The 243,793-nt window shown below is 36.2% G+C and overlaps 3 protein-coding genes and 1 long non-coding RNA gene across 9 annotated transcripts; 1 reads left to right on the top strand and 3 right to left on the bottom strand.

The window, feature by feature from the left end:
- Positions 1–15,517: 15,517 nt before the first annotated feature.
- On the bottom strand, positions 15,518–123,399 carry LOC126372726 (collagen alpha-1(XVIII) chain-like). 5 transcript variants are annotated; one of them, XM_050018585.1, is made up of 27 exons: positions 123,197–123,399; positions 78,206–78,255; positions 72,257–72,774; positions 32,996–33,070; positions 29,901–29,924; positions 29,502–29,528; positions 28,558–28,585; positions 28,259–28,296; positions 28,050–28,139; positions 27,794–27,916; positions 27,263–27,457; positions 26,521–26,670; positions 26,161–26,278; positions 25,794–25,883; positions 24,026–24,087; positions 23,588–23,788; positions 23,294–23,428; positions 22,925–23,002; positions 22,345–22,558; positions 21,371–21,444; positions 20,891–20,983; positions 20,207–20,335; positions 19,262–19,410; positions 18,304–18,486; positions 16,886–17,029; positions 16,268–16,342; positions 15,518–15,735 (listed from the first exon to the last, which is right to left on the bottom strand). In XM_050018585.1, the coding sequence occupies exons 1-27, from the start codon at positions 123,208–123,210 to the stop codon at positions 15,675–15,677; spliced, it is 3,138 nt and encodes a 1,045-aa protein (XP_049874542.1). In that variant the 5' UTR covers positions 123,211–123,399; the 3' UTR covers positions 15,518–15,674. The 5 variants fall into 5 exon arrangements, with proteins under 5 accessions (XP_049874542.1, XP_049874543.1, XP_049874545.1 ...); XM_050018586.1 differs by lacking the exons at positions 29,502–29,528; positions 29,901–29,924 and adding an exon at positions 31,232–31,264; XM_050018588.1 differs by lacking the exons at positions 29,502–29,528; positions 29,901–29,924 and adding an exon at positions 31,241–31,264.
- LOC126372792 (uncharacterized) lies at positions 36,057–41,858 on the top strand. 2 transcript variants are annotated; one of them, XM_050018690.1, is made up of 5 exons: positions 36,057–36,279; positions 36,371–36,623; positions 37,227–37,355; positions 38,048–38,186; positions 40,696–41,858. In XM_050018690.1, exon 5 carries the CDS (start codon positions 40,724–40,726, stop codon positions 41,687–41,689), a length of 966 nt encoding a protein of 321 aa, XP_049874647.1. In that variant the 5' UTR covers positions 36,057–36,279; positions 36,371–36,623; positions 37,227–37,355; positions 38,048–38,186; positions 40,696–40,723; the 3' UTR covers positions 41,690–41,858. The 2 variants fall into 2 exon arrangements, with proteins under 2 accessions (XP_049874647.1, XP_049874648.1); XM_050018691.1 differs by lacking the exons at positions 36,057–36,279; positions 36,371–36,623; positions 37,227–37,355 and having other exon boundaries at positions 37,368–38,186; positions 40,696–41,816.
- Positions 69,773–71,828, bottom strand: LOC126372791 (uncharacterized). Its single transcript, XM_050018689.1, has 4 exons — positions 71,133–71,828; positions 70,850–71,051; positions 69,999–70,577; positions 69,773–69,898 (listed from the first exon to the last, which is right to left on the bottom strand). Exons 1-4 carry the CDS (start codon positions 71,313–71,315, stop codon positions 69,879–69,881), a joined length of 984 nt encoding a protein of 327 aa, XP_049874646.1. The 5' UTR covers positions 71,316–71,828; the 3' UTR covers positions 69,773–69,878.
- Positions 123,400–136,579: 13,180 nt separating the features above from the next.
- Positions 136,580–144,917, bottom strand: LOC126372840 (uncharacterized). The gene is made up of 2 exons (XR_007567229.1): positions 144,478–144,917; positions 136,580–136,741 (listed from the first exon to the last, which is right to left on the bottom strand). It is a non-coding gene; the product is annotated as an uncharacterized LOC126372840 (long non-coding RNA).
- Between the last annotated feature and the right edge of the window lie 98,876 nt (positions 144,918–243,793).

Genomic DNA, 243,793 nt, shown 5'->3' with positions numbered 1-243,793 from the left:
GTGCAGGTGGAACCGGTGCAGGTGAAACCGGTGCAGGTGAAACCGGTGCAGGTGAAACCGGTACTGATGAAACTAGTGCAAGTGAAACCCGTGCAGGTGAAACTAGTGCAAGTAGAATCAGCAAAAATGGATCCGATGACGACGGTACCAGTAAAGATGGAACCGGTGCAGATGGAACCGGCACAGGTGGAACTAATGAAGATGGATCAGATAACGATGAAACTGGTGAAAATGTAACCGATGCAGATGGAACCGATGATGATGGAACCGGTGAAGATAGAACAAATAAAGATGGAACCAGTGACGATAAACCTGATGAAGATAAAACTGATGCAGTTGAGACCAGTGCAAAAGGTGAAGACGGAGGAGATAAAGGTGAAAATAGTGGACAAAAAACAGCTAATTGTTATACTTGTGGACTTGAAGATGAAAGACTTCCCCTAAGGTCTAAATGTCAAGATGCATTTGATACTTTAGATCATAGGGTAATTTATACGCAGAAGAGATTTAAAGAATCTTGTAGCGATGGTGCTACTGGTTGTTTCAAGAGATTCCTTGACATAGGTGCTGTATATTATGAAAAAGGTTGTAGAGTGTCGCCGCCGGCTGAAGGAAAAAGCTTTGCGTCTAAAAGATTTGCAAATCTGGAACTGTTATTAAAAAATGTCACTAATGGTTGCGTGTTTTCTCCTAATGCCATATTGACTCCGTTTGGTCGCGGAATTTCTTTGTGGGTGCGCTACCACGTATGCGTGTGCACAGGGGATTATTGCAATGCTCAGTTTAAAGTAGAACCGACATTATGGATTATTTTACATACTGCAGTTTTTTATATTCTAAATTTACTTACATTTATGTAAGTAGTCGTTGGAAGATTATTAAAAGTAGTACTTACACATCTTTATTTAGGTGTCCTGATAAACATACCCCGTGTTTGTTTATGCAGTTAGGTACACGTAATTAGTTATTTTTTGTAAAAGATGGACAAAAACTTGCCTTTAAAGACCTTTTGTCGTTCCCTACGGTGGCGTCACACTCCACCTTTATCAAATTTTAGGAACTTATTAGGTAGCAAACAAAATTACACGAATCGTTTGGTCTGATTTACTATATTTTTCTAAACTATTACTTGATATTATTTTCCACATCGCGCTAATCCCATTATTTTAAGGTGCTGTTCAGTTGTTGTCCAAGTTCATTCACTACCAAGTTTTACCAGTCTCTCATGTATGTAGATATAATCACAGGCACAGGTCTATCTAAATATCTTGCCTTCTCCCTTATAAGTGTAGTTGTCCATTTCATAGTTAAGTGTATAATATATTTTTAATTATTTTAATGTTTTATATAGCCATATTTATTCGTACCTACTTTGTAATTTTATACATTTAATTTATTCATACATAAAGTTTACTCTTAAGCTTAATCCTTAATTTTGAAGTACTGCACTTCAACGTGGGAAAAAGTATTGCATTGTGAACAGCCATCCTCACATCTTGCGTGATACATTGGCTACTTACAACTGCCCCATTCACTGAATTACTCAATTTTATTCTCCTTGCAATAATATCATCTTTATCACATTTTATCATCTCTTGTAAACATTACTCGAGATGACTTATATGTATTTAGGTACTTAAATGTTATACATAAGTATTCCCAAGATGACTTATGTCATAAGTCATCTTGGGAATAATTAAGGTAACAAAAATGATTTCGAAATATGCTAGGTGAAGGAATTGCATAATTATTATACATCAATGGGGAAAGTATCATCAATCAGGAAAACAAAATCTATGAAAAGCAATAATTTGTGTAGACGTGAGTTATTTTTCTGAATACTCTGCTACTAAACTTGAGTCGATTTATTTGTCCACCTGCGTATAATTATTATAAATGACCTTTAATCACAATATAGCAGTTCGTGAGAGATGCACAATTAAAATACCTAAGCAATTTACGTAATAGTAAGTAGTTTTATTTTATAATTTGATGATCACTATGAATACAAAATGTTGTAGAAAATTGTCTATAACTTTTTCTCTATACTAATTACTTACTTCTGTTTAGGTTGTCCTTATAATTGTAACGTTGTTATTGTGCATCCCAATGTTCAATCGTATTGTTTATTTATGTTGATATTTTTATTCTTTGTTTATAATTTGTTTTATTTTAAAGTAGGAACCTAGTTTTTGGTATTTTAGATTACATTAGTAGCCTTTTAAATTTTTTTTTTTACTGTGAATATTCTTACTGATGATTGGAAATTAAAGTATTGTGTATTGAGATCGTTTTCATTTCTTCTTAAATAAGTAAGTTAACGTAAGTCAAAAACTAAATAAAAACTAAAAATTTGGACTATGCAACCCTACAAAAAGGGTACATTTTTACAGGATGCTTTGCGCTATGTTTGTAACGCGTAATTCGACGTTGCAAGCGCAAAAAAATACAAGACTACGGGTATACATGCTCATTACCAGCATGCTTATTTATTAAACGCTCTTTTGACTGTACTTTATATTTTAATAAGGTATAGTAAGGTATCAATTAAATGCATGACTGTCGAAGTATTACATCATCATAACAATTTACACGTGAGTATTTAAATTAACGTATTTTCCCATTATGCATATACATCAATCAATAATATTATACTCCATCAAGACAAAACATATTATACATCAATGTACTCCATAGCAACATACTCGTATTGTATATCAATGACACAAAACCGGAAATTATCATAGTTTTTCACTGAAAGTACTATATAATTATAATCTTTGGTTTTTGACAATGACAGACATCCCATAAAACTGTCATTAACAACAACAAAATTCACAACAAATTGGAAATGAATCTAACTATTGTTTTTAGCATGTATTTTTTGATTCTCATAAAATGCTACTCATCTAGGCATTATCGTGCCGGCAAACCAAAATTAATCAACCAAATAGCACGCAAACAAAAGCATAATCTGCAGAACTCTACAATAACAAGTGTTCCAAACCAACTTTTAATGCCAAATAGAATGAACAAGTATAATAATATGTTTCCGGAGGATATTGGTTTATCTAAATTTACTGACTCGTCTAGTCGTTCATCTGATCAACTTTTATCGCCAGATAAAATATATATATCGGAGACAAATACGATACCATTTGAAGCAAATAATATATATGCAATTATTAACAACTTTTTGCCAAACTTTCAAGGAAAACAAACACATAATAAGCGTTACATTTCAAGTTATACATATTCTGCAAACCGCATTCCATTCGCAAGACCATCTAGAACACCAGAACTAGCGATCAGAAATATGTCTCCAGGTGAAGGTAAAAAAGATGTGGAATATATCTGGGAGGAATGGCCAAGTTTTCCTACATGGTCAATGTGGCCTATGACAATATCACCTTCGCTTAAAACTGTTAATTGGGAAATTTTTAGGTCCCTTTTCCCACCAATAAGTTCCACAAATAATTATAAAACTACAGAAGTTGTAACAAATGTATCAACGAAATTTTGGCCTACAAGATCCTGGAAATACAAGAGACCAAGGTGGCCCACAAGATCAAAGAAAACAAAAAGTAATCCCACTCGACGACATAAAAATAATGATCCTCAATATTACGCGACGGTACTTGGTGGATTAGACAAAAAACGTTGGTCAGCCCTTACACCGTTCAATATTTATCAACGAAATTGGCCACTCGATGATCTTAAAAGTAGAACAAAATGGCCAGTTAATATTCATAAAGTCTGGTCTGACGCTACAAAAACACAACGACCTTTGTCCTATGGTTTTGGTGGTTGGCCTGAAAATGTTTTATATCAGTTCAGTGATTATAATGATAATAGTCAAGGACCCCGTGTTACTGCATTTAGTGAAGAAGGATCGGAGGAACCTGAGTTAACGCACACAGTTAACAGTTATAAGTTTCAAGAATACAGTGACTCAACAAATAATATTGAAAACAGTTTGATATATGAATATGGACCGGAGGGAAATGAGCTTGATTCGGAAAAAGAATCCGAATCAGGATTACAAAAGGAAGGAAATTCCACTGAAGTTGTAAGAGAGATTGTAAATGAGTTTAGTGAGACTGATGAAGAAGCAAGTCAGACTGATGAAACTGAAGAAAGTGACACTGAGACCATTGCATTCGAGGAAGATAATATTGAATCTAATGGGGTTAAAGAGTCCAGTAGCGATAGAGAAGGCAAAAGTTCCTCTGATAGTGTTGATAAGGACAAAGATGAAGTTGTTGAGGCTAGAAAAGAAGATGAGTCCAGTGGCCAAGATGATAGCGAATATACGTATAATGAAACTGACCAGAATAATGTTGAGTTTTGTGAGGTTGGGGAGAAAGATACATCTAATGTAGCTGGTGTAAGGCAAGGAGATCCAAATACAACTGGTGGGGGAGGTGATCCTGGGGGAGGTGGAAGTAACACTGGCGGAGGAGGAGGACTTGGTGGGAGTGGAGGAGGCACTAGCGGGGGTGGAGCTGATCCAACTGGCGGAGGAGGTAATCCAGCGGAGGGCGGTGGCACTAGCGGCGGCGGGATCGGAGGTGGAGCCAGTGGAGGTGGAACTGATGCAGGTGGAATCGGTGGAGGAGGAACTGGTGGTGGAGGAGCTGGTGCAGGTGTAACCGGTGGAGGAGGGACTGGTGGCGGTGGAACCGGAGGAGCTGGAGGTGGTGCTGGTGGAGGAGGTGGAGGTGGTGCTGGTGGAGGAGGTGGAGGTGGTGCTGGTGGAGGAGGTGGAGCCAGTGGAGTAGGCGGAGGTGGAGCCGGTGGAGGAAGTGGAGGTGCGGCTGGTGGAGCTGCAGCTGGTGGTGGTAAAACTGCTAATTGTTATACTTGTGGTCTTGAAGATGCCAAAGTTCCCCGAAGGTCTAAATGTCACGATGCGTTTGAAAATTTAGACCAAAGGTTAGTTTTTATGCAAAAGAAATTCAAAAAATCCTGTGGCGGCAGTACTACTGGTTGCTTTAAAAGATTCCTTGACTTAGGAGCTGTGTATTACGAAAAAGGTTGCCGAGCGTCGCCACCAGCTAAAGGAAAAAGCTTTGCGTCGAAAAGATTTGCAAATCTGGAACTATTATTGAAAAATGTAACTAATGGTTGTGTTTTTTCTCCTAATGCGATATTGACACCCTTTAGTCGAGGAATATCTTTGTGGGTGCGCTACCACGTATGCGTGTGCACAGGGGATTATTGCAATGCTCAGTTTAAAGTAGAACCGACATTATGGATTATTTTACATACTGCAGTTTTTTATATTCTAAATTGATTAGTTTGTAGTCTTATATAAGTCACATTTTATAAGTAATATTAGTTTTTTTTGGTATAGTCTATTTTTCTCTGTTAAGTATATAGTTTTAGATAATGTTATTGTTTTAATAGCAACAGCAGACTTTTTTATTTGTAAGGGTATTATATTTTACTTGCGAAATGTCATTTTTTATTTCTAATTTTGAATAAAAAAATAATCGTTTTTAAAGATTAACACAACTTACAAAAGCATGAAGTCTTGATTTGCCAGCCTTCCATCTCTTTCGTTATATTTAAATATTATTTAATCTTATCTCCACCCTGCAGTGGAGCAGCGTGGTGGAGTATGCTCCATATCCCCTCCGGTTGATTGAGGAGAGACCTGTGCCCAGCAGTGGGACGTATATAGTCTGTTTGTGTGTGTGTGTGTAATCTTATCTCACTTCAGCACTTTCACGTATTTTAAATCAAATTCAAATCAAAAGCAATTAATGATTTATTTTGTTTTTATTTTTAGTCCTTTTTGTAAGTTTTTTGAAGGTACTTGTAAAAAAATTTTTTCGTACACTTGAATATTTCTACTTGTTCGATATAAGGGTCTGTGGGCCGCCGGGAGATAAAGTAAAGAGAAATACAGAGTAATTATACAGAGTTTATTTAAAATCACAACACTCCGGTTAATTTCACTTGTCAACACACACTCAACACAATTTAAATACACTAGTCGTAGCGTGGGCAGTTCCTGGATACGTCCAGTCACATGCGCCGTCGGGGATTGACTGACTGGTCGATTAACCAGACTCTGTCATAGCGCACAGAGTGAAGTCGGCTACATAGTGATGTTAGTCACAGACAACAGCCAATCAGATACTTGTAGACTGAGCTACAGCAGAGCTTAGCGCAAAGGCTTAGCGTCTATATTCAAAACAACTCAAAATCATGCCTTTATTAAAATTTTATATTAGTTATATATGTCACCGTAAAATTGTAAATAACATTAGATTATAATCTATCGATTTGAATCTCGCGAGATTGTGAACTGTCGAATAATTATGAATCGTATCATATTGCTTACAATTTAACGTATTATTTTTCGGTAGATTATAATTTATCGAAGTGAAACCGTCAAATTGTGATACGAAACGCACCTCGCGTGCTATACCATAGAGTTACAAAACTATTAGAGTGAGCATAATGTTAATTTGGGATTCTCTTAAAATGCATAAATATTTTTGTCATAATTTTAATTATCATAATCCTTTTTGCATAACGTTTTTTAGCATAATAGTTTTACTTTCCCATAATAACATCTAGGAATACTGGTTTGTTAGGTATATCTTATTTTTGGGATTAATAAATAGATATCCATAATTCGTTTTTAGAATAATAGTGTTTTGTCATAATTTTTACAAGGCATAACAGTAGGTTAGGGTGCGGCGGGGGTGGCCCTTGGGCCACCCCTATGCCGCCAGCATGTTTATCTTACACACGAAAAGTATACTGAATGATACGTTTCAGATTTTTTTAATTTTGATACATTTTTCTTACCATGTGATGTCAGAATTATTGATTACTTACTAAATAATTAATAAATACGTACTTGATTTCACAATCTTGAAGAGCATTTATTTTATTTGATTGACACCTGTGTTTTATTCCTAACTCTATGGACACAGAACGGTCTACTGTAAGGCCGACCAATCAGGGACAGCCGTCGGACAGTTGACAATTTGACAATTGTAAGATTGTGATTTAACAGTTTTACTTCGATAGATTATAATCTGACGAATAATAATACGTTAAATTGTAAGCAGTATATTACGTTTCACAATTTTTCGACAGTTCACAATCTCGCGAGATAGATTATAATCTAACGTTATTTACAATTTTACGGTGACATATACAACCCTGTACAACTCTTAACCTTTCGAATGTCGGAACGCAGGATGTCGACCAGACACAATGTAAAATTTATCGTGTAAAAACGTCAATTAATATAAAATACTTTATTTATTCAATTTTATATTTTTTTAAGAGTAAAAATAAAATGAGTTTGTGACAATGTTTTATTGTACTGTACTGTACCTACTGCGTGAGATAAATAACCTATATAAGTCCCACCCACCCGATGGACACAGTCCTGTCCTCAATCAACCGAATGATATTATGGAGCATATTCCACCAAACTGATCCACTGCCGCCATTCAATAGATGATAACAATAATATTTTTTTTTAAAACCAAAAATACAGATTATGTTGCCACTGTTATACTGACAAGAATAAAAACAAAACCACAGTTCATATTTTTTAATTTTCTAAATACTTATTCTTAAATTAAGAATTTAACAATACTTATACAAAATATAATAAAGCGTTATGGCACCAGCATTAGGTATTTAAGAATACAAACTAACTACTCTTAACTCTTAAAACTATCTAAGACTTGAAAACTGAATAGATTCACGACAATAAATAAATAACATGATAATGTTAACAATTAAACGGTTTACACTATTATAAAATACTTTTATACTAGCTTTCTTGTACGAATACATTTTTTCAGTTTGGAACATAAGGAAGGTGGGTACAGACCACGGAATAGTTGAAAGAGGTTGGAAAGTCCCTAACGCGCATGAGTATGAGTATGACAACCAACGTCGCCGGTTCAACCCCACTTTCTTTTTCTCATTACTCCTGGACACAGATAACCACGATGGCTCTACTGTTTTTCAAATTCCACAGCCGCTTTTATATACATTTTATGTAATAGGCTGTAATTTATCCTGACTTTTCGTAAGATACTGCATACAAAATTACTTTTTTGATAAATAGCCGATCATACTAAGCTTTTTAGCTTTCCTGTGATAAGGCGGGATCTCGTCATCGATATTTCATTCTTTGCTTTGCAGTTTATAATGCACAAGGCCTTTTCATATTATTATACTACTGTAATAAGACCACGGTAACATGATCATTAACTAACATACGCATACCTGGATATACATAAAGCTGCCTCAGGTACATGCTCTATAAATAAAACAACCATTGAAATAATAAATAATAAGTATATTGGTTACTTACTCTAAATTTCCAAAACGCACGCGTGCTCAAACACAAGTGTACACGTGTTCAAAATGGTACGTCTGCCTTCGATGCGTGCTCGAATCAAAAGAACCCCAATGAAAGACAAACACGCCTTTTTATACCCTTTCTCCTAGTGTTGCCATATGAAGGCAACACAAATTCGCACAAAATTACAGAAAACCTAACATTCGACCATCCTGACGTCGTGCATGTCCTCATGCACGTAGACAAAACGTCCAATGTTCAAACCTAACATTCGGCGGGCCAAGTGATTCCACACTCATCGAGAACAGTTACAAAGCTTCACTTAAAATCTAAAAGTACAACGACATATAATCACATTTACGGGGTGAAACATCAGCTCTTCTTTCTAATCATAATATAAAGCTATTCAAGTTGTCAATAGTTCGCAAACCCTTCCTTCTCACGAACCATTGCAAAGCAATTGAGTGTGAACCTTCTTTCTCACACTTGTAATTATCGTATACAAACCTTCCTTCTTATATACGATAATTAAAATAATCATAATATAAAGCTACTCAAGTTGTCAATAGTTCGCAAACCCTTCCTTCTCACGAACCATTGCAAAGCAATTGAGTGTGAACCTTCTTTCTCACACTTGTAACTATCGTATACAAACCTTTCCTTCTTATATACGACAATTAAAATAATCATAATATTACAAAGCTATTCAAGTTGGCAATAGTTCGCAAACCTTTCTTTCTCACGAACTATTGCAAAGCAATTGAGTGTGAACCTTCTTTCTCACACTTGTAACTATCGTATACAAACCCTTCCTTCTTATATACGATAATTAAAATAATCATAATATTATGAAGCTATTCAAGTTGGCAATAGTTCGCAAACCCTTCTTTCTCACGAACTATTGCAAAGCAATTGAGTGTGAACCTTCTTTCTCACACTTGTAACTATCGTATACAAACCCTTCCTTCTTATATACGATAATTAAAATAATCATAATATTATGAAGCTATTCAAGTTGGCAATAGTTCGCAAACCCTTCTTTCTCACGAACTATTGCAAAGCAATTGAGTGTGAACCTTCTTTCTCACACTTGTAACTATCGTATACAAACCCTTCCTTCTTATATACGATAATTAAAATAATCATAATATTATAAAGCTATTCAAGTTGGCAATAGTTCGCAAACCCTTCTTTCTCACGAACTATTGCAAAGCAATTGAGTGTGAACCTTCTTTCTCACACTTGTAACTATCGTATACAAACCCTTCCTTCTTATATACGATAATTAAAATAATTGTGAACCCTCCTCACAAAATTGAAAGTCACCTTAACTAAATAGCTATGAGCCCTCCTTCTCAAGCTATTACTAAATACACATCTTACAGTTTCATCCAACAAACAGTACCTCTACTTACTTTCTTTTGATTATATATAATAATGACACAATCAGTCATCTTCATCACTACTTTCTTTATCATCATTAACGTGAATCCAGGGTGACATTCGATTTGTTAAATGAAGTAGTCATCAATCCCAACAAATTCAATCTCAAAAATATGTTTATTCAGTAGGTAACATTGTTACACTTTGAATCGTCAATTTTTACATCTTTAAGGGATTCCCGAACTGACAATAAAGTATAATTTTGCGTTTCGCATACTATTTCGTTCAACATAGGATTAATTTCCGCATCCATCTGAAGTCCAAACATTACCTTACCTCAGTCCGTCCCGTTGTCTTCCGACGGGTGTTGTTCATGCCCCATTGGACTCTACCTATCTTGTCATCCCAGACGTTCTTGTCAAAATTAAGATTTTGCGCAGTTAACGACCCTAACATCGTGCGATTACACTGCTCTACTTGTCCATTGGACCTAGGACTTGCAACTGCGTTCAACACGTGTCTAATACCTTTATCCGAGCAAAACGTTTGAACACGTACGATGTGAAGAAAGTACCGCGGTCGCTAATAATTCGATCTGGGTTTCTGAACGTATAGAAAATATCTTCTAATTCTCGCGTTGTTGTAACTGTTTTTGGTATTTCTGACTGGCCTGATAAATTTAAATTTCGTAAAGGCATCTACGACTACCAATAGGTAAGAGTTTTCCTCTCTTTGATCGCACAAAAAGGTCCAAGGTGATTGATGTACAGGGTGTGAAAAGGCACCTCGACTTTTCGTTTACGTGGAATAGGCCCTCATTTGAATTCGTTTTCTGTTATGTACTTTAACCCATCTGCATCAATATCAGTGGTAAGAAATTCCCGAATGCGACCCAGTTCACTATCACCTAATTGAAGAGTCTACAACCTGTCCCCCTCATTGATTGACATAACCGTCGGGTAAAGACCAGCGTCAATTTCCATTGAACTAAGATCCTCAATTGGGTTCCGAAATAGAAGGTCCACGTGCGACATTTTCGTGCCAGCACGATATTCAAAAAGCAAAAAACAGCCACCAGCGGGCAATACGTCTAACCAAATCGCGTTTGGAAAGCATGGAGCGCAACGCACTACAATCGGTCATGATTTTGAAATTCTGACCCAGAAGATAAACCCGAAACTTTTGAGCGAACTTACTATAGCAAGAGTCTCAAGTTTATAAACCTTTTCTCTTCTGGAGATGTCTGGCGACTATAGTACGCTACGGGATGGTAGGTGTCGTTTCCATTACGTCGCTGCATCAATATTCCACTGACGCCCACTTCACTGGCGTCAGTGTGCAACTGTGTTTCGGCGGTCGGGTCGTAAATGGCTAAGATTGGCCTATCTATCAGACTACTTTTGAGATCAACAAATGCGGCTTCTTGTTCCTCAGTCCAACACCATTCCACATCCTTCTTGAGCAAATTATTCAACGGATGTGATAAAGACGCGTAATTCCTTATAAATTTTCCGAAAATATCCTACTAGTCCCAGAAATTGGCGGACGGAATGTGGACTGGTGGGACGAGGAACATCAAACACTGACTGTGTCTTTTTATCAGCCGGCCGCACCCCAGCAGCGCTAATATCATAACCCAAATAGTTAATAATTCTGCTGTAAGAAATTACATTTTGCCAAATTCAGAGTTAGGCTTGCCTTTTCTATCAACTGTAAAGCCCTTTCTTACCTATCCAAACACTCTTCTACATCCTTTTCGTAAGTTAATACGTCATCGATGTAAGCAGTAGCTTCTGAGAACCTAGCGGAAACCAATACCTTATTCATCAGCCTTTGAAATACAGCTGGTTCGTTAGCCAACCCAAACGGCATACGATTAAATTCATATTGGTCGTCTGGGGTGATAAAGGAAGTTAAGGGTTTCGATTCTTCTGCAATAGGCACCTGGTAGTATCCAGATGCCAGATCCAAGGTTATAAAGTAGGCCTGCCCCACTAATCGAGCAATCTCGTCTTCAATCACTGCCATCAGGTACCTTATCTTAACTGTCATTGAATTCAGAAACCTATAATCAACACAGAGCCTTTGTTTACCGTCCTTCTTACGAACCAACATAATTGGACTCGCATATTCCGATACAATTTCTCGTACAATCCCCGCATTCATCATCTCACCAACCATTTCTCTTACTTGTTGTCGTTCCTTGTGCGACAATATGTAAGGCCGGTAAACCACAGGACGCTCAATATTCAATTCAATTTTCATTTCAGTCATATTTGTACATCCCAACTCCTCTAATGATTGCGCGAAGCAATGCTTGTATTCGTTCAAAATGTTAAAATAGACGTCGTTTATGTGGCTCTTCAAGCGTTTTTGCTAAAGTTAACATCTTTATGCTCTATACCTAAATGCTCGCCAACGAGGTCTGTGGGTGATGTACAAATATGATTGACAATCTGAACTCTATTTCATCTACCTATAATATCACCTTCATCAATATAACAAAAGCTGACAATGGGGTAATATGAACAAAGAGCTGACCTTCCTCTACTTTGTATAACCCGCCGGCTATCGTGAATTCTCGTTTTGGCTTCCCCACGACTCTTCCGCCAAGCCTAACATATCAATTAATCACAACATCAGTACGAGCTCTGATAATCGCCTCTCCACTCAATCTTGCGCATGAAGCGGAGACGACCTTTACATTCGCAGTATCACCACTACCACCGTTAGCAAAAGGGAATTCATCATCATAATAAAACCTCAATTCGTTGGCATTCTTGAATACCAGCACCTGCTTCTGTTCGGTGAAGGACTGTCCTACTAATATCGGACAATTGAGCAGATTACTGTCAACCACGTGACACAAAACATCCGCACTAACACCGTCGATGCATAAATTAACCTGTGTCCTGCCCATGGACAAAATAAAATCACTACCAAAACTTTTAGTGGAGTCGGGGGTTGATCACAAGTCTACCCCAAAATCAGTGTCGTTGTTTGTTTTATGAGCGAAACTTCGCTACCGAAATCTATAAACGATATCATAGAGGTGTCATTTACCCTAACTGTATTGAAATATTTTGAGCCCGACTTAGAGGTAAGTATGCGCATGATTTTAGGAATGTTACCTAGATTATCACGGTTTTCAAAAAAAAAGGGACTCTGCAAGTTTCCATTTTATGACCGAACCTACGACATCCTGTACATTGGACCAGAGGTTTGGGGCATTTAAGATACGGGTAACCTTTTTCCCTACAGTTAAAACAAAATAATTTGTAACTTGAATTTTTTTTTGAAGTCTTAACTGATTTATCCCTATTGTCATTATTACTTCCCGCTGTGGATTCAGTCGACTACTTTGTTTTATTAAAATGAAAGCGATCGGGCGGCGGTTGGTTCTCCTTATTACTCATCAGAAAATGGAGTTGATCAGGCTGCGTACATCGTAACGCTTATCGCTGGATCTAATTGTCTTGTCACTTAATCCGTGGATAATGCAGTCCACGGCTCGTTTCCCTTCGATGTCACACCGGTTCACGATGGCTAATTCTTCATAATAATAAACCTCTAGCGGTTCACCAAACCTACTCTTTCGCCTAAGCGTATCCTCCAGGGATTGGCCATAATCATGTTCAAAAGGAAATGCGTCTAACCACTTTTGCTGCCATTCTGCCCAGCTGTACAAAATAGAATTGAAGCTTTCATACCAAACTTTGGCCAACTCCTGCAGTTTCTGCATTGCGAAGTGGATAACGGTTGTTCTCATCCCATCCGTAAACAGTGGCACACTCATTAACTTTCTTTAACCAAGTATCAATCTTTTGACTTTTCGATGAGGGTCCAAATTCGGGTAACATGGTTCATAATACTACTGGAAGGATGTGATGTGGCGACTGCTGTCGGATTTGGTTAAGATCTTAAGTTAACTAATGATTCAACAATATTAAGAACATCTTTAGATGAAAATGTAGGGCTATCTGACCTTTCTATTCCCTTAGCTGCCGACGAACGTCGCACCTCCTGCCCTTCGCCGCGACGTCGTTGGCTGTGTCGCTCGTTGTGCCGATGCGTGAAGCGACGTCTCTCTCCGGCTGCACTCCCGGCTCTCTCTCCGGCTGTGCTCCCGGCTTGTATCGGCTCGGCTCGGCTGCGCTCCCGGCTTGTATCGGCTCAGCTCGGCTCGGCTCGGCTCGGCTCGTCTCGGCTCGTCAGTCGTCTTCGTGGAACGATCTCGTCTTCAAGAGGCATAATCTGGAACTCGAAAACATTGGAACATGTAAATATTCTTCAGATAACCCTATAATATTTTGGATATATTTCCAAAGTAAAATATCTCAAAAACGGTGTATCCTAATTAACACATATGGATACGATCCCACTTCTGAAATGTAGTAATACCACGGTAACATGATCATTAACTAACATACGGATACCTGGATATACAGAAAGCTGCCTCAGGTACATGCTCTATAAATAAAACAACCATTGAAATAATAAATAATAAGTATATTGGTTACTTACTCTAAATTTCCAAAACGCACGCGTGCTCAAACACAAGTGTACACGTGTTCAAAATGGTACGTCTGCCTTCGATGCGTGCTCGAATCAAAAGAACCCCAATGAAAGACAAACACGCCTTTTTATACCCTTTCTCCTAGTGTTGCCATATGAAGGCAACACAAATTCGCACAAAATTACAGAAAACCTAACACTACCGTGAAGCTTCGTGCGTCTTAAAGTTAGCGAATGATTGGAGGGCAAAGTTGAAGTATAGATTAGTTGCTTATACTTGTACGGCGCGCGTTTAGCGCTCAATAGCTTGACCCTTCCAACCTCTTTTCTAAATTTCGTGGTACACACAGAAATGAAAAATGTGCTACTATGACGTCAGAATGGCGACTGAATGTTTTTTTTTTCGTATTTCAGCCACCTGATAAAATACTGGCTGGAACAAAAAAACGACACCGAAAGATCCCGCACTGAAAAAGAAGCGCTGGTAAGAAAAATATGGCATATTCGTAAAGTATATATTCTTATGTAGTTTAATAATTAAATAATAGATTAATTTATGACTATTAATACAAAAAAATAGGTGTCTAAAAATGAAACGAAAGCTAATAAGCTGGAAAATAGGTTTCCAGTTGTAATTTGTGTCACAAAATGTGTGTCCATCCACTGCAGGGTGAATTAGATTAAAGAAAATGAGAAATTATTAAAAAAAAACCTAATTCCGAGTCCTGTTACTGAATGGTGGCTAAGGGATAATATGCGATATCGAGGCAGACCACCAGCCCTATGGTTGGATGACATTGAGAGGTACGCCGGAAAGCAATGGATGAGACTTGCACAGGACCGGAAAGGATCGCGTGAAAGAGAGGAGGACCATACCCAGCAGTGTCCAACGACACAGACTGAGTAGATAGATAGAATGACCTCGAATTTCTGGAGTTGCTAACACGTGGTTTTGTGAGACTTTTCAGTAGGTAACGTAGAAAATGATAATATCGAAGCTATATAAAATTATGCTTTTATTTCTCCAATGTGTGGGTAGCCTTTTTATCTGAATAAAGAAATCATTATTATTATTATTATTTGTATGTCGTTTCCATATCTCGAGCCTACGTAGTCCTGGACTTTTAGGCGTACGTGTTTATTATTATTATTATTATAATAGAGCTTCTTAGTTCCCATTCCGAAGTTTTAAATCTTTATTACACATTATAAGAACAAAGACTTCAACGTAACAAAGCAATACAAGAAGTTGCTTTAAAAAAACAATTAAAAAAAGCTTTAAAAGGTTTATTGTAATTAAGTCATGATGTTTACTTTATTCACTCAAACTTTCAATTAAAAAAATTATTTTTTTTTCAACATCTATACAATCTTTCATATTCTCCAAATAAACTATTTATCTAATACAATATTAACGCAGTTAGTTTTGCTATAAACTAGGTATACCGTTTTCACGTAGGATAGGATTATAATGTTCACGTGATCTGGATCTGAAATAAAATAAATATGTATTGGCCCCGATTCCTGCAAACTCCTCCTAAGTTTATTTTAAGTTATGCCTGCCATTATCTTATCCGCCGAAAAGGAAAGGAATGGATGATTGACAATCTGTTTTAATTTTTTAATTATAAAAAATATATTTTTTTCTATTATATAAAGCTTTTTCGAGAAAATAAAAACTTTAAGGGGTATAAAATAACCGTTTGTATTTTTTTAAATACTTAACCGAAAACTGTCAAGTAGGCAATTATGATGGTCCTTTATTTTTATTTTATTTTGATGTGACGTAGATTTGCCGCAGATGGCATTAACTACTTGCCCGGACGAATGGGGAGCGCTGAAGGCTCTCACCCGGTTATGATGGTCCATCATGTTAGAAACAATCTAAATATACAACCTCGCTGCGTTTCTGTCCGCTCCAACACGGAGTACGGGCGCAGGTTCGAGCTGTTTTTTTTTTATTAATAACTTGGTCGGACAAATGGAGCGTTAGATAATTATAATTTGTATGAAAAAACTTACGATACGTGCTTTGGGCGTTTTCTTGTCGCCGTGGCTTCTACACATAAAACTATTAGCTTACTATCACAGGGATACCTGAAACACAAAAAAATGATTACATAAACAGCCTATATAAGTCCCACTGCTGGGCACAGGCCTCCCCTCAATCAACCGGAGGGGGTATGGAGCATACTCCACCACGCTGCTCCACTGCGGGTTGGTGGAGGTGTTTTTACGGCTAATAGCCGGGACCAACGGCTTAACGTGCCCTCCGAACCACGGAATCATCTTACTTTTTCGGTCAATCAGGTGATTCAAGCCTGAAAAGTCCTTACCAAACAAAGGACAGTCTCACAAAGTGATTTCGACAATGTCCCCGTCGGGAATCGAACCCGGACCTCCAGATCTTAGGTTTTATTATTATTAATTAGGGGGTTAAAATGGCCACATCGAAGCAATTCATCTAAGATAGCAATATTGCTATTTGACAGTTTGCATTGCGCACGTATGTATAGTGAGTCGGTGGAGTAATCGCCTTCATTACTCCACAGATAGGGCGTGTAGAACGGCGACGATCACTCCACCAACAAGAGCGTAGCTCTTAAAGAGAGAGAGTATAGTGAGAGACTGTTTACTTACAATTCTTGCCCCAGAAGTCTACTGTCCCTCAGTGGGGACGCCACTCCGTAATACTCAGGATTATCGGACTCCCACTCCTCACAGAAAGCTTTTGGCGTACGTACTCCAAAAGCATTACCTCCATGCCAAACAGCCTTCTGATGCCTGAAAGTTAAACACATGACATACTAACACGTTGAACGCTGGACTAAAAATCATGGTTTAGCTGAGTGAGTCGCGACGGATACCGTCTCTTCTAACATAGGCCATGTCAGGGGAATTTGGCGACTCAATAATAACCCTGATTCACCTCACAACCCACACGAAAGGAGGTTTTTTAGTTATTTTCAGACAGTATTCACAAAAATAGTCTACGACTTTTTGACAATTCTCACATTTTTGGTGTGGCCCCAGGGGAAAGTAAATCGTCGCAAACATTGTGTCTGTCATGGCGGTCAACGTGTTAAGGATATTTATTTAATTGGATACGGGAGTCTAATTTTCTAACCAACTAATGTCACCTCTATGTAAAAATTACATAAGAGTTAGCGTTTAACACTATCAAGGATAGTCTTCTTCTATCGTGTAGGTTGTGGGGTGGAGTACCAACCTCATCAACCCTGGTGTCAGGGTTACTATTAAGCCCCTAAAGGCCCCTAACATAAGTAGTAACCGGGACCAACGGCTAAACGTGCCTTCCGAAGCACGGATCATCTTATTTTCGGATAATCACCTGATCAGCCAATAAGGCTGATCACCTGATCAGCCTGTAATGTCCTAACCAAACTAGGGACCACAAAGTAATTTTTGTGATATGTCCCCACCGGGATTCGAACCTAGGACTTCCGGCTCGTTATCCCAACGCTCAACCACTGGACCACGGAGGTCATTAAGTATCAAGGATAGTACGCCTATAAACTATTCTGAGACTAAGTAGTTTGTCGTAATTAACTTTTTATTTATTATACCCCTGATTGAACTAATTATTATTCTACGCTTCGGAAGGCACACCAAGCCGTTGGTCCCGGATTTAGGGGAAATCTGTGCCCATTAGTGGGATAATGCACTTTTATATTATGTTCTTTTCATCAATCGTGTCATATACGCACGCCGGTTTAGAATATATCGCACTGATCGTCAGATGTGGAGGACGCAAGGGAAGTATGTCAGGATCGAAGCAAATACAATTCCATATCAGAAATCAGAATCATTTATTCAACGTAATTATCATGGATAAACTTGTTGAAGGTCAATGTAACATTTTTGAATTTACGTCATTTCGCAAGGTGTTATGTCTGAGGAGAAGAAATGAAAAACCAATGAGGGTTTTTAAACGTGTGCAAAGATTGTTCGCATCTTCATTAGAGTATAATAAATTCTTAAGTCTATTTGCCCTACTAACCTTTTTAAAAAGAAAAAAAAAATAAGAAAAAACTCACCATGTAGGATCAATGAAAACGTTTTTCCTGCTAAAGCTGTAAATGTTCGCTGACGTCGGGAACAAGGCTCCGGTTCCATTGAACATTTCTGTCCATGTCTTGAACAACATTTCTCCGTGGAGGTTCACCACTGGTAGTTCCCTGTCGCGTTTCACCTTTACTAAATACCTCAGGTCTTCTACCCTAAAATGGGAAAAACGAACAACTGCGAATTAGTCGCGAAGACACAAGTGACAAATAAAGAAAGAAATAAATTATTTAATTATTATTATACAAGAATACCATACACAGTCTTCATCGTCATCATTAGACGGAAATCGTCTACTGCTGGACATAGCCCTCCTCTTAGACTCGCCAGAATGACCGATCCTCTGCTGTCCGCATCCAGCGTTTATCCGCATACACACAGTAGTATAGGCAATGTACAGTTACGTAATGTTTCATTGTAACTAAATTATCTACGTATACTTGAATCATTTACTTGAATAGACTTAAACTTACACAAAATAACAATTAACAAAAAAAAGTTATGATGCTGGTCGGAATTACTGTATTTTCCATAGGCAATATACAGTTACGTAATGTTTCATGGTAGCTTAATTATCTACGTATACTTGAATCATTTACTTGAATATACTAGAGTTGTAGATGGCCTTTTTTTTTAAAAAAAAATGTGGTAAATATGTAGATAAGGCTTTAGGCGGTACACGGTTACTTATTAAATACCTGTTCATTCGAGGAAAAGTGAAATTATAATGAAAAAAGAAGTGAAGCAAAAGCAAAAAAGTCACGTTCATAACCCCTAGCTTTCAAACACCAAAACAAAATACCTACCTCTGTATAATAAATAATTATTATCTGTTATTTTCACAGCGAGACACAACCTACAAATTGATTGCTCGAAAACTGATCACTTAATCAAAATATAAGAGTACCATTGAAAACACAGACCACTTACTTATTAGCCAAGAAGGCTACAAAGTTGCCATCAAAGCCATAGTTCCACGATTCTCGATGGCATGCGTAGTTTGCAGCGTTTCTTCCCGTGCGATTGTTGAAAGAGTACATTTTACCTGAATAAGGCTCATTTAGAGCAGCCAATCGAATCTGAAAAATGAGTTTAAAATTATCCACCGTAGCAGTAGTAGTATAATAGGTAAAATGTTTATTCAATTGTTTTTATCAATGAAATGGTACGGTACGACGCAACTTCATGTGAAAACTAACTTGTCGCGCCAAAAATTCTAAGTATGACACGAGCAAAACGTCTTGAACCTAAATAAAGCTTTTATCTACTTATCTACCAACTATTGAGCAAACATTCGGAAATGACACGTGTAAAAAGTATTGGAAGATCTTGGTACATTTCCAAAGGTAGATATATCCATAGAAAATCTGTTGGTAACAGATGAACGGATTCATATTTATTAGAATAGTAGTTCGATCAAGTTCTTATAAATATACCTAGTGTATAATAGAAACCAATTTCAACAAAAACTGAGGTATTGCTCAACCAGAGCTTTTGTGACAGTGGGCTGAAACTTATGAATAAATAATTTATACTTGGTTAAATATATAGTAGCCACTCCTTAACACGTTGATGACCAGAAAGGTCATAACCGCCGTAATTAACGTACTAAATCTAACAGAACTGCCATGCACGATGTTTTAAATTTTGCAGTAACAACAGAACGGTTAACACTGTCTAATAACACAGGCATATTACTGTGAAAAATGTCACCGATGCTATAGCTGTCAACAGCTATTATATATAGCCTTTCGTGTCATCCGCTTATACACAAAACACTTCTTGTGTCAAAACATGGTATATAACTGTCCATTAACATGTTAACGACCCCCCGCAACAGGGGATCACATTTTTTTTTGACAATCATATACTTACGTGCGACCTTTCTGACGGAAGTTTAGGATGAGCAGGCCTGGGACGCTCTGTAGATGTTACTAAGCGACTTGGTACTGGGTGCAGAGTTGTAGTGGTGTAAGGCTCTCTAGTTTCTACTAAAGAACCCATCTGCAAATATTGAAATTAAAGGTTAGTTCGACCACGAAGGGATGAAAGGTTCGAAAAGCCCTAACGCGCATTTTGTATGAGTGTCGCTGTCGCCGGAACAACTCCAATCTCTTTTATTATTACTCCTGCAAACAGATGTCTACGATAGCTCTACTGCTTCTCAAATTCCACAGCCACTTTGCCGGCAATGTATGTTTTATATGATGATGCTACAATTGAAAGACTTCATTTTTCCACGAGGAGAAGAGATCGACGTAGGAACAAGCTTACCCAGAAAATGCCTATTCACCCGTGATTTAAAGGACCCCAGGTTATAAGATACAGGAAACACCGACGGCGGCAGCCCATTCCATTCCTTGGTTGTGCGCATTATGAAAGATGAAGCGAAGCGCTTGGCGCGGATTAGTGGTATGTCAACCAAGTAAGGATGGTAACCCGCCGTACGTCTGGATGACCTCAGATGGAATGGACTTGGTGGAATGAGCTGATGAAGCTCATGCCGTAGGTTCGACCGACCTTAAAGTAAATACAACGTTACGATAGCAAACAACTCACCACAACATATTGCCATCCATGTTCGACTCTTAACAGCAACATTTTTTCATGCAATACGTAAGCTAGCGTTCCCAGAGGTGTGCTCGATGTTCGCTGCAAAAAGGAAAAACTCGGCTTTATTGTTATCGATTCCATTATGAATATTATTCATAGCCGAATTATCTCGTTTATTTGCATCTGCGTTTTATTTGGGTACCTGCGTACATAAATTGAGCAAAATTACATAAAATCAATTTATGTTAAGTATGTTATAAAGTGAATGTTTGTCTTAGGGTAATCTCTGTAATATTATGTGTCGTATTACCTACCTTAATAGTCGATTGTTATTTACAAACACAATGCTTTTTAAGAAAAATAAATCCAGCTCACGCCCGTAATCCTTTATGGAGTAAACAGAGCCACAAGTCATCATAGATAACTTGCAGCTACTGTTGTTGGCGAAATCCTAAGATAGATATTTTGATAATGTATAAGTGGTACCTTTATAAGAGCCCTTTTTGTTCGTGCAATAAGAGTCATTGCCGTGTGAACGTCGTCTTCGTCATTTGGGTTACCTGCAAAAAAAAAAAGCTTTTGAGACAACTCTTGGCAATTGTTGGCAGCCTAACACTATCACATCTCATCATATCCAGCCACCCAAGTAACCCAATGATTGTCGAATTTGTTTCCGAATTCATGTTTGGACCATAAATGATTATCACGTGCTCAGCGGTGAAGGAAAACATCGTGAGGGAACCCACATTCCCGAGAAATGCTTTTTCGGAGATATGTTTCCTAACCTGTATGAGGCATGTTTTCCCTTCGCGAGTTAGAAGGTCAGACAAGCAGTCGCTTCTGTAAAAAACAGGACCTGTCAAATTTTCAGGTTGGGTAAGCGAACCCCGTGAAAAACAGGATAATGCTAGGAAGATGATGATGATCTCCAGCAACCATAGCATTGCCGCAAGTATGCTATCAAAAATGTAGAGATATTAATTGGGCTATTAGTTAAATCTACAAGATCTAATTTTTATTCCATTTTTCACAGTCTTGTGCCATAGAATAAGGAATAATACTTCATATAGAACGGCAACTCTCCGCTCTTCACCAGCGGCTGAGCTAGTTCACCTCACCACCCCTCGAACATAGTTTAATAATAATAATAATAATCATTTATTTTCAGATTTACAATCCATAGTTGTTAGTAAAAAATGCAGTCTTAACCTATTGTTAGTAGAAGACACAAAATAAATTAACGATATTGATACATTCTTTTAACGATTGCTAGTTTAGACTTGAATCGTATGGAGTCAGACGTCACACACACTGATGCGCGAGTATGATAACGTCAATGTGTGGTGTCTGTGAGAAAAGAGGTTGTTTACATGAAGTGTCCGAGGTGTGCTTGTGCGTACTTCAGCCGGCCTTCCTATTACATATTACGCCATATTTGTAATATAAAGGCTTATACTAACCATCCGTAAAAGCGTAATAAGTTTTCTCTGAAATGATTCCACCGGGCTCTCCTTTGGGCCCAGTTACAGTGAGGCCTGGGGGCCCTGGTGGACCTGGGGGTCCAGGTGCACCACCGTGGGTCTCACAAGTTGCTGGGCATTGCCCAGGTGGACCCTGTACACCCGCCACGCCGGGTTTCCCGTCTTGGCCTCTGTCACCTTTTTCTCCTTTTACCTGGAGGAATGTCATAATGTGTTAATAAGAAAACATTTCAAGTTTCAAGCGCTGAGGATGTTTCGGGGGATTTTCGTTGCATTCGAGTTTGTGTGCACGCGTTCATACAGAAATTCGTGGCGCGGCGCCTTTTCGTAAAAACTCTTATTGTAGGACAGGACAAATGGGGAGCGCTAAAGGCTCACATGGTGCAAAAAATTAAAACACCAGGCCTGAGGGTTTCCAGTTTGGTGGGAACCTCTTCTCAGAAGGTCGGTCGCCTGGGAGTACTAATATGAAATAATAAATCGACACAAATCATAATTTAGCAAAGAAATACAGATACGTCAGTTAGCAAAGTCAGCGACGCGTTTTAATCAAAATTACCTTTTGCAAATCAAGTAAACTAAGGCCGTCTCCCTTTTCACCTTTCGGTCCCTTTTCACCATTTTTGCCCACTGGCCCCTATAAAGTGAATAAAAAAAATTGGTAAAAAAGGGAATGCAAAGTTGACAAGGGCTTTGAAATAAAATAAATAATTGTTTAAAAAGCTTTAAAAATATTTCATATTATATTTTTTATAGGAAGCAAGAGAAGTGTGTCAGGATCGAAGTAAATGGAATTTTATAATCTCTGCTTTCTCCGGTGGGAAATAGGCGTGAGTTTATGTATGTATGTATGTATATTTTTCTAAATTTTTTTATTTGATCTTGTCAATATAATATTTATTTTATTTGTGTTATTGATTCATATTACCGCAGGTCCTCGTGGACCTATCGTTCCTTTATTTCCTTTTGGTCCACTAGGTCCTCTTTTCCCTGGAGGACCCAGTTTTCCAATTTGTCCAATTTTTCCTGGTGCGCCATGATCTCCCTTTTCGCCTTTAGGTCCCTGAAAATTGATAATTTTTAAAGTACTTAAAATTATTATGATAATATCTAAACTCTAAAAATAAACATTGTTTTATTGATATAAATATATTTAGCTTTCATTTTCATTGTTGGCTACTTTTATGTCATAGGGGGATTGAATAGATGATCCTGAACTAACCTGTACCACCGTAACATTAGCCAGTGGAGTGCCAATCCCAGGAGGGCCCGGTTCACCACGTTCTCCTTTATGGCCCCTGTGGCCCATAGGGCCCGGGTCTCCTTGCACTCCTTGAGGCCCTCTTTCTCCTTGGAGCCCGTGTCGGCCGTCTCTACCGGGTGACCCTGGGGGCCCAATAGGGCCTACGTCACCCTTATCACCCTGAAAGCAGAATGAAAAAATGACTAAGTGAAGAGGACAAATTGCACTCGTGTTCAGTTTAGAATACTTACTAACTTATGCATTATTTTGTTACTTAATTTACAATTCTATGAAGCTTAGGAAAACTTCCAAAACTCGCATAGCAACTGTTACATGATCTTCATATCATCTTCTTCAGTAGATATCTTTGTCTATAATGCATAAACTGTATTCTACGATAACAAACGTAGTAACTACCTTTTCACCTGGGACGCCTTGATCTCCTTTATGCCCCCTTATTTTTTCAATAATTGCTGCATCTATAGGTAGAAAATAAAAGAAATAGTAATTTTACAAAGATGTAACATTATAACAATAAATAACGCTTTATTACTACACCCTATCTCTATCCCAGACAGTTTTATTTTACTTTGTAATGTAAGAATATAATAACGCCCTATTAGAGAAAATAAACTCAGAGTATGCTGCTTATCATCTAAAAGTTCACTAAAGAGATCACGTTACTATACCAAAAATTGCTCCAAGTTTGTATTCTGGAATTACTCACGTTATTCCCATTAATTCAAAACATTTGGCATCCCACTAGTAATAAAGAACAAAGGCATTTAAACAGTATTCATTTTACATAAAAGCGAATATTCCTGCAAAAAACCTCGGCAAAAGTCAGTGTTCCACACGCAATAAAGACGCAATAAAAATAAATACACCATGCGACATTTGTGAACCAACATAAGGCAAACGTGCGTATGTATACCCTTTCACACGAATGAACGTAATCGCCGTTGTATTCCTTATAATATATAGTGTTTTATGAAAGAGCTTTTGAAAACATTTTCATCCCATCTTTGAGAGAACATTACCATTCTTAAGAATTATTAATTTAAAGAGCAGAGGGTTTGAAATAGCCACATCGAAGCAATTCATCTAAAAAAGCAATATTGCAATTTGACATTTACGCCTATAAAAGATGCGCAATGCAAACAAATGTGAAATAGCAATATTGCTTTTTTTAGATGTATCGCTTCGATGTAGACTTTTTCCCCAAGACAATGTAATTTTAATTTTGTGTACAAGTTAATATGTCGTAAATTATTATATTATTTACTATGAGCTGGAATATTAAAAGTTTTATGCTCCAAATCTAGGACAGGAGGAAAGATATAAATTTCATCATTATCTTCGCATACCTAACCTGAAGATTTGACAGGTCCAGTTTTTCTTCAGAAGCGACTGCCTGTCTGATCTTCAAACCCGCGGAGGGAAAACCAGCCCAAAACAAGATAGGTTACATACTTCCGTAACGCATTACTTGGGAATGTGGGTTTCCTCACGATGTTTTCCTTTACCGCTGACAAAAACATAAGGTAAGACGTAGGGTAAGACATAAAGTTTAGAACATAATTTATATGGCTTCCTTAATCACGGTCCTATTAAATTGTGTTTACCAAAAACTTGTTTAAGCAGGAAATAATAAAATTGCAATTTCTACCATAAACCACGACAATCCATAGGAAAACATTCCTGTCCCTTACACTGTAATGCTTCCGCTCGACGATGAAACATGTAAAGAAAAATAAAGGATAAAAGGAAACAGAAAGTGATTTAGATAAAAAGAATCTCCAACGCGTTTCGTTCGACCGAAAAATGACACAACCAGCCCTCTGTACAGATATTTGGAGGAAATAAATTTATGTGAGCCATTTAGTCTCTCTCTTTTCTACACAGTGAACTAGAAGAGTATAACAATATACCCTTTCGATGTTCATCTGACAATAGCACGCGGGGTTCAAGGATAAGGATCAAAGCCAATACAACCAATAGTAGCAAAAAATGTTTGGGGATTCAATCTACTTACGTTATTACATGATCGTGACCAGAATGCCTTGTTTCATATTGAAATTTATTCAGGTTATCTGTCTGAAGCTAGAATGATCTGAATAAACAGTGGATTGTTTGGATGGATGATGAATTTTAGATCTATTGAAATGAAGTTCGGATGTCTTACTTTCGTCTGGATCCATTGAAGTATCTAGTAACGAGGATAATGTTGCGGGTAAACCTGGCAAGCCGGGTGTTCCTTTATCTCCCCTGTCACCTTAAATGAAAAACAAGTAATGTTCAAGAAACATAATAATACGCGTCATATAATTTAGTTGCTAGTAGTTTTGTAGGTAGTTGACTTGTATTATTTAAAACAAGAAACGATACAAGGTGCTTTAGTTTATTACCAAAACACGAATACCCATTAATACCCAAAAATCTTTTTAATTTTATAACTCGCATCTATCATCATAATATTTTTTTATGAATTTTCCTGATTCATCTTTAGTCATTTTTGACTCGTATTATTTTAAGCTGAAAGTTCATGTTACCCTTTTCTCCTTTCTCTGCATTTCTACCATGGGCACCGGGCTCCCCAGGAAGACCATCACGACCCGATTCACCTCGTTCACCTTTTTCACCTCGCGGCCCTTCGGGTCCGTGGTGACCCTTAAAAATAAACACGGAATTATTATAGTGGAGTTTTTTCTTGTTAAAGAAACTCAACAATTAAACGCTTGAAAAGTACACGGCCCAAGTACAAGCCGCCGCCGTGCAAGTACAGCGGACACTTTTGAATGGAGTACTGCTAGTTATGCTGAAATTTTATATTATTTGGGTATTAAGTATTAAAATTAAGAAAATATACCGTATCAACACCTGAAACAGTAAGATCAACATGATGAGCTTACCGTGTCACCTTTATCCCCTTTGACTCCCTGATCCCCCTTTGTACCCTTTTCTCCTTGAGGTCCTCTGGGTCCAGAGTCACCTTGCGGCCCAGTAGGCCCCATATCACCTTTTTCTCCAGGTACAGCTATTCCTTTTGCCTCTTCTGTTTCCTGTCAATACAAGTTCTGACACTAATTGTTTTCAATAATGTTAAACGGGGAATAAAATGCTCATCTATGTTAGTAATGCATTTGGATGCAACAACATAGAATAAGAATAAGATGTATTTAGAGCAATGTTTCGGTTGCCTAGATATTGTAGTGCCTCTGGGATGTTCTGTTTCTGGCGCACAGATGGTTTTGCAGCTGTGTTAAGGAAACGTGTTGCTTCTCTCATGCAGAGAGTAATGTCCAGTTCTAACACCATCATTAGAAGTATTGCGACAAGTTTCGACTCTCACATCATGCGATTCTGGACATTGCTCTCTGTGGGGAAAAAGTAGTGGTATACTATGATAGTTATTTAAGTAAGTATTGTTATTATTGTCAGGTGTTGTTATTTTTGTAAATTTTATTATTATATTTTAATTGTGTTGTATTTTGTATGTATGGAATGTTTTCTGAAATAAAGCTTTATTATTATTGTTATTATTAATAAGTCTTCTTTAGTTAGTTTGTTCGTTACGATTCAAACTACGTATAAGTAAATTGTACAATTTCTACTAATAATTAGATTATATTTGCGAAAATATAATTTAATCACCTTACACTTGGGACCAGGAGGCCCAGGTGGGCCTATTAGCCCTGGAGGTCCTCGAGGTCCTAGCATACCATCTATTCCGGGCTCTCCTTTAGGCCCAGGATCTCCATCTTTTCCCGGAGGGCCTACATCACCTCTTTCACCCATTTCTCCTTTGAGGCCAACTGGGCCTCTCTCACCCTGCTCTCCTTGTTTACCCTGAAATTTAGTCGTTTTATTAGTTATTTTCATATTTTAATTACCTTAACTAGTAATTAAAAAGCTGTAGATCAGGGGGGTTAAAATTGCCACATAGAAGCAATTCATCTAAAAAAGCAATATTGCTATTGCAATATTGCGCACCTAATTTTATATGCGCAAATGTCAAATGCCATATTGCTTTTTTTGATGAATTGCTTCGATGTGGCCATTTTAACTTAAAAATTATTTATAGGTATTAAAAAATGTATGTTTCAATGTTGAGAACATGGCTCTGTTGAATTAATAGTAGAAATAACATTACAGAGTAACAGAAAATTTGAAGAGGGAACTAACCGTTAACCCAGGAGAACCTGTGTCCCCCGGTTCCCCTCGAAGGCCCATTTCTCCGCGAGGCCCTTTCATTTCTGGCATCGTCCGTAGCAGATTTGAAACTATCTTCTCTGAACAGGAACAAGTCTGAAATGTTTTACTTATGATTCTCTATTTTAGAATATTGTTCTTCTATGTATTGATGGTCATATCACAATTAGATTTTGACTTGCCATCATGGTTAAGTAGGGTAAAATGACTTTAAATCGGTAGTACTTACACCAGGCTCTGCGTTTTTTCCAGGATTCCCAGGTGGACCTTGAGGCCCGGGAGGCCCTTGCGGTCCAATACGTGAGTCTCCTGGAGCACCCTGCAAAAATGAAGATGTCTTACACATGTTTAAATTTAAACCGTTGCAGTATATTTATAGATAACTTTGTAAGTGGTTTTTAATTACAGGTGTCGTGGTATAAGTTTACTTCTTCTTACCTTATCACCTTTTTCTCCTTTTATGAATGACGGAACATCTGGAAAATACAACATTTATGAGTAAGTATAATTATTGTCGATTTTATTTAATAATAATTCTATCGATAAACTTTTAAAATTCGAATTTTCAAATATTTTACAAAGACTGCTGCTAGGAAATAGAAACCATCTAGATAAAGAAAGGTCTTTAGCTCATATTGTTAGTGTTATATTTATCTATTTTCCATATTCCCTTAGCTCACAACATCATAATTATTGAGGCTTTTTTTAAACAACTTATAAAATTGGATATCACTTACCTATAGTTGTGTCCATGTCGCCAGTAAACTGAAATATTTAAGTCTTCTTTTAAAAACTTGTTTGAAATGTGCGACGTTTAGCTTGAAAGGTACAACTTCATTGTTCGCATTTGTTTATTTTTTTAATTTCACTTTGTTATCACTACATTACAATAGGCTACTTACTTTGTACAGTAACTTTTTACTAAATATAAGAGAAAATACTATGGAAATTGTATAAAAAAGCACACAGTGATGTTATAGAATAACGTGATATTATAAAAAAACCAAATAGAAAAAAGAAAATGTTCTTCGTCAGTTTTAGATTTGTCTTTATTTAGTAATCAGAATATCATAATTTATCTTTTACCTAGGATACTATCCAATTGTAGGGTAACCCATCAGTTTGAATAATGTTTGGTCCGATAACACCAAAAAAAAACGAATCCAATCGACACTTAGCACAATCTGATTCGCAACTGTTTTTTTTTTTTGACTTGACTTATCGAACCTTTGCTGCATATGGCATTCACTACTTGCCCAGACAAATGGTGAGCGCTGATGGCACTCACCCGGTGGCGATCGCAACACAAGTGAGCGTTTTGAATTAGGACTTTCAAATCACGGCATGAAATGCCTCTGTGCTTGCTTTTTTAGACGGAGTCATTCGAAAGACTATCTTTAAAACTCTAATGTGTTAAATTTGATTAATTTCGGTCAGAGATAAGCCAACAATGAAGTACCTTTAACTGCAAAAACGTCTGATTGTAGTTTAAAATATTAGTAGGTTAAACTTTTATTCATTATTCAGTTTTGCCAATTGAGTTATAAATTGAACAGTATGACAGAAGCATATAAAGCTCTTTTATTTTCGAGTATTTTATAAATTTAAGCAGTGGAAGGTTGTCAATGAAGCCAATTAGAAGATAAAAATAAAGAAAAAGTAAAATTTAGTCTCCACTTACTATCTCAAGATTCTCAGGTGAGGTATCCTAAAAGTCACGTAAATTATTAGTTGTTTAATTTTTGTTAATTAAAATTTAAATTGTTTTGATAATTTTTGTCTATGTCATCATGTTTTTTATTTACAAAGTATCCTACTAATGAACAAAAAGAAAAATTTCAAAAGTGTTTGTATGCTAGAATAATCTTTTAATTAAAAGAAGACACAAATTAATATTTTGTTTTGAGAACTTTTTTTAACAATTCTATTTTATGATAACAATTATAAAAAGTTTTTAAAATCTCAGACGTAGGGTTGGATGGACCCTTATTTTTAATAATCACAGTCGCTTACTCAACAACTTATTTGAAATTTTTCGTTTTATCACTACAACTATTTACATGGAATATTGCTTACTTACTCCATCATCGTCCTCTGAGTCAGTCTACGGAAGAAATGAAATAGAGTTAGTTACAAAGTGTGCCCAATTACATTGCAATACTTAGTATTTAAGTTTAAGACAAATGTGGCTCGCTGCCATAACAATAAATAGTTGAAGTATCTTTTCTTCTTAAATTCTCAATAATATCTTCATGTAACTAAGGGTAAGAGAGAGATTTTACAGTATGTTGGTGATAGTGTAATTGATGTTTGGTAAAGGCATATAATAAGGAATAATATTACGTATAGAATGACAACTCTCTGCCCCCCACCAGCGTCTGAGCTAGGTTTACCCTAACCCCTCTCGGATATAGTTTACTATACCCTTTACTTTACCCTTTGGGGTAAAGGGGTTGGGGAAGACTAAAGTCTTCAATCGTATGGCAACAGACGTCACACTATGCGCGTGTTCGGTAACGTCAGTGTGTGGTGTTTGTGTAAACGATGTGTTGTGTATGAAGTATCTTGGGTGTGGTAAAGGTTAAAACTCTGTCGAAACAGATGTACCTACGTTCATGCAAGAATTTACGAGAGGAAAAAAAAAAAATTGTTTTACTCATGCCTTGAAATGAGCGTCAATTATAATTATCCAAACAAAAATAATCACGCTAGGACAAGTGATGTAATGTCACTTAGCAGCTCCAATAGAGCGCTGAAATTATCGCTAATTCCCTATCTGTACTCTATTCTTATTCAATTAAAAGAGTGTTGTCATTTTAACTGTAAACGGTGGTCAATGCGTCTCCATGTCCTATTTACAGATCAAAATGTCTACAAAATAGATCTTAGTTTTATACATTCATTCAAACATATAAACTGAAGCCTATTTCGGGGTAAGCAGAGACTATGGAATTCCATTTCTGTCCTGTTTCCTGCTACAGTTTTCTCGTTTCTACCACATTCATCAATTGTTTCATACACATGGATATTCCCAGTTAGTCAATGTATGTCCTTCTAGGCCTCATCTCTCTCTTTTTATTTCTTAGTTTCATGAAAGTTTTTTTTTTGAAATACTTACAGTGCTAGGCAAATCAATAGTTGAAAGATGAGGACGAAATGTTGTCGAGCCATATTTGTTTAAACATAAACGCTTAAAAATAAATAAATAGAAATATAAAATAATTATAAATAACAAGGCGGTGCGATATATTTAGCCTAGGTGCAATTTTTGAGTCCGAACCAGAAATTTTGAAGATTCCCATTTTATTAATTTTAGCCAAACATGAATTTCGCCCCAATTTTGCTGTGAAAGTTAACGAGTATACAATTATAGCCACAAAAAGCGGAGTAATAAAATTCAAAATTCTTCACCATACTAACACTACTATCGGGTAAAATTGGCATCTGAAACACATAATTTAGAATAATAAACAAATAATAATTTCAGTGTAATAACTACACTGATATCTATAAACATATTGGTGAAAATATAGAGTGCAATAAATACTCAGAATACACTACATTAAATATTATTATTTTAAAACAATACTAGAAATACTAAAACAATACACAATATTCCTAAATTGTTATCATAAATTTTGTAAAATTACACTGCCGTACCTACATAGGTTTTTGCGAATATACACTAATTTGAATAATTTTCAGATGTTCAAATCCCCATGCTATATCGACATTCTTATACTCGTATATTATATTCCAAGGATTAGATTGGTTCTTCTTCTTCTTCTATCGTGTGGGTTATGAGGTGGAGTACCAACCTCATCAACCCTGGTGTCAGGGTTATTATTGAGCCGCCAAAAGGCCCCTGACATGGCTCATGTAACGACGACTTACTTACATCAGTAAGTAGTAACGGCTTAACGTGCCTTCCGAAGTACGGATCATCTTACTGTCGGACAATCAGGTGATCAGCCTGTAATGTCCTAACCAAACTAGGGATCACAAAGTTCTTTTTGTAATATCTCCCCACCGGGATTCGAACCTGGGACCTCCGGATCGTGAGCCCTACGCTCAACCACTGGACGACTATTACGACAACTTTTGTTCATTTATTGAAATTTTAGCCAATCACAGTGTAGAACTTCCATCTGCCACGATACGATCACGACCCAGATCAGTTCGACTTCCCAACCCTCTATATAAGAAGACAAGCGGAAACAAGCGCGGAAAATTCAAACTGTTTCAGTTAGTATAGAAACGCGCGAATATATTCACGACGAATCGCTGCCTCATTCTGTCGACTACATCAGCTAACTATTGGTCCACCAAAACACGCACTCACTCAAATTACGAACAGTTTTGTCAGTATGTTGACCATGTGGCTACGCTTCGCTTTGTAACGATACTCGAAGTCGAGTAATATACGAACAAAGTAAGACCAGCTCTGTAATGTGAAGCTCGGTTGTAGCTCATAGCTTGGTCATCAATCAACAAAGTATGCTTATGTGGTAAGGCAGTGAGTGAATATGTTTGACTGTGTATGAGCAGACATTTACAGGCTTACTATCTTCTGCTCTTGTGTGGGTTCTGATTGTGGGACCAATGATTGAAACCAACTTTGGTGTCAGGGTTATTATTGAGCCGCCAAAAGCCCCGGACATCATGCATCAGTAAGTAGTAACCGGGACCAACGGCTTGACGTGCCTTCTGAAGCACGGGTCATCTTACTTCTGGACAATCGGATGATCGGCCTGCAATGTCCTAACCTAACTAGGGATCACAAAGTGATTTGTCCCCACCGCGATTCGAACCCGGGACCTCCGGATCGTGAGCAGAACTGTCAACCACTGAACCACGGAGGCCGTTAATACTAGCCGGAATCGACTGACCAACCTGTTAGAACATTGCATCTCGTGACCAAACTAGGAATCATAAAAATATTTTTGTGATATGTCCCCATCGGGATTGGAACCTGAGATCTTCTGATCGTGAGCCCGACGCTCGGATCAGATCCCGTTTCTGATAATGTAAACTTTGTTAGTCTGATTGAAAGTTCTGATCACTAGATTTACTACCAAGTCAGTTGATTACTTCAACCTTAGCGGGACTGTGTTGTTCTTTGTGCAATTCAAGGACGAAAGAATATTATCTTGTATTTGTGTCTAAATTACTTACGTCAGAACAATTTTTGACAGTTTTCAATCGTTCTTCGTCTGCGAACTCGTATATTGTTAGTTCCCTTATCAGACCCTGGAACAAAAGAAATATTATTTTCTTTAACACTCAGAAACAAAAAAGAACTTTCAGACTATTTTAACACGTAGATCTTCTTTTAATGAATAACAGGAGAAGCTAGAGAAATAATTTTTCGCAATAAATTATGTACTACATTTAAATAGTCAAAATAAGTATAAGTAGATGGCGATGTACAGATTTTCCTTCGTTTAACCATCTATTTTCATGGATAACAGACATAATATGCATCTTTTATCATTGTTTTTGGGTATGAAAGATGACCCTTTTTATAACACCCAAGCAAAATTACCTCTTCCACCCATTATGTAATCGGCGGCAAATCCTTATTATGTTTCCTATCCACTGGTTGCGTGGAAGAAATTGCTGCTTAGCAATAAGGCCGCCAGATTGTACTGTATCTATCATCATCTGTGTTAATTTGTTTTGTATATTGTGCGCAATAAAGTATATTTGATTTGATTTTATTTTGATTTGATTATTGTGATTAAAATAAAGAGAAGCAATATAAGGAGGCAGAAACATAATGTGATCCAAATATCAAGTAACAATTATTTTTATGTATGCTTCTGCCTTTAAATTGTATTTTGATTTAAATTATGTACTCGAGTAACGAAAAAAAAAGGTAATTATCACATTAAAGCTGTACAACACCATCTATATTGTTTTAGGTGAATGTAACCTGGAAAGTTCTTCTTTATAGAACTATTTATGTAATAACTAGATGTTCACAACTTATTTTTATTAATTGCTTCTATGCTGTTCTGGGAGCAAATAAAAAACATAGAAAACGTTCAGCTGCTTATCTTCCCGGGCATGTCGTAAAAACCGACAGAGGGATTGTGTCCTCTAACATGATGGACTAATGTTATGGGCGATAGGCTGATCCCTTATCACCATAAAGTTCATCATATCCAGCTTAAGACATCGTATCAACAGTGGCTGCAAATTGTCTTTGATTACTTGTGGCTCTGCCCACCCCATTAGGGATAACGGGCGTGAGTTTATGTATGTATGTATGTATGTTTTATTAATGGCATATTTGAATATTCCTTATTATACTGTACATATAAAGTATTTAACTGTATATAAATAGAAGTAATGAAACTATAGTTATAAAGCCGTTCTCATAGACATTAGCTTAATACTAATTCGTCATTTTAATACATAGCTAATATTGCTAACAGAACTGGTCTTTCATAAAAATTATGAATCAGGAAGTTAATAAAACTTTCATGCACGACGAGTTACGACTTTTTTATACCTCACTCTAAATAGAAGGATATTGCCGACATTTTAAACAGCGAAATAAGTCGTCCGCCGTAAACTTGAAATGACAAATAAAACCACATCGTACTAATATATTTTCTCTAAGCAATATACGGCAAATCCTTTGCGAGTGGCTAAAGTTAATGTTCGTACATTTTTCACTATCCTTAATGAATAGAAGGCGAAAATTCTTTGAAAATGTTCCTTAAAAGGTGCGGTGTTTTGTCGCAAAATACGTACAAGCGTTACTCTGTGGCTCAGTGACGTAAAGAAATCTACACGGGCACTTTTTTGTACACTGAAGTACTTCCATTGTTCCGCTAGAAGATTAAAAATATGACAAGAGTCAGTATTCTTTTTGTGAGATGGAGCACTGCTTTAATAAAACCGAGTTTGAAAAAGATTCGCTTGCCATCGACACGGCTGGTTTTATGAGATTGGATTTTTTTCTAAAACAATGCTCGATGGAATCTCTTCTGCGATGGGCAAGGTAATAATTTAAAAAGATGTACCTACTTTTTTACTCGTTTCAAAGGAGAAAGATCCTTTGGAATCAGCATGATGAAATATTATTCGAAATGTCGTTGTTACGCTTTCGTTTTTACACAGTTTAACATAATATGTATATTTGACTCAACCAATATAGACCGAGGGTGGTATTAATAAACTAATCTCAGCTTCGAGACTGCCCTCAAGATCATGTCAATGTGACAGTTCTCACATAAAAACAGAGACTTAAGCGTGATGCCAGTCTCAGCTGAGATTCATTTATTAATACCACCCCGAGAAACGCAATTCGGAGATATGTGACCTATCCTGTATTGGGTTGATTTTGGCCCTTTGTGAGTTGAAAGATCATCCAGTTCAGTCGCCCTCTGGAAAAAACCGGACCTGTCAATCTCCAGGTTAGATAAGCGGACCCCGGGAAAATGGAAAACGCTAGGGAATTGATGAACTAAAAATATGTGCAGGATTCTTTGTTTTCTAACGATTTGTGGTTCCTTCTAATGTCCGTAATGTTAATGTTTATGACCAAGTCAACCATAAATATTTTTTATACTATAATAGTTTTTTGGATTGTCTATGGTTAGTTAAGAAAACTCAATGTTAGAAAAATGGTGTAAGTTTTTTCGTGCCATAAAATAAATATATCGTGATTCTATAAATCGCCTGTTTTTTATGTTGCCCTCATCAAGCTACCGGAAGGACTTTAAAATATATATGTAGGGCACATAAAAATGGTCCTTCGATCCGTAAAATTGTAAAAGTGAAAAGTGCGCCGGTGGATAAATAACTTCGCTGTGACTGTTCGTGTGTATCTATAATACACCTTTAAATACGACGTCGCGGCCAGATTACACCGTGCGTGAAGGCTTTGAGAAGCCATTTGTAGAAGAAAGCCACGACGAGGATTCGAGCGTGAAAGAAATTGCTGTCAAGTGTTCGCGTAATATTCGACCGCGGCATTTCATATCATACTCTTCATACAGCGTCCGCCATTTTGCGACGCATCGAGTGCATTTCTTCGTAAGAAAAGGAAAAAAGAAGACAGAAAACGTCGTGACGTACTTCCTGTCATTTTTTTAATTTCTATTTTTTTTCCTGACGGAGTTAGCAGAATTTACTACAGTTGCAGTCATTACCGGTTTTTGTTACGTGTATCGGAACGTTTTCAAGGTGGGTCACAGACAACGGACAAGTGTTCGACCAATCCCGTTGCTTCCGAAGATTCCCGACGATTGCCGACGAGACACGAAGCGCCTACGCCGCGGCCATATTGTCGCGCTGTTTCATTTTCCACTATTTCTACTTGTGAAGGACGCGTGCGCCGCCATTATCATTTTCGTGTAATTATAATTTTTATGGTAAAAGTTAAAGTATTAGTAATAAAAATAACTGCAAATTGTTGTAAAAAGATTCCTGCATACGACGACACTGTACGTAAGACTTGTTGCATTAAGTATTTACCTGCAATTCATAACGTGGAAATTATTTTTTTTACTTACTTGCATTTGTCCTTTTGTATAGGTTTTTACATACAAGATGACGCTGCCGGACGATTCCGACAAGCTTAAAAGGCTTATAAGTGAGCGCGGGTACGTGAAGTCATGTCTTACACGTATAGAACGTTTCTGTGCGTCGGGTTTAGAAACCGCATCACTAGAATTGCTCCAGGAAAAACGTACACGACTCGTCGAGATACTCAAGGAGTACGAGAAATACAACAAGGAAATTCTATTCCTTAATCCAGATGACAAGGAAAACCCGGAAGAGTATGAAAGTAAGTACTATAATTCTATTGCTTCGATCGATCTTGCAATAAAATCGCGTAAACATTGCGCTACAGATCCGCCCAAACCGAATAATTTCGATTTTAAAAAATTACCGCAAATAAATATTAAAACATTTGATGGAAAAAATGTAGTGGACTATACCCCTTTCATCAACATGTTTAAGGCGGTTATACATGCGGATTCCAATTTAAGTTTATGTCAAAAGTTATATTATTTGACCACATTTTTAGCAGGGGAAGCACTTGATTTAATTAAAAACCTGCCACTGACTGACCAAAACTATTTGTCAGCATTAGATCTTCTAGATAAAAGATATAATAACGTGCCAATGATAGTGAACCATCACATTAATACCTTGCTCGACTTACCTGCCTTTAATAAATGCACAGCACAGAATATAAGGTCTCTTATATCCAATGTTAACCTTCATATTGCAGCATTAAAGAACTTAAACTTGCCTGTTGACCAGTGGGACGCTCTGCTTGTTAATATCTTGTCCAGAAAAATTGATGCCTATTCTAACAGGGGTTTTCATTTGGAAAGGGATGAAAAGGAAGTGCCTTCTCTAAAGGAGTTTCTTGAATTTCTAGAAAAGCGAGCGCTTGCCATGGAGAATACCAGCGGTGAGAAAATGTACTCAGCCGCAGCTGACTCAGCAGGCACTTCTAAAGGTGGTAAGCCTGGCAAGTCTGCCAGCTTTGTAGCAGCCTCGACTTCATGTAAGTACTGTCAGAAATCACATAAGTTATATGAGTGTGCCTTATTTAAACTCTCTTCTGACAAAGACAAGAGTGAATTGATAAAGAAGAACAACCTGTGTGTGCTTTGCCTTAATTCACATCGTGGGAAATGTACACTGCGCATAAAATGCTCTGCATGCCAGGGCAGGCATAACACGCTTCTGCACATGGTGCAAACTAAACTGACCGGGGCCAGCAATACTGCTGCTACAATGCCTACTAACACCGATAATAGTGCTGTGGTGATGTCGAGCACCTCCCAAGCGAGAGGCGTGGTGCTGCCTACTGCAGTGGTACGTCTAATCGACAAAAATGGGAAATTTATTCATGCACGAGCTTTATTAGATACAGGCAGTCAAGTGTCTTTTGTCTCTGAAAGGTTAGCCAGTAAAATTGACTGTAATATATCCCCAACTAACCAGATTATTACTGGGGTCATTCAAGGCACTAACATCATGCATAAAAAAGCAGATATTTCTGTTTATTCGTCTATAAACGATTTTAAATTAAATGTGTCATGCCTTGTAACAAAAAACATTACTTGTGAATTGCCACAACAGAGTTTTGACATAAAGGGATTCAATATACCATCTCATGCCCGCCTTGCCGACAAAAGCTTCAATAAAACTGGGGAGATATTGTTGCTTCTAGGAGCCGACGTATTTTTCCAGGTTCTCCAACGCGAGTCGCTGCCGCTAACACCAACGGGGCCCTTCCTGGTTAACACGAGATTCGGTTATGTTGTCGCAGGCAGCCTGCCTGTGTCTGCAGGCCAGGTATCCTCGTCAAACTTTTGTGTAACAGTTCAAGGTAAAATTTATGATAACCTTAAATTACAAAATGATCTGCTAGATGATCATAACATTTGTGATAAGTTTAATAACTGCAAATTGCAAAATGATCAGTCAGATGATCTTAATATTTGTATTAATAATAATTGTAATTTACAAAATGATCATTTAGATGATCTTAATAACACCATCCCAAAATTCTGGGAATGTGAACAAGTGCCTAATAATTTTAAAGAAGGTACAACTGAACAGCAATTAGCTGAGGAATGTTTTCAGCACTCTGTACAACTTATTGATAAAAAGTTTTATGTGGCACTTCCATTAAAACTTGAATTAGAATATATTGAATTAGGTGACTCATTTTCGCGTGCACTGCAGAGATTTTACAATCTGGAAAAACGGTTTTCTAGGGATGAGAACTTGCATCAGCAGTACAATAAATTCATGAATGAATATATTCAACAGGGACATGCAAAACTTTATGATATTTCAAACTACGATTCTAAAGCTGGAAATGTGTATTATTTACCCCACCATCCTGTTATAAACCCTAATAGTAAAACTACACCTGTTCGAGCTGTCTTTGACGCAAGCATGCTTACTAACAAAAATATTTGCTTAAATGATATCATGTTGAACGGGCCCGTAGTACAAAATGATCTTTTTGACATTTTAACACTGTTTAGGACTTTCAAATTCGTTTTACTTTGTGACATTAAAGCTATGTACCGTGGAATAATGTTGGATAATAAGTATTGCTGCTTGCAAAATATTCTCTGGCGCGAATCACCTCATGATCCCTTGCAGTGTTTGCAACTGCAAACTGTAACTTACGGGTTAAAAAGCTCTGCCTTTCTGGCTACTCGTTGTCTAATCGAGTTAGCTGATAGATATAAGGATCAATATCCTTTAGCTTCATTTGTTCTCAAATATTTAAGCTACGTTGATGACATTCAGTGTGGATCTAATGATCTCTCTGAGCTTCTTGAGATGAAAAGGCAACTTGTAGAGCTTTTAGGATTAGCTAGCTTTTCTTTGCACAAGTGGTGCTCTAATAATAGTAATCTTATTGATGATATACCTGTTGAACTTCACCAGTTAAATAATAAAAATTTTGATAAAACAAACTCTTATGTAAAAACTTTAGGTTTGACTTATAATGTTGACTCTGATACTCTCAATATGCAATGCCCTGTAGTTCAGAGCCAAAAAACCTACACAAAACGGCAAATGTTAAGTTTTGTCAGTAAATTTTTCGACCCATTGGGTCTAGTAGGGCCTATCTTAGTGCAGGCTAAATATTTGATGCAACAAGTCTGGTCGGAAAACTTAAAATGGGATGATGTATTACCTGATAATTTAAATAAAAAGTTTATTGACTTTACAAAAGGTTTAATGCGCATGTCTTGTATTTCTGTGCCTAGGAATATTAACTTACAATCTTGTGTAAAAATGGAACTTGTCGGTTATGCAGATGCCTCGAATATTGCTCATGGATGCTGTCTATATTTAAGAGTAATTGGCTTTGATGGTAATGTGATTGTTAATCTTTTATGTTCAAAGTCTCGTATTAACCCTAAAGACAAGAATTTAACCGTTCCTAGACTTGAGCTCAACAGTGCTTTGCTATTAGCCATGTTGACAAGAAAAGTATATGATACTTTATCATTAAAATATAATAATATTAATACACATTTGTATTTAGATTCCAAAATAGTTTTGTCTTGGATTGAAATTGAACCTGTGAAACTCACTGTTTATGTTGCTAACAGGGTAGATAAGATTAAACAATTATCAAGTAATTTTCAGTGGCACTATGTAAGCACAACTGAAAACCCAGCTGATTGTCTATCACGTGGTGTTGAGCCAGACCAGCTGAAGGAACATCCATTGTGGTTTCATGGTCCACAGTACTTGCATAATGCTGACTATGTGCATTGCATATCACAAGTAAATACTTCAGAAAGCGAATTACCTGAAATAAAAAAGCCTTCAGCTTCTTGTAATGTTTGTCATAGAGATAATTATTTTCATGATTTTCTCCATAAATATTCTAATTTGAATAAAATGACCCGTATTATGGCTTATACTAAGCGGTTTATATTTAATTGTAAAAAGACTAATGTCAATAAGAAACAAGGTCATTTATGCCCTGATGAGATGACTTTTGCTCTGCATGATTTAATAAAAATTGATCAAAGTAAACATTTTGAAAAAGAATTGAAGGATATTGAGTCTAAAGTTCATTTAAAATCTTCCTTAGGCAGTTTAAGTCCATTTATTGATGGCTATGGACTTCTAAGAGTGGGTGGTCGTTTACAAAACACAAATCTGTCATTTGAACAGAAACACCCCATTATTCTGGCTAAATCTTCAACTTTGACTAAATTAATAATTTACAATGAGCATATAAGGCTTAAGCATGCAGGTCAAAGGTTAACTCTCAGTAGTTTGTACGAGCGATATTGGCTGATCAATGCTAACAGAGAAATAAAGGCTGTGCTACACAAATGTGTAATATGTTTCAGACTTAAGGCCGAATCTTCCAGTCAACTCATGGGATCTCTACCGCTTGATCGTGTTAACGTTACTCGTCCATTCCAAATTGTAGGCACCGATTATGCCGGGCCTTTCAATGTAAAGCAAACTAGAATAAGAAATCCTGTCATAACAAAAGCCTATGTAGTGATTTTTATATGCTTTATTACAAAAGCTATTCACATTGAATTAGCGTCGGATATGACAACTAATACACTTTTGTCATGTTTTAAAAGATTTATAAGTCGTAGAAATAAGCCTACGAAAGTATATTGTGACAATGGAAGTTACTACAAAGGTGCAGATAATGTACTAAGGGAATTGTATAATCAACTGAATTCCACAGGACACCAAAACAAGGTATTAGAATATGGTACCTCTGAAAGGATTACATTCAATTTTATTCCTTCTTATAGCCCAGTATTTGGTGGTCTGTGGGAGGCAGGAGTTAAAAGCGTTAAATACCACATGAAACGTGTAATTGGAAATGCGGTACTCACTTTTGAGGAATTGTACACGGTGCTTGTACAAATCGAAAGTATCTTAAATTCTCGCCCATTGACGCCCTTGTCAAGGGACTGTAATGACATGACTTACCTTACACCTGCACACTTCCTCACTGGTGCTCCGTTCACCTCATATCCAGAATTAAATTTAATGGATGTAAATGTAGGAAAGCTTAGCTTTTGGCGTCAGTGTACGCAAATGCAACAGACGTTTTGGCGTCAGTGGCATAAACAATATTTAGTTATGTTACAGAGCCGTCCTAAATGGCAAAATCAACAGCCAAACTTGCAGAAAGGTACTATGGTACTACTGAGGTCTGATTCTATATCACCGTTAAGTTGGCCTGTTGGACGAATTGTAAATGTCATACCGGGGAGGGATAACTTAGTTAGAGCTTTAGATGTAAAAACAGCTAAGGGTTTCATTGTTAGAACTAGTGTAATGAAAGTTTCGCCATTACCTATAGATTATAATTAAATTTATTGTTTAAGCATTGTATTTAAAAAATGTTTCTGGTACTATACCTATCTTGTGGCTGTGCCCAATATGTTTATGACCAAGTCAACCATAAATATTTTTTATACTATAATAGTTTTTTGGATTGTCTATGGTTAGTTAAGAAAACTCAATGTTAGAAAAATGGTGTAAGTTTTTTCGTGCCATAAAATAAATATATCGTGATTCTATAAATCGCCTGTTTTTTATGTTGCCCTCATCAAGCTACCGGAAGGACTTTAAAATATATATGTAGGGCACAGTTAATAAGATAGATCTTGTAAGATAATGATTACAATTATCATCGACTTACAGCTATTTCGCGCTTACGCGGATAATTTTGATGATTACATTATTTCAGTTAACAACCCTTTCTCACGTTTCATTTCAGTACTAGCTTTTACTAGCAACTATAAACTAAACGCTGAATATATTTTGACGAAAGACGTCATAAGTTTTTATGAGCTCTCGAAGATATAACACAATGGTACCGTATGCTGTAATATCCGCTTAGTTTCGCGGAGATGAACGACAAAAATACTTAACGTTATATCTTCCCAAGAAATAAGGAAGATAATTATTATAAGTCCTTCCTGTGGCCCCAGTAGAGGACGAGACTTAGCGCTTTAGGAACAAAAGAAGTTCGAAATACTTACAAAGTACTGGTACTGTTTTTTAAACCAGTTTAATTCATCTGCAGCTGAACGAATGTTTTCTTTTAACACTGGCCTGTTTTCACCCGAATGCGGTGAAGCAAAAATGAGGGTTATGTGTTTAACCGCCACATAATAAATGCCCATTGGGACACCACACAGCTAAAGATAGCAGGTAATAATAATAAGTAAAATGTTTATTTTTCAAAAAAAAATACAGAAAATATTGGTACAATAAAAACCCCACAAAACCAATTCCTCGGTTTGTCTGTGGGAGTGGAGATCGCTTAATGTTATTATGTTTAAAATACTTACAGTTAACTTACAGCTAAGAGATCTTTTGCATAAGATGTATAAATAAAGGTTTACTAAATTTATGTATATTGCTCTCCTGACGTATGTCGACCGGCAGCATGTTGTACAGTCATGAGCAATATAATGTACTCACTTTAGGACTCTGTCGCACTAACATATTTGACATTTAGTGAGACTTACAGTTCAATTTGTCAACAAAGTTAATGTGACATGGTACCAAAGTGTATACATATTAATGCTCGTGACCGTACAGATACGGTATTCGTTTACGGAGTGTTCTGTCACCGAAGTAGTTGTTGACTCGTGGTACAACATACCTGCCCGTCGACATTGTCCGCATACACTGGCCATACTCAACAAGTTCTCACACTAGTAGACACGGCCATAGTTAAAGCAATATAAATGTTACTCTTATCAAGGTCACAGATGCAATACGACACTGCAGAATAGAAGGAATTGTGAAATGGAAGAGAATTTCGTAATTTAAAATGATTGGCGGTAAAAAGGAGAGGTCAGTGTGTGCAGAGTTCTGCTACATAGTCTTGGGCATCTACAATAATCTAAATGCAATTCAAGAATAATTAATTAATAATAACTACTAAGTACAGAACAGACACCGCCCTGCACTAGTTCATATAAATACGGAGCTATATTTACCCCAACCTCCCTCTTCGTCTCACTTTAACCTAGATGGCCGTAAGCAGTTATAGAATAAGAGAGCGTGCGCGTGTACCTACTGTCTGTCTCGCTTCCGTTTACGTAGTAAAGCATTACACGATTTTTGTTGAGCATTCGAGCTAATAATGCTGTAAATCGTAACCCATTACTTCGCTATTTGGTCACCAAATTCAATTTCCTCCATCCCAGACTTCACAGTCAAGACATAATTCCTGTACAGTTCAACAATTAACTATGTACGAAATACTTGATATTTTTTCTAGTTCTTTTTATATATTTTTACTAAGTAACTAATTTGGTCAGCGGTGAAGGAAAACATCGTGAGAAACCCACATTCCCGAGAAATGCATTTTCGGAGGTATGTGACCTAACCTGTATTGGGCTGATTTTCCCTTCGCAGGTTGGAATGTCAGACAGAGAGACAGATATAGAGGTAAAAATTAACCAAAATTACAAATTTTGAAAAAAACCCACGACGGTAAAAATCTCATCGAAAAAAGAATAAAATAACTCAAAACCCCTGACTTAACCCAATTATTATGTAACGAAATATTATATTAGACATAAAAATACTTTCTATAAAAGAGTTGATATCTCGAGACATCGGTAATAGATATACTTAAGTACCTAAACAATGAATATGGATTTTTACAGTTTTTTCCTAACGTGTCTGTTTCTCGAAGATATACTTAAAAACGCCTGTCAAAAACAATTAACTAATAAAAACTATTACAAATAAATTGCTATTATAAATTGAAGAGGCGTTTCGAATAATATTGATTCTAAACACTAATATTGTGGCGCCCCCTAGTGAGTTACAGACATGACACCTGTCTAATAACATGAACTAATCAAACACAAACGCGTTATTGAAAACCGCATCAAAATCGGATCATTAGTTTAGAAGATAAGTGATAACATTACTTTGCACAAACGCACACACAAACATCTCTCACCCTAAACGCATATACCTGCTCCGTTGCGTCGTGGGTAAAAAAACCGGTCCTGTGAAATCTTCAGGTTAGGTAAGCGGACCCTGTGAGAGAACGGGATAATGCTAGGGAGATGATGATGAGTAAGTAACTAATTTAGTTTCTTTCACAGTATAATTTTTCATCATCGATTCCTATTGTACAGGTTTGGAATTGACTGATGGTCTAACTGCTAGGATTAAGTACAACCAGTAATAAAATGCACTGTAAAAAAGTTTTAACATATGAATAAATTATTAATATACTTACATGAATAAATTATTATTATTATTAACTTATATCTAAGGGAATTTCAAAATGTAACAATTTAAATATGGAACTTGGCATTGTACAAACTATGCACCTAGTTTATTTTGGGTTACTTGAATTATAATGAATTACGACTCCGCGGACGTGTTTACTTAATACTATGTAAAATCCGGTTATTTAAATTAGGTTGGTTCTAAAATGTTGCAAACAATGTACTTACAGTACGAAAATATCTGCGAACTTTAAACTATATTTTCAGGTTTTCTTATAATCTGACGTATCTAAAGTTTTTAACGAATCTGATTTGCCCCTTTCGTCATTGTCAATAAGATACAACTTATTTTAGCAAGAAAATGCAGATTCGTCAGTTTATACACATGATAACACGGTATTATAACAGAGTGAGTAGCCTACGTTATAAATCTTACGGTCGCTATCACTCAGCTAGTTTTTTTGAACGTCTATTCTAAATATTGGTGATATTTTTTTGAATTGAAACACTAATCATTTTCAAAGACTTACATTTTCGACATAAATACATAACTTTAATACTTATTATTGAAAAGTACTTAGAATGAACAAATGGAAAGCCATTTGTTCGGTCAAGTAGTTAACGCCTTATGGGACTACAACAAAACTGAATAAATGTATGTAAGAACTAAAAAGTGTGCTGAGCTAGTAGTTTATTCAAGTATGTGTCTTCCGTAAACACTGCATGCCGAGAACTATGAACCTATTAATAGTACATGAAAGTTATAACTACAACACATAGCTGTAGCGCACGTTATGCAATTTCCCTCGAACTAATTAATTTCTCTACGTCGTAATGAGGTCGCTTTGGGAATGACTTGACAAATAAGTGTGTGAAATCAATCAGAAACCCTGTCTTTGCGGCATGGGTACCGCTATCGCGCGTGTACGGTTTTTATATTCCATCAGATTCTGCGCGACAACAGCGTCGACCAATAACCGTTCGAAGTGCATCTACGCAGATATCATTGGCTGCGTTTATTGGCTGAACTCCTCGATATAACTCCTGCCACCGTACTCTACAGGATTCGATTAAATATATGTACGACATTATTATACTCTTATTTGTCGAAGCGTGAGACACGTGCTTGCGTCGGATAGCAACCGCTACATAACAAATTACGACAAACGGAGGAGCATAAGGCGTGAAGCTCGACTCAGGGCATATCCTGAGGGAGTAGAATCCAAATGCATATAACCCGGGTACTTTCAAGGTCAGAGTGCACAGGTACCTTCTGGGCGAACTCGCTCTATCTTAGACCTCGTCAATACCTTTGGGCAAGTCTGGTTATGGTGATAATCGTTTGCAACTTAATCAAGGCCCCTGATGCATCGGTATCTTGATGAGTGCGATATCGTGGTTCACGCAGCAGTGCAGGTGGGGTAATATGGCAGTTGGTACTTGGGAGCAGTGAATTAAAGTGAACGTAATTTTCACTGGAACTACCTTGTGCTTGAGGGCGAACCTGTGTAAGGTTTCATCCATATGTGCGGAGAAATATATACCTTTTTTATTTTTAACTGGCCATCTATAGAAATAAAATATTAGAAGAGAAGATGGATGTGATGAACTGTATGGTGAGAAGTGACATACCGCCTATCAGGCGAGAATAGACACAATTTCTTGTAATAATATCCATAATTATTAAGCTACTAGCTCAGCACAGAGAAGTATTGACATATCAATATATTATGGTTGGTGGGCTTATTCTTGGCCATAGACTAGCCTGAAGGCAAAAAGAGGCCTACCATAGAGTTTGTTCAACAAATTCCGATCGTTTAATGTACTACGTGTATAAAATTTTAGCTTCATAACTTTCTGTCAGCATCTACGCGTCATTCCAGACGACGTTTCCTGTCTAAATACATTAGCAGAACTCCTGAGTCTGAACAGTTTCACCGCAGTTGATTCCAAACGGATTTCGGAGCCGCACCTCACTTTAGCAAAAGCTGGAGCTAGGAAGAAAAGACACTTTTACAAGCAAAAATTTATTGTTCAGGAAATTTATATTTAAGTATAAAATTCATTTAATTTTTTTGCTACTGTGCAGAGGTTGCAAATGTGTTTGTCTATTTTGTAAAAGGGTGACCTTACTAGTATGTCAGTTGTATAATACGAAAGCAAAGAATAATAAAAATAAGAATACCATGAGTGGTGTGAAATTGAAGTATAGAATGGGGAATATTGTAAGAATCGAACGTTGTGGTGAGAAAGAAGATGTGAAGGCGAAAGTGTATAGTAGATATAGGTAATAAGATAGTTCGGACATATTGAGAGAATGTATGAAAGAAGATTGACGGAACAGATTTATGAGTGGATGTATGTAGTAAAGTCAGAATAGCAGGACTTTGCGAACATACAAAGACAAAAAAAATGATTGTGGACGAAGCAAAAGAAGTGTGTCAGGGTCAAAGCAAATGGAAATTTATAGTCTCTGCTTACCCTGGTGGGAGATAGTCGTGACTTTATGTATGTATGTACAAAAACAACAATGAATCCTCAAGATACATTTGAATTTGATGTTTTTAAAATTTAAATTTAAATAAAGCCCGACTATTAATACTTCAAAAAAGCTACAAGTGCACGAGAAAGACATAAACACTAAAACCACTTCAGTACCGAATGAAGGAGTTCCACAATTTCCTGGCTCCATGTTCTGAGGAAGCAGATCCGAGGCAGCTGCGAAGTTATGACGCGGCCGGATATTACCTAACCGAACGCCGCTCCGAACTGACGCCTCGACTCCAATACTATCCTTGCTTCCTTCAGTAGTATCTCTCACTGATGACAGTTTTATAATACCTATATCACTCACAACTATTTCTTTTTTTTACTATTTGAATAACTAATGCAACAGCGTGGTGGAATTTTCTATATACTCCTTCCGGTTGATTGTGTATTTATCAAGGGCGAAAAAGTTATGAACCTACATAATTTTCGAAAGTGTTAAGGATGAGTATAAGAAATGAAAAGAAACACAAAAGTATAACATAATAAAGTTAACATAGTATACAACTTTACGGTATACATAAACGTATGCCTGCTATTTCTAATGCAAGAAATGCCAAAAGTGCTTAGACGAACTTGTACCTAATTTTAAATGTACATGTTAAAAATTACATAAAGGATATTCCTAATTGGGCTAGTTAGAGTTAGATCCATCGCAAGTTTAACTAAGTTTTTTTTTTGACGTGACTTATTGTAGAAATGCCGCAGATGGCATTAACTACTTGGCCGGACAAATGGGGAGCGCTGAAGGCTCTCACCCGGTACAACGTTTAAGACAACAGGCCTGAGGGTGCCCAGTTGGGCGCGAACCTCGGCTCAGGGCGTCGTCTGAGAGGAAAAATATTTGAAAGAATTAATCGACCCTAGTCGATTATAGGTCGATAGCGATAAGCGCTGAATGAGGGAAATCGTCGACCACGCCGGCGGGGTCGGTATCGGGGACCTGAAATTTAACTAAGTACTCACCCAATCACTAACCAATCAAACAACATGGTAGTTGGCGAGCCGTATCGCCGTCTATAGTGGTCGAACCAACTGTGTTAGTGAAAAATGCACAATGATAAATTAACAACTCATTAGTCTAAGTTCGGTACTGGACATTGAATTGACGCGGCGCTCCCCTATGAGAAGCAATCCGCTGACACACAGGAATACAGTAATTTCGTAAGAATAGTAAGTACTAGAAGTGGCAGTGAAGTGAAAAATATTTTGTAGTCTCTGTTTGGCCTAGTAGAGATTACGGGAGTAGGTTATAGGGTTTACGTGATATTCTGAAGAACAAAGTATGAAAGAATCTTCTCAAGACAAACTGAAAGACAAAGTTAGTATTCCAAAAGCGCAGTGTACAATTTGTTAATATGTCAAATATGTTTTGAGCAATCGTTGTTCGTATATTCTTGGAGAAGTAATTGATGGCAACACGCTAGCTTTTTGACAGTTGAATATTAATCTTCGCATTCAAGGCTACATACTTGCCAACCCAATTTGTAGTTCGTATTATGGGATAACAGGTTAGACTGACTAACATACATACATTAATTTACAAATAATCAGAAGAAAACTTGTGGGAACTTTCATAAAATACTAAGATAGATAATGATGATCATAATCACCACATGTTTGCTCTGTGACGTACTTTCACTTTCAACTTGAATGGAGGACAATATAATAAAATAATTATTTTCCAAAGCAGGAGTAAATAGGAGCACTTGGAGTAAAAATAAATACTATTTTAACTAATGCTGCAGCTAAATATTAAGTCATTTATTCGTTTCTTTATCTATGACTTATAATTTCTTGTTCAAAATATAGAATATAAGAAAATTTGTCTAAATGCACCAAATAAGTAGATACTTTTTGTCGTCATTCGAAAACGTTTGATCTTGTTAAATGTTTTGATGCTCTTCAAATTAGAAGAGGCATTTGGTAAACTGTTTAATGGGACCGTCAAAGTCACATCTATAAACATGATATGTTTAATTAGCCTAAGAGCTTTCCAAATGTATTCACTGACTGGCATTGATTACATACATACATGAACAAAGCAAATTATGTATTTACAACGATATAAATAGCGTAATTCCAAATAATATAATATTGTAATACCTACCAAAAGGTGCTACCGAAAGGATCATGAAACCGTATTTGAATTTCATATTTCATCCGTAATTCATAACACGAGACGTGTGAAATAAAGTAAATTGAGTTTTATTACAAATGCTTTCATGTTTAGCCGAGTACGAAATTTGCTCAAAGAAAAAAATGGAGAATGCACGAGAGGAAGTATACACTTGAATACAGTGCCGGCAAATGAGTACAAAGAGCGCGTACGAACGAAAATCTCATTCAAATTTTGCATTTTTATTGTGGAAAAAGATGAGGGTCGGAAAAATTATATACGCAGCCAGTTTCCAACTCGGATATATATCTCGAAAGCGGGCTAATTTGTAAGTGAGCCTTCTCAACCGTAAATTTCACGCGTGAAGTTGTAAACTTTTACAAAAAGTACAGCCATATATTCTGAAGATACATCACTGGGCTGACGTTTGAATACTTCGCGTCTCAAGTGCTGCCGTTTTCATTTCGCGTTGTAGCGTTTGCGGGGATTTTAAGGGTCCGTTTCAGTTAGCTGGAAACTTGTTTTTGTCGACCCAAACTTTTTGTGACGCAGGTACTGGTTACCTCTTTTTTGTGCAAGAATGTTGTACGTCAAACTGAAAGTTCTTGCTGCAAAGCGTAAATTTCACCAGTAAATTAAGTTGTTTGCGAAAAAGTTTTAGGTCATTTACTATTAAACTGTTCATCATTGTTAATGTTCATTTGAATGTTGATTAAAAATAGATCATTCATTGTAGGTTGGATACTAATTACATGAGTATTAATTTGATAGGTAATTGGATAACATTATAAGTGTTTAGAATATCTTGTTGTATTTAATTTGGTATTTTTGTAGTCTCATGTTTATGACTTAAATAATTGAACTCTTTATCTACAGAAATTACAATTTCATTTCACTTAATTATAGGAAGATAGCTTTTATCCACAGTTTCTCAGATTACACCCTGCGGCTACTCAAGAGATCGTGCAAATATTAAACCGAGATTCTAAGAGTTGTTATTGTAATACTTTGCAAATAATTCCTTTGATTCTGAGCAAAGAAATTAATTCAAACGCTTTCTCAAGCTGTATTGAAATTCTTTAATGAAACAGTCGGTTACAATAATAACCTTGTACAAAGGTAGTTGAGACTTCAGATTGTTTTCTCTTGGTAGGTACTTACGTAAAATTTTCTAATAATTGGTAGATGGTTAAAAATAAATTACTTTCGACTTTTGCTTTTGTTTCATTGAAAAGGCAGTCGTAATGGCCTTTTTGGTCTGTGTTTTCGGCGCTAAAGGTCTCTTTATTGAACTGTAGTCGATAATGATTGTACTCATTTGAACTTAAAAGATTGATGACAAATTGCAAATTAATATATTATATTTATTCATTTCCTTATAATGTTTTCTTTTTTTTATATATGAATAAAAATACTAGGTTCTCGCTAAAATAATGTAAAGCTTCAGAATCGTTTTTATACGACATAATCTTTTTTTTTTTAAACATTAAGTGGTTGAGGATTAATACTGTCTATTATGCCCATCGACTGTCGCTACTATTGAGTGTTCTTAAATTTTGACAGTACCCCATACTATTTGAATAAAAAAACGTAATTGTTTTGGTTATATTTTTACACTTTAACCCTTTGCGCAGCGTTTAACTCCGAAATCATAGTGTTATATTTATTCCCTAAAGATCGGAAAGAAGAAAACTTAGAATAACTTATTTTCAATCAAAACTACCTTTATCCAGGTGATGGGTTTTCTTTTTCGTAACTCATCCTTCAGACGGGGTGCACTCTAAGTTATTCCACATTTTAATGCAATTTATCACGATTTTTAGCTGAATAGTATAAAGAAATGTCAAAATTTAGGAATATTAAGTATCACCTGTACTGAAGGTTCCTGGAAGAGATTGCTACTTAGCAATACGGTCGCCTATTGTAGTCATTCTATTTCTCTTTTGTTTTGTATTTTCCTGTTTGTGCAGTAAAGTATTTCTTATGTTATGTTATTCAACAGTGCTGCCGCCTACATTTCAGCTTCTAGTTTTTATCTTCATTTGCTCCTATCGTCGTTTGCAGTAAATATTTCGAAGCCGAACCGTCTTCTTCGTGATGGTGAACTCCAAGATTTTACGTGCAGTCTCACTCCTTTACTCCTCTGAATATCCGTTTTAATTTCTATTATCCCGGACGAGCCCCCAAAATTGTGGGATAATTAAATAACTCGGATATTTTTTAAATGTCTTTACTCCTTATTATACAACACACCTTATATTAAAACCAAAATCATCCCTCCCGTCCGACAACGCACCAAAAACTCTCCTTTCTTACTTTTTAAAAACTCACTACGTCCCATTCATTAACCATCACCCTTTCATACCATAAACAATCAAATTCCCATTCATTATCCGTACGGTCACGAGCATTAATATGTATACACTTTGGTACCATGTCACATTAACTTTTTTGACAAATTGAACTGTAACTCTCACTAAATGTCAAATATGTTAGTGCGACAGAGTCCTAAAGTGGGTATATTATATTGCTCATGACTGTACATAGCATTCTTACTTTCCTACATATATAAATTATTCCGAAAGCTACATCAATATTAATTTGAATAGTGAAAATAGTAAATTGGTGCTGGGCGAGGTTGTAACTCTGGATGAAATACGAGAGACGTGCAAGATTATGATAAGGCTTCAGCTCTGTAAATCATTGGATTTCACGCTTGAGAACTGAGGCAAATTTAAGGAAGAACCTTCCCGTATGTGGAGATGCGGTTTTCATGCCATGTTAAGACTTGAATGGGAGTTTCGGACGTTGAAATTTGAACAATAGACTAGTTAAAATTTCCTGTTGGAAGCTCTGAACGGTCGGCTTTAGGCGTTCTTTTTCGTAGAAATTAATTGTTCGAAAATTTGTGTAAGATCCATTTTACGTAATTTTGTGTACCTATAGATTTTATACGTAAAAAAAAACACAATTACTTTACGCTATAAACTAAGTTTTTTTTGTTATGCTAAGCTGTCATCAACTCTTAACCAAAAAAATGCTTGTTAAATAAAACTTTTTTGAAGTGGATTATTATCGCTGATTATTAGATAAGTAGATTATTGTGGCTTGTTATCTACTTGGCCGGACAAATGAAGAGCGCTGAAGGCTCTCACTCGCTATATAATTGAAGACAACAGACCTAACAGTGTCCAATGATACCTTACGAAAACTGTAGGTTCGTTATGTTTTTGCAGAGTCTTGTCTCCTTCCAAAGATCGCAAAGGAACAATATCGCGAAAAATTTCCAGACATCAAAGACTAGAATTTTAATTTTTTTCCTCTCATAAATCTTGCGAGTGTTATTGAGGATGTTACACAAAATGAGATCACGTTTATAACGGTCGTCTCCCGAATGAAAATGTCTTTCAGCACACCCTTTATAGCCTAACGGTGTTTAGGCATAATTTGTCTGTTTTCTGAAGTGATTTGTGTACGTTTTCGGCGTGAAGCATAAATTTGTCTGTTTCACAAAGGCTGACACGTATAAGGAGAATGGAAGAAGATTTATTACAAATGTTTCTTTAAATTGGTCTCTGGTTACATACGCGTAAAATACGCTTTGGCTGTTGTTTGCCCTAATTAGGTCTATGGATCAGCAATATATGAGCTAATTAGTTTCATTATTATGTAACTACATTGCATTTTAAAGCCTTCGCGGACACTAACCATCGGTCATTGACCTGTCATTCATAAAAATATGACAGTCTACTGTAGACGTTCTGTCCTTGAAGGTTTTAAGAAACTATACTCTGGAATCTCGAAGGTCAGGGGTTGCTAACTAGGTATTCTGCATTCAGAAGGCTTTTTAACAGCGTGGTCTGCAAACAGTTGGTTTAAGTTCAAGCACTACTATTGGTATGTAAGGAAGGAAAGGAATGAAGGAGTATTGATTAAATGTTTGCTTTTAAACGTTCTTTCCCGAGGAAAAGTTTTGAGAAAAAACGTACAAGTGGGAAACCTCACTCAAGTCCTGGCAAAGAGTCCCAAACCGCCGCTTGGTCCACAGCATTTGTGGTATGGTGCAAAATGAAGGAGATTTCCACCTTTTTCTTTTTGTTGTCATCACTGCGTATAATGAAGCCGTGCTTAAATGTCAATACAAATGTGATAAGTGCTTGTTTTATATCTGAACTGCGATACTTAAGTATTGTAACAAAATTAAGGTTTTCTTCTTTAGTATCATTAATTAATTTTTTTATTTATTTTTTTTGACGTGAGTTATTGTAGATTTGCTTTACTTGGTTGGACAAATGGGGAGCGCTGAAGGCTCTCACCCGGTACAACGTTTAAGACAACAGGCCAGAGGGTGCCCAGTTGGGCGCGACTCTCGGCTCAGGGCGTCGTCTGAGAGGAAAAATATTTGAAAAAATTAATCGACCCTAGTGGGTCGATAGCGATAAGTGCTGAATGAGGGAAATCGTCGACCACGCCGGCGGGGTCAGTATCGGGGTCCTGAAGTGTTTGGTGTCGCGAGCTGATTAGCTGCCTGAAACCGATACAATATACCCAATATTTAAAGATAATTGTTAAAAGATGTGTGTCTCTGTCTGCAACGTACACGATGTGGAGAACTTAGACCGTCAGTTTTTGTTTTGTTATTTAAAAAAAACAGATGTCATTAATGTTGGTGTATAGCACACTTCAGGATCGAAGCCAATGGTAGCCTCTTGCTTTCTCCACATTCACCAATCAATAATAAGTAAGTGTCCTTTTTTATGTCATCCTCGTTGAACCCTAGAATTTTTGCTGAAAGCAATAACAAAGTATACCATTCATCAATTATTGTTTGACTACGTTAGTTCTGACTTTCTTGACTTGGACCACGCAATAGTTTCGAACAGAGCAGCTTGCACATTGTTCAGACAGGTACTAAGTTTTTCTGTCCCCACTCTTGGCATGCGAGTGTTGCCCACTACAATTTGTTGCGAAAGTTTACACTTAGAGCACTCCTGTTAAGTATGCAACATAACCTAAAGGAGTTAGACTGTTTCGAACTCTAAGTTGGAGCAAAGTTTTTTATTAAAAGTGAACATTCGCTTTGGAAAGTGAGGTTTTGTGGTTGTGTGACTTTGGTTTTGTTTCGATTCAGCGGTCTGTGCACTTGTTACATGTTATACCTACTAAAGTAGTCTTATAAGAAAAAATAAGGACCCAAACAGAAGGAGATATGATTGTATGTATGTGACCTAACCTGTATTGAGCTGATTTTCCCTTCGCGGGTTGGAAAATCTTAAAGTAAAAAAACCTTTGAAATCTTCAGGTTAGGTAAGCGAACCCTATGAAAATGAGATAGAGATAGGGACATTATGAAGGAGTCTTATAAACATAACATATATACATAAATGATTTTCCTCCGGGGTAAGCAAAGATTGTGGAATTCTATTTGCTTCGATCCTAATATACTTCTCATTATTTTTCTTCTTCTTTAACCTTATAAAAGTCCGTTTTTAGAATGTTTACTATGTCCTGAGAAAGTGTATTGAATATTTCAGTTCAGATGATGAAATGAGTAATCAAGGAGAAAATAGTAACTGATAAATTCAATATTAATCAGAGTATCAGCCGACCGGAGTTGTAAACAGTGATTACCTTTATTTAAGAACAACGAGTTTAAGTACTTTCTTCCATAGCAACGTCCGAAATTTTCGGATATTCGGTACTATTTTCGGATTAATTAATCGTACAAATCCAACATATTACCAAGAGGAACTTTAGTGTTATTGACCTTGGTTTCGGCAAGCAATCTTCTAATTTGATCCGCAAAGGTTAAAGCCCTATGGCCGCAAAGAATATCGACGTCCATTGTTAATTTTATTATTAAATTAGGATCATTATCCCACTAATAGAATTTACGTGCTAACATGTTCGTAATTTAATTATTCTTTGATAATACTTAATACATACATAATAATAAACATCCTATATACTTCTCACTGCTGGGCACAGGCCTCCCCTCAATCAACCGGATAGGGTATGGAGCTTACTCCACCACGCTGCTCCACTGCAGGTTGGTGGAGGTATTTGGGCTAGTAGCCCGGGACCAGCGACTTAGCGAGCCTTTCGAAGCACGGAATCATCTTACTTTTTCGGGCATTCAGGTGATTCAAACCTGCAGTGTGGTGGTTCATTCCCCTTCTGGTTAAAAGTGAGGAAAATATAGGTCATTTATATTACGTGATTACATTATTACACATTATTAAAACACAGGACCGATCGTCGTGGAGATCCTTGGGGGAGGCCTATGCCCAGCAGTGGGCGTCGTACGGCTGTTGATGATGATTAAAACACATAATAACGGGTTCTTACTGCGTTTAAAGCAGGGATATGAGAACCCGGTATTATGTGTTTTAATTATGATAATAACCGCGTAAACTTAAAACAATGTATTATTACAGATTGTTTACAAAAGTAACATCCCTATCAAATGAGAACAACATTTGTAGAATCAATAATCTAGTCTAGAATCTTTAAAACAAATACCTAGCCTAAATAACTTTGTCATTCCTTTGTCTATAGATAATAGCCTCTAAGTCCGTTTGCCTTTGATTTTTAGAAGAAAATAACGATGCTATCTCCAAGAATATTCTCTTGTTTATTCGATTATGCCCGTAATTGAAAGAGATAGTAAGTATGTATCTAATCCCTTTGAAATATCTGTTTCTGTGGGCACAAACGCTGGGCCGGTAAGTGCGCTAACAGGCCGACGACTTTGTTGGTGTGTGCCCTAACCAGAGTCAATCGAGTTCATTATATTATCAATTTTGGAACTTCAGCATCAAGTTTTTTTTTGACGTGACTTATTGTAGATTTGCCGCAGATGGCATTAACTACTTGACCGGAGCAGCATCAAGTGTAGTTATAAATTGTGTTCTTGTGAGTCATGGCCCTACCATAATGTACCTACGTGAGTTGTGCCTTTGAACTTTTTCTACCTGATCACCGTTACTACTCGTAACGTAGTGTATCGGATGAGAATCATCAGTGTTCCCCATTTGTCCGGACAAGTGCTTACTTAGTAAATTTCGTGGAAAATCTACAATTATACATTCTTTTAAGTTTACGCGGTTATTATCATCATCAGACAGTCATCCCGTGATCATGGCACTTGCAACTGTGTCGAAATATCGGGAGTCTCATATTCCCATTTAAACGCGGTAAGAACCCGTTATTATGTGATTTAATTTTAATCTACAATTAGTTAAGTACGTCAAAAAAAATATGAACTTCTTGATAGTATACTGAGGTAAAGTTTAGATACCGAGCAAAGCGCCAATCGACATTTAAGTCCAAGTCATGTCCCAGTTTTATCTAGTTTTCTAACTTCTGCGATAATTTACTCGGTGAAAAGGCTCCTTTTTAAAAGAAACCGTAATCCACTAGACACGATAAAAGAGTAAAGCAATTGTCGCGTTACAGCAAAAAGTAACTAGTGTCATAGTGTCGAAGCAATTGAAGATCCTGCTATTGATAGAGATGTTCATAATTGTTTAGTCCTGTCAGAAAGCTTAAGGGAGAATGAAAAATATGTTAATAATTTAACATGATGACGATATTCCTAATTAGGGTAGTCAGATGTGTGATTCATCAAGCAAATATTAATATAAAAAGTGAACTTATCGTTTAAAATGAGCGCTAAGTCCAAACCGCTGCAACAAAGAATTTGAAAGTTTGCGCATATTATCTTCTTTTTATAGTACCTAAGTAAAGGTAACGACTAAGGGCTTTTGGAAATTCAACCTCTAAAGGGACGGTAACATAATGGACAAAGTAGCGTGAATTATTTTCCAGATCTCGTCCAGTTGGTGACAGAATATCTATGGCAAAAAATATATATTGCTGAGTTTACCTCAGATGAGAGGATGATGAGAGGGTTTAGAGTCTTTTTGTAATTATTTCTTTTTATTTTGGTGCAATAAAGTGTATTTGTATTTGTGCCTCTTTTACTAAAGAAACTTGCAAATCTAACAGCTACTGTAAATGTATAAGCGTTTTGCTTATTTGTGGAACAATTATTTTTATTTCCCATCTGGCTCCTGTTAGCACAGTTAGCTTTAACATTTATTCAGCGAAGTAAGCAAATTAGTGGCTGCAAATTTTTAAACTAATTAAATTACCTAAGGAATTTGGAACCATACCACGTTCAGTGCAGGTCAATAAAGAAGTCTGGTAATAACCTCATCACCATTATTACAGAACGTAATCCCATAACATACTGGATGACAAGTAATATCACGGAATTTGGACAAAAACGAAAATAAATACTTAGGGCGGTATTAATAAACTAATCAGTTTGCCCTCAAGATCATGTCGTTGTGACAGTTCTTATATAAAAACAGAGACTTGAGCATGGTCTTGAGGGCAGTCTCAGCTGAGATTAGTTTAATACCACCCTAAGTATTTCTTTTCGTTTTTATCCATATTTTAAATTTTCGCAAAATCATTTTATCTGAACCACTAATATTTCAGGTGAATGATACCTTACCTAGACTTATCATAGACTACATACTCCAAGCAGGGTATCATAAACGACCAGGGCTCAAAAAGAGGACCTAAAAGTGGATTGGGTCGTGCTTGGAAATGAATTTTTTAAAGTGCCTGGCACGAGCTATCCTAAATGACGTATTTATCGCGAACCGTCAGACACACACTAAACCACTTGGGCCGAGGCAATTTACTCTCCGAAATAGCATCATGCGCGTACCACAGCAGGAATAGAACTAATTTAGTTTTTGTCATTTGCAGCTTGCCTTTAATAAATGAAGCCCCAACGTAAGCTGTTTAGATGGCGAAGGCTTGGAGCCGGCGACTTATTAAGGTGGAAGTAAAGTAGGTATTAAGAGTTGAGATTTATTTTCTGCTACTACCTTCAGCTGGTGCCTTGAGAGATAAAATAGTCAGTGATAATTCAAGACGCAGAACAATATTGCACTGAAGCTTTCACAGGTCTGTATCTTGCTATTTGTACCGTCTCTATATTCAATGGAAATATTGCTGATGTAGTTTTGAAGGACACTGTTTTTAGGATATTTATAAATTGAACAATAAAATTTGTGCTACGTTTTAAGGGCTAGCATATTTTTTTTTGTTTTCGGTCATCTTATTCTCATCGGTAGGTTACCTGTACAAACACTATGGTTTTTCTTACTAGTGTTGCTAAAAATAGAACAGAATCGATCGGCCTAATCACTATGTTAATGAACGTCACAACACTGACTTTAACATTGGATTTAACGTTATAATTAAGTACCTACCTTATTTTTCATTGCTCGAGTATATTACAATAGTATATTACATTAGTTATTATATTAGTATATTACAGTAAAAATATAATATAAAGGCAGATATATATTATATATATATATAAATTTGACGTGACTTATTGTATATTTGCCGCAGATGGCATTAACTACTTGGCCGGAAAAAAGAAATTCAACTGCACACTTAAAAGTGGAAAACAAACCTATTCAATCACAAGAATATTGTTTAAAAAATGTAAAATGAATGTTGATAGAAAGTAACGCAGGGGACCAACTTGACCGCCATGAACGAATTTAACTTAACATTCTGCTAAATAGTAAAAACCTGACAACTAATAACAATACAAAAACAAAGATAAAAGATGCGTAATTATGTCTGTTGGAAGGCAATTTTGTACAGCGCGATCTATTTTATTTGGGGCACGTAAACATAGAAAGTCCCTCATTATAACTGAGAAAGTAAGAAAGCAATTATTTAACATTTGTTCGCATTGCGCACTTACTTTTATATGCGCAAATGTCAAAATGCACCATTGCTTTCTTAGATAAATTGCGTCGATGTGGCATTTTAACCCCCCTGTATTTTAATTAGACGTTTTGTTTAATACTAGCTACTGTGATATCTAAGTAAAGTTATTACTACGGCATGCAATAATTATACAATAAGACCCATTGTTCCTTACTAATAAGCACTAAGCATTCAATCCCAATAAACTGTTCATGTTAACAAACCATAATCGACTTAGCGGAGCTAAGTATATCACGACGCTTTACGAGTAATTAATTAAACTTAGATTGTTAGAATGTACGACATAATATAAACATGAGATGAATAGTATGTATATTGAAGGTTTCCCGTCCTATAAGACTATATAATATATCTTCTTCTATCATGTGGGTTGTGAGGTGGATTACCAACCCCATCAACCCTGGTGTCAGGGTTATTATTGAGCCGTCAAAGGCCCCTGACATGACCCGTAACGACTACGTACTTCAGTAAGTAGTAACCGGGACCAATGGACCAATTAACGTGCCGAAACACGGATCATCTTTCTTTTGGACAATTAGGTGATCTGTAATGTCCTAACTAAACTAGGGAAAACAAAGTGATTTTTGCGATTAGTCCCCATGGGGATTCGAACCCGGGACCTCCGGATCGTGATCACAACTCTGGACCTGGACCATGGAGACCGTTACCGTTACTTACCTACTTACCTTATAGGGTACATAGGTAAGTAAGTATACAAATGCAAAATATCACGCCTATCTCTCGTCAGGGTAGGCACGACCACGGAAAGCCACTTACTCGATACGACGCCACCTTCGCTGCTTCCACTGTCATCAAAGTCTTCATCCATGCTCACCTTATAAACCACACGATAGAAGAAGAAATAGGTAAGTATACTCGTACATACATAAAGTACTAGGTAGTAGGAACTACTGCTATTTATGTACTAGTAGTATATATCTGCTACCGTTCTCCATAAATCCATAACGCGAAAACGGAAACTAAGTTCAGTTTCATAGTTAACTTTACGCTAATGTAGCCAAAATCCGATATTAAATCAGACTTTATGAGTTCATTAAGGACACTCGTACGAACAACATATGTTGTTGAAATATTGTTTATACAAATTCAGTTGCGCTTAGTTCAATTTACAGTTGCCGCTTGCTAACTCCGCGGTCCCCTAATTGGCTTTTGGTTTATTATGTATGTGTTCGCCAAAATTGTTTATTAATTTGTAATAGTGGAAAAGGGAGAGCTGACTCAGTGGTGAAAGGCGTGGTAGCAGTTATGGGCTGAAAGTAAAATGATCCGTACTTCGGAAGGCACGTTAAGCCGTTGGTCCCGGTTACTACTTACTGATATAAGTAAGTACTTAGTCGTTACATGAGCCATGTCAGGGGCCTTTGGCGGCTCAATAGTAACCCTGATACCAGGGTTGATGAGGTTGGTACTCCACCTCACGACCCACACGATAGAAGAAGATATACCTTTCCTCAATACCTACTTACTTTTAGAACTAACATAATATATTGATTGGGAAATTATAATTGCAATCTATAGTGATAACTTTCAAGTTTGATAGCGTAGAGGTTATAGGTTGCTACTACTATCAAGGTATTAAGTACCTACCTAAATAACATAATATAATTCGTATCATATACAAGAACTTTCTGGGAATCCCTCTTGCGTCATATTGATAAGCTATCACTGGCAGATGTAACGATGACATAATGATTTATTAACCCTGCTTTGTTTGTATTGGAAGAGAGTCTTGTAGAAGATGACAATGTATTGATGAGAAACGAGTTGCTTTGGTATGATTATGGGCTCTGTTTTCCGCATATAGAATAATAATTATTGGCTATACTAGCCAACCAAGCTCCAAAAGCTCAGAAGCCTTATTGGCGACTTACCAATAATAAACCGGTTCTAGTGTAAAAAAAAATTTTTTTTTTCAATAAAAAACTATATCAAAAGGTAAATTTCTATAAAAACTTGTGCTATCTTGCACAAGGCTCATGAGGCGTTCGCAGGCGGGCCACTTGCTTGAGGATTTGTGACCGTTGTGTTGCAACTTTTACGCAATCCAGGATGACGTGAGAGATCGGGTTAGCTGGCTTACTTCGGTAAACCTAAATCCTCCTTCAACGTAATATACGACCTTGTTGACCCGATTACTCTGGCCGTAGACGCGGCCAATCAGCTCGCAACAACAAACACTACAGGACGCCGATACAGACACCGCCAGTGTGGTCGATCACATCGCTCATCCAGCGTTTATTGCAAGCGTCGATAATTAATCGAAAAGCAAGAAAAATAAGAAAGAAAAAAAATTTGGAAAGAATTACTTTCAAAAATAATTCTTTCAAATGCAATCCAGGTTCGCGCTCTACTGGCCTGTTGTCTTAAATTTGTGTAACGAATGAGATCCCTCAGCGCTCCCGATTTAAATGTCATCAGAGGAAATCTACAACAATAAGTCACCTCAAAAATAGAAACAAAGTGGATGTAATGAAATACATTCCCATTTCACCGTAGAATTTGTTATATAATAAGCCACTAGCAATCATGCACAAACTATTTAAACACTACAATAGAAAGGAATAAGAGAAAAAGTAGTTAGGTACAAAATACCCCTTTGCATTTCATTTTCATACTATTCACCAAAATTATGTCAGAAGACTGACCACTGAACGCCCTGAATTTCACATTGACAATGCTTGAAAATTTCGAATTTTCACGTGCAAATTACTTCCTTCCTTTGTTGGTAAGTCGACATTAAAAACCAATGCACACTAGAGTGGTACCGCAAGCGTTGCGAGGCGGGAAGCGGGAATTCGTATGAAACCGCACGCTGTAATTTTGTGTGTGAGGTGCTAAACATCTCGAACATTAATGCTGGCTGGTTTACCTCCCCCACTCGGTCTTACTTTAGTCTTCTATCGTATGGCGTCAGACGTCACACACACAGATGCGCGTGTACGATAACGTCAATGTGTCTGTGTAAAACGACGTGTTTTGTATGAAGTAGCTGGGTTGTACCGGAACTCTCTCGATGCCGCGTCTGTGTACCTTAATATAAGCTAACAGTAAAACCACACGTTTCGTACTATATTTTTGCAACATGGTCCAGTGAGTAAATAGCGCTAAAACTTTGAAGTGTAAATTTTAATATAAATACAAACTTTAAGAGCGTAAAGGAATGAACTGTTTCATGAAAATTTGCTTCTGTATGTCTTTTTACATACAGGAATAAACTCAGTAATTATAATAAATTATGCAGCCACATTTGGTACAAAGTTCTAATAATGGTTGTGACGAACAGTAATGGTGCAAGGTGATCGCCCATGTAATAAACCAACATGTTTTAAAGGACACAATTTCTCTGTTGGAGTTTACGACAGTGGAGTTTGTTCGCTTTAAAGATTTTTTTTACGTCATACCATCCCGGATACTTCACAAAAAAAATCTTGTTTTACACAGACACTACACGTTGACGTTATCGTACACGCGCATCTGTGTGTGTGACGTTTGACGCCATACGATTGAAAGCTGAAGTAAGGCCGAGGGGGGTGAGGTAAAGCCAGCTCAGCCGCTGGTGGGAAGTAGATAATAGCCGTTATATACGTAGTATTATTACTTATTCTATGGTTATACTTAATGGAATATAAAATGTAGCACCACACTGTTTTTAATACTTTATTATCGTTTTAAAGATTTTCATAGCTAATTTAAGAGCCACGTTTTTATCCGTAAAACAATCTCCACGGTACTTTTTTTAAGGAAAAATAGAGCAGTGTAGCTCTTCCCCTTCTGCCCCGCAGTACTCTGTTTGGTGCGTCTCTGTCTGTCTGCGAGTGTCTTCTTGCTTATAATTTAAGCATCTATGTCCGTTTTTACAGTTCGGTGCCAACTTACTCTTCGAAACCAATTTATAGACAAGGTGAGATTGTGGTCAAACGCGAAATGAGTTTCAACGCTTCCTAGTAGAAGCCGGGAAATAAAGCTGATATCATCATCATCAGCCCATAACGTCCCCACTGCTGGGGCACGGGCCTTCCCTATGGATGGATATCCCTATCGGGCCTTAAAACCATCACGCGGGCCCAGTGCGTAATGTAGTAATGCAGCCGGGACCAATGGCTTAACGTGCCTTCCGAAGCACGGAGGAGTTCGAGATGAAAACTTTTTTTTTGTGGTCACCCATCCTATGACCGGCCTTTGCGAAAGTTGCTTAACTTCAACAATCGCAGACCGAGCGCGTTTAGCGCTGCGCCACCGAGCTCCTCAAGCTGATATAGTTTTATCATATTTACAAAACACACGGAAATATGCTAAGCTATGCAACACAATTCTCTAAGAAACTGTATAAGTAAAGAATATGCTAATTTCATGTTATAAAATCAAAACTAAGACAGCTACGTACAAGACCCAAACAAAAGTAGGATACGACGCGACTGCGTGAAAATACTCAAAAACATGTACTAAATAAAAGAATGTGCGAAACGTTGTAACTTAATGAAGTTGGTATTTTGTAATAGCTAAGAAAATTTACATTTACAACATGACATTATGCTTGTTATCCTGAGAAGGTTGAAAAGTTTATTGCATGATGGTTAAGGTCTTCTTTTATCGTGTGTACCAACCTCATCAACACTGGAGTCAGGGTTATTATTGAGCGGCCAAAGGCCCCTGACATGGCTCATGTAACGACTACTTACTTTCATCAGTAAGTAGTAACCGAGACCAGCGGCTTAACGTGCCTTCCGAAGCACGGATCATCTTACTTTTTGGACAATCAGGTGATCAGCCTGTAATGTCCTAACCAAACCTCATCAAAGTGATTTATGTGATATGTCCCCACCGGGATTCGAATCTGGGACCTCCGGATCGTGAGCCCAACGCTCAACCACTGGACCACGGAGGCCGTATGGTTAAGGTAATCCTTATTGAACTATCATTAGGCTGTCATCAGGTACGTTTATATATTGTAACCCTCGGAAGCAGCGTGGTCACTCCCGACATGAGCATATTAAATTGCTTACTGGGAGGTCCACAATTCCGATATTGTAAAATTCCGGCGAAAAAAAATTTTTTTTTTTATTATTACTTATAGGTACTATTGCTAAGTTAAGCGGTACTCCGATTCAAAGATTGCGTCAAAAGAGCCATTCGGAATTTACTACGAGGCATGGGAGGAGCTCGCTGATGATCGAGACGTGTGGAAGAAGCATGTGTTCGGTGGACGCGACACTCACAACCACACCTGGTTTGACACACTGGCGAGCAGGAGAATGAAACGCCATCAAACCGACAACAATTCACCAGTTGGATATTTCTCCTGCAGAGTGTATGGTAGAGTTTGCCGCTCTAGGATTGGCTTGCACAGCCATGAAAGAAAGTGCATTTCTTCGAGGCAATGGCGTCATAAATCGTCTGAAACAGACGTATAAGGCCAATGATTATTTATTAGGTACAGCCATCCAACTAAGTACCTACCCGCAATTCACTCAGCTTTAATTCTGATGTCAAATTTGAAGCTATTTGCAGGAAATTTAATTATCCGACATACTACGTTCCGTTTCAGCCTTATCAGTACAAAATTTTAGCGTCTGAGTTAACAAAGTTGCTTTAGAAAATTAATACAAGCTCGCTCGTGTCGTAAAATTTAATCTACTCGTGTTTAGCGGAATCCTCCAACGCATGAGCCTCGACTACTAATTTAGCTCTGACAGCTAATTTCACTGAATATACATACAAACATAAAACATTCATAAAAGCTATTGGCACAGGTTTATTAGGTTTGGTTTCCGTACTTCAGAAATTGGTGCTCACTATTATTTACTGAAGTTGTTACAAGGGCCAAGAGCTCTTGGCGACTCAATAATAACCCTGATAATAAAATAAAAAATAGAAAAGAAACCTGGTGAAATAGCCGTGGTAGTAGTGTGTAGCTGTGGTAGCTCAGTAGACAGAACGCTTGTGTCCCACAGTGAGGTCGCAGGTTCGAATTCCGGCACGGGCCTAAATTAATGACTTTTGAATTCACGTTTGGATCATAAATGATTGTCACGTATTAAGCGGTAAAAGAAAATACCCACATTCCCGAGATAATGCATTTTGGAGGTATGTGACTTTTCTTTTGCGGGTTGGAAGGTTAGACAGGCAGTCGCTTTTATAAAAAACTAGACCTGTCAAATCTTCAGATTAGGTAAGCGAACCCTGTACGGAACGGGATAACGCTAGGGAGATAATGAACAAGTTTGGTGTAGTCGGCTTACCAACGTATTGTTTTTGTAGCGTCTCCAAACAATCCACAGCATATTGTAATCGATTCGTACTTAGCAGAATGCTCACAGCACATGGGTTTTGAATACTAATACAGCTGTGCTGAGAGAGTTACTTCCACTGCAGTGTTTATGTATGAGAAGATAGCGAGAATATTGCTTCAAGTGCAATAGAATGTTGTCACTGTAACATAAATGTTATTGCAGCTGCTGGAGTAGCTAAACAGATCCACATTACGACGCCTTATAGCAAAAACCACGTAAGAACATTTTTGAAAAATAATATATTTTTTGGCTTTTTCTTCAAAAAAACTCGATTTCTTTTCTGCGACTACAAATTTTTACCTGGTCTCAAACGCTTTTTTTTATATGACTTATTATAGATTTGCCGCAGATGGCAGTAACTACTTGGCCGGACAAATGGGGAGCTGAGGGTGCCCAGTTCGCCCTAGTGGATCGATAGCGATAAGCGCTGAATAGGGCAAATCGTCGACCACGCCGCCGGCGGGGTCAGTATCGGAGTTCTGAAGTGTTTGGTGTCGCGAATTGATTGGCCGTCTCTATGTCTCTAGGTCTAAAACGCGTGTGAAACAAAATCAGCAGTCTTTAATGAAATACTAACTCTCTTTTGATGTGATTTTGTTTTATATGTAGAAGCTTGTAATTGGCCTCAATCTAGCTTTCGTTTGTAGTTAAAAAATTTTGAAGGTTCCGTGCTGTCAGTTTTTCTCAATAAATAAAAAAAAAATCAGCTCTGAAAGTGATTTTTCAAAAAGGCGTTTATTTCGTGGTTGTTGCGATGATATAATATAAAGAATGTCATTATTATTTTTTTATTTAAGCTAAAAAGATTCTATCTTGTCATTCTCTATTAAATTCTCTTGAACACAAAAACATCTGAATAGGGATTCAAATGCAGAAATGATAGTACATCTTCGATATTTCCGACATGAAAAGCAGTTCATTCTAAGATACTTCTTGAAAATTTAAACTAGTATACATACAGTGTGTTAGTAACATCATAACGAATACTGAGGGGAATTAGTGAGACCATGATTCTGAGTTAATATCAAGTGGAATTTTGTTTCGGAAAATTCATACACATTTTTACGGTTTCATTTTAATTATTTCCAGTTCCATATTTTTGCGACGGAAAATTCCACTTGATATCGACTCAGAATCATGGACTGAATCATCCCTCAAAATTTTCGTTACTATGTCACTAACACCCTGTATATTTTATTACAAACGTAGGTAAATGAAGACACTATAATCACTGTTGTAACAACATTTTGCTTTCAAACCGATATGTTCTGATTGAACTGATACTTTCATGATTTTATTTTCAGCTGACGACCTACATATTAAATTACAGTTTATTATGATTTCTTCGAATCCAATTTTCGTGCGAACGGCTTCCCGTCTGCCACACTTCCTTCCAAAGACTATTTTCTTTGTTGGCTAGACTAAGAGTAAACACCTAAAGAAAAAAAATAGTTTTGCTGTTACTATCCCGGGCATGTCGTTAAAGCCGATATAGGGGTCTCACTCTGTCTAGTATCATCATCAGCCCATTATCGTCCCCACTGCTGGGGCACGGGACTTCCCTATGGATGGATAGGGAGATCGGGCCTTAGACCATCACGCAGGCCCAGTGCGGATTGGTGGTTATTAACGACTGCTAATGCAGCCGGGACCAACGGCTTAACTTGCCTTCCGAAACACGGAGGAGCTCGAGATGAAAACTTTGTTTTTGTGGTCACCCATCTTATGACCAGCCTTTGCGAAACTTGCTTAACTTCAACAATCGCAGACCGAGCGCGTTTACCGTTGCGCCACCGAGCTTCTCTAGTATCTCTCTTGTATGATGGAAGTCGAGACATCTTGGTGATGGCTTGGTAAGCTGTCCTGTACCGGGGCTTTAGCCAAGTTGCAAACGATTACCTTCGAAAAAGACAGTGACAGTGGTAAAAATATATGGGACATGGGATTGTCGATCCCATACATTTTCATCACTGTTCCTGTCGCTTTTCGCAATCGGTTCCAACCTGGCTAACCCCTTGTTCAGCATACTTATCTTCTCTCTCTCTCTCTTTATTTAAGAGCTGCGCTCTTGTCGGTGGAGTAATCGCCTTCATTACTCTATAGATAGGGTCTTCTCCACTGGTTCTGATATCGGATTTGATGGCTTCATTACTTATCTTAGGAATCTAAAATCCCTTCCCTTCCATTAATTATTACTAATTATCAGAGTATTTTTATTTATATGAATGTGGAACTTGGCGAATTAATATTTTTTAAATCATATAAATGACAAATACCAAACTTTAATTATATTACATTAAAATTATTTATTACAATTCAAATTTAATAAAAAAAATATAATATGTAAAGTTAGCTATTCAAAACGTTTATGCGTCCGTCCATTTGTTTATTTAGTATATATAATATATATTTTTCTTTTCTATATTTCTATGTACCTTTTCAAACAAAGAAAAGGTACTGAGAAATATAGACTTACAATGTCTTGAACACTGCCAATTCCAATTATTTAGTTTATATGGATAATTATAATATCAAAATCAATTACTTATATTACTGAAACAATAAACAATCTATAAATTGTATGATTCCGTGCTTCGGAGGGCAAGTTAAGCCGCTGGTCTCGGCTATTAGCTGTAAAAACATCTCCACCAACCCGCAGTGGAGCAGCGTGGTGGAGTATGCTTCATAACCCTCCGGTTGATTGGCGGGAGGCTTGTGCTTAGCAGTGGGACGTATATAGGCTGTTTAATTAAGAGTTTATGTATGTGTACTACTTAGGCCCGTATTTATAAACCGCTCTTATCTCTGAGATCTATCTTGAGTGAGCTCTTAAGATGACGTCCTTATTAATAAACGGAACTTAAGTGCGCGTTTAGGGTTACGATATCAACTGAGTGACGCCGTATTAATAAACGAAACTCGGCTCTCAAGAGTGCTCTCAAGATGTTACTTAAGATCGTGTTTGCTGAGTGCCGTCAAACCGTGACTTGAGTGCGGGTTTTGTGATCTCGCGATAATGGAATTAGAAAATATTTTACAAGAAATCAATTATTACGACGATTTAGATCATTACGACGATTTGTTATGGCAAGATGCGTATCGTTTGCCAAAAGTTTATATCAGGGACGCCGAAAATCCCTTTGAAATGCGAGCGGATCGGTTCCAGAAAAGATACAGATTCTGCCAAGAATCTGTATTGTTTATAACATCGTTACTGAGAAGTGACTTAGAAAAACAGGACAACAGAGGTCTACCGATTGCTCCGGAAATAGCAGTTTTATTAACTCTGAGATTTTATGCTACAGCGTCATTTCAGGTAAGCTAGAATTTATTCAATACTAATTATTCTACTTTTGTCTTTAAAAAATGTAAGTGACAGCACAATGAACACCGAAATTACTATGTATCTGAACATCTTGAGGTCTGAATACAGTAGAGCAATGCACCATATCCTTCTGAACGAGTAAATGAAAGAAAGCCTGTGTCCAGGACAGGAATAAGTTAGTAATAGGTAGTAATTTAATTTTACATAAATGACTTACACAAACCTTGCCTTTTCAGATAGTCTGTGGAGACTTACTGCACATATCACAGCCTACCGCCTCAAATATTATTACGAAGGTTTCAAAGTTGCTAGCTCAATTGCATACACACTACATAAAGTTTCCCCGAGGAGCAGAGGCTAACAGAAACAGAGAATTGTTTAAAGAGATGGGTAGACATGGACAGTGGCCTGGACTTCCCGGGATCGATGGAGCTATTGACTGTACCCATGTTAAAATTGTATCAACACCAGGGTGCCAGCACCATGAAGTCTTTAGAAATAGGAAATCAGATTTTTCTATTAATGTCCAGGTTGTTGCAGGGCCCCGCAGGGAAATATTAGACATAGTAGCCAGATGGGCAGGCAGCATGCACGATTCTAGGATATTTCAAATGTCATCAGTTTACATAAAATACACGCAGGGTATTTTAAATGGAAGACTTGTCGGAGACAATGGGTATCCTACACTACCTTTTGTTCTCACACCTATAAGACCTGCCCCCGAAGATGCTCCCTCAGTACGGTACAATAGAGCTCAAATAAAAACCAGAAATGTTGTGGAAAGAACATTCGGCATTTGGAAGCGGAGGTTTCCCTGTTTATCTAGAGGCCTAGGTAACAAACTGTCAACTGTTTCTCATATAATTGTATCATGTGCGGTATTACACAACTTGTCATTAATTTTAAATGATGTCATGGTTTTTGATGAGAATCAGAATGATGAACAAGAAGAAACAGATAGTTTAATACCAAGCACTAGCATTGGATTTTTAATTAGAAATTCAATTGTTGAAAATTATTACCAATAATCTTTATGAGCAGTGCTTTGTGATTGAATAGTATTTGAAATTATTTAATAAAACATATTTTATATATTGACTTATATGCTTTTATTTAATAAATTAACAATATTCCATTTATTATATTATGCCACATCCCCTCTTCAGGCATCAGTTGCAGTATCTGAAACAAATTAGATGAAAAGTGTTATTATCCCAGGACTTAACAAAGCTATACTAGTTTTTAAAATAGTATGATGAGCAAGTAGATAATACTGATGTACCTGACGAACACTGCTGCTGCAGTTGAAGTTCTGCGAGGTCTGCTCTCGCCTTTGCTTCTCTTATTCTTTCTCTTAACAATAAAACCTCCAACTCATGAATCTCATTAGCCCGTCTCTGTCTGTCTTTATATTCCTTATCCAGAATAGAACTTTTATGCCTTTGAAAAGTTTGGGTAGCTGTATTTGATGGGTTAATAAGAGGTGGAGTAGGAAAACGTGGAGGTGGGGTAGGAAGACGTGGTGGTGGAGTGGATGTAGGAAGAGGTGGTGGTGGAGTGGAAGCAGTAAGAGGTGGTGGTGGTGGAGTGGATGTAGGGAGAGGTGGTGGTGGAGTGGTTGTAGGGAGAGCTGGTGGTGGAGTGGTTGTAGTGAGAGACAGTAGTGGACCTACTCCAGGTGGAGGTGGTGTCAATGTTGTCCGGGTTGGGGCAAGGGCAAGTGGTGCTTGTGTAACAACAGCGCATGGGAATGGTGATGAAGAAAATGCACTGGTGGATGGTATTTGGGAAGAAGTTGAGGGAAGACAAGAGACGGGCTGCAAGTCCATATTTACTTCTTGGACGGCAAGGTCAGCGGTTACTGGAACAAAGTAATTTAAACAGAGAAATATAAAAAAGATCTAATTTACATATTTAAAAATGATAGAATTGATGATAGCTGTTTTTGGAGAATGTGTGGCTTACAACATACTGCCAGGTTTGAATCCCAGCTCTGGCTCTAGACCATTGGCCATAGGCTCACCCCTCAGACTTAAACATAGCTGGCAAGTAGTGATTTTGTATTTACTATATACTTCTGCCTACCCCTTCGGCGATATAGGCGTGATGCTATATTAGAAGAAAATTACTTACCTGGAATTGTATCAGAGTCAACAGCATCATCGATACCAACTATTAGAGCAGGGGCCACCTCAGACACATCTGGGTCTACAACTGCATCACTGGTTGCAGGCCCTCCTCCAGTAGCTAGCCGATGTTGACGTTCTTTTGTCAGTGCTTCCCTTTGCCGCTGCTTGAGGTTCATCCACAATCTCCTAAGTTGTTTATTTGTAACCTAAAATCAAGGATGCAATTATAAAAAACTAGCAAAAAGCGAGAGGAAATCGCGCACCAAAGGTTAAATAACTTTGTTTACCTGATTGGTAGCATGAGGGCTTGCGTTGTATTCTCTGGTTACAATATCCCAAGCTTCATTTTTTGCGCGTAATGAAGCGCCATCGGTATCCTTATTCTCTATCACCGAGGAGTATCTTTTCAATATATCCAAAAAAGTTTTTTTCTCGAGGGGAGTAAAAATATGCTTCTTAATTGTTGACATCGTTATGGACAGTAATTACTTTACGTTTATTATTGATAACTAAAGTCTAAACTATACAAAAACAAAACAAGTGGTTGCGAAGGACGCGTCTTTTTTTTTGAGAATGATGTTTGTTGCGTTTTGTTTTCACTACACATTGCGTTTTGAAATCATAACAAATTATTTTTAAAACGTTAAATGACCGTTTTTATAATAAATTTAAATAACCTACGTTTGAATTATAATAATTTTAACATTTTAGTAAAGAATTGAACAATTTTTAATATGTTTGAAGCCCTAAACCGAAATATTTTTTTAAAGCAGGAACGAAACGTTGATTCGTTCGGTCTATAGTTCACTCAATTAGGACGTTTACTTGAGATCCTGAACTTGAGATCGATATCATGTGATACGCGCTCAATATTCGTCTATTAATTAACGTCGCACTTAAGACGCTGTTTACATCTTGAGAGTGACTCAGTTGATATCGCTCTTGAGAGCGGTATTGAGATCGGTTTATAAATACGGGCCTTAGTATAAGTAGAAAAGAATAAGTAATATTATGTGTTTTTTTTATCTTAGCCGTGGTTGTTTTAAGTTGAAAGCGTATGGCAACATTATGTCATGCTTTGACCAGCTGAAGTTAAAAACTTGCAACTTAAATAAATAGCATCTTCTTCGATGTAGTATTGTTGTCTCCAACACTACACGATGACGTTGAAGAAGACATAATTCGTCAGTTGACGTTTACAACAATCCGGGTTGACGAAAAAAATATATATAATTATATACTTTTTTCCTTCTCTTTTGCAGTTTTGGTATGTCTGTTTTCCAAAATTAGGTAAAATTAGGTATACCACGAGCATACTTGAAATAGTGTGATTAAACTACATAAGTATCTATCCTTTCCTTAAAAAGTTAAAAATATTTCAGGAAAAAGCAAAGTGAGAAACTGGACTTACCTCAAAAAATTGGCTTCCTTTCCCATAGTGTCCTAAGTTCAGCACGGCATCGTTTGACAGAACAACATCCTCGACGACCTCGTCAAACTCACTAGTATCTATCTTCATACAATTCACATACAAAGTTACTCTGGTATCTTCAACATGCAACAGCATTTTCGTCCACGTCGTCAAATTTCCATATGAAGTGAACGAAACACCTCCAGTCGGTATACCTTTCCCGTCTAAGGTTATTCTAGTTATGTCTTCTCCTGCTAGAGTGAGACACAGAGACAGTTTCAACCCATCTTTGTCAGTTATAGAAAATAAACACGGTGACGTATGCTTGTCTAATACAAAAATAGTATTCAGTATAAAAGGACTAGATATTGTTGCTTCTTGGAAAGAACTCTTCTCCACTGGTTCTGATATCGGATTTGATGGCTTAAATCTGAAAGCTGAATAGCTATCGTCGATTTCATATTGGTCACTTGAGAACAGATCCGTGTTGTATAGGTCAAGTAGTAAGTCGTAGCGATCTGAAACAAATGAAGACATAGTTATTATTTTCTCTTCTGGAATAAAGAAAAAGTATAGATTCTTTCAGTTTAGCTTTATCGTTTATTCGGGCTTAGCCGAAATCTCTTTCTGAAGAGGGTGATAGAGGGTGCCGAGAGGCCGGGTCGCTGACTCGCGTTTATGCAAATTAACTGCATATTAAATTAGCCAAATTGAAAATTAGGTCTCTCACACTACACAGGAGTAAGCAGCGACTATAGACTTCCATTTGCTTCGATCCTGACACACTTGCTTCCTCCACATTCATCAATCGCTTCATACACGCACGCCGGTTCAGAGTTGATCGTACTAAGCCTTTTCTAAGGACATCTCCAATTTGGTTAATTGGATGAATAACAATTAAATGAATTGAATAATTATATGAATTGATTGTTAGTTACAATGAAATCATATGAACAAACATTATAACTAAAATAGGATAACCGTTGGTAATATATCGCTTTGTTTATTTAAAAAAATCAAACCAATTAGTGACCTAATCTATTCTGCAATAGCTACTATAACTAAGTCGCATACGATTCTGAAGAATCCGGGCCTTACTGAAGTTGAAAACGATTATGAAAATCAATTGAGACAGTGATAAAAATGTATGGGATTAACTTAACGTAAGATTAAAACACATAATGACGGGTTCTTACCGCGTTTAAAGTAGGGATATGAGACTCCCGATAGTTTTGACACTGTTGCAAGTGCCATGATCACGGGATGACTGATAAACAAGCGGCAAAGGAAGAGGGTAGACAGATATGTCTGCCCGTAGAAAATTATGGGTCTAACTACTTCACTCCAATCTCACCAGTCATCCCGTGATCATGGCACTTGTAACAGTGTCGAAATATCGGGAGTGTCATATCCCTACTTTAAACGCGGTAAGAACCCGTTATTATGTGTTTTAATTATGATAATAACCGCGTTAACGTAAGATTTTCCCAACTGATGTGCTTTCAGCTTTAGGAATACCGAGAATTATTAAAATTTCATGTCATTCTGCTCGCCTTCTCTTTATTGTCATATAACGTCCCACTATGCTCCCTTAAATTAATCAACTGACAAGAGTTAAACAGTATAAATATATTAAACCGACCACATTAATTTAAATAAATGTTACTACACAAATAGCCCAAAGTGATTTGGAACGAAGTTGCCCTTCAGTATTATTTAATAAAAGTGACATTAATTTGAATGAATGTGGGCAGTTTATACCGTTTATCTTTTGTGAAATATAAAATTCAGCCCTATATTTAACTAAAAATAAACATGCAGCAATTTTTGGTATTTCAATTATGATAACTTAAAAGAACCTCATAAAAGTCATCAATACATTAAACATTAAATATTTTTAACGCTAGTTTTGAAAAAAAGAAAACAAGAACCCTACTTTACAAGGACACCAGCGGGTAACTCAAGGATATGTGAAACAAAATTTCGTTGCGTAACCAAGCTAATACCAGCAGGGCTACATGATAAAATTATCAATCGATCCAATATTTTTTTTCGAAATGGATGAGTTTGTTTTTTTCCCTAACATGCGTGTTTTATTTTCGTATTTTGACAGTACGACACGACTTATTTGGGTTCACATAATAATATTAGCACCAATCGACAAAACGATATAATTGTGACCGTGACATGACAAAACTTCATCGCGTTGCGCATATTAACCCTACAGGTGAGATATTTTAATGCAACTGTATACATTTTGTTGGTAGCGCCACTATGGTGTCTTAGTGAAATAGGATCCTTATACTTTACAAGTAGATACCTACTTGGGTATCTAAACTTTATCTATATAGAGTAGTAAAAATAAAGGTAAATATTTATATATATATATATATATATATATATATATATATATATATATATATATTTTTAATTCATAATTTATATCAACCACAACCACACACCACACACACACATATTTACCACATCTTTATTGTATTTGTTATATTATACAATTGTACTTTGGTATATTTATATAACAAATACAATAAAAATGTCTATAACAATACATTGTGGACTTAATTATTTTCCTTATTGCTAGCAATATCTTTCAGACGCCACTAAGAATCGGTTACGAGTTATTAAGATTACATTGTATCGAGTGTAAATATTAATGGTTTAATATTTTGTTACTACTGTGATGCGATGACCTTTTTAATCAGGTTACCGAGTCTGGTTGCTCCAAGGTGACCATTCACTAATGTTACTATACTATTTGTTTTCAAGTCACGAGCGGGTAATTCGCAAAGTTTTTTGATTATAGTATTCTATGGTGGATTGAACAACATAACACAAGCTTACAACTATATCCCAATTGGGGTGGTCAGATTTTTTTTGTTCACGTGACTTATTGTTTTGCCGCAAATGGCATTAACTAATGGGGACCGCTGAGGGCTCTCACCCGGTACAAAATTTAAGACAACAGGCCTGCGGGTGCCCAGTTGGCCGCGAACTTCGCCTCACCGCGTCGTCTTAGAGAATAATATTTGAAAGAATTAAGTGGAGCGATAGCGACAAGCGCCGAATGAGGGAAATCGTCGACTACGGGGGTCGATATAAAGGGATAGTCAGAAGTACATCCATTGGAAGACGCAAGATGAATTAAATACCAACACATCATCGAGCTTTCTGTTAGATCAACGTGATAGGTGGAACTGAAGCAAGAACAAAATTATATATAGAATACGTTCAACTGTTTATCTTCGCAAAAACCTGCAGAAAGATTTGTGTCCTTCTAACACCTTGGAAGATAATAAGCTGGATTGCCGACTTATCGACCAACATAACATAACGATCAAAAGTGTTTGATCTGCAAGTTGTAGGTATACTGATTATAAATGTATGTAAAATTTCTATGGTAAACTTAATGACAACTTGTACGTTCGTCTCCTGTACGTAATATAAAGTCCATAATTTTGTACAAAACATGGTCAACTTTTATAACGTATACTTATTTGTAGATTTTCTCAATTCTAGGCCACAGCCACTAACGTGTAAGTAATGAAAAAATGTGAACATAAACTCCACAAAACCGCGGTTCTCTTTACGGTTACATTGTAAGTACCGCAAACAAGGATTTAAATAACAGGCATGAAAAAAGCATTGTCTATTTTTAAAACATAAACAACTCCATTAACACGAATTTCTTATCTATCGCTATTTGTCAAAGTGGAAGCAAACAAATCGCTGAATTAGCAATGCCGCAACCACCCCGCTATGCTTCGTTTGAAACGATTTAGTTCGCAGTAACTTTTTGCTTTCCATGGTACAGAGTTACCAATGTAAATAACATTGGTAACTCGGTGTGCGCAGTGTAAGCTCATGTAATTCAGTCACACTTTCAACAATCCTGTAATAGACCTTTATGGTCTTCTTCTATCGTGTGGGTTGTGAGGTGGAGTACCAACTTCATCAACCCTGGTGTCAGGGTTACTATTGAGCCGCCAAAGGCCTCTGACATGGCACATGTAACGACTACTTACTTACATCAGTAAGTAGTAACCGGGACCAACGGCTTAACGTGCCTTCCGAAGCACGGATCATCTTACTTTTTGGACAATCAGGTGATCAGCCTGTAATGTCCTAACCAAACTAGGGATCACAAAGTGAGTTTTGTGATATGTCCCCACCGGGATTCGAACCCGGGGCCTCCGGATCGTAAACCTAACGCTCAACCACTGGACCACGGAGGCCGTTATGGTGGAAACCTTTATGGTGGTAACAATGAATATCTATTAAAAACAAACGTGGTAAGTTATGTCCTAAATTAATCAGCCTTATTGCTGATTAACATTGAAATATGGGTTAATACAGGTATCTAAAAGAAAATATCTTGTTTGTTATTGTATTAATACGAATATGTTGTATGGTAATTACATGAATATGCAAAATTTTATAGCTGTAAAAATTACTATTTTAATATCAAGGACTTACAGTTTTGCTTGTGTTGACACTGTTTTGTTGCGTCTTCAATAATTCACAATGAAACATAGGAATTTACATCACAAGTGAATTCTTTAGTAACGGACTTTAGATTTAGTGATCTCCCAGTATCAAAAGCTCGTTAACTTACTCCATTTGCAAGTGTTAAGAGCTCGTTTAGTGCATTTTGATAGTGCGTTTCAAATGTGTGGTATTATTTTAAGAGCCTCGTTTAGTATTTTGTTGTTGGGACAATCATGAATAAAAGTAAAAGCAGCGTTTGATAATAAAATATAAGTATAGAGAAAAAAAAATGTTGAGTCCCATAGCCAAATGACGCGATGTACCGATTGTTGAGTATTTTATTGGGCTTTATTATCAAATATTAAGATCTTAGTATGATTTGAGATAAATGTTGTATACGATTAAGTAGTTTGTCATTATATTTCATTATATCAAATGTTATCTCGCCATACAAACAACCAAAGTGCCTTTTTCCTTTATTGGCATAGGTTTTTGTACATAATATGTTTATTTTTATTATTAAGTAAGGCGTTTCGCACGCAACTGTTGCGCCATAAAACTTTACTCAGTAAAATAAGTATTATTCGTTCTATTTGACCTACTGATACTTCACAACTTACTATTTCTAACAACACTAAAACATCACAGCGTATGCATTTCACTTGCCTATCTATATCTATCTATAACAGTCTATATACGTCCCACTGCTGGGCACAGGCGTCCCCTCTATCAACCGGAGGGGGCATGGAGCATACTCCACCACGCTGCTCCAATGCGGGTTGGTGGAGGTGTTTTTACGGCTAATACCCGGGACTAACGGCTTAACGTGCCCTCCGAAGCACGGTACTTGTTGGTAAAAAAAAACAAAAGTTTTAATATTAATCTAAATATTCATTAGTAAATTTATGTAGGTAATAAATTCGAAATTTCGATACGTAATGAGTTGTTGCTTTTGTCTCTGTTCTTGTTATAAAAATGTATAAATAAGCAACTTAATTTGCAAGTAGGGTAACTTGTCCAATCTAAACGGAGCTCCAAGACGCGCCCTTATATTAGTAGCAGAGGTTTTAACTAATCTTGATCGCGTCGTAATGGTGGCCGTCACGGTAGCCTTTTTTATTGCAAATTAAGAACAAAATATAGTTTTTGGTGTTCGCAAACAGACCGGCAGAGCACTCAATTTGGGTAATTTTGTGGTGAGACTCCTGCTAATTTGAATAAGTAGGCCTTTCATTACTTTCGACATTCATAATTTAGTGAGAAACAACTTGCGTGTGTTTTTTGTTTATTTATTATTAAAGGCTTTTTTTCTTCTAAAGTTTTCATACAAATAAGTGATTGAAAAAGCTACTTACAACTTCTTATAGAGTAAATAAGAGGAAAATATGAGAAGATAGGATAATAGAAGAGTAATTTAAAAAAATAAAGTAGAAAAATAAATCTCACCTTCAATTTCCCCCGATATCGTATTTAGCAAAGAAAATAAAGTAATGTACCTGAAACAAAACCAAAATCATACGTTACTAAAAACAAAATTTTTAGATCTCGAAATAAAAAGCGTCTAATTATATCGATTTAAAAGTTTTGATAAAAGCTCCTCCGTACTGACTGTCCATAAAAAAAATCTAAGTGCCTTCTTCACTACTCACTGGCTGACAGACTATACAGAACTTCAACAGCACATAGATAATAAATACTACAGATCTCAAGCAAACTGAAAAATATTATAAAGTCGATTAATTATCTATTGTTTTGTTCATTTTAAAAAAATCGACGCGTGATATCCAGTGACATCGAAATCCACCGACATTTTCATAATAAACAAAAAAAAAATCGACTTCATGTATTCTGGGATAGTGTTAAAATTCTGACAGCGCGTACTATTCGGAAGAATGCTGATGTGCTCAACATTTCAGGAGATAGACTAAGTAGAAACACAGGCACTTAGTCGACTATAATCTCGCAAATATCATATGAATATTCTACTTCCTAGTGTCTCGTTTTTATAATATGGTTCGATTACCTAACCTGAAGATTTGACATGTCTGTTTTTTGCAGCGACTGCCCTTCTGACCTTCCAACCCGAAGGGAAAACCAGGCCCATTGCAGGTTAGGTCACATACGTCCAAAAACACATAAGTGAGTAGCTAACTTTTTATAAACGAAATAACTGTCTAATCAAATGGTTTACCAACAAAGAATTTCATCGAGGCGGTTTCATATCAGAGCCATAATCTATGAACATACAATATCATCATCATATCCCTAGTATTATCCCGGTTTTCACAGGATCTTCTTACCTAATCTGAAGATTTGACAGGTCTGATTTTATACAGAAGCGACTGTCTGTCTGAGCTTCTAACCCGCAAAGGGAAAACCAGCCCAATACAGGTTAGATCACATACCTCCGAAAATACGTTTTTCGAGAATGTGGGTTTCCTCACGATGTATTCATTCCCGCTGAGCACGTCATAATCATTGATCCAAGCATTCTAGCAACTGGGCTAAAGGCTACAACATACATCGCTCTTATTATAATAAATAAACAATTTGAATTTAAAATCACGAATAGGTATTCAAGATATGATCAGCAATTTTGTGACAATACAGCCTCTCACGTTTTGACAAACTAGTACAATGAGCACGTAAGCCATTGCGACTAATCCTGTATACAGAACTGTACTAAAGTATTATCTATTAAGGCTTGGTAAGCTCGGTTTATCAGAATAAGGCTTATTAGCATAATATCTGATTCAATCGGGCTTTGCGTAGTTCTAAAGGAACCCTTTTGGGTTGGGTTCATCACTAGAGTTTTTTTTTTTAACTACCATTAACTTTTTATTATACAAAAACACAAGGAATATAACAATCACAAAGAAGATAAAAGAAGTACAATAGCAACGCAATGTAGCAACAATGCAAAGCAATGCAACTATATTTTTTATTTAAAAAAAGGTCGTGACAAATATCTGTGGTGGTAACATAGTTGTTTGAAATAAAAATATCACTTTGTCTACTTTCAAACAAAATATTGTGACTGATTGATAGACTGACTGATTAATCAAAACCTCTCAAAACCAAACCGTAACCATTGAAAATATTTTTTATAAAAAGTTTTTTTAACGTCAGTGCATCAAGTGCAACACTGACAGTTACTACAAAATGGCCGCCGTTGGCACGCGTTTTAGCGGAAACTTTTCTAGTATGACGAAACCTCTGTTTTACGCAGTATGTATGTAAGTTACTGTTTATTTATTTAATTAGTACTGCCACATGGTTTACATTTATACATTAATACTAATTAACTCTTATTATATATATAAATCATTCCATGTTAGAAGTAAGACCCGCTGTAACTCAACCCACACTCACTTTATTACCATCGACACTACGGACAGACGAAAATGTTTGTACAAACAACACGCAAACCCTTGCCACTGTATCTGGAGGAGATTCCATGTAGAAATCCTTCATTAGGGTTCATAATATTCTCATACTAATACTTACACGATTCTACTAACTCTAAATATTATTATACATTTCCGAGAAAATTAGTTTGTTCCCACCATTTCACAAGAAATCTGAGTACTTATAATAAATCTTTTTTTCTGAACTGCCTATTTCTTTCAAAACTACAGGCATCTCTTTTGTGTATCTAACGATATATTTGACGTTATCGAGTAACTCATGAAAACTGGATGTATAAAGCGAAACGAAACGTAATACTGGCAAAGTGCCGTAATCAACTGAGCACGCAACAAAATGAACCAAGTGTGATGTCGCTTTATCATCACGGATATAAATTCGTAAATATAAAAGTAAAGTAAAGTAAAGTTTATTATTAGAATCCACAAAAAGACAAATACAGTAACAATTGACTTATAGTTAAGAGTACAGCATCTCTTTGTGGAGGTAAATATGGTTTATTTTAAAATCAATGAAGATGAGCAGTGAATTCAAACATGACGAGGCGCTCCGCTCACAACAGCCTTCGTGGTCTAGTGGTTAGAGCATTAGGTTCTCGATCTAGATCTGGATTTCGATTCCCGATGGGGATATTTTTAGAATCACTTTGTGAGACTGTGCTTTGTTTGGTAAGGACATTGCAGGCTTGAATCACCTGATTGTCCGAAAAAGTAAGATGATTCCGTTCGGAGGGCACGTTAAGCAGTTGGCCGCGGCTATTAGCGGTAAAAACACCTCCACCAATCCGCAGTGGATTAGCGAGTGGAGTATGCTCTATACCCCCTCCAGTTGATTGAGGGGAGGCTTGTGACCAGCTGAAGGACGTGTATAGGCAGTTTATGCTCCTCTCGCAGCGCCGCCCGAATCGCGCTATTCTGCACCAAAGCGGTTACGATTATTCAGCCATTTAAAACCCCTGACATGGTTAACGACTATAAAGTAGCTAGTAATTAGTTACGTCAATTTATAAAATCAGACATTTCTGAAATCCATTTAATTTCATTTTTGTACTTGAATCGTTGCCCAGTTTGGCACTGAAACTTGGACGCCTCACAGAAGAATATCAGACGGGCTCAAAGATTCTAATATTACGAGTATTATAGTAATGACTGTAACATTCGCGTGTCAGTCAGTCATTAGCATAATCACTATACTTTGGTGCATTGCCCAATGATCATTACTATCCAGTTGCAAATGGCTGAGCTTATTCGATGACAGAAAATTATACAAAAATTTTGACTAGTGTGGTCGACTAATCGATTATGGGTGATTCGATTATGTACCCCTAAATTGAAAAAAAATTGCAATACTATGGATCAAATCTATTTTATTGCAATATTCATTAAAATCTTATAGATGGCTGATATATATACTTAATGTGAACTGTATTACTATATGAATGAAAAACAAATACTTGGCTTTAGAGATAGTTCTTTATTGTTTTTTCACTTGTTCTTGAACAAGACATAAGACAAAAACAAAACCAAGATACTAAACGTTGTCAAAAAAGAAGAAATATAAAAAAAGACATGTAAAAAATAGACTACAAAATCTGCGATGAGTTCGCAACAAACGGTACAGGATAGGTGACAACGAAAATGTCTTAGACACTCTCAACAGTCAACTTTTTGAGAATGACTGCTGATGAAGATGAAAAATAAAGAAAAAAATGCTCTTAGCGTCTAAGCAAATACAGTAAAAGATGTTAAAAAGTCGTTTGATAATGTACTATACGGATTAAGTATTCGTATTATTTGGTCTTATAGCTGAATTGAATATAATATCGTCACTGAAAAGACAAAATTACGTAAGCGCCAAAATGCCATTTCAAGAAAATAGCCGTTTAAAGTATTTTAATCGTTTTTTATCATTACTTTTTACCCAATTATCCAATTTAGATGACGTCAACGTAAGTTTACATTGTTTTTTCAATTTCTATGTTCTATTTTAGGATATTTTGGCGCTTATGTAATTTTGCCTTTCTAGTGACGATATATAATAATATAGAAAATATTTAAAATAAAATTAGAATATTATTATTTTCGTATATAACGATAATGACGATAAAAATATTATTTTTCTCGTTGTTGGTTAGCAGTTCTTTTATATTTACATCTTTAACCTATATTCACTTCCACGTAGGTTAATTAATACCTGCCATAGCAGCCTTCGTCAAGCCACATTGCCACATACGAATAATCTAATTTAATTTGACATGAAAGCAATTTCATGTACGAGTAAAATATGAACACAGCTAGTATCTAATTTACATTCATCTTGCGATAGGCCGTGTTTAGGTTATCTCGAATATTAGGGACACTTTTAAAGTGTCAACGCATATAGATCACAGGTACCCACTAATTAGTATACTAAGTCTCGGAATGTTATTTAAGTACCTACCTACCTTAGTCCAATTCCAATGTTGTTTAAACTACTATAAGAAATTGATTGTTTCTTAGTAAGCGAATCAAATGTATTCTTTTGAGAAATAAAGTATCTTAAAAATTATTCGTAATATTCGTATGAGAGTAAATAAAAGTTTATTTATAAATATAAATATATAAATATTTATTTACTAATGACCCCGATTCGCGCAAGTACCACATAATTTTATAGTAAGTTACGACTGTCATTTTCTTATCCGCTATAAAGGAAAGGGATAACTGACAGTTAATTTTATAAAAAAAATAATACACATGCGCTGTTAACTAAATTCTGTCGAGTATTGGCCAATATAAAATTTCGGGAGGGCTTTTTTTAATTTCTGCCTAAAATTGACGTCTGTTCCATTAATTTTATGTCTGTCGATTACCCGTTCCTTTGCACCGACAAGAGCATAGCTCTTAAATTGATGATGATGATGAATATGTACATAGGCTGTGTTAAAAAGTTAATATCACTTCTCCTTTGGAGTAGCAAGTAAAGAAAAATAAAAACAAAAATATTTCTTATTAAAACCAGAATAACAATGCGTTCGTGCGTTGAATTCTGTTTATGGACATTCAGTATGTAAGGTTAACAAAGAGTTTGTGAGTATGAACGTGTGTGTATGTATGTATGTATGTGTAGATGTATGTGTAGATATATATGTAGGTATATATTTGCGTATATATTTATTTATTGACGGTATTTTTTAGTTATGTTGGTGTCATTATAATTATGTTTATTGCACCATCCCGTGCTCCAATGCATAAACTTCTTTCAGCCTAAGGTTGCCTGGCAGAAATTGCTGTTTAGCAATAAGGCCGCCTATTGTGCTTATTTTTGTTCGTATGTTTATGTCCTATGTATATGTCGTTGTGCAATAAAGTATTATTGATTGATTGATTGATAAAGAACAGGTGCATAATAGTTGATGTATTAATTATCATGAGCTAGATACATACAGAAAATGATCATAAAATTTGTATTGATTTTATCTATTCTATATCGTATTTAATTTTACTACTAATGTAGGGTACCATAAAAGTTTCTGACGCATCTCAAGGTGTAATGATGATCGAAACTTAGCCGAAACCAAGGGCGTCTTGTATTGCTCAACTTTAACGGTCTTTCCTAACGTATTTAAGAAAAAAAATCAAGAATTTTCTCACGATTACGATATCTACATACTTTAAGTGCCTCTTCTTTATTATTAATAATAATTTCTTAACGTCCCCTACCCCCTCTTTGTTAGATACCTACCTATACATTTCTCTACACCGAGCTTCAGGTTTGAAAGCCGCAGATTAGAGAATTTACCTATTTAATTTAATTTAGAATACCAAGTTTGGATCCTTCAACAAAATCTAGTCTGTGTAGTTAAATGGAGTTAAGACCGCGAACCAAATTATTCGTACGAATTTGTAAGACTTCATTCACACAGCCGCAGTTACCGGCGCGGTTGCTTGTTTGTGTAATAGGTTTTGTCTCTAGTAAATAACGATGATGTATTGACATTTGGGCATTACTTTTATCATTAATTTTACCCAGCGTTATTGCGTTTTCACGAAGACCGCTAGCCAAAATTGAAAATTTGAAGCGTTCGTTTTTTAAAGAAGTTTGTTGAAGAAATCTGGCGTTCTAAAGCAAAGGAAAAACCATCTCAATTAGGGGTTACATACTTATCTGTTTTCGACTATTCCGTTCTTACTTTTCTGTTTTCGACCATATATTTGTAATTAATAATTGCTTATCAAGTTACAATTCCCTTATCATCACCATAGAATATCCAGCCTAGTCCAGTCCTTCAGTTACTGAAGACGATTTTAGCAGTGAACCGACAAGCTTTTAAGTTTGTTACTGTGTAGACTTTATGAATATTCTTGTGAATTTACACGCCTCGTGCGAACGAAGCCTTAAAGATAAGACGCTATGAACCCGATTGACATTGTAATAGGTTAAATTGGAGATCATAATTCGAACTCGTCGGTGATTTTGCTATTCATACGAAGTGAGTGAAGTATAAAGAACATTAATGTCTGAGGGCGCTGAAGCGATGAGCGACGAATTACGTTCTGCTCAATAAATTACATAATATAGTAAAATTACATATACGATGAAATTAACTTTAGTAAAGTATACAGAGATAATTTTGATGTTACATGAGATGTACCTAATACGAGCGCGCTGCGAGTCTTCGCACGAATTAAGTTAAACACATTAAAATAGCAACATCGCCAGTAAGTAAAAATAAATACATTTCCGCATATAAAAGTCATCATCACCAGCCCATTAACGTCCCCACTGCTGGGGCACGGGCCTTCCCTATGGATGGATAGGGAGATCGGGCCTTAAACCATCACGCGGGCCCAGTGCGGATTGATGGTTATTAACGACTGCTAATGCAGCCGGGACCAACGGCTTAACGTGCCATCCGAAGCACGGAGGAGCTCGAGATGAAAACTTTTTTTTTTGTGGTCACCCATCCTATGACCGGCCTTTGCGAAAGTTGCTTAACTTCAACAATCGCAGACCGAGCGCGTTTACCGCTGCGCCACCGAGCTCCTCAAGAAAAAAAATAAAAGTAAAAAAAAAATAAAAAAGTAATAAAAGTAAACAAATGTCAAATAGCAATATTGCCCTCCCCCCCCCCCCCCCCGAGCGAGCCAAGAAAAAAATAGTAAAGTTCAGCTGCTTTTTATTCTTCCCGTTAACATTCATCCCGGGCATGTCATTAAGGTCGAGTAAGGTAATAGGGTCCACTTGAACATGATGGATCATTCTGCCCCTTTGGTAATCTGAATGGATTGATGTAATTAAATACATATAAAAATGTAGTATAGACGGCGATACGGTTCGTCATCTATCACGTTGGTATAAAGAAAGCTCGGGGAGGTGTTGGTAGTTCATCTTCCGATGGATGTACATCTGACTACCCCAATTAGGATACAGTCGTGAGCTTATGTTATGTGAGTAAATCGCAGTAGTGTTGTCACCTTAACTAATGCCAAATGAAAAGCTTTACCGACAAATTAACCAGTGTATATTTTGAAGTTGTCCAAGTCTCTTCTATCGTATGGGTTGTGAGGTGAATTACCAACCTCATCAACTGGAGTCGGGGTAATTTTTGAGCCGCCAAAGGCCCCTGTCATGGCTCATCTAACGATCACACACTTACATCAGTAAGTAGTAACCGGGACCATCGGCTTAACGTGCCTTCCGAAGCACGGATCATCTTACTTTCCGACAATCAGGTGATCAGCCTGTAATGTCCAAACCAAACTAGGGGCAAGTTCAAGTTTGACCAAGTTGTATCTTAAGTACTTATCTTAATTTATTTAACAAATAAATGAATCGCATTTCATACCTTTCATAGCATAATGAACTGTTGTCTTAATTTGGATTGAACGCAGTTTGGACATTTTGTATTAGACCCTAATGATGTTATAAATAAGCGGTCTTACAGTATTAAATACATCAGCCATAATTACTCATTCGTCTAGACTCTAGACGTTTTAGACAAGACAAGGTTATGTGAAACAAAATCTTATTTTGAAGTCACGGTTATACCAATGAAGGATAAATCTCACAATGAGGTAACTAATTAATGTAGTAAAGAACAAAAAAGGATGAAGGAGATTATTTTGACGAGATACAATTCTTACGCGACTGCGCGTCAAAAGGGTAATATATTTACCAGCCTACTTTACTTACCTACATAATTGTAATAATTATGCGAGTGCGTTTCCTTCGCGGTTTTCGAAGGTTAGGCAGTCGATGTGATGGTGTTTCAATGTAGCGCTTGATAGACAGAACGCGTGGTACGATTTTTATAACTCTTAGGTACATCCATCTGTTTGTCTTAATCTTAACGAGCATTAAAACATGACAGGAAACAAAATCCAGACGCCATCTTGCAAAAAAATAATAGTCGACTATTTATACCGAGTGGTGTGTCATTGGATACGTCTTTCAATACATTATGTGTCTTCAATGTATTAATTCAATTTACGCAAAAAGTGTGAAAAACACACTTCGATGTCCTAACTTGATTATAGTATAAATCCTAATAACGACCCATTCGTCTAGATTCTAGACACAAACGTTTCGTACAAGGCAAAGCCTCGTCAGGTAACTAATCAGGCTAAACGGAATCTAACCCTGGAATCATGACAGGTGATTGTCCTTTAGGGTTTTGTAAATGGATCCAAACCCTTACTGTCTTGAGGATGGAGTAAAATTTGTCCGTAAAAAAGGTAATTTCTCAATTTAAAGATTCACGAACTTTTCTAATGTTCGGATCGATATGTGATTACATCAAACACCTGTAACACAACGTACATACTACATGATCACGCCCGTAATCCGTTATGCGGTGGGCAGACCCACAATTAATCAAAGACAACTTGCAGCCATTGTCGATGCGACGACCAAAGCTGGATATGATGAACGTTATTTTTAATTTATTTTCCTGACGCTTATCGCTATTCCTTAGGGTCAACTACTTTTTTCAATATAATCCTCTGAGACGACGCCCTGAGCCCGGTTCGCGCCCAACTAGTCAACGCCTGTTGTCTTAAATTTTGTATCAGGTGAGAGGCCTCAGCGCTCCCTATTTGTCCGGCCAAAACAAATGACGGGTGAGCCCGACTTGCGACCACTTTTAATTATACGTTCCAAGTCAAATTCACAGTACCATAGTGCTGTAACATAATATGAGCTGTGAGTCAATTATAAGTTCGTTTGCTGACTTTCGCTATTGCTGCAAACCGGTCACCAACGATATGTTTGTTTAAAGCTATTGCTTGTTTATTCAAATTTTCGAATGCTAATGTGAGGTAGGTAAATATTAGCATAAGCAAACTGACTCCGTGGTGTTTGTAACCATTGACTGTTCATTATGGGATTTCTATGAAGTCACTTTACTTCCTAGTTCGATTTCATGACAAAATATAGTTTATTAAGTACACCAAAACAAAAATAAATAACTACAAAAGACTCTAACTACATGACATTATTTTAAAAGGAAGAAATCAACAAGTAGTAGTAGTTTTGAGAAATAGTACATATATAGTATATATATAGTATTATATGTATAAAAATATAAAAATAAATATATATTAAATAAACAGCTTATATGCCTTCCCACTGCTGGGTACAGGCCTCTCTTCAATCAACCGGAGGGGGGTATAGAGCATACTCCACCATGCTGCTATACTGCGAGTTTTTTTTAAAGCAGCTGGGTTATGTGGGACTCTCACCCACTAAAACCCCCTCTGAGAGTGTAGTAGTGAAATGTTCACTGAGTAGAACTAGCTAATGGGATACTCCATCCTACTCATGAGTGGTGTGAATTCAATCGCTCTACTGCGGGTTGGTGAAGATGTTTTTACGGCTAATAGGAACCAACTCACGCTCAGGCTTGCACCGAATCATCTTACTTTTTCGGTCAATCAGGTGATTCAAAACTGCAATGTCCTTACTTACAAAGGACGACCTCATAAAGTGATTTCAACAATGTCAGTTTAAGGCACGTTAAGCCGTTGGTGCCGGTTACTACTACTACTTACTGATGTAAGTAGTACGGTTACTACTTACGACTACTAAGTCGTTATCAGAGTTGATGGAGTTGGTAATCCACCTCACAACCCACACGGTAGAAGAAGATTCAAATATTTAGTATAGTGTGCATCGTTCGTTGCTAAGCACTTATTCCGAGACAATGATGTAATTAGTCAAATTGGTATTATTTCTATTTGTTTGAAAACATGTTTGGAAAACTATGATTTTATCATGAATTACTGTATGAAAAGTAGGGGTTAACCAGGATTTGGAGCGCCGAAGTTTTCTTTTTTTTTTAACTGGGGGTAAGCGTGCAGCGTTCCTCGTAATATAATAATATCCGGCCAAGTTATAAATGCCATCCCATGCAAAATATAAAATAAATCACATGAAAGGTCCTCATCAACTCATGTTATCTTTCCAACCAACTTCATTTAAAATCCGTGTATACAAACTCATACAACGCCACAGAAAAGCCGGTGAAATTAAATACCGAACTTTGCCACATGAAATTAAACTAAAACAATGGTGCTAATTCCTGTAAATACCATCTAATTTCATTTCAAGTTATATCTGTCATTTTCTTATCCGTCGAATAGGAAAGGAACGGGTAATCGACAAGCATAAAATTTATGGAAAACACGTCTATTTTAAGCACAAATATAAAACAACCGTCTAAAAATTTTACATTGGCCAATAACCCGACAGAATTAAGTTGACTGCACACGTCAAACGGTTTGCATACCACCGAGATACCTTTTTGATTCGCCCGGGTTACTCATTCTTCCTAAAATTAAGAGCTGTCAATCATCCGTCCCTTTCCTTTTCGGTGGATAAGAAAAGTACAGATATAACTTAAAGTAAAATTAGGAGGTGTCTGCAGGAATCGGGGCCATTACCTACATAAGCCAACGTACCCATACACATCGTTTCACGCCATAACTCTCTGATAGACTCAGAAATCAGAAGGCAAGTTGCAACCACTTTTGGATACGATCTCCTAACTCCTATGTAAATACCTACATACTGTTAGACAGAAAATTATCGATCGATCTAGTCTCAACTGATACATCACTATGCTAATGAACGCCGATCGTCGAAACAATGGCTGTCGTATTTTGACAGATCTAATTCATACCGCGCGTTGAAGCTATTGTAAAATGTTGTCTATAACAAAATATAATCAGTAATTGTACTAAACTAGTCGTTCTGTCTAATAATACGTAGACGTTACTAAACTAAGTAACCTAACCTGTAAGTAATAGTTTGTCTTTCTGGTTGAAAAGTCCGATTGAAACTCACTTTAGTACCAGACCTGTCAATACCTACAGTTTAGTTAAAAGGACGCCGGAATAAACAGAAAAATAGGAAGATACAAATGTCACCATTCGGCACTTCGAACTTTTACCCAACATAAACTTGAATAAATTCCACTTCAGCACCATAATAGTTTAATGATTCATTACATCACATCACATAGTATTTAAGCTTATTGCGCCGGCAGAGGTGCCAGATCATTTGTAACTGGGTCGCTTTTATTCGCGACCTAGAATAGTTTTCCACTGTCAGCGTTTGTCGAGTACTAGCCCTTAGGGACGTGAAATTGGTCGGCTGATCGACTCATTTTAAGTTACGACTTTGATTGCCGAGAGTTTCTTTGAGTTGGATGGTTTGAATTGGATCATTTCGAGTGTGTAGTAGAATTAGGGAGGGTAGAGTTGGATAAGTGTTTAGGTAAGTGGACGCCGGAATAAAAAGAAAGTAATTAGGTTTGACAATAAAAATACTCAAATGCCATTTAGTGGCACTTCAAACTTTTAGCTACCATAAACTTGAATAGTTTCCATCTTAGCACTATAATATTATCAGTCAGATAGAGTTTGACCATCTTTTAGTGACAACCAATATCAATATAAATAGATATCAGAAATCAAATCAGAAATCTATAAACTTATACGATAAACTTACTTACGATAAACTTATTGAAGGTCAATGTAACATTTTTGAATTTACGTCATTTCGCGATACTTAACGTACAACACTTTTTAGTTTTTTTCTCTGCGTACTAAGAAAGTTTTTCATAGTTTCTACAGACAGACAGCTGGGATGATTGACATGTGCATTGAAACTTTTTACAGTCGAAACAAAAATATTGGATATTAACATTTATTGCTACTTTGATCTAAACTCCAATAAAAGATTTATTCTTCATAAAACTAATTTAAACTAACTTCATATAACATGATCTTATTTTTATAGACCAGACTTTTAAAACAGAGATCATATTATGTTTTTGACAATAAAAAATAAAATTGTCTTTATATAAAATAAAATATCATCACTTTTAGTACTATAGATGGTAAGTTGTAACAATTTAAGTGAGTCAACTCATTGCGTCAATCACTAAAGGTGCATGTCTAAATTTTTAACGACTCTGTACGACGCGAATGAATGAATTCTATTTTTGGAGGGCGGAAATTTTGTTATCTCGTTCTATCTCTTTGCTGACCAAAGGGAACAGTAACATTTTGGTCTAGCTTCCACTGCTATTACTACAAAGTGGAAATACATATTTCAGTTTAAAATAACACTCAAAGAATATGCAACGTTTTAATTAAAATGTTATCTGTTACAAGTGGGGTAGGTACACTTTACTATTTGTTTGTATTCTCTGACAGAAAATAAAAGGTGATTTTGTTGTCTAACGGAAAGCTTAAGAGAAGAACGGGTACTCTTTTTATTAAGTATCTCTGAATAGTCCAATTGGAAAAATGGGGACGTGAGTTAAAGTTGTGTTACTCTCTGATGGACTGGGAGTGTATGAGATAAGGACACGTTTCAGTGTTTATCTTCTCGTCCTTAAAACCGACAGAGGGTTTGTAGCCTTTCAAATTCAAATTCAAAAATATATATTCAGTAGGTAACATTAACAGTAGGTAACGCTTTTGAAGTTAAAGTTTGATTCAGCCAACAAACTATTTTATAGTTTGGCGGAGTGTTTTTGTAAAATCACTGTTTACAAGAAAATATTTTTTTTTTGTTCGCACTTTCTAACACGACGATCACACGGTGATCGATAAATCTAGATTGTTTGCAAATATTTATTTATAATAAAATTGGTTTCTGATTACTAGACCACCACTTACTGCGCAGTTGATAAAATTTACTATATCCAAATATACTTCTATAAAGGTATATTTCATATTGTAAAGGCAAGTATTGGCAAATATCTTGTTGCCTCAAATGGTGCTCTATTTGCCTGTTAATTGTGCCTCTATGCTTTAGTCAAATGTTGTCTATTTTAATAGGTAACAAAGCCGCAATGACTAAGCGAACGCGTAAGGCTGAGAATGTAGTGTATGATTTAGCTGCCATTTTATTAGAAAAGTCTTTTAAGAGCTTGTGATTGCTGAAATACGCAAAAATCTGCTCTATTCAGGGTGTTAGTGACATCGTAACGAGAACTTTGAGGGATGGTTCAGATCATGATTCTGAGTTCATATCAAGTAGGAAAATTCATGATAATTTCAGTGTCTATTTAAAAAAAGAATCAGTTTCATACTTTTTTGACGGAAAATTTTATGGATATCAACTGAAAATCTTAGTCTGAAACATCCACCAAACTTTTCGATACGTTGTCACTACCATCCTGTATAAGTACCTACTTAACTAGAGTATTCACAAAATATTGGTATTCTTGATATTCTGCGAATCTTATAGGATAAATGACGTTATGTGAATGAATGCCTATCTCACCAGGAAAACATGGTTGCGCCATCAGCGGGAAAATATTTGGGATTTGGTTGCAGGTAACAAATTGGTTGCGTATCCAGGTGAGGTAATCCTTTATACGAATCGACCATGATGACCACACCACCATGGTGTCCTAGTGCGATATGACAGGGCACCTTAGGACACCTATTTATCAAAATATCCAATAGAGCTATTTCTATTATGATCATATGTTATTTTACGGTTATATCCTTATAATTAATGAGGAGCTCGGTGGCGCAGCGGTAAACGCGCTCGGTCTGCGATTGTTAAAGTAAAGCAACTTTCGCAGAGGCCGGTCATAGGATGGGTGACCACAAAAAAAAAGTTTTCATCTCGAGCTCCTCCGTGCTTCGAAAGGCACGTTAAGCCGTTGGTACCGGCTGCATTAGCAGTCGTTAATAACCATCAATCCGCACTGGGCCCGCGTGGTGGTTTAAGGCCCGATCTCCCTATCCATCCATAGGGAAGGCCCGTGCCCCAGCAGTGGGGACGTTAATGGCCTGATGATGATGATGGTCCTTATAATATTAGTCAATTCACGTTCAGTTAATGTCGCAGCAGACGCATTTAAGTCTACTAATAATCATTAAGCTCTCATTTCAAAACGGCACAGTTCATAATCACCTGAGCCATTTATTACTAACAAGCTTTTCAAGTTGGATTTCAGTCTATTAGCAAAGATAAAATTATGTGTTTGTAACTCTCTATCCAATTAAATTGTTCATAGACTTGAATGCTTTCTAGTCGACTGTCAGCGGTAAGCGAATGCAAACAATGTTATTTTTGTTTTTTAGCTCTCAAAAATGTAACAAAGAGAAAATATAAGTCCAAAAAAATCTGACTCGGGCGGGACATAAACTCGCTGCTCTTGTCAAGCCGGGAGGAGCGTGTTAACCATTACACCACCGGGTCCTCCTCCTGTCCATGCGAAATTCATTTATGTATAGTCATTAAGCCGATGCCTTTTTTCTCTTTGTGAGTTTCCCTAAGCACGGGTAAGTGTTACAAAACAAGTATCTTTCATTAAACTTATCTTTAATTTACCTTTTTTATTTATCTTTCTTTTATAATGATTGCGAAGATAGTTTGTTTTAGACGCTTACTTTTGTACCAATTTTTATAACATAAACTGCCTATATACGTCCCACTGCTGGGCACAGGCCTCCCCTCAATCAACCGGAGGGGGTATGGAGCATACTCCACCACGCTGCTCCACTGCGGGTTGGTGAAGGTGTTTTACGGCTAATAGCCGGGACCAACGGCTTAACGTGCCTTCCGAAGCACGGAATCATCTTACTTTTTCGGACAATCAGGTGATTCAAGCCTGAAAAGTCCTTACCAAACAAAGGACAGTCTCACAAAGTGATTTCGACAATGTCCTCATCGGGAATCGAACCCGGACCTCCAGATCTTGAGCCTAACGCTCTAACCACTAGACCACGGAGGCTGTTATAATTATAATTAATAATTAATTAAAATATCCAATAATTCCCTAAAATATAGACATACAGTTACGCGTTATTTTACGTATTTTCGGATAGATAATCCATAATAATAGCAAGAACATATTTAAATTCAAAACATAGCATCACGCCTTTATCTCCGAAGGGGTAGACCAGAGATGTCAAAAAACTAAAAACATGAATTAAAACTCATAAAATCGAATTCAGAGTTTCCCGAGCCGTGATTCGCACCCATGACTTACATTGTGTAAGTCACGTTTTTCAGAAGATAATTAGTGGCATAAATATTTCACCAGAGCCGTCAATGCGTCTTATTAACCAGCCGCGTAGTGAATGCTTTTTTTTACGTGACTTATTGAAGATTTGGCACAGATGGCATTAACTACTTGGCCAGAAAAAAGGGAAGTGCTTAGGGCTCTCACCCGGTATAAAATTTAAGACAACGGGCCTGAGGGTGCCCAGTTGGATGCAAACTTCAGCTCAGGGCGTCGTGTAAGGGGGATCATATTTGAAAGAATTAATCGACCCTATGGCGGGCTGGGGTATGGTATGGGCGGGTCGATAGGGATAAGCGCTGAATGAGGGCTAGCGTGGACCACGTCGGCGTGGTTGGTATCGGGGTCCCGTAGTGAATGGCGATTGAGCAATTGAGGAAAGTTAATAAAGTAGATACAATAAGTCACAGAAAAATATCCAGAGAAAGAAAAATCCCTGAGAGAGGTAAGTATAAAAAAAAATCTGAAGAAAATATTTCACCGCTTTCCGCTGTATCGTTACCACAGCAACACACACTTAAGTGCCTTCAAATTATACAACCTTATGCCTTTAATTATCTCATTCATCTGGCGTTAAACGTTGTCGTAAAAACACCTTGTACGAATCAGGTTTCTTAATGATAGACTTGTTACTACGTACTATGTTTAATGGAAAACTCGAGTTTTCTAAACGTTCGTTTGTAGGCGCCGTTATTAATTAAAACTAGTTGTCTTCCTTGTAAACATAACATTAAAGTTATTGGAAGCATGTGAATGAGTGGGAATACGTAATACAGTCATACCGGTTCTATGTTACATAGGAAAATTCGCACCCCCCGTGGAAAAACGCAGTAAGTGGACTAGCGACATTTTTTTTTTATTGCACCATTCAATTCAGCGTACACGAATACACCTTCTCACAAATTTTCATTAAGATATCAGTAAAAATGAAGAAATTATTACAAAAACAATGAAATTGTGCAACATTGATAAAAATATTTTTCCCCCATAATAAGAAAGTAAGTATAAATACGTGATTTTTTTTTGGTATTTTCCCATATAGTAAAGTCATAATAACACTTACTTCGATTTTACACGAAAGTTTTTTAGGATGGTCGAGTCGTAAGTAAACGTACTGACATGTTTCACGACATTATACGACACGACAGTGGTTGTACGTCTAGTTACTTCGTTATTCCACGAATGTTTTAGCGTTACTATTTGTTGTAACTCCAGCTACTTGCCTATTCTGCGAATCTTTTAGTGTAACGGTTTGGTGTAAATATAATCACGTAGTTTTTTCCAAGCAAGGTTTGATATTACTATTACGTTATTTCATTTATCTTCATTTTTCGATGATATATTTTACACTATACTCTTCGTAAATATGAATACAACTCTTTTAAAGACAATAATTTGAATGATTTGTCGTGTTATTCTAATTACCTGCAAATATAGACTACTTATTAATGTCCTAAGTAAATATACTTACTTATCACTAGCGTAAATCCCTATGTTTTATTTGGTTACTGTACTTACGCCGTGCCAGCGGCGGCGGGCTGCACACTCAAAGAGAGGTATTAGAAAGATATTAGAGAGGTATTACATCTATCCACCAATTTTTCGTCAATCTCGACTTTTTATTCAACCAAAAATCGACCCTATTATTACTGTACTGTGATCGTTATTTGTAGGGTCGTATGCTGATTGTGGTTTTACCACGGTAAAACCAAGATCACCTATAGACAAAATTATTGCCGACGAAGTTTATAAAAAACTACCTTATTATTATTGCACTGTGATCGTTATTTGTAGAGTGAAAGCTGATTGTCTATTTGTGATCGTAGTTTTACCACGGTATTCCGTCAGTCAGCATACGGCCCTACAAATAACGATCGCATTGTAGTAATAATAAGGTCGATTTTTGTTAGAATAAAAAGTCATTATTGACGAATGTTGGATAGATGTAATAATTATCTCTCTATTTAATTTGTTCATGGTGGCTACTCGAAGCGTGCATATCTTTGTGTGGAAGTAAAAAACCCAAGGATTATACGTATGCTCAACTTGGACAAAATCGAAGATGGTGAGTTATTTACTTATAGACTAGCTAGATTTTAGGTACCTATTACCTTACCTACTTAGTATATTACTATTTATTAGACTATTAATATTATAAATATTTTGTTTTGTAAGGTTTACACAGAAGCAGATCCTACATACCTACCTACCCTACCTACCTACCTACCTGACGACCTACTTGACGTAAGTTGGTTTGGTTAATGCGTGATGATGATTGCACTGCTCTGTACTAATTATTAAAGTAAACTAAGCATGCCTATGTGCCTATTCGGTGCTTTTAATCTATAAACTAACTACCTATTTAAATTGGGGTGTGCCGTTTTTGTACATTCGCTATCACCTGGCATAGCACCTGGTATATGAATAAAATAAAGATATTTGAACAAAAAACTGTTACGTGATCAACTGTAGTATTTCGGCTTGGTTGTGAATTATCTACCTAGGTATATAAGTTAACTTTTGCAAAAACACCCTTGATTTTGTTGTTATTTGTGCGCTTGAGTTTGATATACATTTTATTATTAACGCATTGGTACTTACCTTCTATTTAATACCTAAATAACGATAAAATATCTAGGTTTGTCTAATTATTAGGGTGATTTGGTAATGGGTCCTTTTTATTGCTTAACGTCTATTATGTACCTACCTACAAACAATGTATTTAAACCATTACGTTACAATTAACAGATTCCACTAATACTGCAACCCAATCCAGTACAACCCAGTGGAAGAATGACCAGAAATGCAAAAATATTTCAAGAAACTATGGGATATCTTCTCGTCGTAGTCAACATGAGACACATTCTCTTGAAGGTTCGTATGTACCTATCCGTATCCTACTAAAGTGCTTCTCTCGTGTGGGTTACTACTGAGCCGCTATAGGTCCATGACATGCCTCATGTAACGACGACATACCTGCATACTTAATTAAGCCGCAACCGACTGCCTAACGTGCCCTCCGACGCACAGATCATCTTACTTTTGGGCAAAAAGAATAATATTAGTACCATTTCTGATTTACGACTTGGCCGGGAAGCTAAGCAGCTGAAAACGTTCCATGTTTTGTATGCCGAAATATCCTTTCAGTATTTGTATTCTAGATTGATATAGGTATTTACCTACTAACCTGGAAGCGGCGCGTGGTAAAGTTTCTCTGAAATAGTCAGTGCCTGACTGCCTGTGTATTTATGGTACAATTATTCTGTCATTTTCCTCTTATCGTAACAACCACAGATATATTTTTGATTTGCTTAATGTAGTTTTTTCTAGAGTTATCTCCTATGCAAACCAACTGGCTTTTATGGGGTTTTAGCCAAGTTGCAAACGATTAAGTACGTAAAACGACAGTGACAGACCTTATGTCAATCACATACATTTTTATCACTGACACTGTCGCTTTTCGGATACGTTGGAAAATTGGCTCATCTCTAAGCTTACTATAATAGGTATTAATTGTTGTTTTTCTTTTTAGTAATTTATTATCATACTAAATAGTTTTTTATATTTTGTCATTTGCAGGTTCTACCGAAAAGCAAAGAGGGGGTGATCGGAAAGGAGCAAAATGTTCAAGAAAACACTTAATGACTAACTGTAATAACTGAAAATGAAGGTTTTTCTAATAAAGGCAAGTGCCATACCGTATTAATATATTTTGTGATTATGCATGTATTAATTAATAAACGTTTTAAAATTAAAAGTTGGATTTTAATTACAAATAGAAATAACTCCCTGAAAACTAAAAACCCATGCGGGTCAAACGGCTTTCGGCACAGCTAGTAAATAAATATTTTTTTTTAATACAAATTAGAATAAACACTTAATTTAACACTGATTTTATTTGTTTCAATATACAGGGTGGCCCAAAAGTTCACGTTCAAAATGAAAAAATTGATGGAGGGGCTCATTAGCTACCAGAAACACCCCCGTGTATGTTCAGCGATTATTTACGGTTTAGGAGATATGACCCATTTTACACCTTTTTCTTGATTTTCTATCTTACTTCAGAAATCATCATTTTGTCGCTATCCCTTTCTTAATAATTCTATTTTTTTCTTTCTAATTTCTAATTATTTTGCTTCATAACTATGCCTAAGTATGTGTATCGCTAGGTGAAAAAATAAAAACAATCGAATGAAAGATAAAAAAGTCATTGGAAGTTGGAAGTCAAAGTGAGAATTCGTCTAAAATTGTTACAGTTGTAAGTCTTCGCCGAAGAATAATAAACACATGAGATTTTCATGAACCCTGAAAGTGTTTTTAAAAACTACTCCATTTAATAGGCTTTTAGACACATCCAAAAAAGTACCCTTAATAGGGGCATAAAACTAAGTAATTAGCCCTCAAAGATTGCAAGACAGACAGATTTTATTTTAGCATCTTATAGTATGAATCACCAACAGTGTTTGGGGATAACTTTTTCCTTCATTACAATATGAATACCAAAAGTGACTGCAAGTTTTGTCTTCAGACTGTTGCTATGTCTACCCTGTTAGCGATTATGAGCGTGATTTTTTTATTGAAAATGTGTCTTTGACCACAAAGGTAGTTAAAGGTTAAAGGTTGTTAAAGAACAACGTTAGAAAGAAGCAGCTACCTACAGTGTATGAGAATGTAAATTTTTCCTTCAAATCTGTCTATCTTGCAATCTTTGAGGTCTAATTATTTAGTTTATTGCTTCTATTAAAGGTACTTTTTTTGATGTGTCTAAAAGGCTATTAAATGGAGCAGTTTTTTAGAGATACCTACTTTCAGCGTCCATGCCAATCTCATGTGTTAATTATTCTTCGGCGAAGTTTTAACAACTGTGACAATTTTGGTCCAATTCTCACTTTGACTTCCAATAACTTTTTTTTGTCTTTGATTTGACTTTTATTTTTTTACCTAGCGGTATATATCTTTAGACATAGTTGTGAAGTAAAATAAAATAATTATTAAGAACGGGATAGCGACAAAATGATTATTTCTGAAGTAAGGTATAAAATCTAGAAAAAGGTACAAAATAGGTCATATCTCCTAAACTATAAATAATGGCTGAACATACATGGGGGTGTTTCTAGTAGATAATGAGCCACTCTATCTAATTTTTCATTTTGAACTTGAAGTTCTGGGCTACCCTGTATAATGTATGAGCATACATACTTCTACATTCTAGACTAACCCCTGCAACAAACAAGTATTTAAAGATACATACAAATATTTTGAGATATTTCCTTATTAAAAAAGCAATTTCTATAGTTACACTATCAAAGATCATTTACTTTCACGTGGAACAAATAGGTTTCTCAACTTACGCAAAACATGTTGTTAAAATTTTTCGTGTAAAAACGAAGTAACTAATACTTACAACATCCGAGTAAGATGAAATCGGAAGGTGAACAACGTTGTAGGTAAAGTTACAACTGTCAATGTTGTTTGCACTACGTAATAATAAAGCAGTATCTGTACTTACAACGGAACGTTTGATTATAGTTTCGTGGAATATCTACGCAACCGTGTTTTTTTAATTTTTTTTCAAATATACACAATTAATTAAAAATTAATAAATGTGGGTCAATCCGGGCTACTTTTTGCTATTATTTTCTCTTTGAAGGTTATTTCCAGGACTTATAACTAATTAGTAGGACAGTTTTTTTTAGCTCCTGAAAAGTTGATAAAATCAACTTACTGCGTTTTTCCACGAAGGGTGCGAATTGTCGCTATAATGGTATATCCATACTCTAACAACTTTAAGTCTATTTAATAAAATTCCCTTATGCTATACAAGTGTATAATCATTTATAAATACTTCTTGTAGACAATAAATTATTTTATTATAATAAACAGTAATGTAATGACTAATTAAAACACATAATAACGGGTTGTTACCGCGTTTAAAGCAGGGATATGAGACTCCCGATATTTCGACACTGTTGCAAGTGCCATGATCACGGGATGATTTTAATGATGGTGTTTTAATTATGATAATAACCGCGTAAACTTAAAACAATGTAATGAGTCTCGTACCTACATCTTCAATAGTTTTAACATATTTATATTAGGTGCTAGGGTGTAACTGTCTAAGATCACGCCATAGAATAATATTAAGCACAGAAAGAACGGTAATTCTTCGCCCCGCACCAGTTCGTACCAGACGCTGACTTCACCCCCTCATGGCTTAGATTACTTAATAGTGTCAGAGTGAGAGCACTCGCGGACTGAATTTCGCTCGCACTGACGCGTTAGGCGACACGACCTTCTCTGTTATGTGATAGTCATTATAATTCCATATACTTAGAACTCCTTCACAAACCCGCATTGGAGCAGCGTGGTGGAGTATGCTCCATACCCCCTCCGGTTGATTGAAGGAAGGCCTGTGCCCAGCAGTGGGACGTATACATATAGGCTGTTTATGTTATGTATACTTAGAACTGATAATCTCACATTATATTAAAGCGCTTCTAAAGACTTCTCAAAAATAAAATGAACCAAAGTAATAGCCGCTTTACAACATACGCCATATTACCTTGTGCAATGAAAATGCAATAAAACTCTTTCTTATATAGCAGTTGGAATGCACTTTAAAATATACCGGGTATCGGAAAAACATTAGTCCTGGATGGAAGGAGAGATATGACAATGGCCGGGAACTTTTCACTGCTATATTGATTCTAGAAGCAGTTGTAATAGTACTGAGATTTACGAGCAGTGCTTATCTGAAATGTGATTATTATTGGATATAGGGAGCTTGGAAGCACATGGGAAGAATCAGTTTATTTACGGTAGTTAAGTTTGGCTAACTATAAAGTACGTAGTGAAGTTTTGTCAAATAATCGACTGCATATCCACTAATACTCGATTATTTTCTAAGCCCGTTATCTTAGCCATGTCAGAAGGCTCTGCCAGCTCAGTAATAATTGTGACAACCAACATGACAACAGACACAGTAAAATGTATAAGTAAAGATGTGTATGTGTGATCCACAGAATACCAGCGTTGGTTTTTTTACAGAAGCGACTGCCTGTCTGACCCGCGAAGGGAAATCGGCCAAATACAAGTTAGTCACATACCTCTGAAAATGCATTTCTCGGGAATGTCGGCTCACGATATTTTCCTTCACTGCTGCAGCAGTGCGACGTGTATAGACTGTTTATATTACGTAAATTAGTAGGTAATAAAGTGATTAAATTGTATTCTTATACGAGTGATGATTGTTTTTTCAAATTCAAATTCAAGAATATCTTTATTCAGCAGGTAATATAGTTAAACTTTTAATCGTCATTTTTTACATAACGAACGTCTCATCCGCCTAAAACTAATACAGATTCTCACAACCTGCATAGCCGAGGAAAACCAAGAAAAACCTCGGCACAGGGCCATTTTGAATAAATAGTTCGAACTAAACGAAACATGATGGGCTTATAACAACTTAATTATAAGCTCAGGGAAACCCTAGTAACGAAAATATAATGACAGATTTTTTTAAAGAACGTGTAGGGCCCTGTGCCGAGGCTTTTCTTGCAGCTTCTTTTCCGCGGCTATACAGGTTGTGAGAAGCTGCAGTAGTTTTAGGCGGATGAGACGTTCGTTATGTAAAAATTGACGATTCAAAGTGTAACTATGTTACCTACTGAATAAAGATATTTTTCAATTTGAATTTGAATTTGAGATATAAATTACAAGATTTTTAGTCTTAATACAAAGAGAAATAAAACAAAAAATCCTTAGAAGGTAAAGGCAAAGCCACTTGGAGGGTAAAATAGTTACGTCAAACGAAGAAAACTTTCTGTGATGGAATTCGAGTGCTTAAAGGAAAACATAGAATGCGTTGAGCTGCTTGTCATTCTGGGCACGTCCTAAAAGTCGACTAAGGAATTATGTTCTCTACAACAGCGATTCTCAAAGTGAGTTCCACGAAAAGACACTAGCGTTTTTCGAAATTATTGCCTGTTGGACACAATACCTTACTATTGATAAAATATTGAAACAATTTCGTGATGAATGTTAAAGAAAAACCAACATTAGTTAAAGAAAATAATTTCAAAATGCCCTTGTGGCGGCTGGAAAACTGCCGCCAACCGTCGGCCAATCAGCGGTCGTTCCCCGCCCGCGCTCCCGCACACACACGGGAGTCGGAGAGAGACAAGAGTTAGACAGTACGATATAAGAAGTGGAAAAAGGAACTGGCTAAATATGTGCGCCATTATTGGTGGATGAATGAGGTTAGTTAAGTAGTTAAAATTAATGGTGAACTGTGGGAGATACAATTAAACGTTTTGGACGTAAAATTTGTGTTGTGTATTGGAACGTACCCTACTGAACGTGACAAGATATCTGCAAAGTAAAGAGGGATTCAGCGGGCACGCACCGCTGCCCATCCCCAAACCCTTATTAAAATTAGCGGCTTTTGATTTGTAACTATTCGATATTCGGGGTTTTATATAGTAAAATTAATTTGCTGGGTGTTCCGTTCTCTTAAAAAATTGGGAACCCCTGCTCCAAAACATAATCGATGTAGGCGATAGGTTGATAATCTTCCAATGTAAAGCGCCCGACACCATCATTTGTCAACATCATTCAACTGTTTTGTTTCATGTTTACTTTCTGTACGATTTTTATTTTAAATCCGTGGTGTCACTCACAGACAAACACATAAACATGCACTTTTATGGACGTCACAAAAGAAAAAAATAAGTCGGAAAGGTCTGACTCCGAATAGGACTTGAACCTGCAGCTTTTGTCAATTTGGGGCGAGCGTGTTAACCATTAAGCGATTATCACACGATGCGGTCACGATTAGCGGTGAAGCGGTCGGCAAGGTAGTATTGACTTGTATGTAAACCATCGATTCTTAACACACGAGTCAACCGAGCGAACGCGCGGTCACTCTGCCTCGCCGCGCGGTGAATCGCTACAAAACCATAGAATAAGGAATAATACTACGTATAGAACGGCAAATCTCCACCCCCACCAGCGTTTGTGCTAGGTTTACCTCGACACCCCTCGAACATAGTTTGGATTTGAATCGTGAAGGCTGTCCGCCCGTTGTTTTTTTTATCAGTTTAGTTCGTAAGTGGTACTACCTACCTAAATAATAACGGTTAAATTACGTATTGTAATTGACAGCCCTCAGACGTCACACACACAGTTGCACGTGTTGATAATGTCAATGTGTAGTGTCTGTGTAAAACGAGGATATTTGTATGAAGTGTGCCGGATGTGACAAAAGTCATATTCCTGCGACCGCGTCGTGTGACAACCGCCTTACACCACCGGGTCCTCATCCTATCCATGCGAAATGTTCGATCTATTTTCGCCATTATGCCGACGCCCTTACATAACGTGTGTATGCTAAACATAAACGGAGATAATCGTTGCCGTTATCGTTAAACTAAACTTATTAAACCTACGAACACAACTCTCGTTAAGTAATTTCAACTAAAACAGTGCTTATAACTCGACTTGCAATCAGCTGGGTGCAATTCGCCAACCATATATTAACTTCATGTATTACAAGTAGGTACCTCGAGCAAGCTGTTATAGCCATAATCAAAATCGACAACTATAAAATTACTGCTGATTACTTCGTTGACGGCGAAACGCGAAATTATTGCACGTGCTATGAAAAAGTATGAAATGCTTTCCCTTCAAAAGTAGGTAAGTCATGATTATGTAATTCGCGAACTCACGGTAGGAAATAGCAGTCTGAAATAATAATAGGTTTAACTACTTCAAGCTTAAGCTAAGGAGTGGATATTTGTAGCTTCATTGATTGATTGGTAATATTAGAAATTTACACTACTAAGTTACTCTACACACACACACACACACACACACACACACACACACACACACACACACACACACACACACACACACACACACACACACACACACACACACACACACACACACACACACACACACGCCCACACACACACACACACACACACACACACACACACACACACACACACACACACACACACACACACACACACACACACACACACACACTCATGCACACACATACTACTAATTAAATTTCAACATTACCATAGTAAGTATTCACAGAGACAACGATCAATACGGTACCAAAGTAAACCCGGCTGTAATGAAAGCACAATGCAAGGCTTGCTTCTTGGTGACAGAATTGTATAAGCGGGTAATGCCTGAGACGGTTTTAGCACAAAGCCGAGCCATCAGTGTCACATAACATAAGCATACGCGCGTCTATTCAGAATAGAATATTCAATACATCGCCTTATAGTTAAGACATAAATTCTACGCTGAATGAATTTGCTATTTGCAGATTGCATTTGCATTATTATTAGTTTGATTAGAAGAGTACTTACAAGGACTATTATGGCTTGTATGATCCTTTATAGTGTTTAGTACACCTGAAATTTACGGGTAGACGAAAATAAGAAACAGATTTGATATATAATGTTGCGTTGTCTCAAATAAACTTAAAAACAGTCCAGCTTAAATGGAAACACATAACAGATCAGCTAATGGTAATGTTTCTTGTGTATGTTCTTACATGTTTCGTGTATGTGGGTGCAATAAAAATATTTTATTTTTTTGATTTGATCAACTCAGCAGGACTCCCATCAGGGGGATTAAAATGGACACATCAAAGCAATTCAACTAAGAACGCAATGTTGCAATTTGACATATGCGCATATAAAAGTAAGTGCGCAATGCAAACAAATGTCAAATAGCAATATAACTTTCTTAGATAGACTGCTTCGATGTGGTCATTTTAACCTCACATTTCGTCTTAGTAACATTCGAGATCAGAAATATAACCAATACAAGAGATGTGTTCATTACGAGTCTTACTTTTAGCATGCTTGGCTCCCGTTATATTAATTGTTTTGCCTGTGCTAGGTCCTTGTAACGTAACGTATATTGTTGTACAATTATTAATAATTCACAGGAAAAAACACCATGTAGGTCAATTTTGGTTGAAGTATTTGTGAACATCATCTGCTTGAATGAGATCATTAGCGCGGTGTCCATGTGTTTATTTAACGTGGAATATTCTTATGCAAGTAAGTAATTATGTTTTGAAAGAACTTTTCAATGTTGAAGATTGGTGAGTAAGTTTTTCTTTTCATTTCATTGAAAGTTTTCAACGGTGGAAAATAGAAAACAAGCACCAGCGACAACAATGCATATTGAAATGAAATGAACAATGATGTAAATGTATTGTTCGATAAGAAGTTAGCAAATGCCTTACCGATAAAAGAGTAGGAAGACTACTTACATTGTTTACAAGTAGATAAATATTTAGTCTTAATTTTTTTATTCACTTAATAATTTATACAATTTGTCGCTTAAAATTAGTAGATAAATAGACATGAGCTAATAGAGCAAACACGTCATTAATTAACGAAAATAATAAAATAAAGCAATTTGTTTTCGTCAGATATGATAAAATGGGTAAGTTATGATGATAACTCAATATATTAATTTTATAACGTAAAATGACACAGAACATAAGTTCACGAATATATCCCAATTGACGTAGTCAGAGGTAGATCCATCACAAGATGAACTAAGTACCCGTACCTCACCGAGCTATTTATTTTATATATTTTTATGTTTAGTTTCAATAGACGATTATCACGATAGAGGAGATAAGTAACTGTAACATAAGAAACCAAATACATTGATTGGAAACGATTCAACAGGTTCAGTTTCCTGAGCCCATTGTGCCCAAACCCCAAATCATTTCTATGATTTATGTACGTATATTCATTATTATAAATATTTTACACAAATACTACTCCACAAAACTCTTCACAATGTATATTCCTTATAATACTGCGATATTTATTGCGTTACTTCTGTATCGTGGGGATCGACACACTAAAAAACGAATACCATCACGTTCAGATTTAGAACACATTTAATTGCTTATACGCAAATGACTAAGCACTCGTCCTCAGTTTCGTATTACAGAAAGACGAGATCGAAAGTGGACTGTAGTTTCGCATTCGTCCGAATGATACCTTTATCATCACGACGACACGACCTCCGTGGTCCAGTGGTTGAGCGTTGGGCTCACAAAAATCACTCTATGATCCCTAGGATATTACAGGCTGATCTCCTGATTTTTCAACAAGTAAGATTAAGCCGTTGGTCCCGGTTACTACTTACTGATGTAAGTAAGTAGTCGTTACAAGAGCCTTTGGCGGCTGAATAATAACCGTGACACCAGTGTTGATGAGGTTGGTAATTCACCTTACAACCCATACGATAGAAGAGTCCTTGAACAGGCTTAAATTACAGTTATTTATGAAAAGAAGTAGGTGCTATGACTCATCCCCGAAACTGAAAGAATATAGTATAGAACTGAGTGTTCAAGTCAAAATTCATTTCAGATTTTGAACAAATAAATCCAAAAAATCATATAAGTAGATTCAATAAAAAAAAATCTCTGTGGTTCATCGTTCGGTTTGTGTGTCGCGACGGACAAAGTAACAGGCAATAAAGGCTTAAATGTTTTTGTACAAAAAGAAAAACATAAAATATAAAATCCTATAAGTACATACGTCTTACAATTTCTTCTCCTTCTTCTAATCAGTTTATCCTCAATTTATGCTCGAATAACAGATTTTTTCTCCTCACAATCTATTGCAGCATTTGTAACTTTCTCCCAAGACATGTCGATGATTTAACAGTATTTTCTGTTGAAAAGCAATTTCACGCAAATATATACAAAAATAAATGCCAATGAAATAAGTTTCAATGTAAAATTAAGTGGCGTGTGCACATTTGAGTAAATAAAGTAGTATGGAAATCGAACCACCTTAATACCCGGTCAACCGAGCGTCGCCTCCTACTATTTACTCAACATTTATTTATTTATTTATGTCAACATAAATTACCGTCGAGAGTTTACATAGGTAAGTAAGTAAATTTACACAGTGCAAGTGGCAGACCCCAAAATGATCCACAATTTACCAGACCCATGGTCCCCCATGCTCGCATTAGCACACCGACAATCCTATCGCGTGTAATTATCGTATTCGACTCACTTCGCTTCACTCCGATAATGTCCTAAGCTTTGAAATACACATGCCAAGATATCAATTTCATATAGCTTTGACGTCGCTGTTTGTTTACGAGCAGTAATATTAATGATAATGGATGATTTTGAGGAAATTTTGGCTTTAACACGGATTATGGGGATGATAAATGAGAATGGGGGAAAATTAGGATGAGCAAGACTTGTGGTTATGGGAATCAGTTGAAAACGAAATTTACACATTAAGTACAGTTTTTAACAGTGTTAAGAAAATTCATGGTTTAATTACTACAGGTAAATTAATTGGTTTGAGTCTTAGATTATAGTTAGTATGATACTTAATTGATTTTAGACAAGATCAAAATGAGGTTTTAATTGCACACCAACTAACTACTCTAATCAATCAGTAATTTCTATAGTAAGTTGGTACTCTAGTCTATTTTCAACGTTAAGATTAGAATAACTTCCAAGTACTTGTTTGTCATTCGCATCGATCGATAAAATTTCAAATTAGTGTACTTTTTTCAGAAAAAACATCGTTCCACGCAATTAAGTATTTTTAGGCCTCACAGCAAAAACCGTTTATGCTAAATCCGACAGTTGCGCTTATCCAAATAACACAGGTTGACAGCAAGTCCCGTTCAGGGAAATCACGCCAGCCGCCATTAAACCTCACGCTGCATTAAACTCGCGATTAAGATTAAAATCTATTTCTGCTACCCCTGACCCTTGTCAAGCCAGATTTTGTTTAGAAATTTTATCCCCAAGACTTCCAAGCAAAATCTAACCTTGTCTTTCTGTTATTAAGGTTTATCGGAAACATATACGATACAAACATGAAAGACGCTTGGGTTTAGACTTTTAAATGAGTATAAAAGAGAGATCCGTCTTTTCGACCTTCATCCAAAGTAAATCCTAAAAGTGTCTAAGTAAAAATTTCGTTTAATTCTTAATGGGACCACACAGGTTTTGTAAATAGGAGAACATAAAGTTCCAACCCATTTTCGAAGTTAATTAGGTTGAGGTGAATTTTTGTGCTCTTTGTTGTCTGCTTGGTTTTGTGGCTTTTAATTCGCATTAAAGTTTTGGGAACACGTCGCTTTTTAAATTCGAGTTCAGAAACTTTTTTATAGAATTATGGTTTGTAATTTTGTACGTAGTTACATTGAACATTGTTAAATGCACATTTGGAAAAATGCTTTGTCTAACTAATTATCTAGGTGACATAATTCAACCCACAGGATCATATTATCTTTGTTAAATATTGTATTCGTTTTCTTAATTTCGAAGAAAATATTTTCAAAAAGATTGCCTAAAAAGGTTTACTTGTCACAAAAATAAAGTTAAAATACCTATTTACACGTGCGGCAGTTATAAACAAAGCAGTTGCAAGTCGACACTAAATTCCGGTAACAACTGCTAACTAACCTGATTCTAAAGCAGGTTTTGTTATATAGCACGAACAAGGTAGAGAGCCAAATTATTTCGGCTGCATCCATTTGTCTCCTGTCATAAAACACAGGAATTTGCAACGCTTGGCGCAAGTTATTTGAAGTTCAAATTAGTTGTGTTTATACCTTTCACATTATGAAGCGAGGACTGGAAAAAGCAACTGATTGGTGCCCATACATCGATTCGTTGCGGCGGCGCAACGCAGGGCTACACAACAGTGTTAGTGAAGTGACAACTCTCGCCAATAATAAAAATATTTTATTAAATAATATCAACTACCTACTATTTACATTATTCTAAAACTACCTACCTACTTATTTACTTTTTTTAATGCTTACGGCAAATATTAAAGATCTTCTGGCCTAAAACTATTCATCATCATCAGCCCATTAACGTCCGCACTGCTGGGGCACGGGCCTTCCCTTTGGATGGATAGGGAGATCGGGCCTTAAACCATCACGCGGGCCCAGTGCGGATTGATGGTTATTAACGACTGCTGATGCAGCCGGGACCAACGGCTTAACGTGCCTTCCGAAGCACGGAGGAGCTCGAGATGAAAACTTTTTTTTTATGGCCACCCATCCTATGACCGGCCTTTGCGAAAGTTGCATAACTTCAACAATCGCAGACCGAGCGCGTTTACCGCTGCGCCACCGAGCTCTTTCTAAAACTATTGACTGGGCAAAATTCTGTGGAGGCTAATATCCGCACACGAAAATGGCGGTGGATAGGTCATGTCCTTAGATGACCTGTAGAACACCCGTCCCGACGAGCTCTGTCTGACCTGGTGTGCGCGTGGAAAATGCAAAAGAGGCGCCTCAAAGAGACCTGGCGACGCTCGGTAGACCGGCATATCATGGGAACAAGCTACAGAGGCTGCAAAAGATCGCGAGGAGCGAAAATCTGATATTCGAGCCCTACATTCCAACAGGGGATAAAAGAATTAGAAGAAAAGGGAAGAAGATACTTTATTTTACTATAAATAAGACAAAATTCCCAGGTAAAATTAGTACTTATACCTGGCTTATCTAGTCTAGACATCAGAAAACTCAAAACAAAAATTGTAACCTAACGCTGCAGGGACTTCAAGATAAAGTCCTCGGAAAACTAACCAGATTGGATCGGGAATAACTTATTAAGTATCTAATTTAAAATAACACTAGACAGTGTTTTAATGAGCTTATAACTATTTTAAAGCCTGATATATTGGTGGTGGTGCAGCATGAAATATTCTGTGTTTTTTGTCTTTGACCATTATGGGACATACCACGAAAGAGGATGAAAAACCTGGGTCTGTGTATCTTTACAAAGATGTTTTTGTTTACTTTTTGCTCTGTCTAATCATATACGTCTACATATTCTCACTAACAAAGTGTTTTGTGTACAAGTGTATTATTTATATTATTCAAACAAAGACCAGGATGAGTCATAGTTTAAATGCATCAGACTAGACCTCTTCATATACATTTATGATGAACGCATTGTTTTGAATAGTCGTCACGTTTCTAGCCAAATTATTAGTCATTCGGGATGCATTTCGGTATTCCAATGTCACAGGAACACTTTTATTAGAATGTAATTTTGGATCAAATTTAAATAAACTGAATCGAATCAAATGGAATTAAATAGTCTCTGCTTACCCCGGTGGGAAATAGGCGTGAGTTAATTTATCGAAACAACGACTATTATAATAATATATCCGCACATGAAAAAGACGTGATATTATTCTGAATTAATATCAAGTGGAATATTCTATCGCAAAAGTATCGATTTAAAAATAATTAAAATAAAATGAATGAATGAATTTTGCGTCGGACTATTCTATTTGATATTAACTGAGATTCATGGTCTGAATCACCCCCTCGGTATTGGTTATGAAGTCACTAACACCCTGTATATTACAGCTTTATACAAGGGACGTGGATAGTAGTTAGCCATGAACGTGGTAATAAGAGAGAGCTTATAACTCTTGTGTCCAACTACAACATAATTCAGAATGTATCAAGTAAAAAAGATTCACTGAACGAAGAATACGATTCACTTAACAAAGGAGTCTGTCCAGTTAATCCAATAAGACAGTATCAAATGAAGAATACTTGACCCAAATCTATTGAAACTGTCTGTGGAGCAGCATCTGCGTTGAAATAGATATTTAGCATCATTATAGGTCAAGGATTTGTTGGCAAAATTTGATATTCTAAGGCCAACGGAAATAGTTTCACAGAAATAACGAGGAACTGGCGACAAAAAGTATGATCGGGAAAAATATCGAACCCATGTCAAAAGTTTGGAGTTTATCCAAAGCTCATTTCTCACTCTCTTAATACAATTTTTCACTTAAGATTTTTTTATTTTGTTAACAAACCACCCGCGTTTTGGCCCTTCGAATGAATTAGGTAATTTATGATATTTTTATTGTCATTCTGGTATTTAAAAATGTACTAATATTTTACGGTTTTTATGAAGTTTAAATTACTAAATCTGAGCCGGAAAACCATACCTATCACAACAGGTACATATATTTCAGTTTAACGTCTTTGTTTTTTTTTTGTTTAATTAGCGAGAAATTTGAGATACTAACAAAATATTTTTTATTCTTTTCAACTAATACTAAGATGTAATATATAAAGTTGCCAATTTGGTGGCATATTTACCTAAACTTAACAGTGGGTAGTCTATCATTCGTTTCGTTTCACTAGAGATCCACCACCACCATCTTCCTTTCAAAATATTTTTTACCTGACTTTTTAGATACCTATTGCTATATACAATGTGCGATTGCATGGTGGCATAGTCACAAAATAAATTGAACTAACCTAGATTTTATATGAATTGTATAAAATTTACATAATTAAGTAGATTCTGTACAAACCCCTGACTAACATACAGTAGCAGGCGACGAGTCGTATGCTCTGAATTGAATCCTATTCAAGTCAAAGCACTCACTCTGCGGTTTCCCCTTTCTGAAAAGTTTCGACGCCGTCGAACTAGTTCCCATTGTCTCTGTTCCATTCCATTAGAGCACGAGATTTAATACTAGAAACTAGATTATCCCACATTAAAATAAGTTCATATTATATTTGCAATTGGCAAGTGTAAAGCTTAAAGCTGTATGAAATAAGAATAAATTTTTAATAAAGAGAGATTTTAGTACACTGCAACTAGATTTAAAAAGTTACAAACAATACACTTACAGTTATTCACAACGAATGTTAGGATGACAAATATTCGAGTATCAATAAAAATAATAATAAAATGAATATATGAATGAACTTTAGAAATAAGTTATGAAAATAATGAATGATAAAATACATAAAACAGGATCTAAGTCTATCATTATAACAGGATTCATATAAAAAACTATTATGGCGTATAGAACACAAGGTTCGTTAAATAGACAGGTTTAATAAATAAAGTAGCATATTAAGTTTCTTTAAAGCAAACTGCGATACTTATTAACTCATACAGGACAATGCGATAAAATATAAAGTAGTTTTAAAGATTTCCACACACAGAGGCGGTATTGCGACCGATGTGGGTGGGTGATGCAGCAGCTTTATTAAAACAGAGTTTTTCTGCACGAACGTATATATTACAGTACGTATATACAGAGTGTTAGTGACACCGTAACAAAATCTCTGAGGGATTCAGACCATGATTCTGAATTGATATCATGTGGAATTTCGTAAAATTCAAGTTTTTTTCTTAATACAGAATCATGAGATGAACCATCAACCTCTGTATTCGGTACGGTGTCACTAGCATCCTGTGTTACCAGCTCGAAATACCTAAGACGCCGCCTTTGTGTGTATCAAGCTTTATGTTGGATGAATCATATGCTAATGCTTGGCGATGTATCAAGTATAGAAGTGTCAGGAACATGAATTGTATAGTAATACACATTTTATGCAATTTTGCAATGATTATAACACATAAAACTTAACTTGTATGGCAATGATACTTTGTTAGGGAATTCTGTTGAATTTTTAAGCACTTGGGTCACATATTGATAGGTTGTTAGGTTTTAACATTTTGTAGCATTCCAAGAAAATTTAAGAGAATATTTTCGATCTTATTTTTATCCACGTTAATGCGATTGATTAAAAGTTTCAATCGAATCTTACATATAACACAAAATAGGAATATTAGTATTTTAGATTTAAGATTTATGATACTTTCAGCATTGTTGTTTATTACCCTTGACAAATTTTACACTAAATACATAAGAAAAAAATAAAAACACAGCAACGTATTCGCCTAGGTTACAATTACACAAAATATAATCGAAGATCATAAATATTCATTCTTCTACATTATAGACGTGATTTATGTTTATAATAATGAGTACTATAAAATTTAAATCACAGGTCAAACGGATGACCGTTTCTGTTTTATTTATTGATCTATTTTATTATAAACCTGCGACACGGGGATTTTCCTTCGACTATAAAATAATCAAAGTATACCACAGAAATTAATAGTCAAAGACATGTTTGTTGACTATAATATCTGATAATGTTTTTTATAGTCTAATTCTTTGAGTTTGAAGTTGTGAACGATTGCCGATTTCCGAATAATGATGGGGAATACATACACAATAAAATAGTTTTTGACATTTTTATTTTATGTGAATGCTTACGTCTAATCATTACTATGTTAGAATTTAAAATCACTAAACTCAAGGCACTGACAAGGGATTTTTACTGCTACTAAGCTGTAAAAATAATTTTTTAATACGTTAATTTTCTTAATACTTACATACATACATAAACTCACGCCGGGTTCCCACCTATTTCTAGATCAGAGTAGGTCAGAGTACATTGTACTGAACCTTTTCTATAATAAACATTTTTTAATTTGGTCGATGTACGTCCTTTTAAGTATTAGGTAGCTTTCTTAATACAATAATTGTATTACTTTGGTAAACAATTTTATTGTTATACTATAAATTACATACAAATAACTCTAATTAGTATTTCATGTATTATGTTTATTATAATTAATTATAATTGCGCTATTATTTCATCATTATTCTTGTTATTTTATCAATATCTTTGGTATTCATAGTATCATAGTCTCGTGTTTGTATAAGTATTAAACAACTTATATGCCTACTAGTTATCTCTGACTCATTGGTCGTCTCTATGTTATTTAGCATCAACAATACTACCAATATTACAAAAGAAGTTATCAATACTCGTATTAAAGTGATCTGATTCACATCAATTATATTACTTCGTGGTACATGAAAAATGTAATTTAGTCCGGCCAAGTAGTTAATGCCATCTGCGGCAAATCTACAATTAGACACGTCAAAAAAAATAATGTAATAGTAAATTAAAAGGTCTAGATTATCACACACTTTGTGTAGCGCATTCCTAACGAAGATAGGCTACTGAATAAATCAGATATTGATTTATAATGATGTAACTCTACAAATCAGCTGTAGGTACGGTTGCGAATTCCTCGCAGAACATTTTATAGCCTTTTTAATTTATTTTTATATTTCCTTTTTTTGTACGCTTTGAATTTATGGTTTATGTTGTATATAGGTGAAAGTAAAATAAAACCCTCTCTCGGAAGCTAACTATTTATTTATCATTTATTGTAATACAGTTCATATATCACCGTAGCTCACAGGTAATATAAATATCTAAAGTGAATACCAAAGTTCCTATTACCTTAACTTTTACAAACAATATCAACAAATATAACATACCTTATATTGTAAAACCCAACAGACGTTTTCAAACGTTCGTCCACGTTGATGTATTTTGTCATTGGTATTCAATTATCGCTTCTACAGATTCTGGGTCATCCTGCTATTGGGAGGAATACACTGAACACAACACAATACGCTGGATAGCATGATGGATACAATTTTTTTGCCTATTTGATCTTCTCCATCATCATCAGCATTGTTGGCGCTGTCCGTCAATAGTAAACCGTAGCGAAAGTTCTTGGAATTATAGAGTAGATATAAGTATAAAATATTTATGTCTTTAGTAAGTAGTAGATATTTTTAACTTGACTGGCCTTATTTATAGATTTGCCGCTAATAACATTAACTACTTGGCCAGACAAATTCCCTTGGCGCGAGTTATCTCGTAATTTGTAAGGGTTAATGTATAGTTTCAAAGTACTTCTGCTAGTGACGCTGGCGCTTAAAATTGGTACCGGTATCAGTTTGTGAGTTTGAGTACCAATTTTTAGCTGTGAGATCGTATCGGCCCGTCCAGAGTATTGTATAGAAGTCAGTGTGAGAAAATCTTCAAACTGACAGAGTAAACATTTGCGACGGGTTTTGCAAACTCTCACATACGAGCCAGTTCTTATTCTAAAGTGATAAAGTTGTGTTTAGCTAGTGTCTGTCTGCTTTCAGGATAGGTAAGATTGATAGAAGAGCCAGTGAATGATCTAGGCAAATAAACTGAGCGGATTTTTGGTGCAACATAAATCTTCCTGATGGGTTCAGAGTATATTCTGTTTTTAACGGTTTTGAGCTTAGCCTTTGTACGAGTTTGTGGATTGTTTTGTTTTTTTATCACATATTATTATTGAAGATGTTGTCATAAATCATTCGCATTTTTTGTGGGAAAGAGAAATATATCATTATCTACAAAACAGGTACAGATAACACATGTATTATCCATATGTTTATTATATATAATTTTGTAGTGGGTGTGAAATGATAGGTTTGTCTTTATAATTGGCAACTATTCTCAATATAAATTATGTTATTATTAAGCCCCAAGATATCAGAATATGAATTTAAGTAAGTATCAAATTACCAATAGAAGATGATAACTACTTTAAATTATCGTAAATTATAAGTTTAGAGAAACAAAAAAAAAAACATTAGTATTTAAGTAAAATCAAATAAAATAATAAATTTAATTCTATATGTCTACTCTGTATCATTTCAATACTCTACTTTTTATAGCAATATTTATCTGGTAAATAATTTTAGAAGTATACCTATGCCATGTGCAGATATTTTTGCTTTTAGAGTTCTATTATATCGTATTGAAAGCAATAACGCCGTTGAAGATAAAACGCCAATAATATATACCACAAGTGCTCCTTGAGCACTCAGGACTTTGAACTTCAGCAGGTATTTTAATATTAAAAGAACGACGTCTAAAAATAAAAAGCAAAACAAAGCGGTCTACTTTAAAAATTATAAAACGAACAAGGAACGTGTCAATAAAAAGACTCACGTCATTATATCATAAGGAAATAAACTTGATAGGAATATTACAGATTGTTTGGGAGTGCTCAACGAGCGAATTTATTTTTTAATAATGTATTTATAAAATAAAACCAGAAAATGTATATCTGTCACGTCAAAAAACAGATTTTTGTATAATCGAAATCAATCTAAAAGAAGCTAACTTAAGTTCACCTAGTAATGTTCTATCTAGGGTATCCGGAATTACTTCAACTTTAATTAAGTACGTAGAGACTTGCTAATTTATCTGGGCTTTATTGATAGATTTTTGGAATTATTGAAGAGTTTTTTGCTACCAAAATAAAATAAATATTTTGGGTCATTATTAGAAAATGGAAGTAATTAAAACCATATGTGGTATGGTACTGTGCCGACTTTACCAACTGAGTTTTTGAATTTCAGCGGGTTCGAATGTTTCCTTACGATGTATTCTTTCACCGCTAAGTATTACTTGATTTTCCTTTTGATTAAGAATCCAAAGAAAAAATCACAGCTTTTATAACAAACCGCGGGAAAAACTATGTGTATAAATATTATATACAACATACATAACATAAACAGCCTATATACGTCCCACTACTGGGCACAGGCCTCCCCTCAATCAACCGGAGGGGGTAAATATATTATATATTTCAAAAATATTATCGTTGATGGCAAATTAAGGGAATTGGCATGCTTGTAACTACAAAACGAACAGGTTCATAATGTTTACAATATTCATAGCCGCATTATTATCGGTCACGGAATATGCCAATGGCCGTGTCATATCTATTTTAAAAAGTTGTTGTCATCCGACAACAAAAATATTCAAGGGCGTTGTCGTTGCAACTGTAAATTTGGAATGTAAATAAGGGGAAATTACGAATTCTGTACAGATAAAAAATTAAATGGAAAAATTCTCACTCGGACGAACGGGACATTCCCTATGAAATATAAGTACTTACTCAATAAACTCGATAGATGACACTGGCGTGGTCTTAATGACGAAACATAGATCGAAGAATTTCGCATGGATAGGAGGACTCGGTCGTGTAATGGTTAACACTCGTTTCGGCTTGACAAGAGCTGCGCGATCAAGTTCAATCCTGTCAGAGTCAGAATTTTTTGATTTAATTTTCTCTTTGTGAGTTTCCCTAAGCACGGATGAGTCTTATAAAACAAAAAATGCTTCTGTACAGATATTTAGAAGTTCGCTGAAAAATAAAATGTTAAATGTTAAATAATCTCTCATCGGTTGAAATAATATTTATGATTATGTCTGAACCCAATGGATTTTGGGTACATTGTGTCTAGGCGATAGGTTATGGACCCTGATACAAATTTAAACTTCAATGTAGGTTTAAAAAGTATATATAAAACATTATTATTTTAATTTTAAAAGATAAAAGGCAATAATCAGTCATTAAGAAAAACGAATATTGTTGAAGTTAAACGATCTTTAAATCTCTGATATTATTATTAGGCACCTCGTGTCTCTTCTTTTATATTGTCGTGCCCTTGCGGGGCGTCACATGTACCTTCTTTCTATGTTCCACATAATGTGGAATATAGTTAGAATATGATTCTTGAGAGACGACAAGAAGAAGTGGTGCAAGAATCATATTCAAGAATAGCCTTGGAAATGGCTTCGCTTGCCTTGGAACTTTTAACCGTCCACTTGATGAAAATGATGATTGAGTCACTATTACTTTAATCGGTCATGAACCTAACATTGTAATACCTAGTACTAAAAATCTATATACCTCTGTTATCGGTCACGATTTCACATTTTGGCGAAAGGTACGTAATTGGGTTATAAAATTAGCACGCTTACTTGATAATTTTAGCACAGATAATAGATGTTAAGTGATTGATGACGTGGTAAATTCAATGTATGAAGAGCAATTTTTTTACACGTGCTCTTTGTAGCTATGGGAGATGAAAGGGTATAGAAGAATGACTCAGTTACAATTGATTTTATGATTATAAGGGAATGTCTAATATCTAAGATGACGAGAGAGGGCAATGACCGACGAAGAAGTAAAATATTTTAGAAATACTGATGTTAATATTTGTTGTTTTGTTGGTTGGTTTGACCACGTAGAGTGGATGAAGGAGAATAGAACTGCGAAAGCGGTATATAAAGCGAAAGTTGATGGTAGGGCTGGCAGAGGAAGACCTAGAAGGAAGTACATTGACCAAATTGGAGATATCCTTAGGAAAGGTTTAGTACGATCTACTCTGAACGATCTATGCGTGTATGAAGCGATTGTTGAATGTGGAGGAAGCAAAAGAAGTGTGTCAGGATAGAAGCAAATGGAATTCTATAGACTCTGCTTACCCCGGTGGGAAATAGGCGTGAGTTTATGTATGTTAATAATTTTGTTTCAAATAAGTTGATTACACCGATGGTTTGACCGCAATGTTACGCAATGTTAATGGACGATGTGGCCAAAGATGGGAAATGTGTACCTAGTAAATGTTTGAAAAGTCACTAAGTAATCTGTAATGAGTAATTACGTAGTAATTAAAAATATGGACACTTCTTCTCTAAGCTTATACGCCGGAACGGAAATATTATGCCTATGCCTAATAAATGAAATATCCGCTACGCGACTGCAACTAAGTCGCAATCAGAATAATTATAAACATTTATTTAATCTAAGTCGGCTGCATCTACACGACCTTTAGTAACTAAGTGTAATCTTTGAAACGTAATCAATCTGTGAATGAAATTATTATCTCCACTGATACTTGAATGTAGAAGTATATGAATGACTATGGTGGAGTGAGAATGAATTATTACATAGAAGACATCCAGATGCTTGTCTTCTCGGGACTTGTGTCGTAAAAAAACCACCAACCGTGTCTACTCTACCAAGATAATCGTTGGCCACCCATTTGTTCTGTTGCTAAATCCATACTAATATTATGTATGGGATAGTGTGTGTTCGTATCTGTCTGGTTGTCTGTCTTTCAAGGCAAAACGGAGCAACGAATTGACGTGATTTTTTTTAAGTGGAGATAGTTGAAGGGATGGAGAGTAGCATAAGAATTATTTTCCCTCTTTCTAACCTCCCCACTTCCCCAAAATGGAGGGTGAAAGTTTGTGTGGCACATTCCGCAATTTTCAAGGTAGAAAGCTAAAAATTGGTATGCGGACTATTTGTGACTAACAAACAAATCATGCATAATTTTTTTGTGGATATCTGCCTCCAACCACTTCAAAGAGGGGGTGAAATTGTGTGACTTTTTGCAGTTTTCAAGGTAGGAAGCTAATTTTTGGTACATTAGGAAAGGGAAACCGCGGGCAAAAGCTAGTGTTTTATAAATGTTTGTGTGCAAAAAAGTATATTGGATTCGATTTCAAATTCAAATTATTATTTTTTATTTCAGTTTAATATCCATAATTATCCATATATTACATTAGATTAGATAAATTAAAATTAAGTTATATATAATATATTATTATTATTTATTTTATTATTTATTTATGTATTTACAGTGTTGATAACTTGTCACAACACAGTTAAACTCATCTTGGGACAACGTGTTAAACGTGGCTGCAAACTATCTTATCTTAATTCATAAAAATCTGCTCACTCCATAAGGAATTATGATCGTGAATGTACCTATATATGCACTTGTATGAATGGAAGATTTAAATATGTTTTATAAAGAAGATACATGGAACGCTATCATATTTTACATACTTGAACATAGCTGGCGAGGAGTAGGTGTATCTGCCTACCTCTTCAGGGATGTAGGCGTGATACTAAGCTATGTTGTAATGTTATAAAGGAGATAGAAGACTCCGGTCGAGGTTGTATCTAGTAGGTATTCATCACAAATTGATAACGGATGATGTCACACTTCTACTTTAGATAACGTATAACATAACAACCGACTAGATATTATACTAGTAGCACGAGTATGGGAACAAAATTATGATAATGTAGTTTATCTTTTTTTATAATGCAATAATCAAAAGCACTTATTATACAGGCTGTTAAATATCGTATCGAATACTGAGGAGGATGATTAAGGTCTCTGAGTTAATATTAGGTGGATCAACATATTATTGATAAGTATTGAAGACCCTTGAGGAAAGGCATGAACGTGGTAGGGGACGACACAAGTGCGAATGAATTGTATGTAGAAGGATATGTGCGTGAAAGGTGTGAGTACTGAGAATACGACTGACAGAGAGGAATAGAAGAAGAATATATGTTGTGCCGATCCCACATAGAGGCGAGAAGAGGAGAAGACCCTTGAAGACATTGATGTATAATAATATGTCTGTGAAGTGGCAGTGGGCAGGACACATAGCGAGGAGAACCGACGGCCGCTAGGGCGGAAAGGTTTTCGGATGGCGACCACGTGTCGGACGACGCTCAGTGGGTAGGCCCGCTACAAGGTGGACCGACGATCTAGTGAAGGTCGCGGGAAGCCGCTGGATGCCGGCAGCGCAGGACCGATCGTCGTGGAGATCCTTGGGGGAGGCCCTTGCCTAGCAATGGGCGTCTTACGGCTATGATGATGATATTACTGTTGAAGAGATCTCTGTGACTTTTTAACGCAAATCGTCAACCTTTACACAGTCGCGCTGCTAAAAGCAGCGATGCTATCGCGATGCAGTCGTGTCACAGCATGGCGACTGTATCGGTGCTTTTAGTAACGCATGCATATTCCTTTACCTTGTACCCCCATGTCTAATGATTTATAATATTCTCATAATAACACCGTACCGGGGATGTCACATAAACGCGTCTGCATAGCATCGATGCATAATCACTATTGCATTGATACAAATGTTATCAGTTGGTGTAGCGATGCCGTTGCGCTGCTGTTAAACGCGCGTTTGCACCACTGCAAATAGTAGCACTGTACAAAGGCTCTAAGGTCGATACGCTGTACCTTAAGGTGATAGTTTACTAGACAAAAATGCCTATGTACCTATATAGAAAAAGTTTAGTACGAATTACGCTGAACGGCGTGCGTGTATGAAACGAATGATAAATGTGGAAGAAGAGAATGGAATTATAATAGTATCTGCTTACTCCGGTGGGAAATAGGCGTGAGTTTATATATGTATGTACCTACATAGACAGTTTATCGTGAAATGACACGCCTTAATTCTAACAACCCAGGAGGTATTTTGCCACCCGCACAGTTTTACAACATTAAAATGTTGATACGGTTATCTCAAATAATACAGTATTAATTACAATAGTATAGCAATTCAAAGCCAGCCGACAATCGCATCATATCCGCTAAAGTTATCGATTTGTATTCTATATGCAAAGTTGATGGTAATACACAAAATATATCTACTAGGTATTCGAAGTGGCGTAGTAATTTATTCTCAATAGATGTTTAGGTAAATGAAATCGAGAAAGTGAATATTTAAAGCTTAAATAATTTATTTAATTTTTTATTTGTACACAATAGAACACAGAAAGAAACACACAAAGAAAACAGACAGTACAGGTAAGCTTATCTCTAAGAAAGAGATTTTTTCCAGCTGACCTACCTAATGTTATTTTGAACAAACTACGTATATTCATAATATATTTTCAGATATCGATCAAACATTAAATACGAACCTTTTTCAACCATTTTTCCGTATTCTACGGGTAAGAATCTGAAAAAAGGTGTTTTCTGAAGAAATAATGATTAGACATACAAATGTAAAGTCTAACTTTGCGACAAGAAAGAAAATAATACCTATTGGATGATAGTAGTTATAGACAGTATAAAATGATCTTACTCATCAATCCCTTCATTCAAACACGCGTTTGGTTCGAAGAATTCATGAAAGCAGTTTCTATGAAATTTAATACAAGTCCTTATTCTCACGTTATGTTTAGTACAAGCATAGGAAGTGGTTGGATTTTGTTACACTTCTAAAATTGAACTTATGTAAATACATTTGTGATGTGTTATATTCTGATTATGGTACAAATGATAAACTACCTCACCTACTAAATCTACTATCTACCTAAAACCTACTACTATCTACTTAATCTTCTTCTTTTAAATTTTTGCTGACCAATAATTGGCCACGCTTACGGCATCTACTTAATAGAGATTATTGTATCATCTTAGATTGGTTATAGTTATATAGGGCTATCACAGACTGCAAAATTACAGCTTGTATACAGTTTTTTTGAAACAGTTCCATTGAATTTATATAATTATGCAGAATGTATTTTTTTGTAGTTGGCTTGCAATACAAATGCATTTCGTCTGTAGGTAGTATACAGTGTTTTACAATTCAAGAGTGATAACATCACAAGAAGACTTCTCTTGAATTTATGTCTCATTTTGACTTGTTAAGCAAGACCGAACTAAGAGATATAATTCTGAGAATTTTACATAGGTATTTTTATTAAAACCTGATTTTTCGATTCCTGTCATGTGAAAGCCGTATCTTGTATCCTCACTCAGGTAAAGTCACGTAGTTTGATAGTATTCATCGACAAAACCCGTGCCAATACATGGGCGATATTGAAAAATTTTAATAATATTCCTAGGGTTTCTTTAACGTTGCCTAGAGACATACAGATTTGAAGAAAAGCCAGCTTTTAGTTAGATGTATGTATTTTGTACTGTTTCCTTTACATGTGCGAGGTATATTGGATAGAGTAGGTACCTACGTTTTTCAATTTGACTACAGAATCTTTTTTAAATGTTTTTAGTAGTGTCGTCATTTTTAACATTATTTTTTATTTCCCTATAACTTACCTAGTCCTAAACCACTGAGACTCAAACTAACGAATAAAGCTCTTTATCGGAGAGGTCCTAAACATTTAAGTACAGATAACAGGTAAAAGAAAATAAACAGGTTGTCTTAAATTTCCAGTAGAATCTTTATCGTTAGAATGCCGTTAGAATATGCCAAAGTTGTTGCAGATTTGAATGACGAATATCCCCTAGGCGTTTTGGGCATGCATTTTGTTTTTTTGTTATTCTTGGAGTATGCGCAGTTGTCGAAGGACATTGAACTCGGTGAAAATTAGGTTTGGTTTTTTCTTGTTGAAAACGAGTTTTGAGTTAACTGCGTTACTGAATCGTTTATCGCATGTTTTTATAGTCAATTTGAATCGGCGAATATTTTTTTTTTATAATTGGGATTTCGAACCAAAGTGAAATAGTTTTATTGTACTTATTTAGGTGAATCGCGTTTGCATTCGTTACTCTTTGCAACTGTGTGTTCCGTAAAACCTTATTATGCCTATTATTGCCTGTTGTCACGTGACTTCATAAATTTTTAGTTTAATACAACGTGGTTTGGCATAGCCCAGTATTGCCTGTATGGCCACTTATTGGATACAATTTTTGGTTATTTCGTTCTACCCTCGTTCGGATTATGCTGGGATTTAAAATTCGAAAGCAAATATGCAAATGTTCGGGATGAGTTTTCTGATTGCGATCTCTCTCTTCACACTTTTTCGCTTTTTCTTTTCACCCCTTTGGGTGTTGGTGTTAGCTAGTGCATTAATGAGGGCTCACTTTATATTTTGCTTTAAAAGACACTTTATTTATAATGCCTATATTGTTCCAATTTATTTAAGCAACTTTTTTACTTTTGTTATTTAAATACCAGCTTTGCAACTTAGCTAAGGTTCAGCACTAGAGAAACGCTTTTATACTATTATCTTCCGCAAAAAATATACTTAATATTATTTAAGTATGTAAATTCATTAAACTAATTAGATATTAAAAGATAATACTCACAAAATGTATTTCATCTTGAAAAATCCTATTCAAAATCACAACACAGCACAAACATAACAATTTACCACTAAAGGAACACCCACAATATTTCCGAATGTCCGACTTTACATTTTCGCCGGTCGCTCACTGATCACACTTCGCTTTGCGAATCTTGCTCACGCGCAGTCGTCGACGCGACTAATCAATGACTGGCGCGCCGGCGCTTGGCTTGGCAGAGCTTTGACAGAAGCTGTGATAAAGCAGACGCCAGCTTTGTCACCACAATTAGTGGTTTGATCAACGTCTGTAAGGCGCTATGTATGTTGATCGCTTTTGGCGTCGTATTTTGTTGGCAGAAATTTTGATATTTTTGTATTTAGGTAGTAAGTAGTCAGTCTCTTTAAGAAACTGTTCCTATGCTCTGCTGATGTAAAATTCTAGACGGATTTTGCATAGTGACAACCAAAAGGAGGTTACTTTAGGATACAGGGTTCCCGTCATAATTTAAGTTATTATTTAGTTACACGATGAAATGTCTGGAACAAAAAATAAAGATTTTCGTACGTAAGTATTTAAAATAAAGGGGAAGACCCGATCAATTTGAAAAAATATAGGCCCAAAAATTGGCTCAACATTGGCTCAAAACTCGGTTGATGCCACCCCATTAAGAATCACGGGCTTGCTTTTATATATTTTGAAAGTTATAATTTTAGACGATTGATGTATGAGGATAAAACAAGCGACAAAAATAATGACGAATAAATACAATAACAGGATGTGGGCACAAACTTTGCCATTATGTGTCTTTGAGCGATTCATCATCATCATCTCCCTAGCATTACCCCTTTTTTTTCACAGGGTCCGCTTACCTAACCTGAAGATTTGATAGGTCCGGTTTTTTACAGAAGCGACTGCATGTCTGATCTTTCCACCCGCGAAGGGAAAACCACAGGTTAGGTCACATACCTCCGAAAATACATTTCTTGGGAATGTAGGTTTCTTCACGATGTTTTCCTTCACCATGATTCAAACATGAATTTGATAACAAATTCGTCAACCATTGGTTTAGGCATGTGCTGGATTCGACCCTGCGACCTCAAAGTGAGAGGCAAGCGTTCTACCAAATGGGCTACCACAGCTCTTTGACCGATTAATTATGAAAATAATCTACCATAGAACATACAAAACTTTTCGACGAGTTCCTATTCCTATAAACTCACGCCCGTCATTCCTAACAGGCAGAGCCACAAGAAATCGGAAGACTGCTAGCAGATACTTTTGATATAAACGAAGTCTTTCGAAGGTTAATAATTACGAACCGTATAAAACTGTACAAAATATTCGAGGTTAATTAATATTTTAGAAGCTATTTATTAGGGAACAACTAGCCTAAAAGCTAAAAAAAAATATATGATAATAACTTAACATTTCGCCACAAAGAAATGGAATATTTTTAGAATATTGTAGGTATAATAATAACCATAGCTACTTCATGAAAATGACAAGGATCGTTTTAGTAATTACACTTATTTTCAAAATTATAAATATATTTCGTAATATTCTGATATCCGTTACAATGTATTTTATTTACGGGCGTCGCTATCTTTATTAATTTTAATAAGTACTTACTTGAAATAAATAAATTGTTATATGTTTGTGATAAATCACTGAATTGATTGCTTTATTATTAAATAGTATAAATCAACCATGGAGGACATTATTAATCATCTCCTTGCTTTCTTTATAAATAATATATTATTTTGTTTTCACTTAAGTATTCTGTTTTCATTTGCCTCAGATAGTTCACTTCAGTAATTGACAGACAAAATAATATACATATTATATTCTTCACCTAATCTAAGTATGTCCATAGGAAAGATGTGTTTTACCATTTCTTTGAATTACCGTTAAACTTATTTCAGACCTTACTAAAATTTTCGCATTATAATAATCATCGAATATAAAATATTCATATACCTACATTCGTGACCTTCATCGAGGTACTCAAAAAGTATCACGAACAAATGAAATGAGCGAAGTAAAATAAATGACTGAAGGCAGCAATTTGCAAAAATATGTAAATACCTACTTACTTCCTTGACTTTCATAAAGATCCTTTTGCTTTGGGGCCTTAGGCGGCTCAATAGTAATCCTGACATCAGGGTTGATGATGTTGGTACTCCACCTCACAACCCACATGATAGTATATGTATGCCTAGACCGGTTGATGTCGTAAAGACGAGAGTTATTTAGAGCGTACTTCAATAACTTTTTAACGAGACACACGATTCGTTCTGCAATAAACTTCTAATGCGAATGCAATTTACAAAGTGTTGGCAAAAGTGTAAAGGATTCGGATTGCGAGGTGCAAATTTAGAAAATTTTAAAGGGAAATTCCGGAACGTGTATCTTTGGATGCAGTTTTTTGAGAAATAATTGGGTTCAGTCCAATACTAGATGAAACTGTGACTGAGAGTTAATATTCGATATTTATGGGTAGGTACCTCATTAACATCACCATTACTTATACTAGTTTTTACCTCTGTTAATATTTATGCTTCATAATATTCAAGCTCTTTATTATTACGAATAACACGATCATATTACGACATAGATTGTCGTATAATCCATTTACTTCCCTTTTTAGTCTTCCTTTCCCCTTGTCTATTTACATTAATAATAAACACGATTTTTCTATTACATACTACTATTGTCCATAATATCCTTTAAGCGATCGTTTCTCAACTTTACCATCCACAGTGCTACTTTAAAACTTTCTTTTTTATACTGTGTAAGTCCATTTTGTCCAAGTTTATGACTCAACACATTTTAAGTCATTAACCAAGTTACTTTACTGTCACTACCGCTATTTTCAAACTTCCTGTAGGTAATGTAAACACACCATCATATTATAGATCAACACTGGCCTCACCTGACCTCATTCGTTTTGTTATCAGTTTTCATACATCCCCTTTCGATTTTGATTATTATTATAATTCCTGTCAAAATCAATATAGCTAGGAAATAAACATTGCAAAAAATCCTGGGATTTAGATATATCTCCAATCATGAGCGTACACCTTTACTCCATAAGTACCAATTGAATTATTGCAAATGTATTCAGTGCTTTGCGGTTTGTGTAAATGGTTGCTGGCTTTTACTCGGCCTGTGTGCACGGCTTTACGCATGTTGGAGATAATTTGACGTAATCACTGAAGCATTAACACGGCCTATGTAACACTACACTGGACAAACCTTTACTCTTTAAAATCCGACAATAAATATGAGTGCAATTTCTGCCTTTTCTTCTTCTTCTATCGTGTGGCTTGTGTCAGGTGTCAGGGTTATTATTGAGCCGCCCATGTGATGACTATGGACTTATATCTGTATAGTAACCGGGACCAACAGCTAATAATTGCCTTAAGACAATGATGAATTAATAATTTAATTTTATAGGCTGTCTGCAACTATACGAATAGTAAGATATCCATAATGTAATAATCACACAACATTTGCGGAATCTGTATGATGTCATATGATTGTTTTTAAAGTAATATGTTTGCGAAATGAAAGTTTGTCAAATGATTAGTTTTCCAAACGTTGTTTGTAAAATGATTATTTGTTATAAGTACGTTTTTTGTAAAACATTAGTGAACCAATATAAATATATGTAAGTAGGTATATACGTTTAATTCTCCCCGTGAGATGATTTTCGAAGTTATTTACGATTTATGTTTCTACCATAAACGATTATTGCGTGTTCAGCAGTGAAGGAAAACATCGTAAGAAAATCCACATCCCCAAGATAGACAATTCGTTTCGGAGGCTACCTGGGGTTCACTAATGTTTTACAAAAAACGTATAACAAATAATCATTTTACAAACAACGTTTGGAAAACTAATCATTTGACAAACTTTCATTTCGCAAACATATTACTTTAAAAACAATCATATGACATAATACATTTTTTTTTTTTTTTGACGTGACTTATTGTAGATTTGCCGCAGATGGCATTAACTACTTGGCCGGAACATAATACAGATTCCGCAAATGTTTTACTTAGAAAATAATTCAACTGTTAAAATATTATATTTAAAATAATCACATGACAATAATCGTTTGCCAAACTGGTGATTATACAAAAAGTTACAAGATAAATTATTATTTTTTAAAATAACTATTTTTATGTGAAGCCGTACAAAAGGCGGTATTTTAGAATAATTTTATTGTAGTACCCACTTATTGCCGCACTATTTCGTTTATTGCACTGTCTTTTAAAATAAGTGTGACTGACGCGTATTGTATTTTTTTAACTATAGTAAACAGAGAAAGATTTTTGTTGATTAACATAGATTTTGGTTATTACAAAAAGTTAGAAAATAAATGATTACTTAGTTTTTAAAAATAACTATTTAAACTCTTGAACAGATTGTTTATAGGCCAGAAATAATTTTGTATTAATACTAATACCATAGAAACTTAAATCTTAAAAAAAATACATACTACGTGAATTAAGTGAAATAAGTAGAATTCGGTTCTGGCACTCGCCGGCCGCTGCCGCGGCACGCTCGCTTCGCTCGCTCGGCTCGTGCGTTGTGGTCGCAGTTCTAACCTAACATAACCAAACATTGGAAAATAAATGATTATTATAATTATTTAACTTCTTTATTATTATTGGACTTTCATGCATGAACCCAAAGTAATGATATACAAGTATTTAATAGCTTACTACTTTCTTCTAAAATGATCTTTTTCCATACGTTTTTTGTTAAACTATAGTAAACTAAGAAAGATTTTTGTTGATTAACATAGATTTTGGTTAATAAAATATTTACCAAGCAATGCATTTTGTCAAATGTTATTTTTGCTTTACGTTGTTTTGCCATCTAACATGTTTAAAAAATAATCAATTTGTAAATAAATGTTTTAGCGTAATAATTATTTTTTTTGTAAATAAATTGTCTAATGAGTAGTTTATTAAACAATAGTTTGTAAAATGATACATTTATCAAATATAGTTTTGACAAATGTTGTTTTTCAAATGAAAATTTATTATTTGTTTTTTGTCAAATAATCGGACACCATTTATATTGCTGCCATGATAATCCAGTTGGAAGAACGTTTAACTCTCACCGTGAGTCACGGATTTTGATTAAAAAAATAACATCAAAGGCACATTTTAAAGATCAGAGTCTTATCAGTGAACTTCTATTCGTGAAAATCCGTGACTTATGAAACTGGACGCCGACGAAGAAAAACTAACCAAGCGATTGTTGTCCTTTCTATCATATTGGTATGGGGTCTTTGGTGGCTCAATAATAATCCAGACACCACGGTTGCTGAGGTTGGTCCACCTCACAACCCACATATAGAAGATTACAATTATTAGGGGCGATTGATTGGTCACTGTCATTAATTCATCAAAAGCGGATGCAAGTTGTATTCTAATTGTGTGTAGGATGATCATTTCAAAGTAACAGACATCTGAAGACTCCTCTTGGCATCGCAAATTGTGGATTTTGTTGTTAAACATAAATATCATCGGCTAAAGCAATTTTGAAGCCAATTAACTTGTAAAACGGAATTCGTGCTTCCCTGATAAGTCTTATTTTACTTTGTATGTAGGCGCTAACGATCAATTATGTGAAATTGGAGAGCTTAATACAATGACTCTTAGAAGCAATTGTGACATCATCAGCCTACGTATGAGTTAGTTGAAAGGGAAATTATTTCCCTTTATGTATATTATTACATTCTTAGTAAGAATTTTCTTTGTTTTGGAGAAAATTGTGTTTCCATTCAGACAGTCTAGTGTAGAGGGCTTTTTTCGATATAGCAACTTAAATATGTTTATTTATTTTATTTATTTAAGGAAAACATACAGCTTTTATAACACATTATAAATATAACACATATAATGTACCTAGTACAACAGCCAAACAAGTTTTCACCAAAGAATAATACCTGCTATTGGGTATTCAAAGAAAAGCAACTCATAAAATTAGAGGAAAAAAAAAACCGAAAATTAATGACAAGCGTATAGTGCTCTAACGTAAAGATTTTATAATATCTTCTTAAATTTATGTGATGATTTGAAACATCACTAATTTAAGAGCCACGCTCTTGTTGGTGTAGTATTTTCCATTCATGTCCATCGAAGACCAATTCCTTCACCTTCTTATAAGAAACGACGTTCGCCTTCTCTTTAATCTGCTCCATGTAAGCTCTTCTTCTGTAAACTCTCAATATTTGCCTCCTTTCCCTATTTTTTTGATGATTTGAATAATTCACAATAAACTTGAAAGCTGTGGTTCGATTCGCTTGATGAATTGATTGGTCGTGATATATTGACAGGTAATTGTCATACAAATATGCAAGCTTTGTCACGATTTGTTGCTCAGACACAAGGCGAGGTTTGTTTCATCAGTTAAAATAAAAACAAATGAAACAGACAGTTTGATATTTTGACCCAGGCATTTTACAGAAATCTAGTTTGTGAATTTTTTGATAATAAAATTATGAGCCCTCTCGATAAATTTACGAGAGCCGCCGAAATTTGTCGAACAATAGGATGACGTCACACGGGGCTATATTTCATGCGTTCCCCGACTAATGATCCTTACATCCGCGGCTGTCATTAACCCGTGTCCAGGGCCCTTTTTAGGAGTGGGGGTCTTTTCTGAAACTGTATTTTTAATATATTAAAAGACATATAGGTACAATTCACACCCGTAATACCGACCGAGGTGAGCAGAATCACCATGTCATCACCGACAGATATTCAGAGTTATTGAGGACAAAAGAGGCAAGATGATTGGGCAGTTAATAAGATACGACGAATTTATTAAAATCATCATAGAAGGGAAGCTACAAAGTAATAGATGAACGGAAAAACAAAAAAGAGCTTACATGGAACAAATTAAAGATAAGGCGAACGTCAAGTCTTACCTATAAGAAAGTGAAAGAATTGACGTTTTATAGAAAAGAATGGATAATGCTATACCGACAAGAGCGTGGCTCTTAAATTAGTGATGACGATGTTTATGATGCGACGAACTGAGTTGATAACTAAGTCACCATAATTATGATACACCGTACTAATATTAATATTTATGTTAGATCTTCAATATCGTGCTTCATTCCTAACACGTCCCTCTTACCACAGATTAGGTAATAGTTACTACCGAAAAATATCGGTACCCGAAGGGCGTAATCCTGGTTGCCAAGAATGGTCGGGTCTGATAACTCTAGCCATAGAGGCGGATGTTTTCTCACACGTAATGATTTGAGAAAATTGCAGCACTTGGAGCCAATTCTCTCAAACATAATTCCACAAGACGACGAATTTCGCGCCCAAACGGTTGGTCACGTGATATTTTGCCCAGTGACGTCACATTTCAGTAAGCAAAGAAACTGTCAAACAGTATAACTTGAAACCTGACAGATAGTTTTTGTTTATTTTGTAAAATGTGACGTCATACGAATCTTACTCATGGCCGCTCGTGTTTCGGGTCTTGTAATACATAGATAAAAAATCGCATTCCTATTTTGTAAAAATAAAATATTTAATGTTCTTAACAAAAAAAAAACATTGGATAATTTATCGTTAAATGATAAACCGATAAATTTCATATTTTTTTGTTCCAACTGTTAAGAAGTCAATTAATTGTCTGTTTATCTATTAAATACTAAAGTGACATTGCGTCACCACGTTGAATCGCTTCGTATCCCCTTCACGTGTTTCAGTCCTAACTGCCTCTGTGGTCCAGTGGTTGAGCGCTGGGTTCACGATCCGGAGGCCCCGAGTACGAATCACAGTGGGGACATATCACAAAAATCACTCTGTGTTCCCTAGTTTGTTTAAATTTGTAGTTGTTACATGAGCCACGTCAGGGGCCTTTACAGCTAAACAACTAAATGACACCAGGTTTCATGAGGCTAAGAACACGATAAGAAAAAGACAGTCATAACTTCATTATTAGTAGGTTGTACGGAATAAATATCTTATCTGTTCCGTGTCGTGGGTCACATGGACCCCCGCGAGTAACGCGCAACTCACATTCATCATTATTGAGTTTAACGCGTCATCAGTGAATTACAGCCGATTCAAATTCAGTAGCGCATCGGCGGTTTGAATTCGATCGGATTACCAAAGCTCGATTTATGTTGATTGTTACGGAAATGTTATTAGTACATTACGCGATACGGAACTTAGTTGTAGCTAATTAATATTGTAATTGATTGGTGTTTGGGAAGAATCGGTGCGTGTTGTTTGGTGGAGGGGGGTTCTGTTTGTTGTGTTGGTATTAGTATGTTTCTATAGGGTGGTTATGGATACTTCTTTTACCTACTCTATATTTGCTTCCCAAGATAGAAGAAGATTTATCTTCAGGTTTAACTAATACAGTTGGCTCGACCTTTATAGACAGCGATACAGCTTACCACCTATCATGTTAGTCTAACTGAAAGGTCGGTAAGGTGTAGTGGGGGTACTTAATTCATGTTGCGATGGACTCTCTGACTACCCTAATAGGGATATATTCGTGAGCTCACGTTATGTTTTTTTCTAGAAAGTATCCTATCTGTCTCTGGGTTTCGAAACAATTAAGTCGCAATTTTTCATGAAAATGAGTGCTTGAAAGATAAGAGACAGGTAAACTGAGATACTTTTGATTTATGATTTTATTAGTATTTATTCCGATACAATTTCTAGCTTATTTATATGACGACCTTCTTCTCCTTTTTGGGTCGCTATATTAAGGTGCCTATCCTCAAAAGAGTTAAGCATAAATACTATGGAAGCAGTCAACCGGACCTGTCAAATCTTCAGGTTAGGTAAGCGGACCCTGTGAATAACGGGATAAGGCTATGGAGATGATGTTTATGCAAGCAGTGTTTTAAACACAAGCTGCCGACTATAATCCTTTGGGTAGTTTCCTAGGTCAAAGAGCTATTATGTAATTCTGATTACTAAAAAAACACAGATCTAAAGGTGACAAGAAACGTTTTATTTTTTATTCTATTTAACGTATTTATGGAATTTAGTAAAGAAAAATGTAATAATAAGTGCGTCATTTTGTTACGTTTTTCTATAACGTCATAGGTTGCCTTTCCACACCAATTCCATAGAAATTTCGTGTTTTGACGTTTAATAAAAAGTAACTGATTTCACCAGTCGGAAACTAACATAATTGTACAAATTCGCAAAACATTATAGGCTGATCACCTGATTGTCCGAAAGTAAGATGATCCGTGCTTCGGAAGGCATGTGAAGCCGTTGGTCCCGGTTACTATTTACTGATGTAGTACTAGTTACTAAGTATATAGTCGTTACATAAGCCACGTCACAGGCCTTTGGCGGTTCAATAAAAACCCTGATGATGGGTTGATGAGGCTGGTATTCCACCTCACAACCCACAGGATAAGAAGAAGAAGTTCGCAAAATTCTTATTAGGTATAGAGAAATGCCTTGTGAACATAAAAGGCGGGACCGAAATATGCATAAAACGGACATATTATCATAATGAGGCATCGATCGTATTATAAAAGTTTCCACATCATTCATTGCTTTTTTGGTATCGCGCAACTATAACTAGCGCTTGTGTTACTACGCAATGAACGGCCGGTAACAAGATTTAGCGGACCAGCCAGAAATGTCTTGGTGCGGCCGCTTCACACGCAGCTACATGCGAAATCGTGTAATTTAGTGCTGAGGGTATATCTTCCTCGTATTTACTCGTATGATCTGTGGGTATATTCATCCCAAGATTGACTTAACGCTTCACCGAATGTCTTGTGATCACACAAAAGCCATTCATCAATAATTGAATTGAATTCACTTTCTGTTAAATCAACGTGATAGGTGATGATCCGTTTCGCCCCCAGAAACAAGTGGTTTGACCGTTATAATCCTTTTGAATAAGTCTGAATTCATGACGTCATAAAAAGCAGTAGTAAACACATCAATTAATCAATGACAAGGAGCAATAAATTACTAAACAAAACTAATTTAAAAATTGGACTAATAGACCGCTGCTAAAGCCAAAAAGTAACAGGGCAAATTACTTAATTTCAGCCGGATATTGATATGGCCTTGCCCTAATTTTTTGGCTAAAAGTAATTAACTTGCAAAGAAAAAGAACAATCAACGTCAGACGAAATGGGTCACGTGTCCGAACTGTCTGGGGTGTCATGTCTTCATTATTTCTTTGCAGACGACTAATTTCAGGTCTATTCAGGCTCACAGTAAATAAATAATTCGTTTCTTTATTTACCCGACTATTGAGGTTGAGGTTTCCTTTCGCAAGTTGGAAAGTCAGACAGGCAATCGCTTCTGTTACGAACCGGACCTGTCCAATCTTTTGCTTAGGTAAGTGGACCCCATGCAAGCGGAATAACGCTAGGTGATGAATACAACATAAGAAAAGCTCACGACTATTCTCCCAATTAGGGTAGTCAGAGGTACATCCATCGTAAGATGTAGATAAGTAATTTGTGATTTAATATCAACGACCGATTTAGAGTTTGACCGATAAGCATTGAATTTGACTGATAAAGTTTGTTTGAGAAATGTATACGAAACTTTGCTAACAGTTTTGGTTTACTTTTTTTTTTCTCCACGAGATAAATATATTTAATAAAAAATGTGGTGGTAATAAAAAGTATCACATGCATTTTGAAATCATAAATCATTTATATTAACAAAATTTATGGAAAATCGAAGTGCATTTTAGCGTACTTTGCTAATAAAACCCATTAAAAAAGTTTTATGTCCTTTTTATGGATATTTCAACGAATAATTTATTGGCAAAATGAAATAACTTGTCATAAATTTTATTACTGTTCAAGTCGCCTAATAAGGTACTTACTTACTTATTAATAGTTTTTTTTTTGCAGTACACATAATATTAAAACTCACGCTCGTAAACCCTAATGACAGATAAAACAAAATACAGTAAAATACAAAACGTTCCATTCCACATAAACACAATATAAAATAAATAAATAAAAAGACAGCTAAATATGTATATACAAACATACATAATCTCACGCCTGTTTTAATTAATGGTGTGGCTACACTTACACCATCTATTGTCGCCGAAACGTATGTAGCGAGTTTTATTTTACCTCTTGTGGAACAAATAAAATGAAAACTCTACGTTTAAATTATTTACGTTTCACAATGCGCTATACGTACGCCATCTAGGTCTTCTTCTTCTATCGTGTGGGTTTTGAGGCGAATTACTAACCTTATCAACCCTGGTGTCAGGGTTACTATTGAGCCGCCAAAGGCCCCTGACATGACTCATTTATAACGACTACGTACTTACACAGTAAGTAGTAACCGGGACCAACGGCTCAACGGGCCTTCCGAAGCACGGATCGTCTTACTTTCGGACAATCAGGTGATCAGCCTGTAATGTCCTAACCAAACTAGGGACCACAAAGTAATTTTTGTGATATGTCCCCACTGGGAATCGAACCCAGGACCTCCGGATCGTGAGTCCAACGCTCAACCACTGGACCACGGAGGCCATCTAGGTGACGGATAGACACTAGACTAGAGTCCCTACACACTTAAATATATAATCTGAAGCTTCAGACCGCGTTGTACCGCCGATATACATAATTCCGTAACCTAATTTCATTGTAATTTTATTTTCCAATCTAACGATACTGTTTCGTACTAGAAAAGTGATTTCCTTCGGTTAACTACTGGTGTGTACAATTTGCGTCTATCCACCAGCGATCTGGAACGCTGACATACTTGCGTGACCTAAGGAACGCAAGCTTAAAACATAATAGAAAATACCCAGAATACCTCCAATAGACACTAGACTGAACAGTGCAATAATTTAGTACCGTTCTGATTCACTAATATTATAAATACGAACATACGGTCTATTGCGCTCAATTGTTTATTTGTTCAACGGATAAAATGTCTGTAAGGATTTACTTAATTTCCAAGCTTGCAAATACAATTGCAGGCTCCGGTCAAATAGATAATGCCATCTGTGGAAAACTTACAATAAATCAACAATTAAAAATAACGAATGCTGTAAGCACGCGTCAGTAGGAAAAAAATTATTCTGATTGGATAAATGAAAGAAGTAATAAATATACATTAGTGTATAAATAACAGATAAACGTAGACACGATCAGAATTGTAAGTGGTGTCTATCAAGGGTAATCTGTGATTAAACGTAATAGAAAACCACATGTGAACGCTAACAGACTTTTTGCGAGCGCTAATGAAGAGAATAACCCTCTGGATGCTTCTGGTCACAGCAAAAACTGGGGCTAATCGCGAGTGAACTGTTTTTTTTTTGGAAAACAATTACATTTCTTATCTACGTATATATGGAGTTAGAGATATACCAATGCCCAATGCGGATAGGCAGGTTCTAGATTGGAGACCGTGTTATGGGAAACCTAGTGTAGGACGCCCTTGGGCTAGATGGAGTGACGACAACGGCAAGATGGCTGGAAGCGGTTGGAGAAGAAAAGCCGAGCATCGAGTTCAGTGGCGTGACAAAGGATAGGCCTATGTCCAGCAATGGATAAGCATACAAAAATAAAAAGATTAAACAAACTTACCTGTAAGTGAAGTTCTATCTCAATTATACGAAGTTCCTTGTTCGAGACGGGATTCCCTCCCTTCAATTTTAACATCCCGTACTAAAGTCTCTACAGGTGATGAAGTTGTCCATGAAACATGCTTTAAACATAATTACGTTAGTTGACATGTACATCCAGGAAGCGGGAATCGAATATTTTTTTTAGCTTTGGATAAGAACTTTGAAAATTTTGACGATGTTGAAGCATAAGACGTAGACTTAGTGCTGCAAAGGACTTTAGGCTTTTAGCCCTTATTTTAAGACTAGACTGTTAAATAAAAAGCTTAGTAGGCTAAAAACCTATAAAGCCATTTAGTACTTGCGGCTAGGCTAGGGTTAAGCCTATTCAAGCCTATTGGTTATAAGCCTAAAGGCCTTAAAAAGGCCTAACCTTGTTTAAGACTAATTTAATAAAATAAGACGCTCAAAAAGCCTATGAAGCTCTTAGACCTTAAGGTTATTTAGGCTATACATACAGTCCCTTTCTCAAGTAAAAAAAAGTAAAAGTGTGGGTGGGTACAACAAACTTTAAAAACATATATACCTACACAAACACTGTGAAAAATTGATTTATTGTTAGATGCACAACTAGCTAACTAACTATGAATATTGAAAATAACTTCTTACTATCAATTAGTATGGAAATAGTCTAATAATTATAGTAATACGTAACAGCACGTCCCGTCAGCCCCATACAAATTACTTACGCCAGTATTATATAGTACTCTGTGGTAACAGTATAGTAATAGACTATTAGGTATATTAGGTACTTAAATGAAAATATACTTGATCATAACAATTAGTTTTTATTTTACATTGATAATGATAGATTAAAATCAACTAAGTTCTAAACTTACTAAGGTACTTAATTGTATTCTTTTAGTTAGGATTAATTCGGGTATTATAAATCACAATAATCATAAATTCTCGTTAGATTAATGATAATTTCTTCCATTTACCGCCGTTTAATGTAGGTACTATCGACAGGTTAGATTTTCTCGGTTTCTGACACTTCTATTTCTTCAGTATGGCAAGTTTTTAAGGTGTTCAAAAAATTCAAAATTTTGACGAAAGACCGAGTACGCATACATGGAGTGACATACTTATACTCTTCAACAAGAAGTTGTGCGAAACATTCGATTCTTTTGTCTTCTCCCAGCTTTGCACAGGCCAGACATTTTGGTTTGACATTTGTGGTGCTTGCTCTGTTACTACAAGTACTACTACCCATGGCTGTTTTTTTCATGACTCTTTGCATTGATTCTTTAGCAGTGTGCTTTTCAAAACAATATTGGGTGTCTTCTTCATCCATTATTTGCTCTCTTGGACGTTTGATATCTGTGGGTGGATAGCATACAATTATTTACTTAGATGTTATTACTACAATTTATTTTAATATACCTGTATATGAATTATTTTATATAATATTATATTATTTATTTTTCCTACTCAACTGCAAAGTAGGTATATTTTGTCTTTCTTATGGAACCTCATATGGATTATATTAATAAAAAACAAAAGTAACTAGCAGACATTAACTAACTTACCTCTTTCCATTTTCGCTACAACTGATAAAAGTCTATGAATAATTTAGCAGCTAAGTTTAATTTTTTTTTTTTTTGTTTTTGTTTTCCCCGAAGGGTAAGGCAAAGGGAACTATGCCCATACAGCCATGTCTGACGTATTTTTTTTCTTGATGATTAATGAAATGATGAAAGGTGATGATGATGAAACCTAAGCCCCCACCCTCGGAGTAGACTCCTACTCCGAACCCCAAACGAATTAACTCAAAAGTCCGCATAAACTTTTGAGTTATGAAGCGGCTTCCCGGCACGAAGCGAAAATAGGCAGATACACTTTGTTCATTGAATACTCCAATATAATAACACTCGCGAATGTCTTCCGACTAACTTAATGCGATCATTAACCACAAAACACCACTTCGTATTAATTATTTAGATTACCCAACGAAGAAAGCAACTGTCCCGTTCCCGTTTCCCGCCGAAAAAGCCCAGCTAAGTTTAATAATTTAACTCACGAAGTAATAGATTAAACGAACTTTAAAAAAAAAACTATGGATTGGCAAAAGGAACATGCCTATACAGCCATTATCAACGTTTTTCATATTTGTCAATAATGTTCTTTTTTTTTTAAATTGTGTAACTATAAATATTGTAAATATTTTCACCATTTACTTTTATTTTTTTATAACGAAAAACAAAACAAAATAAAAAAAAAATACAAAAATATGTTCACAGTTATTTTTATTTTTCAATGTGAGGGTAGGTGTGTTTTAATTTCGCTTCTTGTTGTGTCGTGTGGTTTATAATAACAACGTTCACTCATTTTAACAATTGAAATAGTTACAAGGAAATAGATATCGTCACTGGAAAGGCAAAATTACGTAAGCGCCAAAATAGGTATTTTGGGTTTTTTATATATTCGGAATCAGCGTTTCATTCTGCGTCGATCTGTCTGGGTAGCATTGCGATACGAGCACTTTTTTGGCGCTTACGTAAATTTGAAAATAGTTGACTTTTTTCAATTCCAGTTTCTTAAACGACAAGATTTTGGTGTTTTTTTCGTGACTGGTGTATAAGTAATATTGTGTTCCTATATAATAACTACATATTAACTTGAAGTAAATTTGGCATTCTATAGTTTGAAAAGTATAATTTTATTAGTAATTTTGGACTACTGAAAATAAAAAATAGACTATGTATAAGTCATTTTTATTTACAGCTTTTAAAATAAGTAAGGCGTATAAGAAAAAAATGTCTTAGCATGTTTATGCAGTGAATGGCGTATAAGTAATTTTGACTTACAGTATTTAGAATAAGTAAGGCGTGTACGTAAATTTGCCTTCGCATTTTTATGCTGTTATTAAGCAAGTTAGTGGGCTAGCAGTAAGTTTCCCAGGAAGTTATTTTTTAACAATAGATCTAAAAGTAAAACTATTTTAGAATTGATTTTATAATTTATTAGCGACCCGGCTTCGCTCGGATGCAATGCTGAGGAAAAATGAAATTATTTACGACATCACATTAAAATCCTCAAAAATAACAGTATTTCTACACTATTTATTGGATGTTATTATACATACCTATAAACTTTCCTCTTGAATCACTCTATCTACTAAAGAAAATTGCATCAAAATCCGTTGCGCAATTTTAAAGATTTAAGCGTACATAGGGATATAGGGACAGAAAAAGCGACTTTGTTATACTTTTTAAGTTCTGTCGTTTGCATATTTAGCGCCAATTTTGTTGGAATTTCGAATATCAAAACAATTGAAAGCATTAGGATTAATGCAATTGTTTAGTCACAGCGTTGGTTTGAATCTGTCAGGTCACGTCCGAAAATGAATCTTACAAAGAAAAATTTTCTATAACTTTCGAAGAGGCCTACTGCGACTTCAGTGTGTCAAACAGTTAAAATCTCTATTCCACGATGAAGTGCCATGTCTGCGAGCCATCGAACGCTGGTATTTAGAATTCGAGCGTGGACATCCGCCTTCACTGAAGATAATATCGTTGCTGTGAGACAACTAATCCTCAAAAATCGTCATGTGACATACCGAGAATAGAGGCGTTATTAGGCATTTCAGGGACAACCATTTAAACGATATTGAATGAGGCACTTGGTGTGAGAAAACTAGTTTGCCGTTGCATCCCGCATTTTCTGACGATCATAAGGTAGCCCGCGTCAGATGGTGTAAGAAAACTCTTCAGAGGTTCAACCGAGGAGAGTCAAATCACGTGTACGACATCATCAGTGGTGATGAATCTTGGATTTATGCTATTATCCTGATTCCAAACAACAATCCACAGTTTGGGTCTTCCAAAACGAGTCAAAAGTTGTTCGCTCTCGAAGCACTTCAAAGAAGATGGTGGCTACCTTCGTGGAGAAAATCGGTCATGTTGCGACAATTGCACTTGAAGATCGTAGGACGGTTAATGCAGATTGGTATACCACAAGTCATCGCCGAACTTCGAAAATCTAACCCAAAGCGACGCATGATGATGCGCAGGAGTGCAGGATGCTGCACCATGACAACGCAAGCTCACACACCGCTCGTCAAACGATTATTTGAAGCAGGAAAACGTAGAAATTCTTGACCATCCTCCATACAGTCCTGACCTAAGCTCCAATGATTTCTTTACATTTCCTAAAATTAAAAAAGAAACTCTTCGCGGTCAAAGGTTCCAGTGCGGTGAAGGAGCGGCCAACGCTTTCAAGTCAGCCATTTTGAACACTTCTACTTTGGAGTGGAATAAATGTTAAATAACACCTGGTTCGAGCGAATGGAAAAGTGTATTAAACTTCGTGGTAAATACTCTTAAAAACAATAAGGGGAATTATTGAGGAATTAAAAAGACTTGACCCTTCCAGAGACTTGACTCGACTTAGAGCCACGTATGCTTGTCCTAATTCAAACAATTTTGAGCCCAAATATACTACTGAATGGTCGACTGTGCTGCCCTGCATATGTTATGTTATGTTAGTGGGCTCTGTTTTCCGCATTTAGACTCTAAGGTGGCCCATTATGCGTGTAATTGTTGACTACGTAAGCCAACCTATCTCCTTCCAGAAGCTCAGAAGCCTCCTGGGGATTTCACAGGCTTCGCGGAGCGACCCCACCCAGCGATCCACTGTGCTGCCCTGCATATTATGGACGGTGGATGACAATGACAAAATTAAGGGCAACATCCTTCTTTCAGTCATTTTGTAATATCGTCCATCTTGGATTTGAAATTTTGACATAATGACAGTATTCTACTAGTGTAGTCCTATCTTTGATACCCATATTGAGGGGGTTGTGGAAAAATATGTACCTAGTCCGCTATTTTGGAACGGCGGCCATCTTGGATTTTAAATTTTGACATAATCACAGTATTCTACTTGTGTAGCTATTTCATTTGATACCCATATTGAGGGGGTTTGGAAAAATATGTAATCCCCCATTATGTACCGGCTGCCATCTTAGATTTATAATGTTATTGATTTTATTATATTGTATTGACATCGGAATTAAAGGTGCGTACCAAATTTCAGATCAATCTGACAACAGGAAGGTACTTAAATTGCAATATCTAATTTTGATACAAATATACCGTACGGGTTTAGCTAAATAAAACCGTTTAACCCTTTCACGGACAGAGACCATGGGTCATTGGTGGTTCATAATAGGTAGTATGGCACCTTGGAATCGGAACGTCCGTATACGTTCTGTCTTTGAAAGTGTTAAAAAGAAACTTTTACAAACAGATAACGGGTTGTACGCTATTATTTATATTTTATGAAACTTTATTTCTGGCACTTCAGTATTTTAATAGCCATTTTTATAAATCAATTGAAGTAATAAGTAGTTTAAGGAGGTATTAAGAATAATTATTTGTCTCTTACGTCTTTTTACCCATGTAAGATATTACAAAAACTTACTTTAAAGAATTTTTGGTGAACTGACATAATCAATCGATCACTTTTTAGGCAATTTTTACATAATGAGAGCAGATGTGTAAAAGTCGTTACAGTAACTTTTACTCCGCTAACATTACAGTATTATTATATTTAAAGAAATATTGTCGTTCTCGTATGCATTGTCTTAAGAGCTGTAAGTAATTTTGCTTCCAAATAATATTTTAACCAGATGGCGGTTAAGTAAATTTGCTTTACTGTAAACTGAAGTCATTTTTACGTAAGCGCCACTATATCCTAAAATAGCAATCCAACAGTTATAATATGTATTGCTGGACATAGAAAATTAAAAAACAATGTAACCTTACTTTGACATCATCTAAATTGGATAATTGGGTAAAAAGTTATGATAAAAAAACGAAAAAATGAAACTTTAAACGGCTTTTTCTCGAAATGGCCTTTTGGCGCTTACGTAATTTTGCCTTTCCAGTGACGATATGTTACGTGCAGAGATCGCTGATGGCTGTATAGCTGTGGTGTGCTGTGCCGATGATAAAAGCTGAGCTGTGCTGTGCTGATAGAATTTAAGCTGAGCTGAGCTGTTATTTATTATTACGCAATTATTTTATTTAACAATCAAAATAATACTCCTTGGTGGAATATAGTTGGTATAATCTAGCAAGGAGGCTCAATATTAAATTGATACAGGCATAATTGAAACTTGTTACGTTCGGTACATTTTTAGTCTGTGGTTTTAAAAAGAAAAGGGTGGATTCTCTGTTGTTAGTTTTTGATGGCGGCAATTGTAAAACTTGTTAAATAAATAATGGCGCAATTATACACATAAAAACTATTTCGTATTTAATTCAGCATCTCCTCTTACAATAAAAAGTTTATTTGTAGTATAATTTAATTTAGTTATTATTCCATATAAATACGTTGTCATCGAATAAATACTACACAAAGAAGACTGATTAATTTTGTTGAAAAGATGGATGAGACTTTGGAATTGTTAGAAAGTGAGAAGGAATGTGACTTGTCTGTACAGAAAACGGAAAAAGATGATTCGCTGGATGTGAGTACCGCTTCTACTTCTGAAATTCCTAAGAAGTACAAAAAGCTTAGATCTACACATTATAGCAAAACTCAAAGTGGGTTTCAATGTAAATTATGCAAAAAAGTACTCTCTATTAAAAGTTCACATTCTACACTAAAGAGCCATTTCAAAACCCATGAAAGCAGCCCAAAAAGGACTACGACATCAAGTAAACAATCACGTTACAATCGGGCGATACTTAATTTTGTAATTCATGGGAACCATCCCTTTAGTACTGTAGACGAAGAACATTTTAAAAAAATGTTAATTGAACTCAATTCAAATTATTCGCCGTTAAGTCGTACAACCCTTAATTCAAATATTCAGAAATTATTCAAAGAAAAACAAAAAGAAGTGATAGATATACTGAAAACCGTTAAAAATAAAATTTCCGTGACATTTGATTTTTGGACTTCAGTCACAAATAAACCCTATGTGGTTGTAACAGCACACTTTATAAGTAATTCTACCCTGCAATCAATTATCCTGGACTTTGATCTAATACCATACCCACACAAAAGTGAAAATGTTCTAGATATAATTCAAGACATTTTTGATTTATATTCTTTAAAGAAAAAAATAATTTCGATTACTACCGATAACGAGAAAGCAAACGTAAAGTGTTTACAATTACTTTTACTATTTAATGAGAATTATGAAGATTTAGTCCACACAAGATGTTTTGCACATGTTTTAAACTTAGCTGTCAAAAAGGGATTACAAGAAATCAATGATCCCGTATCATCGGTGTCCAAATTAGTGAACCAGATAAATTTTTCGGGAAAAAAAAAGCAGACATATTTTGAAGCTTGTACTACATTGAACATGCCACAGTTAGCTTTGCTAAAAGAAATTGATATTAGATGGAATTCAACCTACCTAATGCTGAAACGTGCATTCGAAATGAAAGACGTTCTGAATTATCTTTGTCAGAATAATACTGATTTTCAAAGATATTTGATTGAAGATTCAAAATGGAACCAAGTTAAATTATTAATAGATTTTTTATTGCCATTTTACGATGCCACATTATTATTGTCAAAGTCAAGATATCCAAGCATATATTATGTGATACCAATACTTGATATTTTAATAAATGAAACTTCTAATGTGGAAACCAATGATGATCTTGTAAGAAAAGCTGCTGAAGCTATGTCTACTAAGTTGCAAGAATATTCACCATTATTGCGTACCGATTACGCCAAGTATTCTGTTATATTGGATCCCAGACTAAAGAATGATTATTTCTCTGAAAATAATGATCATGAAGAACCTCTAACATCTTTGACTTTCCTTTTTAATAACAAGTACAATATTCAAAGTCAAGCTTCTGAGCCACACCAACATTCTACAGATTTGTCAGATGCGCCCATGCCTAAAAAGAGCTTTTTTTCATCAATTTATAAACGGAGAAGAGATGACGAAACTGAGTTGCACAGATATTTATCATTACCGACGGAACCAGAAGATACAGATGTTATAGCGTGGTGGAAAAACCAAAAATTAAATTTTCCACATTTACAAGATATGGCATATGATATTTTATGCATACCAGCAACAAGTGTGCCCAGTGAACAATCTTTCTCTAAGGCAGGAAATCTGATAAATAAAAAAAGGAATTGTTTAAGTAGTGAAAGCATTAAATCCTCAATGTGTCTTTCATCTTGGCTTAAATGTTTTGGGGATGCATAATTAAAATATACGTATTATTTTAGACCATTTCAGTTGTTTTTTTTTACTCAACCTATTAAAATAAATACTAGTAATTTTAACAAGTTTGTTGTTTCATTAAAAAAAAACTGTATTAGTTTTTTCTATTTTTCTTTATTTTCTTTAATAAATACAAACATATCATATTTCCTAAATGACAGTGAAAACCGCATTAAAATTCGTTCAGTGGTTCAGAAGAAATAAGCGCACGAAAAATCGCGCACACAGACAGACATAAGTGACTGCATTAAAAAAATAAATGACTGAGTAGGAGGCTTAAATAAAAAGTAATTATAGATAATTTAATCATAGGTAATGCTTTTTGCTGGCTCCGACCTCAAAAAAAATTCTAGGCCCCTAACCAATTTTGATTTCTTTTTATGAGTACATAAGTATTAATATTGAAGTAAAATATTATTTCATAATTTTAAGTGGTTTTTAGAAGTTTATATTTAATTACTTTTTATTTAATATTTTTTACTAAGGGACTACTACCAGTGATACACAATTTCAGACAGTCCCTCAATATTTGTAAAACGTGGCGAAAACAACCGATTTTTAAGGCCAATATCATGTGTGAATTTTATGTAGCTCCAATAATATTATATACATACGTATCGAATTGATAACTCCCTTTTTTGAAATCGGTAAAAAGGCTTTTACTAAAAAATGATAATAAAGACTCCAGTCCCAAAAAGCCTACTACTTTAAAAAAAGCTATAGGCTTTTTAAAAGCCTACTACATTAAAAAGGCTATAGGCTTTTTTAAAGCCTACTACTTTAAAAATGGCTAAAAGTTATTTAAAATGACGAAGCTTTTAAAGCCCTATTTTACTGGTCTAGTCCCAAAAAGGACTCGGTAGGCTGAAATTTAGGGCTAAAAGCCTAAAGTCCTTTGCAGCACTACTAGACTACACTGTTAACCGTCTCGAACAAGGAGCGAGTATAATAGATAGCAATCCGTCAAAAAAATTTATAAAGAGTGATTATGTACAAATCTGAGGGGTAATATTCACTCTAGTAATATACACTTTCGGTCTGAATTTGTTCAATAAATATACAATTTACCTACCTAAAATTATTATCTAGATCTTTGGTTATTATAAACTGAATCGGACTTCAATAAATAAACACTTTTTCCGCTGACGTCCGTCAGACGTCTTGCAAAAACAAATGCACCGATATTCTGAGAACAAGTTTGTATATTTAAATAAACAGTTCCATGTTTGTTTGTCTATTATAAAGCCGCTCACACAATATTGTCCACGTTATACACGTGAGCGTGACCGTTAACCTCCGCAATCTTTTATGTCCCGTGTGTTACAGTGAGTGTTGCCCTTATATTTTCACAAATTAAGTATAACTAGTTATATCCTTTCCGAGACAACTTGATACATCAATGACGGAATAAGCAGATACCACCGGAAAAAAAAATAACAATGCGGGGCATCGGGCTTAGTAACGACAAAGCGGTTGCATTCTAGCAAACTGTTGTGATTGTCAAGTTGACAATCATATTTGTGATTTCCCTTGATGGACTAAAAGTCTATAGGGTGTGTAGCATTCCTGTAGTAGCTACAACGGATTCTGTGGTCTAGTGGACCCGGATTCAATTCCCACACAGGTAGGGGCATATCACAAAAACCACTGTGAGATCCCAAGTTTGGTTAGGACATTAATGGTTGATCTCCCAATCGTCCGAAAGTAATGATCCGTGCTTTGCAAGGGCAGTCGGTCCCGGAAGCTATTTATTTAAGTGAGACCTTTGGTGACCAAATAGTTACCCTGACACCAAGGTTGATGAGGTGGGTCACTGACCTCACAACCTACACGAGAAAAGAAGCTGTAGATATTGTTAGCTAAAATAATTTAATCTTGTTTTAAATGCACAATTTTAAAAACTATGTATTGCTCCTTATTGGCGAGGTGAAAAATCTTTCTTGGAGCTGCCTTATAGTTACAACAGTGTAAACTAGAGAAATGAGATCACTGGGCTTAAATAAAATGATTTACTAACGAGACCACATTAAATTTCTAAGAAGTATAAGCTATACTTGTGAATGAGTTAACAGCCCATGATTTCACATGTGAATCATGTCTAGTTTCCTGTAGGTTAAAATAGTAAATAACTTGATATTAAATAGTTTTATATGGGATTTATTTAATCAGCTTTGTTAGTATGACTCAATTTTATTGATAGCTGTTTTAATAGTAATTGAGTAGTTTCTTAGGTCAAAGATAAATTATGAAATTCTGATTACTAAATAAAGACAGATCAGCAACAGACATCTAAAAAAGTTTTCTTTTTTTCTATTTCGCTTATTTTTTAATTTTTTTAAAGGGAAATTGTAATGATAAATGCGACATTTTGTCACGTTTTTCTATGACGTCACGTGGTGCTTTTTCATATAAATTCCATAGTTATTTCGTGTTTCGAAATTTAGTAATAAGTAACTAATTTGATTAGTTGGAAATACTCTATAGTCATTAAAATATTTTAATAATTTAGAAGATACAAAAGGCACAACTTATTTTTAACAGACTTAAGGTTAATGCCTGATTGTATGATTTATAACATAACGAAATCACCGTCAGAAGATTGGAGTTTGTATTACTATTATTATAATTAAACAATCGAAACTCTATAATTGATTCTATGGTGTTGGGTCAATTATACCGGAATATGTAAAAATTCCATCAAAATTATTCAATCAATCAATCACATTTCATTCGATAGTGATTGGAGTGGACAATAATGATTTAAACATTCATAACTTTGGTTGATTGAACTCGAATATCAATACACTTCAATAGATCGGTATTTAATAGCAATTCAAGTTAATTTACGTAATACTTTTGTCGATATGGATATTGTAACGAGTCCAGTGACTGTGTAAAAGTATTACCAATGAATTATTAAAGTAAATAGCTTTGTTTTAGGTACCAATTCCGTGATATTACCTAATATAATATATATTTCATGAAATGGTCATATTTCATGAAGTAGCCAACTTAAGTTGACCATATCGTTGAAACGTCAACGTTTAATGATATATCAATCAACGTTTGGCCATATCGTTAATGTAGGCGGTGTCCATGCTATGTGGTGTAATAAAAATGCGAATAGTCGATTAATTTCTTAGGTTCAAAATTATGTACCTAATTGATATGTTTACCTAAATGATGTACCCAATTTTGAACAATAACATTGATTCATCGATTATAATATCAATCAAGTTTTAAATATACTTACATACACAAGCTCATGCCTTTTTCCCACCGGGGCAAGCTGATAATATGGAATGTCATTTCTTTTGATACTGATTTTACTTACTTATTTCTCTTGCTCATCCATCTTTCGTTTCATACATTCAAAGTAAATCGTACTAAACCTTTTCTTAGTACATCTTCATTTTGGTCAATGTCCGTCCTTCTGGGTCTTTATTTTCTAACCCTACGAACAATCTTCAAAAAGACTTCAGAAATACTTAACCTAAATACTAGTTACAATGGAAATACCATCAAAGGCGAATCTTCACTAAGTAAAAATAAAAAAATACCTAGTTCCATAGTACATTTAGGTACATTATAACATTATAACATCAGTTGACATTGTGGTTAACCGCGAAACATCATCTCCCTAGCATTATCCCGTTTTTCTCAAGGTCTGCTTACCCAACCTGAAGACTTGACAGGTCCGGTTTTTTACAGAATTGACTGCCTGTCTCACCTTCTAATCCGCGAAGGAAAAAAAAACAAATTTGACAATCATTGGTTAAGGCCTGTGCTGGACTCGAACATGCGACCTCAAAGTCAGAGTTAAGCTTTCTACCAACTGGGCTACCACGGCTCATTAACCACGAAACAATCTAGAAATTATTTACTAGGAACAAAACTTCTCTCGTGTGAGTTGTGAAGGCAGTGAGCTACCTCACCAACACAACGAACAAATAAATATGATTAAATAAGTAAGTACCTACTTACATTTTGTATTCTACAAATTATGGTACTACAATAAATCACTCGCGTGAAAACCACGATTTAATTTTGCATCGGTCCCATTTCAAATCGATAATTATAGTGGTGAATTATAGTCTTGTTATAAGCGACAGGAAACTTGCAGATCTGCCCACGCCATTTGTATAAGGGGCTTAGAAATGTAAATATCTCATAGTAAAGCCAAGTATTATAAGTATTTGGCGGCGTGGGTGTGCTGCCGCCAAAGAATGTTTTCGGGGTACCGAACTGAGCATAGTACCCCGCTAGCCACAAGTTGGTAATGTGACTAGGGATTGACGATCGAAACAGTCTTGTGTTGGAAGTTGTATATATGCGTCTTGCTGTGTAAACTTCGATATCGCGTTTCACGACTGCTTGAAGACTGCATTATTGAATGTGGCGCCATCTGTTGCATGTGAGCGGAACTAGTTGGGTCCGCCATAAGTACTTATTTCAAAATGAGGCAAAGTAAATGAAGGTACTTACATTAAAAAAGCTGCCATTAGGCTAGAAGCACGAGTCGAGGAGGTTCACAAATCCGATCTCAGGATTTCGTATAGAAAGTGGATGTGAGTTGTCTTCTACGTACCCTTCTGAACACCTGTGTGAACACCTGTTCTACCTTCCCCATTAGGGATTATATTTGTGTGTTGTCTTTGTGAAACATAACTGGAAATATACATCGTCCAATATAGGCTAATCTTCGACAAAACGAGAAAAATCAGGGAGTATAATGTTTAAGCACATCCCGGACACATCATACAAAAATGTTTCTAAAAGGCACGCCTTACTGCGTAAGTGCGAGCGAGATACAAAGTCCGCGCGCGCTCTCTTTTACTTCTTAGTGGCTTCCGGGCATTTAGACTAAAGTAAGGACTCAGAGGGGGTGAGGTAAATCTAGCTCGGCGCGCCATATTGTTTGGTGCGGGACGAAGAGTTATATGCAGTATAATTCTTTATTCTATGCTACTCGTATTAGTGCAAAAACAACATCCATTTCCAACAAACACAAAACAACTACTAAGTCCCTATCTTCCATCTCATAACACTTAATTCTCAAACGTGTTCCAAGTTAAATAACCAGGTCCCTTCACTTCACTAGATCAGGATGCTTCCCATCAACTTTCCACATATTATTACCTTTCAATAAAATGGCGGATTGAAAGGCATATTCAAAAGCACTAAAGTTAAAACGACTTCACACGATCGCATTGCAAAATGACGTGCGCGCTTTGAAATATGAACCTCAAACACCTGTTTGCATTGCTATTGAAAGTGAATATCGTATTTAAAACAGGTTTTAGTAGTCCTTTTAGTATCCACTGAACATGAGTGTACAGTCATGAGCAATATAATGTACCCAATTTAGAACTCTGTCGCACTAATATATTTGACATTTAGTGAGACTTACAGTTCAATTTGTCAAAAAACTTAATGTGACATGGTACCAAAGTGTATACATATTAATGCTCGTGACCGTACAACTATGTATGTTGCAGTCTGGTGTCAATGGAATTTGCTGAAGGTTGACATTGTTTGCGAGATTTCATGCCAGGTGTAATAGGCTAGTTTCGAACTAGTCAAATGAGTTACTCTTTACTAAACTAAACGTCAAAACACAAAATTACTATGGAATTTATGTGAAAAAGCACACTGTCACGTCATAGGAAAACGTGACGAAATGTCGCACATACTAATACTTTTTTTTTGTAAAAGTTCATAAGTAAAGAAGTTAAATATGAAAAAAGAAAACTTTTTGTCCTCTTTAGATCTGTCTTTATTTAGTGATCAGAATTCCACAATGTATCTTTGACTTAGGAATGTACCTAATCACGGATGACTGCGACAGTAACTCTGTCTGTTACACCCACTGAACCATTACACCAGAGGCTATTACTCAATTTTATTGTCATCAAAATAGTTAAAATTATTAATTGGAAAAATTAGAATATATAATATATTTTTTGTAATCTAAATAAAACAATTTTGAATTTACCAAACAGTCAAGTAGAAAATGCCATAGTATAATGAGATACCAAGTAAAAGCAAAATCAAATTAATATGTGACTGCAACTTTGTTCTCTGTGGGAATTAGAGAGAGCTGTAATTTCCATAAGGAACAAAGTTAGATAAGTTTATGTATTTTTGTAGTAGGTAGCTAATATTTACTAGAAATCGAAAAATACTCATTATTTAATGGTCCCGCAACCTATTAACAGTATATTCTAAGTAAATCCATTGCATTAAAAGGGGATTCACTTTAAACTTTACATTACTTACCTACTACCTTTTCCATCCTACGTGCCACTTTTCTACAACATCTTGCCAAACTCTTTTGGCACGTACGCAAGTAATAACGTTTATCGGATACACTGTTCTGTATTCCCGGAACAGGATTTTGCAAATTTCCGAAATAGACTCCCTATTCACGGATGGTCCGGAACGTTCCAACGCTTTGGAATTGTGATGTCTTTTCAAATTATGTTTCCTTTGTAATACTGAAGGTTTTATACTGTGCTAATTAATAAACAGTATATAGAGTTAATCAAACTTGAAGTTGGGGTAATTTGTACGTATTGGGAGTTAGAGAATAGAAAATCTCTCTTGTGAGTTTTATTATCTCAAAAATGATTCGTCCTTTGTCAAAGAAATTAATTATAGCCATGCATAGCCAAGTGCGTAAATCTTTTCGACCAAATATTCATACAAAATACCGTCTATTTAGGTTCCTCATGTCGAATATTTTGGTTTGTTAAAAATGATACAAACATAAGATTACGCTTATTTTCTGTTGAGGTAGAAGGAAACCACACAATTCCACTTAAGTACTACGACATACGCACTTCGAAGACGGAAAAAGTAGAAATCAAAAAAGAAGAAGCTAAAGTGTTGTGTAAGTTAAAATATTGTTATTAGATATTATATATATGGCAAGAAGTTGTTTCATCGTCGTGTGGATCGTTGAATGTGCTATTAATAATAAGTTATTTAATAAAATGTATTTGGATATTTCAATTCAACTGACATCTAGGTATTTATATCTTATTTATATATACTTCCCGGGCAGAATTAAATGTCATAACTAACTCAAATGATATTTACAATAGTGGCTGGCTCATCTGCGACCTTGTCTGGGTCACCTTTTGCTTGTACTTCTTTATTCATAAAAACATTGTTACATTTTTTACAGGTTCTATTATTTGTACCAAACTTCAAACGCGTCTCAGTGGCGCCTGGTTATTAATATGTCATCTGTCTGGTTTCCTGCCTAAACGTCTGTTATTGCTTTTGACATGTTTCTGTTTACAGCAGTTGAAATATGAAACACATGTTTATTTTTATATGCCGACTCAATTCCACGGTACTTTTCGATTGGACTCTTAAATGGTTGGATTTTTAGGAGTTTCACATGAATTTAATAAATTCAATAATTCTTAGTTCTTATTATGTTTCATTTTATTATTGTTGTATCTATCAGTTTCGTTGAATCTAAAGGTGTTCACAGAGTTTCAAAATTAACAGAACGCAACTTGTCCCTACATGGGATATCGTTGTACATCGTCTATTGTTATGAGTATTAGAAGCCTCTACATAGATATTTGATTAATCCTGTGCTTTCTGGTTACGAGCCTATCATCATTATTGGCCTTATGCGTCTGTTTCGGACGATTTATGACGTCATTGGACGACCCTATATACTTACATAATAATAAATAGTCATTCATGTTAGGAAGGATATAATTCGAGTTCACTTTTTTCTGTTTTTTTTTTTCACACCCGGACACTCCATACAATACCTAATCTCATTCTTTTCATATGCCACGTTACCACATAAGTGCGAGTGAATAAAATAGTGTACGCGCGCGTTCCTGTTACTTCTCAGCGGCTTCTCGCCATATAGACTAAAGTAAGTCCCAGAGGGGGTGAAGTATTGTGAAGTGCGAATTTATGCGCGGCGATGAGTTACCTCTGCAGTGTTGTATTCGTAGTACTATTCTAATAGGGTAGTTGACTGGGTCAAAGATAAATTATAAAAGGAAGAATATAGAAGCTAGTCTAGGATGATCAAAAATCAATTTCATTTTACTTTTGACTTTTTTCGAATTTTATTTATGTATTAAGTAACAATGAGTAAGAAGTGTAATCGCTTTTATTGATGATGTCACAGGGCAGTATTTCCGTACGAACTCCAAAGAAAACTTTCGTTTTGACCTTTTGACGATTCGGAAAAAAGTATCTTATTTGACTAATTTGTCAAGTGGCCTATTACTATGCTCTTAGTCCAGCAGAGAAGTACCTATCCGATGATGCTACGGTTACATTATCGTACGAAGCCTTCCAGAATAACGCCCAGGTCCATTCTAAAGTCACAGGCTACAGTCCCGAGCTTGTCACGTGCCCTCATAAACTTCTATACAATGTTCGCTACAGCTCCACCGTAACAGAATTTTACTTGCATTTTGTTTCGTCCAATATCAGAGTGCTTTTTAGCAGAACTTCCTTTTAGGTAAGTAATCAGGTTTATCAAGAGAAAAACTTTGTTGGAATTCATTGAGAAGTGTAATTGTGGTTTGATTTAAAATTCAAAGAACAGTCAATGTAAATCCAGAAAAGTGTCGTTAGTAATATATATTGAATAAAACCTTTCCTTAGGTACATATTCCCTTAAAATTTTAATGTGAGTGCCTATTTTCCTTGATCTTAAAAACTAATACAACGCTATATATTATGTAAGTATTGCATCCTTAAACTAATATAAATAATTCAAGTCTATAACAAATGGGTGGGTCTCTTCTTCTTCAACCTGAATCTATGAACCACATGTAGGTATCCAAAAGACTTGCAGCTACTTCTGTTAAAAGATATAAAATATGATGAGCCATACGGTAGCCATATACGGTGACTGTCAGTTCGTTGCGTTGTTGTTGTTCGTTGGTGCGTTGTTGTTGAGTTGGTGTTGATAGAATAAGAGTTCGTTGCCCATAATATAATGGGCCCATTTTGAATGAGTGCAACCCTTTAAACGATTAATGCATTTACTTTAATAATATTCAATATAATTTAACAAGTAACTTCCAGCCGTGCTTAATAAACATAATGGAACTGACATTATCGATTTATCTTCAGCGCACGGCACTCGATTATAACCACTCTTGCGCATCGAGGTTTGCTCAACGATATCCATTTAATGAACTCATGATAAGATTTATCGCATCACATTGCAAGGCAAACCCCTTTAATTAAAATATATCGAGAAATAACCAATTACTTTACCGATTTCTATGGTATTTAGATAATTGACTTTATAATAATCGAATGTACTAACTTACCTATAGTTTATTAGTAAGGTAGGTAAGTATTTAATAGTGAGGTTGATTTGTTTGAGCTTAAAGTGTTAACCACGAGAAGGATAGGTAAATTGGAGGATAAGTAGGTAATATAATACGATTTTCAATACTATGTGTACAAAATAAATTATCATCTAATATCTAAGTACTGGAAATCAAATGAAAAATCTGTGCTGGATTCAAACCAGCGACCTCAAAGTGAGACGCAAGCATTCTACCAACTGGGCTACTACGGCTAAAAGCTCTCACCGCAAAGAAAAAAAAAATAAGACACTATGATTGAGGGTGAACTACATAAAATTTAGTCTTTATGTTAAAAAAACAATTCCATTCAGAACCAAACAGATGTACCAACTGAGTACCTTAACAAACGATTTGGACTGAGACGGAATAAATTTGTGAACAAACAAAATTAGCATCAGCTTCAGTCTGAGACAAGTTTACTGCGAAACAATCAAGGTGGACTCGACAAATTGAAATGCATTAACACCTGGTGCACAAGAGCAATAATATAATATTAAAAAATACATACACACATACATAAACTAAAGTTCGTAATCCGTAACGGAGAGGCATAGACACAAGTAATCAAGGTAAATCCAGCCATTCTTGATACGAATTCCTATGATAGATATGATGAACCTTATGGTGACAAGGGATCACGGCTACAGAATGTTTGAAGATTGATAAAGTGATGGGATTAAATCATTGAATCAGATTAATGCTCTTAATTGGCTCTAATTGTATGGAAATGAAGCATAATTCGACAACACAATGGTATAATAATATAATTATACTTACTGTACAATCAAGGACCCCGCCTGATAGCATATTTGAACTTGATGTGGAAAAGGTGTGGGTAGAAGAAAGGAAACATAAATACCTGGACTTCCTTATACGCAGCATAAAACAATTGTACTTAATCTTACTATTCGTGTTTGTCATAAGACCAGGACATACAAGACTAACAAAGCCATACAAATTACCTACTAGGCATTTAGAAATTTTGCGTAGACCCAGTTTCAAAGCATAGTTTGCCAATGGAGATGAATGAGTCATTTGAAAAATAATTTCTTTTTCTTTAAAGGAGGACTTTTTATGGAACCTAGGTACGATTCAGTTTAGGATGGGAAAGTAGCTAATAATGTAGAAAATCTGATCTCCCGTCAGTTAGAAATGAATCTACGGTACATAATTACTATAAGTCGGTAGCAAGATGATGACAACGTACAGACACTTATTATAAGTAACGTGGAAAATATGGCCCCCGAGGTGATCTCACGCGGAGACCGACATAATCTGTCCGTCAATGTCATCGGAAGATATATTTAAAGCTTGTAAAATGCAGAGTAGGGTTTCACACCACTTGATTATTTTAATAATATAATAAATAAACTGGTACTTGCTACTCTTTACACATATCCTTTTATGGTAATAAGTATAATCGTCAAAGCTCAGCTTCTATAAATGGTCAAGGAAAGGAGGACACGCTTGTTAAACTGTATCTGCAATGAGAATCTTTAAGATAAGTACCTGGTTACTATGTTATAAAATAAACGTGTTCATATTTTGTCGCTTAATACTACTGATATTGTATCTATTACTAAAATTATAACAGGTAAGAATTAGACGCCCAATATAGAATCACAAAATTGAGATTCTTATATATGTATAATCATTTTACTATAAACATTAAAACACACAACTAATGTACACACATCAAGACTATAAAGTTATAAATTTACTTATTGTATTTAATTAATTAAGAGGAGCTCGGTGGCGCAGCGGTTAACGCGCTCGGTCTGCGATTGTTGAAGTAAAGCAACTTTCGCAAAGGCCGGTCATAGGATGGGTGACCACAAAAAAAAAGTTTTCAACTCGAGCTCCTTCGTGCTTCGGAAGGCACGTTAAGCCGTTGGTCCCGGCAGCATTAGCAGTCGTTAATAACCATCAATCCGCACTGGGCCCGCGTGATGGTTTAAGGCCCGATCTCCCTATCCATCCATAGGGAAGGCCCGTGCCCCAGCAGTGGGGACGTTAATGGGCTGATGATGATTTAATTAAGTAATACAAAAATACTTGAAGATGTTACAGTGGCCGTTAACTACTGAAAGTCTGAATTTTCGAAAGACGTTTTAAATTATATCAATTGCAAATAAATTTTACTGAAAAGGATGCTAAAATAAAAGCCAATAAAACCGAGAAGAAAGCTCATAGTACAATAATGAGCGTCAGAATGACAAAATTGCCCGAGTAATAAATACCCTATCGAAACAATTAGATAATTGAAAATAAAATGACCAAATTCACAGACGATTCAATAGGTTTAATGCAAAATCCCTGTATCGTTGTGCACTACGCCGACACCGACTCGAAAACTCATTTCGTGCCCATTTGCAAAGTAGTTGCCTAAACTAGATTTATTTTGTTTGAAGCCAGGTTTAAAATTAGACATTCATTGAAGTTTATTGTAGTACTGGCAATCTAAATTCGTGCCATTACAAGAAACAACATTATGCTATTTTGTTTCGAATTTCTTCGTTTGAATAGTAATAGTTTTATACTTGTTTTAATTTCGTAATAATGTTTAGAGTAGGAGTAGCATATATATTATTATGATTATAATATTCAAAGGTCAGCATGAACTATGTTTATCAAACTTTCTAACTGGTTTCCATATCAAATTTTCACACCAACGTAACAATTCACAACTGTGAAAACTCACACAGTGTGTCAAAGAGGTTGACAAACATGACCCAGAGACCTTGTTAGAAAGAGACATAACTATGAATGTACACAAACACGTAAGTGCTAAAAAGTGCAGTTCACTGCCCAAGACAAAGATAGAAAAGGAAGCCGTATTCGCTATCACTAATTTAACTCCTGATCAAGAACTGACGGCAATAGATAATGTACTAAAATATATTACACTTCGTGTAGATAACATAACAATGTGCGGTACATCAAATAAGTCTGAAAACTCTAAATAAAAATAAGTAATAAATTATTTCATGTTAATAAAACTTTAATTAGTGTTTACTAAAGCCATGAAAGCAAATCTTCAATCCTATTCTTCTTTCTTTTTTTATTCTTCGTCTATTGTACTCTTTCTTTTTCTCATTTGTTTTGTATTTTGTATTTCCTGTGTGTTCAATAAAGTATTTTTATGTTATGTTATTTTAAAGTGGTTTGTGTTTGTAGATACATACATACATAAACTCACACCCGTAATCCCAAATGGGGTGGGCAGAGCCACAAGTAATCAAAGACAACTTGCAGCCACTGTTGATACGAAGTCCTAAGATGGATATGATGAACCTTATGGTGATAAGGGATCAGCCTATCGCCCATAACATTAGTCCATCATGTTAGAGGACGCAATCCCTCTCTCTCTCTCTCTTGTGTTTGTGTTCCAATTAAATTCACCTTTTAACTTTCAATTTTAGAAGTACAAAGTCATTTGCACAGAGATTTGTCTCAATCGTTTGTATTGTCGCGGACAAATGGTCACATTGACCTTACATCAAGAGTAATGTTGTAATCGTTATAGCAAATGACATCACGACGAAAATAGGTTTGATACGTTTATAGCGTACGTAGGAGGTGATCTAGAAAAGCGGTGCACACGCGCTAAGATTTAGTTTTAGGTGTACGAAGACAGTTTGGTGTTTGAAAGCTCACTTTTGTATAAATTATTTCTTATCTTATCTTATTTAGCCTATACGATCCCACTGCTGGACAAAGGCCTCCCCTTGATTTTTCCACTCCTCTCGACTTTGTGCGATCTCCGGCCAATCCTTGCGATAAGCATTGAGGTCGTCACACCATCTTTTACGCGGTCTGCCTCGACTTCTAAGCCCGCCCTGAGGTATCCAGTGAGTAACGACTCGTGCCCACCGCTCCGGATGCATCCGACAAACGTGTCCGGCCCAGTCCCACTTCAGTTTGGCGGACTTTTTCCCTACATCAGTGATACCCGTTTTGGATCGCAGTGTAGTGTTTCGCACACGGTCGATTCGTTTAACGCCTAGGATACTGCGTTCCATTGCTCTTTGGCAGGATAAATTATTTATTTATTTATAATTCCATTTGCTTCGATCCTGACATACTTCTCTTGCTTCATCCACATTCATCGATCGTTTCAAACACGCACGCCGGTTCAGAGTAGATATTATTGAACCTTTTCTACGGACATCTCCAATTTGGTCATTGTACGTCGTTCTAGGTCTTTTTCTGCCTGTGATAAAAATGTGACATGTCAATCACATACATTTTTAACACTGTCACTGTCGATTGTCATAATCGTTTGAAAATTGGCTAAGGTGCTAGAATATAAAGATATTAGACCAGTTTCCAACTAGTCAAAGCAGTTACATTTAACTAAACGTCAAAACACAAAATGACTGGAACTTATATGAAAAAGTACACTGTGCATACATAAACCCACGCCTATTTCCCACCGGGGTAAGCAGAGACTATAGAATTCCATTTGCTTCGGTCCTGACACACTTCTCTTGCTTACTCCACATTCATCAATCGCTTCATACACGCACGCCGGTTCAGAGTAGATCGTATTAAACCTTTTCTAAGGACATCTCCAATTTACACACACACACACACACACACACACACACACACACACACACACGCACACACACACACACACGTCACAGTACACTGTGACTTCATAGAAAAACGTGTTAGAATTACGGACTTATTATTACGTTTTTCTTGATTAAAATTAATACGGCTCTTCACCTAGATATTTACATAACATACTAAAAAAATAACTAAACATAACACTTTAAAAACATAGTACATTAGCATTATGCATATCTCCCCAAAGGATAGTATATACACCCACTTGTCGGCAGTTATGGCTAAGTCCTATTTAATAATGCCCCTACACCATGTAATATGTGTAGTGTAGGAAGCGAACCTATTATATTGCTATTGACCGGTCGCAAATATTGGAAAACACGTGGCGTCAATTGTCCATTAAAAAAAAACAAACATGAACTCAAACTCTTAAATTCGAATTTAGTGGTTTAGAGCTCGAACCCTATGACACTTTAATGTACTCTGAACAGGACTATAATGGATTATAAAGATGAGGAATTTTCCATGGTGCGTTCCCTAAACAATACATAGATTGCGCTGTAATAAGTTGCCTTCGTTTAACCTCCTAATTTAATGGAAAACGCAAATGTTATGCATGTTTTTGGGTACTCGTATAATGACGTTGTTATTACACCCAGGCACAACACATCTTCCATCCATTATCATAAAGAGAAGCAACATAATTCTATACCATATCTGATCCATATATCAAGCAACAATTATTTTTATATACAGGGTGTTAGTGACATCGTAACGAATACTCAGGGGGATGTTTCACGCCATGATTCTGAGTTAATATCAAGTAAAATTTTTCGTCGCAAAATTCATGATTTTTTTTAGTTTTTTTTTTACTTATTTTCAATTCTATACTTTTGCGATGAAAAATTCCACTTGATATTAACTCAGAATAATGAGCTGAATCATCCCCCTCAGTATTCGTTACGATGTCACTTACACCCCACACAAGTACATACGGTAGCCATACAAGTAGGTATGGGTGTTAGTGACACCGTAACGAATACTGAGGGGGATGGTTCAGACCATGATTCTGAGTTGATATCAAGTGGAATTTTCAGTCTGAATATTCCTGAAAATTTTTGTGTTTTTTTTTTTTTAAATTAATACGGCTCTTCACCTAGATATTTACATAACATACTAAAAAAATAACTAAACATAACACTTTAAAAACATAGTACATTAGCATTATGCATATCTCCCCAAAGGATAGTATATACACCCACTTGTCGGCAGTTATGGCTAAGTCCTATTTAATAATGCCCCTACACCATGTAATATGTGTAGTGTAGGAAGCGAACCTATTATATTGCTATTGACCGGTCGCAAATATTGGAAAACACGTGGCGTCAATTGTCCATTAAAAAAAAACAAACATGAACTCAAACTCTTAAATTCGAATTTAGTGGTTTAGAGCTCGAACCCTATGACACTTTAATGTACTCTGAACAGGACTATAATGGATTATAAAGATGAGGAATTTTCCATGGTGCGTTCCCTAAACAATACATAGATTGCGCTGTAATAAGTTGCCTTCGTTTAACCTCCTAATTTAATGGAAAACGCAAATGTTATGCATGTTTTTGGGTACTCGTATAATGACGTTGTTATTACACCCAGGCACAACACATCTTCCATCCATTATCATAAAGAGAAGCAACATAATTCTATACCATATCTGATCCATATATCAAGCAACAATTATTTTTATATACAGGGTGTTAGTGACATCGTAACGAATACTCAGGGGGATGTTTCACGCCATGATTCTGAGTTAATATCAAGTAAAATTTTTCGTCGCAAAATTTATGATTTTTTTTAGTTTTTTTTTTACTTATTTTCAATTCTATACTTTTGCGATGAAAAATTCCACTTGATATTAACTCAGAATAATGAGCTGAATCATCCCCCTCAGTATTCGTTACGATGTCACTTACACCCCACACAAGTACATACGGTAGCCATACAAGTAGGTATGGGTGTTAGTGACACCGTAACGAATACTGAGGGGGATGGTTCAGACCATGATTCTGAGTTGATATCAAGTGGAATTTTCAGTCTGAATATTCCTGAAAATTTTTGTGTTTTTTTTTTTAATTATTTTCAATTCTATACTTTTGCGACGGAAAATTCAACTTGATATCATCTCAGAATTATGGCCTCAATCACCCCTCAAAGTTTTCGTTACGATGTCACTAACACCCTGTATACCACTGTCACTATTTATTATATTTTTGAATAATTATATACCCGAGTAATGAAACAATGCCATGTGTATTGTTTTTGATGAACATAACCTGGAAAGTCCCTCATCGAAATAAAGCAACACTTCCCGTAATAAATATCATCCATCATTATTAAACATTATATTATTTTTTTGAGGGACTAATCCGCTGTAACCTGGAACCTGACAGAGGGCAGCAGTAACTGTCGGTACTATTCAGAGGTGGAGGACAGGAGTCCTAGTATGGCTTTATAATAGACTACTCTGGGCGCCATCCCACTTGCGTCAGACAGAGTACTGCGGGGCGGGAGGCAAGAGGGAAACCACTGCCCTATTTTTCCCTAAAAAAGTAGCATGGAAAACGCTGCACCGACAAGAGCGTGGCTCTTAAATTGAAGATGATAATAATTATTATTTAAGTATACAAAAAAGTAGCTTACATTAACAAGTCTACGTATAAACATAGACCAGTGTAAATTACTTCCTTAATGTGTGTAACTTCAGCCAAGTAGTTAGGAAAGCTTCGGAAACAAACGCACTAGAAAAACGAATCACCCCACGGACTTTCCGAATGACATTTCCAAGAACATCAAAGAACACGGAACAAACTCGACGAAAATCAAAGCGTTGGTATACAAACAGTTGTGTAGGTAATACTAACTATCACAAACAACGTATATAGGTACATAATTTAAAGTCATGATGCGACTGTATATCTTACTGTCTTAACTCTCGAATGCGTTGGGCGAAGAGTTACAAGTAATCAGAAGACAATTATGAAATTATATGGCGTTCTAAGGTGAAAATGAGGGACCATTGTGGTGACAGGTGAACAGCTGAGGGAGAAACCAATAATCGTAATCGTTATGCATTACATATTTTTTTAACATTGGAGTGTTCAGTTTAGAAATACATCTTGCTGATGTAGATAATAGACTGCGGTTGTCTGGTGTCTAAAGAGTGAAATTCCAAGTAAATCTGTTGTCAACAAATATCAGACATAGATAGCGTTTAGTTCACTATTATAAAATTGGAGAAGTTTCAATTGTTTTCTCATGTTAGCAAAATATCTATGTGTCTGAAAATGCATTAGTGGCATGGTATCGTAGAGGATTACATTATATCTCAGAGAAGAAGCGAAGTGAGCCGACAGCGATTTAACCCCAAAGGACGGAAACTACTTAACCTACTACACTGTATGTGGGTCGTTCTTCTTTTTTATCGACAATAAAAAGACATTTTCTCAATTTATCGGATTTAACATCTTTAAAATTATAACGGCATTAAATATTTTAAAACATCATATAAAGATGTGTCTGTAGAGGACCATTTAGAGGTTCTCTTTATCTTGGTAACATACTTTTCTTTGTAGACACATTCCAAAAAATATTGTGACAGAGTGGTCCTTTTCATCGGAGACAGCATTTTAATTTACCACTCTGTCACAGAATTTTGTGAAAAACAATCAAGCTTCTTTAAGGACTAATTGAGGAACCGATTAGTATTTTGCTTGTATTTTGAGTATAATAAGATAACTATATTTTTGGACAGTGGAAACATGAAACAAAATTCTAAAACATAACTTATCAGAAGCAGAACGAAGGACAGATCATTGTCGATAAAAAAGAAGAACGACCCATGTATAGAATATTCTCCGTATCAAAGTTGAGTGTGTAACATCAAGTGTATCGTACGAAACTTGGAAAAATGTACGTGTACAAGTAAATAATTCTGTAATTCTGGTTTACGCGTCGACAATCTGACAAGAATGGTGACTTAGAAGGGATTTTGTTCGGCAAACGGATTTTGTTATTATTGTATACGTAAACTGAATATTTTTTGGTTTATTCGCAGTTTATTTAGTTTATTGTTATGAAACATCATTGTTTTTTGAATTGGCTTTGTTTTGGAACAGCGTGAAGGAAAAAGCTCTAGCATCTTGGGTTGATTGAGGAGTCTGGGACATATACAGGCTTGTTACATTTTATGTTAAGGCATCTACTTACATGGTTTTGTGTGTTGATAATTTTTAACAAGAAAGTTATTAATAACTGGCTCTACCTTTCTGTCTCTCTCTCTCTCTTTCCCCGTTGCATTATTCCCACACGAATAATTCATTATTTTGAATGACTCAGTGATTAAACTCCCTAAAAGTATCCCTAAGACTAAAAACCAAAAATCATGTTCAAAGGAGATTTTTCTTTTTCCGTACCTACATAACCAATTTTCATACTATTTATAATAGAATGATCTTTGTCAACCACACAGTAACATAATGTAGGTGATTATCAAAATTTAACGCCGGCAATTGGCACAGAGTCAAGTGCAAAGCGACATACGTTTACCAAGATCAAGGTTGGGGGAAAATGTGTCGCACGTGCTTAAATATAATAAAGACTATCTTTCCGCCCGCGACTGCTGTTACAGTCGCTGGTACTTATATTACTTTTTTGCTTTCTGTAAAGTATTGTGAAGTGTTACTGGCTCTTGTTTTGGATCATTTGAAACACCTACATTTGACTACCGCATTAATATATAGTCGTGAGCTTCTTCTTCTATGCGAGTCGATGGCGATCGATATTAAATTTTTGCTGACCAATAATTGGCCACGCTTACGGCATTGTCAGTGGCTTCGTGAAGGTCTTTAATAGTGCAGGCGTTAGGGCATTTTGGACAGCATAAAAGGTGAGCCATAGTTTGTGGCGATACTCCACACTCGCACTCATCACAACCATCAACCAGGTATCCCCACCTGCAGAGATTATCCTTGCAGCGGCCAACTTGTGTCCGGAGCCTATTTAAGGACTCTGAGCTTATGTTATTTTTCTACTTGATCAGTATCTATCATTTTATCGTGATGGATCACTCAGAGATAACTAAAAGTCAGTCATCAGTGTGTTAATATATCTCACTATAAAAAGTAACTACGATGTATCGTAATTCATTTATTAATGTACGAAGGCCCCTTTTTGGCGTGACTTTTTCACGCGACAGAGCTGTATTCAATTAAAAATAAATGACAATATAACCAATGATAATTGATTCACAGAATTAAGCTCCTCAAATTGACATTAAACACGGTCACGTTGTGATTCTGCGCACGAATTTTAAATTAAAATGACAATGGCAAAGGTTTTTATTGCATAATGAGACAAATAAATCAAAAACAATAGTAGAAAAAAAGTGAAAAAATAAAACACAACAAAAATGTTGTTAGCATGATATTTCTTGAAATTCTTTACTAATTTTCACGCATTTAACACGCCCAATTTGAATGCGATAGCTATGACGTTACATTAATAAATCTAATGTTCCCACGTTTTTATAAATAATAGTGAGGATGAGTATAGTCTATTTAAATAACTTTGACACTTGATAACGCTTTTTATGCCTCGATCTTTTGATTTTTTAATTCAAAGAAATAAAATAGTGGGCAAAAATTCGACTCAATATTTTACCGGGTATTTGGGAATAATTCAGTCTAGGTACCTAAAAAAACGAGTGGGTTTATGCTGTAATGTTTAGGTAATTATTAATTTAAGGGGAGAGATATACAGAATCACAATAATAAATAAACTATTACAAAAAACAATAGCTGTAGACGTGCGTTATTTTCCCGATTAAGTTTTTAGACTTTAGGGCTCTATCTTAAGAGTGTTCTTGCGAGATGAGGCGGCATCACAACGGTTGCGTTACCAACAAAATGTTGTTTTTTTTTTTGTAAGGGTAACTTACTTTACATTATAGAAGGAAAAATTGAAGGGAAGAGAGGAAGGGGTAGACCTAGGATAACATTTATGAAACAAATAAAAGAGAAGGTGCAGGTCGTGTCGTATCGGGAGGTGAAGGTTTTGGCGGGAAGAAGAGAGGACTGGCGGTTACTCCACCGACAAGAGCGCAGCTGTTAAATAGAGAGAGAGAACTTACTTGGTTGCCGGCAACCGAATCCGGAATAATTTCCACTGGTGGCGCAACCATAAGGTTGATCAACCTGCAATGGCCTAGTCACTAGAAAACCCAAAAAATATAAGGATTATACAATACTGGCTACGTATTTGTCGAACCATGATGTGATACGGTTACCTCTTTTTTTATTCTGCGGAAGACTGGCAATTTGTACCTTAGTACTTTGCAGTAAATTGACGAACTTGGTCATCTTAAAGAAAATAAGTTTACTTAAAAAAAATATTAATATATTCTATGGTTTTTGAGCCTGTGCCCAGCAGTGGGTCGGATGTAATGTAACAATATCTTTATTATTATTTATAGTATCTTACTTATTATTAAGTAGTTTAAATGCATCGTGTAGGACGATTACTACGCAAATGGCAAAAAGTACTATAAATAAATTTAATCATTTTAAATAACTGTAAAGCTGTCCCAGACCATACAAGACTATTATTATAATTATTATTTTTATATATATAAAATGCATACATTTGAGCTTCATTTAATTAGGCAATTCAACACAAATGTATGCATTTTATTGCAATAATTATTTATTTCGTCAACCAATTTATAATTTTATTTACATTAAATTTAAATCCCTTTTTATTATTATTGATATAATTTGCATAATTCCCAGCATATTGCGTTGCATAAATGAATAAATTTATATTTGAGTTGTAGTTAATTTGTAAATAGTTGTCATTCATATTTATAATTTTGTTAAATTATTGGGCGATGCGTCTCTATTTGGTGTGAGGAAAGTGTTTTTTTTTACCTTTGATGAGTTTACTCTTTGGCCCCAAACTTGCCCGAAGGCGTCGACGAGGTCTAAGATGGAGCGAGTTCGTCTAGAAGGTGCCTATTCACTCTGAACATAATATTATCTGTGTGAATAGAATTTAATGATTACTTAATCGATAGCAACTAAATCAGAAATTTTAAGGTAGTCACGCATAATTACATTTGAGTTAATGGTATAAGTAAATTCGACTGAAACATTTCAATTTAGTATCGGATGGAAAAAAAATGGGTCAGTTGGTAATGGCCATAAAAAATAGACTAGAAGAAATAGAGCATGTTGTCATTTGAAACGTTTTTTGACGTGACTTATTGTAGATTTGCCGCAGATGGCATTAACTACTTGGCCGGACAAATGGGGAGCGCTGAAGGCTCTCCCGGTAAATACTTAAGCAACAGCAGGACAACCATACGACATTACCTAATTTTGTAATTAAGTACCTAAAGTATTAGTGCATGTTGTGTCCACCTGTAAGTGGCGAGGCGCTTAGTTTTTTATATGTATTAACTGCAAACTGTAACCATGTATCAGTGTACTTGCCGTTGGTTGACCAAATAAATAAATAAAATAAATGACATAAACGTTCCATTACTCTTCCATTCTGATTTTTTAACTCTTGTCTCATAATATTGAATTTATTATCGTCAAAATATCTTATTTTTTCCTTAAACTTACTTAAACGGAATATTTATAAGTAATATTTTTTTTCATCTATAATTTAAGGTGTAGAGCTCATTTAGCTTAGTTTATCTATGACAATAAAAATATTTCGATCACCGAATGGTGTGGCTACGCTTACGCCATCTATTGTCACCGAAAATTATATAGCGAAGGTCCCAACACCCTTAAATACCCTAAGTAAGCCTTCTAAGCCAGTAATCCATTTTGTTCTAAGTAAGTAACATTTCCTTACCACGTTTTCCTTTACATTTACCTATTTACCGTCTACATTCAGGAATAGATTGCATATTTTTTCGATCCACACGTGGAAACAGGATTATCCCGTAACGCCGTGTCTATCTCACGTCAGCCTCACTCGTGCCGTCAAATGTCAATCTTGTGACAATTACAGAACCAAGCCTCGGTTGCTGGATGAAATATACCGACAGACATACTCGATTTAGTTTGTGGCGCACGGATTTTGAAGGAAAAACTTATGCTTGATAATTATCATGTCTAGGGTTCTATTCAAAATGTTCTTGCTTTCAGTAATGTATGAAAACTGACAGGATTGACATAAACAAATCACGTGACGACTCCTTAGTCACTAAGGCTTAGTGTATGTCAATAAAAACATTTTGGCTAGGCGCACTGTTATCGCTTACTTTACTTGAATATGCGAAAGATGTACGCTCCTGCCGACTCGATTTTTTTAACTGAGAATTTGCGAAAGCAGAAGTTATTAAATAAACGATCCTGTCGACTCAATGTTTCTAGCCACAGAGAATCAAATCAACTTGTAGCAGCAAACATTTCTTCACAGAATAGATAAGACAAATAATTTTAAGAACGAGGGTTTTAACGCATAATTGTGTGTATCAGAATATCTTAGTGGCCATTCGTAAAACAACTTTATGATATTATGTAATTGATCCAATTTTAGAGCGCGTCATGACAGTTTGTGACTCAAATACCTAGTAACAATCACAACAATACCTAACAATACAATGTTGTGGAATGTGACATCATAAATATTTTAATAAAATGCTAGTAGGTACTAAAATAGTCGTAAAATTTAATTGAGCAGTATTTATTCATAAATACGATGAATCATTCTGTCATAACATTTTAATTCTATCGAATGTCATGCGTATAAATGTGATCACGAAACGAATAAATAAATCATTGTATTAGTAAGAACAAGAATGAAATATATTATTCATACCCTTGAATTTTTTAAGTCAGTTCGCCAATGACTGTGAAATTTATTTCGTAAGAAATCATAATAATTAGGAACGTTATAGATTATTTTGCCGTAATGACATTTTTTCTGAATTATTTATTTTTATGAAAGTCGCAAAATACAACTCGAATACAATATCTATTATTAGGGTTTCTTGGGAAATCTTATTCAAAAACATTAGCACATTGATTCTTAGAAACCTCCAAATTGTGAAAACTTCACAATGACTGAAATGTAACAGAATAATTCCATTAGTTACAGTTAACGGTCCAATGTTGAAGTTTTATATCTCATATTAAGTGCTTAACCAAGTTGCAAAACGTTATAATAATTAGAAACCAGAATCATTTATTCAACGTAATTATCATGGATAAACTTGTTGAAGGTAATTTTAACATTTTTGAAGAAATGACAAAACACATCTTTAAAATTAATGTAGATACACATTACAAGTTATTTAATAACAAAAGGAACACATTTAATACCAGACATCTTTAACAATCAACAGTGACAGTGATAAAAACAATGGTATTGATATAAGGTGGCCTGTCAATCTCATAGTGTATTTTTATGACTCCCACTGTCAACTGTCATAATCGTTTGCGACTTGGCTAAGGCCTCTGTAACAGTATTATTTTCTTTTGTCTTACCGTGGAACGAAATCGGCCTTTAAAAATGCCTTTACTTGCCATTCCTAGATACAATTGCAATCACATTTGGATTTTATTCCTTCTGTGAAGTGGATATTCTTGTTCTTTTGATAACATTTGCCGAATGCTATTCGACGTTTCAAGTAAACTTTTATTGCATATGCAAATTCTGTTAGGCGGCACACTATTGCTATCTGGAAACTATCAAACTATGGTAAATATTGTTTGTTTCAACTTGGAGTGGGAAAATGAAATTGTGTTGGGCTGTGTCTTGTTTCTATTCGTATTTGCTTTGACATAACATATTGCAAAGATGTTAAATTTTTTTGCTAATAACTAATTATATACCAAAAGTAAGACAGACAGTACTGTGATCAAATTGGAGATTTCCTTAGAAAAGGTTTATTATGAACTGGCGTGCATGTGTGAAGCATTGATGAATGTGGAAAAAACAAGAGACGTGTGTCAAAATCTAAGCTAATTGAATTCCATGGACTCAGCTTACCCCATTTATATAAAAAAAAGAATCTTAATCTTGCGCTACCTAATGAATTTTTTTTAACGATTTAAAAATATCAATTCATGAGCGACCGATCAATTTTTCACTAGGTACTTACTTTTATTTTTTAGGACTCTTCAAATGAAGAGGGGCAACAGGCCTGAGGATGCCCAGTTGAGTGCGAATCATGTCCCAGGATGTCGTCTGAGAGAATTGCATTTAAAAGAATTAATGGACTCTAATGCAGAGGTCGATAGCGATAAGCCTTGAATGAGGGGAATCGTCAGCTACGCTAGCGGACTCGGTATCGAAGTCCTAAAGTGTTAATAGTCGCGAGCTGATTAACTTCTGTAGCTGCTCTACAGTAATCGGGCCGTCGGGATTGTATAGTGCGTCTTTCGGGCTGATAATTGCCTCTAATATAGGTAGCACTTTCATTTTCTCAAGGAAGTGAAATAAACCAAACGACACAGAAAGGCATTGCCCCGTTACTAATTCCATTATTTGATATCATCCAGGATAACTACATGGCAGGCATTACGAATGATTTATAGATTGTCATGATTCACCAACAATTTACGATCTAGAGCAAGCCGATAATTGTACCTACAGTTGGGTGTATTATTAAAACAATGTAACGAGGACAGATATTAAATATTGAAAGAGAAATATTTCAACCCGCCACCATTACCCGTTGATTACCAGTCAGTATAATTATATTCGATGTTTTTTTTTTACCTTTGATGCTTTTGTTTGCTCTTGGCCCTAGACTTGTCCGAAGGCCTCAGAGGCCTAAGATGGAGCAAGCTCGCCCAGAAGGTGCCTGTTCACTCTGACCTTGAAAGCACCCGGGTTATATGCATTCGGAAATACAGAAGACGTCAAAGAATTCCACTTCCTAGCAGTGCGCATAATGAAGGACGATGCGAAGCGCTTTGTGCGAATAGTTGGGATATCCACCAAATAGGGACGGAACCTGGTCGTCCGTCTGGAAGTACGAAGATAAAAAGGGGATGGTGTAATGAGCTCGTGTAAATCGCGGATGTTGTTGTTCATGCGCAGAGCCTGAAAGAAATCCTTCGGAGCAATAAGGCTGCCCATTTCTACTGTAGTTACTTAAATATATTTTGTATACATTTCAGCATGTTCTGATTATGTGCAATAAGATATATTTGATTTGATTTGACCTGGCCATTTGGGAATTTACTTAGTCGTGTTATTAAACATCATACATTATACATGTACATTTACATACTTACTATAATGTATATTTTAGTAACACTTTTTTAATATTTTATAATTAGACATACCAAGTATGTTGAGTGATTATTTATGAAACTTATCACGCTGAAAATCCGACACGAAATCACTTTACATAAATATTACGACAGAAATAAAATAAGTACGATAGATATTTTCGCGCCGGTACGTCTGAGTGGTCTATTCATTTTGTTAATTTGTTTTGACAGAAGGACTAAAAATATCCATTTTATGTGACGTGTGGCGGTATATTAGTATTCCAATACGCCTTTTTTCACCGGGGTAAGCTAACATTTTAAAATTTCATTTGCTTCAATCCTGCCCAAACGTCTCTTGCCTCCTTCACATTTATCAATAGTTTAACATAACATAACATAACAAATACTTTATTGCACAAACAGGAAAAAACAAAAAACAAAACAAAAGAGAAATAGAATAGATAGTTTCATACTTAGCTAAACTTTTTTTAAATACTGTGGGATTTTGGGTTTGCTCAATTAAATAGTCAAATACGGTTGAAACGCTTCTTTTTATTTTATTTTCTCTGTATTACACCACCATCGCTTTCCGTCCGCCATCCGCTATCTCTCCCCTCTCCTTCCCTTCTCCCTCCTCCTATCACTCTCACTCGTTCACACTCCTTCACTCAATCCATCATTTCTCTATGCATCCCTTCTATACTCTTTACCTTCTGCACTACTCATGTTACTCGTCTACTTCTCAGCCACACGCCTACAATACTTCCGCAATTTAGTCAATGTATATCGTTCTAGCCCTTTCTTTGCCATTTCTACCGACATCCTTGGGCTTATACACCGCATTCGTAAACCTATTCCTTCCATCATAGCATTCCCTTTTCAATCTTGGTCACTACATCATTTCTTACACCACATCTGTCTCTTATAACAATGTTTCTTATTCTCATATTCCAAAAACTGTTTGCTGTTTGAACTGTGAATTAGTGTTTCGGACTACGAGATTTTATATTTCTGGACTGTAAAATAGAATCATGACACACCTCGGACACTTCATGCAAAACACCTCGTTTTACACAGACACTACACATGGACGTTATTGCACACGCGCAAATGTGTGTGTGACGTCTGACGCCATAGGATTGGAGACTAAACTATGTCCAAGGGGGTGAGGTGAACCTAGCCGTTGATAGGTAGCAGAGCGTTGCAGTTCTATACGTATTATTCCTTTCTAGCTTTTGCCCGCGGCAATTCGGGGTAACACGGTTTCCCTTTCTTAATGTACCAATTTCTAGCTTGCTACCTAGAAAACCAAACGAGGAGCTCGGTGGCGCAGCGGTAAACGCGCTCGGTCTGCGATTGTTGAAGTTGCCCCAGCAGTGGGGACGTTAATGGGCTGGTGATGATGACCTATAAAACTGCGAAAAGTCCAATATAAAATATCACATCCTATTTAAAGAGGCTGATTAAAAAAATGATGCATATTTTTTTTTGTTAGTCACAAATAGCTTTCTATCTTGAAATTGCGGATTGCTCCATACAACCCCCCCTCCTCCCCTCAATTTTAGGGAAGTAGAAGGTTAGAAAGAGACAAAAAGTAGCCTATGTCACTCATACCTTCAACTATCTCCACTTAAAAAAACATGTCATTGCGTAGTTCCGTTTTGTCGGGAATGTCGGGCAAACAACACAAACATACACTTTTGCCATTTTTGTAATAAGTACTGAAAAGTATCGGCGTCCGAAAGTAATATACGATCCCGACGACCCGATTACTCTAGCCATTGAGGCAGCCAATCAGCTCGCGACACCAAACACTTCAGGACCCCGATACAGACCCCGCCGGCGTGGTCGACGATTTCCCTCAATCAGCGCTTATCGCTATCGACCCACTAGGGTCGTTTAATTCTTTCAAATATTTTTCCTCTCAAACGACACCCTGAGCCGACGTTCGCGCCCATCTGGGCACCCTCAGGCCTGTTGTCTTAAATGTTCTACCGGGTGAGAGCCTCCAGCGCTCCCGATTTGTCCGGCCAAGTAGTTAATGCCATCTGCGGCAAATCTATTATAAGTCACGTCAAAAAAAAAACATTTGTAATATTAGTATGGATTCTATGATCATAATAGACCAATACAATCACCACGCAAGGGATGAACTAAGTATTTACTGGGTGTTTTCAAAACACAAGCGTACGTCCTTTAAAAGGCTAATGGCACTGTCCTTGGCAGCTCCACGTTGTAAGCAGATAATAAAAACATAATATTAATGAGATGAGGAGCTCGGTGGCGCAGCGATTAACGCGCTCGGTCTGCGATTGTTGAAGTTAAGCAACTTTCGCAAAGGCCGGCCATAGGATGGGTGACCACAAAAAAAAAGATTTCATCTCGAACTCCTCCGTGCTTCGGAAGACAGGTTAAACCGTTGGTCCCGGCTGCATTAGCAGTCGTTAATAACCACCAATCCGCACTGGGCCCGCGTGGTGGTTTAAGGCCCGATCTCCCTATCCATCCATAGGGAAGGCCCGTGCCCCAGCAGTGGGGACGTTAATGGGCTGGTGATGATGATTAATGAGATACGATATATTCACACCGTAAATGATAACATTTCACCAATTATAATCCAAAATTGACTTGCCGATATACAGGCTCAGCTGTTAATGCCTGTAACAAATACATTAGCAATATTTGGAGCCGGTCCAAACGATATACACAAATTATAAATTATCCCTGTCAATTGCGAAAATGGCGTCCAAATTAGCTGTTACCAATTTAAAGAGATACTCAGTCAGGTCCATTCATATCTATCATCTTTCCGGTGTTGGGTACACCAAGGTATAATATTTTGACTTCTTTTATCGTATGGGTCGTGAGGTGGAGTACCAACCTCATCAACCCAGGGTTACTATTGAGCTGCCAACGGGCCCTGACATGGCTCATGTAACGACTACTTACTTACATCAGTAAGCAGTAACCGGGACCAAGGGCTATCTGGTGATCAGCCAGTAATACTAACCAAACTAGGGACCACGAAGTAATTTTAGTGATATTTCCCCACCGGGAATCGAACCCGGAACCTCCGGATCGTGAGCCCAACGCTCAACTATTGGACCACGGAAGTCGATATTTTGACTTGAGTTTCTAGATGGAATCCCTAAACTCAAAAAAGGAATATTATTAATTTGGGCAGACCGGATCACTCCCTTAAGTCTAAAAAAAAAAACGAAAGACAAACCTAACATTTACTGGAATTGACGAGCAATTCTAACAATATGTTTCATTTATTTAAAATAAGCTTAGAATTATAGAATAATAAGTACACAACGTAACTTCCATATTGTTAGTAATTGTGATTTTGTGTAATATTTTTTTCCCCTACTGTGTTTGTATTGTTACTGTGGCGTCCTCTAATAATAAATACTTTCTTTCTTTCTATAATGACAGTAGGTGAGTTAGACGCAGATACCTAGCATAATGAGCATACAGAACATATCCTCGAAGAAGTAGGCAGAGGTGTATAGTAAATACGTCAACTATGTTTAAGTTCCATGTAAAAGGAGGCTATTCCCAAAAACCGGGCACAAATCCAGCAGGGCTAACATGCGCAACGTGACAAAATAATTATCGATCGTTCAATATTTTTTTTGATTTTTCCCAAACATGCGTGCCGAGTGATTTTGTTACTTAAACTCACAAAGTGGAATTCAATGGTTTAAAGACCGAGCCAAGATACGAACCTGTGACATGACTTAAGTCATTGCGTTCTTCGAACAGGGCTATCACAGATTACGGATATATAAGTAAGCATATTAAGCTATTTTCATTATGTTTTTAATTGTGAGGAAGATTTTCCTCTCTGATACCAGATTGATTCTCGTAGGTACTAAACAGTACGGTGAACATGTTGACTAGCCGTGCCGAAGTTTACAATACATTGTTGATTGTTTTCAAGACAATGCGTCAAGGTACTTTTATTTATAATCTGATGATTATTACAAACGTATAAATAACGACCGCCCAAGACGTTGACCTGTCCATGTCACTTGCCCGTTTATTATCGCTCGGAGATAAGTAATTACTCTTTCACACTATCTTTATACATATGTACATAAATTTATACAGTGTTATATTTCCTGTAAGTCGCCTTTATGTGATTTTTGTTAACAAAATCACGCAACAGACAAGCTAGTTTCTATGTATAAGCATATAATAAAGAATAATACTACGTACAGAACGGACACTCTCTGCCCCGCACCAATTCGTTTCGCGCGTCACGTTAGATTTACCTCACCCCCTTTGCATCTCACTTTAGTCTAAGTGGGCGTAAGTCGCTAAGAAGTAAGTAGGAGCGCACGCAGACTGTCTCGCTCGCACTTCCGCGGTAAGACGGAACGCGATTAGAATGATATTTTTCTATGCAGTGTCCGGGGTGTTGTATAAGTAAAAAATAGATGATTTTACCCGAAATGAAATTATTGGAAAGAAAACCAGATGAAAAAAAATCACAACAAAATGTAATTTTCCAAAATGGCGCTTACATGGTTTTCATTGGATATTTCTACACAGCGACGATATTGTAAATGGAAATCAAAATGCGATGCATACTCTTTGTAGTAATACTAGTAGATCGTTATAATAAGTATGCCAGTCACGCTTGCCTCTCACTTTGAGGTCGCAGGTTCGAATCCAGCACAGGCCTAAACCAATGACTGTCGAATTTGTTTTCGAATTTATGTTTGAATGAGAAATGATTATCATGTGATAATCAGCTCAGTGGTAAACGAAAACATTGTGAGGAACACATTCCCGAGAAATGCAGTTTCGGAGGTATATGACCTAACTTGTATTGGGCTGGTTTTCCCTTCGAGGATTGGAAGGTCAGACAGGCAGTCGTTTCTGTAAAAAACCGGACCTGTTAAATCTTCAGGTTAGGTAAGCGGACCGTGTGAAAAACGGGATAATGCTAGGATGATGATGAGTCTAACAGAGTGCCTTTTGACATTTTCTCACCTGGAAACGAATCCCGGATCTCTGGATCTTGAGTTGAACGCTCTGATCAATATACCACAGAAGCTGTCAATTAGCAGTATCAGCAATTACCAAGAATATACGCACTTAGACCTTTGTTGACGATTGAGCGGACTCTATTTGCCGAATCAAAACGTCACCACAATTCTGGCTTGAGTGTTATTATGGACTATAAATTAATCAGCGTGGTTGGCAATGGTCTCATGTACTCCCGTACATGTACATATATTATTTGGTCATAAAATTAAACAACTTTATAGCCATTGAACTGGTCGTCATATGATCGTTCTGGTCATTGCATTATGGGATAAGTACAATATGTACCTTTACAGAAAAGGTTATTCTATTTATGTATGTAAAAAGCCAATATTTCTTTAAGTATACGGCTAATGATGGCGTCTGTGGTCTAATGGTTAGAGTATTGAGCTAACGATCTGAGGAAATTATTGAAATCACTTTATGAGACAGTCATTTGTTTGGTAAGGACATTGTAGACTAAATTTACTCGATCGTCTGAAAAAGTAAGATAATTTCATGTTTCAGAAGGGAAGCTAACCCGTATCCTCCACCAAATATGTCCACCAACCCGCAACGGAGCAGCGTGGTGGAGTAGGCTTCATACCCCTTTCCGTTTGCTCGGTAATGTGTGTTTCCTCACGATGTTTTCCTTCAGTCCAGCAGTCAGAAAAATAGGATGGTATCTCTACCTATATCAGAAGATCGAAGTATTTCTGAACATTGAAAATTAAAGGCTTATTCCATTGTCCCCTATTGTGTACAATCACACTGAGGCACAATCCGCTTAGAGACATGACTGTGTGGGAGCAGCCAAGCCAATTTTCAACAGACGTACTGCAATTACTGTGGGAATCTAGAAAATCATGTTTAAATTTATTATCTGAAGAACTGAGGTGTTTTAGTAGCGTAATCTATTGTAGCCGAAGGCTAATTGGAATAACGCTTGATTCTCATTGTGACGGTTACAGGTACAAAATAACCTATTTTAAACTTCCAATGCACCATGACCCTAATCATTTTGGACACCATGTTTGGATCTTATTATTATCATGTGCTCATCGACGACCGAAAACATCGCACACCCGAGAAATGTGTTTTTAGAGGTTTGTGACCTAATCTGCAATTGGGCTGGTTTTCCCTTTAGGTAAGAAGGTAAGATAGGCGCTTTTGTAAAAAATAACCGGATCTGACAAAATGTTCACTTTAGGTAATTAGACTTCATGAAAAAACGGGATAACGCTAGGAAAGATGATGACTTAGTACGAGTAGATTTGGCCCAGATGGCATTTACTGCTTAGCCCAACAAATCAGGAGACCTCTCACTCGATAAAACAATTAGGACCACATGCAGAGCGCCCAGGTGTGGGTGTAAATCTCAAACTCATATTTATTTAGAATACGGACGAGGAGTATAAAATTAGAAAGGAGAAGAGTCTTTACATACATTATAGTCTTAAGATAGATATTTGAGACAAGGTAGGAAGTATTTTTTTTATAAAACGATAATATCGTTTTCCTGGACGACATTAATATTGAAAGACTTGAATTTGTATGAGAATATAAATATTAGGTTTTGTAAGAACTAAATGTCTACATGAGATCTGACAACATTACGAGTGACAACGACGCGTGACTTATAAGCATCTTCATTTTTTACATGAAATGTTTTTGATGGCATGTCTTTTCCCGCTAACTATACTCGCGATGAAGCATTCGCTGAAACATTTCTCAAAGCAACAAGATTCCAGATTCAATTATAAATAACAAGAGACAGATGTTCATGTATCGTACACAAACATAAAACTGTTCGAAATTGCTTCTAACAAATGGAAAATACAAGCAGAAAATATAACTTGAGGAGACGCGTTGCAAGAAAATTGGTTTCCCTCGAGAAATACAATGTTCCTGAGTATTTACGCGATACTATGTCTTTTGTGAATGTAACTTGTATAGGGACTTTTAATGCAGGGAAATGTAAAAAGGATCTTTAAAAATATATTGAGTACAAAGTAGCTTTGGAAATTGGTATCTGTGTATCCGATAAACTGTAAGGCGTGCGAGCCTATCATAAGAAATCCGAAATCGTAAGTAAACTGAACTTCTGTGAAGGCTGTAATTTCTTTACGAGTTTGCTCACAGTTTTTGAAACCGAAATACGACGGGAGGGATGGAATGGAATATTGATCTTTCAGAAGTATTTTAATGAAATGAGACTACGGCACGTCATTATTTGTTTTGCATTTCTATTTCATTTTGACATCAGAAGCTTGGGAAGTTTTTAATTAGGAAACATCAATATTCATAACACACATTATAATATTCCAGAGATAATTGCATTTATAGGACAATTTTCTGTTTTATTAATATTTTATCCTTTATAGATATGGATACCCAGAACCAGTTTATCACTGTATGGATTTCATTCAGGACTTAGACTACCATTATTTAAATGTTAAATATATTTCCTTTTCAAACACATAAAACGGGTTCTTACCGCGTTTAAAATAGGGATATGAGACTCCCGATATTTCGACACTGTTGCAAGTGCCATGATCACGGGATGACTGATGATCCCTATTTTAAACGCGGTAAGAACCCGTTATTATGTGTTTTAATTACGGTAATCGTAAACTTAAAACAATGTGTTTTCTTTTCACTTCGTAATTCTTATTTCGGTAGATGTATTGCTATCACTACCAGCTAAATATAATAATATCGATGTGTACGGTTCAACATTCTTCCCATTGAAACGAGAACAAAATAAACTTCATCTCTTAGCGTTCTTTCATTTACACAGGATCCGTTTACCTAGCCTGAACATTTGACACATCCGGTTTTTACAGAAGCGACTGTCTACCTTCCAACCGGCGAAGTCACACACCTCCAAAAAGCATTTCTCGGAATTGTGGGTTTCCTCATGATGTTTTCCGTCACCGCTGAGCACGCTATAATTGTTATGATCCAAACATGAAAGGAGAAAAAACAATTCTATAATGTATTCGTCTACTCAGAGAGGGCTCAACATGATATTTATTTAGTACTGTGGTAATGTATGTTAGTTTCAGTATATTTAGAACAGTTCTCGTTAGCTTTGCATGTTGTTCAGGCATTCGTTAGTTTAATCCGATTGCATGAGTTCTTGTGGAAATCCTTTATCTACGTTGACCAGACGAACTACATATTATAACATTATAAAGGTTAAAATTGAGGAGCTCGGTGGCGCAGCGGTAAACGCGCTCGGCCTGCGATTGTCGAAGTTAAGCAACTTTCGCAAAGGCCGGTCATAGGATGGGTGACCACAAAAAAAAAGTTTTCATCTCGAGCTCCTCCGTGCATCGGAAGGCACGTTAAGCCGTTGGTCCCGGCTGCATTAGCAGTCGTTAATAATCACCAATCCGCACTGGGCTCGCGTGGTGGTTTAAGGCCCGATCTCCCTAACCATCCATAGGGAAGGCCCGTGCCCCAGCAGTGGGGACGTTAATGGGCTAGTGATGAAAGGTTAAATTAATACTTAAGTAATTGTATTAAACATAGGTTCTTACCGCCATAAAACAAAACGAGCGCAATAAAGCCTAAAATGGCTTTTACTACTTGGTCGTACAATGAAGTAATTGACAAGTCAATTCTATGCAGAATCAGCGACACAGTCTTCATTTTGTAATTATAGCCATTAAATACTAAATTGCTTCTCTATGTTGCATTGGGAGCGAATGAATGATTCCACTTATCCTTTCGATATATGAAAGCTAGATTTTTTTTGGAAAAATATGTCATCGGTATATTCACACCAAAGCTCAAACCAGATACGCATTCATGATTTTCATATATTTTTATTGTGACTTTTACTGTTCGTCGGCATCAGCATAATGACGATATAGATCGACGCATGGACAGGATTAGGGCCCAGTGTAATTAGGTACTTAGTTTCAAATCAAATCAAAATACTTTATTGCACACAACATACAAAACAAATTAACACAGATGATGATAGATACAGTACAATCCAGTAGTTCAGTAGTTCCCTAGGTTAAAGATAAATTACGAAATTCTGATTAAGCTAAATAAAAGCAGATCTAAAACTGTCAAAAAACATTTCCTTATTTCTATCTAGTGGTACAATTTGACACGTTTTTCTATGTCATAACAGTGTACTTTTTAAAACAAATTCTATAGTAATTTCGTATTTTGACATCTAGTAAAAAGTAACTGATTTGACTAGTTGGAAACTAGCCTATGGTTAACACGATCGTCCCAGCTTGACAGGTTCCAGTCCCATCCGAGTTTTTGTTTTTGATTCAATTTTCTGTAAACTTTCTAAGCACAGGTGTTTGTATTGTTGCGGGTGTTTATGTTGTAGGTATTGTATTTGTATCCGCTAAAGGCAAAAAGTATCCGAATAGTTTTCCACTGTCCTAATTCAGTTGCCTACCGGTCGTCCGTCACAGATGTCTAAACTCACGACACGACAGCACCCGTACGTATTGCAAAAGTTACGGCCGAAACAAACTTGCTGGGATCAATAAAACACAACTGCTATCACTGCCCGAACTAGACAACACTATTAATTAGACATGCAATATCAGACCCGGAACTCCTAACAAATGGGGGCTTGTAGGGGTGGGAATGACCTGGGAACAACGGTCACAGAACCAGGGATGGGGGGGGGGGTTTAAAAAGATCAAAACAATTCACCTAAAAAAGCAACATTCCCACTTACATTTGTTTGCATTACTTCTATATGCGGTGAAGGACAACATCGTGAGGAAACCCACATACCCGAGAAATGCGTTTTAGAGGTATGTGATCTAACCTGTATTGGGCTGGATTTCCCTTCGCGGGGTGGAATGTCAGACAGGCAGTCGCTTTTGTAAAAAACCGAACCTGTCAAATCTTCAGCTAAGGAAAGCGGACACTGTGAAAAACGGGATAATGCTAGGGAGATGACTACGGGAAGTAAGTTCGTGATGTTGAAACGGACCTCCAAAATCATCCATACTGATTGATAGATCAATAGAATAGAAACTATTGAGAGCTCATTTAGATCAATAATGTCAACAATGTGTCATGAATAGTTTTGCTTTGGACTATTGGGAGTCGCCCAACTATCGATAGTATTGAAACTATCGATATAGATATCGATAGGCCAACAGTGGCCTATCGAAAACTGCACCACCCTAACGCGAACTTTATCAAGTACCTTATTAGTCGTCGCATGACAACGTTCGTTTATGCACCTGACGTTCTCGTGTTTCCACGTGGATCGTTATGAGCTGAGCCACAATTTGTTTAGAGATAAACTTTGTATGACTGTATTGAAACGTGGCAAGCTGTGGTTGTATGTCGGAGTAATCCTAGTTTGTAGCACTGTGCTGATATTTGCTCGAAACAATAAAGGTTGTTTAGGGTGATGCTTTTTCTCACAATTTTTTTTTTGGGGCCGTTCAATATTTATTTTGGATTTCTCAACACTTAGTTTTATAACGTAAAATGATAATTCATAATTCATAATTATTAGCAATAATTCAAAATTTATTTGCAATAAAAATGGTATTACAGTTTGCAGATGGTCAGCATTTAACATGAATCACAAGACAGCGGAATAGAGATCAGTATCGCCTAGCGCGAAAGAGACGAGAGATATGTATGTCTCTTACAAACTAACGGTATTACAGCTTAGAACGAAAGAGGCGATTATGTCACTCTAATCATGCTGCGTTATAAGGGGTATAGACATGTACACCGGCCAAGTAATTAATGCTATACGCAGATAGTCTACAAACATAATATAGTGACGTAAAAAAAAACCTCAAACATACATACATAAACTCACGCCTATTTCTCACCAGGGTAAGCAGAGACTATGGAATTTTGCTTTGATCCAGACACACTTCTCTTGCTTCCTCCACATTCATCGATCGTTTCCTACACACGCCGGTTCAGAAGATTCTACTGAAACTTTTCCAAGGATATCTCTAATTTGGTCAATGTCTGCCTTCTAGGAAAAAACTAAGCTTGATTATTTTGCATTTCTTGCATTTATTCTTGTTACCTCAAGTCTAACATACTGAATGCGGTTTTATGAAATATTTCTTTAAAACAGTTTCAAACTCAGGTAAGTACAGTCATGAGCAATATCACGCACCCACTTTAGAATCCTGTCGCACTATCATATTTGACATTTATTGAGACTTACGATTTAATTTGTCAAAAAAGTTAATGTGACATGGTTTCAAAGTGTATACACTATACATATTAGTACTCGTGACCGTACGTATCAATTATTGTATAATTCCATACCATGTGCGCTGAAGCAACGTGCAGTCGCCGGGACTACCGAGTTACAATGCGGCCTTAATTCTCCCTTTTACCTTTGTCTACCATCTTGCTTTTGTCTATGTATAGCCGTTGTATTTTAACCTAACAACTAAGTCCGGTGTTGATCTTATCCCTAATTACACTATAGGACGCCGGTCTAAGTTTAATCTTAGCCTTTGTTCCGTGCAAACACTAAACACGTGTAAGTTCCCAAGTTCTGGGTAGTTCTAGAACTTTCTAGATGCACGTGTGGATGCGGTCAGTGTCTGAGTTTTGTTGTGACTTGAGAAAGTTGTCCGGTGGAGATTTGAGAGGGGCAACTTGACTACGGTCTGTGACTACTTTTGTTCTTTATTCAATGGGACTTAGTTTAATTTGTATTGTTAACACATAGAACATCAGACCGCAAAACTAGTCGAGGTACAATACATAAATCTGTTGTGCCTGGTATCTCGTCAAATTAGGGGATTCATTACAATCACACCCACACGACAGGAGAATAAGAATAAAAGTTACTTTTTAACTCAGAAAAACACTCTTGCGCAAGTCTTTTACGAATAATGATACTTGTTTACATTGCGTAACCTTACCTAACCTAAAGATTTGACAGGTCCGGTTTTTTACAGAAGCGACTGCCTGTCTGACCTTCCAACCTGCGAAGGGAAAACCAGCCCAATACAGGTTAGGTCACATCCCTCTATAACGCAGTTCTCGGGTATAAACCTACATACCCGAGAACTGTTTTTCACGATGTTTTTATTTACCGCCAAGCACGTGATAATCATTTTGATCCAAACGTTAATTCTAAAAACGAATTCGAAAATTATAGGTTTAGACCCGTGCTGGATTTGAATCTGCGATCTTACAGTGACTAAACTACCACGGGTCAAACCATTAAAACGCTTAAAAACAAGAATTAAAAGTTTATATTACATAAGCTAACATAACCATTTCACAAAGAAAAAAACAATTCAATTATTCTAAAACCTACATTGTTTGTAAGTACTTAGTGCAGTATAAATGTTACTGCATGGTCAAACTAATTGCGGAGGCAGTGAGAACTTTGAAGAAACTTAGTATTTTGTTGTTAATTACTTAGTACACAGACAATTGGCGGAATGGGCCGACTTTACGTAAGTTTTAGTTACCTCTGTGAAGTATGTCTAGTCTGCTAAGTAATGTAATATTTGGGCAAAATAGCTAAAGTATAGCTTTTTTCTTTTCATAGTATTACGTGTTGGCTTCGGCCTCATGAACGCCTTCCAAAAGACCAGGATTCTAGCTATAGTCTCAAGTTATGGAAATGACAAACATAATAATAATAATTCCTATAGCCCCAGTATCCCAATCCATTAACCCCCAATCCAGTAACCCAGTGTCCTTTATTTCCATAATCTGCAATAATCCTACACGAACTGGGATTGTTTTTGGGTGTACTCCCATAGTGCTTACAGGGACAATTCTACTTATAAATGATTTTATCTAAATATTTATTTGGGCAATGAAGTTTTTTTGTAGGCTCAACTTGATTTCGTATTTAGTAGGCAAGCGCGGCCATAGAAGAAGGATCTCCAGTAACAAACACAAATCGGACATTCCATACAAAAATCTCGTTCTTAGCGTGTACCGCCTTACGCCGTGCATGTGAGCGAGACACACCTTTCTATTTAACACTAAAACATTAGTACCTACTTATGTTTCTTTTTTCGTTGGTATGTCATACAATAAAAAATCTATTAGAGTTTTCTGCCTCCCTCGTCTGTAAATCATAGTAGTAAGTTGTCATAGCAATTCTAATCCTATAGTTTTTATAGTCACTGTTTGCTTGAACTTTTGCATGTGCACCAACCATTTGTTTTCTACTAAAAGGTAAAAAGCTGCTTAAGGCGTTTATGCTTAAGGTAATATAGCGATGTAAAAATAAAGCTAGTATATTGAACGACTTACTTATTACATCGTTAAAGGCTTTTGTGACGAATAAAAATACTTGAATAGTGGTAGAGTTGAAAGACGTCTAGACATACAAATAAAAAAAAGTAATAAATGTTTCTTTCTTTACATAGGTACCGCGATCAGATCGAGGATGTTTTAAAGAAAGGCCTGGTCAAGGTCACTAAAACGGTTAGCATGGATGAAGACTTTGATGAGAGTGGAAGAAGCAAAAGTGGTGTGTCAGGATCGAAGTAAGTGGAATTCCGTGGTCTACCCCAACGGGGATCAACGGGAAAAAGCGATAAGTATGTCATCATCACCAGCCGCAACGGCCTTTGCGAAAGTTGCTTAACTTCAACAATCGCAGACCGAGCGCGTTTACCGCTGCGCAACCGAGCTCCTCTGTGATGAATGGATATATTGTAGAAAAACTTTACTTATAGAAATAAAACACGTATTACGACCAAAATCATATGAGAAATAATTTCAATTCCACGGTCGTAAACGTGTCATAAACTGTGGTCAAAGTTTTTATTGCAAAGACGTGTCTTCCTATTTTATTACCCATACTTATCTTAGAGAACCCCTGGTAATTACAGTGTAAGCAGTTTTTCCGATAATAAATCTTTTAAATCTTTGAAGAAAATTGATCCGTAGCTCCTGTTCGGAGAACGTATGACTTGCAGCATAGTGTTAGGGGTGCGATACCCAGCTCGGGCTAAAAATTATGCTCCGAAGGGAATTCGACAGAATTTAAATTTATGTTTGCATAATAGATAAATTGATATCATGTGGTTTCTCGGATTTGTGCCCGATATACAATAGGCTCGTCCCCTATTACATGGGACTTAGCTGGCGAAATGTGACAGTATGAGTGTGGGTGTGTGGGATCTGTGGTGCGTGTGTAGTGTTTTGGTTTGTTTTTCTTTTTTTTAATGATGTTTGATCTTGGTGTTTTTTTTTTGTGTATTGATTTCCGTGCGGTTTCTGTCCTGTGTTGAATGTAATGTACCTGTCTGTCTGTGTCTGTGGAGTCCGGGAGTAATAAATATTTCTTTCTTTCATCTTTCTTTATAAATATAGAGTTAGGTATGCACATCTGCTTAGCATGACGCTATGATATCTTTATGTTCTTTATCACATTTCAAACCGCCTATACAAACCAAATAACCCTCACGCTGGGCATTTATTTCCCGCTTCGAAGTATATATTCAATAATACGATATCAATATTACATTTTAGGCTTTAATATTAATGTTTATGAATTTTCATAGCGTGTCAACGGCCACAGTATTAAGGGGCCATATTGCGTTCGGGGCACCGTCTGAAAATGCGCCCGCGACACCGAAATTGCAATATGGCTCGTACTGTAAGCACGTGATTACCTCCAGGTCCTAACAAGGAAAATTACATACTGGAACAGACTTTGATATTATTAGAAATTTATAAAACGAGGAAATGAGAAAGAATGCCCTTTTGTTTCTTTTTATCTCATTGGTTAAGTGTGCGTGCGACTATAACCTCACCAAGTTTCAAATTGTAATGATTATGACAATCGAAAGACATAGTGATAAAAAATAATTGGATTGACATAAGGCCCACATGGGCCGTGGTAGCCCAGTTGGTAAAACGCTTGCCTCTCACTTTGAAGTCGCAGGTCCGAATCCAGCACAGGCCTATCAATGATTGTCGAATTTGTTTTCGAATTCATGTTTGGATCATAAATTACTATCACTGGCTCAACAGTGAAGAAAAACATCGTGGGGAAACCCACATTCCTGAAATGAATTTTCGGAGGTAGTACTCGGTAATTCTAGTTTTTTCTATGGGGGCGATTCAAGAATGGAGAATGCTACACCGACAACAGCGTGGCTCCTTAAATTGACGATGAAGAGGTACGAGCATAACAGAGCCTTCATAGCATACGTAAAGAGTACTTACATTAATATAATGTTTGGTAATAATGCTTGAAGAACTCATTCTGAAAACTAGGCCCACTCTTTGATTATCACATGAATTGCTAGCCGAGATGACCAAGTTGGAAGAATACTTACCTTCTACTGTGAGGTTGCAGGTTCGAAGCGCTCCGACCCTAAAACCAATGATTTTCGAATTAATTTTTAGATCACATTAATGATTATTATATTTATGCTCAGCGGTGCGGTGGAAGAAAACATCCTGAAAAAACCGTGTGAAGTGTGTGGAGGTATGTGACCTATTGTGATATATTCGGCTGGTTTTCCCTTCTTTCTTTGTAATGTGATAGGCTCGCGTTTGATCTCAATCTCACCTGATGATAAGGTGACGATGTGGTCTAGGGTGGATCACCTTCGCGGGTTGATTGAAAGGTCTGGCAGGCAGTCGCTTTTGATAAAGACTGGACCTGTAGAAGTCTGATTAAATAAGTGGACCTGGTGAAAACGGAAATGGGTTTTCATACAGTTTTGCCTGGAGTATGGTAATCAATTATGGAGCAACGTCATACCTCTTTTATCCTAGAGAAGCTATCGTACCTTACAGATTTTCGCGACATACCATTTCCAGGTAAAAACCAACAACTGAAGGTTTTAACTTATGAGTTTCATATGTAAATTTATTGCAGTCGACGCGAGGCTAATTTGCGCCATAAATTCACCGATCCTTGTCTGTATGTTTAGTCGGTTTTAGCAAGATATATGTTTATTAGTACCGAAGGAAAATTACTTTTATCGCGTTGTTATTAGTTGATTAATTTCCTCGTTGGTTCTCCTCGTAATTTATGTAGTTTAGCATCCTTATTTTTGTAAGAGTCGATTTATATACTTGAATAAGAAAAAAACGAAGCTCAGCATCTTAATGACATCATAAATAAAAGCACTTAATCATCGTACTTATTGTGGTTTCATTGGTGGCTAATAAAAATTCGAAAATAAGTTTTTTTTTATACTGACTTCTATTTCTATTTTTGAATTTAAAAATGTATCTTACACACAGTAAAGTACCCTATTTTCAAATCTGTTCCTTAACTTCCTAGCATAGAATTCAGAAACCAATGTCACTGTATCCCTCAGCACCCAGTTCCGAAGTAAAATAAAAACTGAATGACACGAACCGAGCGATATTGCGGAATTTATGAAACTTTCCGTAAGTTCTGCTACTTATATATTATGACGCAGTTAGTAATTGCTTTAGACCGGGGTGGAGTTGGAAAGAGTCATATGTGAGCGTGGAGCCTGACATTTTAATTTGAGTTTGAAACCGAGCATTTTCAAATAACACTTTGCTGATTCAATGAAAACTATCTAATAAGTACAGCCTATACAAAAATCTTAAACTAAAATCTGCTTTATATTGTCTAGTTTATGTCTTCTTCGTGTTGTGTCGTGTAGGTCTATCTACTAGACGAGGCAAAGCAGTTTCACGTTTTTTTTAAATTTCTCCATCGGGATTCGACCTGAACCTCCATATTGTCCACCTGAGACTCCAGCGCTTTAACCTTTAACTACCTTACTGATATACTAAAAAATATATGTATTTAATCGTTAAATCTTAATACTAAATATACAATTTATCAATGCCCTGCAAAACTGTTTAAAAAGTCTGTCTGCAAGAAAGAATCTCTAGTAATAACATGTATATCTAATAGTAATTTGTACGTATATTACAATAAGTGTATCACATAAATTAAGTCAATTAACCAAATAAACAATATATACCATGAATTAGCCAGGGCACGAGTCTATATATATAGTCCTCCTTGTCGTATCCGACAACGGCGACCTCAGTCTCTTCTCTCGTGCGCTCGAATGTGACTGGCAAAGCCAAACTTTGTTCTGAAAACCCGGTCACATTGGAGGCAGAATAGCTGTCCATCCGAGTTAAAGGTGTAGCTATAGGTGGGTTTGGGACGATCCTTGCGTTTTTGGCGTTTTTCATCACGCTCTTTCAGACGATTTTGTTCAAAGTTGGCCACCCCTGTTTTGACACACCTGTTTTGCTTAAGTATTTTTTTAAATTCACTTGGTCACGGGCCTCTTGAAAAGATAAACAATAAAATGAGTTAAGTTCTCATATTATATAGTAGGTATTTAGTTATTTACGTGGTCGCCTATAATAGAGCCCAACACTTAAATCACCCAAAGCCGCGGTAAATTGGCAGAAGAAAAACTATTAAATTAGAATTAGCGAAACACAACGTGTGTGGAGACGCGCCTAATCCATTAGTTAACGCGATCCCGAACTAAACACATTAGTGGGATTACAACTAATACCATTAAAAGCTCATCTATCCGTGAGATGTTTGTCGCTTAGTATCGCCAATGAATTTTGCGTATTGTCGTAGACTATAAATAAGCGGTTGTGGAACAATTAAGAACAGTTTGAATTGGGATGTGGACTCTCCCTATAGATAATCAGGGACGAAAATGGGCATTTATATTTGTTTCATGCCCTTTCCTCTGCGATTAAATGTTTTAAAACTCGCCATGCCTCGCGTCACGCATGCTTCGCAACGTGTGTACCATATTCGCGGCGACGCATATGCTAAGCATGTATTTCACATAGCATGGCGTGCAGCACATGCCTCGAGTTGTTTGCATACGTCTTAATGCGATCCACTTATTTTTTGTATTCTAATTCCATCTTCTACAATATAATTTCAAATTTTTAATAGGTTTTCAATAATTAGGCCTGTTTAAATCTTCAAGTAAATGCCACTTGGAGTGTGGTGTGGTCGTTTGAGAGGGGTTATAAAGGCCACATCGAAACAATTCATCTAAAAAAGCAAAAACTATTGCAATTAAGTACGCAATGCAAACAAATGTCAAATACCAATATTGCTTTCTTAGATGAATTGCAATAATGCCTTTTTAGACCCCCAGGTCTGTTACATCTTATAGTCATCAGCTATAGAAAGCTGCCTTTACATTGGTACCTAGGTACACAGATTTGATTCTCATCGTTATTCTATTGAATAAAATGCACAATTTTCGGCACAAACCGGAGTATATTTTCTTTTCACACAAGATTAGGAAGGTATCTCAAGTAAACTATAGACCCCCAATATAAAAAGAAAACGGAAGACTTATCAATCACTGAATCGAGGAAGATTGATAGTGGGGACAAAATGGAAAAAGAACGAGCAAATGCAAGTAGGTAATAGGAATGGGACTGTATCCAATATTATATACTGGATACGTGCTTTATTTACGTAAACAATAATGCTCCGTTTCCTGAATATTTTAACAATAAAATTCGAGACGATAACATGATATTTACGATTTCATATGAAATGTTTTCTCTGATAGACTGCGAGTTAATAAAGAACCAAACAACGCGTTCAGTTGCTTATCTTGTTCGGGATGTCGTGAAAACCGAAAGAGGAACGATATCCTTTCTAACTCTCAAATAATTTATGCAATATCAAAAAGTGCCTAACTTTTAAATGAAGTGACAACACTGTTTTGGCATAACCTGTAGTTACGCACTGCTATTCACAACCTGTCAGGCGTTTATTGTTACAATTAGTGAATTAGTTTGAAGAAGACATTTGTCACTGACGTGTGTCATTTTGTATATGTGTCATTTTGCTACGAACCGCGGTAGCCCAGTTGGTAGAACGCTTGCTTCTCACTTTGAGATCGCAGGTTCGAATCCAGCACAGACCTAAACCAATGATTGTTGAATATGTTTTCCAATTCCTGTTTGGATCATAAATAATTATCACGTGCTCAGTGGTGGATCACGGATCATCTTACTTTCGGTCAATCGGGTGATCAGTCTGCAATGTCCTAACTAAACTAGGGCTCACCAAGTAATTTTTGTGATAATGTTCTCACCGGGATTCGAATCCGGGACATACGAATCGTGAGCCCAACGCTCAACCACTGGACCACGAAGGCCGTTAAGGGCCGTATCGCGCCACCAATAAAATGTACAGTTACACAGAACACCTGGGACCTTAGCCAATTTGCAGACGATTACGAAAAGCGACCGCGCAATCGAATAAAATATGTGAGATTGACACAAGGTGATACGTCAATCCCTAGGATGTTATTCAATTCCACAGCTGTTATGTTGGTTGCGCAAACCATGGTATAAGAAGACCGGGTATGCTCAAAACTGACAGCTAGCATTTTCAAGGTTAGCCCAGCTGACGTCATAAGACCCTGCGTTGCCATTTCGAAAAAATAAATTACCTACGTCCAATGTTTGTACTTTTATTAAAAGACTTACAGTTTTAATGATTTTTGTATACTTGACAAATATTAGTAATTAAATACATTCGTCAGTAATTCACTTAATTTTCAAAGATAAAATTCTTTTTTTTTTTAATTTAATTTAAAAATAATTAAAAATTAAAAAAAATAATAAAGCATTTAAAAAAATATAAATTAAAAATTTAATTAAAATTACAATTCTTACAATGGCGGCTTGTCATAGGATTGAGCACACCTGGTCTTCTTATACCAAGGCGCAAACAACAAGACCTAGATGATGTGGCGTTTATACAACTGCATACTTTTCGTTGGTGGAGCGTCTTTTGTTGCACCACCATGGTCTTCTACTGAGTTAGTTAGTTAGTCATGTATTTTATAGTAACATATGTAACATAGTATAATAGTAACATACGAAATCTCACGCCTGTAATCCCTAATGGGGTGGGCAGAGCCGCAAGTAATCAAAGACAACTTACAGTGACTGTGGTTACAAAGTCCTAAGATGGATTTGATGAATCTTTCGTTGACAAGGAGTCAGCCAATCGTCGATAACATAGCGTACAAAAAACTATCTACTGTTTATTCAATTTTGATTTATTCTAGTAACTACTTACTAGTCCAACAAAGTTTATGGTAGGTACTAAAAATTACAAAGCATTTAATGAAATACATAAAAAGGAAACCCAACAAAAATCGAATCTAGTCAATCGAATTTAAGTACGCGCAACCCTTACATGGTCATTGGTCATCTTTATATCTGATGCTGGCATAAAATAAGTTTATGACTACGCTGGTTTTGTTTTATCGAATATTTCGATTGAGGGTTATCTGATGGGTATGGACAGATGACGCATGAAAGTAGAAAAGATTTGTCTTCATATTTCAAGTGTTTCATTTTATTTTTCTTCTTATATCGTGTGGGTTGGGAGGTGGATGACCAACTTAACGATGTAGGCGTTATTCTTGAGCCGGTAAAGGCCCCTAACAATACTCATGTAAAGAATACTTAAGTCAAAATAATATTAGATTATGATTACGCACATAGCCTCCGTGGTCTAGAGGTAGAGCATTAGGCTCACGATCTGGAGGTCCGGGTTCGATTGCGAAATCACTTTGTGAGACTGTCCTTTATTTGGCAAGAAATTTGCAGGCTTGAATCACTAATTGATTGTCCGGAAAAGTAAGATGATTCCGTGTTTCGGAAGGCACGTTAACGCATTAGTCCCAGCTTTTAGGCCGGTCACATACGTACATTCGGAATTCCGTTTCGGAATTTCGATTCGAAATACTGTTTCGGGATTCCGTTAATATATCACACACATACGTTTATTTCCGTTCGAAATAACAAGGCTCAGTTGAGCGACGCTAGAACTTGAGTTCAGACATTTGGCATTATGGACGACGATTTTCTTATCGCGATAGCACTGTTGCTATACCTATCAAGGAAAAAAAAATACGTCGCCGTTACTAGGCCATGCATAGGCCATCATACGGAATTCCCAATCAGATTAAATTTCGAACGGAAAAAAACTGTAAGTATGTGGTTGATTCATAGATGTTGTATGGATTTAATGCGTTCGATATTACGAATCAATATTTCGAATCGAAATTCCGAAACGGAATTCCGAATGTATGTGACCGGCCTTAGATGTAAAAATAGCTCCAACAAGCAGCAGTGGAGGAGCGTGGTGGAGTACCTATGCTCCATACCCCCTCCGGTTGATTGCGGGGACGCATGTGCCTAGCAGTGGGCCGTATGTAGGCTAATTATGTTTTATTTTATGATAATGTGTCCTTTATCCATCATCATCATCACCAGCCCATTAACGTCCCCACTGCTGGGGCACGGGCCTTCCCTATGGATGGATAGGGAGATCGGGCCTTAAACCATCACGCGAGCCCAGTGCGGATTGATGGTTATTAACGACTGCTAATGCAGCCGGGACCAACGGCTTAACGTGCCTTCCGAAGCACGGAGGAGCTCGAGATGAAAACTTTTTTTTTTGTGGTCACCCATCCTTATGACCGGCCTTTGCCGAAGTTGCTTAACTTCAACAATCGCAGACCGAGCGCATTAACCGCTGCGCCACCGAGCTCCTTTATCCATAATGCCTACATATTAAGTACTTAATTAACAAGACCTCATCCTCGTGCTGACACCAAAGATTTTCAGCAGATCTCTTGTTAATCTTTTTCCTTTAGCAATTAATCGCATTATTTGTGTAGACCTTTTCCTCTTTCCGGATTGTCTCATCCAGATAAATGCCACAATACATTTGCGACATCGGACTTTTGCACGAAAATGAAATGTCTAATTTGTTTTTTACTTTATATAATATCATCATCATCAGCCCATTAACGTCCCCACTGCTGGGGCACGGGCCTTCCCTATGGATGGATAGGGAGATCGGGTCTTAAACCATCACGCGGGCCCAGTGCGGATTGATGGTTATTAACGACTGCTAATTCAGCCGGGACAAACGTCTTAACGTGCCTTCCGAAGCACGGAGGAGATGAAAACTTTTTTTTTGTGGTCACCCATCCTTATGACCGGCCTTTGCCGAAGTTGCTTAACTTCAACAATCGCAGACCGAGCGTGTTTACCGCTGCGCCACCGAGCTCCTCAACACAATGATTATTTCATCATGCGATGACTGCCGTATGCGTACTCTAACGGGAATAGAGTCGTGAGATTATATTATTATTTTTTACTTGCTTGTCAATCTGAAAAGGCGGTGAGGTCCACACCTCACTTATAATTTAGTATCTCTGACTACCCCAATTGGGATATAGTCGTAAGGTTATGATATGTTATGTTATCAATCCCGGTGTTTGTGAGATTATAACTATCGTTGTTTCAGCGTTATCCTTTAGCGTTGTCTGTTTTACCGACTCGTAATAATCTTGGAGTCTTCAAGGCTAGAGAGAATAGGCATTTGCTAGGTAAGCGTGATCCACCTTTGACCACATAGTCACTTACCATCAGGTGAGATTGTGGTCAAATGCGAATCTATTATATTTAAAAAAAAAAACGATTTTCACAGGGTCAACAAAGTCAAGATTAATAAAATTTTAAACTGCAATCGCCTACATAAAAAAAGAGACAAAGTATAGATTATGTACTCACAAAGTTTCTTCCTCTGACTCTGAGGTACTTTCTCTTGATGCACTTTTTGATGGGTTTTAAACGAGATTATTAGGTTATTTAGATATTTAGAACATTTTTAAACAAATTGCCAAGACACGGGCAGGACGGTGACGCGTCACTGACTAATGCGTCACTAGATAATTTATTTTTTTAAATTGACGGTAGATTTATTTTTTGGCGGGAACCGAAATAGTTTTTAGCAGGGTATCTGGTTGGGTAGATTTCTTGATTGATGTATAATTATTTATTCGTTAAAGTTGAATAATGGTATGGTGGACCATTATTATTATGTGATGGGCGATAGCCTAATCATCTGTCATCACCCATTATATGTTATGATAATGATTTATTATTGTTCATGTGACGTGTATGAATGACTGTCGTGTTTTAGTAAATTGTCACCTCGCCGAAAGGGATTATGAACATGAGTTGTATGCGTTTATTTATTTCAAAACATCTAATCATCATTTCCCTAGCGTTATCCCGTGTCCGTGTGTGTGTGTGTGTGTGTGTTCCGTGTCAGGTTCCGCTTATCAAACCTCAAGATTTGACAGGTCCTGTTTTTACAAAAGCGACTGTCCGTCTGACCTCCGTGAAGGGAAAACAAGCACAATACAGGTTAGGTTACATACCTACGAAACGCATCCTAAAAATAAAACATGACAGTCTAGTATATAAATCTAGTCAAGCCAATATACTATGTAGATAAGTAACCATTCCGTTCAGGTTCATAGATTTTATCAGAAAAATGCTTTAGTTCAATTTCTTTTAAAGTCTATTTCAAAACGTCTCATCAATTTTTATGAACTATATTGTACAATGCGAAGAAGATAAAATACAAAACTGTTTCTTGTTTCAATGTAAGTATTATTTTATTCAGTCCTCCGCTATAAAATACTGCAGAATATTGTAGGTACCGTATTTTATTGCAGTATTTCATTATGAAGATTTATCATGTTTAGCAAATTTGGATGAATACACAACGAGCATTATTAAATATTATGTGTACACTTTATAGATGTCAGAAAGGCAGTTACTTCTGTAAAAATACGAAATCTTTAAGTTACGTAAGCGGGAATTGTGAAACTGTGTTGTGGAACTGAAAGCCTTTCGACTGTCTGCAGGTGGCTAGATGACCCCATCTCTCATTATGTTGTTGCTGGGTGAATTCACGAATCCACGACCGATTTCTATTAAAGGATATCGGACCAAGTATCAAGGTGAATCAGTGAATCATTCGCCTCAGTATTCTATGTATTAGTTAGTGAAAACCACGCTTTAGATAAATTATAACTCATTTGTGCAAGTCCAGTATCGGAGTTCGAACCGGCGCTTCACAGGACCACAGTTACTCCTGATTTGTAATGTAAAGGGCCTTTATAAATAAATGATTTTCAATAAGCATTAATTTAGTGAAAGAGCAAGGGAGAAGGGGGAGAGACCCAGATGTTTAGCAATTAACATTCATTCCGTTTTCACAGGGTCCAGTTATCTAACCTAAAAAAATGACAGGTCCGGTTTTAACGGAAGCGACTGCCTGTTTGATCTTTCAACCCGCGAAGGGAAAACAAGCCCAGGTTAGTTCACATACCTCCGAAAATGCATTTCTTGAGAGTGTGGGTTTCCTCACGATTTCCTCATTTCCTGCACCGCTGAGCGCATGATAATCATTTATGATCCAAACTTGAATTCGAAAACAAATTCGACAATCATTGATTTAGGCCTGTGCTGGATTCAAATCTGCGACCTCAAAGTGAGAGGCAAGCGTTCTACCAACTAGGCTACTACGGCTTCTGCTTAGCAATTAGCATTACAGCCCAAATATTCCTCTCTCGCGCACACTAATGACGTCTATGGAACTGTACGGGGATGTTACCTCGCACACAATTAACTTGGACGGTGTCTAACGACCGAAATGAAAAGTATAAATAAAACCTGGCATGCAGAAATGTCGTCCCTATAGAGACATACATGGATAAGAGAGAGGCTTTACGACGTGTTGTGGCCGACATAACTGCCACGATGTTAGTGGCATCGTAACGAAAACTTTGAGGGATGATTCAGACTATGATTCTGAGTTAACATCAAGCGGAATCGGCATCGAGCGGAAGTGAAACTGAAAATTATTTCATTTCGTTGAACTTTATTTCATTATTATTTTAAAATTTTTTATTGTAATAACTTTAATTTTAAAGTGACATAATTAATTGTATCTTACAATATGGGTACCTACCTAAATAAATGATTTTTTTTTTATTAAATAATTAAAAACAAACACAAAAAATTTCATGAATTTTCCGACAGGAAATTCCACTTCATATCAACTCAGAATAAGGGTCTGAACCATCCCTTCAGTATTCGTTACTAACATCCATACCTACTTATATGGCTACCTGTATGTACTTGTATGGGGTGTAAGTGACATCGTAATATAATACTGAAAGGGATGATTTAGCTCATTATTCTGAGTTGCACTTACTTTTGTGCTATATGGGCAAATCAAATTGCAATATTGCTTTTTAGATTAATTGCTTCGTTGTGGCCCTTTTCACTCCTCTGGCATATTGTAGATTTGCCTCAATCGCATTAACAACTTTGTAGCAACATCGTTCTGTACAATATAAATCACAATGCGCTGCGTGATACGTTGTGTTGTCGTAGTCTCACCCGTGTGGTCTCACACTAATATCACAGAAAAATAAATTGATATATGCAAATATGTACAATACATATTGCATTCATTATTTCTTGTTTTTTGCTTCGGTAAAGATGCATTGTGATTCAGTGGTACAGAAAACGTAACGTAAATACTCATTCAAATTTATGTATTTAGGTATTTATACATTTGTTACCATTAACTTCTGTTATTATTATTTCTGGTCAAATGTGTTGGAATATTTCAGGTGTTTTGTTGCAAAGTCGTTTGATTTTGATGCATATATTATATAGGGTTTATATATTTATTTTTATTAGTTAAATATAAATATAAATATCATCATCCACATCGTAAAAAGTAAACATTTTTACTTACATAATGGCCCCGATTCCTGCAGATAACTCCTAATTTTACTTTAAGTTATACCTGTCATTTTCTTATTCGCCGAAAAGGAAAGGGACGGATGATTGATAACTCTTAATTTTAGGAAGAATGAGTAAATGAATGAATTACCCGGGCGAATCAAAAAGGTATCTCGCTGGTATACAAACTATTTGACGTGTGCTGTCAACATAATTCTGGCGGGTTATGGGCCAATGTAAAATTTTTAGACGGTTGTTTTAGATTTGTGCTTAAAATTGACGTGTTTTCCAAAAGTTTTATACTTGTCGATTACCCGTCCCTTTCCTTTGCGGCGGATAAGAAAATTACAGATATAACTTAAAATAAAATTAGATGGTGTTTACAGGAATTAGCACCATTATTTAACATCACAGTGTTATGTACAACACAACTTATACAATTATGGGTAAGTATTTAAAGGAATAAGTCTCACACAGCAGATGTAACATAGTTTTTGTAAATAGGTATGTATGGCCTTATGGGTACTCTTGCATCAGGCTTCTTGTAGCTTCTTTTCCCCGGCTATACAGATTGTGAGAAGCTGGAGTAGTTTTAGGCGGATGAGACGTTCATTATGTAAAAAATTACTATTCACAGTGTAGCTGTGTTACCTATTGAATAAAGATAAATTTTTGAAATTGAATTTTGATGTTTTTGGTTATGTTACGTAAGTAGCTACATTGTTTCTCTTTTTCGGTGTATCTAATTAATTAAAAGAAACCATACTTAGTCACCCAGACCCAGATTTGCGTGTTTGACCTAGGTACCAGATGTAGAACATCAATATCCAGTGGACACGCAAGCGTTCTTAGGTATTTTATCATCTGTACTCCATCACTCACATCTGACAACGTACCTAAAACAAGCTCTATTCACAGGAGTTATACTTGTAATTGGATAGTTAATTTAAGTTATAACAAACTTGCTATGCTGTAATAAGATAATGTAGATTAGTTAGCAGTTTCTATGGAAAGTTGAATGTGGCAAGGTGGGATGTCGGAAAGGAGAGAATGGTTCGAGCGTGTGTTAAATTGATGTGACTGGGTAATTATTAAGATTAGTTAATTTCATTAGATTCTAAGTACTATTACTATTGTTGATAATTTAATTTGAACAAAAAGAAGAAAAAAAAGACAACTTTTAAGTATTTTGAAATGCAATGTTTACTAACACAGTTTGCTCGACCGTCATTAGACGGCGAAACGGCTCACCACCTATCACGTTGGTTTAACAGACTCGGTGAAGTGTATTTAAAGGGCGATGAGTCAAAACGTCCCCCTCCATAAAGAGATTCCAGACATATCCTCTAATAATAAATACTTTCTTTCTTTCTTTCTTTCTATATCTCATTCGAAGCGTCTTAGGGAGTTGATATTTTTGTTCTATGGCGACTTTCTCGAAATACGCGGCGTTAAGCCGGAATTCGGGGTTTTCAGTACGATTTTGGGTATTATTTCAACCAATTTCGATTTTCGACGAACCTTTTTTTATTTCTTTTTTCTGAACCCCATGGAATACAGTAAATTATATATTGGAAAGGGGGTGCTCATACAGTTACGCTCATGCTCCTTTCATTTTCATCTTGAGATGGGTGTACGTACAGTCATGATCAATATAATGTACCCTCTTTAGGACTCTGTCGCACTAACATATTTGAGATTAAGTGCGACTTACAGTTCAATTTGTCAATAAAGTTAATGTGACATGGTACCAAAGTGCATACATATTAATGCTCGTGACCGTACAGAGGTACACAGAGGTACTACCCCAATTGGGAAAAAGTCGTGAGCTTATGTGACGTTCTTTGACTTAAGTATTCCAATCCATTAGTCCAGTGTTGTGAATTTGATACCTGCGTTACCTAAATGCTGTAGTTTGGATTGTGTGTAAATGGTTCCTGTTAGTTGCTTGTAATAGGGCAGTAGTGGGTGTTTGGTATCGAATTGATGGACTTTGGCTAGGTTATAACACCGTTATTCATAATTATAATTTAACGGTATTCTCGTTTAGTTGATGTGGCTCTACTACCAGTGTATCATTGTCTTCAAAGTGCAATATTTATAAAACGGTTATTGTCACCTTACAGTAAAAATTACGTAAGCGCATTTTCGATAACGCCCTCAAACTAGGCTGCCACGGCGCCTACTCTCAGATGAGAAAATTAATATTACATCATCATCAGCCCATTAACGTCCCCACCGCTGGGGCACGGGCCTTCCCTATGGATGGGGAGATCGGGCCTTAAACCATCACGCGGGCCCAGTGCGGATTGATGGTTATTAACGACTGCTAAAGCAGCCGGGACCAACGGCTTAACGTGCCTTCAGAAGCACGGAGAAGCTCGAGATTTTTTTTTGTGGTCACCCATCCTATGATCGGCCTTTGCGAAAGTTGCTTAACTTCAACAATCGCAGACTGAGCGCGTTTACCGCTGTGCCACCGAGCTCCTCAATATTACATGACTGAGCCATATATTACTGGCCCAGGTGAGCGCAAACTTCGACTCAGAACGTCGAGGACATTATCACAACGCGATAGATACGAAACGTCACCAAACCTTGGTTTTAGGAAATCGCCAATCTAGTCGACAACAGCAGCTAGATAATGCCTTGCTGAACGGTAAATCAAATTGGTCTGACACAATATTGTCACCTGACATGCGCTGACATATCAGCAGACACACAGTGCGAATGTCAGTACACTGTTGGCAGAAGCCACCGATTGTGTCCAGTAGATTGAGGGTTTGGACTGAATATGGTTTGGGATTACGTCATATGTTTTGCATTGCTTAACATCAAGTGATGTATGAGGTTTTGTATTTAGACAGAGATGATTTCGGCTACGTTTTGTACTTGGTTTAAAGTTTGGAATCATAATCATAACCTAGCATTACGCCTGTATCCCCGAACGGGTAGGCAGGGGTGTATAGTATATACACTGCTCACCATATTTGAGCCCTTTGTTATAGGGGGCGAACCTGTTGCCATTCATAATCATCATCACCAGCCCATTAACGTCCCCACTGCTGAGGCACGGGCCTTCCCTATGGATGGATAGGGAGATCGGGCCTTAAACCATCACGCGGGCCCAGTGCGGATTGATGGTTATTAACGACTGCTAACGCAGCCGGGACCAACGGCTTAACGTGCCTTCCGAAGCACGGAGGAGCTCGAGATGAAAACTTTTTTTTTGTGGTCACCCGTCCTATGACCGGCCTGTGCGAAAGTTGTTTAACTTCAACAATCGCAGGCCGAGCGCGTTATCCAGGCATAAATCCACGTGAATCTGGAATCCACATGACCTAACATCTAAAAATAAATTCATGCAAAATAAAGTTGAGTTTAGTAGTTTGAAGCCCGAGCCGAGATTCGAACCCGTGATACTACGATGTAAGTTTAACTAGACTCTCACGGATTTTCGATAAATAATAGTTACCATAAATATAGGAACAAAACCAATATTATTATTACAGCTCCCAACCTCAAAACAAATTTTGAAAATATATTATCATGTTAGGGTCGGTATGTTTATTTTATGATTATTAGATTATATAATTAATAACAGCCGGAATAAAGTCGTGAATTTGTGTCACGACTTTATTATTGGTATTTTGACACTGGCAGTTAATTTCTTTTGTTTTGATTTTTGATTTCTTCTTTTCGAAGAGGAACGTTTTTCCCGCCTTTTTGAAAAAGTCGGGGGCGAGTATTTTGGTCGGTTGCGGCATGCTGGAACGAATAGCTGGACAGTTAACATTGATTTACAAAATATAAGATTATTCAAGATAATTGCTGAAGTTTGATTATATCGAGCACCTCCCCAACTAAGAGCAGTAGTATTATTACAATCAGTACTACAAAAGTCGATTAGTCATCTAATTTAATTATCAAAATATACAACTGACCTTTACAATAGGTTAAGGCAGGTCAAGATGTTTTATTCATTCATCATCCCCACAATTATTGCGGAGCTTAAAATGTAATGCCATTTGAAAACAACCTCACAACAATAATCAGACAGCGAACACGCTATTGTAAACTGCTGAAGTTTACAAAACAAAACCAAGTAACGACTACACAATTCCCGGTTTCACTCTAATTACATTAACATTTGACTTTACAGGGAGCAAGCCTCGTTAATTGCCGACAGAAATTTTGTGCAAGGCCTGGATTCTGCTCACGTTGGCCAATAAACTAGTGGCGAGCGTTTAGTAGGACGCGCGCGGCGTCCAAACGCTGTGTTTTGTTAGAAACAAAATGTAAGATCCTATACACAGATTTATTTTTGTCGTAATTGTGTTGTGTTTGTTTACTGGCTTACGTTCTGTATTTATTATGAAGGAAATTATTATTTTGTGTTGCAAACATTCCATTGCTGCAACGGAAAACAGTCTCTATTGTTCTAGGAAAAAGTCCTGAGCCTGTTCTTGTAATTTTTAGTAAGTAATTATTATTTTTTTATTCAATTGTTATTTTAAAGTTGTTTGTTGAAAATATGTATTGAATTTATGTTTTATGAAAAAATCTTTATTTCATGTTATTATTTTCTATGACTAGTCTATTTTGTTTGTAATGAGTAACTATCTTGTCTATGGTTGACATAATTAATCTTACGGAAGATGGTTTCGGGATTGAAAGGAAACACACTAAGTCCAAGGGAAAACGAATTTATGCTCTACGCACACGGTACAGCACTTACACAGAGCTACGCGGTTTAAGTTCGTCACCGTCACTTTCTCGAATGATCTCGGGTGGAACCTCCATGACCATTCCAGTAAAGAAAGACAAGGACGCTGCTATGCGTCAGAAAAGGATGCCGCTAGGATAGAAAGAGAAAGAAGGATGTTATGATGACATTCGAGAACTTGGTTGCGGAGTTTATGTGATGTGACATTGTTAAACCGTCACATTAATAACATCGATTCCATATTCTTAATAAATTGGTTTGTAAATAGAATTTGGGTCACTATCTTTCAAGTTTAACTAATAACTATGCGACAATTGCTATTGATAACTTGTACGTAAACTCGAAACTTTTAATGAGATCGTTACAATTTTCATAGGTCGTGGAAGACCTATCGTACTTATTAGTTAGTTAGTATTATACAACCTTGTACACTATAGTCAGTAAGTACATTAAGAACTGCGAATGGTGACGCAGTTGTAGCTCTAGACTATTAAATGTGGTGATGGTAATAATGGTGAGTTACCATCACCAATATTAAACAGTCTGAAACTACCACCCTTATCAAAGATGTGTTCGACGCCTCGTAGCCAAGTTTTTTCCTTTATTTTATTTTGTTGTTTTGTTTTGCACAACCACGCATAAGAATTAATGTTCGCTGAAAACATTATTGCATAATGTATTTGGGTAGGTACACAAGACTGGCCGACAGCAAATTTAAAACTCAACGAAGCTGCTATCAGACATTTATCAGGAACACAGCATATAGGCTGTCAGAAAGCTCGTAAAGCATACCTGAATGGTCACAAGCTACTCAAGCGAAATAATTTAAAACGCTCCGTCATCTTCCAGTTCAGAACAGAGTTTCAGTTGTAAAGTAAAAACCAGGTAACTATTCATTGCTTTTTATTCTACTCGCTGCAGTTCTAAGGCAGGTCTTGACTTCTCAGTTGCAACAAAATTAGTGGCGACTAACTACCACCCATAAACTACCGGGCTGTGTACGTTGGACAAGCGTACAGGGTGTTCCGAGTATTTACTGATGTCAATGTACTTGAAACTGTTCATTGTTTGTTGGTACTAATAAAGAAAGAAAGAAAAAATAATATGTAATTAAATTACACCACAGTAACAATACAAAAATATGCAGAAAAACGTATTAACAGAGACTTAATGCTGACTTATTGTTTGAATTCTTCAAATAAAGCAAACAATGATGAAATTAACAATGATTTCGCAAGCAATAATGTTATTGCGTTAGACGAGTAATTAATGCGCAAAAAATAAAATTAATTTGTTAAGGTACTTGTTCTCAAAATTACATAGTGTCCTACATAATTAATTAAAAGATGAAGTTACAAATAGATAGTTAATGAAGTACTAATTAAATTGTTAAAGAAGTATTAGGTATTTAATTCCAGGAATTCCAGTTTCCCTTGAAAGCATCTAAAATAATTCATACATCTGACTAACTTCTTAGATCGTCCTGTACACACCCAGTTGTATACAGTAATATAACCGCTGACAAACTGTGAGAGGGCAGACAATTCCAACAGTCAGCTGGACAAATGCCCTGCAAGAATGGACCCACGATTTATGTGCCGCTATTCGTTAGGGCTCCTCAGGAGACAGACAGCAGGAATTTCTTGACCGCCTACCCTCGGTTTTGGGGAGTTATAAAATTTTCCGCTTTGAAAGTGACAAATATGGGTGGCCCAGGGAACCATTTCGGTGAACTTTTTCGCCTGCCGTTTCATATTTACTGGCGGTAGTTCCTATAAGTTCCTCGTATCGGTTTCTTTGTATGTTTTAATATAATAAAGGGACAAACGAGCAGACGGAAAAATCATACAATAATCATACGTAATCATACACGAGCGTCCATAAAATAAAACACTCACAGTAAACCATATTTCTCTTCGCATGCCACTGACACGAAAAGCAGCGTAACTTGGGTATTAAATTTAAACCGCGCCCCACACAAACTTCAAGTATAATCATGAGAAATCTTAAAAAGTTTCTCGTGAAAATCTCGGAACAAAGCAAGGATCGTTCGGAATTTCAAAGTATTAAAGCATGAAAGGAAACTGTCCGGAACTTATTGGAGCAATCAGATTGTGCAGATTCCGTTTAACATTACCGGAATACTTGCCCCAATCCAATCGCATTAAGAGGCCATTTAAACTTTCGTCCACGAAAGGATTACGTATCTAATTCCATCGCCGTAGAAAAATAAATAGACCTAGTAATTTAGACTCGAAACCTTTTGAAATTGTTTCCTGTACAACATCCAATTTTGTCAAGAATCTTATTTTTTTTATGTAACAAGTCGGGGTTAATAGATTATGCGGAAGGCCCATCTTCACAAAACAAGCTTTAAATTTTCTTTTTAAATATTAGTAACGGTAACACAAACTGCCTTCAAATATACATATATTGTTGTTGAAATACATATTCTTTTTAATTTTTGTGTGACGCGGATGGGTGGTCACATTCACGTCACGTCGGCCCTTTTCATAAATTTATTTCTTAAAACATTGCGGTGCGTCAACACGGAAAAATGAATAAAAACGAGCATGGTGCTTTTACTTGTACATTTCATTTTACTTACAGCCTTTTTGTTTCTTGAATTTATATTAAATAGCTCTTTATTACAAAGACTGTTAATTTCTTGCACATGAAATTGTTTATAGCTGCGAAAACACACAAGCAATATTCAGCACGAGACATTTTGTTACTAAACTTAACAAACCATTCAGTTTAATTAAATGAAAGATCTACAGACACTATGTTAAAGGTAATCTAAAAAAGATCAGTATTGTTTCGATTGCGAATAAACTATAAAAACAAAGTTTACTGTGCGCACCGGGTTTTTTATAAACACGAATATTAATTACACGAATATAAATCTCACCACTGGGTTGCATTTGCGAAATCCGCCAATCCCGATGCTGCGGACTATAATAAATTAAATTGCTGACGAACGTTATCGAAACAAAAACATTCCATTACTAGCTCAATAGTTTACATTGAAATCACGCGGTCGCGATTTTCAAATAGCGTGCAGAGAGTCGTGGGCAAACGCGAAATGGGGGGCCGGCGCGGAACGGTGGATAAATGCGAATGCGAAACAGCTGTACGCAGCAAAATAAATTGAATGCAGATCGTAACCCTAGGAACGTTAATGGAAATAAGCGGAAAACTGTGTCGTACTACTGTACTGCGAATTCCTGACGTTATTGAAATGGGACCATATTTCTAGAACGTGGATCCTTTCGATGAGCTCGGAAAAGAATTTAAAATTGAATTGAACGAATTCTTGGACACTGAGCATCAAACTCAATAGCCAATGTAAAAGAATTACTTCTATTGCCAAGAGTGTTGAATTCCGACACGGCAGGGGATAAATCTGTAAATCTTACCTCTTTCCTTTGGCTTATAAATATAGTCAGGGACTTGCTACAAAGGAAAATGCGTTGCAAACAGTACTTTCGAATTATTTATTCATGACAATATAAGTACTTACTTGTAAAAAATATTTGGTGTGATTCCATAAACCTCATTAGCACTATATTCCTGATCAGTTATATCTTTTTTTTTTGTATTTTGAATCAATTTGGCTAGCTAGTACCATATCCAGAATATCGAAGGCAACTATTGCTAGACATAGTATTTTATCAATTAATCTTCCAAGTTCCAAGTTTAAGTTTCCACAGGTATGAATCTTAATTTTCATCGAAACGATTAAAACTTTTCAAATAGTGCCGTAAATTCAAATTACGGTGCTTAAGATCCTTACTGATCCAATAAACTTCAAGTTTGATGATTTAACACTTGAGTGAGAAAAAAGTTTCAATATCGGGGAAGGACTTGGAGGGTCAAGAAGTAGCGTGGCAACGTCGCCTTCCCATCAAACCCTACTTTATTCAAGACATCGCGATACAAAATTACTCCCAACGCCTTTTCAAATCCGAAAAAGGTCAATAAGTTTCTTACAAAAGGCTTAAATGAAAAAAGGCTGAAAATTGCGACGGAGTTTCAATGAGACCGTTCTTTGCAACTTTCGACCCGTCACTCGTTCAATCGTGGAATAAGTGGGATATCATGTTTACGACTTCCGTTCATGTAATATGCGAGGTTAGATTGTTTTGGATTTTGGTGAAATCTTTTGTTCGTATATACCCGGAGTAAATTATCAAAATAGGAAGCATTACATTTGAAATGATCATTATATTTTTTTAGTTAAGAAATGCTCGTGTGTTTAATTGCTTCTTAGAAATTTGATGACTCAATATCAATTATCAGAGCTTTAGCTGATTCAGTACAATTAGAAATTTAGTAATAAATAGTATGTAGGCACATCAAGATTACGTGATTGCTAGGAAAATAATTCAAAATAGAGTATAAGAGGTTCCCAATGAGAATATTGCAAGGAGGTTAATTATAGTAACACAATTATTATACATAAATGGAATATTGCGAACGTCATCATACGGAGGTTTTCATTAAAATAAATTCATAAAAAGACGATTCGATTCATAACGGTGTTGTTTATAGTTCGAAATGAAGAATCGTAATAATTCATCTTTTTCAATGAAACAGTGTCTACTTTCATTTGATTCTAATCCTTCTAGTATGAAGAGGACGGTTTATTACGGTGTCGGCAGTTGCACTTCAGACGTTTGAAGTACACAACTCTTGAAAGGTCTGTGACTGATGATGACGTTCTATTTTTGAAATGCATCTCGTTTTGTCCCTAGCTGTGGTCCCTAGGCATGTGCTACAATTCTGCTCAAGCAAAGGCAAAAAGGACTTTAGGTTCAAAGCGTAAAGACGAGTGGAAAAGAAACTAAAGGTAAAATATAAAATTGCGCTACAAAGTTTGGAGTGTGAAGTCATGCAAGCGATTTTAGTCTTCGTTGAGCAAGATTTTGAATAACAGGCTTGTCAACTTGTTATTTATTATGACACTTTTGCTATTAGCGATAGGTTATTTTTGAAATACGAAAGAATGAATATTATCTACTTGGCTTGTTTTTTTTTATTACTTTCCGATAACTTCCTTATTTCTACGTGTTTAAACGTTAATATACTTATAACAGTATTTGGTGGTAAATCCGGCTCGCGGAGCCCTGTATTGCTCTATGGCAGTAAAACATGAAAATACCTTAAAATATTTTAAGGATTACACAAAACACCTTTGAATCAATTGAGTATTGCAGAGAATTAAGAGAGTTAAATTTTAGTAATTTTAATGCGGAATGTTCATCAGGACAAACCCTTTTGGGGTTTATGGATGTGATTTATAACAAAAAATAGAGTAAAATGATGAAAAATATAATTATTCTATTTCATCATGCACATTAAATTGGATGTCCTCCAATTTTGAGACTTTATCAATTTGACAGAAAGTATCGATCGAAGTTTCATATAAAATCTCCTATTCAATGTATACGCACACACTCCCTCTTATGAATGAGCTACCTACCGTCTCTTGTTTATAAAAACGTTTTCGCTTCCGAATAATGAACACTTCATCTTTATAAAAGTCATACTTCGCATATTGCAGTATTTTTCATAGAATTGCTATCTCGAAAAACATAACTTTTAAACAATTCAAAATATTACGAGCAAAAGAACCATTAGCTGTGTTTTACCGCTCTACTTCACATTTTCTACTACGTAAAAAAAGGAGAGAACCAGTACCATTCATTTAAAAGTAAGTACACGATTTTAAGTCAGGTCTAATAAAAGGAGAATTATGATAAACCCCCGCTTAGTACGTTTTCTTCTTAACATAAAATTTACACTGTACAGTTTTTTCCTTATTGCCATGCATGCATGAGTTCGCAAACAGTTTACGTGAAAAAATATGCTTTTATCTTATTTTTTTCAGTTTATAAGGCGAATATTGCAATATCAGTTTTGAGCTTTTTTGTTTGTTATTAATAGGGAATGTAATAGTGGCAACATCATCAACCAGCTCGTGTCATTTCACTGCTGCATAACCTTATACACAACGATGACAATGGTAGAAGTATAATAACTAGTAAATGTATTACCGAATGCCGTTGTTTTATCTGCAATAACATTATTTTTACATTTCCCATACTCCAGTTCCGATATATATTAAACGCCTGAGGCAAAAGTTATTTAGCATTACTCATAATTTTAACTCAAACATTTCTAAAAAGCTGTGATGGATACCTGTGATGCTCGTGAAGCCTTCCTTTTACTTTCACTGGTCAAAAAGTACAAAAATGATATTCCATGAAAATTCGAAGCAAAATTACGTATCGGTGTAACAGCCAGCCCTAAACACCTACCCCGAGCAAGCGTCACGGCGTTTCATCATCATGTTAATGGTAAAAGAAGACCAATTTGCGTCGCGCGCAATCTCATTGTTTTTGATTAAAATTATTATTGTCCTCTCTTATTCTCAGCTCCCTGTTTCCACTCTTCGCAAGTTAGAGACATCAATCTGTTACGTTAGGTACTATTATATTTGATTAAATTGAGAGAGCCGTTCTTATTGGCGTAGCTTTGATTTAATTCAATACTCTAAAGGAGGAAATTAATTGTAATGGATTAACAGGCGGATGTTATATTTTATATTACGAGATATGACGCGTTGTTATGTTGAAAACAATTTGAATGAGCTCGTAGATAGTTTGATAACAAATGGTCAATTGTCGTAGATCGTTAACTTAATATTTCGCTGATTATGAATTATGATCGTATCGTATTTATTGATGCATAAGTCTTTTTAGTGAAAGTTTTATTTTCAGTGCCTATTTTTATTGTGATATTTTTGTAACATAGAATATTCAATTTTCCGAGAGCGATCCCTAAATGCCTTTTGTTTCTGGCTCCTTTCATAATGTAATTTCGTAAGAATCTTTAAATTGGTTTTCGGTAACCGTTATACTCGAATTCTTTTTGAGGTGCGGAACAAAGCTAGATTCTAATTGTTTAATAGTTAAAATGTAAATTGTATTCTTCTTGCCTTTTCGTAGATTCTTCTTGTATCGTGTAGGTTATGAAGTGGATTACCAACCTCATCAACCCTGGTGTCAGGATTTTTATTGAGCCGCCAAAGGCGCGTGACATGACACATGTAACGTCTACGCACTTACATCAGAAAGTAGTAACCGGGCCCAACGACTTAACGTGCCTGCCCACGGATCCCCTTACTTTCGAACAATCAGGTGATCAGCTTGCTATGTCCTCACCAAACCTGGGCTCTCAAAGTGATTTTTGTGATATGTCCCCGGGGACTCGATCCCGAAGCCCCCGGATTGTGAGCCCGACGCTCAACCACTGGACAATAGAGGCCGTTAGTCTTTTTAGATTAATCCGGATTCAAAGTCCCGTCATATCTCAAAGACGAATCCGAAGCTAGCAACTTCCTAGTTTTTTAATAAAGATTATTCCCCTACATTTTCTTTTCATGCTGCAATTTCAAAACCCCAAGAGTAATGCAGTCCAATATTTGTGAAAATGGACTCTGGGTTCTCACAGCCGTACGTGTTCTAAATGGCAAGTTCAAACGCATCTTTTGTGAACTGCAGTGTGAATATCAATATACCCCACGTAGTGATTCTAATTTCTTTGTAAATCTATGTAAGATGCTATCGAGATCGGAATCCGATCTCTCTAGATTCAATATATTGAATGTCTCAGTATTTTACAGTTGCAGTATTGAAATTTGTTTCTTAGTGTACTTGAAGTACATGGAACGGTGATATTGGATCTTTTACTGTTTTAGTGGATCCTGTTGAAAACTTTGATTTGCCGTTTTGATGAACAATAAAGTTGTATTGTAACGGAAACCTCGTAAGTATTACTAATATTTTTCTTTGATAAAATACAAGGAATAATAAATTCAGAAACCTATGAAATCTCCCAAGTGTTTAGTCACATAAATTTGTCCAAAAAAAGTCCATTTTACAACATTTTTTTCAAAAGGCTTTTAACATAAGTAATTATTTCGTATTTTTCCCTTCACGATTTTTTGATTTAGTTTATTGATTTCTTGTTTGTTTGTGAGCTCTATTATACGACTCTTAGGTCAATAAATATCGTTCCAAATAAGTTTTAATAAAATTCTTCACAGATGAACACTGTTCGGATGTCTCCAAAAACACTAAATTAAACTAAACCCAAGGTTTTGACACAATCGTATTTCACAAACGCCCTAACTTACTTTCAGGTGGGTTTGGCTATATGCCAGCACTGTTAATTGGCATGCAGATAAAATTCCAACCTACCCACAAAACATTGGTGCAAAAATCACAAAGTTGCATCACTAAAAGGCTTGGAACTTTGTAGCTGCAAATGAAAGATCTTCACAAACGCCAAGTGACAAAAGGAACTTTACTGCTGACACTTTCAGATTTCTTTTCACGCTTCCCTATGCCTTAAAGTCGAGTTTCCATAGTTACGCGATGAAAATTGTGTAGAAGATTTTGTGAATGAATTTGGTTTAATTAGTGCTGTGGAGTTTTTAGTTATCTCTTAGCTTTGTTCTCTAAAGATAATATCTCGTCTCTTATCTTCTTGGTTTTATGTGCTCCCATGAACTATGAACCGACATTGTAATATTTTTTGGTTACCAAGAACAAATGAGTATTGCGATATCGCCTTGACTTGTGTCACTGGGATAGAACAACCTTTATTAAAACGTAAAACTCGCGTCAGTGCCTCGATTAGAATTTCAAAAGAATTTATAAAAATGTTGTATTAGGTGCGTCGATTCACAAGTTTTTAGGCCGTTTCGACTGTTATGTGGGCGACGCACCTTAATTGCTCGACAAAAACATTGAGCAGGTTTTTTCCCACCGATTCGGATTAATAATACTTACTAAATTAACACATCAACATAATCACTTTACTAGGTTTGTATATTGAAGATAGGTTTCTTTGTTTTGTTATTTCATATTTCGAAAGTTTTGTAATTAAGCGCTTTTCATTATTTTAACTCTACCATTTTGAATACATGAAGAAGGCGTACCTAAAGAGGTACAAAAAATAATAAAAAAATAAATTGCGAGCTGATTCTAACGTAAGTGCATCTTTTTCTAACTTACTATAACGGTTTTTAAATGAAAGAGATGGATAGTAAACTCGACGCTGCCAACCGAACAAAGGCGAGGAGCTCCATCTCCTTAAAGCACGCCTTTAATATTTTCCTGCTCATGAGACTGTATTTTTTGTAATTAGAAAAGTACGAGCAATTAAAACTTTTATAATTGTCGAGATGGGGAAATGCTAAAATTTACTTCAATTTGAACAATGGGTACGGGCCGAGACAATAAAAAGAGAACTTAAAAACTTTCTCAATTAGAAAAAGAAATAACGTTACCTTTTCAACTTCGATGCAACATTGAGACCTTTTTGCCTTTTGAGTTGCTTCTGATATTTACATCTTGAGATTGAATGACTGGCACTTACTCGTAATTCCTTGATTTCTTTCTCAAGTGCAAAAGTTAAGTCAAGTATTTTGTTGGGTGCTATAAACTGTAACAATGAACAGTCGTCGAAAAGAATAAAGTATGACTAATAGCTGCTTTCATGTGCGTTCCTACTGATACATACTAAGATATCTTGATTTACTGAATGCATCTGGCTTTAGTGACACAAAATTCTGACTTGGTCCATCAACGGGAATGGAAATGTGTTTCTCAATTAGAAACCAACGTCAAAAGAAGAAGAAGCAATCTGCGTTCTGCTGATTGATTGTTAACATCACTCGGGAATAGATAATAAAGAGAAAAACATTTATTACTTCCGGACACCACAGACACAGACAGACAGGTAATAACAGGTAATAGGTTACGATGTGGTTCCAGTTTAGGCTGATCGATCTGAAATAAATAATAATAGGTTAGGAAATGTTTGTATTAAGTACTTATTTACTTTTAAACTCAAATTAAAAACTTATTCTTCGGCCATTCTCTACTATTTCTTTTCACCTTTTTAATTGTGATCTTTCTAATTTTTCACTTCCTTTTTCATCTCATTTTCCGACTTATAAAAGTCAAAAACGCAACGAAAAAATGGAATAACAGCTTTTTAAAAAATCATGAAACTCATTAAGATGTCAACATTGCTAAGAATTTCAATGGTATGATTTGATTTGGTCAATATTACTACCCTATAAATATGTAAGAGGTACAGTGTTTTTCCATAAAAAAATATTGCAATAGTAAAAAGGCCTTTTATTTGAAATATTTTATGTTATAAACTTGATGCGAACCTTTTTCATTTACTTACTATATTCTCTGACCCTTAATTGATAATTAGATAGTCCTCTGGGAAACGTTCTGGGTACGAATTCTGAAATCATTTTAATTGGTAGAACGTAGTCTATAGGTTCGATTAAAATACATTGCCAACTTGGTAAGGACTATTTAAGTCTCAATAACTAACAAGAAAGCAACAGACTTCGAACAAATTATTAAAGTATCAAACTTTACTAGAGTACGTTAGTATGCTTTACAAAATTACAAGCCGATCCCAAAATGTACATAATTGTTTGAACATCGCGTTTAATTACATTATCCGGGTTCCGGCCAAGTAGTTAATTCCGGCCAAGTAGTTAATGCCATCTGCGGCAAATCTACAATAAGTCACGTCAAAAAAAAATAAAAAATAATAAAAATACATTATCCGGGTCACAATAAACCTTTGATTTTACCTGTTCAATATTTATATTATATTCCTATTTGAGGACTTATTAAGAATTTAAAGTTGTATTCCTTGCTACTTGCTTTGTATTAAATTGTTTGAGATTCTTAGGCACAACGAAATCCAAATTCTAAATTTCAAACAGACGTTTGGTTAATTATTTAATTGTTTTTACAGAATATTTTGAATTTGCAAATGTTGCTTTATTTACATTTGCAATTTTAAATATACTTATTTACCAAAAATGTAATTGGCCTGTAAAAACTTGATGAATGTAATTTATCTTACTGCGAAAAACTAGGCAGCTTGTAATTTAGACTATAAGCTTTTAGTCCTCGGTACCATTCTTATTATAGAAGAATATTGTATATTATATTCAATTACTTTAATCAAGTCACCATGTATATACTGAAGCAGTACTGTCTTATTAATTTTGCTTATGTTTGTACCAGCCCGGTCTGAAGTCACAGCATTGTCTGCAACTGAATTTAAATCTCAACCTCTCAACCGCAAAAGCTGCTAACATCGCTCATCTTGCAAAAAAAGCAGAAAAAGCAAGAAAAAAGATATGGCTTTCGCTCGCTGACCCCGAAACAAAAGGCATTCTTCCGTTTCAGCCCACTTCTTACACGGCAGGACAATAGCTTTGTTCGTGCGATTATTAACAAGAAAAATAATACAAGCTACCAGTATTCTAGCATTCATCGCGCAATATCATTGTTTAGTTATTCATATTATCCGCAATTTAGAGCGATGAATTGGAATAGCAGATTCATTATGATTTACTAAGTTCTCGAGCGACTGTAAGTTGACTTCTAATCTGGGATGTGAGTTGTGTTCGTTGGTTATTTATTGTGCACGTGGGCAGAATTTTATCTTGCATGGGCCATTGATTTAAATTTCATTTTACGAATTGGTAGGTACAGTAATACTATGATTCGAAAGAAAATAAACCACTAAGTTAATTATAAATAATCGCTTATCAGTAACGGTCGTTACTATTCCAACTGGGGTAGTCAGTGATACCTACTTCCAACGCAAGATGAACTATCACCGATCTTTCTGTTAGACAAACGTGATTGATGGTTACTATTTGAACCTTTATTCCTCTCCGGTTGATTGAAGGAAGGCCTGTGCTGAGCAGTGGGACCTATATTATACATTATAGTTGTCACTAACACCCATACGTGCTTACATGGCTACCTTTACGCATTTGTAATGTAAGTGACGTCGTAACGAATACTGAAGGGGGTGATTCAGCTATTTATTATGACTTAATATCAAGAGGATTTTTTCATAGCAAAAGTATGGATTTGAAAATAATTAAAAAACAAAATCATGAATTTTGTGATGAAAATTTCTACTTGACATTAACTCTGAATATCAATAGAAGCAAATTAAATAACAATTGAATAGGTTTGCTTCACAGTTTAAATATAGCATTTACAATCGATGTCCTAATAATTTAACGTTTCACAGCGTAGCCGCACAGATGCTTAAGAGATAACTTCTGCGCAAGTCATGGTGTTACGTTAAGGAACCTCATTTCGATTACCTAATAATTAATCGGCGAACCGCTTAATTAAAATCTGATTTCTGAAACATTGCAAGGTGAGTCAATATCCAGCATCGTCCAATTAAATAAGTACGAAGCAATTGAAATGTCCAGTCAAAATGTCAAAAAGTAAATTCACATTTCACGGAGAATGGAATCGAATACACCTGCCTCAATTTCATATGGATTTAATCCTTGCATGTACAAGTTATATAAAATAACAATCTCCATAATAAATCCAACAATCACAAAATGGTTCAATGAGAAACCGGAGGCAAAATTAAAATCGGTCTGCGGGGTAATGCACAAGTTTATTTATAAGAGAAATAATAATTAGGTATTCATGGTGAAATGTTATATTATTATTTATTTATTCTTTTTTTTCTGTAACCTAATTTATGGCCCAACCCTTCTCTTTCCAACCATCTTTGTGTTAGGCATGGTTCTCCAAGGTGTTCCGGAAGGCGTCTAGCTCATCCCTCCATCGTCGTTGTGTCGACGATCTTGACCCACTGGTGAGTCTGATGTTACTATGTCAAATTAGGTTACTTATCTGAGATTTATAGCGCAGTCCAGGTTCCAAAACCTGGTTATATACTTACTTCTCTTTCTCTTCAAACCGAGACCTGAAAGATATTTTCAAGACGATTTTTTCCCGGATTTCTGTCTTTAACTAGTAGTAAAACTAATTCTAAAATAATGTTTCTAAAATAAGCAGCGTACCTTTACAAAGACGTGCGTGATTAATATCGCATTGAAATATTTTCATTAACTGTAAAATATTTTTGTACCATAATTCTGGAAGACTTAAAATAAATATGAAAATGTTTTGAGCCACCCCATTTTAAAACGAAAAATCATTTTGGGATCACCTCTACAATAAGTGCTTAATGGAAGGGGATTAAAGGCTTTCATCGCGTTATTTTGCAAAGTCCACAGTAAAGAACACAGCAGCTCAGTTCGGGATTTCGTACGTTTTACCATCAATAAATAAATGTATTAAAAACCTCGATTGAAATCCCTTCTTTATGGGCAATAGTAATTATTAATTCAAGATCTTTTGTAAGTAGGCTACACTGGGAACTAATAAACACATAGAATGCGATCAGTTGCTTATTCCTTTCCATTATGATGGATTAGACGTTAAAGCTATAGTAGGCTGAGAACCCGTCATCATACGGTTGGCCATATCTATCCTAGAACTTTGTATCAAGGAAGGTTGCAAGTTACCTTCTGATATATCTACGGATGGCTTTTCCCATTCCATTAAAAACTATTAATCTCTGACACTTTCATTTAAACAATTTAAGTTCATAAGTAGTAGTAGCTAAGTTAGTTTTCATTTTTTTTATTCCTAGTGTTTAAGACATAAATAGACATATATTTTTTATCCATGGCAACACTTTCTCTTCCTTCAAACCTTAATTGTAACAGTGTGCTTCTTTAAATAAAAATTCAATTAAAAATACAAATCCGTTTAATTTAAAACAAACACAGTGAAAAAATTAGTGTCATTAACATTGGTGCCGAAACGTTCAGTTATTTCTCCCGAAGATTGAGTATATTTTGTGCAAAAGTGAATTAAATATAGTTGTGGTCGGCTTTGGATCGTCGCCATTTTTTCTTCTTTTACATGACAGCGCGTGCAGCATGTTCTCGTTGCGCGCTGCAAGTTGGGGGTGCAAACGAGTGTTGAATACACCACCACCTTCGATTATCGATTAATAAATTACAACGATGTGCATCGAAAACACACTCATCTATTGTCAAGTTTGACTTTGACAGTTCGAAGAAAAATAAACAATAAGCCGCCTATCGTGTTTATTAGAAATTTTCATGAACAATTCCAACATTTACGCTTTGTTTTATAGTGAATCCGATTCCGAATATAGCACAGACTCGGAGCGAGACTACTGCGAAATGTCTGAAGAAAAACGTAAAAGATACAATGCCCTAAAGGGTCAATGCAAGTCATCTTTTACTCGTTTAGAGAAGTTTTTAGCCAATGGTCAACCATCGGTATATACATTAGAAACGCTTGAAGTGCGTAAGCAAAACTTAACAGAAACCTACAAGAAATACACAGAGATAGTTCTCGAGTTGCAATTGTTAGGCGAGCCTGAGGAGACTGCTGATGAGGAAGCGTCAGTAGAAGAGCGCTATTTGCAATTGCTAGCCTCCATCGAACGCCTCATCAAATTATGCGGACCCCAGAATCGTTCAAGGGATACTTCAAACGTTGTCAAGCTGCCAGCATTAGATATACCAACATTCGATGGAAAGGATGTATCATCATACAAGCCTTTTATAGAACTGTTCAACGCAGTAGTTGACAGCGATCAAGGTATTACAACGTCTTTGTTTCCTCAAGAAGTACCTGAAGGGAGAGCCATTACAAATTATTGATAACTTACCCATCGCCGGTAAGTCCTACAAGTCTGCGCTGGATCTGCTAAAAAAGAGGTATGACAATGCTGCTCTTATTATAAATAGCCATGTTACAAGTTTACTCAACTTACCATTGCTACATCGTACAAGTGCTCATCAGCTTCGTGACTTTGTGGCCACTGTAAGGCAACATATGAGTGCATTAGAAAATTTAGACCAACCGGTTTCTCAATGGGACGCGTTGCTTTCGTGTGTGTTAATGCGTAAGTCGATCCGTTAACAGTGCGGTTATTTCATTCGGAGCGGAGTGCCACACAGGCCACACAGGTTGTAACTGTTACTGATTTATTAAGTTTTCTGGACAAACGTGCAGTGTCACTAGAGGCTAGTCCCTCAACAAATGAAAAACCACCTAGCAAACAAAAATCTTATGTAAATTTCGATAAGGTTACTGAAACTAGTCAATGTAATATGTGTGCCCAAGGTCATAAATTATTCAAATGTCCAGCCTTTATTGCTTTAACACCACAACAGCGAGCTGAATTTGTTACAAAAAACAAATTGTGCAAAATTTGCGTTACCTATCATTCACAAAAATGTCGATACAGGTTCAAATGCTTTGAGTGTCATTCAGGCACACATAATACATTAATACATACTGCAGAAAACCGACCTGAGGCAAAGCCAGACACAGACAAGCCTAATCCACAAGTTAATTTGCATTCTTTCCAGCCTGTAACTGAAGGTGTCTTATTACCAACAGCCAAAATTTTAGTCAGGGGAGCCAACAATAAAAAGTTTATTGTAAGAGCACTCCTTGACTGTGGTAGCCAAACTTCATTTTGCACCACAGCTTTAGCTAAACAATTGGGGTTACCATTGATCAATTTACAGAAAAATATTGGCACTTTGGGTGACAATTGCAACAATTATACAAACAAGGCTGTTGATTTAAGCATAGAGTCATTAGTGAAGGATTTTAAATTGGATGTAACTTGCTCAGTCATTGATAAGATTACATCAAAGCTTCCACAAAGTCCAATCAATTTAAATTCATTCCAGTTTCCAAAGCATGTTTCACTGGCTGATAATGAGTTTAATATTCCTGGCGAAATATCACTTTTGCTTGCCAGTGATGTTTTCTTCAAAATTATTTTAGATGGCAAAATTGAAGGTGGTCACAATGATCCCATATTATTGAACACTCAGCTGGGATACATAGTGTCTTATGCAGGTTGTATAAATTCATATAATACAGTAGCTATGCATACAGTTCTTAATCCTGATCTTGAGCACTGCGCTAATCGATTTTGGGAGGCAGAAAAGGTACCAGATTTATATCATGAGTCTCTGTCTGAGAACGAGTATAGCGAAAAGGTTTTCCAAGAATCTGTATCTTTACAGGATAATACATTTCAAGTCAAATATCCGCTCAAAGTTGAATTGCAGGAAATTGACCCTTCCAATACATATGCAATCGCATTACAAAGATTGTACAATTTAGAAAAGCGATTTCTAAAAGATGCTAATTACAAAGATTTATATGCAGGTTTTAATAAACGAGTACATTGAACTAGGACACGCCAAAATAATTGCTACAAAAAATTGTGATCCAAAAGATGAACCGTTATTTTACCTTCCTCATCATGGGGTAGTTCGAAATGATAAACCTACAAATAAACTCAGAGTTGTTTTTGATGGGAGCGCAAAAACCAAAGGTGGTCTAAGCCTAAACGATCTTATGTGTAACGGTGCAGTTGTACAGCGTTCTCTTTTTGATATACTATTGTTATTTCGAATATTTAAATATACAATACAATGTGATATTCGTCACATGTATCGAATGATAGAAGTGCACCCTGACCATAGATGTTTGCAAAACATCTTGTGGCGAGAAAATGGAATTATACAGACTTTACAGTTACAAACAATTACATATGGACTGACTAGTTCCGCTTTCTTGGCCACAAGGTGTCTTGTGGAGCTAGCCAACATATATAAAGAAAAGTACCCATTAGCAAGTGCAGCAATTTTGAACAATTCATATGTTGATGATATCCAGACAGGTGCAAACACTCTTCAAGAAGCCTTTCAAGTAAAAGATGAGCTCATTTCGATAATGAAGCATGCCAATTTTTCTTTACACAAATGGGTTTCTAATAGTACAGAGCTGCTTAAAGACATGACAAACTTAGGTTCAGGTTACAAAGAGCTGGATCAGGACAAGTCTATTACTAAAATATTAGGCATATCGTATGATGCAGGACAAGATGTATTCCGGTTGAGTGGTCGGGTCATAACCCCCACTGCTAAGGCAACTAAAAGATCTGTGCTCAGTTCAGTGAGTAGGTTATATGATCCCATGGGATTTGCTGGGCCGGTAACTATGAAAGCCAAGCTGTTTTTACAACAACTGTGGCAGTGCAATCTAGATTGGGATTCACCTTTGCCTATTGAGTTAGACAAAGGCTGGAATGAATTTTATAAGAGCCTTACGGAAATGCCGGATATTATTATTCCACGTTATGTACAAAGCTCTGGTGCAAGTGATGTTGAGCTTTTAGGTTTTTGTGACGCTTCATCAACTGGTTATGGCTGTTGTATTTACATAAAGACAAAAATTGATGGCAAGGTTTACTGTCACTTGCTTTGCTCCAGGTCAAGGTTGAATGGTATTAATTCAAAATTAACAATACCTAAATTAGAGCTCAATGGCTCCCTACTGTTAGCCAAATTGATTTTTCATGTGTCGTCGCTTTTAAAAATAACAAATATTCATTTATTTTGTGACTCTAAAATTGTCCTTGGGTGGCTAGACACATTACCTATCAAGGTTCCTGCTTACATAGGTAACCGCATAAAAGAAATCCAAAAACTTACCAAAGATGCCTCCTGGCATTTTACGCCTGGTTTATTAAATCCAGCCGATATTTTATCTAGAGGATCAGATCCTAAGGACATATGTGAGAATACACTCTGGAAGCATGGGCCTGACTATTTAAGGGACTGTCAAAATTACTCATTTTATTTGTCTCATATAGAGAAACCATTCCATATAGAGTCTTATAATTCCAGTGACAATTTATGTAATCTAAATTTAGATAATAACACTATACATCCTTTCTTTGAGAGATTTTCAAGTTTGTATAAATCAGTACGAGTTATGGCGTACACCTTGAAGTTTATTAACAAATGCAAACGCAAAATTGTCAGTTGCAGAGAAATTACTGTAGGAGAGTTCAGAGAAGCTTTAAAAACCATAATTAAAGGAGTGCAAAGGCACTACTTTGCCGAAGAGTTCAAATGTATGTCTGAAAACAAGGAAATAAAAACTTCTCTGAAGTCTCTACATCCTTTCTTGGATGATGATGGCATTTGTAGAGTCGGTGGTAGGCTGCACAATGCCAACATTAATTTTTCCAAAAAGTTTCCAATAATTTTACCAAAACATTGTCACATTACTAAACTGATAATTAGACAAGAGCATTTGTCATTAATGCATGGAGGTTTAAAGCTGGTATTGAGCAACTTATCACAAAAATATTACATTATTAACGCTGTAAGAGAAATCAAAGGCATAATACACAAATGTGTTGTATGCTGTAGATATAGAGCTGATACATGTAAACAGCTTATGGGCTCTTTACCCAAGGATCGTGTTAATCCTTCACGAGTATTTGAAAAGGTAGGCACAGATTATTGTGGGCCTTTTGAAATTAAACAGTCTTCAAAGCGAAATAGTATTGTTAGTAAGGGTTATGTTGTCTTGTTTGTGTGCTTTGCTTCCAAGGCCATTCACATTGAGGTTGTTTCGGACATGTCAACAGACGCATTTTTAGCAGCTTTCAAGAGATTCATTTCCCGCCGGGGAATTCCATCAGACGTCTATAGTGACAATGCCACTACCTATAAAGGTGCAAATAATCAGCTTCAGGACTTATACAAATTACACAGTACTAAAGAGTTTCAAGAAGCTGTTTGTAGTTATGCTCTACAGAAAGAAATTAAATTTCATTTTATTCCAAAATACAGTCCGAATCATGGCGGTCTCTGGGAAGCAGCTGTCAAATCATTAAAATTTCATTTAAAGCGAATTTCATCTTTTCGTCTATTTACCTATGAACAATTTAGTACCATTATGGCTGAAATAGAATGCATTTTAAATTCACGACCACTGCTATCTAATACTTATCAGGATCATTCAGATTTCTCATGTCTGACCCCCGGACATTTTATAGTGGGTGGTCCACTGACAGCTATTCCCCAGCCGGATTTAACAAATATTCCTTCCAATCGACTACGCTTCTGGAGGCATTGTGAACAGATAAGGCAGCATTTTTGGAAGGCCTGGTCCAAGGACTATTTGGCGTCTCTCAATCAAAGAACTAAATGGAGAAAAGACTTTCCTAATACTAAGGTAGGTGATGTTGTTTTGTTGTTAAACTCTAATGTCCCACCTCTCCATTGGCCCTTAGGCAAAATCACTAAGGTGTTTTATGGCAATGATAATAGGGTTAGAGTAGTTGAAGTTCAAACAGCTAATCATAAGTTACACACTCGAGCTGTATCAAAAATTGTAATTCTTCCAATAGAATAACATGTTTTGATATTAATTTGTGTAATAATATTTTTCTTTAGTTAAAATTGAGTTCACCTTACCTTATAATTTGCCTAGCATTTAAACATAATGTTTAGTATTTAACTAAAATTAGTTCATAATTAAGTATTAAGTATTACCAAGCAAATTTTTCTTTGACAAAGAAGCTTCTTTACTAAGTGGTCACTTTCAAAACTTAAAAAATATATAAAAATAGAAATTATTTTAAATTTAGGTTCCACTGTAAAATTTTCCTACTTTCAGTGTAACTTGTAGTGTGCGTCTCTTAATCAACTCAACATTTAAAAATTAAAGAAACTTCTTGGCCATTATTCATATTCTTGCATATTGTATTTGTTGCCCCCCCTAGATATGTTTAAGACATAAATAGACATATATTTTTTATCCATGGCAACACTTTCTCTTCCTTCAAACCTTAATTGTAACAGTGTGCTTCTTTAAATAAAAATTCAATTAAAAATACAAATCCGTTTAATTTAAAACAAACACAGTGAAAAAATTAGTGTCATTAACACTAGTCTTTGCTTACCCCAGCGGAAAATAGGCGTGAGTTTACATAAAGTTAATAATAAGACAGAAACCTGATCTGGTTTAATGATGCTAGTCTTCTTCTTCTATAGTGTGGGTTGTGAGGTGGATTACCAACCCCATCAACCCTGGTGTCAGGGTTATTATTGAGCCGCCAAAGGCCCCTGACATGGCTCATGTAACGACTAATTACTTGCATCGATAATAGTAGCTGGGACCAACACGGCTTAATATGCCTACCGAAGCACGGATCATCTTACTTTAGGACAATCAGGTGATCAGCTTGTAATGTCCTAACCAAACTAGGGATCACAAAGTGATTTTTGGGACCTCTGGATCGTGAGTCCAACGCTCAAACCACTAAACCACGGAGGCCATGATGCTAGTAAATTATGTACATTTTCGTAATAAAAGTGAGAAATAACTGACGGACCTTATCAAACTTGGTGTTAGGGTTACTATTGAGGCCCCTAAGAAGGCCTAAATAAATAAATAAATGGAATTACGGGCGGGACCATATACCGAATTACGAATACTTATGTATTTTTTTATCCGACTGCTCTCTCATTATTTAAGAGCTGCGCTCTTGTCGGTGGAGTAATCGCCATTCCTCTCTTCTTCCCGCCAAATCCTTCACCTCCTGATACGACACGACCTGCACCTTCTCTTTTATTTGTTTCATAAATGTTCTCCTAGGTCTACCCTTTCCTCTCTTCCCTTCAATTTTTCCTTCTATGATGTTTGTCATAAATGAATCGTGTCGTATCAGATGGCCAATCATATTTTCCAATCATATTTTTATTTTATCCGACTGCGACGAAGCAAAAATGAGGGTTACTGTTCAATGTCGCCGCTTGGCTGGGGAAAGTTTGGTAATATAGAAGGCCCAAAAACGTCAGGCGAATAATTTACAGATATTCACACCCATTTAGATGGTGGTCCGATAAAATCGCTATTAAAATGGGTCGTATGGATTAGAACATGAATTAAAATTTAAAAAAAAAAAATATCTTTTACACATAACGAACGTCTCAACCGCCTTAAACTACTACAGCTTCTTACAACCTGTGTAGCCGGGGAAAAGAAGCTGCAAGAAAAAACTCGGCCCTAGACGTTCATTACAAAAATATTTTTTTATGCAATTTAGTAATTTAGCTGCCTAATATCAGTCCACACACAGTTAATCCCATGCATTATATATCTTCTAAATAATCACTAACCTTATAATTAACCTTTTATAAAAAGTTTCTGTTTAATTACCGTCCTAAAACTATTCAAAAGTAAATGCTGTACTTATTTCAATAGGAATCTTGTTGTATAAACGTAACATTGCCTCTTAAAAGATTTAGTGATCTTATGCAATCGACTGACATGTTAAGCTTTATTTTCCCTTCGCGGTTGAGGTGAGTGGGGTATGGTGCGCTGAAGCCAGGAGCTTTGTGAGCGAGTTGGGGCGGCGCCTCAGAAATACTGGAGCGGATCCCGCTCAGAATCGTACTTGGTGCAACGCATATCGCTGGCTGTTCAACGCGGAAACGCAGCCAGCATTATGGGTACATTTGCACCAGGTACGATTCGAGGTAGGCTTTTTAATTATGGTTTTGTTTAAGTGTTAATTGTACATGATTTATTTTATGTTGAGTTTTGTTTATTTGTTTTAGTTTTATTTAATAATTTTATTTTTGTTTCATATTTTTGTTCTGTAACTGTTTGTTTATGATGTAAATTGAAGACGAAATATACCAAACTTGAATTTATTAAAAATGTGCTAATCACAATTTTTTTCCAAACAATCCTAACGTTTTTTCTTAGTGTTTCCTAGTGCTTTTACATTATTAAGTTTTCATACATATATTGTGATGCAAAAGTGACGTCTTGGGTCACAATTTGTAAATCGCCCGAATAGCTCGCTTTTGCAGAACAAAAATGCTATCGACATCTGCAGTATGACCCCAAAACAAAATACCGTACGATTAGGCTGTGGAAGTAGGGAAAATAAACTAATCGCGCGGTTTCTACATCAGTAATTAAACTATTTTTATGTCCGGGAATACTGCTGAGCTGAGCTTTATGGTCAACTTATCAATATGAGGATTACATTGTAGCTTAGCATCTAAAGTAATTTCCAAAAACCAGCGGGAACCGTGAGATACATTTCCTTATTTTTTACAATAATAGAATCGAGCGGCTTACTTTTTTTACCTTTGATGGGTTTGCTCTTGGCCCCGGTCTTGCCCGAAGGCTTTGACGAGGCCTATGATGGAGCCCAGAAGGTGCTTACTAACATTAGACAGCGTAAAATAAACTTTTTTTTTTCATTACCATTCGGTAGAAAATTGTTTACAGTTACCAATCTACTACCTCTGACATGGCGGTGTTTATATCGTCAAAGGAATCTTTTCGTCTCTTTACTTTAAAAAATAACGAGGTCATCATCCCCCTAGCATAATCCCGTTTTTCACAGGGTTTGCTTACTTAACCTAAAGATTTGACAGGTCCGATTTTTCACAGAAGCGACTGCCTGTCTGACCTTCCAACCTGCGAAGGAAAACCAGCTTGGTTTAGGCCGTGCTGGATTCGAACCTGCGATCTCAAAGTAAGAAGCAAGCGTTCTACTAACTGAAAAAATTAACGAGGTATCATTTGTAATAAGCCAGTTGAAGTTTCATTACTCTCGCTAGTAAGCAGAATTTTTTACTGTAGATATTATATTTCACGCCTGCGCAAGCACTGTCATAGTCATCCGTTGAAACTGGGTACAAAATTATTGTTTAATTCGAATATTTTATTCTATAGGTACTTAAATTTTGGGTCATGATTTGCCGTGAATGTGTTCACCATTATCTGCTTATTATCACCGTATTTTTATGAATGATTATTAATTTGAAACAAGCAGATGTTGCCCTTTAAAGGTCAAACGCGTGTTTTTCCTTTTCGTATTTTACATTAGGTAAATATTATGCCACCCACGTCAGGGAAACCTCAATCTTTTGTGATTATTTAGCATTTTCATGGAACTCATGTATTTTCCTATTTTTATGAAAATGAATATGATAATCTGCGCGGTTATTACTAATCGTAACATTTCAAAGTTTTTCGTCACAATATCAAATCACCACAACCGACATACCACCAATATGTAAAGTGATGGCTATATATATTTTGACAGTTTTTTTATTATGTACGAATATAACATTCACGACCCTGTTGTCCAGTGGTTGAGCGTTGGGCTCACGTTACGCACGTCCCGGGTTCGAAACCCGGTGGGTACGTGGCACAAATATGACTTTCTGATCCCTAGTTTGGTTAGGACGTTACAGGCTGATCACCTGATCCTCCGTTCAGAAGGCACGTTAAGCCGTTTGTCCCGGTTACTACTTACTGATGTAACTGAGTAATCGTTACATGAGCCATATGATAGAATAAGAATATAACATAACATACGCTCTTGACTATTGCCTAATCGGGGTAGTCAGACATACATCCTTTGTGAGATAAACTAAGTACTCACACTTTACCGACTTTATTGGTAGACCAACGTGATAGGGGGTGAGTCATATCGCAGTCTGTATTGTCCGCTAATATTGTACAGTCATGAGCTATATCATATACTCACTTTAGAATCCTGTCGCACTATAATATTTTACATTTAATGAGACTTACGGTTTAATTTGTCTATAAAGTTAATGCGACTTGGTTTCAAACCGTATACATAGTACTCGTGACTGTACGTACACTCTATAGTTTTCTGGTTTCTAACTAATATGAAAGCGCGCCAAGGGTATTATTTGCACAAATTTTGAACGCCACACTCGCTTCCGAATCGATTCAGATACCTCCATATATGCATCGAACTTAAATGTACACGTTATATTCAGACAATGAAATGTAGCAAGTCGTTAGTGCGGCTTCATTTAAATGAACGGGTGAATTTCGGAATCGCATCACTACGGCTCTTTTACGGGTATTAGACTCGGAAGAATCCGAGAGCATTCTTTTGTCGGCAGACAGATCTCATTTGCAATTCCATTCGAGGAAATTTTAGGTCGTTACATCCGAATTAAATGAACGGCCCTCGCTTCGGGTTCGAGTATCGGAATTTTATTTTGTTACTTTTAATTTGCTGTGCATTGGCATGTGATAAGCTTTTTAATAGTTTTTGCTCTGAAAACAGAAATTGTCGGCACTTACGAGCGAATTGAACTGTCAATACAGACGGCGATAAAGGGTGTTTTCAACTTTAGTGTTGAGCGATAGCCTTTTACCGCCTTACCAATAAAACATAAACAAGCGGTGAACGTGTGTAGTGTTTGACAGCCAAGCAAAATTTAATCAAATTATAAAATAACTCAATTAAACTTTGCTTGGCTATCTAATACTTATACACACTTTCTTTGTTTCTTTATTTTTTATTTCAAGGCGTTTGTGTAAAGAGAATATTACACCAGATATAACTTTAAAATTGATTTAATTAGAACTGAATAAAAATATAAATAAAATTCGATCTCAATATTCCGCTGTAAAATAATTTGGTATAGTGACTTTTTTAATAACTCGACATTTAATAGACATTTCAGAGGCGATATTTTAAATATGGAACTCTCTAAGTTTTCTTTTCTTACCTATTAGTTGCATTATAGTTACAGATGGCTTCAACATTATAAATGGCGTTACGGCTCACTACTTATCACGTGGGTCCAATGGAAAGCTCAGGTGGTGCGTGGCCGTTCTACACTGTTCATTTTGTGATGGAGGTATCTGTGACTAGCTCATTGGCACGTTAAGCTGTTGGTCTTTGTTACTATTTACCAATGTAAGTATGCAGTCTTTACATGACCCATGTCTGAGGTCTTTGGCTTCTCAATAATAACCCTGACATCAGGGTTGCTGAGGTTGGTAATCTACCTCACAACCTACATGATAGAAGACATAAAGCTCATTGAGTGTACAGTCGTGAGCTTTTATTTTGTAAATTACACAGGATCCGCTTACCTAACCTGAAGATTTTATAGATCCGGTTTATTATGGAAGCGACTGCTTGTCTAACCTCCCAACCCGCGAAGGGAAAACCAGCCCAATACAGGCTAGGTCTCATACCTCCGAAAATCATTTCTCGAGAATGTGAGTTTCGTCACGATGTTTTCCTTCACCGCTGAGCATGTGAATGATTCAAATATGAATTGGTTTAGGCCTTGGATTCGAACCTGCGACCTCAAAGTGAGAGGCAAGCGTTTTACCAACTGGACTACCACGGCTTATATTTTGTAAATGACTACCATTCAATTATAAGTCTTATAAACTTATCTTCAAGTTTATAAACAGCGTACTAACTCCGCAAATGAACATTCAATTAAATATACTTCAGAAGGGGGGCCTGTTGTATTTCCTAATGTTTATAGTCCTAAAGTCGATTTTCCGAACATCATTTTCCTAATATTTAATTGTACTAATGTTCGATCATCCTAAATATTGATTATCCTACCGTAATACTTGTCCTAATATTCTTTAGTTCTAATATTAATGTCCCTAAAGTTTGAAATTCCGAATTTTTCATTCCCTATATGATCTATTTGACATATTTTGGTTAGTTGTGACCATCGAGGCCCGAAGGGCCGAGAGGCGGCGGTGAAGATTTGTTTCGTAACGACAGCAGTCACGGGTGCGAGCGAAGCGAGCACGGAAATTCGCGGCACCCCGACACTGTAGATATAGGTTACGAAGGCTGTATGGCAGGGGGCGAGCAAAGCGAGCCCCCTGCCATATAGCCGAGTGGGTTAGGTTACTTGTGACCATCGAGGCCCGAAGGGCCGAGAGGCGGCGGTGAAGGTTCTCTATTGTATTCCCTAAAATTTCTTATCCTACTTTTTATTTTCCTTCACATTTTATTTAGGACTATACATTTTAGGAATATAAACGATTGTAACTATGGACATTAGGGCTTACCATCATTAGGATGAAAAAAAATAGGGCAATGAACACTAGGAGTTAACAAAATTGGACTAGGATCATTAGGACATTCGATACTTAGGACTAAAATGTGAAGGAAAATAAAAAGTAGGATAAGAAATTTTAGGGAATACAATAGAGAACCCTTCAGAAGATAATACTAAGCTATGATTTTCTGCACACACCCAGAAAGCGACGAATACCATTTACTTGGGACTTTATTATCAAGTTTCCTACGTCACTGTGCTATAGGAGAACATCGTAAAACGGTGCCATTTCCTTAGCAACTTTGTGAATGTTTGCAGGAAATAAAATAATAAGTGCGACTCACTATAAGTGTCCCCTCCGTCTTAACCTTTCCGTCGGTTAATTTGTACCATCGGCGTAACAGCATGGAAGATACGGCTCCTGTGTAAGTAGGTCACAAGTTATGAGATATAGGGGTTGGTACCGTCCGTAGTCATAGACAAAAATAATTGTACCTAAGTCTACTTTGACTTTGCCTTTGGTTTTGGATTCATACAATACTATTAACCCGGCCCCAGGGGCGACAGAGTCATCTTCTCTACCTTCCACTGAGACAATTTCTGATTGGCGCGTCCTTGCCGCGGGGATGGGCGCGGACTTCAGTAGGCCGGAGTAAGATAGTGGCTCAGTTCGGATAGGGACCCAGACCTACGAGGTATAACGTACAACCCTTGCCTAGGGATATGGGTCAACGGTTAAGACCTCAACGATTGCAGAGGCGTCGGTACGGCAATGCAAGATGGAAAGACGGAAAAGACCAACACAGGGATTGTAACCTGGAAACTGACAGAGTATAACAGTAACTGTCAGTACTGTTCAAAGGTGGAAGACAGGAGTTCTAGTGCGGGTTTGAAATAGTCTACTCTGGATGCTATCCCAGACATGTCAGACAGAAAACTGCGGGGCGGAAGGCAAGAAGCCACTGCCAAATTTGTCCATTAAAAGGGAGCATATAGAATGCTGCTCTTAAATGATTGATGATGAAGTATCTACGATCTACTAACTATCTATCTTACTTATACAAAATAAGCTTACGATTATATTCCCAACGTGCTAAGATAAAGATCCATAATATAGACATCACACTCGTAGCGTAATATCTGTACCTAGTTGCTTTTTGGAGATGCATTTTTTTAAGACTAGTAATTTTGGTAGAAATAGATAATTCAATTGCGTTTTATATGCAAGGCTAATTTACTTAGAGCATGGTTTTAATATAAAGGAATGTTATGAGATATATTTTTATCGAGGAGTATCAAACAAAAAAAAAAACAGAAGAGTAATGTACCTAATAGAATATGCCCCATAACTCTATCTGTCGCCGATTGTACTTCTGCTGTCATTTAGTAATTGTCTCTTGTTGTGTTTACGTGCAATAAAGTGTTTTTGAATTGAATTGAAGCTAATAGTATCGTTGATTGAATTACGTAGTGCAAATAAATTACTTAAGTACTCTTTTTTTAAACCAAGAGCGTTCGAAATAAGAAAAATATTTATCTCAACTAAATTATTCATTCCATTTCTCACGACGCTCTGCGCTTCCGATTTGGAGAAGGTCCTACGGGTGAACAGGAAAACAAGCGTCAGTCCCGTTTCCTCGTCCAAAATGAGATGACACCTTGAGTAATAGTCTCAGTATTCGCATCACGTCAAACCTTAACACAATTTTTCTTTTTAAAATATCGTGCCGCGTCCGCCGGAGAAATGAATACTTCCCTTTTGAATTAGAAGCGGATTTTTTATTATGAATTCCAACTGATAAATAGCCAAATTTACGCACCGGTTGTCTCACGATTAAAAGGCAAGTGAAAAGAGCTCGCTTCAAAATTCTTGTATTTGTGTTATAGAAAATGTATAAATATAAAAAACGCAAATAAGTTGATGAAAATTCGCAATCGTGGCGTGAAATTCTGATTGCAAGTACTATTATTACGCTCTTTATGTTTTACTTTCAGCAAGGACTTTTGATTTTTAGGGTACCTTCAAATTAGTCGCGTCTGCTTTGCGTTTGAGTCGCGCTACACAGTTTTTATGGATTTATCAAACAGCGCAAATATCGCGCTAAAGCAGCGTTGCAGTGAGATGACTAATTTGAACGACCTGATTGGCATTTACACTAGGTTGATACCCATATTTTTTTCTAACCTGGATGAACTTGTATTGACTGTCATAGTGTTCAGGTTACAGATTTATTAACATTTTAATAAATTCTTGTTAATATGAAGTCTGTATGCGTACCGCAATAATCGCTAAGAAACTTAGTGTTAAAAATGATACCTAATTTAAAAATCCCATATGCGTGCGGGCTCTTTCTTGAGGTTGTCCATCGCCATACAACGTGGTAATGCGTGGTAGTGTAATGGGGACCTTTGCGCCTGGAACAACTCTGGGGGGACTGTTTGACGATTAGACACGTATTATATTAATATTATTTTGTTTATAAATATTGTAATAACATTAATGTAAAAATGTTGATGGATTATTTTCGCCTGGCAACAAAATTGCCTTTATAAGTACGTTCCGCAGCTAGATATAGGTCTCTCAATGAAGCAGTCGGTAGGGTACATACCCAAAACAAAACAGACAAAACTACATAGTTTTGACGTGACTTATAATGGATTTACTGCATAATTATGGTATTAACTATGGTATGTATGTAGCAGCATACTTAGTATTATCGTTACTATTACCTACTCCGCATTTTGCCAGTACCATACATCTATACAGGTTGTGACATCGTAACAAAAACTTTGATGGGTGTTCAGACCATTATTTATTTAAAATAAAATCTAAAATATTAATTAATTTTCCGAGAGGAAATTCCACTTGACATTAACTCAGAATAATGAGCTGGATCATTCCGTCAGTATTCGTTGCGGTGTCACTAGAACACATAGGAAGTTGTTGGCTACCTGTAAGTATTTTTATGAGGTGTAAGTGACATCTTAACGAATACTGAGGGGACGATTCAGATCATTTTTCTGAATTATTATCAAGTGGAAATCTTCCATCGCAAAAGTAAAGAATTGATTAAAGTTTATAAAATAATCATGAATTTGTGACGCATTAATCCATTTGATATTAACTCAGAATCATGGTCTGAATCATCCACTCCAGTATTCGTTACGATGTTACTAACACCATGTAAGTATTTCAGAAACCTTACATTCTTATTTCTTGCAATGGCACGCCTGAATAGTTTGGCCAGCAGCAGCTCCCTGGAGCATCCTACGTGTTTCCAAGTACCAACTTAGTAGTGAGCCAATAAATTAAAAAATTCTTAACACATACAGGTACCAACGTGACGTAACAAAAGTTTTGTGCTTCGGAGGAAATCACTTTGCAATGAAGTTAGCGGCGCGAGAGCACCACTGAACCGAGAAATTAGTTCCAAGTTTTCTTAGACGTACAACTCGCGTATGAAATGTAAACTGAGTTGGCTTTTTGAATTCAAAATTTGCTATTCGGTATTTTTCTCGTAATGCATTTTAGCAAGTAATATATTATGAAATTTAAGTCCCTAAATTTAATTCTTGTCTGTCAAAGGCCAATTCTTTCACTTCCTTATAACAACGTTCACCTTCTCTTTAATCTGTTCCGTGTAAGCTCTTCTTTGCCTTCTCTTTCCTTGTAGCTTTATTTCCATGACGTTTTTAATAAATTCGTCATGTCTTATTATTTTATGGTTATGACATGCATTTTAGTTTCGAACTTATCCATTGATTCTTATCGTGGTGTGTTGTAGATTAGTGAAGACATCAAATTGTATAGATTTTACTCTAGCTTTTTCTGAATAAACCGCATACAATTCAGTAATTCTATCAGGTTCAACATACAATTATCCATAAGCACACGTTGTATTAAATTTCTGCGAGTAATCTCTAACAAGATGTGTAGAACCGTAAATAATTAATAGAATACACTGGACACACATAACATAGTATAGCATCATCATTAATTTAAGAGCCACGCTCTTGTCGGTGTATTCTCCTGTTAGGGTTCGTAATGTTTATTTTATTATTTAATTATTATTATTGTTTATGAAAATATAACATTATTCAAGAGAATTGCTGAATTGTTTGATTACAACGAACACCTCCCCACCTGAGAGCAGTAGTATTATCACACTCCTTACTAGTTTTTTTTAGGAAGAAATAACATAGCTTCACGCCTGTATTCCCAACAGGGTAGGCCTTCCCCGTCTGGGAGGAGTATCGTCGCTAGCTATGTTTTAAGTACCATGTAATAGGGGCAACTTTATACCCATTGAACGGAGATAAAACCTGGAAGCAAGTGATAATAAAAAAGCACAATTTTTTGTAATTGGTTCCCTAAGATGGGTCAAGAAATAAAGTAATAATTACTCCATAAAATATAAATTCCAAATCCCATTCATGTCATAAATGTTTCATATCCACGAAAGGTTGCTGTGTAGGTTTTGTTTCAGTTTCGCTTTTCTAAGAAACTTTTTAATTGAATATTTCAAACTACACAGAAACGTTAGGTCTGTTCTTTGTTTGAAATGCTTCGTAACTTTTTAAACAAGAAACTTCCGAGAAAAATTCTCAATAATGAAAACTTCTTTGAGTATAAGAGTTTTGAAGTATGGATTGTGAATCGAGAATTTCATAACCTGGGAAGTTATTGCTTTTATATTTTTAGTGATAGTAATGTTTAACCAATTCAGTGAGAATAGTGTGTTAGTAGGTTTTATAGCAGATAAAATTACATTCAGAATCAGTTCAGCGATAGATCCGAGGGTTATCCCCTACAAAATATGCATATTATGTTACCATTAACCCATTGCTTTTCATTTACTGCTTTTTATGTGAAAGTGCTGTGTTGGATAGAAAGCTCTCACGAAGCGAAGAACGAATATCTGGCCAGTAGCGGTTTTGATTTAAAAAAACATAATAATACACACACATATATATTATATATATTTATTATTATTAATAATATAAATATGTTAATCCAATATAAAAGTATACCTGAATATAATCGCTATTATCCAGCAAAAGCCTCATCTATTCCAAAGTAAACAAGTACTCGATGTACAAAAATAATTACTGGCATGAAACTGGCCGCGGAAATTAAAAAAAGAACCTCGTTTTATATTCCCGTCGCGTTAACCACTTTTGTACGTAAATTGCAAAGATCCCGAGGCTCTGAATATGCTACGCGCTGCCTCGGCTAATTTATAAATTTGCTGCGATTACCCAAAGTTATTTTTAATTTTTAAAATTTGCATTTGACATGGCATCGTTATAATTTGTTTTGGAATCCTTCCTCGTTTTCCGCCCTTTTAAATGTCTGCTGAGCTCCGCTGAAGCATTTTATGGGAAAGGGCTGTGAAGTAATTTGCTGGGGAATAAATAAGGACAACGGATCGCTTAGTAATTAAGCTTGCAATTTTAACATTACTGAATATAAATTGTAAAGATTTGTTTTTTTAATTCTAGAGAATAAGATGCTCAATATTGCGTCTTTCATTGCAATTAGAAAATTAATAAGGAAGACATGCACATATTAGAACGAAGATACCTAATGTATAGATTAATTGTGGGATAGCTGTAAGTGATCCATAAATAAATAAATAAATAATAAACATGTCAAAGTCGTAAGACCCAATGTCCTTTTAAAACCAAAACTCTACTGTTTAAATAATGTGTCTGGGAATCTCGGCATTAGGAGGTTTAAAAACATAGATTTGTAAGACTGTCCCTAATTTGTGCATGACACTGCAGAATGATGGTAGAGCTGGCAAAGGAAGACCTAGAAGGACGTACATTGGCCAAATTTGAGATGTCCTTAGAAAAGGTTCAGTACGATCTACTCTGAACCGGCGTGTGTGTACGAAACGGTTAATAAATGTGGAGGAAGCATGAGAAGAGTGTCGTATCTGCTTACCCCGGTGGGAAATAGGCGTGAGTTTATGTATGTTTGTTATGAGTATCAAGTGAGAGAACTTCTAGTGGCTCAATATTAGCGCTGAAACCTTGAATAAACCCTTATGAAAGTACCAAAGACTAAGTATTCCCACATTTTTCTAACACAAAACCAACCAAATATCTCACTTTAACTTGACTGCAACTTACTTCTGAACATTAACGACCATAAAGAAACACCGACAATACAGATACGAGAAGTAACTTGACTCTTGAACTTAATTGTTTGTACTTAACCTAGAAGTAACCAGTTTCTTGGAGATAAAACCACGACTGTTCCCAGCTCTAGCTCTTAACAGTGTTGACATACATTCGCTTGCTTGTAATCGTCTCCTAGACTATGAAGCTTTCGTCTTTTAATGCTATGTTTACACGCAGACAGATATATCTATTAAGCCAAATTAATTATATACTGGTTACTACTTACTGATGTAAGTAAGTAGTCGCTTTTGGCGGATCAATAGTAATAGTAACGAATACTGAGGGCGATGATACAGCTCATTATTCTGAGTTAAAAATAATAAATAGAATTAAAAATAATTTAAAAAATCTATAAAAAAAAACAAAAAATTTGCGACGGGAAATTCAACTTCATATTAACTCAGAATCATGGTCTGAATCATCGCCCTCAGTACTCGTTACGGTGTCACTAACACCCTGTATGTACGTTCCAGAAGTTCAAATAAAACACACGAGCAAACTATTCAATGCAAACGCAGCTCAAAGGAAATTGACCCCGGTTTTCAGACGCTAAGCTACGTGTCGGTCATACTGATGCATTCTGAATAGATCTCCTCATAATACGAGCGCAGTAATTTGAGACCTGATAGACTTGAGAACTTGGGTACCAAGAGTCCATTGTTTGGATATTGCCCCCGTAATTGGAATGCTGGCAGCGAAAAGGAAATGTGCCTTTGGTGAACGCTTTTAGTTAGATTTGAGAATGTTGTTGCAAATCGAGTTTTATGTCCCAGAAAATGGAAACTGGAAGTCTATGCTTACTTCATTTGGAAACGGGTGTGAGTTTATGTGTGTATGGGAGTGCTGCACCCTCAAAAATGAAGCAGGATAAATTAAACATAGCAGTAGTTGCTGTTAGATAGGCTCCATAGGCAGGTGAGATCAGAATAATTATACTCGTGTATGTCTAAAGAGAAGGTGCAGGTCGTGTCGTATCAGGAGGTGATGGATTTGGCGGGAAGAAGAGAGGAATGGCGATTACTCCACCGACAATAGCACAGCTCTTAAATAAAGAGAGAGATGTCTAAATATTTATTGTGAATGTGCAATCAGCGATATGTGCCGTTACCAGGAATGTTCCCAAAGTGAAACAGTAAAAGAATAAGAATAAAATAAGAGCACAAAAGTTATGTAAAAAGAGCGTTTATTACATAAGTAGTCTTTACGCAGATAGGATCAGAGTACAGTCATGAGCAATATAATGTACCCACTTTTGGACTCTGTCGCACCAACATAATTTATTTAACATTTAGTGAGACTTACAGTTCAATTTGTCAAAAAAGTTAAATTCAAATTCAAAAATATCTTTATTCAGTAGGTAACATAGTTACACTTTGAATCGTCAATTTTTACATAACGAACGTCTCATCCGCCTAAAACTACTGCAGCTTCTCACAACCTGTATAGCCGGGGAAAAGAAGCTGCAAGAAAAACCTCGGCACTAATGTGACATGGTACCAAAGTGTATACATATTAATGCTCGTGACCGTACAAGAAACAAATTTTCACAAAAAAGCAACACAACGGGAACATTCCCACTTTGGGAACGGCACATCACTAAGTATGTGAAATAATGAGTTTCAGATATGATTGGATTCCGAAGTAATTATGTCTCCACCAAGATTCGAACGTTACCTCCCGATCGTGAGCCCAACACTAAACGACTGGACCACGTACGTTAAAACTATTTAAAACTCCTTCCTGACCAGTGCTTGACAAAAATCCTTTGCCCTGGAATTCTAAAGGAGTGAGATATAAGCAAGTTTTTATCCTATGAATCTCATCAGTGGCAACTTTTCATCTGGCTGCATAAGTTGGAGCAGCTGCAGGCTTCTTCGCAAGTAATTATACGTTTCGACGTCAGCCTATACCGAAAAGGAAACTTTGTCTCAGATGCACACGTTTTACTTTACAGCTGGTATTTTCCGTAGACTTTTGAAACATTTTTTTTCAAACATAGGTAGCTATGAAACCGAAAATATCCACGATAGCCTTGTTCGGGGCCCGTATCGTAGTGTCACGGGTTTGAATCCTGGCTCGGGCTCCAAAACAATAAAGGCTTTCCAGGAATTGTGCCCGGTTAATGGCAATAGGCTCGGCCCCTATTACATGGGTCCTAAACATAGGTGGCGGAAAGTGGGTTTATATTCTACTAGCGACCCGCCCCGGCTTCGCTCGGGTGCAATGCTGAGGAAAAAATGAAATTATTTACGATATCACATTAAAAACTTCAAAAATAACAGTATTTTTTCCACTATTTAATTAATGCTATTATACATATTATTATAATCCTTTTTCTTGAATCACTTTATGTATTAAAAACACCGCATCAAAATCCGTTGCGCAGTTTTAAAGATATAAGCGTAGGGTAAGGTTGCCAGTATTGGACCACTTTTTTTAGACGTTAATATCTTTAAATGTATCTAAAGTAGAACATCAAAGTTTCGTGGCTTGGTAGAGCCCATGGAGATCTCTAACTGTAATTGATTTGAAAGGCGAGTGTCAGACAGTGTTCAAAATATTTAAAATTTTAAGTAAATCTTTATGACGCTTTTATTGGACCAGTGGCACTTTAATTGGACCACGCGGTTGCCTTCATTGGAACACTGCTCAATTGTACTAATGGTTCAATTAAAGAAACTCAAGATATTAAAAAAAACACATACATTAGTTTAAACAATTATGTTTATTATTAATTTGGTTTTTCATTTGGTTCCTATCAAACACATCTGTCTAAGTATCAATTATTTTATCAATCAGTCTTAAATTGAGATCAACTTAACTCATAACTTCTCTTTTACTTATTATAGAATTTATTATGAGGTAATAACAAAAATAGTTTTTTTTTCTTTTTTACAGCTTCTATGGCCAATTTCATGCTGATCTCGTTCCAAGCAAAATATTTTTTCTTGGCAACGTTTCCTTTTGATGAATCAGCCATTCTGCAAAAATAGTAAAAAAAAATTAAACATTACGTTTTTGGTCACCTTCATTGGACCAGTCCAATCAAAGAACTCAATTATGGTTCAATGATGGCAACAAATTCTAATATGAAAATAATTAAATTTCTAAATTAAAAGTTATGTTTTAGTCCTGAATTATTAATGATTATTGTCACAAGAAGAACTAAAATCATACTAGTAATATTTAAAATAAAGTAAAATAACAAAACAAGTACTCACTCTCGTTTTACATCCACGACGAAATATTTTTTTCCCACTTCGAAACCTTTTGCGACGTGTATCACAGGAACGCGTACCACAGCGATACTGAAGACCACGCGGCACTCTTAGGGGCCCGTGTGCTTATGTTTTAGCTTTTTCACTCTCATCTAACTGTCTCCATTTCTCAGAATTTGTAATGGTCCAATCAAAGAAGCGATCCAACGATGGCAACCTTACCCTACATAGGGATATAGGGACAGAAAAAGTGACTTTGTTTTGTACTATGTAGGATACACCTCTGCCTACCCATTCGGGGATACGTTATGTTTGATAGCTACAAAACCCGTCAGAAGCTAACATAAACAGCTTACCTCCACCGGAGGGGGTGTGGAGCATACCTTCACCACGCTGCTCCACTGCGGGTTTAAAAAATAGAACGATCAAAGATCCAAGACGGGTTTATTGAAATAACTACCTACACCGACCCCAACCTTCCCCTCGCCTCTACTTCAATTCACCACAACAACAGTCTTTTCTGTCGTGAGCTATTCTGCCTCCAGTGGGAACGGCCGACTTACATCATTATCCCGTTTTTCACAGGGTCTACTTACCTAACCTGAAGATTAGACAGGTCCGATTTTCTACAGAAGGGACTGCCTGTCTGACCTTCCAACCCGCGAAGCGAAAACCAGCCCAGTGCAGGTTGGGTCACAAACTTCTGAAAATGCATTTCTCGAGAATGTGGGTTTCCTCACGATGTTTTCCTTCACGGCTGAGCATGTGATAATCATTTTATCATTCAAACATGAATCCGAAAACAAATTCGACAATCATTAGTTTAGGCCTGTGCTGGATTCGAACCTGCGACCTCAAAGTGAGAGGCAAACGTTCTCCCAACTAGGCTACCACGGCTCACCAACGGCGGGTTAAAAAATAGAACTTTCTTGAAAATAATGTTTATGTATTTAAGCACACATCGGATACTCCATACAAGCATCTCGTCCTTACCGTATGGCGCCTGACGCGTAAGTGCGAGCGATATGCAGTCTATTATGCTGTCCCTCTCACGTCTTAGCGGTTTCCAACACCCAGTGGGGTTGACGTCGCCGTCTTATACGAATTGGTGCGGGTCGGCGAGTTATCATTCGATGATGTAGATGATGATGTGGGATGTTTACTTCCTTCCGCAGAAAATGATCACAACCTACTTTTTGTAAGATTAAGAATTTTAGGTGATAAGCGGTATGGAATCTCTCTCTCTCTCTCTCTCTCTCTATTTAAGAGCTGCGCTCTTGTCGGTGGAATAATCGCCATTACTCCACAGATAGGGTGTGTAGAACGGTGGTTGCCCCAATCGCCTTCCGATTTTCATTACACCGACCAATTTCTCAATCGGTGATGTTCTAGCTAGAGCCCTACCAAAATCCATTTCCTCGGCCTCCAACCAGTACTGATACCGCTGCTGCCCGGCATCAGGAGTGCGCTTTTGAAGTAGCGGCGCCTACTCGCTACGTCACAAGATCGTCGTAGAACCTAAGTAGCATTTTATAGGTTAGCCCGGTATGGAATAAGAAGTCAGATTTTCATACTGTAATTACGCATTGAACTACGTACATATTAAAGCGAATATCAGATAAAACCTACCATCTGAAAACTCTTATCCGTAATATTTATAATGATTCGTGCAAATATTTCAGTCAGTAACGAGATATTCATGTAGTACCTGTTATTTTTTAATAAATCTCCCAACATATTTATTAATTATTTTAATGATATTAAAAGGCTTAATCGAGATAATAATGTTTATCTTACTCTTGTATAAAGAGCCCTAATTATATGCATACCTACTTATAAATTATCGGCGGATTATTTGATCAAAATGTAGAATAACTTTATTGCCGAAATTAGTTAAAAACCCAAAAAGAACATAGTATTATTTCGTATTTCAGTATATCGATTACTTTCACCCTAAAGTTGCCAAGAAGAAATTGTTGTATAGCAATAAGCCTGCGGATTGCAGTTCTGCTCCTGCATATTTCTCTCGTGTATGTCTAAAGAAAAGGTGCAGGTCGTGTCGTATCAGGAGGTGAAGGATTTGGCCGGAAGAAGAGAGGAATGGCGATTACTCCACGGACAAGAGCGCAGCTCTTAAATAAGGAGATATAATTGATATTCACGTACATAAGAGTTTGTACTCAATGTTTTAGGAGCAAAATACTATTCGATCCTGACAAAAAATAAATTAGTGAGAGCGACACATAAGAGCTTTTAAATTGGCAACGACGAAATAATTCTTTTCCAAATTGACTTGACCACGACTTGTATCTGTCCAGCTTGTTTATACGTAAATTGACTATAACCTAAACAAAATGAGAAAATACTCAAAAACTAAAAACCAAACACGCTATAATGCCGACTGATGTTTTACCCTACGGAAATTCTTTTCATTTCACCTCTAACAAAACCATTGCCGTGCAGGCCGTTTTTGAAACAAATGGTACAAGATCCACAGATAGGGCTGTGAAATATGAGGAAAATTATCTTGGTGATTCCTGCACTCGTTGCGGATTCGGCCCCTAGAGGGCTTTACGTGTAAAAATGAAGGGTATTGAGAAACAAGATAAATAGTTATCTTTTACGGCGCGGGAATGTGTCGGTATTGAAAGCGCTGATTCATAAATAGGTTGTGTGTTGTTACGATATACATATATAAAATAGCTTTATCTGTGATAGGATGAGCTGAGCCACAACACAAGTAATAAGAAGGCAACTTACAGCCACTTTTGATCCGAAGTAGAGATGCGTCGAATAGGGATTAAAACGAATAGTAGGTACTCAGTTTGACGATATCAAACCGCATATTCGGCTGAATTATTCTATTTCGCACACGTCTATGGTAAATCCTCAAAGAGTACGGAGTTTTGCAGAAACCATCTAAGGAAGTAACTAACTAAAATAACTAGCTTCCTTTAAAACTTATAGGTTTGCGTTTGACAAAAATCCGAAAGAATACGAAAGACAATCTCATAAATGGAACATTAGACAACTCAATAAAAAATATTAATATCAGCACTGAAGAGGAAGTTTATTGTAGTCCGTATTTTAATTATTTTTAATTTAAAATTCAGATAAGCTCATTTGTTACAAGATAATCAAAGCAGTGTTTTATCTTAATTGAAAATATAAACACAAGGCATAAACGCTGGGAGAACCATCGTTGTTAACTCAACATTGTGTGAAACATACTTTTATGCTGCGTTTTCACCGTTTGTTACTATTCATTAAACTTGATAGAATATCCGAGAGGTAATGTCGCTGAGGGTAGTGTTCGAGTGTGATACTCGGATAAAGCATTTTGGGAAATAATTCCAATACGAATACGACGATATGACTCACCACCTATCACGTTACACAAAGGATGGCGAGGTAGGAACTAAGTACCCTAGTTCATCTTGCAATGCATGTACCTTTGACTACTCCAATTGGGATGTAGTCGTGAGCTTATCTTATGTTATGTTATGGGAAATAATTCGAAATACAAAATTAAAATTGTTACTGGCAATAAATTTATTTTATTCTTGTTATTCTTAAATACGATACTTACTTGTCTTGTCTAGCAAGAAATGACCCGCTGCGAGGTAAAAGCATCCCACCAATTCTTCCACGACTCTCTTTCCAGTGCTTTCTCCTCGGGCTAGCTTTACAGGAAAGCAACTGATTCTGAATGGAAGTTATTCCCCCCTATTCCCGTCCGTTTTAAAACGTTCCTTATTCCGACATTTATAATGTATGCATGTTTTGGCAGTAGGTAGCCAAATACTAAGTAATTATGTAAATAGTAAGGATGTTTTTGTTTTGTTTTTAATATTGTCATAAACGATTTCTATTCCCTACTTATACATGTGTCCAACGACACACGATCGAGAATGTCTTTAAAAAGTATTTAGATATTGTGTTTGGAGAGTGACAGTTCCATGGCATCCATTGTCATCTATTTGCCTGTTGTGGGACGGAAATAGGCAGGAAGATTAATATTTACACGAGCGTTTTTTGAAAAGCGCACGTCACGTCACACAGTGGGAAGTGGAAAGAAAAGACGCGAATGGCAGCATCCAACCATATAATAAGGAAAAATACTAAATATAGAATGGTAAGTCTAAGTTTATCTTACACTACTCTACAAACTACTACACTGTCTACTAGTATTGTCTTACTTAGTCTTCAATCGTATGGGCATAAGTCTGTGGAAAACAAAGTGTTTTGTATGAAGTGTCCGGGTTGTGCCCCAACATCATGTCGGGATAATGCAATGGAGAGAGAGAGAACCGATTTGAAAAATCAAATATTTTCTCGAATATCAGATAAATGCAACTAATAATGGGAAATTAAATCTCTAAAGCTTAGTCTAATCCCAGAAACCGAACGAATAATAGCATTAAAACAATCGAAATGGAAACCTGGGTCCGTCTCGAAACTGTTTATTTTTACGCCATTATACAAGATTTATTGCCTCGCAGGCCATTATCTTTGCCAAAACTACGGACTTTGGCTGCACACTACAACGAACAATAAAAGAGTCGGGCATTTGTTAATTCAGTACCTACATTCAGTACTAAATCCCAAAGTTCTCTAAACGAACGGTGCAGCAGCTTCATAGAATTAATCGAATTTTGCTTGCACATAATTCATATGTAACGCAGACATACATATTGTTACACTTATACTTATGTATGTTATATTCTTAAAATACTTTGCCTATTTGTTTATCGATGCGCTGTAGATAAAACACGTACGTACGAGTGGGCATGTAACTATTGCTGTAACAATCAGTAGCCTCTGCACGGTAACCGCGCCACGCGCGGTGCGAATTATATCGAGGCCTTCGACCATTAGCCGTTTGCCGTCCGTTTGGTTTGACGTTGTCAAGCAGACCCGGCTGCATTCTAATATTTTCGCAAATACTCTTCCTTCTGCTCATCTTCTACGCTGTAGAATTTTTTTTCTTTGCATTATTTTAATATCCCACTTCTAGGTAATGATTTTTCAAGCATCTCTAACTTGAGCGTCGTATTTTCATTTCATCTGAAATGCAACCCGCTTAACTCTCCTCTAACTACGGGGTCTATTTCTTTATTAACCCATTGATAGATGTTTCGATTGGCACAGTTAGCTTGACCATTATAAACGGCGATACGGCTATCATGTTGGTTAACAGAAAGCTTGGTGAGGTGTGTGTACTTAGCTCTTGTTGTCATTCACAACAAGTGGAATCTCAAGCTGTGGTGTTAAATGGACGAAAATGTAGAAACTGATGAAAAGAAACAGGAAAGGTACTTACAGTGGCAATAACACTAAATTTACATTGGTAATATTGAAGCGGTCGGCAAGGTGGTATTGATTTGTAAATCCACTGATGCCCAACACACGAACACCACCTCACCGCGCGGTGGTACGTTACCGCAAAAAAATCCGCGTCGTGTGTTGACGTCTGTTCCGGTTAGTTTGCGTTTTGTTATTTTTTTATTAGTGTGATTATTGCTTAGGAGTGTTTAATCCTTAACAACTGTAAATACTTATTACAAAAATCAGCACTCATCTCAGCTGGGGGGGTTTAAAAAGCCACATCGAAGCGATTCGCCTAAAAAAGCAATTTTTCTATTTGACATTTGTTTGCAATGCGCACTTACTTTTATATTCGATGCTTGCTGATTCTGTGATGCTTTTTATAAGCGAATTGCTTCGATGTGGCTTTCTAAACCCCCATGTATGTTTATGTGTGTTCCTATAGAGCTGCCAAACCAAAATAATTTATTAGTCGCGACAAAATGGTAGCGTGTTGGCTAATACTAGAAAGAGTTGAATTTGCTGATAAAATATAGAGGGTACTTTTGTTGTACGCGATGTTACAGGAATGAATAAAGTTTACGTGCTCTTGCTTGCAGCTTTTATAGTATTTCAGGGTTTGTGCTCATTTTTGAAAAACATAACATTTTTTATTCATCTTTTGTAACACTTTACTTACAATACTATAAAAAGTCGATCAAGTGCGAGTTCGACTCTCGCACCTAGGGCTCCGTACAAACTGTCGTAACAAAGATAATCTAAGAGAGGTTCCGTTTTTTCTTACGAGGTTCGGAACCCAAAAAAGGATAGAAGCTATTACTAATCTTGACAGTTTGGATAAGATCTGGGAAAGCAAAGATAGAATAAGAAAGAATATGACCTTTGCTGCCGTGGAGTAGCCAAAACACCTCCAACCCGCCCTGGAACAGCGTGGTGGAGTACAAACTCAAAGGTGGACGACTTAGTCAAAAGAACATCCTTTTGTCCATCCCCTGGTCAATCGGAGGGGTGAGGCCTATTCCGAGAAATAGACCACGCAATTAATATTTATGACTGTCATTTCTAGTACAGGAAGAACGGTGTGTTTCCTAAAATCACAGATAAACGACAATTTAAATGACATCTATTTATTTAACGTTACTAAAAGTCAACTCAAAATAAATATTATCAATAAACTTATTGTTACTTAAGTTATATTCTTATCACATAAGGGCGCGTGCACGCACTCTCTCTCTCTCTCTCTTACACACACACGCACACGCACACGCACGCGCACTCACGCACACACACACACACACACACACACACACGCATGCACGTATGCACGCACGCACACACACCACGCACACACACACACACACACACACACACACACACACACACACCCACATCAGTCTTCTTCTCTTCTTCTCAATCTTTTATCCCCTGTTAGGGTGTATTAGTCCAATATCTTACACATTTCAAATTCATACTAAAATAAGCATTCCATAAGCACCTACTAACTAGGTCACGGGCTTACAGTTACAACTATTACTTTAATAACCTATTTCCAATATACATATACAGGGTGTTAGTGACATCGTAACGAAAACTTTGAGGGGTGGTTCGGGCCATGATTCTGAGTTGATATCAAGTAGAAATTTCCTTCGCAAAAGTATGGATTGGAAAATAATTAAAAAGAAAAGAAAAATTATCATGAATTTTTTGACACGAAATTTCACTTGATATCAACTCAGAATCATGGTCTGAACCATCCCCCTCAGTATTCGTTACGATGTCACTAACACCCAGTATTGTGTAATAACTTCCAATACTAGCAGGTATTTCCATAAGTATGTCGTTCTGAAATTTAAAATAATCCTTTAATTAAAAGTAAGTACATTAAGTAAATTAAGCCGCTAAAGTATGAATAACGGCTACTGTAATTAAAATATTCGTACTGTATTTATGAATGTTTTACCTTATAATAGTGAGTAGCTTATGTTGCCGAATTTATGTGAGAAGTACCAGTGAAGTTTGTCCGTTAGTGCAGGGTAATATAACTTTTTTTAATGGGTTATCAGGGCCCTATTTCGGTACGACTTCATGGTTGCGCGCCCTACGAGACGAATGGGACAATATTCGGGATTCGGATGCCGTAAACAAATTGTTTGAAACTGTGATTGTTTTCATTTTCAGTCCAGTACGTGTACGATTTAAACAGCGAGTAAACGAACAGTCATCTTCTATATTGTTTTAATTTTTTCCAGTGGTAAGTATTGTAACCACAGCTGTACACAGCTTCTCAATCAATGTTTCTTGTTTCTTGTAAAAAACTTAAAACGGCCTAATGTGGTGAGAAAACGCGAGGACACAGTGAGTGCAGTGCTTATTTGTCGTAGCGAGTTTGGTGTTCATACAGATCCGAACATTCCGACATCAAATGTAGAAATTAGCGGCAAAGAAATAGGATAAACAGATATCTTGGCCCTTAGAAAATTATGGATCTACCTACTCCACTCCAATTTCCCGTCATCCCGTGATCTTGGCACTTGCAACAGTGTTGAAATATCGGGAGTCTCATATCCCTGATTTGAATGCGGTAATAATCCGATATTATGTGTTTTAATTCAGTCTTCTTCTTCTATCGTGGGGTTGTGAGATGGATGACCAACCTCAGTAACACTGGTTCATGTAACGAGTAGGTATTTGCATCAGTATTACAAGTAGTACCCGGGACCAACGGATTAACGTGTCTTCAAGATGGTTATTTTTTTTTGACCTGAATTATTGTAGATTTGCCCCAAATGGCATCAACTATTTGGCCGAAAAGGATCATTTTACTTTCGGATAATCTGAGCGGAAAGCGCTATTCCGCTTTCCTCATCAAAAAATTATCCAGCTAAAACGATTTCACGCCCTATCACTACACGACTAAACAATTCACGTGGTTACTATGAATACAACCCAATTTCTCGACCCAAATTACACTACAGGGTAATTTTAGGTCGCTGCTATTCTTATGTAAACCATTGTTGAATTACAATCACCATGATTAAGTAATTGCGTAATTATTGTTTATCTGATGTTGATTTGATTTGATTTCCTTCGACCGCGATTAGTGGGATGTGATAAAGCATAGCAATTATTATTTCAAATTGGGAACTTTAAAATGGAACTTCATTCTGCTTTGCTTCAGTAAAATGTTTACACTATAATCTTTCTTAAATAAATAAAATGACTTGCAGTTTTCACTGTTGGCTCGACTTTATAGACTATGAAACGGCTGGTTACCTATCACGTTGGTCTAACAGAAACCTCGGTGAAAAGTGGGTATTTAGTTCATCCATTAGTTCATGTTGCCAATTGGGGTAGTCATAGGCTACCCCAATTGAGATAATAACATTAATACTATATTGTTACCGCGTGTTGCGTCCTTTAATAATTAATACTTTACTTTCTTTCTTTTTTAGTAAAATAGTTTTATCTAAGTAAAAAGGCAACTTAAAAAGTATTTAATATAAAAGTTGAATCAAGAGGGCAAACTGTTACAACGAAAATAATACAGCATAAAAATAAGCATTTGTTTTTTTCTGTCTAGACAAGTTAGAGCCATTGTATACTGATAACAAGGCTTCAGTTCTATGTTTACTTAGTTTTATATGAAATACAGTTTCTTCATTCAACTGAATACAATCTTGGTGACTTAAGCCTCTGTAATAATATCCTTATTAC

Source organism: Pectinophora gossypiella, chromosome 14 (assembly GCF_024362695.1).
Source record: "Pectinophora gossypiella chromosome 14, ilPecGoss1.1, whole genome shotgun sequence".
NCBI lineage: Eukaryota > Metazoa > Arthropoda > Insecta > Lepidoptera > Gelechiidae > Pectinophora > Pectinophora gossypiella.
Note: the sequence above shows the minus strand (reverse complement) of the source record. Positions and strands in the feature narration are given on the sequence as shown.

Bases quoted from the DNA above. Each gene is read 5' to 3' on its own strand.
- LOC126372792 (XM_050018690.1), top strand. From the start codon at position 40,724: ATGGGATCTCTACCGCTTGATCGTGTTAACGTTACTCGTCCATTCCAA.
- LOC126372791 (XM_050018689.1), bottom strand. From the start codon at position 71,315: ATGTCAACAATTAAGAAGCATATTTTTACTCCCCTCGAGAAAAAAACT. The intron at 70,578-70,849 runs GTAAGTAATTTT...ACTTTGTTCCAG, and splicing joins TGACTCTGATACAATTCCAG to TAACCGCTGACCTTGCCGTC. The intron at 69,899-69,998 runs GTACATCAGTAT...AATTTGTTTCAG, and splicing joins GCAGCAGCAGTGTTCGTCAG to ATACTGCAACTGATGCCTGA.
- LOC126372726 (XM_050018585.1), bottom strand. The intron at 28,586-29,501 runs GTAAGTGGAGAC...TAAATATTTCAG, and splicing joins CACCTGAGAATCTTGAGATA to TTTACTGGCGACATGGACAC. The intron at 26,279-26,520 runs GTAAGCTCATCA...TTTATTTTTAAG, and splicing joins AAGGGGATAAAGGTGACACG to GGTCACCACGGACCCGAAGG.